The sequence below is a fragment of the Diplotaxodon limnothrissa genome, linkage group LG23, assembly GCF_057381915.1.
Source record: "Diplotaxodon limnothrissa isolate DT_005_m linkage group LG23, D_limnothrissa_male_GT1.1, whole genome shotgun sequence".
In the NCBI taxonomy this organism is placed as follows: Eukaryota; Metazoa; Chordata; class Actinopteri; order Cichliformes; family Cichlidae; genus Diplotaxodon; species Diplotaxodon limnothrissa.
Window position 1 is genome coordinate 11044471 of NC_140617.1, and position 244641 is coordinate 11289111.

General features: G+C 43.7%; 5 protein-coding genes across 6 annotated transcripts; 2 read left to right on the forward strand and 3 right to left on the reverse strand.

Moving 5' to 3' along the window:
• The first annotated feature begins 3983 nt into the window (after positions 1-3983).
• On the forward strand, positions 3984-6960 carry LOC146607601 (galectin-3-binding protein B-like). The gene is made up of 5 exons (XM_085349007.1): positions 3984-4107; positions 5073-5264; positions 5350-5481; positions 5594-5864; positions 5937-6960. Exons 1-5 carry the CDS (start codon positions 4050-4052, stop codon positions 6958-6960), a joined length of 1677 nt encoding a protein of 558 aa, XP_085205133.1. The 5' UTR covers positions 3984-4049.
• Positions 6961-7021: 61 nt separating this feature from the next.
• On the forward strand, positions 7022-19036 carry mpnd (MPN domain containing). Its single transcript, XM_085347923.1, has 14 exons — positions 7022-7103; positions 8710-8844; positions 9635-9837; positions 9937-10158; positions 14689-14788; positions 14866-14944; positions 15026-15122; positions 15207-15279; positions 15369-15445; positions 16883-17051; positions 17514-17584; positions 17927-18016; positions 18108-18200; positions 18271-19036. The coding sequence occupies exons 1-14, from the start codon at positions 7022-7024 to the stop codon at positions 18355-18357; spliced, it is 1578 nt and encodes a 525-aa protein (XP_085204049.1). The 3' UTR covers positions 18358-19036.
• A 1239-nt stretch (positions 19037-20275) lies between these two features.
• On the reverse strand, positions 20276-34526 carry sh3gl1b (SH3-domain GRB2-like 1b). Of its 2 annotated transcripts, XM_085348958.1 has the most exons (10): positions 34201-34526; positions 28682-28750; positions 26396-26468; positions 26168-26311; positions 25838-25971; positions 25485-25643; positions 24753-24856; positions 24519-24652; positions 23962-23997; positions 20276-22573 (listed from the first exon to the last, which is right to left on the reverse strand). In XM_085348958.1, exons 1-10 carry the CDS (start codon positions 34243-34245, stop codon positions 22380-22382), a joined length of 1092 nt encoding a protein of 363 aa, XP_085205084.1. In that variant the 5' UTR covers positions 34246-34526; the 3' UTR covers positions 20276-22379. The 2 variants fall into 2 exon arrangements, with proteins under 2 accessions (XP_085205084.1, XP_085205085.1); XM_085348959.1 differs by lacking the exon at positions 23962-23997.
• A 1984-nt stretch (positions 34527-36510) lies between these two features.
• Positions 36511-48365, reverse strand: rorca (RAR-related orphan receptor C a). The gene is made up of 10 exons (XM_085349020.1): positions 48115-48365; positions 42867-42952; positions 42618-42759; positions 42060-42500; positions 41832-41953; positions 41035-41167; positions 40599-40706; positions 40318-40428; positions 39465-39577; positions 36511-39342 (listed from the first exon to the last, which is right to left on the reverse strand). Exons 1-10 carry the CDS (start codon positions 48119-48121, stop codon positions 39181-39183), a joined length of 1425 nt encoding a protein of 474 aa, XP_085205146.1. The 5' UTR covers positions 48122-48365; the 3' UTR covers positions 36511-39180.
• A 36748-nt stretch (positions 48366-85113) lies between these two features.
• Positions 85114-223279, reverse strand: sema6bb (sema domain, transmembrane domain (TM), and cytoplasmic domain, (semaphorin) 6Bb). The gene is made up of 17 exons (XM_085349046.1): positions 222662-223279; positions 160058-160185; positions 158747-158861; positions 149286-149346; positions 149077-149139; positions 137236-137334; positions 135692-135782; positions 135167-135286; positions 133713-133801; positions 132735-132952; positions 126742-126873; positions 125630-125779; positions 124524-124703; positions 121903-122043; positions 116364-116441; positions 110723-110781; positions 85114-88549 (listed from the first exon to the last, which is right to left on the reverse strand). The coding sequence occupies exons 2-17, from the start codon at positions 160164-160166 to the stop codon at positions 87642-87644; spliced, it is 2613 nt and encodes an 870-aa protein (XP_085205172.1). The 5' UTR covers positions 160167-160185; positions 222662-223279; the 3' UTR covers positions 85114-87641.
• Positions 223280-244641: the final 21362 nt, after the last annotated feature.

The window sequence follows — 244641 nt, forward strand, 5'->3', positions numbered from 1 at the left end:
CACTTCCAATACTTACACTATTGTGTATTGCACTGTTCCACTCTGTCAGTGTACTATTTAATCTCATTTGTTTCTATTTCTATTCAAGTACAACACAGTTGTATTTATTTGTAGTTTATCTTTTTCTGTACAGTTGTATATATATATATATATATATATATATATATATATATGTGTGTATGTATATATATGTATGTATATATATATATGTATATATATGTATATATATATATATATATATATATATATATATGTATATATATATATATGTATATATATATATATGTATATATATATATATGTGTATATATATATATATGTATATATATATATATATATATATGTATATATATATGTATATGTATATATGTATATATATATATATGTATATGTATATATGTATATATATATGAGGAGGATAGAAGCCACTGACATAAAGACAAGAAAGCTCCTTACCATGTATGGAGGGTTTCACCCCAAGTCCAGCACCCTGAGGCTGTACGCTAAGCGGAAGGAAGGGGGCCGGGGACTGGTGAGTGTCAGCACCACAGTCCAGGATGAGACAACGAACATCCAAGAATACATTGGGAAGATGGCCCCAACTGACCGAGTGCTCAGTGAATACCTCAGGCAGCAGAAACCCAAGAAAGAGGAGGGAGACGAGGAACCATCATGGAAGGACAGGCCCCTGCACGGTATGTACCACCGGCAGATAGAGGAGGTGGCTGATATCCAGAAATCCTACCAGTGGCTGGACAAAGCTGGACTGAAAGACAGCACAGAGGCACTAATCATGGCAGCACAAGAACAAGCTCTGAGCACAAGATCCATAGAGGCTGGGGTCTATCACACCAGGCAAGACCCCAGGTGCAGGCTGTGTAAAGATGCCCCAGAGACAATCCAGCACATAACAGCAGGGTGCAAGATGCTAGCAGGCAAGGCATACATGGAACGCCATAACCAAGTGGCCGGCATAGTGTACAGGAACATCTGTGCCGAGTATAACCTGGAAGTCCCGAGGTCAAAATGGGAGATGCCCCCAAGGGTGGTGGAGAATGACCGAGATAAGATATATATATATATATATATATATATATATATATATATATATATATATATATATATACACATGTGTGTGTATATCTATATCTATAGCACTTTAAAAGCAACACATGGGCGACCAAAGTGCTGTACAGCAGAAATATACCATATAAGTACCATAAGTATAATAAATACAATGAATAGATTGCAGTAAAACAAGTGTCAGTTACCCACTGAGTTGAAAGCCAGTGTCTAATATTGAGTTTTTAACCTGAATTTAAAGACCACCACTGAAGTAGATTGCCTAATGTGAAGAGGAAGCTCACCCCAAAGCTTCGGGGCCACAACAGTCACACTCAGTCTCCTCTAAGTTTCAGCCGCGATTTAGGGACTGAGAGAAACAGCTGCTTAGCTGACTGGAGTGAAAGAGGGGGGACATAGGGCTTCAGCAGATTGGACAAGTAAACAGGTGCCAGAGTATTAAAGAGGGATTTAAAATAAATATGGAGAAAGACGGACAGGAGAGAAAGAGGAGAGCTTATATTTAACAGTGAGATCTGATGAGTGATATGATCCAATCGTCTTGCAGTTGCAGTTCTTACCAAGTTGTACGAAGCATGCCAGGACACAGACGAGTAGAAATTTCTGGAGTGTTGAGGTGAACTTTTATTGAGCAGTTTGCTTCAGTGGAAAGTACGATTATCATATGTGGTAAATGTGGCTTTCAGCTGCATCCTTTACCCAGTGTAAGACTGAAACTGGTGTTATCATCATGTTCATCAGCTTATCGGTGTGAAACACACTCATCATGTTTAGTCGTCATTATTTTAAGCTCTTATAATAAGAAGTTCCCACCCGTTGATCCTCATAGAGCTGAAACACTGAAAAATTAGCTGCTGAAGATGGAAAGCATGAGAGCTACATGTCATCCTTTTATAAAATCTGAAGCTTCTGCTTCTGCTACTTTACCACACTGCTCTATACGCAAATTTCCCTACAGGTGTACCTACACAGATAAATAAATACTGCTTATTTAGTGTCTGCAGTGTTAATCAGAAAGTTTTAAATATTCTTCATTGAAATCTTTAGTAGCTGTATCAGTCTGTGATGGCTGGTTGCCCACAGCTGGTTTTGAAGAAGCTGCAGAGGTTTGCTCTGTTTGCTGACTTTTGTATTTGGTGTGACCTTGGGCGTGACCTGATTTTCACTTAAGTTAAATCAGCACAAGCTGCTATTGGTTTCTGTCATCACATACAATTTTAACATTGTTAAACAACTATTATTAATTATTAATTACTCTTTGGTGTAGATCATACGGAGTTTGTTTTGCGAGATCTCGCAAAAGTTGAATTTCGACTAATGACTGTATAAAATGTATCTTTTATACAGTCATTGCTTTCAACAATGGCGGCAAAACAAACTCGGGATCTCGCAAAAGTTGAATTCCAACAATGGCGGCAGCTACTTAGTTGTAATATTACTCTTGCTGGGTCACAAAATAAACTTTTAAGATATTTTGAGGCGTGAACGTAGTTGTGTAAACGTCAAATATCTGCTCGGTTTACAAGACATCACATATTTGCAAAAGTGCTCCGACGTTTTCGGAGCTCTCGAAGCTAACGGGAGGTTGAGACCTAATACAGCCGGGAGGAACACCGCTCTCCCGGCACATCGTGCCTCGACCTCCCGGTCGGCTTCGAGCTGGCGGCCTCCGAAGAATGCGGCTAAAAGTTTTGCGGGATCTTGAGTTTGTTTTGCGAGATCTCACAAAAGTTCATTGTAATTTTTTTTCTCCCGTGTCCCTTGCGGGGCTCCGTAAGATCAAGGAAACTGAAAAACATTTGATCCCTGTGATAAACTGTAGCTGAATCTCACAGTTATGGGATGATGCATTCACACTGGATACAGACTAAAAACCGTGTTTAGTTTGAAACACACATCGAGAAATTCGTGCTGGGAGACATGTTAATGATTGAAAACATTCCAGAAATTCACAGCTGCTCGATCACTTGAAGGTGAAGCAGGAAGATTGTGGAGGTGAGATGATGGAAGCACAGCTGTTTTTATTTCTGCAGCTACGTTCATAGAGCCTGGTGATGGTTTAAAAGCTTTTAGTCACAGCAGGGCGAGCACAGCTCATGCTAACAATGTGACAGTGAGCCTGGATGCTTGAGCATTGCTGAAGTTGTCGTCTGTCTGAGCGCGCTCTTTGGCCTTCATGATGTCGCCATCTGCTGGTGATGGACTCACACTGGCCTCTAAACAAACATCAACTTCTGGCTTTGAAATAACTTTATCTCTAGCTCATGTGCGGGCAGCATGGGGACCCCAAAAGTATGCATGCCCAACTGCTATACATGATCCAGCTTAGAAATGCAATATTTAAGTTTAAAGTCTACATTTCGTCCTGCTTTCTGTTTTTACTATTTTCACTTCTCATTGTATTGAGTATGATCTATCCATAATCACATGAAAATATTATTGGCCATTAAAATATAAAGCCTCGTTATGAATCTTTTGTGACAAAGTCATATGTTTTGGAACTAAATGTGGCATCATCCCAAGTTGTTTGAAAAGCACGTTGGGTGTGGTAATTCCTGGAAAACCACCGCCTACAAATAAAGTAAGTAAAGTGGCTCCTTCAGTTCATGGACTGACGGACCTCATCACAGAGCAGCTTTTCTTAACCTGGAGCTCTAGTAAGTCCTTTCCTAGCTTTGGTCAGGAATGCGTATGATTGATGATTTGCTGGCAACAAAGAAAAGGACATTTAGTTTTTCTTTTATGATTTCAGTCGCTGCTCTGCAAAGCTGCATTTGAATGTGATGATGTGCACACAAAACTTCTCCAACTCTTAAAACTCTGATGTATTTTTTTTAAAGCAGAAACGTCATTATTATGCTCAAGTGTGAAAGAAGCAGGATGATTGCTGATAAAGAAAAGAACGCATTTTTAATACAGAAACGTGTTGCACTTTTGCCTTTTGTCTCCAGTTTAGCGCCATTAAAATGAATGGAAATGCTTTTTTATTCTGTATTCTTCTGCTGAGCGTCACCTTATCCAGTGGTGAGTAAAACTGATTTCCCATTAAACTCAATTCTCTATTAATGTTACAATCTAAGCTGAACACAAGTGTAGTGTTGTTTGTTTAGTATCAGAACACACCTAAAACACATGTGCATGTGCATGCATGTTCTTGATGAGGTTGTCGCTTGTTTCCAAGGTTTCATAACCGCAAGAAACCGTCAGTCGACAGTTTAAGGGTTACTTTATAAAGTTATCGTGTCACAACAAATAAATAAATAATTATTACCAGCACAGAGGATTATGAGCATTCTCAGGATGTTGTTATGAGTTAGTTTACTAACATGGCAGCCATTCACAACCCAACACCAACTGGCTATCACGGTATGAGGTGTGCAGATACAAAGAAAGGTTTCAGATGTTTGCACCTAACATAGCCGCGATAGTATAATGCAAGTGCTAATAATGATGCACTTTAGTTTTATTTAATGCTTTATATATGTGCAATAATGAATCAAAAATTTATAAGGAAAACATTTATGGTCACAGCTCACTTAATAACTTTTCCTGTCCTGGGAGGAAATTCCATCCAGACATTTACTGTAGGGTCTACCTTACAATATAAAGTACCTTGAGGCAACTGTTGTTGTGATTTGGCCCTGTATAAATACAACTGAATTGAATTAAAAGTGATGTTCATTTTTTAAAAACATGTTTGTTTGTTTGTTTAATAACTGCATGGTCTTAACCCTGGTCACTGTAAAGAACAGCTGATGTTGTAACGCTGTGTACAGTACTAACGCTGTCGAGACGTTTGCTCATATTGCTGTGAATTTCTGCAGCCTGTTACAGTCTCTAGAACAAACCACTGCTGATCTGATATCAGTATTTTTAAATAAAAGTGGGAAAATAGCTATATATCTGTTGTGCTGTGAAATCTACATGATCCTTCATCTTTCTCCATAAATCCCAAATAAATCGATTACACTGCATTGTTGTTCCTTTAGCCTATGAAGAAGGTTACATCAGGCTGGCTGGTGGCCAGGAATACTCCGAGGGCCGTGTGGAGATCTTTCACGATGGAGTTTGGGGGACGATTTGCGACGATGGCTGGGACATAAATGATGCTCATGTAGTGTGTCGACAGCTGCGTTTCCCTGGTGCAGCCGAGGCTCCTGGATCAGCTGCATTTGGCGCCGGTAATGAAACCACGACGCTCCTCTTACGCGCTGCATTTCAGTGGTTAATGGCTAGACTGTAATTGTGTGGCTGTTTTGGTTTTAGGGGTCGGTAACATCTGGATGGACGATTTAACCTGCGGTGGGTCGGAGATTAACCTACTCCAGTGTACGTTTCCTGGCTGGGGGGTCCATAACTGCGGTCACGGCGAAGATGCCGGAGTTAGATGTGAGAAAGGTGAGGATGTTAGCATAAGGACAGAAGTCTCCAACCTCCTCTGAGAAATAAAGGTCAGAAAGACATTTGTCTTAGAAACAGGTGTATTCACCGTGTCTGTGATCTCTATCAGGGGCGGAGCCTCAGAGCAGGGACCTCAACCACGAGTACACGTTGGACCACAATGCGAGCCTCTCTCAGCAGCTAGGCGAGCTGTTTGACAGCAGACAGGACTGTGACGTGGACATTGCAGTGGCAGTGGATAACAACATAGTGGAGACCATCTGTGCTCACAGGGTCATCCTTTCTCTCAATTCAAACCTCAAGTCTTTGCATCCAGACCTCAGCAGCTTGCTCATTAATGTGTCTTCTGATTGCAGCCAACATGCCGACATATTTGTCAGGTATAAAAAGTTCACACTTGCACATATTTCTATGTAAACCTGTGATCTGTCAATCAAATTTTTGAATTTCAGATACTTCTACACGAGGAAGATTACGGTCACATTAGCCTCCTCCCACTGCATCCTGAAAATGGCTTCTGACTGGGGCCTGACTGAATATCACAATGAGGCTGCGAATCTCTTCAGACTGTTTCTCCCCGAGGACCACACCTTCCAAAGTCAGAACTCTCTTTATGAGTACGCAGTTCGCAGAAGTGACGACACGCTGCAGCAACTATGTCTTCGCTACCTGGCGTGGAACTGCGAGGCGCTGATCAACTCCCCGGCCTGGACAAGCCTTCCTTTTAATCTGGTCAAAGCACTCCTTTCTCGCTCAGACCTCGTGGTGCGTAACGAAACAGTCGTCCTGAGCGGACTGGAGAGATGGGCAGAAGCTCGAGGAAACGCAACCATGCGTGAGATACTTCTAAATCTCGTCCGCTTCCCGATGATACCAGCTGAGGACTTATACAGTCTTGACAGCTCAGAGTACCACGCTAGCAAGCTGGAGGGGTTTCAGTTTAATGCTCTTCCTGTAAAAATGCTCCTCAGCGACCTGACAGGAACCATCTACACACCCAGGATTTACACTGGCAGACCGTGGAGCTTCACCTTCAGCAGTCAGGAGATCCGAGCTTACCAGCACTCCGGGGTCTACATCCTTCGAGGCCAGCGAGTCAGCAGCTTGACGTCTGATTTCCAAACCCCGGTTCATAACAGCGCCTATTTCGCTTTTCACACCATGCGCTGGAAAGTCACGACCTACGTCAGAGAGGAAGACTGCACGAAGCAAAGTGTCACTTGTGCTTCTTTACCAGCGATCAGCTTGAAGATTGAACAAAAGAATTTACCCAGTGAGATGGAGGGCCGCATCCGTTACAGCAACAGGCTCATTCTCATGTGCGCAGGAAGGCACGTGTTCCACGTGAACGAATTTAATGCTGTTGACAGCGACAGCCCCATAGCTGTTCCCAGCATCTCAGAACAAGTCTACCCGTGCCACTCAAACCTGTTCTCCTACCAGGTGGTGGTACGTCCTCAGTACTCAACAGATTAGAACTGACTAGAGAACTTAAGAGAAGGAGGGTGTGCGTCAGCGCAAGAACTGCACGCACATAATGCTTTCGGCTCTCTCCTCCTTATGTGCAGCGGCTGCAAGTGGAAACCTCACAGTGACAATTAAGGTGGATCCTGGAGCAGGTAGAATTGACTTCATGCAAGTTTTCTAAACATGAGCCAGCTTGTCCTGTAGTTGCTGTGGAATGCATCGCTGTGGCTTGTTTGGGCACGTGGTGCTAGTGTAAACCTGGGCAGAGAGCAGTATCACCGCATTTCTATCTGATGATAAGTGAAAAAATAATAAAAAAAGGTCTGGTCTACTGTTATAATCACTCTGTCTGCAGAAGGTCATGCATTTCTTTTATTATGCAATGTATGTGTAATCAGATTACAGTGTATACACTTCTGTAATGTATTTGATTCACTGAAAATATTTACTGTCACTGCCATGACAACAGTCCAGCAGTCTTAGCACAATCTGTCTGTCCTTATACAAATACAGTAGAATGATAGAATAGAGACAGTTATTAATAATACCTGTTAAAATCCGCTGTGTGTAACAGAGCGTTTAAACATACTGCAGGCTGCCTCCTCCTATGGTGTCAGTTTGAAAATCCTTCATCACCCATGTCTCAAATTATCGCATTCACAAGACTTTTTTGAGGTCAAGGTCACTGAGATTTGAATTCATCCAAGATTTTGTGTAGATACAACTGCGGCCCACCCGCCCCACGGTGGGGTGATAATGATACCAAAGGCTGATGGATTGAAAATAAAGATTTAAGAAAAAAAACAAACTCTTTTGAAATGAAGTTACAAGTAAAGTTATGTAAGTACAAATGTATGATTGCTAAATCATTTAGGAGACGTGTTTTATGTCATCAAATTATTTCAGCTAATTTTAACACGGTACAGAGGCCGGGAGCATTCACATCAACTCTGCTGCTGTTAGTTTCTGTTGGTTTTTAAGTGAAATAAATTCTTCTTGCACTTCTTTAAATGGGACTGGTGTCAAAATCATAAACACTTTTATTTTATGGAGCTGGTTTTTAGATCCTGCCGAGCTTAATTCAACAAAAACAGGCAGAAACCTTTCTGATAAACAACGCTTCTCATTTCCTCACTTTAATGTTTTGAATACTGTGACTAAAGTAAAGGGTCTAAATCAGCGGTCTCAAACTCAAATGAGCTGTGGGCCACGGGTGGCACTGTCGTCTCATTGGAGGGCCACTTTAGTGTTCAAGTAGTACAAAAAACCCAGCCAAACAAACAACAAAACACTTTTAAAAAATCAGATATTGTATAACAATTCAAAACTGCAAACATGGGCTTATTTTTTTTCTCACTCTTAACTAACTGAAGCCTTTCATTGAACTACCAAAAAAAACACATTGGTTCTCTCGTTCTAGTCAGACATGCGGCAGCACTTCTGCTATACTTTTGTTTGTATTTAACAAAATAAAAATGCAGATATAAGTGTACACATTAGTTTTTGTTCTCTCACCTAACTAACACAGCCAAATCCCTCCGCATGTCTGTACTCTCTGCTCATAGTTCCTTCATATGAAATTATTTTTGCCTTTTTAAAGAACTTATTTTAACATTGCACTCAACAACAAACAAATCCTCCCTAACAAAAAAAGTCCCTTCAAGGGCCAAATTGTGTTACATTTCTCACGTCAATGTACGGGCCGCAAATAGGGGTGACGTGGCCGCAAGTTTAAAACCCCTGGTCTAAATGCTTGAGATCAGAGCCCCTCTCCACTGAACACCAGAGAACGGCCAGCTGCGCTCGGAGCTGCCAGCAGGGGGCGGCATACGGTTGGCCCGGTGAGGAGGACAGGCTGCTGGAGGTTTGCTGCCCTCCGCCGGCAGCTTCCCGGTAAATGTGCTCGGTGTCGGAGATAAAGGAGGAACCGCTCGGTCGCTTCCGGTGACTGAGAGCTCCGCGGTTTCTGCACGATCCCGCCGACGCACAACTCACCGAACGGCACCCGCTGCACGTGCACGCGCACGCGGCAGCGCTTCGTGGTGTTGGCGGAGAAAAGCGTCACGGTTCGTGTTTCTGTGAGCTGGTCTGACAGGGTTCCTGCTCCACGGTGACACAAAGCGCGGATAACGGCACGGCACGCTGTGGAACATAAGAGAGAGAGAGCGGGGGGAAAGCAGAGGGCGGTGGGGGGGACGGTAAAGCAGCACAACGAGGAAACCAGCCGCGCAGCCGCGGACGCCTTCAGCTCGTTCTCAACAACCACCGGACACGGACCGGGAACGAGCTGCGCACACCGGGCCGCGCACAGGCTCGCTCCCTGAGACATGGGTGAGGATAACGGAGCTCTTGGTGAGGGTGAGGGGGTGAGCGGCAGACCCGTTGTCAAGTAGCAGGAAACAAAGGCCCGCCGATCTCGTGAATCCACGAAGGGCCAGTTTCGGTTTCCTCTTCGTCACGTGTGCACGCGCTTATTATCATTGAGCTCCTGCGGTTATGGAGGATGCAGGCTGCCATGACGCTGTCAGTAATGCGCGTTTGTTTGTTCTGCCTCTGAAACACAGTCAGTCTACACATACACACACGTAAACGCAGCAATGTGCCATTCACAGCCTGCTGCATGAGAACACGGTTCATGCATTGTACCAAGCCAACATCCCAGTTTTGCTTTGTGCTTCCCTAGGGTCAGAGCCTCCCAGCTCTCCACAGGTGGTGGAGGATGGAGGAGAGGAGGATGAGGAGGAGCTGAGCGGAGGGGAGGAGGCAGACTTGCGGTCCAGCTCAGGCCGGGGCTCCCTGCTCACCCGCAGGGGCATCACCCTCAGAGTGCTCCTCAAGGATGGCCTGGTGGAGCCCGGGGACGGCGTGCTAGCCATACACTATTTGGTAATAACACGTAGCAGTTATGTGAACATGATTCTGACTCACCACAGTATGCGTGACTTGACAGGAGGTCATAAACTCTTGCTTTCTCTCCTCCTGCAGGGTAAGAACTTTGTGGGAGACCTGCTGACTGATGGGAAAATCCGATGGGTGGAGACGGGCCAGATCTTCAACTCCCCCAGCGCCTGGGCGACTCACTGCAAACGCCTGGTGAACCCGGCCAAAAAGTCTGGCTGCGGCTGGGCGTCGGTGCGGTACCGGGGACAGAAGCTGGTCCAGTACAAAACCACCTGGCTGCACAAGTACCAGCCCAGTGCCGACATGGTGAGAGGAGCATGACTGAAGGGGAGCATTCCTAATATTTGGTGCTTCCATTACAAAATGTATTTTGTGTAAAAATGGGTTAGTACAGATTTCTAAGCCTATTTTATTATCCTTGCTTTTAGACTTCAAACTGAGTTTTTAATGTTCAAAGTCTAATAATTAAGTCACGACCTTGAGTTTCCTCTCACCTGTGTTACTCATGAACACGTCCCCTTGCTGCTCCTCTGGTCACGTGACTTACAGGAAGTAATATCTGTGAGAGTATCACTGTTTCACAAAGCTCTTTTTCCATGTTTCACTGATGAGGTAAAGCACAACACATCCACCTTGTGACACTTGTTTACAGTATAAACAACTCTTATTTTTAGTGACTGTGATGAATACAAGAAAAAATTATTGTAAACACAGATGTCAAAGTAAAACTCAGAACAGGCATAAGAAATGAACAGTATTATTTAAAGCGTGAAGGTTTAGACATTTCTGAAATGATTACTTAGTAGACGTTATAAACATTTAAACCTTTACAGGATTATAATTTCTTAACCGTGTGAAGAGGTTAGTTTTTCTTTTCTTATCTAATACATGAAATTTCAGCTCTGGCAGTGAAACCACGTAAAAACTGCATGTCATCGTGGTGTAACACAGAGCCAGCATCCATTGTGACATAAGCATCGTTATGTCCTGTCCAGCCTGTCGCCTGCAAATGAAATAAGACACTGAAACGATTTCAGAATGTAAAAATAAAAAAATGGTGGTTAGCATTGTTGCCCCATAGCGAAAAAGTCCTCGTTCAATTCCACCAGGTCAGGGTGTTCCTGTGTGGAGTTTGCATGTTCTCCCCATGTTTCCGGGTACTCCGACTTCCCCCCACAGTCCAAAGACATAAAGTTAGTGGGGATGTTGTGAGTCTATTGTACTGTTGGATATTTAAAAAGAGAAAGAAATATATACATATATATATATTAGGGGTGCAACGATATTCGTATCGATATTGAACGGTTCGATACAGTGCTTTCGGTTCGGTACGCATATGTATCGAACAATACAACATTTGTAATTTATTTTATCAACTTTCCTTCTGACGATGCTGTCTGTGTTGAGCGCTCAGTGAATCTGCGTTCGACTACTCCGCCTAGGCTGCACTGTCGAGCGCAGATCCACTGAGTGCTCAACACAGACAGCATCGTCAGAAGGAAGAGCGCAGGGCAAGCTAGCAAGACAGAAGTTAAGCTCTCCAGATCTGGCGTTTGGAATTATTTTGGTTTTCATGTGACGTATGACCCTGAAGGTAAGCGAGTCATGGACTAAAGTAAAACAGTATGTTGGATGTGCCATGCAATGCTCAATTACATGGGTGGGAGCTAGTGTGTTAGCGCAGTTAGCTCGTTAACGTGTTGGCCGTCTAGCCCCATGCACGGGGCGATCGGCGGTAGCTCGTTAACGGAGATTTGCCGTGTTGTGGCGTTAAGGTCATTTCAACGAGATTAACCTGAAAGCACTAGTGGGAACACAACGAATATGACTGCACATTTACGCCGACATCATCCTAGTGCAAAGACAAAAACAACAAGCATGCTACTAACTTTAGCCGAGTCATTTAGACAGCTGTTAGCACATGATTCTCCTTATGCTGCTGAGAATATAGCCCAGAAGAAGCGGATAGTATAGCTTTTATTTTGGAAAGAGCCATTTCTCTGTAATAAACTCTCTTTTCCAAAGATGAGTGATTCCTCAATCAGATACAGGGCTTGCAATATCGCTAGCCCGACGTCCTGGGGCTAGCGATTTTTTTCAGTCGGGCTACCAAAATCTATCTCTTCCCTGCCCGTCGGGCTATTGTAGGAAGAAAAATATATGTCAATGCTTTTGCATTCTTTCAGAAATGTAGCTGGGTAATTATGTCATTGGCATCGGTGAGCCACTGTCAATATGTGACATATTGAAATCGCGTTTGAATTTGCGCTTGTTTTTTTGCTTTCACTTTGCAATCGTGCGAACTGTGTATAGAGAGCGACAGCACTGAACTGTGAGTGATGAAAATTTGTGCACCAATTCCTCTGACATCGTCTTATTAATCGTTAGCTCACTATGCAAACATGACAAGTGAAATCTCCCGCAGCAAGCTTAAACATGTGAGAGGTTGAGGATATATATTTCATTTCTTCTGAGCCAAATAAGACAGGTCAGGGTGAAGAAGTGACAGCCAAAGAAAAGCTTACCACAAAACGGAGAAGTTATGACAAATCAGACTATAAGGCAAAAAGAAAGTGCAGCTTCATGGTTTCATGGACAAAAGAATTTCTGTGGCTGCAATATGACGAGCTAAATAACCAGGGCTGCACATAAGTGGTCCGCAGGTGCGCATTCGCTGTCAAAATAAAAAACGCGCACAAGGGTTAGGGTTAAATTTAAAAACTGTACTTTTGAGTTAAAATATATATTTATAATTTTAATAAATGACAAATTAAAAAGGCATGAACATTTTTTTGTATCGAAAAAATATCGAACCGTGACACCAAAGTATCGAACCGAACCGAACCGTGAATTTTGTGTATCGTTGCACCCCTAATATATATATAAACCAGAGTGTCCAGCTTCATGCCGACCACAGAGCCAGCCTTCCTGATTAGTTTTTCCAGGCTGGGCATGTCCTCCTTTGCTGTGCTGCTCCCCCAGCACACCACAGCATAGAACAGCACTCTGGCAACCACCGACTGGTAAAACATCCTCAGGAGCTTCCTGCAGATGTTAAAAGACCTCAGTCTCCTGAGGAAGTACAGTCTGCCTTGGCCTTTTTTTATACAGGTGCTGCATGACCAGTCCAGTTTGTTGTTCAACCAAAGCCCGAGGTACTTGTACGTGTTGACCACCTCCTCTCCCTCTATCTGAACTGGCAGTGGACCTGGTCTGGACCTCCCAAAGTCCACAACCAGTTCCTTGGTCTTTGAGGTGTTGAGTTGCATGTGGTTTGTGTGACTCCATGTGACAAAGTTCCTCACCAGACTTCTGTACTCCTCTTCCTGATCATCCCAGATACACCCCATGATGGCCCTGTCGTCAGCAAACCTCTGAATATGGCATAATTCAGAGTTATAGCAGAAGTCAGAGGTGTACAGGGTGAAGAGAAGAGGGGACAGCACAGTTCCCTGTGGTTCTCCTGCGCTGCTGACCACAGTGTCAGACGTGATGTCCTTCAGTGACATACTGTTGTCTGTCAGTGAGGTAGTTGGAGATTCAAGTGACCAGGCAGGGGTCTCCACCTGCATCCTGTCCAGTTTCTCCTGGAGCAGACAGTGCCAGATTTTATTCAAGGCACTTGACAAGTCAAGAAAGGATCCTGACCGTGCCTTTTCCCTTGTCCAGGTTTGAGTGGGCTCTGTGTAGGAGGTACAGGATGGTGTCCTTCACTCCGACATCCACCTTGTATGTGAACTGTAGTGGATCCTGGGCATGTTGTACCTGTGGTCGGAGGAGGTTGAGGAAGAGCCGCTCTAGAGTCTTTATAAGATGTGACGTCAGTGCCACCGGTTGGAAGTTATTCAGCTCGTTGGGCCGGTTCTTTTTGGGGATGATGCAGGACGTCTTCCAGAGGGCGGGCACTCTCCTCAGTAGCAGACTGAGGTTGAAGACTCTTTGTAGCGGCTCCTCAAGTTCAGCAGCACACGCCTTTAGCATCCTAGGACACACCTTGTCTGGGCCTGCTGCCTTCCTGGGGCGAAGCTTCCTCAGTTGTCTCCTGACCTGGTCCACTGTGACACTGGGAGTGGATTGGAAGTTTGAATGATTGTCTGTGTGTGTGTGTGTTAGCCCTGTGACAGACTGGCAACCTGTCCAGGGTGAACCCCGCCTCTCACCCTAAAGACAGCTGTGATAGGCTCCAGCCCACCCGTGACGCTGACAAGGATAAGCGGCAGAGGATGGATGGATGGAAAATCCTTTTAATCACACTTTGAAATACATTGTGTCCTTTTTTCAGACACTTATTTATTAACAGCCTCTGAACCAAGTCTGCAGGGTGACATCGGGGACATTTTGTCTCTTAGAAAATGTAAATGTGAAAGCGAGCCCACATTCAAAACATTTATTAACTTCCTGTAACAGGAGGAACACTTGACCCGTGTCACATCGTGAGCTGGACCAGTATATATTTTTCTCACAGTTTAAAATCCCCGGTTTGCAGAAATGTGGAGTGATGGTATAAGTACTCGGAAAGACCCTTTTAAACAGATGTGGTGTTAAAAATAAGGAGTGGTTCCAAGGTTTTGTCAAAGGGCGATCGAGCCTTTAAAAGTATTAAAACTGGCCAGGCCGTGAAAATAGAATAAAGGTTGTGGTTTGACACGACAATTAGCTAGTGCTGACTCACATGCTGATGGGAAAAAAGGAAATGTAAAGAAGAAGAAAAATGTGATGGTGAAATCGATTTGGAGTCTCTGGAAACAGGAAACGATGAAACATTCATTACAGTAAGGTAAATCCAGTGTAACCAGAACTTTATTTTGACATTTGTTTTACTTCCTGTGATGTCAGAGCTTGGTGAGTGAGGAAGATGATGACGAGGATGAAGAGGAAGGAAAGGCAGCTGTGCAGGCAGACGACAAGAACAAAAACACCAAACCTGGACTACATGGTATCATTTCCTCCTCTCCTCCTCCTCCTCTCCTTCCCCGCTCCCCTCCTCTCATCCTCATCTGTTCGATGTTACAGATGTGATGGTTTCACGGAGGACTGACAGAGAGAGAATTCCCGTCAGATATTGCACTTTGGGAACCCGAGATGCTGCCAGGTACCACTTTACCTGACTTCTTTCACAGCTCTGTGCATGAAGCGAATCAGAGTACGATGAAAGGTGTGCTTGTGTCCTCAGAGATCCACACACACTAGTGGAGCTGTCAGCCTTCTCAGCCATCAACAGGTTCCAGCCTTTCAATGTAGCCGTGTCCAGTAATGTGCTGCTGCTAATGGTAAGCATTAACACGCTTTCAAGCAGACCAGCTCCACACTGATCACAGGTAAAGAGACTAACTTGCCCACTTCTCCCGCTGTAGGACTTCCATTGTCACCTGACCACCAGTGAGGTGGTGGGATACCTCGGGGGACGATGGGATACCAACACGCAGCGTGAGTGCAACTTTATCCAACAAAAGAGAGCATAGTGATCAAATCCGCAGAACGCCGGGCTAAAGCTGTCCTCTCGCTCTGTATTTCAGTGCTGACGGTCTTGAGGGCTTTCCCGTGTCGGACAAGGCTGGCAGACAGAGACTCGGCTTCCGCTGTTGAGGAGGAGGTAACGCACGCAGAAACACAGAGGTGGAAAAACCCACTTCAAACACTTGCAAGCTGCAGTTTGCAGCCTGGCAGCACGCATTTCCACACCAACCAAAAAATTGCGCTTGAATCTTCGCCTGCGAGCTGAAGGTTGTTGCTGTTGATGTGTCTGCCTTTAAAATGATGTACAACAACACAAGTGTTTAGTAGTTTCCTGCATCTGAGATGCGAGTCTTCGAATCTGAAGTCGAGCAGAAGCTACAGGAATCCAAAGACTCTGCATCAAGTTGTTTTTGGCTTTGACGTCTAGCTGAGACTATCTTAGCTTTTATTTTGCAAATACACATTTTATTATTATATTATTTACTTGAGTTTTAGTGTATTTTTGGATTGTATTGAGTCTTTATTTTAAACATGTTTAAATAGTATAAGAACAATGAAAGAGGAAAAAAGAGACAAACAAAGGAAAACAAAGCAATAACAATAATAAATAACTTACATGTTCAAAAAGGAGCAGGAAGAAGCATGAGCTTATTTAATCCCACCCCCTTTCCACTGTTTATTAACTCATAGTCTAAACTTCTTCTTCCTGTTTATGCCCTGTCCATCAGAAATTCTTCATTATAATTTGCTTCACGTATTTATTTTTTATAACCCCAGTAACACGTCAAATTTGCAAATCTACGTATATGAACATACTGTGCACCCACACACACATATGTACATATATATATATATTTAAACATCCCTATTGTGAAAATAGTGGGTGATACACCCGATCAGAGCCTTACTTTCTCCCTGTACTTTACAAACACCAGTAGCAACCATAGTAGAGAATGTGGAGTGATTTGTGGTCCAGAATGTGTTTTACTTTACTCAAAATTGAAATACTTCTTGAAATGTTGTTATATATATAATTTTATATGAGACTTCAAGCTATTCTATTATCACACAAGGAAACTTATGTTCAAGAACTCTTTCAATTGCCACACCATCTATATGAATCTGCACTTCCCAAATAAGACGATTTTAATTTTACTTGGATTTAGTGATAGTTTGTTCCTGTCGTATTGAGCAGCTCCTTTAGATTCCCCCAGAACAAAAAATATTTGTGCCGTCTGCAAATTATACTAATTTTATATCAGAGACCTTGCAAATATAATTTATGTAAATAATAACTCATTTTGGACCTCGTACAGAGCCTTGTGGAACACCACACACAATGTCCGAGCATGATGAGGAATATTCACTGGGAAATACTGGGAAATAAAATGTAGCTTGATCCAAAAAAAAAAAAATCTGCAAATTCGTCCTGTGAAATCACACAGTTGCTTACAAAATACAGCCAAAAAAGTCAGAGCAGTATTTTTTCTGTGATTTCTTTGATTTGATCTGATAAAAATGAAAATTAAACGAGCCGTCCATCATTGTTTCTTTGTCGTGCTTGCCGTCTCAGATTTGTCAGAACCTGTTCATGCGTGGGCTGTCGTTGGTGGGCTGGTACCACAGTCACCCGCGAGGTCCGGCCCTGCCGTCGCTGCAGGACATCGACTCACAGATGGACCATCAGCTGAGGCTGCAGGGCTCAAACAACGGCTTCCAGCCCTGCCTGGGCATCATCTGTGGTACGTCCTTCATAACGGTGCTGCAGAAACGATCGGGTTCACTGAGTATTAATCGGTGCACTGCACTTCAGACGGGATGATGTATTTAAACTATTTTAAGAAAGATGTTAGCAGATTGCAGGATTATACGCACATTTCAGAGTTCTACAGCATAACAGCTTTATAGAGTTCAGGTTTCAGCAGATGTTGCAAGATAACAGGTGTCAATATCAGCCTTTCAAGCAGTGTTGCATTCAAGGGTAATGTGGGAATTTGTCGAGAAAATAAATGAAAAACGAGCCGTAAACAGCCGGAGCTCACCTGACATCTATTTATACCACACCTCACAGTGAAGCCTGTTGATGGTCAAATCTACATGTTGATATAGGTTTGTGTTTGCAAACAGAAAAATATAAGAACTCTCTGACACTGGCTCTGTGTCATCGCATTGGTGGCTGAGCTTTCATCTCTTTTCTCTTTCAGGTCCGTATTATCACGGAAATCAAGGCGTGGCATCAACAATAACTCCATTTTGGGTCGTACCGCCACCTGAGGTGAGTGCTGCAAGTGTTTGAACTGGTCCCCTTCACCTAAACGTACAGCCTGGAGCCAGAACTGGCCCATCAAAGGGTCTCATAATGAGTTGTTCAGTTTCGAAGCCTCCCTGCTCACAGAGACTCAGTCTTTCTTTGTAATGTGGAAATTTCAGATGCGCTGTCGTTGACCTTCTCATGAGGCTGCTTCTCATCAGTTTGTATTAAAGTGTGACCGTTTTCGGAATAGACTCAAGCTTCTTAAGAGGGAATGGAAAAGTTTTTAAGAGGTCAGCAGGTTAGGTTGCAGTGTCAGATGAAATGGGTTTGAGTTTTTCTGACACATGTGGTCTCTTTCTGCAGCAAAGACCTAATGACTACGGCATCCCAGTCGCTGTCGAGGTCACCTACGTACAGGACAACTTCCTCACCAGTGATGTTCTTAATGAGATGGTATGATACTGCATGATGCATCGTATGAAAAGACTGGAAAAAGCTTCTGTGATGCTGTAACTAAACAAAAACAAAAAAAACCTCTGCATAGATGCTGCTGGTCGACTACTACAGGGCAGCTCCTGACCTCGTCCAGTTCAACCAGTACTGGTGTCCTGATACGACCATGATGGACAAAATTAAGGTGAGTTAAAGTCTCACTGTTTACCTGATCAGATTGCAGGCAGGCTGACTGAGCTCGTCCTCCTTCTCAGGGCTCTCTCAGTTGCCACGCTCCCAAAGACCAGGCCTACTCTCAGATCCTGGAGCACGTCTACAGTCAGCTGGGGAGCATGAACTGAGCGGATCACCGTTGTTCACTTCAAACACCTTTTTTTTTTGCAGAGCTTGCAGGATTGGTGTGAAATACAATGTAAACCCTGCTTTACAAACATATAGATGCCTCGATTGCTCGTACGTTAGAGTGATATTTACCTGTTATACAGCATTATCAGACAAATACATTACAGTGGCTGTGATATTAGCTGCCCCAGAAGGTTGTTTTCATTAGAGGAGACCCAAAAAGCAGCATGTTAGAAAACACGAGACCATGCTCTTCTGCCTCAGGACGCTACTCAGAACCACGTTGCAGAAGACAAATCGGCCTTTCTACCTTCTACACATGGACCTACAGTATGTGCCAGTAACCTGTGGCAATGAGCAAATATTGACAGATATATACAATGTGAAAATTTGTGTTATAATTGCCTTTTATTGACAAAAGCCAATGGATCGGCGTTTGGGGAAAAGTGAAAAGCAGTGCAGAATCTACGACAGCGACCTGAAGTGTGCTCTGCAGCCGGATTTGTGAGTGCATCAAGTCCGCTGTGCCACACAAGTTAATTTTTCAGTTCCACTAGTGAAGTGAACAGGTGTGTGTCTGTGTTTGTGCCAGCGTGTTGTGAACGTGCCCGTCTACTGTCTTCCTGTCAGGTTGTGTGAAACTTGAGTCCTGTTTGTTAGGAACACACATTTGCTTCCTCTCTACCTGTACTGTATTTATTACTGCCTGTGGATTGTAGAGGTACATCTTTGAGGACAGAGCAATGCCTTAAGCCTGCTGATTGATGATCCACAAAGCATTAAAATATACACACTGGAACTATTTAAACACAAGTGTGGGTTATTTTTTCCCCTTCAGTCTAAAACACACTGCTCCAAAGAAATGAAGGGACCGGAGAACAGCAGGGCCAACACCAACAACGGATTCTGACCTGCTTTTGTTAGTGTCCTTGTTGTCGGTAACAGGAGATGGTACGTGCAGCCTTTTCAGGCTGCACAGGTAGTCCAGCTCCTCTGTGCTGTCCCAACAATAGACCGGGCAGGTCTGTCACGACAGAGTGACGCTCGCCGCAGCATCTCCAGGTTCTTTCACGCTTGTCACATGGGCTCAGCGTGAACCCTTTATACCCCTCTATAGTCCTGTCCAGCTGTCCTCAGTCATCTAGCTCATCGTAGTCTAAGGAGCTCGGAAAGAAAAGCGGGTGTGGGTCACAATTAGCCAAGGAAAGATGATAGGGTGGGGCTAGGTCTCACAATGGGCTCACCCAAAACTTTGGCTGATTGTGACCCACACCTGTTTTCACACCTTGGGTCATGTGATTAGGTAGAAGATCAATAGACACTCCCATAGGGCTTAAAATCTGAGACTCTCCACCAGTTGCTTTTAGAACTGAAGAAGCTTCTCGGATGAAACGTTTTCAAGGAAACTTAAAGAAGTTCAGTCGCTTTTCTTTCCGAGCTCCTTAGACTGCCCATCTCCTGATATCTCCAACCATGAATGCTTCATCCTGGTAGAGCTGGATGGTTGCGCAGGTACTATAGGCTCCTACCAGAGGAGACGAGGTCACTAAGGAAAAGTGAAACTACGGAAAAATGAGTCAGGAGGGATAAACAAGGGTCTGTGGCCACACCTGCACCGGAGTAGGTTCAGTGCTTTATGCTCGCTTCACTCTGATGATTCAAAGTTCTCATAATTCTTTTTGAGCAGTGTGAAAAAACACACACACACACACACACACACACACGAGTGATGCACCCTTTTGTGTGCGTTTTCCATATAAAATCCAACATTAAAGCCATAATTTGACACCTCACTACAAACAACGGCTTCATTTAAAACTGTATTTATTTATTTATTTTAAGAACAGGGAAATGAGGGGACAGGACAGAAGCATGTACAAATACTGTGATAATACAAGACACAATATTGTCGTTAAATTCTGTATTCATACCAAAAGTAAAAAGCAACTTAAATCTAAGATATACACGTACTAGGTGTAATATAGGACTACATGCAGAGATTAATTTAAAGGTTTTTAGGTCTTGTATATATAAAAAAAAATAATACTATAGAGAGTCAGAAGGATTTAACAGTGAAAAGAGCATTTAAGACCGATGAAACAAAGATGCAACCCTTTACGATGAGTGATCGGTGAGAAATGTTGAAACGGGATTAAAATCTCTGAGAAAGAGAGACAGTTTCCTTTGGTGGCCTGCTGACAAATGTCACATCAAGATATCCAGGAAACTGCATGTAGTGTCATCAAAATGTGCAGAAATATGCACAAGTGCATGTCCCCTTTACACGGGAAGGTGACGACGATGAGAAAACGCAGTAAGACATTGTGACCATCGTAAGTCGTTAGGTTTTGGTTGCTGTGTAAGCTGGGATACTCCCCCTCTCTTTTCCAAAGGCACTAAAACAAAGACTTGGCTCTGATAACAGTGAGACCCAGACAGCACACCTCTGCTCACATTCACCCCGAACCTCATGTGAGCGTCCAAGTGCAGAAGGGTCAAAGATGTAAACAGGTTAGACAGGAGTTGGTGTTTGGCAGCATGGAGTGATGGACCAAAAAGAAGAAACTGCACAGTGTATTCAACATTCAGCATCTGAAATCAGACGCACTGAAGAGAAAGGTTTGCTAACAAAGGTTCTCCAAAATAATCCAAACGGACAACCGCTTACATGCACATTTCCCTCAATAGTTCCCTTTTACTTCCACGTTGTTCCCTCAGACTGTACAGGGTGTATTGGATTAGACTCCACCCACAGGTGTGCACCGAGGCCAAATCCAGAACAAGAAGCCAGCCTTGTCTACACAGTCTGCCTCCATCCGCCCTAAACACACTAACCAATCACGTGAATCAGAGCCCGTGAGGCGTCAGAAAGACGGGCACGAGGACGTTTCTGAGCTAAGACGACGTTGGCGTGACAGAGAGATGGACGCTGCCAGCAGCGTTGTCTCTGCGTGTAGCCGACGGGTGTCTAAAGTGGGCCGAAAGGCTGAGAAAAGGTTAACATACTTAACAAACAGGCCAGAAATGTTATAAAGTATGGCTGTTGTACAGAATCATTAAACAAACAGGCACGCCGAGCGATATGTTTCTATTGCATTTTATAAAGTCTCCTGCATCATCTCCTCAGCAGAACACACCGCTCTGCTCTTCCACACATCGGACACGCGCAACCTTCGGGTCTGTGTGACGCCGGAGATGTCCGTCACACACATCAATCTCATTTGAGGACAAAGGTGCAGTTGCAACATCCTCTCACACGTTACCAGCTGAACTTTACTAAGATACCAAAGTCAGCTGAGTGGACACCGATCAAAGACTAGAACGGAGTAAGCGTGAGTGCTGCTGCACAGCCTGACAGGGATAAAACAAACAGGTCGTTACGCAACAGGGGAAACCTGAAAATGTTCAAAATCTGAGAAGAATTTGGCTCAAGTTTATCATTAAAATATCAAAGCAGTATTTTTTTTTAATACAGCTAGTTGTGTGTGGTTCCATCTCAGTTTACTAATTCTCAGTCATGCCAGCAGGTGGCATCACCAGGCACAAACCAGTCCACAGCTGAAGTGAAAACCAGCAGTTTTCACTTTGAAATGAGGAAAATGTTCAGCCAAGTTACGCATGACCCCCACCCCATCCCTCTTAATCTGGTGACCAACCTGAGTTTTAAACAGACTGAAAATACAAGAAAACGATATGAAAGAGTCACCCCGACCGCTCCAATTACCCACATTAATTTTTTCTACATTATTAATTTGTTGTTAGAAATCCTTACAAATTGTTTCATCAGTTAGTCCTCGATACGCTTCTTGCTGTTGGACAACTCCATGTGAAACGCTGATATTCTGGTCGGGTAGTTCTTCGGGACTCCAGGTGACCAAAAAGTGCTCTGTGATGATGACGTTGGAGCCGAAGGTGAAAAATGAAACCTCTGCGGACCATCCCTCCACTTCGCTCTCTTCTCATTCTACCTTCTCTCCCCTCCTCCTTTACATCAGTCTCCTCCTAGCTCCCTCTCTTTGCATTAGTGTGGCAACGGCACGAGGACCTCGACGTAGTTCAGGGGGAAGAATCCCGACTGGCCGTTCAGCGTGCCCTCGTACCAGTTCTCGTCGATCTGATTGGTCAGGGTGATGACGTCGCCCTCGCGGAAGCCCAGCTCTCCGTCGTTCTCGGGCTCAAAGTCATACAGCGCCTTGCAGCTCGGCTGTTCCGGGGCTGAAAACGACCAGTAAACAGAGCAGAGATGAGGAAGACGGCAGGATATTTGAAAAGGTTAAAGGTCACAGACTGTCAGTTCCAGGAAAAGCAAGTCACATCAAACATCAGTATAACATTAGGAAACGGTGCTCACGAGACGTTCTGAACAGACTAAAGCATAAAGAACTTCCTCTGACAGCAGCTTTCCAAGACCAGATCCTCCCTCTCGCTCTCTGTGACCTCACTGAGATCAGCAGCAGCGAGGAGGCTCCATGCACAGACAAACTGGGCTTTTTCTCTGCCACACAATTTTCTCATTGTATCTGGCTCAACCCGCAGACTGCTGGGACGGCTAGAGATGGGAAAAGATTTGGTCAGCCATTCTCTGGTCTTCATCTGTTTACAAGAGCAGCAACACAAACTATAAATGGAAAAGGACCAACTGCTTCTTATATTTACAACCCAAAACACAGGTGCTGATATCTAGAGAATCAGATCAGATGAACTCTCCTTCACCGTCATACTTTTTTCTTTTTGTGATTCAAGCATGAAATTCTTTCACAACTATCTGAGCTCACGTGTTTACAGTAAAGCGTTCACACACGGACACACAGATGATAAATGATGCTCGCTGCACTGTGCAAAACAATGATGAATGGAAAAAAAACAAGAGTAAATGAAGACAAATGTCAAAAAAAAAAGTTGCAAAAAAAAATATCTAACACTGAACACACTGCTGAGACTCTAAAACTGTGCCGAACACGGCTGATTTAGTACCGATTCACAAATGAAAACAATCCTTCATTCAATCAGATGTGTTGTCCTGTAATGTTAACTGGTTAAGTTACATGGGGACAGACATTATTATTTATTAAAAAGGTCACACATAAACAGTCAAAGCCACACCCACAGGCCTTTTCAGGGCCACAACAAACCCTGTCAGTTATTTGTGTTTTATGCTTCCATGACATGCAAATTAAAACATGGAAACAGGACGCTTCGCTGTGCACAAATTAAATATCACATACAACGAACGAGGGCCAACATAACTATAGTTTTACAAACCAGTTATGATGTAGTTTTTCCATGCAGAGACCAAAGTGTCTGTATCTGGGTTACATGTTTGAAGGTTTACGTGTACTCGTGCTTCTGTGTTCACCTCTAAAACCTAACTGAAATGTCATTACAATACAGATACAGCAAAAAAAAAAAAAAACATTTGCAGGTTCAGGAAGTCAGTCATTTTAAACAAAACCACATACTCGCTGCAGTTTTATGCATAAACCACTATCTGTTAAACCAATGAAAAGCAGCTTTTGGTCCACTTCCTACATTTCACCCCAGACGCACACACACCAGTTTAAAACAATTGAGAAACAGCACCACACACATAACCGGTGACTCACACAATCCTTGTGGCCTGGTCAAGTGAAAAGTCGCCTCTGATGATGTCACAAGGAAGAGGAACAAGGTCGGTTGGAGAAAGGCCGGAAAGATGACACACACACACACACACACACACACACACACACACACACACACACGATCACCAACTCAGTGCCATCATTTTTTAAAAAACCTCACTCACACAGCAGACAAACGGAGATGCTCACTGGACTCAGTGGCGCTTGTTTGTTGAGCAATCCTGTTGGCAATGCCAAGAACTTTCAGTTGACTTTGTGTCAGATTTGTAAGGACTGAAGTTTATTCGGGCACACTGCTTCGGTTTAGCCCATCTGCTGTGTCGGCACAAACAGATGCAGGGTTAGCTGTTAAAATTCTGCCGGGGCGGCTCATTTTTGGTGCTTTAATGCAGCTTTGTAGCTGGAAGCATGAACACAAAACAATAGACAGTACTGCTTTTTCTTTTGCCAAGATGCCATCTTTTGTTACTCTGTTCACTGTAACATGGCAACTTGTTCACACTGAACCTTTTTTTAAGTCCTCTTAAAAGGTTTCTTACCCGAGATGCGTGACGGGGGAGGAGCCATGGGGGTCGAGTAGCCTCCATTTGAATGGTTGTTGTCTCCAAAGTCAAACACGGGTTTGGGTTTGGGTGTGTATTCACGTCTTGTTCGAGACTGAGCTTCATTCATCCTGTTCAAAAACATGAACAAATGCATCTTCCACAGCACGTTGAAAGACATACGCAGAAACCTGCACAGCTGCGCTAAATCATCGGGTTTCATTACTGCACCTGTCTCCGAGTTTGCCTGAAAGCTCCTCCAACACCTGCACGGCCTGTCTGTGGTACTGCAGCTGGGACTCCACCAGAGACGACAGCTGGCTCACCTGCTCGATCTACACACACAGAGTTCATCTTTGAGTTTCACCTCTTTTGTTTATTATGAACTGATTTTTACTGTGAAACAATTCAACTTTCCACCAACTGCTAGTTTCCAACGTCCAAAATTACAGACGCACGCCACAGATCGGAGGACACCAGAGAAATAACAAGGAAATATGAAACTGGCAGACTTCATCCCAAGTAGCCTACTCATCCCCGTCGACCAGCCTTCATTACTAAAATGAATCCTTATCTTGCAGTGATGCATTATTAGTTTGATTATTATGAATAAGAAGTACTGAACCATAAAGGGATCAAAGGTCGTGACTGATAAACTGCAGGTGTTAGCAGGCTGTCTTCAGTGTTGCGCTGAATGGCTGTGCTTTATCAGTTTTTACAGGTCCAGCTACTGGAACGCGTGTTTGTTCTGTGGGTGGGTTGTATTTGACCAGGTCACGGAGCACTACAGTTTTGTATAATACAGTAATATCAGCATCAGATCTAAAGAACCACCAGGCTGAAAATGTCCACAGTTATATTTTTGAAACATGTCTCTATTAGAGACAGAAATAAGTGGATTCAGGAACAGGATTAAGGATCAGGCTTAAGCTCACGTGCCAAACACGTTTAATAAATCCTTACGTCAGTCTCCAGCAGGTTGTACATGCTCATCTCAGCCACTTCCTTTGACTCGTGAAACTTCTCCAGAGCCTGTCGAACCTCTTCGTCTGGGATCTTTCCCTGACGCTTTTTCTTGTAGTCGTAGTCCAGGCGACGCCCTTCCAGTTTCTTCAGATAGTGCTGCAGAAAATGTACTGTTTAGTTATGAAACTGGCCCCACTGACTTTTGTCATTTAAAATGCTAACGTTAGCAGTCAGGCGTTTCAGATGGACGCTTTAGGTATTTCATTGAATATTTTACAGAAACAGCAATCGTGCTGCTTCTTCAAACTTGAAGAAGATATTTAATAAAAGACATTTCCAGTGTATGATACCTGGATTTCTCTCAGGTCCTTGTCACAAAGCCCTTGCAGTGGATCAATAAAGTTCTGTTTGACATCAATGTCTAGAGAGTCTTTGACTTCAGCCAGCCTCTTCATGGCCTCTCCTACATCGACCAGAGCGCCACCTTAACCACACACAGAGACATTGAAAGCGGAGATGTGACTTTAGAGCCGAAGCGTTTCAGCACACTCTGGGTAAGCTTAAATTTATCACACCCAAAAGCACCACAACCACACACATCAAAACCACTAATGACTCACAGAAGTGCTATTCTGACATGAAAATATGACAGTAAACCAGAATACAGACACACATCTTACCAAAGTTAGTGTCCTCTCCAAGCTCCCGCCCGTACTTGGCCATGCACTCTCCCAGCAGCCCTTCAGCCTGAGGATAGCCCGGGTTGTTCACCTGACCGCGAATCTTGGACATGGTGTTCAGCATGGACAGTTTGGCTCGCGATGCTGTGAAAATAAAGGAAATGGAGGTGAAACTAACCAGAGTTTAAATAATCTAAGCAGCTGCAGGGAAACCGGTCTTCTCCTCACCTGGGTTGGGCTGAAGGTACTCTGATGTTTTGGAGATCACCTCTACCACTGCTTTACTGGTCACGTCCACTTTCTGCAGAAACACACACTCTCGTCATACATTTGCATCAGAGCCCCAGGTCAGAGAACTTAAACAGCACAGAGAGAAAGAGTAGGTGTGCTAATTTGTTCGTGTTTTCAAACAGACTTTTGTCACAGTAACAAGATAAATATTATAAGTTTGCATAAATCCAATATACGGCCAATGAATCCCGACTGGAAAGCCTGGATAAGACACCAAGCTGCCCAGGGCAGATCCAAACCGCTCAGCCGTGTGTAGTCCATCCAGCACGCATCTATCAGTTCACTGTGACACCTAACGTAGCACGCAGGAAGCTAACAGTAAAGCCAAACAACTTTGGAAGTACAGTACCGTGGAAATGTATTTGGCCCTTCCTTTATTACCTTGGTTTTTCCACGTTTGTCACACTTACATGTTTCAGATCAAACAAATTTTGATATTAGACAAAGATAACTCAAGCAAATATAAAATGCAGTTTTTAAAGGATAATTTCATTTATTAAGAGAAAAAGGTTATGTAAACCTACCTGTCCTTTGTGCAAAAGTAACAGCCCCTAAACCTGATAACTGGCTATTCCACCACCAGGCATTTGTGATGCCTTCAGTGCGTCTTTCACGTCACTGTGGAGGAACTTTAGCCCACTCTTCTTTGCAGAAATGCTTTAATTCAGACACATTGGAGGGTTTTCCAGCATGAACGCCTGTTTAAGGTCCCGCTGAAGCAGTACAGTCTGATTTAAGTCCAGACTTTGACTCGGACACTCCAAAACATTTATTTAGCCTTTCTGAGCCAATCAGAGGTGGACTTGTCATGGTCCTGCTGCCCGAGTTGTTCTAGTTCTTCTGTGACCTCCTGGGTGAATTTTGGTAGGCCGGTCACTCCTGTGAAGGTTCAGCACCTTTCCCAGTTTCTCCATGTGTGAATAATGGATCTCTCTGGTTTACTGGAGTCCCAGAGCCTCAGAAATGTCTCTAAACTTTTCCAGACTGATGGATGTCAGTGACTTTGTTTCTCGGCTGTTTCTTTAGATCCTTTAGCCTGACTTCACTTTGTCAGACAGCTTCTATTTAAGTGATTCAACAGGTCCGACAGTGATCAGGCCTGGGTGTGGCAGTGAAATTAAATTTAGAATTGAGAAATGTGGTTAACAAAGTTAATTTATGATTTTTATTCCCACGTGTTCTGGATGTTTTTTTCCCCTTAACCATTTAAAAACATTACTAGCCCTGCAACGGGCACATTTTATAAGCCCTCTTTAGATAACCTTAAATAATGTAACTCAGTTACAGTTTGTGCTCCAGACAAAATTCAAACAGTTTCAGAAAAATTTTTATTATTTTGTAATTTTACAGCCAAAATTACTGAATAAGTCCAGGCGACCTGTATGAGAAAGGGAAATAATCATCTAAAAACTGCATTTTGTATTTACTCAAGTTATTTTTGTCTAATATTAAAATTAGTTTGATGATCTGAAACATGTCAGTGGGATAAATATGCAAAAAAGAGAAAAAGAAATTCACTCCAGCTACAGCAACAACCTTCACTGTGTGTTCATGTCACGCTAGTTTAAAACACTCACAGGAAAACTGTGTTTAAAGGTCATGGATAAACGAATGACTCCCAGGCTCTTCCACAGTTACACTTTATTAATTTAGCACTGGTATGAGATGGGTTTGTCAGATACTGCAAGTAAAGGTATCTCAGAACTGGAAAAAGTTTGATCGGTATATTATATCGTACTGAGATGCATCTACACATGCTGCTCTATGCACTTTCCACTGGATTTATTCATGATGAAAGTTTTGCCCTGAAACATTTCAGATAAAGGTTAAAAAACATTCCCAAAGAGACGTCTTTCACTTGTTTTGTCTGCACAACAGTTTGAAACCCAAGGACATCAGAAAACCTGGGAAGCTTCCACCAGTGACATTTCTTTGCCATTTGTGCCTAAAGTGGGTCCAAATGGTATTTTTCAGCGCCGGTTCTCAATCAGGATCCGTTTATAAGGATTTACTTTTACTTTTTCTTTTTTCTGAGATGTGTGCAACATATAGCAGATAAACTGTTGACCCTGTATGATAGGATCACATAACGCTTTCCATGGGATGTAAATTCAAGTCAAACAAAAATAACACAATAATGCTGCCTGTGTACTCGGTGAAACCACACAGGCCTTCAGCTTCAGCATGTTTCTCTGTTAGACTACACAAGGATGGCTCTCTTACCCGTTCCAAGTCTCTGAAGTCATCATCTAGTTTGGTTCCTTCTGCACCTCCAACTTTCTCACTCACCATCTAGAGGGAGGAAGGGAGGGAGAGGATTGAGAAAACAAGAGCGCAAATTCATTAATGTTGCTCATAAGGTTTTCATTTGAGAAGATAAACAAGCTGAAGCACATCTTTAATTTATCACTGCCTGCTCTGTGATCATACACCCAGGAAGACGGGTCGGTGCCCGCTAGCATGGCGTGCTATATGCCCGGTCCTAACCTTAACCTCGGGTGACTCAGAACAACAGAGAAGCTTGCAGTAATACCACAGAAATCTCACAAATGCATGAAAAATGCAATGTTATGCTATTTCAAAGTAGATCTTGTTGATGTTGACAGCATGCAACTATCTTAGAGAGCTCACTTGGATTTTTGCCTGTGGCCTCTGATCATGCTAAGAAATGAAGGAACAACGTTACTGTGCAAGTACTGCTGTACATTCTGTTTTCTAATAATCTACATTTCTGAGGAGGCTGAATTCAACGAAAGTGCTAATTCTGTCTCTTTAATGAGTCTGCGCTGGAGCGACTTCAAGATAATAACCCACAGGCTACATGATACCATATTGAAGCTTTTCAAACGAACAGGGAGCAAAACGAGGCCTAATATCACCCGGAAGCCCTGTTGTGCAAAGACGAAAGCCAGCCACAATGACTAATTTGTGCTCCGTTTGTGGTTCTGCTATGATTCCAGTCAACAGCAATAAAACTGTGAGAGCAATAAAACCTGGATGTGAAGAATCTGCTTTGCTCTTGTTTGCTGAAGTTCTGAGGAAAGCTGCAACAAGCTCTCTGTTAATTGTTAAATATTTCACCATGCAGTAATAACAGAGGGAGACATTTATACCGTCTGCACAGTTAATGAAACACAGGAAACGTCACAAGCAAAGAATACGTGATTTTAGCTACACATGTATGACCTGGATCTCATTTTCAGCCACCCCCCAACTCAGAGCACCCTTTTAGGGAGTGGATTAAGTACAAAAGGTCAGCAGGATAATTAAGGTAATGAGTTAATGAGTCATGAGGCCTTCATAGCCGGCGTCCGTGCAGTCTGCTGACATTTCAGAAATATCTTTTAAACCTTTTTGATAAGGTACAGTAGATGATAACGCTAAAGACCCATATGCACACAGTGGATCCAGTCTATGCTATGTATCCATGTATATTATTAAAACAGCCCTCACTCCATTAAAGGCTGATCAGTCAACCCTTTCCCACGGTGATCTACTCAGAGACATACAGTGTTCCTGACCTTAAGCCTCTTTGGCACATGAACTCTGGTCGGGACACTGTCCACAGTGACCCTCCCACATGTAGCACCCAGCGGGAGACAGTCTGCCTCAGCTGGAAACACTCTGGCTGGTTTTAGCGGGGATAGATGAAAAACACTGCACACAGCAACCTGCTCTTCCCTAAGCTGGTCATGAAACCATCAGCAGCTGTTTGAAGTCATTTCCTACATGACTCAAAACTGCTGTTTGTAATCTTTATGTGATAACTGGAATCACAGAAACTTCCTCGTGTCCATGACAAACTTTGTCTTTCATCTGTTTCACTGAGGTTATCAGGTTTCAACACACACAGAATAACCACTGCAACACGTCCGCATCTCAGCTGTAGCTCTAACAGCAGTCTGGTATCCTCAGGCTTTACTTCTGTATGCAGAGATCACATGACCAGGGACTCTGAGGTCACAAGTATAGATACAGCCTCAACTCAGGACCTACACAGCACTGCACGGCCCTACTTTAGTAAAGAATTAAATTCATAATGGGGAACTCGGCTATTTTTATTACGTCGCCAAATCTTATTCCTTTGCAGCTCTGTTGGCAACATTGATTGGCCACTAAACAACACCTCAGCTCTTCTCCTGATCCAAGCATCGTCTTTACTGTGAGTGTAACATCATTATTTACATGCACACAAACATAAAGAGAAGAAGCTAAACAGCATCCACAGAAAAACCCTATCACAGCTAGGTTTTGGTATAAACAGCTCACAGTGCTACACAGAGGGATCAGCCTGTGCAACGTATCATGTTCTTCACAATGACTCGGTGTTAGTTATATACCTGCACATTATCACAAGGTTCAAGCTCTTGTTTGGCTTAAGATTACATCAAGATGGCAAATCCCAAAAGTCTGGTTTGCAGTTAAAGAGACAGTTAGTGGAAAAAAGTTATGATTCTCAGGTAGTTGAAACTCAGACACAACGAACTGTTATGGAGTTAAAAGTCAGAAGTCGGATGATGTCTTACGTCATTTTTACTCTAAGTAAAAAGCTTCTAAGGTTTGTGCTTTTAATTATTTTTACATCCTTCTCTATTTAAAATTTAAACTCCAGCTCCCTCCAGGTTATACCTGGTTAATAATTTCACACCTAATGCATACAACAGCCTGCTGGCTCTGCTGGTGGGTAACACGGATATAATACTCATGGTAACAGGCTTGATCAGGAGCCTTTACGTCCTCTAACAGAAGCTAGCTGGCAGATGCACGGCACTCTTCCTTCCTTAAATTAGCTTCCAGTGAATTTCAGATTTTAAACCTTTATCACAATCAGCTGCATATTGGCTAACTGCAAGCAGAAAGAATCCAGGTTCAAGTTCAGACGGAGACAAATCTCTCGAGGCCAGCATCACGAAGGGCATCCGGCGTAAAACTGCCAAATCAAATACAAACAGATCTACTTGCTGTGAAAGAGGGAGCCGCTTTCTTATGTATCAGCTGTATATGAAGCTCTGCATGGCCAGGTTACCGATCTTACTGAGGCCTATTTAAGCAGTGACCGCCTTCAATCATCCAACAAACGTCTTCTGACTTAGAAGTCGCTTATGTGAGACAGTAGCAGCCAGACTCTGCAGCAGCTGCCCTGAAGCCATCAGGCCGTCTGAACCAGCTTTATGTGGCTGCTGAGCACATGATCGTTTGAGGCTATCTTCCTGAAGTTTCACGTACTCATGGATCTTTGTCTTGTCTTGGATAATCATTCTGACACTCTGTCCTCGGCCTCCTGCCTTTTGCTTAGCGTACAGTCTCAGGGTGAAACCCTTCATGCATGATAATACGCTTGATGTCAGTGGCTTCTCTCCTCCTTTGGCCCTGGTCAGGATTCAAACCCCCCGATCTATTGTTCCAAAGACTGTACTGCTGACTAAAGCAGCAAATTAAGCCGATGATGAATCAGAGTACTTTATCACACTGGTGTCAAACTTGTACAAAAATCAGAAGCTGCTAAAAGTAGTCTTACTCAGTGATTCCCAACTTAATGCTCAACTCTTATCAAAAATATGATTTCATAATATCATCATCACGAGTCACGTTTATCCAAATCACATTTATGTAATTTTGTACAAAACAAGTCAAATGTGGGAAAAATCCCACCCAATCATCCAAGAACACTCCGGTTTCTTTTTATTTGTAAGCATTAAAGTACGACTATACTTGAAATTTATTTTGGCACAGAATGAAATGATGGCTAAGAGATGAGCCTGCTATCAAAGTGAAGGTATAAGGGAGGCCTTGTCATATACTATGACTTGTCCCGAGTAGCCACCAGCTATCCCACATTTTCAAGTTTTCTCCAGCAAATACAAAGGATGCGAATGGTTGTTTCTGTTACTTCACGTCACAGACATTCGCTATTAAAACAATGGTTTATCTAATGATAATAATTCTTAGATGGACTAGCTGTAGAAGGGAGTCTTTTCTGTGCCTTTCAGCAGTAAGAACATCATGCACACACAGGCAAAAATAAAGGACGCTGTCTATTTATTTAAACACCAATGCCAGCATCCTTTCACCGGCACACTTTACCAAAAATTGACTGTGAGTGATAAAAAGCAGCTCTGGGATTATACGGCAGATGAAATATCGCTCCTATAAATGGTTTTAATCCCAGATGAAGTCTGCATCAAAATGTAATCTCCTTTCACCAGTAATCTAATCCTTTTCTGAATGCAGCGTCTTAATACCCAGTATCATGAGCTAAAAAGAATAACGTTGGCTGATGTTTCTAAGCCTGCGCTGTGGTCCAACAAAATGTTTTTATAGAAACATTTTTAAGATGACAGATAATAATAAGCACTGCATATCAAGACTTTCTCCTATGACTACTCACTCATAATTCCTCCTAGAATCAGCCAAGTTTTGTTTTATTAAACTAACAAAATAAACGATGCAAAAGGTGTCTGATATTTGCCTCTTGTCAACCATTAAATCACGTGAAGGCTGATGTATTCAGAGTTACTCTCACATGAAAGTACTTTGCTTTCTAAGTATCTAAGTATTCATTCAGTACTAAAAACTCGTCCCACCCAGAATTTGTACGAGAACATCCCAGGCTTGAAGATTTTATCTCGTAAAACAAGTACAAGTGAAAGAGAGACGTTAAAAGAGAAAAACAAGCAGATGAGAGGAGCGAGGCACAGATATCATTTCCACAGCCAACTTCCTGCATGCCTCCAGTGTAGAAAATCTGAGCTATGTGACTGTTATTGACTCTCATGGAGTTTTGGCAACAGGAGCAGCTGCAATGCAGTCAAATAAAGGGAAAGCGCACTCTTTCCACCTCATTTCTGGGGTCACTTGCTAACGCACCAATCCACTTAATCTCTTCTCCTGATGATTTTCAGTAGAGTAAGAGCTGCTAACCTCGACACGAAGCTTCTAAATCATCTTATTTTCCCCGTTAAACGCAAACCAACAGGGATCTGTGTCTGTTCCTGACAGGAAGCTGGGGCAGAACCCAAATGTCTTTCCTGCTTAGATCAGCAGGGTAGGAAGAAAAGCGCCTCCAAAAAACCCTCTCAAACCGTCCCCTCCCATCACTGAGAGCTGGCCTAAATTAAAAACATTCACACCGAGGCTCAGACGCCAGAATCATGACTTTTACATTTCTAGTGCGAGTAGGGGCATTTTTATCACAGTGGTATGTAGTGCTGTGTTTTTTACTCCTCTCAGCTGCCCTAAATACCGATCCGAGCCCAGCCTAAAAATCACCGCTGGAAAAGAGACAGCTGTGCTGAAAGCAGACGTTCTGCAGGTTACACCGATGGAGATGAAGTGGTTTCAGTGCATTCTGCAAACTCGGACTGAGTTCCAACACTTTTGTTTTAAGTGAGAGCTCTGACTCACCCGGAGAGTCCCTGCGGCACAGCTAATGTTTACCACAGGATACCGAGTCAGAAGCTACAGAAGACAGACTCCCTGAGAGTCTGTGATACCTGCGGACCATGCAAGCGGTCTTACAGTTAACCTCACAACGGCCAAAGTTAGTTAGTTAGGATGGTTTAATAAAAGTAGACAGACACAAGCTAAGTGTTAAACCCACAGAAACAGTTCACGCTGACACGGACAGTCTGCTGCTGTCACCACAAACTAACACAACAAACTCTTACAAACATTAGCTCACCGCAAACCGTTAGCACATGCTAACGAGGCTAGCCGCTAACGGCAAGAAAAGTTTTGCAAACCTGGCTGGCTTTGTAAAACTGCTTCTTCAAGCCCGCTACAGACATCTTGAAGCCCGTCTTGTCTTCAGCTTCCAACCGAGGTGAAAAAGGTTGCGGTATACGTGAAGTTGGCGATATAGTTTTTCAGAAAATGGGCCAATGCGAAGAGCGTGTCGGGAAAATCATAGGACCGCACAGCCGTCACTCCAAGTCGGGACACGCCAACTGACCACGTCCACGTCGAGAGACTCTTCGCGCTGTCACGGCAGATAACGGGGCCCACGGAGCCACAGACAGCGGGATCAGCACTCTCCGAGCTGAGAAAACCCACAAACGTTGTGACTCAATACTGCCAGCCCGCCTTACACAGAACGCCAAAGCCGCACGGCTCTTTTTCAAAGAAATAATCAGTTTCCGAGAGTGCGGATGTTTTGTTGGCGAACACTGCCCCCTGCTGGATGGAGCAGGAAAACGCAGGCTGCTAGTGCTCTGGTCGGGTGTAATTTGATCACATACACACAATTTTAAGTAAATTCTATATATTTATGTCTAAAAACTACAATTTCCTCGTGGTAGAACCTGAGATTAGGAAATAAACCAGGAGTTTCAAAATGTACTAAAGACGCTCTGAAGAATTTTACATTCAGTGGGATATAAAATATTTATAAAACCAAATGAGGAAAAAATAATGTGTCTGATAAGCAGTAAGTTTACAACGCTACTACCAAATATTATATTAAATTTAGACAGTGCACTTGTTTATGATTCAAACACAAGTATTTCTGATTTGCTGTACATTTCCATGCTTGTACTGGGATGCATTCTATTCAAGTCAAGTCAGCTTTACTTGTCCAAAGTGCTGAACAGAGGGACAATGTAGTCAAAATAAAAGAAAGAATTAAAATAAATGAGATAAAAATTTTTTTTTTTTTTTACATCTATACATGCATATATGTGCACATACATATACACACACACAGGACCACACATGGACATGAATACATATATACATATACACATGCATCCATCATCCATCAAAGACAGAATAGACCAGCATCCGATTTCAAAGTGATCTGAAGCCTGTGAAAACAAGGAGGTTTGATTTAAAGATTTCCAAATAGGAGGCAAGTCTGTTCCAGAGTCTCGGGGGAGCGGCGGCGAAGAAACTGTCACCTTTAGATTTTATTTGGGAGCGTGGGACCAGTAAAATCATCTGACCGGAAGGCCGCAGAGTTCGAGTGGTTAATGCGGGCTAAGAGATCTGAAATGTAACCTGGAGCCAAGCGTTGGAGAGCTTTAAAAACAAATAACAGAACCTTGAAATCGACTCTGTACTTAACTGGCAGCCAATGTAAAGATGCAAGTATCCGAGTAATACTCTCTCTGGTAACTGTCAGGAGCCTTATAGCTGAATTTCGGACAAGTTGCAGGTGGGACACAAGTTTCATTATATAATTTTTCAAGGGGTCTTATATCTGTTTTCACACTTATATGCTTTTCATACAAGTTTCACACAAGACAGATACAAACTCTATAAGATTTATATATATCTTTTCCATATGGGCAGGGTTGACTGACAGAGAGTTACAGGAATTAAGACGTGCCAAAATCTAAACATGGATAACTGGGAAGTTGGAATTGTTAATGATTTCTCTGCTGCACGTTTGGTGCGTTGGTCGTGCCCTTTGACCTACAGCCTACATTAAACCCTGGGTCATTATGTAAAGCTCTGTATTATATCAGTTCTTTGTTTGTGGTGCACATTTTTCCATCACCTACTCTACAAAATACAGAACAGTGTAAACATCTTCCAGCTCATGAAATACAGCTGAGGAGATGCCTCTTAAACATTATTGCACTTTGCTTTCTATTTTGCTTCTAAGGAGGTTGACTTTCTTTTTTAAAAGTTTTTAAACTGGTCTTCAGCTGTAGTTCTCCAGCCCCCTGCACGGCTTTCAAAGCTTCTCTTTCCACATCAGCTACTTTGAGCCCAGTCCTTGGACCTGAGCATTTTCAGAAGAATGTTTAGTTTGTTAAGCCACCCAACAACCAACCCAACCAAAAACTTAACAAAGAAGCAATTTTCTTACCAGCAGCTTGTCACCAAAACACAAAATCACAACAAACTTTCTTTTTAATTGCAAAAACACTTTTATTACATTCTTAAATCCACATATAGTATCACCATTGTGCAATAACACTTCACTGTGTTAAACCCTAAAGGGCTTTATATTCATGACATGTCATAAATTATTCCATATTAAAATCTATATTGATTTCATAGTTATAATCTTAAAATAGAGTGAAAATATAAACAGAAGGATCATGACAAAGTGAAAGTTTAGGGCGACATGTTTAAAAACGCTCTTTAAAAAAAATAGAATTACATCTCTCCAAGACAAAAGGACACTAAACCGATGAGAAACAAGCACATAAAAGGATAAAAATTTAGAAATGAAAGATCACAACAAAACCAACACAAGAATCCGAGATTATAATCCATCTTTTATATTTATATGTAGATATATATATTTATATATATCCTATTTAATCTACAACTCAAAAAAAAACATTTTGCAATAATGATATTAGACAGGGGTAAAATCTTTGATACTTCTGTAATCAAACATTCACAAGAACATGTACTGTACACAGTGATCAAGGTTTAAAGGTCTTCTATGTTGGTGCAAGGTGTCTTGCTAGCTAGACTGACTGCAGACACTGTAGGACAGAGAGCCCAGCTATCTCCCTGAGTGACTCTAAACAGAAATGCGAGTGTAGAGCGTAACTACTGCCCCCCGGACAGACTTTAGGCCTGCAACCTCACAAAATATACTCAATCTTATGAAGTTAGCGCGTCTAGCGTTTTCAGGCTCGACGCACAAAGTATTGCACTTTGTTACAATCTCTAAATGCCGTTCGGCCATTTTCAGCCGATCTGAAAAGAAGGTGGCTGTGTATTTGGTACATTACATTATAAATAGCGTTACTTGCTGTGCCGCAAGGTCAACTTAGTCAAAGTGCTTATGAAAATATTAGCTATAGTACACGGCAAAAAAACAGCTCAATGTACTGAGAACGATGGGAAAGACAACATTGCACAATCCCACAATGCCTCTGTCTTAAGTACCAAGACAACAGTAACACCCCCTTCATACTAGCTGACAAAATATAGTGTATGGTGAAGAGCACTGTCCCAGCAGTGCAGAGCAAACCTGGCTTACATTTTTATACAAAAGCAGACATCCAACATCTGTCGCGTGATTGTCTTAAAAAATGCTCGAAATAGAACTTAGAATTACAATTTCTTCACAGCCTTTTTAGGATATTGGCAGAATGGATGCTCCTTTGTTTCTACACAAGTCCAATACATTCCCCAGCTATGAAGACGCACCCTCTGTCTGCAGAGTGCGTCTCCAGGATTCAAGATAGATCTGTATCTATCCCGGGCTTCCTGGACCTAAGGGCATGAGTTGCTCTGACAATCGGAGAGGATGTCCTCAGGGCAAGCACATCCAGCAGGTCATTTGCACTCATTTCCTGTCCAGTTTTAAGCAAAAACACAGTACATTTTGAAACAGTTAGCACTGGTGTTCAGATTTTAGCACTAATTGCTGATTTCTAATACGAAGCAGAAATAATAACTCAGGGGGGTAGCTGATGGCTCTGTCAACCCTTTGCTGTGCCATGTAGTGTTTGAAAAGGGTGAGGTAGTAAAGGAGTGGAGAACAAGAAACAGAAGGGTGAATTCTCTGATCAGAACGCCTGCCCGACCCCACAGCGGCGAGGACCTGAGCAGAAAGGAAATCTTCTAACACCACCATCCACCTACCTCCAACCATACTGGTGGTGATACACTAACTGTCACATTCAAGAGCTTTCTTTAATCCCGAGTCTTTTGAACCTGTGGGTGGCGACGGTAAGGAGGGGATCCTCCGGGGGGCACGATAACCTCTCGGGGGCTGGACTCTGGGCAGCGGGAGGGTTTATTTAGTGTTTCTCACTGGTTTAGCATGAGCGCGAACCCGTAACATCTCGTGCCCAGAGGTCATTTTTTGATTCTAAGGAGGACTCGTAAGTGCTAGTTTACATTTTTACATCTCAGCAACAGCCTGTCTCTCTCCGAAAGACCCACAATAGCTCTGTGTGCGTCTCTCTAAGTGGCATTCGCAAAGGGAAAAGGTAATAGGACTGAGGTCACTGATTAGATTAAAAAAAAAAATAGAGAGATCACTCAGTGTCTGAGGGTGTGCTCATAAAAATACCTACGACATTTTCAGCGTAAACGCTAAGTTTTGTACTCCGTGTGCAAGACTTTCCAAGTGCTTGGCAACAGAGACGCTAAATGTTCGCCCATGACCCACACAGTTTAAAAACTCTGTCTGCTCGAGAGTTTGATCATGGTCCCTTTAAACAGTTTGTTCATATGTTAGAAAACTGAAAAAATATGGGTGCTACCAAAAATACTTAAAGAAACAATTAACAGTTACTAGACTGACGATGGAAACAGGCATCGTTACTGCAAATCTCCACAAAGTAGGTGAGGATTTTAGGTATGTACATTCTATATCAAGCGCAGGGCTGTGCTGAATGGTTCAGGGAACGGGAGGTACATTCAACAATAGCTTACAGGAACTGTGAGAGCGGCGAGAGTCCAATTTATTAGAAAAGAACTCAACCTAACGAGAGGTTTAAGGTCTTATAGAAAAATAATTTTGAGAATACAAAGAGCGTAGGCTACTTTTGAATAGTTCCTTTAACTCCCTAAAAGGAGGTAAAGTGCATGGATTACCCAGCAGCACTTCCTGTCGTGTTAGGTTTAAAGGACTGGCTCGCAGAGCAGTGAGAGCCAGAGGTGAGAGGAGTGTGCGCTAAAGCGTAGCATGCAGGATTGTCATTGAGCTGCTGGCTGGTGTTCCTTCAGCTGGTTGCCACATTTGAATCTTCCTCTCCCTGCACCTCAGTGTCACTATATGACTCACAGCACTTAGCTAAATAGCCCTAGCCCTCTGTGGAGTCTGGGAAGGTGAGTTCACTGCCAAAAACCTCCCTATACAGAGGAGGGAACGTATACGCCGTCTCTGGGTGAACCAGACGGAAAAACTCCAGTTTGTCAATGTGAAGGTTGCAAATGGACCTCATCGTGGGAAGCTTAGACACCATCTAGAAGAGAAATGTAGAAAAGATTAAGGATTTAAAGTGGACACAACTTCCAGTAAATGTTAAAATATTAGGGTGTTTTAGCCAAAATAATGGTGATACAGGAGCTGCAGCAGGCTTTGTACCTTAGCCAGTTTCTCCTCTGATGTTCCCTGTCGCTGTAAGCAGCGCTGCAGAGCCACGTAAACCTTCTCCTGCAACTTCTGGATCTTCTGAACATCCGTCAGCCAGGGTCGGTCTGAAAGAGAAGGCAGTCACATCGGGTCATTGTTTGGATCTGAACCCAGTAAGTTTTAAATGTGTAACTACATATAAACAAAACATGAAGCTTTTTACAAGTAGTTTTATATTGTTTTGCTATAAAAAAAAAGTATATATATATAACTGTCTGTGTTTTACAGGACTGCACACCTTTTTCCAAAACGTGAGCTTTTATTGACTGTTAAACATCCACAATTTAACCACAGTCGCCATGGTTTCAGTTTCACTTTTATACTATGATACAATGATGATGTAGGCGGGCTGCAAGGTAGGGGTGAAGATGAATCATTCATTCATCAATAGTATGCTTTGGTAAAAGGCCAACAGTAGTTTTCAGCTTGTGCCAGAACATTTAGCAAATTATGGGGTTTATAAATATCTTGTGAGCGCTAGTACTGTGAGGTAAATTTGAACTGCATTGAAACCTGTTCAAACCCAGCATGCAGACACAGTTCTTATGCTACATTTGTAGGACATCCGGACAGGTTCATTCATTTTTAAGGTAAAAAAAACAAAACAGGGAAGCTTCAATCAATCAAGCAATCAATCCCCAACAAAAAGGTTTATAAGTTTACAGATCCCAGGCAGAAAACCTGTACTGACCCTTCTACGTGCATTAGAAAAACAAAACCAGAGCATCAAGGTGGTACTCGGACGCACCGAATATCAGTTACACCAGTTTAGCATGTGTGAGTGGGTGATTTCCTGTCATCTCACCTGGCGAGAGCAGCACAGCAGCACTGAAAAGAGCAATCTCCTCGTCAGACATCTGTATACGGCTCAGGCTTTTAGCCAAGTCAAACACCGCATTCACAAGGTCGTCACAGCCTTCGGGGACAGAGAGGGAAAAAAATGGCATCAGAACAAAAATCTAGTGGCTGTGATGAGAACGGTAAACAATTTAAAAATGACCTAAAATCCTCCGCTCTTCCCTTCATAAAAGTTGTTTGGAGAGAAAACTAACAAGCCAGGAAGAGACCGTAAACGTGTGGACTCACCAAGAGCTTTGAAAAGCTGAGGAGTGGAGAATTTTCCATCAAAGAGCATTGTATTATTGATGGGGTTGTAGGCCCGACACATGCGGATGAGCAGGACGTCCATGCAGCCTATTGACACAAACAAAAAGCCATTCAGGATAAACACATTCATACTGAGCAGAGATCAAACACGATAAAACCAGTTACCACAGTCACATGTTCGGTTTATTTCATTTTTCAAATAATCCCACATGTGACTGACACATTAATAACAACAACAACATTTCCAGTAAAGATGCTCTACTACAACAATACACAAAGGCGAAGATTTAGATTTACACAAAACTACACATAAATTATATTGATTTAAAATGCAATGGGACCACTTTGAGCTGCGATGTTCTGATCTGAGAGAGCTAAAATAAAGCGTTTGTGTTTGTGTGTGTCATGTACTGACCTGCTTTGAGGAGGATAATCTGATCATTCTGACAGAGGTCCATGAAGCCAGAGATGCGCTTAGCAAACTCCACCACATACTGGATTGCATTGGTGATGTGAACGGCACACTGTTGCCAAATCGCCTCAGCTGACTGCAAGAGAAAGACAAACACAGGAAGGCCATCGGATTAAAGCAACACATGAGACATTAAACAAGTTGTTTGGCATGGTTACAGTTTTTTGGGGGGGGGGGGGTTTCGGTCGTACAGTGTGGTTTAAAGTATTTCACGCATCTCGTGTGAATCTGCAGTGTCCATCTGTGGCCTTCCTGTACGAATGTTCAGATTAAAGCGACAACGAAGAAAGGAACATTCCAACAAGTCGTACCTCTGATTTCTGCGCTTTGTAAAAACTGAAAGCATTCCTTTGATAACCTTGTAAAGGACAGTGTGAGTTTACAGAGTAGGATTAACAAGCTGGAATCACGCTGCACATCATTTTTGTCCCACTGTGTCAGATTAGCTAATTATAAAGTCATAAAGTCTCACTGTTTCTCAACAAACAGTCGCTCGCTGACTTTCACAATTTGCACGGAGGCCGTGTGACTGATTTCCAGGGAAAACAATGTAAACGCACAACGGCGGCTGAAATGGTGCGCACGATACCAGCTGTGTTGTGTTACTCTGTTTTACAGTTTCACCAACTTCTGCAAGTTTACAGTTGGACTCGCAGCAGCAACAAAAAACCCACAAAAATGACTCTGCACTCGTTTAGGTCAGCAGCAAATTTGTCAGCAATAATCTGTCTAAAGTTTACCTTGGTCTGGTATGAGCGGGTCTCTTCTGGGCTGTACAAGGTCCACGCCATTCTCTTGAGCTCCTCCGAGGTGTACTGGTTCGTCTCGATGTGGGACTTGACCACATTCTGGGCAACGCGCTCTGAACCAAAAGAAAGTCTTACTTTAGTTTCTGTTTTTAGATTTGCAAGAGCATTCGAGAGGTTTCTAATATTCATGAACGTCTTATTAGAGGGTTTGATGCTGACCTATCTCGAGCAGGGAGCAGCCGTCAGGCAGCGGGTTGAAGATGGCGTGTGAGAAGAGTCCAGAGTCATGCAGCAGCTGGTACTCATGCTTGATGCTGTGGTTTCCGTCACCAAAGTCCAAGCTGGTCTGCTCTGGGGAGCTCTGCGAGGAGGAGCCGCTGCCTGCACTTCCTCCCATCATATCCAGGTTACAGTAGTCTCCTCCGCCATCGTCCGGGGTCAGCGGCAGGTCAAAAAACAGCCCCTCCGGCAGCGTTGTGATGTCGTCCAGATCGCTGAGCGTGGCGCTGGAGCCTCTCCTGTAGGTACGGCCATGGTCAGCCGTGTCGCTCTTCTCCTCGCGGGAACCAATCCCTCCGCACTCCTGGGACTGCTGGTGCTTCTGGACCTCTGCGTACAGGCTGTCACGCTGCTTTTTGGACATTCGACCAAACTTTACAGCTGCAGTGGGGAAAAACGAAACATTTAAAGGTCTCGGTAAAACAAGCGTTAGCGTCTCACCACTGTGATGGGCGAAAACTGGAGTGAATTAAATACAGATCTTGTAAGCGAACTCACCATCGCGGCTCATGCCCAGAGCGAGACACTTCTGCAGCCTGCAGTGTTGACAGCGGTTACGGTTGGTCCGGTCGATTAGGCAGTTCCTCTGTCGCGAGCACGAGTACATGGCATTGTTCTGCTGGCTGCGCCGAAAGAAACCCTGCAAACAAAAGCAGACGTGAGGGGCGCATCTGACAAAACGCATCGACACTTTCTAAAGATCAGCTCTTCCTGTTTTTAAACCAACTGCTGATGAATGTTGCTCACCTTGCAGCCTTCACAGGTGATGACACCATAGTGAATCCCTGATGATTTGTCCCCACAGATTTTACAGGGAATGACTTCTATTTGAGCTGCAGAGAGAGACAAGTGCAGAAAAACGAGAAACTATGAAATCCACATTCACAGGTACAGATTCATCAGAACAAATGTGACAATAACAGAAATATGATACAATTTATACAGAGTACACATAAAACACAAAACATAAAAAAGGACGTAATCCATCACTCGTTCATCGTTAAAATCTCTCAGCGGGGGCGACGCCTGAAACATTAACCTGTTTTCAGCAAACCTGTTGCTCTGCTCGCGGCGTTTCTCAATATTTTTTGGACCTTTTATTAAAACAAGAGTTGATCAATTATTTATATCTGCTTTTAACTGTCAGAAACATTTTTTTCTTTATGATTTTACTGGCAAAATCGAATTGGTCACATTTATAATAAAAATATCAGTAAGTTTCAATGAAAATGAAAGCGGATTCAATCCTCTGCAGAAAACCCAGAACAGAGTCTGCTTTTTAGGGCAGTCATGCTGAATGCAGGTATTGTCAGGCCTTTACTCCAGGCTGACATAACGCTCAGCTTTTTGAGATCGAGTGGCGGCCGTGCATAGGAGACTTTTTGGCGCACTTTTCCTCACAGAAACTGGCATTGCATCATCTTTGCGGCACGATATTTGAAATGCAGCGGATGAAGATGAGACACATTTGTGATTATGTTAGGAGGAGAAGGAACACAAAAGAAACGTACACAGTACACCCGTGGAGTTCACTGAAAGCCTGAGCCTTCTTACCGAGGAACAGGCTGTTCTTTTCATTATGTTGTTTATCTAAGTAGCCGGGCCTCCTTCGAGCCCAGAATAGCAGGTCAATTGCATTAGCTGAGGCCCTGGGTTATAAAGTTTCACAGCTCTTTCTTGCTCTGTAGCTTTTCCTCCAGGTTGAACACAATGTTAGCGGGTAAACAGCAGCTATTACTGCCACGCTGACTGTCGCCGTGTATGCTGTGTGCAAAATCCCATTTTTCTAGGGCTCTCAGGCGCACCAAACAATCCACTAAACCACCTTTGCTGGGTCACAAGGGGCATTAGGTAACCGGTAAATCACACAAAAGGATTTAACTGGTCTTCAGAGCTTTTGAGAAAATTGCTGTTTTCTGAAGGGGCTGATTTAAACCACTCACAACCAATAAATTTCATGAGTCACTCTGCGTGGGGAGAGACCTGCGTCACACACTGAGGCTAAATTAGACGGATCGGTGACTGACATCCTGCAAATCTTGACTTATTGCCTCATTAATTTCCCCTTATTTTTGCCTTATAGAGAAGTTTTGTGTGCAGCACAGGTGACATATCTTTAAGGATCTGGTTTATCTAGAACGAGCTAGACACTGAAACGTAAGTGTGGGATATAAATAAATAAAAGGCAATGGAAAAAAAAAAGTCCCATTCTCCACTGCTCCCTTTATCGCTCCCCCCTCAGAGCCTTACCCCGCCCTTCAGCCTGTTATATAACTGCATCTGGCTGCATTCCACGAACTAACTCATTCAAAGGTGGTTGTCCCGGCAACAGTGTGACGAAAGTCCCACACCCTCCTGCGCTCCTATTGGCTTTCGAGGGAGAAGTCAGGCCTGTGAGTCGCAGCCTCACCTGCCAGTCAGCTGAGCGGCACAGCCAAGCTCAGCAAACAAGAGCTGCTCCACTGACACAGTTTCCCATTCAGTGGAGGGGAGGCGCCTGCGCTGGCAGCCTGCAAGGAACACAATCCTGCTTCTGGCAGGTTTTAAGGTGGAATCAGATCTGACTCGGTCTTTAAGTACAGGCGGGGTGGATTCCTGCTTCTGGTTTAGAAAGACAAGGGTGTAACATTTGATTATAGAAGGAGACTAGACTGAAGACACAAATATCCAACTTATTTCCAGCAGCATGTCGTACAGTAAAACGCAGGCAGACGCAGCAAATAGTAGGTCTTAACTTGTTACAGCATGTCAGGTGTTTGAGTGAAATCGCATCTGACTTTGAGCTTGGCCATAAACCTATTTTTACCCTGGTGCAGAGTGGCTGTGCAGAGATTTCCCCTGCTCTCAGGGGCTCTTTGCCAAATAAACCAATAAATGTTGCATAAACTAAAATGCTGCACATAAGTACACTTGATTTTGTGTAAATACCAGCCTGTAGATTAATCATGCCGAGCCCTAAAGGCTAACACACGCTGCTGTGATTCGTAAACATGTTGCTGTGCAGGACGGGTCTGAACAAGAGCGTCTTTATTCTCGCCCTGTTTATTTCTCAGCATTCATTTTTGTTCCAGGACCAAACAAAGAAACTCCTCTTTGTTTCAATGCCAGATTGTATGTTTAAGCCCAGAAATCTGTGTGTTTTTAGACACAGTCACATTAGAACCTAATATTAGCTCAGTGATCAGTGGCTTCAGTACTAACTGACACCAGCTGTATAAGTGAAGCTTGATCGAGCTCAAATATGTAAACTTTTACCTCACAGGCTGTGCTACCTGTGGCTGTGCTACCTGTTGGAACCTCCAATTCAAAAAGAATTATTCTTCCATCAGGTTTACGGCCTTTGAAACCTTCCAATTCAAAGAGGTTTTCATGTAAAAGTCTCTTTTGTGCCAGTTACTCAACACTTCTTTCTTTGTCAGCGCTGTAAACAGTGAGCGAGGCAGACTTTGCCCTCTTATCCCAGCTAATCAAATACCGTCCAAGGTCCTATTTGCCCTAGACTTTACATTTACCTGACATATTGTACACTTAACCCATAATCGAACGGGTATCCGGGGCATGCGTGGTATAGCACGGCATATGGTTTTGTGCAACATAGCATGAGGACTGGTTGCCATTGAAGAGCTTGCTGCAGCCAGGTTATTCAATTACCCACTTTCTACAGGTTTCCCATTGAGGGCCCCAGTGGCCACCTGTTTTCTGTACAGCTCCGGTAGATGAGGAGTAATGATTGCCTTTTCTCTTCTTCTCCTCCCACTGACCTACCTATGGAGCACAGTGTGGCCTGACACTAACCCCGAACATTTTAAAAATGTGCTGCAAGCGTAATAGATTGATCTGCGGTGAAATGAAACATTTTATTGCACACAGAGGATGTCACACTCCCACAGTACACTTTTTCTTCTAATTATCTCAGATTTTCAGACAAATGTAATGAGACACATCTGGCTTGAAGTATAACCAGCCTATCACTGGAAGCCAGCCACGTCAGTGCATATACACAATGTGCCGTACACAAGCCTGTCTGCACACGTCAGCCTCGCCAGATTAAAAGGGTGTTTCTCTTCACGTTTTTACACTGGCTGTATTACACTGCTAACAATTAAACATTTAAAGTGATTGCCTTAATATAAATATTTGCACGCCTTCATTCTACTTTTTTGTTTGCCTTGTATTAAATAATTATATGCTGAGCACAGTGCTGCGTCTGCCGAGAAAGCGGGTCTCTGTAATCCCGCACCATTGATCAGAAAAGATAAAGTGCATTCAGCTGGCTGTGTGTGTGTGTGTGCGCGCTACTCCAAGCTCAAACCCAAGTGGGCCTGTGCAACACAAGCAAAGACGGACTGAGGAATTCGCTTCCCAGCATGTAATCGCGCTCGCTGCTGCAAACAGCAGGAACAAATTCAGGACTGTGCAGAAACAATCACAGTCACCTTGAATTAAAATCTCTTTACGTCTGTTCGCATGTCTGTTATCTGCTTTCACAGAAATGCTTATCGTGTATTAGCACACCTATCAAATGATAATGGATTATGATACTTTTTACTCTAAACAAATGTTAAAGAGAACAAAATGATATTTTTAACACAGTGACTGCAGAATGAAGTGCAGTCATAACACACACAGAGCTGTCACACTGTGCTCACACAGCAGCCTGCAGGTTACACGAAGAGTTAAAGCTTTAGATAAGAGGACTGGAATCTTAGCATGCAGTTGTCAGACACAAAGGGCACCTTGACACATACAGTAACTTGCTGTGAACTTCCCCAAGGCTGCACAGCCCACAGATAGTGGCTTTGATGCTGAGCTCAGCACAGCAGTGTCCTTGGACAGCAGAGACGGCGTCCCTCTTTACTGCCACCGTGCCTTTGATTGGGGGGCGGGTAACTGAGCTCAAATGCAGCGGCACCGAGTATGAAACTCTCTGCACCCACCCGCCTCAAACTCAGTTACACTCATGACTCTGGAAAAGGCCAAATTCAAGTGCACTTTAAGATCTAGCTTACATTTGTGTTGTGAGTGGCTGTGTCTTGTAACCCTGCTGTGTCCATATCCTGCCTGTCACAGCGGTGTGCATGATGGTCCAGCATCGCAAAAGCCATTTGAAACGGGCAAAGTCAACTCCAAACACAACACGCACATGAGAGGAGGAGACGCGTTTGTGTCCCATTATTTTATCTGCAACTTTGAAGAAAACTGAAACTTTAAAGACAGCAGGCTGTCCCAGCTCAGCTCCCATCCGATGAAAACATCCCTGAAGGAAATGATCGACTGTGTTTTATTAGTCTGACAACAGTATCGGTGTACACGCACGCGCACTCACGCACGCGCCGTAATCCTCAATGACAGAACTAGGTCAATGGAGCACCTCCTCTCTCTCTTTCACAGAAAAACCGAGTCTGAAAACACAAAACTCTCTGATTTATGAATTATAGGAAACACCGGGACAAAAGAGAAACTCAAACAACCTCCATATTATTATCATTATTATTATTAGTAGTAGTAGTAAACTGTATCACACAGCAGGCAGCTCTAACATGTTAACAGTAAAACTACTTCTAAAGCGTGTCTGTAAGTATAAACAGTAGGAAGGTTAATAATCACTGAGAGCTGATGCTGGAAATAACGTAAACAATCCTGGCTGCAGGTTTTTGTGCAGCCACGAATCACTCCGCTCTCCTCCTCCTCCTCCCTGCCTCTTACATAACCGGAGCCGCTCGCCGATTAGATTTCCTCTAATCACGAATCCCTGCTCGGATCCGCGCTCACGGCCATAATCTATGTTTAACACGACCCTCTTTTTAAAATTATATTTTTCACTCTTTGTGTCAAAAGTGTGCAAACGAGCCTGGCAGTCTTTGAAGTGACAGCTGGTAACTTCACGTCCGATCAGCTGCGCGTAGTCGGAAACTTTCTGCGGCCGCTAGCGCACGAACAAACATGCAAATACACCCAAAAGTCACGTTTTCCACAGTAAGAAAAGAAACCTCACCTCTCATGTCTGCCGTGGGTCTAACCGACTGTTGGGGTCATAAATGTCCGCGTGGAAATGAAGCCAAGGAACTGTGACAGCAACGCGCACTTACTCGCTCCACACTGGAAACCGTCACAACAACGACTCCTCATATGAATCCGTAACCCGCAAGTGTGTGACAGCACGCCTCCGCTATGTGCGTTCTGTTTGCGGGAAACTCCAGGCCTGCTCTGCGCTCTGCTCCTCTCTGCTGCGCGGTTCGCTCTAACCTAGTTTCGGCGCGTGGACTACACATGATCCTCATCCCGCGGCCCGCCCGCCTCGTGCCCAGAGAGCTGACGCGCGCTCCCCCTCCCCCTCGCGCTTTAAGGAGGCTCTCGCGTGCGTGGGAAAGTGTGGCAGTGTGTCACTTCAGACCGGCAGCAGACCAGCGTGGGAACTGTTTACTCTCCTCCTGCAGACCTGCGGCACGCGCAGACTGCCAGGGAGGCCCCGAGACCCCCAAGACCCCCCCATCATTGAGTGTGAGAACACTCAGAGAGCAGCAAACACAAAAACTCAAACTATCACAGCTTTATTAGGTATATAAATAATGACACACACACACACACACACACACACACACACACACACACACACACACACACACACATATATATACACATATACATATATTTATTTTTTAATATAGTTTTCAGTCGTAATTTAAAGTAAAGCAGCATAACCAGCCATCCATGCAGGATATGCTGGAGCGATGTAATCCTGGGTCTGTCCTGGGGCCTCTTCCTGGAAGGACATGACCCAAACACTTCTCCTGGGAGGTGTTCAGGGGTGATCCTGGTCAGATGGCTGTAACCCAGGAGGCAGAGTCAGTCATCCACTAATTGGAAGGTTGGTCGTTTGTTCCAGTCCAACCCATATGGAAAAGATATATATAAATCTTATAAAGTTTTTATCTGTCTTGTATGAAACTTGTATGAAAAGCATACAAGAGTGAAAACTATACAAATTATATAATGAAACTTGTATGTTTTGTATACATACTAAAAAGATATATGAAAGTAATGAGAAATTGGCCACTTTCATGAGTAAATCATATATGTTTTTACTATTTCTTTTCCATATGGGAAGTGCCTTTATGAAGGAGGCATGTTGCATAGGGCTCTGAGGAAAGCACTAGATAAGAACCAGTCCCTTTCCATTTAAATTCCCATATGACCTCAGCTGGCTCCTCTGGATGTGGAGGAGTAGCAGCTCTACTCTGGTACCTCAGACCACCAAGCTCCTCACCCTGCCTCTATGGGAGAGGGCAGATACCCTTCAGAAGAAGCTCATTCTTACGTACTGCTGGCATTGCAAACCAAGGCCTCTCTACAGATGTACAGGGACCAGAAATGCCCAGGCTGGACACACAGAAGCCAGTTTGCCTCATGTGATGCTTGGGGAATGCTGGTCTTCTAGTCAGCTAGTAGTGAAGTCTCCTTTATGATATTCCAGTCTGTGAAGTTCCCCATCCTGATGAAGAAGGCAGCGCTGGCTGACAGAGCAGCCTCAGCCCCAACCCCCACATACTGTGTGTTACTTTAATTCAGCATCAATGGAAAGCATTAAGTGAAAAAATAGTCCAAATTGGACTATTTTTTCACAGAAGTTTTTGCTTTTGCTCCAGGCTGGTGTCCCCAAATCATTTGTATTTTTAAAAACCACTAATGAAAGCCAAAATACAAAATAATGATCACACATCACATCATTAAGAACAAACTGGCAAAGTCTGTCCAGCCTAAAATTGGACCTACAAGCTAGACCTCCATAAAAACCTTACATACAGGCGAGATGTAAAGATCCTGACAGCAGAGATGATGACATGTGACATTGAAAATCTATTTATTCTTCATGGCTGTTAAAGTGACCCATAATAGGCTGAAAAACATTTTGTCTTTAAATATACTGCAGCGCTGTGACATCTGCATGCATGTTAAAACTGTTTTTAGCATAGTTATAAATTCTATGAATGAAAATGTGTTAAATGGTAAACACTTCTTGTGTAAATACAGAAGTCAGTAAGAATAGTCACACAAACAACACTCCATTTACTTTAGTATGTTCTAGCTGAAAGAATGTGGTACTCCATTTGCAAACTAAACACCCATATATATATATATAGATATAGATATATAGATATGTTTATATACATGAAGATTGTGCTCAGCTTACCTTTTACTTGGATACATTGCAAGAGAGCTTAATTACATCACAGGATTAACAAACACTAATCTGGCTAGAGGAATTAAGTGTGAGCACAGGTTGTTGTGCTGCATTTTGTTTTGTTTTCCGTTTCCTGATATGGGGAAATCCGGGCTAAATGTTGGACTTGGGAAGCAGCTGAGAGCAAATCTTTTAACCATAAAATACAGACTAATGAACTGACCACAGTGTTTGTGTAGTGTAGTTATAAAAGAAAGAAAGACATCAGGAGGGAAAGCGAGGGATGTAGGGTGTGCTTAGCTGTGCTTCTGTGCATGACATGCATTTTCATTCCTGTTGTGATTCCCTTTTGTGTTTGTTGAAGTAGGTGTGTGTACAGCGCAGCAGAAACACCCCGGCACCGTACAGCACACCAAAACGATTAATAACAGCTCTGATGTAAATAACTGATTTGCAGGCGTGGGCGAGATGACGAGTGTATCATGTAACGTAGGCACAGTTATGAAATAGGGAGAAGAGAGGGATTATGGTAAGTAGGTTAGTGGAGCAACGCAGAGCTTTTACGCCCCTCCTCTGGTTTTTCTGCTGTGCATGCGTGGTGAGTCTCCTCTTGTCTTTTTCCACAGTGAACACTTTTCTCCTGAATCATATCAGTCTCTCATCTCCACCTATGCATGCTTTATATTTGTGCTCATTGTTTGTCGGAGGTTTGTGTACACTGCGCGCCTTTGCTATTCTCGTTGTACGACTTCTCCCACACATCTTTGAAACAAAAAGGAAAGCAAAACATTTAAACTTAAATGCAGAGCCACAGTGTATTGATTGTCCTTGTTTAAGAATACAGTGCTGGGAAACGCTGGTGGAACGTTCAGCTTTATTTTGTTCTGCAAATGTAAACTTCCTCTTCTTCCCCAGCATTCAGTATGTTTCCTTCCTCATCCTCATCTGCTATCTTTTTCGGATTATATCATGTCGCCATGAAGTAGTCACACATCTATCTGGTGTTCGCCGCCAACGTCACCGACCTCCTGACCCTGAATCTTATATAACCATGGCAATACCCAAATTAGAACACTGCCCATGGAAAGAAGGGGGCGCTTAGAGCTTCACATACGGGCACGTAGCGCTCAACCAGCTTTCCAGATTAAGTCAAATGGAATGAGTGTGTGCGTGTGTGTGTGTGCGTGTGTGTGTCAGAGAAACAGAAATCAAAGAACAAATCAAATCGCCATCAGCTCTAAAACAGAGACTGCACTAATGATGCTAACACGTTCAGAAGTGAGTGGTGAAGTTTCACAGCGTGGTGCATGTATGCAACAACAGTATAAGACCTCAGCTGGCCTTTGTCACACACTGCAGCGAGCCCAGTGCACTGAGAGGATTATTTTAGGATCCAGGCTCTGGCTTCCATAATCCTCTCTCCTCTCCTCTCCCTCATCCTGCTAAACCCTCTCCCTTCTCCTTTTTCAAATGCTTACTAATCTCTCACTTGGACTTTCTGTGTGGCTGTAATCTGGTTTGCACCTTTCTTTCACCTGCACCAGGTTCGCATCAATAGGTCAGTATGTCAAACTATAGGGTACCACTTCCGCGCGCTTCTTTACCTCTCATCCCTCCCCATCTCCTCCAAAACACAAGGGATGTCTCCTCCTCCTCCTGGTGTTTGATGAAGTTGCTCCAGGTGCACGCAGCTACCGTTACACTTGCTCTCCAAGCTTTCAGTCGTATCATGACAAAAGTTTAAAAGTTTATGGAGGGTCGTGTTAGATGGTGGACAGTTGCAGAACCAGCAGGTTAAGCGTGCCATAGATGAGACTGCTGGATAATGTTTCCACATTCAAGAACGATATCTGGTCTGCGATTTTGCATCGACTTGTCCTGAAGGCTCACAGTCACATTCTGCATATTATCCATTCATTTCTTTACTGCCTGTCCAGCTAGGGTCAGGAGGGAGGCACAACAAGAGACCCTTCATACTCACATCCCCACCTATAGCTAACTTAGCAAGCAGATACCTTTAAGGAAGTGTGGGAGAAACTTGAGCACTTGGGCAACAGAGTGCTCTAATGTAGCCCTGTGCCGCCTCCAAACAGGCTCCAGCCAACCAGCAGAACATTATCATCGTGGTAGCAATCTACAAATACAACATTTATCACCATAAGGGCCAACTTCACTTACTTTGCAGTGTTTAGTCATTGACTAAAAGCTTTTAAATGTGGAATTTATAATGCCAGCAGATATAAAGTCATTGAGTCATAGTAGTTAATGCAGTTTATTTTGAGGAAGGCATAGGAGCTTGGCAGAAAGGGAGGCAGGAAAAAGAAGTAAGTGGAATTCATGTGAACCACAAAGATTTACCAGGATAAACCTCTGACATGATCTACAAAGCAACACTGTAAGTCCGGCTGACACCTGCTGAGGCAGATAGTCGGTTTTTCTTTTGATTAAATGTTTTTTTTTTAAATTAATCAAACAATATCTGTGTTAAACAAACAAATAAACCCTCACCCACCTTTTCCTCTCATATGCCACCAGCTACAACTGCTGTCATACTTCTCCAAGGTGAACTGGATGTGACATGCCGAGCATGCACTAAAGTACTAAACAAACAAAGAAGATGCAAACTGGAGTGCCCTTCAGTTCACTTTTAAGTTGGTATTTGTCCTCCATCAGCAGCTGTGGATACCAGAGATGGCTGCATTTGTTACCCTTAGGTGCCCATTATCGTTGGATCCTGTCATCTGTGAAGTTGTGCTGTTTATTTGGTCTTGAAAGGCGATATTCAAATGATAGACATCCAATTAAACCTGACATTTAGCATGGTGTATCTGTGTGTGCACACGCTCTTTGTTCCGTTGTCTGTCGATATTGTTTCTGCTTCCATCTAGATAATATCAAATCTTACAATCGTGACAGGAAAAAGCGGCTGAAGGCATTTTCAGAGTTGTCACAGGGGTTTGATAAAAGGACAGAGGAATAAACATCAATTTAGACAGCCTAATAGATAATACCAGGACCCAGATGAGATTATGGCAGATTATGACTGGGAGATAAAAATGGAGTCTTAGAGGAACATTAAATAAGGACAGAGCTGGACAAGGGATTGCTGCCTACTGGGGTTCGTACTTATCTCCTCAGAATAATATTACTGATCCTCACTCATGTATTCAGCTCATGTATTTGTCATTTCTCAGTCCCTGCTACAGCATAACATTATTCTAGCATCAGCATTGAAGGCAAGTATTGCAAAATCAGCGCTTCCACCTTGAAACCGTTGGTGGACATAAGCTTATATATCATTCTCCAACTATAATGACTCCAAACCAGATCATGAGCAAGTCTCTTCATCGCCACAGGGATCTTTGAATGACCACGCTGCAGACATTCGAGTGGCTCCAGCGTATAAGGCCTGAATGTTCATTACCTCTTATCTCCTTCCTCCCATCTGCTGTTATTTTTCCCACCCTTCCCTTCATTACTAATTAACTGCTAATCCACTCCACATTTTCTTGGCATGAGCATATATTTAGATGTGCTCCTGGGGAGGAAAAGAAGAGAAAAACACTTACCCTTATTAACATTTATTGTCTATGCATGTGAACAAGACAAATGAACAAAGATGAGTGAACACAATCTATCAGAAAGCCTGCTTCACAGGACACTCATAGGGTCTCTTTCTCCATTGCTATTGATTGATAGTGTGTTTACAGTGAGGAACATTTGGGTCCTATCCTGCTTGCCACACAGCACAGATAACTTGGAGATAGCCCCAAGTGGTTATTAAAGGGATTGCAGTTTAAGTATGCTGCGAGTAAGAACAAAGACCAAGTGTACAAAATGTGTTTAAAAAAAGCTCTTCTGAATCTTTTATATCCATACAAAATATAAACTAACAAAGAAAGAACCTGAACAGGAGAGAAAAGGCGAGACACTGCACAAGAGTGAGACACTCAGAGGGAACCAGCCCGACGTCCCAACGATCTGAAGATGATACTGAAAGGAGATCTACTGTGTCTTACACTCGCTTCCATGACAACAGCCTTGCAGGGCCCCCGACCTCGTGGCTCGTCTGTAATGAATCATCTGTGCTGTAGGTACGGTAACACCCACCAAAACACATTTGTGCATGCAAAGATTCACACATGTGCATGTAAGTACAAGAAAACACATATTGTGCGAGTGTTCACACAGGTCTGTGTGAAGTGTGTGGGCGACATACAGACACGCACACGACCACGTTCTCTTCTTATGTCGGATCAGCTTTCAGAGACTTTAATTCAGCTCTCACAGAAGTGGGAGTTTTAGTATTGAATAGTTGCCTAACCAAGTCACAGAACGGTGGTGTGACAGGCAGAGGAAGACACAACTACAGGACTCTGGAGACAGAACTCAGAAAAGCAGGTTTAACACTGATGTCTCGTTTAAAAAACACAAAACAGGCAGGGCTGGAGCCAGAAATACAAAACCCCAGCCACAAAGCAAGAGCACACTGAGTTTGAGGAAGGACGTGACAAAGACTAAGGAAAACTGAAGACTTAAATATACACGAATTAAGTCAGGAGAGAGGAAACAGCCGAGGAAAACAAAACACAGGTGAACAGAATCAAACTAATTACACCAAAAACACGCCAAATTGAATGCAAGTAGAAAAATAGACATTGACTGAAACTCAAGCACTAGAAACTCCTCATATTACCCAAAACATAGTTACAGGAATACAAGGGGGGAAGAAAACTCTTAATTAAGGACAAAGAACAGCAAAAGTCAAACACCAGGGTCATGACATATTTAGCTTCTTCAAAGACCATTTCTTTTCCCTTCATAAATTATATTCATTCTGTTTGCTTCAGTCCATATTTTTCATGCCTCATCTGCTTCTATTCTACACAGTTTGAGAACGTCATCTATCCGGTCGTTAAGTGATGAAGTGACGAATCCTACTTCCGGGCCTAAAGTAGTCTGCGTTTAATATGGCTTTTGTGTTGTTAACATGTTTAATGTTATGTATTTTCTTCTATTTAGCCTCCCTCGGCTTTTATTACCGCTAATCATTTATTTAAGCTCAGTTTTTAAAACCTTAGGATGTAACTACAGCCCAGCCCATGCAGCAGTATATGAATGACTAACCTCGTATTGTGGATGGATTATCTCAGTTGTTCTCCTGGCTGAAGTTTGGTCCTTTTACAGATTACATTTGTTCCTGACCACCGAGAACACTCACGTTAACTTTTATCGAGTGGAAAAAAGTTAGCTTGTTTATATTATGCTAACATAGCTGTGTCGCTAGCGGTCACGTAGCACATCATTATATACCAGCTAGCCAAACTTCAGTAACCATACAAACGTCACTGCTGTTTAGTTTTCTGTCTTCATTTATGTTGGAAGTGATAACAGAGCTGTACGTTTTAATTTGCTTCCAAAACCCCGCAGTCAGGACATGCTATATTGTATTTAGATAGAAGCTAGCGAGCTAACTTCCTGCTAACTTCTAACTCCGTTAAATGTCATAAATTCCGTTTTCATGGATGCCTGGATGTTAAACTCAATTGTTACACCTGGTAGAGCAGAACGCTGATCATTTTATTAAAGATGAAAGACTTTAGACAGTTTTTCAACTCTCAGTAATGCCATAGTGATCGTTTGATATATGGACCTGCAGCGGAGTTTAGGCCCAGACACAGCTAGTGACGTCAGATTTAACGACCGGATAAAGCAACATTTTCAACATAAAAAAACACTCAAATCAAGTCAGTTTTACTGCAGCTATTTTATGTTAAAGGACGCTGTATACGACCGTTGTTTGGGTGGAGCTGTTGTCAGGAACACTCTTTCACAGAGCCCCCATGATGTGCCTGTAGACCTTATAGGAGGCACACATTCATCTTCTGTGTACATCAATCACCATCACCTAGTGCTTGCTCACAGGAGATCATCTGTGGGTGCAGTGAGCTGTCTGTTTCGGTAATCTTTTAAAAGAGATTCTCCAACTCGGATACCAACAACAGTATAAATACAGGCTCTACAGGTCTTCAAACATAGAAGTTAAGATTCCAATCAAGTTTATAAGTTTCAAGACAGCATGCTATTTGTTTTGTAAATTATGTGTTGTGCTTCAGGGCATGTGTAAGACACAAATGACACTGTTATGGGTGTGTGTATTTGTGTTATTTTGATCATAACTCTTAACTAGGGGCTTCATTCGTACTGCATGAAACAGTGTGTAGCATGTCCATCTTTCACATAAAGTCTTCAGTTGTGTATGACATTTTGGATAGGAGCTGAAAGTAGGCAAACACAAACTGTAAAGAAATGATGGTTCCAGTTCTCCTTTATGCCTGGAAAAAGTATTTAGCTGTAGTTCCTACACACTGGTCCTCTGAATGATAAAAATTAGTAGGTTAATTACCCTAAAAACATATATCAAACAAGCTGTGAAACTGGAAGGAATAAAAAAGCAGACGTCCCAAGCAGTGAGTCAATGGTTGCCACTCGACCCTGTTGTGTCCCAAATTTCTGCTCTGTCAGGTGATAAGATGGTGGGCTGTATATGGGGCACCATGCTGTCGAGGATTTACTTATCCTTGATGAATCAGCATGATACGCCGTGTTTTTACGACCTACTTACCAAAGCATGACCCACGTATACACGAATCCACGAGCAGGTATGAGCCGCACGCACACGCCGAACTCCTCAGACCAGAGCTCTGTCACACTGGCCTTTCAACAAAAGGTCAAAACTGTCACTTCGATGAGCTGCTGACACATGCACGCACTCTCCTCCCCACCTCTCTGTGTGATTCTCTGTCTCCCCACTACCTTTGTCACCTTTATGCAAATAGACCTAGTGACAGATACACATGTATGGAGTTCTGGTGCAAATGAGCTGCTTTAATATACATCTGTATCCTTCAGCTGATATTTACTGCCTTGTGTGTCAGATTACTTTTGTGTGTAAGTGTAACTTTTGTTGTCATGCTGCACTTCCTGTTGTTGACTGTGTTGTTACGAAAGCCAGTCGTAACGGCTTTCATAACAGCAGAATTTGTTTTAACAGAACTTTAGAGATCAGCTAACATGTTTTAATGAAGTATTGATGACGGCTTGCGACCTACACATCACAGAAAACAATGTACCAGATCAACATGCAAAACAAGGCGATCGCCAAGAGGAAGTGCAACAGGACACACACAGTCAGACTGTCAGAGGAGTTTTATCACACTGGAGTACAAATCAGCCAGAAAGATGCAGATAAATGTTTTGTCACATGTTCAGTCAAGACACAGCATGCATGCGGACATAATTTTGGCACAAGCGGAAGCTAATTTGCACAACCTGCCATATTCAATTTCAGATAACGCCACCCTGTCAAAATCACACACCGCCTTAATAATTATGCTGTGCGACAAAATATTGATCCTGATTTTTTCTGCTCTTTCCTGCTCCAGCTTTTTGGCCTACTTCTTCTAACTCCATCACTTCCAGCCATCAGCCCCTCATTTCACCTATCTGTGTTGCGGAGCACTTAGCGCTGCTCTCAGTTCAACTGCAGTCAAGCAATTTTCCTCATTCCTTTCATCTGTCTTTATTAGAAATCTTTGTGTTGCTGTGCTTGGAAAAAAAAACTTTCCAATTTCAAAAATGCACTTCTTTGGTCCAGCTAATCAAAATCTGGTGTGCAAACCACAACGACCTGTTTTTCCCAGTATTTACTTGATTTGTGTGTGTGTGCATTCATCGCTGTCCGTCTTTAGATTACACAAACAAATTTCCTCTGCAGGCTCCGTAGTAATATTAGATTATTTTGTTTGGTCAAGCCGACCAGTTTAAAACTGTGTTTTCGTCTCAGCAGGAGAGAAATGTCTTTGTTTATGTGTATGCGTCCTCCCTTTCCCCTCTTTGGTTTTTATTAGAGTCATGTGGTGAGGAATGTTTTGAATAACAGCCCACTGCAGTGAAACGACGACCCCTGGTGATAAGATGTGTGAAGGCTCCTTGCATAACAGACATCCAGCCAGCTCTTTGGCGCAGCTGCTCTACAGCAGATGTAAATGAGAGCTCATAGAGCAAAATGACTATAATGAAAGCATTATAATTCCATTCACGTGTGTTGGGATCGCAGACATTAATATTCTCAGTGAGCCAGATTAATCAGTATTATGCAAGCGCAGCGGCGGAGAGAGCTCGGTGGAGGTCCTCGCTGGTGTTTTTGTGCCCTCGGGCAACTTCGGGAAACCGTTCTGACTTTGACTCTTTTCCACGTTCAGCACAGGTTGATTTGACAGCTGATGTTTTCAGTAACTGGAAAAATTGTTTCGGTGTGTCTGGAAAAGCAAAAAGCAGCCAATCATGCAGCACGGTGCTTTCAGCCCTCACTGAGATTATAAAGGACAGAAGAGTAGAAATCAGACGAGAAAGAGAAGAAAGTATAAACTGAAAGTATCAAGAAAACTGAGGAACACAACCTATAGTGTGTCTAACCTTAAAATAAATGCACCTATTGTCAGGAACATCTTCGGTACTTTGGGTTTCTAAGGACCCCAAAATACACCGTGCATACTTACAACTAGAAATCCACAGAGAAAAGGTTGAAGTTCAGTAAAAAAAAAAAGGGAAAAAAAGTGTATTTTCCTTGAATACAATGAAGTAGCACTTTAACCTAAACCACACAATGTGCTTGTTATTGATTAATAGCATGCACGCACACATACAACATGTAGAGCAACACAATCACCAAAAAGGTTGCATTGACAGCTGACATGTTTATGTATATGACATATAAATGTATATATGGGCTGTGATCTGGTCTGTTGTTTAAATCAGCCTTGTCAGATCGGGAAATGGTTAATCAGTAATCCACATGAAAGGTGACTGAAAGTCACCGTGTTCGAAAAGGTCGGTTACTGTTTACTTGTGGATTGACGGGTCTTTTAATGCAAACCAAAAAGAAGGCTTTTTTTATATTGATAGATGTGTTATGTATAAATGAATAAAATGGTGAGTGATAAGACTCTAAAATAAAATGTAGAGGAAAGGCAAAAAAAGAAGAAAGTGAAAATGAAAGCGTGAGAGAGCGACAGAGAAGAAAGAGGATGACCTAGAAAGAAACGCTCCGTCTCTCAGCCTGCACCCCACACCCTGTGCACCCTGTACATGCTGTACAGCTTCGTATTTACACAAGGGCATCGCACTGTAACGAAACAAAGGACTGAACGCAGGAGCAGTGAAAGCTGTGTGCAGTTTGTTCTAAAGATGATTCACAGCATTCAGTTTGCTGGTATGTACTGTCATCAGGAATGTAATGCTTCTTTTAATACATTAGAATATAGCAATGAAACCATTCATCTGTCATAATGTAAATACGCTGGGATACACACAAATATTGACCAGTGTGCTGTAGTTGCTTGTCAGTCATTTAAAGCGGACTGCTGGAGGAGTTTAGCCATGGATGTGTGGTTTCCTGCCTCAGGAGAATTCAGAGAGACATTATCTGGGATCAGAACACTTTATTGTTCTTCTCATAACAGTCAAAAAAGGTCTTCAGACACCGCTGTTAGAAGGGGTGATGGGAATAAGGTGCAATATTTTATCGTCTGTCTATTGAAAAAAGGCTCAAGGTTATATGTTGAATACACAAAGTTAATCAGAGATTCTAAAACTACGCTCACTGCCTTCAGACTGAACAAACTTATGCCTGCTGTAACTGAATTACATGTGCCGAGCTACAAGCAGCAGCAGCCTCTCTTTAGCTCCACCACGATGCTATGTAGGCTTTACTTACTTCTCTAATGGCTAGGATTTCTCATTATATAACAAAGTATCGGTAAACAATCCCTAATTAGTGCGACCTGATGCAAATCGTGCCCAAAGTTTAAATAATTGATCGAATCTTGTCCCAGGATGGTTAAACTGACCCAGATCAGGGATATCTTAATTTAATAATTCAACACTTTCTAAAAACAACAACAACAACAACAAAAAGTAAAACAAAAAACAAACATGTAAGGTTTACGTGCTCCTAAAAAACGTGGGATGTGTGTTTGTGGAAAAAAATCTAATTTGTAATGAATGAGGCACGTCGGACTCAGAAAAGAGGACACGAACAAGACAACAAAGACGTTGCTGTTTTCTGCGTTGTTTCACAGACATCGTCTGTTTCCCACATTTTGTGATTGCAACTCATGATCAGTTGTACAACATGAAAAGCTCACAAAATGGATTATAGCCCATTACAAATGTTTTTTTAAGCTTCTGATCTAAAATATTGTAAGTTAATAACTGTAACTGTCCCTGAGACAGTTAAGTAAAGGTGTTTGTTTTATATGTTTCTGTGATAGATTCATGTTTAGTTTAGTTCATTTATTTGTAGGAAAGGGTTAAAAATTGATGCAAAGTTTGTTTGAGGTAGAGTTTGTAATGGTCACATGACCAGAGTTTAGCTGAGAGCACAACCATGGCTAGCGTGGATATAGAGCTACGGATGCGGCTACAGCCAAAACATTGATGTTATTCTGCATGTGGTCCAAGAGGCGCACACGGTAATCGTTTTCAGGTATATTGTGTATGTAATGTTTGTTTACATGTTTTACACTGGCAATTAGGGATGGGTATCGTTTAGGTTTTATCCGATACCGGTGCCAAACCGGTACTTAAACGGTGCCGGTGCTTAAACCGGTGCTTAAAGAATGGAGAACACAAAATTGGTCCAAAAACCTCTCATGTTCAGCTGTTTTTTTGTAAAAAGATAACAATGTTAGCCTTTTCTGCAGCTATGGGGCATATATGATATCACTCTTGGCTGGAAGCAGTGCTTAATCAATGGAAAAAACACAAACTTTGTCCAAAAACCTCTCATGTTTAACTGTTTTCCACTTTTTCTTTGGTCATTTTAGCCTTTTTGGCCAGGATGAAGGGAGTATCTGCCATCAAACAAGAAGACAGCCGCATGTAACTACGACAGTGTTTGCTAGTTCATCTTACATGCATTAATGTAATAACGTGGTGAGCCTACTCAACATAAATTACACACGAACAACATTAAGCTACTCACGCAGAGAAGAACGGCTGCTGCTGCCGTCATCATCCGTCATCATTTCTGCTACACTGGCAGGGCTAGGGGCCAGGACTCTCCTCTTCGGGTTTTTGGGGGATGTTGCTAACTCTGGGTCCGATAACAGGCACCACACCCGCAGTAGATGTGCTCGGTGTTAGGTCTCGCAGTAAGCTATCAAATACGGCGCATTTCTCGGCTTTAAAAAAAACGCTATGCATCGCCAGGTGTTTCATCAGATTTGAGGTGTTACTTCCTTTGACAGTATCACAGTATCAGTTTAAAGCACTTGTTGCAGGCTGCTGAGTTTTGCTGTGAAGTACAGCCAGACTTTTGACCGCTTCGCCTTGAGCGTTTTTAATCTGTAGTTCTGCTCTAAAAGAACGTACATACCTGGACCCGCCTACTATCCTCGGAAACGTAAAACGATTGGCTAGAATCTAAAGTGTATCACAGCTCAGGAAAAAAAAGCACCGAAATAAAGCACCAAAATGTGCGCTGCTTTTCGGTCTGGTTACTACCGTTTATGTCAGAACCGGTGCGATACCGGTACCCATCCCTACTGGCAATAACAGGACATTTTCAGTAATATCCATTACATTGCATTTTTCCTGTTCTGCTAGCTCAAGACTGTTTATGGACACTAACACGAGAGACTTTGATGAGGTCAACGATATCTACGTTGAGTACTTTGTGTTTTCTTCAGTTTTCACGATGTCTGAAGAAAATACGAGAGAGAGAGAGAGAAAAATAAACTTCTGAAGACATCAGTATGATGCGTGGCCATTGTTTGTTTGATCCCTGTAATTATATTAACTTTTTAACACTTACTTTATACATATACAGTCACGTAAAATGAATCTTTCAATCCTTTTACATCAGGACATAAAATAATCATCTGGTTTTAAAATGATTTAAATACACAACACTGACATGTTGCACCACGTCATTACTTATTTAACAAAGACTAAGCTAACACTGACTGCGTGACTTTGTCAGTGTCTCACATCATTATGGCTTCAGTTCATTGAAGTTTGCGGGCAGATTTTCATGCACAGCTCTCAGTCAGGTTTGAGGTCTGAACTTTGGCTCTTTGCAGGACTTTGATTCTTTTCTTTTTCAGTCGTTCTTTTGGAGATTTTCGAGTTCAAGCTTTAGCTGTCACACAGATCTCAAATGTGACTCTAAAAAACTTTGGTATCCAGAGGAGTTCATGGTCAAACACAATGACTGCAAGGTGCCCAGATACTGCAAACAAATCATCCTCTGTCAAGATATTGTTCCAGAACTCTTGCAGTTTGTTCACATGCAGCTTTGCTCTGCCGCTATGTTCTTGTCACGATGCACCACTACACTTGACGTTAGTTTCCACACCTGCTATAACTCCTAATTAAACTCATTTTTCTGTTTTGGGGGTGGAGGCAAAGCCACTCATCTACAGTGCAGGCAACGGCAAACAGAGCTTTGGCTTTTTAATTCCCTTTGTTTTTCTTTGCTTGTGCTCGACACAACAGATGTTAAAGCTGAATCTCATAAGAATTTGAATTTAGGCTGAAATGAAGTTTGTGTTCCTGCGTGTCAGCAGCTGCTTTTCACGTCTATCCTGAGACGTACTCTCAGAGCACACTTCAGTACATTTCAGAGCCTGTACTTTTCCACTTTTACTTGAGTGAAGAGCTGAATCAGTACTTCAGCTTTTACCAGAGCACTTTTTAACACAAGTAGTTGTTCTCCTATTTAAGTGTTGAATGTCTGTACTTTTGCAACCTCTGCTGATACAGAAAGCCTCAGAACTGAAAGAGGGTGTAATTTCTTTTTTACAAGAGCGTAAAAAGCAGCATCTTTTCATCATTCTTTTATGTTTTTATTTTTGCACATGGCCGCTGGGTATTATGCGGGTATACACATGACCTTATTGGTGTCAGCATACTACAATTTTCCAAGAAAAAGATTTCTTTAATGAATCCTAATATCAGTTCCTTTGATGCCATTTAACAATAATCGCTGATAAAAGTGATGACGAAATGCTTCGTTTGTTGTTGGTTATTAGAGAAAAAGAGGATCTTGTATAACTGAACAAAAAGTCCAAGGTAAAAATATACTCCCATGGCCAAGCACTCGCGCACAGAGCTGCTAATCCTTTGTCGAGACCAACTGTTCACATCCAGCGTGATGTGTGTGGTGAAAGGACAAAGTGTCTTTTTAGTGGAATCGAACAAAAGCTGCCAAAGTTACGTCATGGTTTGATTGTTCGAGGCTCTCGCTCGATGCGCGTGAACAAAGGCAATCAGGGGAAAATTGTAAAATTACACCTTGAGCTAATCAAATTACTCAGTGGCTGTCAACAACTCATTTAACTGAGCTTTCCGACTCCACATTTGCGGCTAATATACTTGTAATTATTCTATTGGGATAATTTGGATGGAGACAGTTTCACGGTGTCGGTTCTCCACATTTATTATCAGTATATGATCACAACTAATGAGCCAGGAAAACATTTGCTTTTGCATTACCTCTGATACCATTACAGCATGAGGTCATGCATTATGTGGAGCAAAAGCAGCCTGTTATGTATTTAAGTGAAGAGTACGCTTTCTATACCTGAACACACAGCGCAAGTCTTTTTCATCCTGTTAGTTGTGGAGCACAGGGCATGAAGAATGGCTGAATAGGAGTGAATACGATGATAATGACACAGGATAATAGAGACTATGTGATTTGTACTCTGCACACGCAGAAGGAACTGCATCCAGTCAAAGTGTGTCCATGACGTGCGATTTCCTTTTTCATCGTTTGTTTAAATGTAAATCAACATTTAGTGCTGTATATTCTGCTTTTTTGTTTGATGATGTTTTTGTTCAGCTGACACTATGTCTTCCATCTTAGGTATTAAAGCCTGAACTAAATCAAGGACTCACACTTGATTAGATTCTACCTGCCACTGAACAAATGGTGACAGGGTCAGAGCGTGCTCTGTATCACTTCTGTCGGTCTCACTTTCAGTCTAGTTGCATTCGGTGGACTGAAGTAAGACAAGGCCTAAGAAAAGACGTATCACAATGAATGATCTATAATGGCTTGGAGGAGGATCACTTTTCAATTAAATCCAGCCCTCATTGTGTTACAGCACATCAGTACTACAGCTAATCACTAGAACCGGGCGGGCCTGACACACTGACACAAATTCATAGCCTCAACACATGCACTTGCACGCGCAAACTAATGCATGTGATGTATCACTGTGCTGTCATTTGTGCGGGATAGTGGGTCGCTGAAGATAAAGGGATCTCTACAATATGTTGACGCTCACGGTGTACAACTTACAAACCCAGTTCTGACAATGTGGGGTGTTGTATGAAATGCAATGCTCTGCAAATGTCATAAATCCATATTTCATTCACAGTAGAACATAGAAAACATGTTTAAAATGAGAAAATTGACCATTTTAAGAAAAATATTAGCTCATTTTGAGTTTCATCTGACCTCTAGCTTGATTTGAGACATTGGCTGGGTATATCAGGGTCTGCTTTGGACTGGTTGGAATCCTTTCTGTGTGAACGATCTTTTTCTGTGGCTAACTCTAAATACAGGTCCTCTTCTACTTCTCTTGAATATGATGTGCCACAGGGCTCTGTTTTGGGGCCTTTTTTGTTTTTGCTGTATATACTCCCTCTTCAGCACTTATTGAGCACTTTTAAAGTTATTTCTTATCTCTTTTTTTGCTGGGCCCCCCTTTGTGTCACAAGAAAAATGTTCACCCCCCTCCCCCTCCCCGCACAAACACATTCTCCAACCACACACACCCATATTTTGCTCCATTGCGGTTTATTTCACACCTCAAACATTTAGTAAACAATTAAGCAAATACAAGTAATCTGCAATCTTTAACGCTACGGCCGCACCTACACGGGTATTTTTGAAAACGCAGCTGTTTCTATGCGTTTGGACCTTTCGTCCACACGTAAACGGCGTTTCGAGTCACCGGAAACGGAGATTTTTAAAATTCCTTTTTTGCGTTTACGTGTGGACGAGGAATACAGAGTTCCTCACGCAACGTCAAAGGCATGTGCCTTTTTTCACGTCACGCTGTGCGCCACGTTATTGTTTACATGAGATGAATTGCAGAATGGCAGATAGTGAGATTAACAGTATTTTGTCTCTATCTTCAGGTTTTACATGCTTACATACACACACGCAGTTACTGTCCCTCTATTTAGAAAGGCAATAAAGATAATAAAGGCAATAATCACGGTGTAATTATTTTACATGTAGTTGTTTTTTTCCTGTGTAATAATATTCAACATTGCTATCAATACATTTTTCAAAAAATGCCTCTCTGTGCAAAATGGGTTTAAAAACATAAACATACTGTTTGTCCGTGATTTGAACCGAGGGAACAAATCCTGGCAGGATGAGCCTGATATTATTTGTATCCCACTGTAACTTTCCTGTAAAAAGAGCTGACATCTCCAAAATGTCAGGAGTAGTTAGTCATTACAACAAGTGTTTGTGAACTAAAAATCAAGAATGTGGGATACTGTTTGTCCGTGATTTGAAGAGCCCAGCGCTGCTCCCGACAAAGGGAAACCAATTCTGCAGGAGAGACCTACCTTGGCATTTGTGCAGGTGAAGCCAAAGGGAAGACATGCTTCATATTTTCTAGTCTTTGGCTTAGAATGAAGTTGGTTTGGAAACATATTCAACGATGCTTCATCTCCTGCTTTGCGTTTGTGTGGGCGCCCCGTGCTAGCAGTGTCCAAGCGTTGTTTTGTTTTTTCCCCTTTTCATACCGCGCCCCCCCCTGCAATGGCTCTGCATCCCCCCTAGGGTGCGGGCCCCACACTTTGGGAAGGTCTGCGTTAGGGGATGGATGGCTGATGACTTTCTTCAGTTAAATGAGGAGAAAACTGAAGTCCTTGTTTGTGCTCCCAAAAAATTGGTACCTATGGTTATGGAAAACTTAGGCCCTCTCGCTACATTTGCCAAACCTTCTGTGAGGAACCTTGGTGTAAATTTTGACTCAGCTCTGACTTTGGACACTCATGCTAATTTATTGGTTTGGTCCTGTTTTTACCATTTAAAAAAATATTGCTAAGCTGAGTCCCTGAGTCTGTACCACGCTCAGAACTGTTCACGTGTTTATGTAAAGCCTCTGTGGATCGTCTGCAAGTTGTTCAGAACTCTGCCACAAAGCTTCTGACCAAGTCTTCCAAATACTCTCACGTCACACCCCTGCTGATCCAGTTGCACTGGCTCCCCATGAAATTGCAGAATCCACTTCAAGATTTTGACTTTGACATTCAGGGCTCTGCATGGACAAGCACCAACCTATATCAGAGATCTTTTACATCCGTACATCCCCAGCAGGTCCCTGAGGTCATGTGATCAGGGCTTGCTGGTCGTCCAACATACGAGGCTGAAAACAAAAGGCGATAGAGCGACTCTGGAACTCCCTTCCTTTGAGCCTGAGATCGATGGACTCAGTGGTTTCATTTAAAAAACAGCTAAAAACGTATCTTTTTAAACTTGCTTATGGTTGATTTCTGTTTTTCTGTTTTAACTTTTCTGTGAAGCACTCTGTGATTTTTATCTTGAAAGGTGCTATACAAATAAAATTTCATTTATTTATTTGATCGCAGCTGCAGAGCTCAGAAAGGTTGGCCATGTTTACCACAGATGTGTGGCTTCCTATTTTCTTCTACAACAATCGGAAAAATCCGTGACCTGAGGAGAGCACCTGCTGGACTTTTGGGAGAGGAATATCGTCCTGCTCTTGTCTGATAGAGGATTCATTGGTTCGTGATCCTCCAGATTTTTTCAGCTGACAAAAGGTCCGGACAACAGGAAGGCCAGTTCCGCACCCAGACTCTTCAATTATGACTTCACAGCCAGACACCAATAACAACGGGGAACACAGAGGGAAGAATTACTCCAACACAGTGTATAGTAGAAAAAGACTAAATATGCCAAGAGAATAAGAAACTATTGAACCATTAACCACCCATTAAACAAAGGTCCACTAACTCACAAACACTGGGCCAGTGACCCGGACCATGACAGGCTTTCTTGGAGAATTAGCCATAATAGCCATAACATGAAAACCACTCATTGAGAAATGATGACCTTATGATTATAATACAATGTTCAACTGCAAAGACCTGATTCCTCGATAACACACAGAGACAAAAACGAAAAAACAAAACAAACAGCAAGCAAACAATTTATTTATAAAGAACTTTGAGACAACTGCTGGCTGGAAACAAAGTGCTGCACGCCTGGCATGCCAAACGAAAAACGTTAAACACAAAACAATAAAATCAGCACATTAGATTAAATTAAAGCAGACAAACAAACAAAAACACCTCCAGTAGGCACAGGAAATGTGTCAGATCCCAATCAAGCGTCCTGTACCAGACACCACAGGAAGTCTGTAGGTTTTGTGTCCACTTCAGGGCCGTTTGGGCAGCACGAGAGAGACTTACACAATACGCTACGTGCATTTGTTCGAAAAGAAAATGGCATAACACGAACTCGCAGGATTCGCATTTAAAGCCCAGTCACGATCTTTAAATCTCGGCAAGTTCGTCTGCAATATACCGACCCTTGAACCTCGTTTCCAAGGAGATGTCTGGTTGCCTCACCGACCTGCTCAGCTGGATAAAGGCAGAGGTAATCTCGCCATCACACAAAGCAAGTAAACACCTTTCTGTGCAGGAGCGAAGAAAAAACGAGGACAGTTTACAGCAAATAGGGAGCAAGATTGAGGCACAAATGGACGCTGCATTGAAGAAGGGACAAAGGAAGTGGAAATGGGACAAAGGATCAACAGACGTCATTTAACAGCAGTCTGCTTTACTGCCCCAGTAAACTGTGACATCTACACTCTGACCATCCCTTCTGGAGCTTTCTTTCACAAAACAGAGGAAATGCCGAATTATAATCTGAACGTATTAAGCTATAAAAGTCTGACACTTCCAGTGAAAGGTTTGTTATTAGGGAGAGATGAAAAGCCTCGATTCTTTTTCGACGATGCCAATACAAAAAGCTCATTTTGAACAGATGCGCTTCAGCGTAAACAAACTGTGCTTTTTCACACATGATAAAAACAATCATTTGTTCTCCGCAAAGAATATATCAAGAGTTGTTATATCAGCCTCCTGTTCTTCCTTTTTTTCAACCTGGGCACTCCTGTGTAGTCGTCACATAATACCAGACCGCTGGATAATTGGGCAATTTTGCAGCATGTTCTGAGTATTGTATGTCAAATTGGATTCTCTGAGCCTGTGCTACTGTTACAGACACTTTGATATGCGAAGCCCTCTGTTGTGTTAAAAGCTGTTTTATTATGTAGTCTGCTGTGTATGAGAAAATGATCAAACTACTGACAAAAGTGTCTCTCAGACAGTTCACAGCTGTATTTATGGGGGAAAATTGCTTCATTTTCACATCATTATTTCCATTATTATGATGACTTGTCTGTATAAATACTTGTAAGCAGTGTCTGATGATTTTTTGAGATGCACTGACACGGAAAAAGCCGCTAAACGCCGCAGATCTGTTTTTCTTGCCCCCTGTCAGATTTGACCATCACGCACTGTTCTAGTACAGATGATGTAGACGTTCAGCTTCATCGAGCTAAAACAGTGCAGATGTTTGCACCTGCAGATTAATGAGAAATTGGTTTCCATGGGCAGATGGAAGATTACCACATTTGCAAGTAATCAACACCAGATTTATTATCAGGTGTCATTTTAACCCCTTACCAATAATAATACGTGCAGAGTAGCCCACATGCTGCAGGCTTGAAGGGGTAGTGCTACAGCTGACAGCTGCCCCTCCTGGAGCCTGGTTCTCATAGAGGTGTCTTTCTATTAAAAGGGAGTTCTTCCTTCCTACCATTGCACCACTGCAAGTACCTGGGGTTGTCTCGCTAACCTTGTAGTGTGTATTTTATTATTTATTATCCCCTCGAGACGACTGTTGCTGTGAGCTGAGGCTGTTTGACCAAAATTGAGCTAATCTGAATGAAACACGTTGGTGCAAGTTGTAAGTTACGGGGTCACGTCATTATTGCAGGTCACAATGAGGCACGCTCATATGTGGATATTACATTTATGCTTTGCTACACCTTAAACCTCATTCTCGTCACTAACGTGTTTTATGCCGTGTTAAATTTATTGTGTTATGCTGTAAAATAAACCCATTGCCCCCATAGGAGGATGTATTTTTATTGCTTTCTGTTCAGAGATAATGTTTATATTGTATTCTTGTCAGAGCTTGGGTCTCAGGAGGGTAATGACAATCCGTGGAATAGATGTTCAGACTGCTCCCCACAGTGACAAAGTGAATTTTATGATTTCACCGGCGGCTCAGCGACTAAGCAAAGTCATTCAGACACCTTCCAGGATGTGGAAGTCTGGGATTTAGAAAGTCAGATATTCCAGTCTGGACCATAATGGTAGATCTGCTAACAGGCTGAAGATGCTGGTATGAAATATAGCCGTGATCAAAGCCATTTTACTTGCTTGTTAAAACACAGCATGCAGTTTTAATAGTAGGCATAGTGACGGGTGCACGCTCAGGCTGTCGTGGTATAAACATTGATGATAAGTGTGATATTAATGGTACAGTGTGTAAAACGTCACAGTAGACTGCAGCCATCTAAAATTTGTTTCTTTTCTCTCTCTCCCTCAACTCCATAATCAAGCTACAGTGGCTGCTATAGTCTGTTTACTCTGGAAGAGATAAAGTTTGTGAAATGAGTCGATGGAGCTCACTGCTGTCCAATGATGGCGATGCTGAGGGGAGCTGTGGAGGATAATCGGAACTTTTCTGTCAGTAAGCGCTGCTGTTAGCCTCTATTAGCTGCTGTTAGTGAAAGCATTAGTTAGCATTAGGTAAACTTTCTCATAATATCATGTAATAATAAGAATTATTTAATATTGTTCAATTTATACAACATCAAATCACAACACCAGTTGCTCAAGCCGCTTTATATTGTAAGGTAAAACCCCTAATATAATATAATATAATATAATATAATATAATATAATATAATATAATATAATGCAGTTAGTGCGGACAGGTTGATTGAAAAATCTAAATTGACCATAGGTGTGAATATGAGTGTGAATGATTGTCTATGTGTTAGCCCTGCGGCAGACTAGCGACATGTCCAGGGTGTACCCTGTTCCTCGCCCTGAGCAGGGATAGGCTCTGGCCCTGACAAGGATAAGCGGAATGGATGATTGGAATAAAGTATAATTAATATAATATCATTAAAATAATAATAAAATCTATAATAGAGAGAAAATCCCAACAATGTGCACTCTTGTACAATTTTCAGGACACTTGAGCCTACCATTAAGGTCAAGCTGGGTGGATGGTTGGTGGTTTGATCCCAGTCTGCTCCAGTCTGCATGCCAAATATCCTTGGGCAAGATACTAACCCCATGTTGCTCTCAGATGCATCCATCAGAGTGTGAATGAGTGTTAGATAAAAAGTGCTTGTGCGAATGGGTGAATGTGAATGTCGGAGTTGTGTAAAGCTCTTTGAGTGTGCAGATAGAGTAAAAATTAAATTAAATTAAAAGTAACTTATAAGGTGTACTACACATGTGGCTGGTATCTAGGTCCATGCATAAAACGTGAAACGGTGGCCATGTTTAAAGATGTAATTGCAAACGAATACTCAGTGTATATCTATGAGCACAGTTTTTCTGTTTTAATAACCTTAAAAAATGACTGGCTGTATCTTTTAAAAAAGAAAAGAAAACAGGAAGCACTGCTATCATGTCACTGTTACACATTTATAACCCAGGCCTGCTCATGCCTGAACACTAAAAACTGGACACATTCACCCTTTCATTAGTGGGATCCCAGTGGAAAGCCTCCGGCTGGATGTTTTCCTTGTTACCGCCTTAGGTGCACGCTCACAAGCCTGCACTGCATCAGTAACAAGGCGGCCAACAACTTGCTTTATCGTCTTTTTTTACTCTTATGGGCGACCATAATGAACATCATGTTGTACTTACAGTAACAAGACTTCAAACTAATGACTGAGGCCATAAACTGCTTTCTCCAATCATACGAGGAGCTTCGTGTGATAGAAAGCACCTGAACACCTGAAAGCCCCTGACTACAGCATTACACGTTTTCCCAGAGAGCACTCAGCACTCTACTAATTAGCTTAGCCTGCTGAAGAAAGTTTGATAGGTGCCATCGCTTAAAACACCTGAAAGGCTTCACGTTGCGAGGTGAAAGAAAGGACATATTTGTGAGTGCAGTGGTAAATGGAGTCCCGAGTTCAGCCAGCTGAGTGGGTGAACATAACAAAATTTTCGTTATGAGAGTGTTTTCTCCACTCCATACTCACAAATTCGCTTTATGAGGCTGAATTATTGCATTTGAACCCCGCCCGATGCATAAATTCGACCAAATTTGTGTGCATTCCCATAACCACCGTTGTGGTGGTGTGCAGAGGGCAAACGGTCCCCACAGCATCACGCACCACGATGCCCTGAAAGGATAAATGGTTTTATTTACAGCTCACACACTGTATGTACCCCTGCAGTGGTAAAACATTCTTTTTATTCATGCCTTTGCATTTGTGGGGTGAACTGCTGAGACGAAAAATAAATAATCATCAAGATCTCAGTGGTGTTTGTGTTCGCGATGTTCGTTATGTCCTGCCTACACTGTTTGCTCAGGGCGCAGCTGCACACCACGCTGACTTGCCAATTAGGCCTACACATTTCGTTACGCACCCTGCTGATTTTCCAATTACACCTACGCCGACACACACACTGGCGACCGTAATTAGGCCCATATCCTTTCAGCGACTCGCAGATGTGCATATCAGGAACGACCGCAGAGATTATCGCTCATACTGTACAGCTGTCAAACTCCAAGATGAAATCAATTAAATAAAGGTGGAAAGATGCGTGTGATAAAACGATAGCCTCCCGCGACAGCTTCGATTCTTCTGAATTGGTCGTATTTTTATGTTCACAGAGATGAGTGCTCGCGGTAAAGTGAATTAAATATGTGGTTAAATGAGGGTAACTGCAGAGTTTATCTCCCTGCAGGGAACTGAACTGCCCCTCTTCCTCTTCTAAAGAGTTGGTAAAGTTATAATGACACAACAAGACATCCAGAGGCTTCTCATCAAATCCATAAAATGCCCAAAAATCACTCTGTAAAGAAAAAAAAAAATCTTATGAAGTTATACATGAATAATGATCTGACACTGTGCCTGTCTCTAACCTGTAAGAGCTAATCACGTTCCCAGTATATTTGCCCTGAGAGGCCACAAATCTAATTCTAAATTCTTCTGTGTAAAAGTCTCCCATCACTCTCATTTCTTTATATTTTGCTAGGAAAATGGGGAAAAGGTGCAGCTTTTTATTGAAACATGCCGACATGGAAATAGCGTATAACACAATAACAGCCTGAAAGTGAACTTCGGTGTGAACAGCCCAGTGTGAACTCTGAGCAGCTCTCTGTCATCTCTGTGAGGATCTTCAGGAATAGTTCTCCAGCTTCCTAAAGAACATTCAAAGCTCTTGTTTGGATGTTTCTGCCTCAGGATGTTCCCACACTGCTTCAGTAATGCTGAGGTCCGGTCTCTGGGGAGGCCCATCCATGACTGATAGTGTATGGATGGGCTTTCACTGCGCTGGCAGTGTGTTTGGGATCATTGTCATTCTGAAAAATGAAACTGCTGCCAATCAGATGCAACCATGATGGAGCCTTTTACTCACCTCTCTGCACTGAATCATACATACTATTAATCTCTGGCTCTCTTCAACAACATGTCTTTGCCCTGTCTTCCTTCTCTCACCCCATCCGGTCGCGGCGGATTGTCGCCCCTCCCTGAGCCTGGTTCTGCCGAAGGTTTCTTCCTGTTAAAAGGGAGTTTTTCCTTCCCACTGTTGCCAAAGTGCTTCCTCATAGGGGGTCGTATCATTGTTGGGTTTTTCTCTGTATGTGTTATTGTAGGGTCTACCTTACAATATAAAGCACCTCGAGGAGACTGATATTGTGATCTGGCCCTGTATAAATAAATGAACAGTAAATAAATGATCAGCTGAAGGTCCTGTGTCAGGCTGGACTTTTCACTGTTCACTGTTCTTCAAGGACATGACTTTCAGATACTGTTTATCTGATGTCTGCTACTTTTCCTTTGTCTTCTGTTTGTCCAGTTTCCTGAAAAGTTTTTAAGGTCACATTAGTTGACATGCTAAGTTTTCAACTATTAGCTGTTTGGGAATCATCTTGTTGGGACAAATACTATTTTCGGTGTGTCAAACTGTGCAATCTGCAGCATTATTCATAGTTTCAGCTGTGAGAAGAAAGCATATGTTTTGTGACAGGCTGCCAAACCTAAAATTGGTCCTTTGGTAAGTTTTCTGTTATATATAGAATCACACTGATTCATCTCTCTAATAGGTGCATTGTTTTATGCTTGAATAATTCATAGATCAGCGTTGAGTGGCTTAACAAACAAAGAGCAGAAAAAGATTCAGGCACAAGACTGGACTGAAAATGTGTCAAAGCAACCAACATCCCCACAAAAAGTCTGTAAGACCTTCAGGAAACTGGAGAACCACTTTTAAAGATTACAAGAGATAATAATAGGTGACTCAAGACATCCTAATATGCTGAAACACAAGTCCCTTCCAGTGTAACATCTTTTATCTGTGAAGCCACACAGTTCTTCGCAGAAACCGAGCACGACCCATCCTTTCCAATCAAAACAGTAATGAGTCACAAACTCTCTCCTTCCTGTTTGAGCTTCCACGGATGGCCACCTGGGGGCTCTCTGCTCCCACTCAAACTCCCAAATTAGACTTTATGGCCCTGGCTGTCTACTCATCTACCTTCACTTCCTTTTGATTGTTCATTTTATTCCCTTATGGTTTTAATTTCATTATGTGCCTTGTATTGCTGTGCTTTTCTCATTTCATCACATAATTCCAAGCAATTACATTCTAGGCACTGAGATTAAAATATTTAAAACATTTCACGATAAAATGTGAAAAACAACACATGGTAGCAGTTAGTTATTAAAGCTGGAGGACTCAAATGGACGTAAAGGGAATAATTCAATTTACTCTTTGGGATCGGGGTTTGGGTGTTTTTTTTCCCAGCAGCTTACACCGCCCTCCGATGGTCAGAATTGTTATTGCAATTGCCAATTTTTCTTCGGATTGAGGGAAAAACTGTTCTTCTCTAACAATGCAGCACACTCTCTGTGTACTGCATATGGCACAGTAGTAGACTCATTAGAGTCAGCAGGGCTGGTGTTGAGTCATAGCCAGCAGCCATGCACAAAAACATTGCTCTGATTGAACAATTATTAGAGATTTTAACAGCAATTAAGAGTTTCATGAGGTATGAATGTTTTGGTGTGGGAAATATCATCAGGGGCATAAGCAGAGTTGCAGACAATTGAATGAGCGCACAGTTGGGTTATCTCATTAGCCACATCTCCACAGCAAGGGTCTGCACGAAATGTAAATGCATTCAGCTGTCGACCTGCTCGCTCATCTGCCCCGAATCGTTCTATCGCTCATTTTCCGTTCGTTGCCTGGCCAGAACAGTGTGAACATTTCAGTTAGTGAGCTCATTTCTTGTGCCTGTGCATCAGTGTCTCTACTCACCAGGAAAAAGCACCTTGATTTCTTTGCCCGCACACACACACAGCGTATTATTGCACTTGATTTTCATGCAGTGCACATCAAGCCCAAAGTGTGTGTAAAAGTGTGAATATTTTTCATTTTCAGTGGTGTCAGAGAAAATGTGAGTATTTGGAAAACAAAGATGCTGAGAGGAATGAGAGCTGGCACAGTGTGGAGCTCAGCTGTAGAAGGCAGTCAAATCAAGAAGAGTACCCACTGGCACTGTTTCAGCCTCTTCATTAATCAGATTCATCATAATGAGTGTGTGTGTGTGTGTGTGTGTGTGTGTGTGTGTGTAGATAGATAGGCCATGCACACATGCTTGTGTGTTTTCATAGATCTGATAGAGCACGGAGCGGCTGCAAACACGCTGTAAATTATCCCAAAGCTGGCAAATGCAGTCGGTTTTGATCCGCAGAGGACGGCGGACAAGGATGCCACAAATGTGGGATTGCACACACAGTGTGAGACACCGGCACATTCCATCATTTGAGTACTGCAGCACTGGAGGGCTTCACTCCCATAAACCATCAGCGAATGAGAGTCCCTGACAGGTCCTCGCTGCCCTGCACCACTCAACAGATGTGAAATGGCCTGATAGGCTCCCCAGGGAGATGGAGAACTAGATGGGGAGGAAGGAGGGAGGTAGAAGAGTGGAGGCATAGCCCAGTGAGGAGCAGGGGGAGGGAAGGAGGAGAGGTGGAAGGTAAACTCTGTCTACACCGAGCAATATGAAGTGACAGGTAAATGACGTGGATTTCATGGATTTACACCCTTTTATGATTGCTTTACTGAATATAAAGATGCCGTTTGGCCTCTGGGTTTTGGCATTTAATGAAACAATAACAGTGAATGTAATGGAGCAGTAGCACCCTCTAACAAAGAGTGATGACACTACAACGACTGCTCACTGCAGCTTTGGGCTGTTGTGCAGTAGAGAAAAAACAATGGATCTCAATCTGTGTCAGCTTCGATTTTCAGGCTTTCGTTTTTCCTTCTCAAGACACGAGGAAATTCTCTCAACCAGTGAATGACTTATTTATAATTTATCATCGTTTCTCAAAGCTCGTGTTTCCGTTTCATTCGTCACGTTGCGTGACAACACAGTCAGATCTTCAGCGTTACTTCTTTACAGCGAGTGAATCGGTTATCCTCTGACTGCGTTTCTTCGTGAGGTCCTGTGCTGACTTGCTCGTCCACAGCCTGTTCTGCCTCTCAGCCTGTGACAGCTGGGACAGGCTCCAGCCCCCCTGCTATCCTGAAATAAGTGGAAGTGTCATGATCCTGGGTCCTTTTGACCCAGCATTTTGTGTTTTCTCTTCGATTTTGGTTCTGTTCTTCCTTTGTTTAGTGTTTACTCTGTTCTGCCCGTGTGTTCCTGTTTTATTGTGAAGGTCTGCGTCTTATGTGAGTGTTTTCAGTTTGCCTCCCTAGTCTCGTTATGTTAATCACTCCCAGCTGTGTTTCCCACCTGTGTGTAATCTCCCTGTGTTCTCTGAGTGTATTTAAGTTGTATTTTCTGTCTTAGTAATTGCTGGTTCGTCTGTGTTGTTTCCCCTTGGTCTCCCTGCGTCTTCCCATATGTATTTCTCCGGACCTCCCTGCATCCTCGTTCTGGTTTGTCTTATTAGTTTACCCAGTTTAGGTTTCCAGTTTCATGTTTTGTCGCCACCGCTGTTTGTACTTACCCACCCCTGTTAATAAACACTCACCTGCACCAGAGCTGCTGCCTTTTGGGTCCTTCCTACATTCCACACGGCTTGCCCCGGCAATCCGTGACAGGAAGGACATGGATGGATGGATATATTACTATCATTTGAGCAAATCATCCGATTAAAAACAAAATGTCCCCATTAAACATGTAAAATTAGGCTGAATTAGTAAGCTGAAAGGGATGAAACTAAAGTAATGATGGCTCTAAAGTGCAAACTGGAATAATATGACCTTGCCCAGGTTTTAGCTGAAGGGGTTGGATAACTGCCCAAATGAAGTGCTGGATGGAGTTATTACTTCACCATGAATAAATGAACTGTGTGCCTGATCTGTTCCTAACTGTCTGCTTATAAAAGCAACCAGTCCGCTTTCAGCGAGATCGTGATAACACTTCAAAAGGAGGAATCAGGGTATTAAATATTTGATCAGTTTCAAACGCAAAGAAAGAAAAACACACAGTTTGCAGATATGTTTGGGGAACAGGAGAGTACATTTATCATGAGAAATAAAGACATTGTGCTGTGAGACACATGAGACAAGAACGAGGCATCCTTCCTGTCCCAAAAGTCCAGCAGCTGTAGTATCAGGTAAATGTTAAGTGGTAGGAACGTTTCTGCTGGGTTGTTGTTGTAGGGGGGGATGGAAAAATAATAAAGGACACTCATGGAGTAATGGCGCGTCTCGTGTGTCTGTGAGTTATGCCTCCAGTCAAATAACATCCATAACCTCAAATAACGGAACATGGTGTCAGAAGACAATTGGAAACGTTAGTTGGGCATAAGTGAAAGGTTTCGGCGTCGGTGCCAGGTTAAAGGTCGGCCATAGAGGAGCTGCGCGAAAAGAGACGTGGCGTCATGAGTCAGTTTCAAGTCACCCCGCCGGAGAAGTTCACTTTTAGGTCCGACGACTGGACCAAATGGATAAAGCGTTTTGACAGATTTCGCATCGCGTCTGGATTGGAGACGCAAGCGGACGAAAATCAAGTGAACGCCCTTATCTACACTATGGGCGAGGAGGCAGAGGACATATTGGTATCCCTGCACCTGACTCCCGAAGAGGCGAGCGATTATGAGACCGTTAAAAGGAGGTTGGATGCTCACTTCGTAGCCCGAAGAAACATCATATTTGAGCGAGCGAAGTTTAACCAGCGCCAACAAGAGACGGGTGAGTCAGTTGACAACTTCCATACTGCACTGCATTGTCTGGCAGAACATTGTGGATACGGGACTTTGCATGACGAAATGGTGCGAGACAGATTTGTCGTGGGTCTGAAAGACAAACGATTGTCAGAACAGCTACAAATGGATCCAGAACTAACGCTAGAGAAAGCGCTTAACAGAGCCCGACAAAGTGAGCTTGTAAAGAAGCAACAAGAGATGCTAAGCACTAACTTTAAAATGGATATTACCAACTCACAACTGAACCGCGTCCATGCTAAACGGCAAGAAGGGGCACGTCCCAAGCAGCTGACACCGCCACATAAACAAACCGCCAAAACACAGAAAGAAAAAAAGACACAATGCAGAAGATGTGGAGACATAAAAGGTCACAATCTTCAACAATGCCCTGCGAGGGAAGCCGCATGTAATTACTGTAAGAAAAAAGGACATTTTGCCAGGATGTGCAGAAACAAAAAACTGTGTGAAGTCAATGCTGCAACAGTTTCAGAGAACAGCGATACAGATGATGAGGTCGCTTTCTTGGGTTCCCTCTCTGCGGACACCAAAGAGAGTCCATGGGTAACAGAGATACATGTGGACAAATGCAACACATTCTTTAAAATCGACACCGGAGCGGATGTCACAGCAGTCCCAGAGACTTTCTACACACAGCATCAGTTGGGGAGATTGGATAAGCCCAAAAGGGTTCTGCAGGGCCCAGGAGGAACACGTCTGAAGGTAAAAGGCATGTTCACAGCCACTCTCAGCAAGAACAACCACAAAACCAAAGAAGACATTTATGTCGTAAAGGGTTTATGCACACCGCTGCTGAGCGGGCATGCTGCAGTGGCACTACAGCTGGTTGCTAGAGTTAATCATATTAGCTTAGACTCTATTGACGCTGTCAAACAAGAATTCCCCAAGCTTTTCAACGGCTTAGGCAAAATGGAGGGGGAGTACAATATTGTTCTGAAACCAGAGGCACAGCCGTTTTCCCTCTCGACCCCTAGGCGAATCTCTCTTCCACTCTTACCAAAGGTTAAAGAAGAGCTGAACAGGATGGAGCAGCAGGGTGTCATTTCCAAGGTGGAGGAGCCCACTGATTGGTGCGCGCCTATGGTGGTGGTTCCTAAGCGCACAGGCAAAGTGAGAATATGCAGCGATCTCACTGAACTAAACAAATATGTCATGAGAGAGAAGCATCCACTCCCTTCAGTAGAACACACACTAGGACAGCTTGCAGGAGCAAAAGTGTTTTCAAAGCTGGATGCCAATGCAGGATTTTGGCAGATTCCCTTATCCAGGGACTCTTCTTTGCTCACGACCTTTATTACACCTTTTGGTCGGTATTGTTACAATCGTCTGTGCTTTGGAATCTCATCAGCCCCAGAACACTTCCAGAAACGGATGGCACGCATTCTTGAGGGTTTAGAAGGAGTCCTCTGCCAGATGGATGATGTGCTCATCTGGGGGACGTCACAAGCAGAGCATGATGAGAGACTTCGAAAAGCACTGGTTCGACTGCAGGAGGCTGGAGTAACATTGAACGACAAGTGTGAGTTCTCCAAGAACAGGATAAAGTTCCTGGGGCAGGTCATTGAGGCATCGGGGGTTAGCGCAGATCCTGACAAGACGCATGCCGTGAGTTCCATGGATGAGCCCAGCAACATAAGTGAGGTGAGACGCTTCCTGGGCATGGTGAATCACCTAGGAAAGTTTCTTCCTCACCTGGCGGAAAAAACGCGCCCCCTAAGAGATCTACTGAAGAAGTCCAACCTGTGGTCATGGGGGCCACAGCAGCAGCAGGCTTTCGACGGCATCAAAAAAGAACTGACAACACCCCCAGGGCTTGCTCTGTATGATCCAAATGCTGAAACGTGCGTATCAGCTGATTCATCTTCGTATGGCTTGGGAGCAGTGCTTCTCCAGCGGCACGCCGATCTAGGGTGGAAACCAGTAGCATACGCTTCAAAAGCTCTCAGCGCGACAGAGCAGCGATATGCTCAAATTGAGAAGGAGGCCCTCGCTTCAACATGGGCCTGTGAGAGGTTTGCAGAGTTCCTAATTGGGAAAACATTCCACATTGAAACAGACCACAAACCTCTGGTCTCGTTGCTTGGCTCCAAGGGCCTGGACGAGCTTCCACCTCGTATACAACGTCTACGCATGCGATTGATGAGGTTCTCTTATACCATATCTCATGTTCCTGGTAGAGACATTGCAACAGCAGATGTACTGTCCAGAGCTCCTGTATGTGACACAACTGAGGGTTTGCCGGAGGAAGAAATCAACTTGTATGTGGAGTCCGTCATAGCAAGCCTGCCAGCCACAGAGCCACGACTCAGAGAAATCCAGACACATCAGGACAATGACAGCATTCTAAGCCAGCTGAAGAAGTTCTGTGTGGAAGGATGGCCAGATAAGTACTCCATCGGAAGGGTTTTCCAGCCTTATCTGCCATTTTCAGGTGACCTCACAGTCCACAATGGTTTGCTTCTTTATGGGAGCAGAATAGTGATTCCCACATCGCTCAGAGCAGACATTCTGTCTAAACTACATGAGGGACACCTAGGAATAACGAAATGCAGAGAGAGAGCTAAACAATCTGTTTGGTGGCCAGGCCTGAGCAGTGAGCTGATAAAAGTGATTGGGACCTGTGACACTTGCTGCCGTGAGCGGACTAACCACAAAGAAACCATGCTACCTACCGAGTTCCCACAAAGACCGTGGGCCATGGTGGGAACTGATCTGTTCCAGATAGAGAATAAACAGTACCTGGTCATTGTGGATTACTTTTCCAGATTCTTCGAAATTGCCAAACTGACATCTACAACATCAGAGGCAGTGATCGTGCACTGTAAATCAATCTTTGCACGTCATGGCATACCAGAGCGGGTTCGCTCTGATAATGGACCTCAGTTTTCGTCTGATTCCTTCAAAAGATTTGCACAAGAATGGGGTTTTAGCCATGAGACATCCAGTCCCCACTTCCCTCAGAGCAATGGGGAGGCCGAGAGGGCAGTCAGGACCATCAAAAGTCTTCTTAAAAAGTCTGGCGATCCCTATCTCGCCCTTATGGCATACCGGGCCACTCCATTGGCAAATGGCTACAGCCCAACGGAGCTTCTCATGGGTAGACGGATAAGGACAACTATTCCTGTCATCCCATCACAGCTACATCCAAGAGGTACGGACACAGACAAGCTCAAAGCTATAGAACAATCGTACAGACAAAAGCAAAGACAAAACTACAACCGCAGACACAGAGCACATGATATGCTACAGCTCAATCCTGGAGACAAAGTGTGGGTCTCAGACATGGATACTAGAGGGACAGTCGTGTCCATGGCAGGCTCACCGAGGTCCTACATCATCGAGACAGCAAAGGGCACGCTGAGAAGAAACCGTTACCATCTTACATGGACACCTGGGGCACCAGAGATTTCTGGCGATCCACCAGAGGCTTCACCTGAGAACTCTGTTCCAGCTGCACAGATTGTGTCGGTTCCAGACACTATCTCACAGGAGGCCAGCCAGCAGACTCCTGAAGCTGGGAGCCAAATCCAACCCAGGTCTAGGAGGCCTCCAGCATACCTAAAAGACTATGTTTGCTCATAGGGCTTGGAACTGAGTGAGCACTGGGGCAGAATAATCCCCACACTCAGGCTGAGGGCTGGGTAGTCTACCCCATCCCTCATAGAGACAATGAGAAATAAAGCAAATGGTTGCACTGTTTAAACATGTTGTTTGTAGCTGCACTGAATAGTTCAGAAATGTGCACTTATGCTTAGTGTTCAGAGTTGTATACTTTGAGAGTTTATTTTTGGACATTCTGAGTAGTCTGGTTTGAAACCAAGCGAGTTCAGTAAACAAGCTGTTACCAGATAAAGCACAAGGACATAGTAATAGTATACTTTAAAGCGTGCGGGTCTAATCTGTTTTCTTGGTTATATTCCAGCATCACATCCTATTTAGTAGGGGGGATGTAGTATCAGGTAAATGTTAAGTGGTAGGAACGTTTCTGCTGGGTTGTTGTTGTAGGGGGGGATGGAAAAATAATAAAGGACACTCATGGAGTAATGGCGCGTCTCGTGTGTCTGTGAGTTATGCCTCCAGTCAAATAACATCCATAACCTCAAATAACGGAACAGCAGCCGCTCGCCTCAGCTCACACGTTTAAGGACTGTAGTTAAAAGATGTAGTCGTTTTTTTAGACATCAAACATTTTCTCCGTCAAATCCAAAATGAGCTGGTGTTTTTCTCTTTTTTTCCTCAGATAAAACACCCATGTAGGAAAACGCAGGTTTCACAGCCTCCCATGGTCATCACTGATGCAATGACATCATAATGTCAAACACTGTACCGCTGTTAAAGTTTGTGCTGACAGTGTGTGCGATTAAAAAAATAATATTAGCGCAGAAATGTGACTCCAGCTGTGGAATCTAATTAAATGCATCCGCTCTGGTTCAGTTTTACCCTCGACTACTTCTCTACTTTCACTACATTATTGTGACAGCTGCTGCTATCAGCTCGCTTTGTTTCATATACACAACACACTGCATCGTATACATGCTCTAAAAACACTTTTTCCTTGTATCGGGGTATCAGGCTTTTGTTTTTATGTAAGCAAATATGATCAGCGATGGAGCGAAAATAATTAGAACGCCGTAATCAATGATCACAACTCGATGTGAAGTCCATGTCTGAGTGGTTTATTAGAATAAGAAAGTTGACACAGAGTAAAGTCTCCATGCGGAGTGACAGGCAGAGCTCGGGACAATGTGGCGACATGGCGAACAACTGCTGGAGCATGTCTGTGTGGTCGTATGAGTGTGGCCTTTGTGTTTGTGTGTCCTGCGCAGTTGTCGTAGGGTGCATGCACGTGTTGCTTTTGGCGTGACGACGGACAGGTTTCTTCGCGGACACAAGCGCACACACACTTGCATGTACTGTACAAATTCACACGTCGCTACTTCTGTACACACACGGAGGCTTTGCCGTCATGCAGCTACTGCACTTAAATTACATGTAAGCATCAAGGTTATGTACACGTAGCAGGGACATGTGTTGTCATCCGATGACAGCCCGCCCCCGAGGCCTCGGGCCGGTCTCCGGTGAGAGCTGCAGGACTCCTTCGCTTTGGAGGAGAACGGCCTCCTCCCAAAGCTCGGTCTTTGTGGTTAATTCGCTCTGCCTCCTCTTCTTCTTCCGATTCACATTCACATTCAGATCCAAACAGGACGCAACACCTGGGTGCTGCTCACAGTACTGCTCGTCATGATAGTCATCGGGTTCATTGTCATCATCAAATCGGGCACATCAGAGAATTGAAATCATATACAGTAATATTCCATAGAAATCTTAAAACCAAGTATCTACCACAGAAACAAACAATAGAAAAAAGCAAACATGACAAAAATGGTCAGCGCCGACTAGATACATCTACAACTTTACAAAAATGCAAACGTTGATTTTGTTTTTGCCGTTTGTGCTTTTTCTTCTCGCATGTTGGCCGAGGAGGTGCAGTCTCGTTTCACCACATCCCCGTGCATCGCTGGATTTCAAGCGAGTTAGCCTCCTTCCTGGACCTTTTCTGGGGCATAAAGCACGGACAGCGCACTGGAGCACCGTGGGGCAAAATGGCAGTTACTGGCTGGGGGGCATCACGTGACTGGGCCACACGGCACAAACAACCCCAACACACAAAGGTATGGTCTCTTCAGCGAGTGCGCGCACACACATCTTAATAAATAAAATCACAGACTGGCTGGGTCACAAAGACAGAGATGGAAATTTTATGTGTGTGTTGATTCGTGCAGAGCAGAGATAAAGAGGAAGAATGTGTGTGTGTGTGTTTGCAGGACTGGAGGCAGTATACGCTACATTTAAATAAAACAAAACAAAAGCCCTTATAGGAAAAAGAAAGCAATTTGCCACATGAGAGCTTACGGAAATGTCTAAAAACTGTTACGCATCAAGGATTTAATGTGAAATAAAGTGGAGGGTACTTTGATTTCTGTTTCTGTTACTGAATCATTAAATTAACCAGCTAACCTTTAATGGTGACAAGTGCAATGAGAGCTGGGCTGGCAGAGTCTGCTAACAATCAAAGGGTTTAAAGAAAAGGAGAAGAAGTGCAGCTGCTCGGTGAGGAGGAACGGGAATGACATGAAGTATGCAAAGAAAGGGGAGGATGATGGCTTTAATAAACAGAGCACTCATGAGGTCCACGTGAATTTTTTAGCTCTGGTGTAATGTTGAACTAAGGTAATCAAATTATGCAGTCAGTAAAGTAACATGTACACCAGTCAGAGCGGATCCTAATTCAATTGTGCCCCAAATTTGGTTAAAGGTCCTTTTTGTGCGTTTGCACGCGAGTGTGTGTGTGTGTGTGTGATCTGCTGGTGGTTAGCGGAGCTGGTTGAACAGCGCCTCCCTCTCAGGGCTGATGTGTCTGCAGTAATCTTCTCAGGGGCTCATCAGGCCATTAGAGGGCCGGGAATGTACTTTGCCTAATCAAGCATGTTTAGCGAAAAAACCGGAGGAGATGCGGAGCGAGGAGACGCCTCGCTGGGCACGCCGAGCGAGACAGAGAGGCCTCGTGGGCACACACACGCAGACCCGGCGGTGGGAGAGAGACGAGCGGCGTCCTGGCTGGTGGAGAGCTTCCTATCCTCAGTACTAATGACCTGTTTCAGGGTGGAATGTGTAAAGAATACACTGCTTTAATGTGGTGGCGAGGCGGTAATGCAGTAACATCACGTTTGCCTGCTTGACCTCCTCCTCTGTCCTTGTCTTCGTAAATCTCTTTCACTGGCCTGTCTCATATATTACGTCAAGCCTGGCTGTACATTTGTTAGGGCTGGGTATTAAACCTCAACAGAAATGTGTCTGCAGAGCTGAACACTGTCAGGTGGTATCGAGTGTCGGGTCAGATTTATGCTTCTGTTTACGCTTCTTGGATCACACGGTTCTTGTTCAAAATATGCCTGCATGTGTTTCTATGCGCTCGAACTAAGTTTATTACTTATTTTGTAAAAGAAAAAAGGTGAAAAAATGCAAGAAGCTGCAGCAGAAACTGACGATGTACGATGCCAGACGTGAGAATGGAGCTGACTTCAGGTGAGAGGCTGGGCTCACGCACACAGGCAGACAGTCACAGACACACTAGAATCACCAGTCAAACTAAAACATATGCATTTGAGAAAAAGCCAGAGAACCTGGAGTAAGGCACAGTCAGAACATGCAAACGCCACACAGGAAGGCAGGAAGACTCTGGACGCTGGACGACCCCTGCAGTGAGATCGATCGAAGGTTTTAAGGCAGAGAGAGCTGAAAGGTGTGGGTACAAAGAAAAAGCTTTTCTGTCTCCACAAGTGCAGTCTACCTCCTCGGGTCTAATCACAGGACCTTCTCTTCTGGAGTTTAATATAAGAAATACCAAACTGTTAAATCAAAGTGAAATGAAAAGCATTTTTTGGATCTAGCTTGCGTGCTTGTTCTTCCTGTGCCTGTGTGGGTTTCTCTCCAGGTGCTGCAGCTTCTTCCACAGTTCAAAGACATTCGTGTTGATTAATAGTTTTATTGGACTGCTGCATTAAGGTATGAAACTGAGGTGCTGGACTGGTCTCTGTAAGCTACAAACCTCCAGGGCACAATGACAGTACATCAGAGAGTACTGCCCCAATGACGAGCTGTTGTAACCCTGGAGGTCCTATAAGGTAGCTTAAAGTTTCTGGGCGGGCATGCGTCCCGCTTTGATGGAAAAACCACTGATCTGAATAGAAAAAGGGTCGTTTGGTGTCAGGACCAAAAGATGTGTGTCTTGTGTATGCTGATAGCATCTATAATTTAAAGCGGAAAACCTAGCTCGTCCATTTTAACTCGCTTCTTTGTGCGCGGTATAATGGTTTAAACGTATTCTATAGCATACAGCGCTCCCACGCAGGGCTCTGACATTGTTAACATGCATTTGTGAGTGTTAGACGGCCATTAATGGTTCAACAGAGAAAAGAAAAGCAGGGCGAGAATGAGAGTAATGTTGATCAAAGCTGTTTTGTTGCACTCAATATGAGTAACACATTCATGTATACAAGCCCTAAGAGACTCACACACTCATAAAAACACCACCTTTACGAACGTATGACCCAGATGAAGCTATCTACGTTTGAATCGAGGACAGATGAGAGCTGATGAAAATAGGAAACATCAAAAGATCAGACAACGCAGTGAAAGAGTAACTCCACACCCCAATATACCCATGCCCGTCTGTTTTCTTTATCCTGCTATTGTTGGGAAACACACTGAGAGCAAGAAAGGGACAGAGCCACAAGGGATGACCATTGTGAACAGCGAGCAGTGCCCCTACTCTGGCCTCAGCCCCAGCTTCAGCCCCTCAGCTCCTCCCTGTCCCGGCAAACCAGTGAATCGCTAGTGTGCGTTAGGCGCGAGAGATGCCCGGGCCCAGTCGCTGTGTCTCTCGTGACGGATGGAGCTGCTGTCCTCCTCATTGATATTCCGCCGGGCTATGTCGGTGGGCTAGGTCCTTGACTCTTAACGGTTATTTGTTGCCGCAGTCTCCTCCCGCCTCTGGGGCACAAAGAGTCTCAGTGTCGGACAGAAGAGGCTGAATGGAGCTCCCAAGTGGCCGGGCAGACAGTCAGAGCTCACATTCCCTCCTTCAAATGAACTGCGGAGCCCGGGGAGGCTTCGGGTCAGGTCAGACAGACCCAGGCATACTGAGAGGCAGCAAGGGAGGGGGGTGGAGTGGAGATACTGTTCCTTTTTCCCAGAGCCTTTCCGACGTCTCGAAGCTTCGGTTTTCCTTGCTGAGAAAATGCTGATATAAAAATATCAAATTAAATTGGCTTTATCTTTATCCTTATATATATCTTGCTCATTATTGCTCTTTTTTTTACTTTCACAGAGCGAGTCCGACCTCCTCACTAGCCACCGATCAACCAACCATCCAAACCTCCGATTGGTGAACACAAAGAGCCTCAAGTAGACACTTGATAAAAATCCGTCTGTCTCTCTGTGATTGGTTATAAAAAGAAAACAATGTTATTACCATCGTCATTATACAGGTGTACTTCACAGTTAAGACAGGACGCTGGCTGGGGTTGTCGTGGCCACACGTATTCGCACATACACACAGCGTGATTGGCTGAGAGTCGCGGCCCTTTGACAGCGACATCAGTTCGAGTCCAAAGAAAAGCACATGGTTGTCTGCTGGACGCCACCGGCATCAACAAACCAAAGCAGAAACGTGATTTCACACTTAAAGAAGATCCGTGGTGTTAAAACAGTGAACAGAATGGTGGAGGGAGACCTTTCACATTTGGTGCTGCAAGCCAAATTGTCATTTTATTTGTTTGTTTTTTTAATCTCCACACTGTCCTTCTATGAAGAGCCTTCGTTCTCCGCACCCCTCTTTTTAGCTCGCCGGTCGTCCCGTGGAGTCAAAGTCACGCTCTGCGGTTGGATCCACCAACAGAGCCGAGGCGTGCACCTCGGATTACGAACGGAGGAACGGAGATGTACAGAGAGTTGTCTCCTCTTTGTCAGCTCTCTCTCTTTGTCCCTCTCTTTAGTCAGCTGAGTGATGTCTGAACATTGAATGACAGTGAGAGAGGACAGACAGGGTAAGGTTGGACCGGGACAGTGAATCTGAGGGTTGTTTGATTCCAGTTTGCTGTTGGAGGGAAGGGGTTGGCGTCAGGGCTCGTCTGCGTCGCCTCACTGGCCACTGGGGTTGCGCTCGCCCACGCTCTTTCCTAGAAGATGGCTGAAGTCAGCCAGTTCTCCCAGCCCTCGGGGCCCGTGCATGTCTGGCCTGATGAGGCCCTGGCGCTGAGGGTGATAGGGTGCGCCATTGTTGCTGTTGTAGTTGAGCGCCTCATGACTCCAGCGAGGCTCCCCGTAGTCCATGTGGGGAGTGGGAGCGGACACCACCCTCCGTCGGTCGGGGGAGTCCTGCGGCGTGGCAGGGTAGATGTATTCTCCTGCTGAGTTCCTTAGCGCACCGGTGGGGCGATTGCTACCGTGCTCCCCTCTCTGCGTGGCGAGGATCAGGTAGCGATGGCGTTCTGTGTGTGGAGGCAGCACCACCTCTCCTGGGTCATCTATCCGGACCATACCACCGCCGCCTCCACCACCGTGCAGGAACTTGGAGCTCAGGTAGATGACGGAGTTGTTAGGGCAGGGAGTCCCAACGGCAGTGAGGAAGGTCTGACTCTGGTCCCACTCGGTGTCCGGGAGACGTACACCCCGTTTCTGCTGCAGGGGGGTCTGCTCGGGCGTGGGCAGCAAGCCGGGGTCCATCTCTCCTTTAGGCCAGCCGTTGGGCGTGACGAAGGGGTTGTCCGCCTGTGAACAGCGCCGCTCCCCGCCGCTGGTTCTCGTCACGCTCATCACCGACCCGCTGCGGCCTTGTCCCAGCATGCTTTGCTCTTTGTCGCCTTTGCGCCGGGCGCCGCCGGCTCCGGAGCCGCGAGAGTGGCGGTGCCGGTGACTCATGATCCAGCAGACGGTGAGACCAGAAAGGACGGCTCCTGTTGCAAAAGCTGAAACAGCAGACACCACTAAGAGGTTTACGGACACGAGGCCATCGGGCTCCTCCATGAAACTCTCTTGGAGCAGAATTCCTAACAGAGAGAGAAAGAAAAAAAACTTCAGTCAACTGGTGAAAACACGCAAAAAGCATCAGTATTTCCTGCACAAAGTGCGTGGGAGTTTGCAAACGGCCAGACAGAGTGACCTATTTTCCATCTCCTCTCTGTGGGTGGTAATTGTCATATGCTTTCCAGCCAAGGTAGCTGTGGCTAATTGCCTTCATTATGTAAAGTGGATGGTGATTTTAATAGCTCTAATAACTGTCTTCCTGATTGAGAATAGCTCTCAAAGCTAACATGTTTCACAACATTAGCTTTACAGAGAGAGATGCCAACTCTGTCGTTAATGGCGAGTAATAACTTCAAGCTTCCATACGATGAAAATCTCTTACACAGTCCAGGTGCCGTTGACGTTACATGTGTGCTGTAGCTAGTCTGACTTTAAACTATTTTGAAACAGAAACACCCTGTAAGTGTTAGCCCAACGTATGCATACATTCGTTTTCTCTGTTGCATCCATACAGCAAGATGATTTCTTGCGCGAGTGAACGCGAGGCATCATGTTTATAGATAAAGAACAGCTCATCTGCGAAACACAACTTTCTGTTACTTGGGTTTTTTGTTTTTTTTTAAGTGAGTACAAGAGATGAAGTCCCTCAGACAGAACTGTTTATGAATTATTGAAGATATGAAAACAGCAAGACCACAGCCTGGGCTGCCATGGATCAATTAGAAAAATGCCAGAAAAGGAGTCATTCTTTGCTGCGTAAGCTCTTGGGACAAGCACCAAATGAATACAATGAGAGCACGTGCGTGCCAAGGGAAGCAGATGAAGGCAAAAAAGAGGGTGTTAGAGGAGAGAGCATCGTGGCCTAAAGCATACTTGAACATTTGGGGCCTTAGACAAACACTCGTAATAGTTGTTAAATTACAGCTCCAGTAGTAGCAGAGGGAGGAATGTCTCCACAAGGACAGCAAAATAAATCCTTTCTAAGAGAAAATAAATGGATATCATTAATAGACAGTGGGAGCCACTTACTCACTTACAAGTTGTTGAGCACAAAGCGGGGCAGAGAACGGGAGGAATAATGAACACGAGGAAAACGGGACTGTTGTGTTTTTAAACAAACATACTTTTATTAACAGAGATATTCATTTTTAATGGTGCCGGTTGTGGTTCAAACACTCCAGCACGAGACAGCCTGGTGCTTAATTAAAGTGGCCCGTGGCTTTGTCTCGTTTGGTGTTAGGCTACACATTGGCATTAAAGCAGGGGAAAGGGAGCTAAGACGCTGTGAGAGGCGGCCGAACGGCCACGCCGCTCTCGGCTGGATTAAAAGGGGTAAAAACTTTGACTCTTTACTCGCCTAAAAATGATTCTGAACTTTTTGTCCAACCAAACGCAGCACCAAGAAATCCTGCGTGGAGACATCTGGCCATTTGTAGACTGGACATTGAGCTGACACACAAACTGTTTAACTCAACACCGACAGCAGTGACTCACAAATTTAGCTGATCTTTGGGTCTTTCGCTCAAGACAACCTGACACTGTGGCCAACTCGCATACATATATAAAAACCTGTGTAGGAAATCTATCGACAATATATAAAATGAGACATCACGCCCCACAAGCCGGGAAGCACGAACCAGTGTCTTATCACGCACAGGCAGTAAAACGTTCAGGTAAACAGAAGCTCTATTTTCAGCTTAAATGAGACTTTTCCGAGGGCAGATTGTATCCACTGTAAATACGGACCCCCCTGAAGCCAATCTCTCTCTGCTGGGACTCGACAGGAACACGAAGCCACGACTTTACCATCAGAACATTTTTTTTAATGATCACAACCAAGCATCTGTAATCAGAAAAACACACAGCAGGTGTATCAACAGCCCCGAAGAGGAAACCACAATCAAAATAAACTGAGTTTAAAAAGAAAAATTACGCTTTCCCCTCAAGAAATTTCCCATAAATGCCACAAATATCCAATAAACATTTACCAGTTTAGCCTGCAAACATCACTGAAGCCGTAACAAGCAGGCAGACAATGACAAAACTCCAAATTAAATTAAAAATAATATTAGACGACACCCTGACTTTTACTTCCTGTGTGAAAGGGCTGGATAAAAACAAGGACGCCGTCTCCAGCAGACAAATCTGCAGCTTCATCTTGAAGTAACTTCATAAAGTTGTGCGGTTTTGTATGGCGCACGCTGCTGCGTCAGTGCTTACAGGATGTGGGTAATTTAACCTGTGAATAATGGGGTGTAATAGTGAGCACAGCTGTTATTTGAATTTGTTAGGTATTAGCATATTCTGCGTTCTTCATCATCGACCAGAAATCGTGTAGCCATGAAACACTCTTAATGAAAAGTTTTTATTGCGTTTAACTTTATTAAAAAATGTCAAATTTGAAGACAAATGGGTTTAATAATAATTAAATAACGGCTTCGTGTTTTATAACAAAAATATTAATAATTTCTCATTCAAGGAATAAATTCATTGAAAAACCACTTAGTTTTTCTCAGATAATTTCAGTGTTAGGTGTTGTAATACTTCGGCTTTGACCTTTTGTGGAACTCACTGGACTTTACTTGCAGCTTATTTACTTTTCTGCCAACAAAATCCTCAAACTCTTTGGGTTCAGCCACGTCTTGAGAACATTTTACGATCACTGAGCATTAAAAACTGAATTAACAATGGAAAAAACTTTCTGCCAACTTGAAGCTCTTCTCCTTTGTGAGGAAATGCTGATAGCTGTTATATTTATCAGGCTCTCCGTCTTAGTTTGATGTGTCCATATTTGCTATTTAACAAAAAGCTCATGTGAGGCAGACAAAATATTTTTGCGTATTTTGACCCAATAACAGGAAAATTACAGCTCACATTTCCATCCTGCCCTTCACTCTGTCTGTCTGTGCCAACAATCATACGACCCCGTATGAGCGAGCGCTTTGGCGATAGTGGAAGAAAAAACTCCCTTTTAATAGGAAGAAACCTCCAGCAGAGCCAGGCTCAAGGAGGAGGCTTGGTTTAGCCACAGCCAGCAGCGTTGGAGCAGCTGCCACCTCCTCACACCACCCATCCTACTTAAAGCAGGGGTGTCAAACATCAGGTCCTGGGGCCAGAATTGGCCTAGCAGAGACTCCAATAAAGCTCCTCTGGACAGCTTTGGAAAACGTGAAGGGAGTCATAAATTTTGGACTTCTAATTGTATTACACATTTCTTTTTACTGATAAGGACTTTGAACACGGCCGTTCATGCTACACCAAAGTAATTAGGTTAATAGATTATTCTGTCATTAAATGATAGAAATGTTTTTTGAAATGGGAGTTTCATTGAGCGGGCTGCGTGTGGCCTACGATGTAAAACGAGTTTGACGTCTCTGCCTTAAAGCATGACTGCATCCCACAGAGCTGAGGTGACAATGGGTACAACTGCACTTAATCATTCATCCATCCCTTGTCACTAACAATTAAATGTTAGAGCTTGGACAATAGATTGCGGACGCCATCGATGTGAGCTCATACACTCACAAGTTTGCAATTTCCATCGATCGAATCCTGCCATTAGTCAGGTGGCCTTGTTGGTCAATCAATGTCCTTTTCATCATTAATTAGTGCTTTATCACCAATCCGCTGAGCTCAGTGAAACACGTGGACACAGGCTTTAGTTACAGCCTGCTAATTATGTGACACACACACAGTTCAGTTCGGTTCAGCATCACACAAATGTTCCTCAATAAGCCGAGATCAGCGGGATCGTGTCAGCCTTAGAGCGTAATGCGATCTGTATTTGTCTTTCATTTCTGCTTTTGGTTGATTCAACAATCCCTCCTCCCCACGTTCCCATTTTGTTCCCCAATCACTTCATCACAGCCTCTGAATATTAACACGTATGGAAAAAAGAATAAGTTTGTTCTCCTGCAGCAGGTCTTCACATGTGGTTCATGCTATGCATTGGAAAGTGTTTATTTGACCGTGTATTTAGGCTTATTTAGGATTTTGCCCAATGGGATGTAAAAAGTTGATTGCCTAATATCTCAAAATTGCTCTGAACACAGATGGCAGCTCATAATTGAGATCTCAGAGCATATCAAAACACAGCCAGCTCGTGGTTACGCAGGCTAACCAGCACAGTCTTTGTGTATTCATTTAAGCACCCATGCTCTTCCATGTTTGGACTGAATTTGGCGTTTGTTCACTGGGACTTCTTCTCTCCTTGAACATATTGTTGGCATCTTTGGTCGCGCAGCCTAAACACAGGCTGATTATTGCTGTATTTATTTCCATGTTTTTGGCTGATATTCAGCTCGGAGAGCTTGTCAGCTTTAGTTACATTATTATTCCTCTCTTCAGGAAAATAGACATTTTTGAGGCACAGATGCGACACAGAGGCAGGAAGTTACTACCATATTCCCTCTGCTCTACTCCTACACACACACACAGAGGCTTGAGGAGTTTGAAAAGTCAGGTATTGCACGTATCTAGGGTTGGATTTTTCTTTAATAATCCCTCGAGTCCTGATGAGTTTGTAAACGAAAATGAAGTTCTGCGACCGCAGAAAAATTCAGAACGAGCCAATAACCGCCACAAATCTCCTCTCCCACGCTCACAACATCTGGAATTGTTCGCAGCGCACTCGGATGCAGAGGTTTCAGATGCTTCTTTAACGTGTACCTCGGCTGTGGTCCAGGCTTGCTGTGTGACACTTTAGATTAAATTCTGCATGGCTGCAATAATGCTGCTGTCAGCTTCATGCAGGGGCACGTTTCTGACAAGTGTGTTTATTATTGCTGTACGAGTGTGTGTGTGTGTCACAGCAATCACGGCACCCCAACTCTCTTGCTCTCTCTCTCTTTGACATGGACACTTAGATATGTTAATTGTTTTTTGCCAGCTTCTTTTATCCCCCACTTATGTCTTTCTTGGATGCTTGACATCGAGAGGAAATCTTCAGCCAGTGGGAATAAGTTGGAAAAGGATTACGATGATAAAGAGAGCACGCAGAAAGCAGAGCGATTGGGAAGTGTGCGTTTTTGTGACAGCAGGCAGGTTTCCCCGCATCCTTGGGGTGACAGCAGAAACTACTGCTCGCGCGCTCCTTCCTCATCTCGGCTCCTTCTCTTCTCCAATCCTGCTCACTTATTAAACCTTAATAGAAGCCAACAGGCCTGCCTGTCAGCCTGACGAACACTGAGCTGCTTGTCTCCGGGCTTCCAGCTCCAATTACAGCGTAACAATGAGAAGAAGGGAGAGGAGAGTGATTTTTACAGTATGTATGCTAAAAAAGGGGAAAAAAAGGAAAGAAAGTGGGAGGAGAAGAGAGGACATGAGACAAAAGAGGGGGCGAAGATGAGAGGGAGGACAAGGCTAATAAAAAAAAAAAAGGAGAGGGGATTAAAGAGGTGACCACAAAAACGAAATACGACCGAGGAGGGAGCGCAGAGGAGAGAGAGCAGAGAGATGTTGTTCCCTGTTGTTGAAAGCAACACTGATAAGATATTTGCTCAAAAATACTTTTATACTGCCTAACTGTCAAAATCAAAAGCACAAAGAAAATCAGAGTTTCTCTGGTATTTCGCTGTCTTTGTCTCTAACCCGCAGTCATCCGTTCCTTCGCGCAGCGCCGTCCTGCCCTCCCTCCTATCCGCTTGTTAGTCGTTAATCCTTTCTCAATTTCTCTCTCCTACCCACCGCTCCTTTGATCACCGGGGGTGGCGGCATGATGGGAGTAATAGCTTCGAACTCAAAAGAGAAGTAAGGAAACTTTTATTCACATACTTTCAAATCAAGGTTGCTCCAGTAAAATCTCATTTTATATTCGAGTGTCAAAGTTTCTGTTACTTCTGCAGTGTGACAGGCGCGGTTACGCTAAATTTCTGTGCCTACCAATAATCGCTCGTACTTGTCCTCCGCTCTCATTTCTACCTCCCCGCATTTAGAAAGCGAGTAAAGGAAATTATTGAAAAGCCCTGCTAGCCGTGCCAGTTGTTCAACATTTGCCTTGATTAGAGCTCTGGCAGAAGACTCGGTATCTGCTCGCTCCAGAATCGCAGTTTGGCGCCGCTTTCAACAAAGGCCTTTGTGAACGTGTGTGAATGAGACGAAGGGAAGGAAAATTATTTTCGACCCACCATCGGTGATGATGATTATGATTAGAGAAGTGCAGCCAAGGCATAATCCCTGTTTATCACATGTACTGAGTCTTATTGTTCTGGCAGATTTGGCCGTGGTTTCTGTAGGTTATGATGATACTGTAATGACTGCAAAAACTGGGAACACGGCAGTGACCTCCAGAAAAACACGAGTTCAGACAATCGCTGAAAGATTTACTGGCGTTAAACTGTTATCTTGCAGCGTGCCCACTGTTATCTACAGCCACAGCTCCCGTCGGTGTCCTGTGATCTACACAACATGTGTTTTAAAGGCAGTTTACACGAGTCTAAGCAGCTGACTGTTCTTACGCCACTGATTTGTTCTTATTTCTGTGCCGTAGTCTGATAGCAGCGTGCCGTGATTTATGAACTGAATCATCATCAGTTTGCAAATTCTGAACACATTTTAATGATCACTAAATCACTGTGATCTTTATTTCCCGTAGTTATTATTTAACAAAATAAAACACCTTTCAGCGATGTTGAAACTGGGTTTTTTGGAGACCGGGGATGTAAATCTGTCCGTCTCTATCCGGTCGTTAAGTCTGACATCACTAGCCTGTCTGGACCTAAACTCCGCTGCAGGTCCATATATCAAACGATCACTATAGCATTACTGAGAGTTGAAAAACTGTCTAAAGTCTTTCATCTTTAATAAAATGATCAGCGTTCTGCTCTACCAGGTGTAACAATTGAGTTTAACATCCAGGCATCCATGAAAACGGAATTTATGACATTTAACGGAGTTAGAAGTTAGCAGGAAGTTAGCTCGCTAGCTTCTATCTAAATACAATATAGCATGTCCTGACTGCGGGGTTTTGGAAACAAATTAAAACGTACAGCTCTGTTATCACTTCCAACATAAATGAAGACAGAAAACTAAACAGCAGTGACGTTTGTAGGGTTACTGAAGTTTGGCTAGCTGGTATATAATGATGTGCTACGTGACCATTAGCAACACAGCTATGTTAGCATAATATAAACAAGCTAACTTTTTTTCCACTCGATAAAAGTTGACGTGAGTGTTCTCGGTGGTCAGGAACAAATGTAATCACATGGCAGGATGCTGTAAAAGGACCGAACTTCAGCCAGGAGAACAACTGAGATAATCCATCCACAATACGAGGTTAGTCATTCATATACTGCTGCATGGGCTGGGCTGTAGTTACATCCTAAGGTTTTAAAAACTGAGCTTAAATAAATGATTAGCGGTAATAAAAGCCGAGGGAGGTCAACAGTGATCACTGACTGTTTTAGGAGCTTTTTGAGATTAAATAAAAGAAAATACAAAACATTAAACATGTTAACAACACAAAAGCCATATTAAACGCAGACTACTTTAGGCCTGGAAGTAGGATTCGTCGCGTCATCACTTAACGACCGGATAACATTCCCACGCGCCTTTGCACTCAACAAAGAAAAAAAAACGCTGTTGTTTTTATAGCAGTTTGTTACGCTGGACTTCTGAATGGAGTTTGACGATTGAGGAAGAAAGAAAAACACGATTCGAGCAGCTGAAATGAGTTTTTTAAGATATGATTTGATTCAGATGGCCTCTAAAAACACAGAAGGAAACCTCACTCGCTGTTTTAACTACTTACATCTGTTAGATGTAGCACACGCAGCTAGTGAGGATGGGGTGCTAGCCGGGGCGTGTGCGCATTCTTCGTATCACAGAAATGAAATTGAAATGTTTGCTAAAACAAACCAGACTGAAAATTTAGTTTTAGGTTTTGAATAAAACTATGAAGTGTTAAGTTTTTGGTGTTCCTGCCAGCATCATGACTCAAATCGTTAGCCATTTTAGATGCTAACAAATTAATTTGCAAACTATTTGAGGTTGCTACAGTTCGATAGGTTCCTTAATCAAAAGGCAAGCAGGGGAACTTTTATGCGGTTTGAGAGCCAGAATCCATGTTTTAGAAATACAGCACATCAAAACAGAACAAAGAGACTTCACAGCTTCCCGGTGGACCTGTCGATGCCACGAGCGCACACTTCTGAGCTTGATAGGTTACGACTGTGTCAGCGTACAGCCGGTGATCTGAGGGGCTTTCATCTCTGGAATCCACCATTTTTATGCATAATGTTAATGTGTTTATGCACGCAGTGACGGTGGGATTTCACGTGGCAAAGCACGTGCGCTGTAGTGTGAATAAGTGTGTATAGATGTATGAATATGTGTGAGTTAATAAGTAAGTGCGCGCTGTGCCTGCATCCATGGCTCAGTGATTTTGCTCATTATCCTCGTCTCCTTCTCCTCTGTTGAAGAGACTGCAGGCGCTGTTTCGTTTCTTGTTTTTAGCACGTACTCCTTCCTGCCGTCTTACTCCTTTTACTTTTCTCTTAACAGATACACTACATAACTTACCCATTACCTCCACTACCTCCTCTACTTCTGTTTCACGCACACAAACGCAGTGCACCTCATGCTGTGAGCTGTGAAACTAACACCAATGTGTGTTCAAGCCAGGCAGCAAACTGGGAAAGAATCGAAAGGCTTTAAAAAGAAGCCCAGCTCCTTACTTGGACTAAACCTTGCTTGCTCATAAACCCTGTTTACTCTCGGGATGACTGTAAAACCATTTACAGTCTGTCCCTGACAGCGTTTTCAGAGCGCGGCTTAAAGAAAGCTGCTGGGGACTTGTGCACAACTCTCTCGCACAAAAAAGATAAAGAAATAAAAACCCCAACCTTGGCTCCCGAGGGCCGCTGAGACGCTCACTCGGCTGATCAATATGTTAAAACATTTATGCACACCACCCATGTGTTTGTAATTAAAATTCCATAAAATCTCCACCAAAAAACACACTGTTAATAGATTCTGGGTTTATTAGCGAGGGCACATCAGGCTTTTGGCTGATTTAGAGTCAAGGCTTTCAGTGATGACTGCATAATTACAGACCTTGCTGCCTATATATTCCACTTTTCCATCCCGCTATTTCTATCCCATGTATCTACGTTTTTAACTCACCCTCATTTGGCTTCCTTCTTTGTGCTTATAGAAAACTCTGCTAGGGGTAAATGAGGTAAGTCTGGAGTTGCTTTGGGCAACAACGTGTGTTAAAATCATCGGGGGGGGGGTGCCGTGTAATCAAATGCTACAGGAGTTTTTTTCTTTTCCATTCTCATAAATGTTTTTTTCACAGCCTACGCACACATGTTGCTATTCCTCATTCTTTATTCGATTAGATCAGCAGACCTTGTTCTCCAAATCTGGTCAACCTTTTAGTGAAAGGCAGTTTAACAAGAGAGAATCTGTTAGCAGTTTCAGCTGCATCCAATCCAAACAAAGCAACTGGGCTGTGGCGGACACTGTGGTGAAATAAATTGTTTTGTAGAGCTTCTCGTGTGCACGAGAGTGCACGTGTGCAAACATGCATGCGTGTTTTCCTCAGTAGGATGTAGCTTTTTACTATTTCCCTCTATATAGGGGTGCTATACAGCGCTGGCTGTGCTTTCGTTTGGTAATTGATATTCTCATTTTAGGTGCAAAGCCAAACATGCACTATCGAGAGCAATAATAAATATTCACAAACTTGTCGCAGGCAATAAATTGGAGAGCAGGTCCGCACAGAATTAGTCTAACAATCTGCCCAGAGGGTTCACGTCTCTCATTCCTAAATCATGAAGCAGGCAATTCAACTTAATCTTTCTCACATGCTACGTCCATATATCACGTCTGTGTGTGCTATATACCCACCAGCTGAAAACACACGCCACATTGTTTTTCTTATGTTAACACCACCAGAGCTGAAGTGTTGGAATCTTTCCACATACAAATTTATGAAGGTTTAACAAAATGATTAAACCATCAGGCCTCACGTCAAGGCAGGCGGCTGACAAAAGCTGCTTTCTCCGTATACGTGCAGCCGCTCGTCTCTTGTGTTAATTTACAGGTGGCCTTTAATGAAATGTCTCGGCCATGACACAGGCCCACGGCACCGCAAATGGACACCGCCAGGATACTTCCAGAGCTGAATGATCACTCAGAATCACGGCGCCTGTCAGGACCCCGGACTACAGAGACTTTCGACTGATCAATACCGGAGTGCCGCAACAAACTCCGGGGTTAACAAGATAGGAAGAGGGTGACGGACAGTGAGTAGAGGAAGGACGGAAAGAGGAATGGAGGCCGAGAGATGTGACAAAGAAGAGGTGTGCGAGTGTCAGAGGGAAGAGAAACACCAATGAAGTGAAAGTAAAAACGGGGTGCTAGGGGAGCGTGAAAAAAACACAGCAGTGTTATTGATGTGTTTCAGAAAGGAGGGAAAGTGTTGTTTGATGTAGGGGACTCACCATGGTCGATTTTCGTCAGAGTGACACAAAAACAATCCCCAGAGCTGTGAGAGCAGAGTAGTTACAGCACTCTGGTTGTCACACTGCAGGACTTTCAGGACGCGGCGCCGGACCCGTATTACTCAGCGCCCCGGGCCAGTTCAGATTCCTCAAACAGCACGCAGCCCGCTGTTTATTTCAGCAGACGGAGACAAAGTGGAGCGTACGCTCGTGTGCTCTTGTGCAAAGCGTAGGGTCACCTCACACCCCATCTATATTTTGCTGTTCATACAAATGTATCACCTCTGTTTGAGGCTGGCACCCGGCTCATGCAAACCAGGACGCTCACCATCACAAACCATCGCCCCACACTCATTCTCAAGTAAATGTGCACGCTAAAGGGTCTGTACCTAAATATAAGGCACAAAATGTAATCAAAGTAAAAGTAGAAGTACTCAGTATGCTCTTATTTTACTGCAACTAAAGCACAAAAGCATTGTTTTTGTTTTATTCCACTGACGAAACATTCGAGGCAATTTAACTGCACTACAGTTGATCTCATTAAGCGCACTACAATCAGTTAAAAGAAATATTAAATATTTCTTTTTTCTTTGTCAGACTGTTCATCACGTTGTTTTATTTGATTGAATCTTTGCAATCAAGCACCTAACGATTTTATTTGTGCCCCACAGTTACAGTTTATCAAGGTTGTGGCCTCAAACTTTGGATTAGTAAAAAGAAAAAGGTTACAGCATTATTATCAGACATTAAAGCCTTTGAACATTTGCTTGAAAAATGTATTTTTTTCTGGAAATCAGTCCCTCTCTCCTCAAAAACAGTGCTTTCCTTTCACTTCTTTGTGTCAGATGTTTGAGCTTCAGTGTGCAGAATGACACACGTGCAGAGTTTGACACCAGAAAGCAGTTTTTACTTTCATCTTCCGAAGGAGGAAAGTTTCTTTGAGCTCACCTAGGATCTGACTTTAACACTTACATGTACAAGATGACTGCGTGACATAAAAAAGGAAGCCCGGCTGGATCCGACATTCATCTGAGACGAGGAGCGATGTGGAAGCCTGCACGTGTTCATTTGACTTCTGTAAAGTTTAAATATTTTCATGAAAATATTTAATTATTCATAGAGTCGAGATTTTTAAACGGGGCACAGGTTTTTTTCCCCAAACTTTTTTTGTGCTTAATAAACATTTAAAACAAATGATCACTTAAAAGGGACTATTTTAGGATTTACTGATTCATAGGAGGCCTTTAATTATTCATTAGCAAATAACGATTGAAGCTTGGGAGAAAAAAATCACAGTTTTTCTTGCACTGCAAGAACAAAAACAATAGAGGGACGAAGTCTGCTGATCAGCTCTGGCTGACAATGTAGTAACACCATCAAGTGGAGCTTATTTTATTTAGATCGCGCCAAATTCTCAAATCATGGACGTCCTGTGTATTATAAGATAAAGACCCAACAATAATACACACTGTGGAAGAGAGCCAGAGATTAATAATAACTAATGATTCAACACAGAGAGGTGTATAAACACAGTGAGTGAAGAAGAAACACCTGGTGCATCATGGGAATCCCCAAGCAGCCTACACCTATTGCAGCATAACTAAGGGAGGATTCATGGATTCGTCTGATTTTGACAAATCCAAGAAAAACACAAACATAACATCGGAAACGTTCACGCTGTGTATACATAGTACCGATCGAAGGCCACTGAAATATTCTGCAGACACTATGTTGTAATACCATATTTTAATTACAATATATGCGACATTTTTTCCCTCCAATAAATGCTTTTGATTTACATATGTGACGGTCATAAGGCTACACACACACACACACACACACACACACACACACACACACACACACACAGAAAACATCAATCAGCCCAGATCTGAGGCTCTCTGAGGGTTCAGAGGGTTCCCATGTGTTTTTTAGTGCTCTCTGTGAGGAACCTGCTATGGAGAGCGAGATGCGATGCGAGCCAAGAGGACTCGGAGGAAGAAGTCAGATGAAAGAGCCGAAAACCTTCAGGAGTCCTTGCACCTCGCCGAGCTTTCTAAAGGCTGAAGCTACTATTCTTATCTTCTTAGAGCTCTTTAAAAAAAAATCCACACTGAAAAACAACACACACCAGACAATATTTCACCACCCAAACACACACTTACACATGTTAGTTGGTAAATGGTGTGAGGTCCTCGTATTTCATCAGCCTAAACCTCAGTATTCACCGAGGGGATTGGCTCTGTTCTTCAAGCCTCTCAGAAGCTCCTCGGGGTGGGAAAGATGTGAGAGCTAGAGCGCAAGCTGGTGTCTGGGGATGCGCAGTTACGCGCTGCGCTTCCTCCATCTCCGCTTCCCCTCACTCTCGCTCCCTGCCCTTGTGTGCGACTTGCAGGAGTGACAGAAGAGAGTTAGGATTTGAGGAAGGTGGTATGAAGGTTTCTGAAAGCTCTCTGCCTTGCCTCTGAAAGGGGATAGCATCATCTCTGTCTTTCTCTGCCTCTGGATGGGTTCAGACTGCAGGGCAACACATTTATCATCAGCAAACTTAAGATCCTGTGTTTTAACCGGCTGCCGTTTAAATACAAAGAACTCTGTTGGCTTTATCAGCCCCGCTGCCCAAACCTCAGCCGAGGCCCCCTCCAAAGTGCAATAATTAGGATGGAATGAAATGAGGCCGCGGCTGTAAATTTGGCAACACGTTTTCCTTCCTAAACAAAGCTCGTCACAGCGTTCCAAGCAGCCAGACAAAAAGCACGAGCCCGTCCTAGCTCTGCGGTGATCGTCATCCACTCGAACATGACGCCACAACAAGGGATCTCCAATCTGCCTTCGCCTCATTGATGTTTTAGCGGACCTCAATTACTGAGTGACTGCATCCCGCTGTTCCACCAGTCAAAACACTGCCTTTCTTCAGGAAATATTTTCACAGCACCATAATTGCTTCCATCTGTAGCTACGCTGTGGCAACACTAGCTATGTCATTACGGCTGAGTGAGTTCACAGCAAAAACGGGTGCCGAATGTGCGACTCTGATTGTTTGTGTGTCAATTTGGATGCAGGCGTTTGTTGGAAAACCGACTCCGTTATTATCAGCAGAGGGAAAACAGATGTGAGAAAAGTGCTGTAACGGAACAAGAAGGGAATCTGACGTCTTGGCGGCTCCGGCCCCACAAACACCCACACATCGCCTCCGAATCCTGTCTGATGACTAGTTTAACAGAGTTGACTTTAGCTGATGAGGTGTCTGCACAAACACAATTTGACTCTATCCTCAAAAGGCTTGCAAACAACAAAGTAAAATGAGGCAGTGTTGAGATTACTGCTGCCGGAGGCTCTTCCGAAGATTTCGCAGGACCCCAAAAATGATGTGGATACGAGAATCTTTCTTTTAGAATTAAGATGCCCTCACGGTAAATTAAAAGACCCAAGCTGGCGTACTGACATACCATTTAGCCCGTGTTTATGCTGTAACCGATTGGCCTGTCAGCAAAGGTTACGACCTGGAAAAACTGAAGCCGACCAATCGACGCGTTGCGAGAGCCTGTCGCAAGTGGATCTGACATATGTGGCGTCTGTCGACACTTTAATCAAATCTGACTCATTACACTGTTTACAGAAGTGGCTTATATTACCTGTCACACGCGTGTTCACACATTCTCATCTCCCTCACACACACACACACACACACACACACACACACACACACACACACACACACACACGAGCATTTCAGAGGTAGTTTGGGGGTTTCTGTCAACAGAGTATGTTCTGCTCAAACATCATTAAAAGTAAATCCAGCATAAATCCAGCTGCAGTTTGTCACGCTTGCTGAGACGTCCACTGTGAAGAGCCTTCTAAATTGGAGGGCACACAACTGCTCGCCCGCAGATATTAATGACGGTGTTCCTGCAAGCAGAACTGTAAGTGCAGACACTTTGCACAACTTATATGTGCAGTTTTAGAGACCAGAGGTACAAACGCAGTTCTCACATGGCACACTAAAGCAAATAAGCTGAAGAAGCCATTAAGGGCTTATTAAAAGGTGGAATACAATATCAACACGTGTAGTCACGGCAACCTTAATTATGGCAAGTCATGTAAATTTCCTCTGAGGCCAGGAAGAGCATTCTGTGCATCAGCAGCCCAAATATTTTTATTTAGTACTTAATAAATAATCCTGTGATGGACTTGCGAGGACTCCAGGGTGAACCTCGCGTCTCTGTCAGCATCTGCTGGGATCGGCTCCAGCTCTCCTGTGACCCTAGCTGGTAAGAAAAAAGAAGGAAACCTCCCTGCGACCGCTTCTGACCTCGGGGCGATTCCTCTGCTCGCCTGGTGGGAGGCAGCCTGTCTCAGACTGACTGCAGTCTTCTCAGACAGGCTGGAGGTTTTCAAATAAATGCTGTCTAACTTTTAAATGGAGACAGATTGCTGACAGTCTGCGACGTGGCTCTTTGCAGTAGAGTTGACCGAACTGCTTGTATTCCTATGTGAAAGAAAGGCTGCTGAGCGTGTTTGTCATTTTGCAGTTAAATCCTCACATCACAGTTTGTAGAGGAATTCCTGAATTTCCGTTTAATATCTCTGAGATTGTGGCTGGAATGTGAGTAGGTAATGGTTAGTCTGCACGTGTAGATGGCAACAAAGTGATTTTGCAGATTTATCATTAAGTTAATCATCGTATTATCACAGATTGCCTGCCACATTGTGACTGTTTGCTTGTTTTATGGACCAAAATTGCTTTAAAGACAGAAACGGACTGAAAAGTCTGTGTCTCCAGGACGGAATGAAAAATACATTTATTTCATTCCATGCTGGAGTTGTGTCAGAATTATTTAATAACTGATGAATGTACTGACACTATGGGTATTATTCACTGCGCAGCAGACGCCCCTGTCAATATTCATGTCATGTCAATATTACTGCTACGTGATGGTTGCATCTTTTCAATCACATGAGCAAGAGAAGGTCTGCTAAAATCAACATGAAGTCACAGACAGTATTTTATTAAATTAAAATGTATATGATGTTTGTGCATGCATTTATAAGAGCAGGGATGGGCAATTATTTTCACAGCAGTGTGGCCCCCTGGGAAATTGCCCACTGCTGCATTAGAGCCTCGAAACTGCTGCATGTGTACAGATCACAGCTTCACCATCCCAGTGTTTGTGCTGTATGTTAGTTTGTATGAGAGAGATTAGAGAGCAACAACAAAGTGCCTGCACAAGAGAAAATAGAGCCTATAGATTAATAGACTTGCCTTAGCACACATGCCCTGTACACACACACACACACACACACACACACACACACACACACACACACGTGAATAATTGAATCCAGATATTTCTCTGACCTCATCTATTTCATCAAAGTGTCCCTCCCACAACACACCGTCTCAATTAAATGCTGTGCTTCCAAAGTCTGCTTTGATCAAAGTGGGTTTAGAGCAACAGCATGTCTCTACATACTAATATTTGGGGTGCGTGCGTGTGTGTGTGTGTGTGTGTGTGTGTGTGTGTGTGTGTGTGTGTGTGTGTGTGGAGGAGGGATTTTGTTTCTAATAAATGCACAGAGAGCCATACATAACCACAAGTCAATATCCTGAGCTACGCTCAACTTCCTCACCGTTTCCCATTAAGAAACTGGTCTCACGCTCCTGACACTGCAGAAAGAAATTCCTTCAGTGATGCTGTGAGAGACATTATCCTCATTTCATTGACTTTCATGACAGATGGACTAATCTGAAAGAAGCAAAGTAAAGACGTGGATGCTTGCGTGAGGAAAGTAGAAGGACAGCTCCTCTGTGATGTGTGAAAAGAAAAGATCAGGAGGATACGAGGCAGGTGGTTTACGTCGCCGTGGCAGAGTTACAGCCTGGTCACAAGCCCGCCGAAGAGGCCAGCGACAGCTGCGTGACGCAGGAGACGCCCGTGGTGCTCTCAGTCCATTTGTCACACCGGGCCGACCAAGCTCCGCAAAAAAAAAGATGCTCCTTCCTTTCCCTGCGCCGGCCTCCATTCTCACGGCTTTCATCTACCCTCACCCTCTTCTTTTCTCAATTTCCTACGTGATTACCGCTGCTGCATCTCCTCCTCCTATAACCAGACTATTTCTGTCCCCTCTCCCCATCACTCTGCTTCTTTTCTATATTCACCCTTATGACTCTGTGCTTCTGATCCCCTGAACTGTTTCTCCCTTTCCATCCTCAAAGTTTGCCTTCTTCCTATGATCTCTCAATCCCTTACTCATTCTTTTTGCTCTACTCTCCACTCCTTGATCTGATTTACCCAGCCCCCCCCCCCATCTGTGCTGCTCTCAGCCCCATTCCTTTCCCCTTGCAGAATCACCCTTGATATCTATTCGACTGCCATCAGCCAGCGAAGAGATGAAAATCCATTCTCCTTCCAGCAACTGCTCCTCTCTGGTTAAGGAGAAAGGGGAGGCAGTTAGCTGGGCTCTAAGTAAGGCCGTCCATCCATCTCTCTTTGAGGTCTGACGACAATGCTGCTCTGAAATCAGTGCAGCACTTACAGAGACCAGAGGGAGAAGAGTTAGAGGAGAGGCACTGAAGCAGTAGAGGACTGCAGACTATGGCACAATAAATGGCTCAGAAGAACAAAACTAGCATAATATCCCCTTAAATCATGAATATAACCAACCTACCCTTGACGGGGTGCAGGTTTACTGCTCAGCGTGTGAAGGACAAACACAGTTTACTTTCCCAACTTCCTCACCAAGAACGTACAAAGCACATGCATGGAAGCTAAACTCGTAAAATCCTTTCCCTGTTCCAATGATTGTCAAAGCTTTAAGGGGAAATGCGTCCACACATTTTTTGACCCACACGTTTCCTGTTAGACTGTTATTCATATTCTCCCACATGAGAATCATCTTTCACCTCCGTCTCCCAAATGTAAGTCATTTCCGAGTCTTTCATGTCGCTCCCATCCACGTTTTCTGGTAGTTTTCATCCCATTCTGTCAAAATCTCCATGGCTTGTGACTCACAACCTTCCCCATCAGGAGTAGCACTGGCAGTGAAAGGTTAACCTGAACCCGACCCACGATGACAGCGTCCCCGCTACATGAATAAAATCCAGACGTTGAAAAGTCTGCAGCGCTAACTTGTGCAAACTAGAACTAATCACAGAGAAGCTTGTCGTTTCAGGCTGGGGGAAGAAAGAAAAATGACAGAAATGCAGCCAGGCACGTGGAACTCCCGGTCGCAGGAGCGCTGAAGCACAGGAAGCAAAAGCAATGGCGCCATAAATTAATAGCAAAACAAAACGAGCATAATTTTAATATGACCATCATAACCTTAATGGGTCGGTTCAGCCAATTATGAAATACAAATAGCAACATACTTTCTCACCTCCAGTTTCACTGGCGGTGTCTAGCCAAGCAGGCAGTTTTGATTTTATTCAGTAATTCGGTTCCAAACATTTACAGCAATGGAAAATATTTCAGAGAAAATGTCTGGAAAAATTGAAAGAAAGAAACAACGAGGAGGCTCAGACGCCAGTGGCGAGATAACACCAGAATCCTGAAAGAGCGAGGCAGAGCGAAGACGTAATGCGTTCAGATTGTCACCGACAGCCGTTCTATCAAAGAGGACTTCTGCTTTTAAACTTCTTAAATTGTTACGATAAAAACATGTTACCTGCCGCGGGGAAAGTATCCGGCTGTTTAGAGGAAGAGGCGAAGATTGGATATTCAGAGTTTCCTTTCTCTTATGTCCTCTCCTGTTAATCATCACATGGCTTCATTTATTATTTCGTAATTTCTGTTTTTAACGGTGAAAATATGAAATCTGAACTGTGGCTGGAAGCGACAGGGAAAATGTTGTTAGACATGCAGCTACAGAAAGTGACTCATCTTCAAGAAGAGAGGAGAAGCCAAAGGGAGAGAGCAAAAAACGAGTTTGCTGAATTCCCTTAAAGAGACATAGATAGGCCAGACCATATCTCACCTCTCATCTGCTTGGTCAAGGTACAGACAGGTGGAATGAGTCCAATATAGAGATATGAAATATTCAGCAACCAAAAGGCTTCTGTCTGTTCCACCGTTCCGGGCCTCCGAGGAGTCTGTGTGGCTGCAAGCACATGCATATACAGCGCGTGTCCTATATACATAAAAACGCAGAGGAATGCTGACAGGCACACGGAGTGAGGATGTGCACTCTGTTTTCAAAGTCTTAACGGTGTCAGTGACAGTTTTTCATAGCAGGCCTGCTGAAGCCGCGGCTCTCCGTCTTCCTCTGACTGAATATTACATTTGCAGATGACTGAAAGAGTCTTTGTCTTACAGAAAGACAAAGAGAGATGGACTCGGCATTAACCACGAACAGGAAACACAGAGGAAAGGAATCGTATCAGAGACAATGAAAGTGTCAAATAAAAGAGATATGATGAAAGGATAGATCGCGGCACCGAGTTCATCACGTCCGCTGAGACAAAGTGCAGCCTGAGCGTCGGTGGCAGCTGTCAGATAGACGCCGGCTCACATTCCCGCCATGTCGGCCCAGCAGTGCCCGGTCACTTCGCACCGGCGGAGCACGCCTCTGTCAGCTGAGCTCAGCTCGGCCATATTTCACGAAGGGATCAGATGTGGGACCAAAACGTGCCTCGGAGCTCGGAAATTCCTCAAAGGCAGGACCGGAAAACAGGACGGTACATCTTTATGTGGCGGCGCTCCAAGACCAGCAGATACTGCACGCTTTCATCTCCGTGTACATATGATAAATTCATAAATTAACATTCTCTGTCGACTCTGTGGCCAGAATCATGGACACGAGTTTTTAATGTGCCTTTCCTCATTATATAGCTCCGGCTGGGAGTTGCTTCCGAGGGGCAGCCAATCAGAAGAAATCTGTCTGAAAGGGAGGTCTTAAAGGCTTTAAAAGGAGAGTAAAAGTAGAGTATGTAATCTAATCAATAATCAATCAAAGTGTGAAAGCTGGTCGAGTAGAGTCCAATAATAAAAGCACGGAGCTGGGAATAACCATAACAGGTCCTTTTAATTGGATATGAATGAGTCATAACGACGGAAATGGCATCAAACTGCGAATTGTGCAAAGCTGCTCTAGTAGGATCCAATAATAACAACATGGAGCTGGAAACGAGGATAATCGGTCCCCTTAAATGGATACGAATGACTCATAATGACTGAAATGACTGTGTAAATATGAGCCCTTTATTTTGAAGAGGTATTTCTGGAATGCGTGACTTCAAAGAGAGAAAATCTTACATTGGTGAAGATTAATTGTTTTCATATGATCACTTGGCCTCTTTTGTCATGATCTCAAATAAGTTTCCTGCTTCAATGTGCCACAACATTTAAGCACGATAGCCAACTGCAAGTTGTAAATGAGATCAACCACAGAGGACCAGCTAATGCACCGTCAGTCTGTGCTGCTCTAAGAAATCTATTTGCAGCAGCACCTTTAACATCAGCCAGTCTCAGCCTGACCCCGAGACCTCGCACGAAACCCGTAAACATAACATCAAAACCGGGATCCCAGACCGCAGCTTGTAAAACGCCCCATTAGCCAACTAATACACCCGTGTGATTGTGTTCATCTCTCACCCACCAGCGTAGCACACCAGTAATGATCGAGAAGTTTTGCTTTTAATTAAGCCGTACAGTTGCTCAAGCTAAATCTCCACATGGTAGAAATTGTGCAATTTAATTAAAATGACCATTTTTCATCTAGTTTATAATTTTTATTAGTGCGAGAACCAAATGAATGTGAGCGCTTATTCTTCATTTGCAGGATTTTTTTCGCCCGTCAGATCTGCAGCGGACAACAATGGCTGTGCAGAGCAGCAGCTTTGATAAAGAACCAAGATGTTATTTTAATGTAAAGTACAAATACATTAAAATCTGTTTAAGGTTTCTTTGCTTGGATAGGCTGCCGGTCTGTCCAGATCATTATGCTTTTTGGCAATCACAAATGTGTTAATAACCAAAAAACCCCAGAGATTCTTTAATTAGTCTGTGTTTGATATAACACTATATCAAACTACTCTACCTAGGCTGCACTGTCGAGCACAGATCCACTGAGCGCAGCGCAAGCTAGCAATACAGAAGTTAAGCTCGTTGCAACATGGTCACTGCCTTAACACTACCCGAAATTGAACCTCCCCCACCCTCATTCAGATCTGGCGTTTGGAACTATTTTGGTTTTCATGTGAAGCATGACCCTGATGGTAAGCGCGTCATGGACAAAAGTAAAGCAATGTCGGATGTGCCACGCAATGCTCAATTACATTGGTGGGAACTAGTGCGTTAGCGCAGTTAGCTTGTTAATGTGTTGACGCTGTCCAGCCCCACGCACGGGGCGATCCGCGGTAACTCGTTAAGGGAGATTTGTGGCGTTATGCTGTTAATGTCATTTTAACGAGATTAACACTGACAGCATTAGTGGGAACACAACGAATATGACTGCACATTTACGTTGACATCATCCTAGTGCAAAGACAAGTGGAAGCAGACAAAAACAACAAGCACGCATGCTACAAACTTTACCCGAGTCATTTAGACAGCCGTTAGCACATAATTCTCCTTATGGGGACCTGATACGTTTAATATGCTGCTGAGAATATAGAAGAAGCGTATAGTATAGCTTTTATTTTGGAAAGAGCCATTTCTCTGTAATAAACTCTCTTTTCCAAAGATGAGTGATTTCTGGATCAGATAGATTTTTTTATTTTATTATTTTGTTGTTTCAGCAGCATTAAATTTAAAAACTGTACTTTTGAGTTAAAATATATATTTATAATTTTATTAAATGAAAAACTAAAAAGGCATGAACATTTTTTTGTATCGAAAAAGTATCGAACTGAACCGAACCGTGAATTTTGTGTATCGTTGCAGGTATGTGACCACTACTTTGACTAGGGTCCTCCACAGGTTCTGTAAGTCGCACACTTGGGCTTGGTGAAGTCAAAATCTGAAGGCTAACTTTGTTCCGTCATCAGCTCCAGAGGAAGTCGCCCGCAGCTTGGCGGTCAGAGGACCTGACGTGAGAGAGCAGCATCAAACGGAGGGGCCATCTGAAACAGGATTAGAGTTGTACGCAGGTTCTGATTATGAAATATTTATCTGTTCTTCTCTCAGGGAGCACAGCACATGAACTCCGGGAACTTTCAGAAGCAAAGGATTAATTTGCACGCACTGAAATTAGCACATAGATCAAAGCGAGGGGTGCCACGGGAGTATCCGAAACCTCAGTGTATCTAGAGTAGAGATTGTGCTTTGCTGGTTACCAAATCTATTTTCATAATGATATGGATAGAGGGGGGGGGGGGAAAAAAGAGGACATCAAGGGGAATCCAAGCTGGAGTTGAGTATAATTAACCACATGTATATGGAACAAAACCTACCAGACCAAAGCAAAGACAGCATACAAAGGAGGACAGAGTAAACAGAGAGAAGAACAAAATTAGCTAAAACAGACACTGTAATTTTCTAACCAGCTCTCAGGCCTTCGTGTAGGATCGGAGCGATAAGCCTGGGGAGGAGTTAGATACGGCCGACCGCCAAGGTGGACTGGGACGTATTGTGGGTTTATTTGAGGATGTCTTCTGTGTAAACTGAAACCACCCGGCTCTTTCTCTCTTTTACTGTGTTGTTGTTTACTTCGAACATACCGAGCTTATGTAAGGCCTGCCAAAGACAGGAGAGCTATTTGTTTGAACGTTTGCAGAGCAACACAAATACACAGAGCCACAATCGCTCCTCTTACCGTCACAGTCGCCCAAGTGGTCCACGTTTCCATGTTCAACATCTTGCTCAAAAGGCAGTCTGCGGAGGAGAGGAGACACGGCCATTAATCAGGTGACACGGAGGCACGGCGACTCGGCCGCTGAGCCCACAGCGGAGATCCGTTCTGACACGGGAGCACTACCTCAGTGTTACACTGGGGGCGTACATCTCGACGAGCTCCTCGCACTTAAGAAATCTCATTTTTTTGTTAGGCTGGCGAGAAAAATGAAGTGAAAAAAAGCCCTCGAGCTGCCTAATATCCCACAATAATCTTCATTATAATTTCAAAATACCACTCATGCCAGCAGCATCAATAATTAAACTAATTAATGCAATGAATTACAAATATTTCTAGGTCAGCAAAGGACTTCATATTAGAGATATTTGCTGTAGATATAAACTCCAAACTGTTGGAGTGCAAAGTGCTAAAGAGGTGGAACAGTCCAACACCATGTGTTTCGCTCATTAATATGCAGATTAGGGTGAGGACGTGCCATAATCATAGCATCCTACCACTTTTTACACATTTATGATCAGTGAAATATTCAGCAAAACCTCAAACTGTACTGTACTGATTTCAGAATCAGAATCAGAAACTTTATTGTCATTGTCATGAGAACAACGAAATTAAGAATGGTCCCCGATCATTGCATCATCCCTAGCAATATCAAAATATAAATAAAACAATAAAATTCAATAAATAAAATAGATAGAATACTTAAAATACTAATAAGATATAACAGTAAAACATTCACATACATTCCCACACACATGCTTCAGACCGTGCATAGATTAACACAAGAGTGGCGTGATGGACATTTTTTTGTGGAAAACTATGACATATTGTATTCATACAAGTCATTTCCCTTTTGGTCCAAAGGGGAGCATGAAAACCTCAACAGACAATAACATAGAGTATGATGAAGAGAGGAAGTGGAGAGGAAATGAGAACGGCTCACAGGCCAGGTGCACACCGAGACAAACACAAGTGCTTCTGATTATGGCTCGTGTCGAGGGGGAAGCTGCAACGGACGCAGCGAGAACGTTTATGTAGGTGTGTGAGCGCATGCAAGAGCGTGCCTGCAGGCTCCATGCGTTTCAGAACTCAGTTATAATGGGCTTCATGTGACTGGAAAGACCTCTAGTTAAGTGATTTAAGTATCATATAGGGGAAAGTGCACTTTTGCCCCTTTTCAACAGCACAGCTCTGGAAGAGAAATGCATAAAAAACACACGAAATCACTAAAAAAACAGATCATTTTCATTCTGAATGATGCGTGCATGCATATGTTTCTTTATTTTTCCTTGGTCATGTGTAAATTAGCGTGCAAAAGTCTTGAGCTGACCCGCATTTCTTTATATTTCACAGGAAAATAAAAAATAGGTGCGGCGATTTATCGAAACATGAAAAAATTATGAGAAATACAGTATTTAAAGCAAAAATAGAAATGGAAAATTTTAGTTATGATCACCTTTATTCAGTCTGAGCTCTCTGAGCAGCTCTCTGTCATCTCTGTGAGGATCTTCAGGGATAATTCTCCAGGCTTTTTTAAGGATATTTAAAGATCTTTGGACGTTTTTGCATTTTTTTTTCTCTTCTCTGTTAAAAAAATCTGAATCCATCAGTCATTTTTTTTCCGTTTGCCTTCCACTGTGACCATTTCTGATGAGGCTTCAGTGAACAGTACATGGATTATCTATCAGGTCCTGTGTCAGGTCTTGTTTCTTATGGACACGATTTTCAGATGCTATTCATTTCCCGCAGGTAGTTTTTTAGGCCGTTTGTCCTCCACGTCTCCACTTACTTCAATTTTTTAAGGACACACTGCACACTGTGCTAAAATGTGCATCACGTTTCAGCCCTTTTTGGTGCAAAAATATGATTCTCTGTCTGTTAAACTGTTTGATCTTTGACATTTTTGTAGATTCAAGTAAAGAAACGAGAACTAATGATAGTAACTGGCTGCCGCTGTCATTTTTGAAACTTACAAGAAAATCTGGAAGTTTGCAGTAATGAATACTGTAAAGTTTTGTCTGTTTTAGCATCAGCTATACACTCATCAGCTTCACGCTCTGTAGTGGAGCTATGTTAAACTGCACAGTTCCTATTAAATAACTCACTATTTAATTTAATTTTACTGTAAAGTAAAAATGCCAAAAACCACTGAATTTTTTTTTTTTTTTTTTGCGGCTTGAAATGTGTTCACACTGGCAACAGCTACTTTTCTCAGCAGTTATATTTAAATGGGCTTATTATGTCTAAACTGTGCTCATATTAACCATTAACCAGTTTTAAATGATGAGATCAGCATATGTGCGTGCAATCCTCACGAGTCGAAGCTCAGACTGCGTCAAATATTTTTCTGCTCTTTGCTCTGTTTGTATTAAAGAGAGAGAATATTTCCAATAGGACCATCTCAGGCAAACAGCTCTGGCTGACAACCTGCACTCAAAAACCTTCTGTTTATGAGGGGCAGTTAGGGATGAGCTGCTCCCAGTCCCCGCCCGAGACAAATGCTGATCATTTCACAGTGCGACTCATGAAAAGCTGCTCTAGCAGAGTCCAAGAATGAATATAAAGCTTGAAATGAGAATAACAGATCCCCTTTAAAGTTTGTCGGTCCTGCTTAGAGATGAGTGAGAAGATCAATAACGCTCTCTTACAACAGTAAATATGAAGCTTTAGCCAGCATGCCATTAGCTTAACAGTCTGCATGGTGGCACTGCCCAGAGTGATCCTTAAGGTTGTGTGCTTAAACAGTTTCCTGGCCTCAGATCAAAGAAAGCTGGTGCAAGAGAATAAATAACAATATTTTCCCCAGATGTTAAACTTATTAACAACTTATTAACATCAATGCCATATTCTTACAATCCAACACCAATGCGTGACCTAATGTGATCAGCTGAGCCTTAAATGTCACCATATAAGTATAAGTGAGCATTTAGCAGGGGCTCAGTTGATTGGATGCACGCCTTCTGTACGTTACCACAAAGATGTGCACGTTTGTAGCAATCACTCTCACATACGCTGTTTCATGGCACTGCAGCTACATCTGACATGTCAGAGCACTGACTGTGCATGAAAGCTGAACTTGGCTTGAGAAGTCAGCATTGTGTAATTAGCTAAAGGGTCAAGCAGCAGCAAACATTTTTGCTTTTAAAGCCTAAAAAAACTGTGACAAATGAGTCCAAGTGTGCTGTGAACCTGCAGCGGTGCCATCCTAATAAAGAGTAATGTTATGTGCTCAGTTGGCTGCGTCTCCCAATCGGCGGGTTGTTCACTTTGTATACATTAGACGTGTCTGTGGCTCTGTGTGCGTGCCCACTTCTTACTGTTGCTTTTTCATTTTCAGTGTTTCTTTTCTTGTATATTCTCACGGGTACTTTGGATCATTGTTTAAAGACTTCATACAGTAACTAAAGAGAAAGTAATAAAGACCACAGTGTGGACCCTGTTACAGCACAGCTTCCCAGTAAGGGTTAGTGGAAGTAGTTCTAACCATCATTTCTGGATATTTTGATTCAAGAAGCTGCTGTTCTTCATAAAGTTGTATTGAGCAGTAGTTCTTCAGATATTATGAAGTTCTTTCGGTTGCTTTTTCACTTATTTTCAGTCCAGTCCTTGTTCCTGAGGATCTTTTTTGACCTTTGAAGCATTCAAGCAGAGAAAAGGCACCGAGCTCAAGGACTGATCCAGTGTTTTGTCCTCACATAAGAGACGACTTAGCAAAGAATCAATTTGTTCCAGTTTTTTTTGTTGAATCTACAAAAATGCCTAAGATCACACAGTTTGACAGGGATAATTCCCAAAGAGCTGCTGGCATATCTCGGCATGTGTGGACAGAATTTGAAAGTCATGTCCTTAAAGAGGGGGGGAGGGGGGATCCAGCAAAGACCTGACACAGGACCTGAGAGATGATCTAGACTTCCAGCTGATCGTCTACTGTTCACCGAAGCCTCATCAGACATTAATAAAGTGAAACAGGAAGAAAGACTGAGGTATGATCGCAAACACACTGACACTGCAGTGAAATCATGGCTGGATTAGAACCCACAGTGGAAGCCCACAGATTGGCCTCCCCATCCAGCCAGAGACCAGAACCAAAGGCAGAAACATCCAAAGAAGAGCTTTGAATGTCCTTCAAGAAGCCTGGAGAACGATTCCTGAAGATCCTCACGGAGCTGCTTAGACAGGATAAAGCTGCTCACACCAAACATCGACTATAGTTGGATTTATGTGTATGTGTGTTTCAGTAAATCCCTGCACACGTTTTTACTGTACCACATAAAGATTATGGGTTAACTTCCCCTAATTTTTTATTATTTAATAACCATGCTTTGATATCCTGAATGTGCCAGTTAAAAATGCCCCCACCCCCCCGACACACACTGTTTCTGTAAGTGTTTTGTTACCAAATATTTTCCTTTTTTTTTTTAGAAACAATGTCGATTAATTAATTTTGAACGTGATTTCTTTTCTAACCTCCTATGGGCTTTTTTAATTTCACCTGCACTATCCGCTTTTCATTTTGTTGTTATTACGCTGCTTTGCTTTTATTGATGCTTCATTGTGCAAATAATTAAGACAGACGTATAAAAACTGGTCGGTGGTAATCACGAGTGGACACTTGATGTATTTTGAAAATGTTGGTCGGTACAACTGACAAAAGACTAAATTGGTGGCTTACGGGAAAACAAAATATTGAAGTGTCACAAAATTCTTGTTGGCAGAAGCAAATCCTGATGGCTCTACCTTTATTTAAACTACAAAACCGCTCTCCCGCAGAAACTGCATCTAACAACACAAGCTGCTGAGCTCTCCTCTCGCACCGGTTTGGAAAGAGAGGTTGCATTATTCCACAAAGAGGAAATCCATGGTAACTCAATGCAGAATCGATTGCCGAGTCGACCGCCCTTGTTAAATCAAATCAAGACCAACATAGAGGCCTATAACAGTATAAGCAGGCAGCCCGGGGTGGTCTTTAAGGCCTGTGTTGCCTGTTCGGCTGGCACTACACCTGTGTTTGAAAGCCTAATTCAATAAGCAGCTTGACTAAAGAGAAATCTGATTTCTCTGGAAGGAAACAGCCACAACTGGAGGTGAGCTGTCAAGAGAGGCCGCTGCACTTCACACACACACACATTCATGTAGACAATGCTCTGTGTGCGTGTGTTACGCAGAAAACAGAGAAACATGCAAAAACATCGAATCCAGCTAAACACGTACACGTTTTACGAGCGCCGCAATAAATGTGACGCTGTCACGTACGTGGAGAGGTTACTCCGAGGGCACAGATGTCACTTATAAATATAAATCATTGCAAATAAAACCCAGCCACTTCCACACTTAAGAAAAAAACGCATGGTCTCCATGGGTGGTCTGCTGTCAGAAAAGTAACCTTGAGAAGTGATAAAAGTTCAAAGAAATTCAAAGGAAAACAAGTTGGATCAAAGCAGCAGATCAGAGAAAAACTGCAGGAAAAGCACACACAGAGCTTCAGAGCGACATAAAGAAAGAATTTTTGAAACAGTGTGTCAAAGAATTTGTTTTAAATATAAGAGTGAGCAGTGTATGATGTGGTGTTGTAAATACACGAAAAAACGAAAGAAGGATGCCGTACCTGGTTCCAGGTCTGAGGAAAGAGCAGGTGCTTCCTCTGGTCCAGCCACAGTAAGGGTCCCTGGAGGCGATGCAGTTCCTGCAGAGGAGAGGAAACAAATTATTTGACTGCCTGGACCCTGAAAAGGTTCCCAGTTCTACTTTGGTGCCCGTAAGTGCACAGTGTGCAGCTGCCGCCTTAAATCGGTCTCTGGGTCAAAACAGCAACTAAACACAGAGACTGATGATGTCATGAAGCAGCTGATAACAATCTATTCAATGTGGCTCCCGGGAAATCACACTGGTGAGGTAATGCGTTACAGTTTTATTCATATTAGCTGTGAATGTTTATGTTAGCTCAGAAAAACAGCCACAGATGACATGATTTTAACAATGATGCAAACTGAAACACCTGCACAGCTAACGTAGCTAACAGTCCACTGTCAGAGAAACTAGAGGGGAGCAAAGAGGAGTCTGTAATACAGCACGCTGTTAGAAGGAATACATTCAATAAAAAGAAATCTGTGTGTTTGGATATTTCATTGATGTTACAAATTTAACTCTTACTCAGAGTAACCCATGTTTCTCTCTTCTGATCCAAGTAGTTTCTGTCATATTTCAGGTCTGTCATTAAACAAAATAACTGGGTATGCATCGCAAGTTAGTGATGTTGGTCTCTGAGTATGCAGCTACCTTTGGAAAAGGGTACAGGGGAGGTCATCAAACGCTGTCTATTTGGGGGAAGCGTTAAGGAAGCTTGGCTGCTAGATTTGCAGATTGTGACTATAGCTGCAGTTAACTGACTTTCATTAGCCATCACCCTGCTTATCTTTCTGGTGGTGTGCTCATGGATTAGACCAGCGGTCCCCAACCTTTTTTGCGCCACGGACCGGTTTATGCCCGACAATATTTTCACAGACCGGCCTTTAAGGTGTCGTGGATAAATACAACAAAATAAAACTAGTACTGGTACCGAAAAAAGGAAGATTTATTCATAACACACGTGAAAAGACCCAGGAACACAGAGTTAACGATCAAAACGATAACCCGGTACCAAACGACTCACGGACCGGTACCGGTCCGAGGCCCGGGGATTGGGGACCGCTGGATTAGACCATACTAGACCAACTAAAAACTCCTTGTCATAAAATATCTCCTGATTACTTTTTCCTTAACTGAATCCACTATAAAGCAAATACTGATAATTAGGAGTGATGGTGTGAATTTTTTAGATGGATTTCCATCTCCTTGAAAGTCACTGACCTTCAACTTTTACAGCCTGCAAAACATGTTTGATGCTGTTCAGTGCAGTGAATATTTTGTCATTTTTGAGAAAAATCAATAGAGGGCAAGCTAATAACAGAGCTGTGAGGAGGGGCGGGCACTTAAAAAACACTTCCTGAAAGACTGAAACTGAATTCTTGATGTTTAACTTGGTGACAGTTTGATAAACGGTCAAAATAAGTCTTTCGTAAAGGTTCTGATCATGGAGCTGAATGCTGTGCAAAGGGACCTTAATTTAAGACTTCTTAGGAGACTGTGGGAGTCTCAGCAGAGATCTGAGCTTTTCAACAGCAACCTTCACCAAAACGGATTCTCAGCATCAGCACTGCCTGAGGTTTTTCATCTAAATTTGACTTTCGAAAACATGAGTCATAAATTAGATATGTTAACACTATCACTCACTTCATATTTTTACTAATTCTCTTCAAGGTAAAGTCAGCCAAAATATTCCGGTACACTTCAAATTCATTCTGTGTGTTCACAGAAAAAAAGTCCTGGCTCTCTCAATGGGAACAAAACAAAGTGGCTTGGACCGGCCCACATGTTACTACTCCAGCCAACCAGCCGCAGGGGAAGTTATTCCATGTGCACAGACTGCATGTGCAGGACATCACTGTGAATCCCTGCACATTTCCAGACAAGAAAACAGCCGATGAATAACCACAGAGAGGAAAAAGTGTTTGTGCACATGCTTTGGTTCATTTGTGGGCATGTTTTCGGTCTTGTCCGTAATTAGGCGAACGTAGAGAAAGCCAGCACAAGAGCCAGATGTGAGGCAAGCTTGCAGGAACTGTTTACAAAGCATATGTAGTAAAAATGTGACTTTCAAATATTTTTTCTCTATAAAGCTGCTGACCAGCTCCAGCTCACCGGGACGTTTTGCAGTGGTTGGCAGGAGGTCACATTAGTTGCTGGCTTTGGTTACGGTGGGGAACAAGAGGCACCTTTAATGGTTCCCCTGTGAAAACCTTCTAAAAATCTAAACAACTAACTTGGTGCTTTTTCCTCTCTTGCACTTTGAACAGCGTGTTTGTGTGTTTTAGCTATGACAAAAAGAAGTCAACATTCAAAGTCTGGAACATTTCTCCTTGGGTCAGCTAACTCAGTTGCTAAATGTCGTTGTCCTAGCAATGCACACCCATGAATTTGGAGCAGTGAAGGGAGGAGTGTGTTTATTTGGCTGTTAAGTTCAAATGTCAAACTTTCTGAAAAATTGCTTACTCCATCTCTAAGAATAAAATGGCATGTCCTTGAGTGCAGCAACAAATCTCCCCTGTTCACAGCTCCACTGATAATGTAATGCTGACAAAACCACAAACGCCACAGACTGCCAAAAAAGTGTCCCAAAGACTGCAAATTTTAAACAAAACTGGTGTCAATAGCACTAAACATAAGAGTATTCATCTAAACCACATATTTAGAGATATCTAAATATATATATGTCTGGTAATTTTTTGCTTTTTTGGTGGAATGATTGCACAGCATATATCTTTAATGGCTTTTTTATTTTAAAAAAAGTCTGAATTGCTTTCAGATGTCTCTAATTCACACAAGCTCAACGTTATGGCCAATGGCTCAACATTATCTTTTAACTTGACAAGGCCTAGGCCAATTACGTTTTTGACTAGAGGTGATAGTTTCTCTTTGCAGCGTTATTAAGAGAATTTGTTTGACAGCACTCATTGGACTGACCAAAACTCAGAACCATGGGAAAGTCCAAAGAATTTAGTGAAGATCTCAGAGGGAGGATTGGACTACCTCCTATCAGCAGCTAGATGACTGAAACACAGTCAGGTGTTCCAACTGGACATTGATCCCAAAAACACATCAGAGCTGGTTGGGGAGTGGATAAAGCAGGCTAACATTAAGCTTCTGGAATGGCCTTTCCCAAAGCTAATGAAATTAGAGGACGGCTCTTAGAAGCCGGGTCTGTGCCAGGAAACCATCTGATTTAGAGAACTTTACCAATTCTGCCAAGAAAAATCGTCAAATATCAGCCAGAATCATGGCAGAAGCTGACGGCGACTAAAGGCGTCTTCAAGGGGAAACTTACTAAGGTGTATTTAGACAAATATTATAGGTACAGCTATATCTGCTGCACCAAACCAGCTGGCAGTCTTTCTTTTTACCAAACTACCAGCACAGTAACAGCAAAGGTGCAAAAGTTAAGGACAGATGGTGTAAAAGATGGGCGTAGGTTTAGAGTCTGCAAAATGAAGCAAGCATAAAATGTCTTTTAAACCTTAAGACTGTCTTCTTTCTAATGACCAGCAGGGGAAGACTCTGCATGCACCTTTAATGATATTCTGCACCAGAGCTTAATGAGCCAGAGTTAAACGACATCAAAAGATCCAGCTGTACGCTCGGCACACAGCATAAAGCCGAGCTGTTACTATGAAATACTGAAGATTTTATTTAAAAATGCAAGCATATCAAACAGGATTAAAGTCAGGTGGAAAGGAATCTGCACATCAACTGTCATCGCACTGAACCAAATTCAAAGTGCTCAAAAATATTCTTCAAAGGTTAAAAAAAATAGACTTGAAGCCAGCGAAGCATGACTAAGAAATATTTAACCTATTTGCACACAGAAAATTAACTCTCATACACACATCGAAAATAAAAGTGCACACGCCATACACACCTCAGAAAGCATGCGAGTGCTTTCTTAATGTGCATTACACGCTTGTACGACTCACCTGGTTCAGTGAACACAACTGCACGCCTCATGTACCAGAGTGTGTACCAGTCTGTGTTACTGTGTCAGTGGACTCTGAAGGGCCACAGCCACGGGCAACTAGACTGAAGTGTGATTCTCTCCAGTGTGCAGACTGTGTGGGTGTGTGCAGGTGAAACAGCCTTGCTTTGAATAAATCTTTATGTTTAATTGCAGCACAGCCAGGCTTCCAGAAATGTAGTGATGAACAGAGTGATCAGGAGGGTTGGGTGCTAAGTTACTAGCTAAAGAGTAACGAGCTTGCTTTACAAGGATCATCTGTACACTGTATGGATTCACAACTACTAAATACTGCTGAAACAGAACAAAAATTAAGCTTTAATTTTACTCATTGAAAGCCAGACTGAGCACAGATTTTTTTTAGATGATCTGTGAGCACAATTAACAGCAAAGCAAGCATTTAAAATGCTCCAAACAGCACCAAGAGCAGTCGCTAACTCACATTAGCTGAGGTGATGACTGCAGCTACCGTATCTGGCACTTCTCTTTTCCTTTTTCCTCTTTGCTTCAAAGATGGGGACCAGGTCTGCAACCGCTCGCAGTGAGTTTTTGTGTTCAAAGCGCATTTGTGTGGCTATAAGACGCTAACTCAGTCTGCTATCAGTTTGCAATACAGTGGAGTCAAGTTGGCAATTACATGCATCGCAATCAACTGCGATAAATCAGTGCAAATCTCAAATCTGTTGATGTCTGCAAACACAGAACTTTGCATTAACTAACATTCAGAGTCGACCCAAAACCTCACAGATGTTGAGGAAATTCACAAAGGTAGTTGCTGCAGGATGCTGATATATGACACGGGCGACTTTGCTTTAATAAAACCAGAATACAAGCAGTTTGCTGAGAGCTGAGTCGAGTTCCTTACTGCGAAGACACACACTTTTGATCTGCACTTTTGCCTCCCATCACCTTGTGATCTCGGTTGGTTGCCAAGAGGTTGAGGGTGTTGCTCACTCAAGTTGGTCACTGCAAGGACATTTCGATCTGGACTTTTTGGAGCTGGCCTTTTGGGATTTGTGGAAGTATTTGGTCGTTGGGTTTCGGAAGTGTTTGCCGCGTAAGGTTCGCTTTTCTGCTCCGTTTCTGCTCAACTGCAGGACTCGTTCACATCATTACTACTCTGCTATCAAGTTAAAATATCATGTATTGCATTATCAGCAATTATTATTACTGGAAAGTAAAATTATGCTGCACACGACAGAGTAAAACAAAAATAATACACCGCTATTTTAATTGAATTTATTACATTAAAAGCTTCCACTTGATTTTATGCCAACTTATTCACCTATTTTATTAAAGTTTGACTTGTTTTTACTGTGCTGCATTTAACAGATTGCCATCTCGCTCAAGAGCAAAGCGGCAGATGTTATAAGTTGTAATATTGTGTTATTATTGCAGCAAAGACGGGTCTGCTACAGCTGCAGCTGGAAGAAGGACACTTGTGAAGGCCAGATGGTTCCTCGAGGGTCACCTAACATCTCATCTTTGCCCCGCTGCCCTTCTTTGCTATTGTGTGAACGTTTTTTTGTCGGAGGCTTACTTCATGCATCGGGAATAAAGCTGGCATCGTGCCACTGGTACTCTGACCACACAGGACGGGAAGGCGAGGAGCAGAGTGTGGCTCATCCGGTCTAGAGTCAGGGACAACAGCTGCCTGGCCTGCAGAGAGTCCTCAGCACACCTGCAACGAGCACACACACAGATGCAAATACACATAAAAAAAATATTTTTTAGAATTACACAATTTCAATTACCAGACCGAGGCAGCACATTAAACCTATGACCCCACTCTTAGCTTTACAGCTGGAAAAAAAACTCCCTAATGACCAAATATGAAACACAGCCAAACATAAACAGCTTTATAAATAAAAGCCATAATAAAAAAGTAATTGATTAGAGAGACCATGCGTGTAGATGTTACAGTATCAACCCAAAAATCCACGGCGCTGATTATAGAAGTTCGAGGGGTCGGCTGGCCATCAAATCCAGCACCAGGAGCTGAATCTCATCTAATTGGCACTTAGAGCTGCGATAGCTGGCACCGACCTGCCTTCACGCAGCTGATTTATACCTTTTTATGCACATGTGCACTCATGCATGAGTTGTATCTGGATGGTTTATGGTAATAGCATTGCAGCGGGCCCACAGTCATTAAGAAGAATCTATCATTCTGCTAAGGCCAAGCTGTGAGTCAATTCTTCACAGCCAATATCACAAAAGGCGGGGAGGGGGGGGGGCAGTGAAGGTGAAGAAAAGATCACGTAGCTAACAAATGTAGGAATAAGGCAAAAAAAAAAAAAAAGAGTCTGGTAAAGAGAAAATGAAAGACATTCGGTGATTTTAGGTGATTGCTTGGTTCACTGTGGAAGCCGACCTATCACAGGTCAGTGTTTTTTTTCTGTGATGACTTCTTAAGTGAGAACTATGTTAGCTGCCCTGTTTCTGTGTGACCTGTTTTGTCTGTGGATATAAGGTGAGTCTGCGGTCTGCAGAAAAAAATGATGTGATAGTGCTCCATCTCCTGATTAGCTGGATCCCTGCTGTGAAAGCCCGGAAAGCTCACCTCACCGCGCGGACCAAATTACTCCAGTCCACATAAGCTTATTCACAGGACCCTCTCATTTCACTTGCCATCATCTCTGTCCCCCACTTTGTCACATCTGACAGAAATTGGTGTTTGGGGGCAGATGGAAAAAGAAAAGAGAGTGGTAGATACATGAATAACAAGTGAAACCGTGTGAGGAGATGGGATTGTGTTGCCAGTCTGTTGGTTGAAGGAATAATACTGTTTCCACAGGGGAAAAAAATGGCATATATCAGTGAGCACAATTAGCTAAAACAGAAAGCTCGTGTTTAGAAACATGTACTTTGTTTTTTTAATGACTCTAATTAGCCTCGGTAAAAGATAATCACCAGCCAAAGCTGCGTGCATCTGTGAGGCAACCCCCCCTTCCAGCCCGGAGTCATCCACCATCTCAACAAAGAACAAAAAGAAGACTGAAAGGCTATTGTACCCTGTGTTCATTACGTAATGATGGGCATTCAAAGGAGCCTCAAAGCTGCGCGCCTCGTGCAAAATGCTAATTAGAACGGATCAAGAAGCCCAATCTACTCCGATCTTCTGCGAAGATCCAGATATTAAACGTGATTCAGCTGCAGTCTGAAGATAAGGGGTCAATTTTCCTGACAATCTGGAACTTTGGTCAAGATTAAAGATAGTGTGATTTTATCATCGTTTCATTACTCATGTTTTCTCACTAATGCTGCTCTTCTCAGGCTCGTTAGAACATGTTGAGATTTCTCGATAATGAACATTAACCGCTTTTCTTTTCTGTTTGCATAATTCCTATTCTTTGCAGGCCGTTTCATCTCCTCACATCTGCCACAATTACGTACATCGCACAACGAGTAGGTGAGCTTTTCTGTATGATTCGACGTGTTTCCGAGACAAGTGCTTTTGTCTCCCCTTGCAGCGCCTCTTTTAGTAAGAGCCACATCACCTCCCCGGCTCCCCGCGCTGCGTATACATCAAAGCTAGATGTCACTTAACCCCTTCCTTCCCTCGACCTGCGTCATCTATTTGCGAGCTGTTCCACGCCAAGCTCTCTCACTACCCAGGTTTGTGCCTTAAAGGAATAATAAAGAATTTCTTCACTTTCGTGTCTATATAACAAATACCAAGCCTGCCTGCGGGTAGTTACAGTAGTCACATAAGGAAAACAGCAACTTTAAAGCTTCCTGATTAACATGTCACGTACTATGCATCATGCACGGATGCGATATCAACTGTCTTCACACATGCACTGAAGCCTTGAACTTTACCATGCATCACTGAGTGGAAGTGCATGAAAGAGTCCGATGCAGTCCATGTGATGTCTATTTGCACTTATTTGCACTCGTGTGGGAAAAGCAAAGACGCCGCCTGAACCAAATGGAGTATTTCCAGTGAGGAGATGTCTGAAGTGTGCTCCATGTGGAAAAGGACAGCTTCAGACGTTGTCCTCACCTAAATCCCCCGACGCCCGACGAGTTCATGTGTGAAAACGGCTCATTTTTAATGACAGAAACCTGCCAGCAGTCTCCATCACACATTATTCACATCTACATCCAAAAACACGTATGTAATTCTTAATCAGATCATGCTTTGTTGTACTCGCTTACTTATCGGGGTTGAAGCCCTCCAGTTCTTCCAGGAAGATGTTGCTATTGGTAACGGTATTGTCCTGGTTGGGCATGATGAGAAACTTGAGGATAGTCCCTCTGCTTGAGCCGAGGAAGAGCACGGTGCGGTTTCTGTAGGGCCCGGCCTCGGTATCCACCACAATCTTATTCAGCTGGTACCTGAACCGCAGGGGAAACAGAGCGCTGCGTTAATGCCACGGCGCTGTGCAGCTCATTTGGGACTCACTTCCACAAAGTAGCTTCTGGAGGTGAGTTTATGATTTAAGTGCATTACAAATTATTGGTTTAGATGTCAAATACGGCCTGGTGTGAATTTAAATCGTGATATGCCATTTTCACTCGAGTCACTGGAAAATGATATGAATTCCTTAGAGAAGAAGCCGCTCATCAAATTTGCATAATAAACTAATTACGCCAGACGTTTCCGACATTAATAATAGTACTCAAGTAAATGGGTTTGTCCTAGGACAATAGCAGAGTGCTGCTGATCCACACAGAGTTCTGTGTGTGTGAGTAAGTAGATGAGAATAGAAGCCATGTTGTGCTGGGTGTTTAATATTCCTCGTGCACCAGGTCCCCATAATCCCCTGGTGGCTGTGGGACTCCGTACGGTAGACAGTGGGAGGCGGGGGGCAGGCACCAGTATTTATGTGGGACTTGATGGGCCACAGCTGCTTGCCTGCTACCACAGGCTTCAACAACCAACTTATGTTGGTTGCTGTTCAGCAAAGGGAGGAGTTCATGTAAATATACAGGGTTACAGGCCGTTTCAGATCTCATACACACCGCATCTCCTCTAATTAACTGTTGCGACTTGAACTGTTAAAGCGTAATTAATGTGCACCCCCAGTTTCATTCATTTTCAACTTTGGTTACAAAACAAACAATTGTGAGCATGACAGATTTAATTTGTTTTAGCTGTTACAGCTGAACACGGGAAAAATGAAATATGTCCATATATATTCTATATGTATGGACATATTTCCAACTGGACAGATATAATAAAATGTCTCACCATTATGTTGCAAAGAGATATTCATGCAGTTTGAGTGAATAATATAGTAGTAATGCTCGGACCGTCTCACCTGACCATGGTTCTCACTATCCAGGGTCGTTGTCCCAGTGATGGGACTGCTTCATCCATCAGAGGATGGGTCTTCACAAAATTTAACATCTCATCGGGGAAGGAGTTGGAGGAATTAAACTTGGATCCTTGAACGGCACAACCACCGGGTCTGGGGAAAATAAGATTAAGCATGTTAAGCACAAAGATAGTATTATATAATTAAGCAGTCTAAACAGTCTGAGTGTCTCACACTCAGACAGATATCCTTTTTTTTTTTCAAACCATACTGATCTGATTCAGTTAAAAGGACCTGACATATAAAGTAGAAATAAAGTGACAGATATGCACGAGCACAAGACGTAGATTGGAGGGCAACAAGCTTTATCCTTGTGATAAGGGATTTTTCTGCTTCAGTGTGTATCAACAGACTTTTGTCTTTCCTACTTATTTAATCATATAAAAAGCACAACCGTAGCTTTAGTTCACAGGACACATCAGCTGAGGGTTCAGCTGGGACCCTTCCATCTGTTTGGTTGATTCAATTCAATTTAATTTAATTTATATAGCACAAAATCACAACAATAGTCTCCTCGATGCATTTTTTAGTATAAAGTAGACATCCTACATTAAAACTGGGAAATCTTATAAAGGCTGCACAATTTACACCGCCCCCTCCCGCCTCCAGTTCTCTGCAAGCCACTTTGAGACCCAGACATTGAAATCCCAGCTATTCCCCCTTTGATGCTAAGCCTGCTCTGGTCTATGCTTGGGGTTTTTGCTGTCTCCCCATTATAGGCTTTCAGTGTGTGTGAGAGGAAGAAGCTCAGCAGAAAACCACACTGCCATATATATAATTCGCTGCAGATGGAATAACAATCCTCCATTTTTCCCAAAGTGTTCCTGACTGAAAGACCCAGGAGTAAAATTCACTCATGTTACTTTGCATTGTCTATATGCCCTTTGGGGATGAAACCCTACCCACGAACGACAACCTGCAAAACACCTTTTCCAAAGAGTCTTACGGCCAACTCTGACTTCAAAACAAAACTTTACAACGCAGCTTTATTCCCCTGATCATTCTTTGATAACAACTCGAACACAGGTGCACAAATTGATTACCGCCATCTGCACCTTGGTTTTGGGATGACTTCATCTGGAACAGGCGTCCAAATAGACTCTGGTGATTTCTGCTCCTTAAACCTTCCATCAAACACAGCAGCCAGCTGCTCCATGTCAAAGGCGCACACCGCCGAACCTGGAATGCTACAGAGACAGAGACGGGCGATTGATAAAAACACTTTGAACTGACACAGAATGGCTCAGTGTCAGCAGGCTGTACGTTCCAACGAGGCTGCGGGAAGAAGAAGTGACGGAAAAGAGAAGATGAGGTAGATTATAGCTCGGCTGAAAAATAGACTGTGAAACTTGAAATAGGAAAAGAGTTAAAATATAGAAAGTCAATTGTGACAAGAGAAAGAGACAGACACCCGGCAAAGATGACAAATTGGATATGGGCTGTTCATATTTTGACATCCATTACTGGAACACAAAGGAAATCGGTAGTGAGACGAAGAGAAAAGCAGGGTAAGACAGATGCTGTCAACTCTGTGTCCAAAGAATAGATACGCGATGGATGCAACAGCTAGATTAGGCCCGTGAAAAGATCTTGGCTGGAATTCCTGAAATATAAACCAAACAGGAAGTGAGTCACTGAATATTTTCTCTTCACAAAGGGGCAGAAGATTCCCGTAAAGGAAACGAACCCAACAAAATGTTACAGTAAAACGCCTGGTGCACCTCGGAGGTTGTTCAACTACTCGCGGACCCAGCGAAAGGGCGCAGAGCATCTGTTCTGAGAAGCGTTTGTGTCCCACACTCGACACGAGCAAACACACACTGACAAAACCAACAAATACAGACACATTCACACAAAGTCAGACTCACTTCTGAGGCCACGTTTCTGCGCTTCGACTACAGAACAAAGGAGTAAAGAGAGCGGTGTCAGGGTGAGATAAGAAGTGAGTTTTTGAACATGCTTCCTCCTTCCACACTGAAGTCTCTGTGTCCTCATCAATGACTAATGGAGTGCGTGGTGTGAGAACAGTGACTCAGTATTAATACCTTAGAGATACACACACACATTATAAAAACCTGAGACTGAGTCACCTGGAACCTGCTGCTACATAAAACCCACAGAGTCCCCGTCTGTTTATTTCCTCTTCTCACGCTTCCTTCAAAAGTAAATGTCCAGCTGGTGAATGTGAGGGTCTCTGAAGCTTGCCCCCAGGACGCTGCATCAAGCTGAGAGGCGTTTCTGTTGATTGCCCCTTGAAAGCCGCAGCGTTTGTTTGGAACGGCAGCGCCTGAAGGCTGGATTTTGGTTGCGGTAGGGAGCCGCGCTCTCCCGATGTGCCGTTTGATCGGGTCACGCCGTCTCCCTGGGTACTTATCGTTCGTAGGCAGGAATGTGACTCGACCCCGGGCGGCACGGCGGAGCTGCGGGCGTATCTGTGGACGATACGGCGTCTCTCTCGGGGCTGCAGGCACCAGATGTTATGTTTGACACATCTGCCAGCTTTGCATCACCGCCAGCTTGGCTTCCTTTCTCTACCTTCGCCCGCCCCTCCAGCCCCTGGCTCTACGTTTCTCTCTCGCTGCAGGTCACTGGGCTTGGCCCGTGTAGGGCTCGGTGTCTGACAGAAGCAAGCCAAAAAGCCTCGGGCTGTTTATCTCACAGAACTCTCCTAATTATTCTCACTCTTATTTTTATTCTCTTTGTCTCTCCCACTATTTTTTTAAGTCTGTGTGTGTTTTCTCACACACAAAATTCATTTCCAATAATTTTCCTAGTTACTCCCTCATACTCGAGACTGCTTTCCCTTTGTTTACATCTCCATCATTCCTTCAGCCTGCTGAAATTTGCCTTCTTTGCTGGTGTTGAGTGGCAGACTGTCAAGGCTTACAAAGACTCGTGTGATGTTTGTCTGAGAGGACTTCTGTGGAGTCTGAAGGGCTTCCTCGCTGTTTAACAAACTCACTGACAGCCTGAAATATTTTCACACCGTCCAAACGGATGCGTGACACCAGGATTTTACAGGACGGAAGGAAAATCTTTTAATTGGTGGTTTAACTCTTACAGAGACTTTGGATATATGTATTTATAGATTTTACATCAGGGTTATAAAATTTCTGTTCCGGTATAAATATAGAAAGATGATTTTGTTCAAAAAAAGGTCGAGAAATAAAATTTGTAACCTGTAGCATTTCTACAGACAGGCTTAAAGCTTTTTTCTGAGGTTTCTGATGAAACTGTGGGCTGTCACTGGGCAAGAGGCTCCCGTAAAGTATGTTGTAAAATGTTATAAAAAAAAGGTTTACTGGAACATTTTCCACTTCTACCATTTGGATCATTTGTGCCTTTTTGTTATGTCACAGATAACGTTTCTATTTTCCATTTATTATATTTTCCAGCATTCTGTTTATATTTTGCCTTTCAATCTTAGCTTATGTTCGAGTTGCTGTGTATCTTGGTTACTGCAGTATTTAGTTTTATGCGTTTTTGTTCCCGTTTCTGCATTGGTCTCGTTGTCTTTCTTTGTTCGGTTGTGTCTCTCTTCCTGTTTTATTACCTTCCCCACGAGTTGTTTTGTTCGTTATCGTTAGCTGTTCCTACCTGTATCCTCTCCCCTCATTATACCAGGAGTATTTAGTGTCCCCCTGTCCTTCACTGTGTCCTTCGTTGTGTCCTTTGTCGTGTCCTTTGCCGTGTCCTGCCTCTGGGGAGTGTGTTTCCTTGCTCCATGTCTCCCTGAGATTCCTAGTTTGGGGATTGTTTATTCCAGTTCAGCCACAGTTTATATTTTTGTGTTTCTGAATTAGTTGAGCATTAAAGCTCCCCTTTACTTAACGTTTGTCTCACGAGTCCTTCATTTGTGTCCACATCCTGCCCGCCACGCTGCTGAACTTTGACAATTATGTTTTTCATACTTTCTCTTGATCTTTCCCTTTGACGTCCGTGTGGATTTTTCGTTTTCTCTCTAACTTAACCTCCGTGGCCTATTTTGACAAACAAACCTCGCTCTTAAACTCTCGCTGTTTGGGATGCCGTGGTCGTTCCACGTGCTACCTGTTCCTATCCACTGCCCATTTCTCAAGAAACAGCTAGCTGCCTCATTATGTATTCTGGTGCCTTCTCTGCTTGCAGACCCAGGGGGTCTAGCTTGCACAGCTGTGCATCCTGGCATCGTAAACCTGTTCTCCTCCTGCTCCTTGTCCTCCTCATTTCCCCTCCTCTGCTGTGTTTTCCCACAGGGGCATCCTGCTGTCCGACCCCTGGGATTCTTTACAACCAAACCCAAACATGGCCTCCCGCTCTCAGGATGCAGCAGATTTACTCTGTTTTCCATAAAATATTTTTCTTCCATTCCTGGGCGGTTATAACAAAACTAATGAGCTGTCAGTCTGTTCCAGGAGAAATAGACGTTTTTAGCTGGCAAAACAACGACAAATAAAAATAATGAGAATGGTTTGTTTTCATTACCAGCCCCAGGTAACCCTTCAGTTTGACATCCCGCTGCTCTTTTTTTAAAGATATATCATTTATTATATAAACTAGGAAACACAGCTACCAGAAAGCTCCTACACTTTCTCATAAGTTTGATGTTTCCATGACCTTTTGAGCATCAGGTGTGCAAGGAGGGTGGTCGGTAGGAAGTCTGGACTCCTCTTTCATTCCCGTTGGGAGAGAAATGACCCTGGGCTCCGGCGCTGGATCGACAAAGGAACTGGCAACCTGGGGTGATGTTATGTTCTGGAAACGAAGATGAAATGATCCCACAATGATCCAAAACAGTGGAGCAGCTGTAAAATGACTCCAGGAGTACGTGGCTCACAGGTGGAGATGAGTAACTCCCGAGCGTCCAGGGGAGACAGTAAAACCCTGACTTCATTCCCATGCTACAGTCCAACACTGCACAGGCCAAATAGCAGGAGAGAATGGCTCTTTCCTCCACTCCCGGGTCCCTCTTCGTGCTGTTTTCACTGCAAGCTGCCAGCCAAAGCAATTTGTCTGGCAAGCACTTGGCCAGTGTGGCGCAGTGGGCCACACCGGGGCCAGTGGGAGGTTTTTTTAGATCACCTCACACATTCTCTGTATCTCTTTGTGTTTACTTTCCTCTTTATCTGTCCATCTGAACCTCCTTTTCTCTCTGGCTCGGCTGCGGGTTATTTAAAACAGGGCCCAGCGGCAGGTTGCGCAGGCAGGTGTGGGCGTGTGTGTGTTTAGCCGGCGCGCTTCTTCGGTAAACTGTAAATGCTGTTATCTGGGAACCGCTGTGAATGTTTCCGAGTGTGCGAGTTTGTGTGTGCATAAAGCATCCATCTGTCTCTGCAGGCAGTGGCCCCCACTCGCAGCGGTGCCCTTCCAAACACGCAGATAAGATGCAGCTGATGAAACAATTTTAGATGTCAGAGAACGCACGTGTTGTCCGTTATTGACTTCCTCGTCCTTGAGTTTCTCATCCGTCTCTTCTCCTCTTTATCTTTTTTCTCCCTTTTAAATGTACTTGTCTCCTCTGTGCTTGTCCCACCGTGCACCTCCCGCGCCCGCTGCGACAGAGCTCCATTATATTCTAAAAAATAAAGATATATAATGGGACCACTGATTGATGGCAGATAGGCTGCTGGTGGCATTACAGTGAGAGGTTTGGATTGCTATCGCACCAAAAAGAAGGCGGTTGCGAGCATTTCCAAGTGTGTGCTTTAAAGTGCTCGCTCTAGCAGACACAGCAAATGCCATTGAGGTAGTGTAACATGAGTGGGCCATCACAGAGAAACTATACTGAATCCCGCTCTATAATATGAGCCACTTAGACTGCAATATAGTCATAGACTTTCATCCTTCTGCTGCTCGGAGGACGCAAACATTCAGAGCAATTTAGGCTCAGACTTAGTTCTAAGATGATGCCTTACAATGCCGAGAAAAACAGCATCAAAGTGCTCGGTGAAAGCATCTTCAAACGCAGCATGATAAGCAGATTACTGTAACTGTATGAGGAAAGAGACATGGGATTAAAAAAAACACACTGCCAAGGCTCATCGTTTGAGTCAGCTGTGACTTACATTTTCTTTTCTCACTTTTTCTGGGTTACAGTTTGTGTTGTCTTTGGCTCTGCTAATGCCCTCAGCCTGCAGTAATCCCCCACTTACCGGGTAACATCTCTCCTCCTCCCTCCTCCTCTCAGCGTTCTTCAGTTTAATCGTGTCTTTCAACAAATCACCCTTTTGTCCTCCATGAAAGCATTCCATGTGTCTTAGATTACTCTGTACAATCCTGACCTCTGCACCCCAACACAGGCACGTTCGTTTTTCTGGAGCTTGTAGGAAACCTTGCTCTTTGTCTCAGAGTCGGCGAAGATACAAACTATGGTGGTCCACAAAAGAGGCAACTACACACATGTGCATTTCTTTAAAAACACCAACCATGACAGAGACAGAGGACCCCCCCCCAGGCCTCATTCACACATTTATTAAACAAAAAAAATCTATAAAAAAATAAACAACCTGCAAAAAAATGCACTTAAAGGCAGAAAGGTTTACAGAAGTCAGTCCCTTTGGGGTTCTGCTGCACGTATGATGTAATATAAGCAGTGATTTCACGAAAACAACTCAATGTTGAGTTATATATCACACCTGAACATCCCATACTGAGTTCATACAAAGGCAAAGAAAGAGCAGTGTCATAAAAATGTGAAATGGACAAAGGAGTCTGGGACACAACCGCACTCTGTATATAAAAGATCAACAGTTAGAGTCTTGACTTGAGCATTTTCACCAATTTTGACATTGTTCATGTGTGCAAACCTACTTTATCCTGCTTTTTTACTCTAATGAAGAGCATAATTTTTTAATGAACATTCAGCAAGACTTTAAATACCATAAGCTCACCAAGAAACAAGTACAGCTGGACTTTCTATAACCAGAGGACTCGTGAGGATTCTTTGAGAGAATGGAGGTCTGCGCTGGTCGAATGTACATGCCGCGCTCTTCACATATGAAGGAAAGGCCACGATTCAGGGGTCTTAAGTCTCCCTGTGTGTGAGAGAGTCTCCTGTTTGTGCAGGTACCTGTTGGCTGGTGTGGAGAACACCCCCAGGACGATGTCCCTGCCGTGCATCCTGATGATGGGGCTGGTGGAGTGGAGCAGGTTAAAGTAGAAGTGGGAATCGCCGGGCACGGAGCAGTTCAGACGGGCCTTTAAGAACGACGTCCACTGCTTCTCCAGGACGCGCTGAGACCCGCCTTGATCCCGCTTGCATACCCGGGCAACGCGTGACACCACCACCTGTGAGGAGCCGCGAGCAGAGAATATGATACTTACTATACAGAACGAGCACAGCTTGCTTATATCTCCGATGACTCCAAAGCTGGGCAGTTAATATTTCCTGAGGTTTCATCTTGAAAACTACATATTAAAAAGCTCTTTTTAACTCCAGGGCGATCTCTGAAGAGTCATTTGCATGCTATTTGCAATGTGGAAACGCTTTTTTGACAGATCATTGTTTTATAATGCTAAATCTAATATCAATTATTCATGAAAATGTCAGTGCATCTCAAAATTGCTTCTTTGAACACACAATAGCGATGCCTCTTAAGTATCAATTTACTCTGCTCTCTGTAAACATGTCGCAGCCAGGGACCTTTTGCAAACACTCCCCAAAAGTGAATTGCTAATTTATTAATGAAACAGGTTTATATTTATTTATTTTTAGTTTTAATAAAGATGCAGCTACTGCTCTGGGGGCAAGAAATATATCAAGTCAGTAGAAAATCGACCAGTTTTTCTTAGGTTAATACAGACAGCTGGTAATAACGTGACTTGTTGCATTAGATATGCACGTAAACAAATACAAAGGTGAAAGGTCATCGCAGTTTTTAAACAGAGAGATACTAGACCTGCAGCTCTCTTCATGCTTGCATTCTAATGATAAATTCCCACATTTCTCTCCAGTTCCTTTTAAAAGATGCTGTGAATGGACCTCAAGGTAATGTGAGAGTGCTCAGCAGGGGAGGAGAATATATTTCCTTCGCAATGACTTCTTTACCTTCTCCAGGTAATTGAACTCCATGGCTATCTCTCTGAAGAAGAAGTAGATGTGAGGTCCCCACTCCACGGCACTGACAAAATACGGCTCTGTGTCGTAAGAGAAAGAAACACTCAGAGAAGCAAACAAGAAAGGCGACGTGTGCAGGAGTAGTGCACGGAGAGAACAGGTTTCATGAAGTACAGGCGAGAACGAGTATAACAAAACAGCATTTCCATTTGCAAATGCATCATTAATTCCCACAGCAACCGAGCGACATGGGGGCAGTGAGAAAGAGGCAACAGCCATGCTTAATTTCATTACATGGTGAAAGGGGATTTCACAGCAAACAATAAGCACATTATGACTCCCTCGTGCTTCCGAGGAACGAGGCAGGCGTGCCTGGGACCTTCTAAAACCTGTGTGAGCATTAAGACCAGGGGCTCGGGCAATGTGATTGGCAGGTCCACTCAGTCTGGTGACAGTGTCCACCAATCACACTCTGTATTTTTACTTTGTAGCATAAACACCGCAAGAAGGTTTCTAATAGCACTGGAAATGCAAAGTGTCTTACTCTCGAATATTCGAACTGTAAAATAACTGAAGGATCTTGCGTTTCAACGAATAACAAAAGCCGTAGTCTGTGAAAAAAGCTTTCATGCACTGTGATTGGCCCGCTTGTTTCCAGCAGTCAAAGTCACCAACAAGTGCACGCAGTGTTTTTCAGTCAAACGCGTCACGTCAAAGGAAGCAGACGATGCTGCACACGGCGTTGAAGGGGCATGATGGGCTCAACGGTGGAAGCATTTTACCTGCATGCTCGAATAAACATACACATGTGCCAAATGTAGCGTGTATCTAGGAGCATGGCTGTGAATAATGAATACACAACGAGCTTGTTGCGAACACAGCTACCGTGCCAGCGACGCTGTCATCACAGGTATAATTTATGGTAGATCTGCGGCTTTTTTGACTGACATGTGCATCATGTATTAGATTCATGAGGCACTTTAAATGGTTAAAAACTGAGTATTTTTACAGGTTTAGATTAGGTCTACTAACAGATTCTGCTGTACTATCACAGCAGCATATAAAGTTATTAAAATTAGCTTCCTTTCCCCCTGAGCCAACAAAAATATACGAGGATAAAGTAAAACTTTGAGATCCTGTTGCAGGCCCGGGGGGATAAACGTTTGGTCGGACACTGTGTAATATGGGTGATTCTGTGAAAGAGGCAGCTCTGTGTACAGCTAGCTGCCTGCATGCTGACTCAGACCTGTCCTACCAGCATATGCATCGATCCACGTGCTGCTAAGTAATGTGGACACAAACTCCAGCCATCAGACTCACATTAACATCAACAGCAGGCGTGATGCTGAGCGCGCTGCGCCGACATAACTATGCTTGACGGCACACAAACGAACACGCCCACTCAAAGCGTCCACACACACACACGCACACGTGTCTGCAGATACCTCTGAACCACTTGGAGTCGTGCTTCACGGTGCGCAGAGCAGGACTGTCCCCGAGGCTACGGTAGATCACCGCGTCGATGGCCAGGAAGTCCGTCACTGTGGCCGTAAACAGATTCCCCTCTGATACACACAGACACACAGACACACATAAAAACAGCTGGTGAGTTGGATCGTCTGCCAAAGCACCATCATAAACAGTGAAGCTGGAGTTAATGTGACCTTTTATGCGCTGCATTATAAACACGATGTGACTGACCACTCAACAATGTAATTGCAACTTTTCTACACGCCCACACAAAAATAACATTCGTTTTTTTTACTACCAGCTAATATCAGATAAGGATCTGAACAGTTTCAGACACACTATTGATTATTAATGAACGAGTTCAAACACAACGGGGTAAACTGAAGCTGAGGAAACGCTGCGGCTCTCTTTTGTTCTGCTCAAGGGACAAAAATATCTTTTGATGACATCGCACACTTCCTCATTGTGTGACAGCACACGCTAAACAAACCATGTCGTACCTGCGACCAGAGCTACGTTGGCGTGTTTGGGATCATAGGGACACCGGGCCATCCCACTGACTGTGTCTCCCAGCATCTCCAGAGTGTCTCCCTGTTAAATCACACACACACAAACACAATTAGATGCATGCATCAATCTGGGTACTCCAAACAATATGAATACATCTACAGCAGCATCATGAAAACAAACCACAAGAGAATGGCAATTAGGGAGTGTTACCATAAGTGCAAACTAATGATTCACTGGAGGCAATTAGGCACAGCGGCAAACAACAAGAGAGTCCCATTTTCATCAATAAATAACACACACACACACACACAGACGCATACACATCTATGCATCCACGTCCACACGTGTACATTTCAATAAAATTGGCAGCTCATGTAATAAAATCTCTGTTATTCTTTCACTATCAATTACACAAACACAAACCGTTTAAAGGTCGCCGCAAGCAACTATTTGAGGAGAGCAGCAGATTTGGAAGACTTCAGCTCTCATCGGCTGTTTGAAATGAAATAATTTATAGGTGTCATTTCATTAAAACCCTGCTTTAAATAGAACAGTAGCTAGCATCACTAACTAGTCCCCAGAGAAAATGTCAGCCTATCAGGCAGAGACAGGTGAGGTATACGCTGTTGTAGAATGTCATTAGCGGCTGACAGATAATGGGGCAAGTACGTCTCAGTGTTCCACTGTTGCACCGTGTTTGAAATGTGAGAGACTGAAAATAACACTTATCTGAGAAAGCCTTTGATAGTGAAAGGATTTTTTTCCTCTCTCTCTTTCTCCCTCCGACTCCACTGCCGCTGCGGAATGATGTGAAATCACTCCAGTCGATGATTAATATTTATGTGCAGGTTTTTTTCTCTTCTTCTGCAAGTTTAAAACGGTTACTGTAATTGAGCGCGACAGGGATAGGCTAAGAAGTGGAGCGCGCTCCCTGCACGGTGGAGGATTCTGGTGACTTGCTGCTTGATGGATGCAAACCTTCAGAATCTGACAAATGTGCTGTGGGACAGTGCTGGAGAAATATTCAGAACACATTTTGGCTAGTCAACGCTTACAGTTCTAGCTCGAACTCTGGCATCTTTTAGATTCCGCCTCCATCTGTGGCATTGCTTTTCTCTCTTTACCGCAACAAGTCACGTCTCAGCAGCCTTACTCTGTGAATACGCTCCTCTCCCTCTTTTCCCCTCTTTGTGTTCTTCTTGATTTTCTGTCTCTGACTGTCAATGATAACAAGCTCGGCAGACCACAAAGTTTAACCGCCGAGAAATAACAACTGTTGTATCTCAGGAAAACGAGGCGCTGGAGCTGCCAGACAACAAGGATAAATAACTCCTGGGGAGGCAGTCGGCACTGACTCAACTGCTTGACAAACAGCTCTAATGAAGCTGTGCGTTCTCACCTGAACAAGTGCACTAATTGATCTATAGGAGGGAGACTCTGTTGTAAAAATAGACATTTATCAGCTAAGAGGCGCTCGACCGCTCGCAGGTGGCGGCGTAGGGCGGCTGCGATCACCCGCCTTGGGTTTACTTACAGTGTAGTTGGCACACAGCGGGTTGAAGGCGTTGGTTCCGCACAAAAACAAGCCTCCGTTTCTGCTGAGCAGCACTTTGATGAAGTTACGGCATTCATCCTGCACGAGAGAAAGACAGAAATACAGAGAATAGGCTTAATATGCAGGAGGGGTGAGTCTGAGGAACAGATGATGGCGCAAATAGAAAAAAACCCTTTATTTTTCAGACGCTGATTGTCATGGATCGCTGTGTGGCAAGCAGGAGGAGGACCCAAATGCAAAACTCACAGACACGGGGATGAACTTAAAGAACACAGCTTTAATGCTGGCACGGCAGAATACAGGAAATACAGAACTAACTGGGAAAAAGTAAACTAACATTCGCAGGAAGGCACAGGAAGCTCCACACAACATGAGGGACGACGTCACGCTGAACAGAGGGAGACGCAGACAGAAATACACAGAGGGTTAACGAGGAAAGTGGGAACACACGGGGAACACAGGTGACACTGATAATCATAACGAGACAGGGCGGGGTGAACTGAACATGACATGTACGGGCGTGAGAGTCACAAAGTAAACAGGAAGTGCACAGAGGTTCAGACCGGAGGAGAGAGAGCACGGGGAAAACACAGACATAATGGGCAGGGGAAACATGGAATAAAACATAAGGAGAGACGAGGGCTCACAGATACACAGAGGGGCACACAGGGGGTAAAAGCCTGAAGGGAAAACACTTAGGGAACAACACAACAGGGCAACTCAGAAAACATGGCCTAAGCAAGGAACAAAATACAAACATACAAGAAAACTAAGAACACTGGGCCAACATGGCCCAGGACCATGACACTGATTAGCCAAACCGCTCTGTGAAATGAAGCTTTTCAGCTGCCTGATGTGTGGAATTATCACACCATTACTGCTGTCAATCACAGTGATACAGTCTGAACGTAGCCTGCAGAGACTTTAGGCGTCTACCCCCTTCACACATGCATGCACACGTGCACGCATACACACAGCAGTTGATTGACAGAGGGTAATCCAAAGCAGCCTTAGGATTTTAGAACAAGCGGCAGATTTAAGGCTAATTTCTCAATACGTGAAGCGCGTGTAATGAATAAATAACAGCAAGTCGCATTTTCATTCTTTGAACAGTCGTGAGTTCAGCACCACCATGATGGCGGTTTTTGCCCCACAGTCCCAAATACAGATAAATGTTGGTGTCTCCACACATATACTGTGTTGTTACTGTTAGCTTTTTTATTCATTTATACTGTGCTACTAAAAATGTTTCTTCATTTATTGTTAAAGCACGTTATCGATCATCTTTAGCTCATTAGAAGGCATCATTTATTAATTTATTTATTAATATTTTTAGTTTTCAATTTGACCTCATGTACCAGTAAAGTGCATCTATTTGTTTCAGCCATGTCTGTCATGTTAAACATACTGTATATCTATATATCATACCTTATATCTCAACATCTTATTGATTACTTTAAGCATTCTCGTTTATTCATTTCTGATCGATAACTATTTTAATCACAGATCTGTAACTGTACAGGTTAGCTTATGTGTTAGCTACTGTGCAGACTTCACTCTCTTTCCTGCAGCATTTAGGTGAACGAGCAGCTTTATTTATTTTTTAACTTCCTTTTAATTTAATTACTGGAAACACTTTTCTAATCTTTCTGCTCACCTATACTCACTAATTCCCGAGTACTTTATTAATTTCCATGTTCTGCTGCTTTCAGCTTCATATTTTGAATGCAATCATTGCACTTCACCCTCCGTACTATTTACTTATTATTTTAGAGATTAATTGCATTATTATAGATCAAGCTACTGAGCAATATATTGGTGATCAAACTCAGTAGCTGCAAAATTAAAGAGATATAAATCAATAATTAGAATCTAATATATAAAATCATATATATGATTTTGAAAAGTGTCATTGCACATAATGAGCACATTTAGTTGAGGTAATTTAGCTATATTTGATTATACCACCCACGCACTATTATGCTACTTAACTAAGATTATTCGTTTATAGGAAAGGATTTTGTTGAAACTCTTTTCACTGCACACAAAACAAATCTGTAAGACGACACAGGGCAGCGCATGAGCCTGAAAGTATGATTTTATGTTCTGATTTCCTGAAGGAATTTTTCCATCCATGGTTGCTAAGCACAAATTTCAGATGTGACCTTTAACTGTAAAAGTCAAAAGGCACTGACAGCAATTTGCACTTGCACAGCCGCCCGAGTACGCAGAGTGAGTGGTCATGTACAGTAGATCACTGATACAGCCAGCAACCCCCAACCCACACCACAGCACACCACTGTCCCAGCCACGATGGCACCAGCTCTGCCACACACACACACACACGCACAGACACACCAGATGGGGTCTACTTCAAGACCACCGCCCACATTAATGTTGATGGAAAGAGGAGCAGAGATGAAATAAAAGTGGTGTGTGTGTGTGTGTGTATTCATATCTTTGTGGGGACCAAAAATGGTAAGTTTACTATACTTGTGGGGACCAACAATCCTTATGGGGACCAAAATCCTAGTCCCCACGAGTTTGAAGGCATTTTTGAGGCTGAAAATGTGGTTTTAGTGTCAGGGTTCCAGGTGGTTTATGGTTAGGTAAGTTTAGGCTAAGGGTTAGGGTTAGGCATCCATTTTTAATGGTTAGGGTTAAGGTAAGGGGCTAGGGAAAGCATAATGTCAATTAGATGTCCCCACAAGATATGAATACCCAACATATGTGTGTGAAAGAGATCAGAGGGAAAGCAGTGATATGCGAGACGGCTGAGTGTTATTCCAGATGCTCCACCCTCTCCCCCACCTTTCCCCTTCTCTCCCCGCAGGGATCTCGTCTTTCAGCGGGAAGAAAGAAACAGGAAAGCAGGAAGTGTTTCCACGTGAACGGTGTGAGCGCATGAAGTGAGTTGAGCGCAAGGTGCAAATTTCTAATGGTTGCGCCGCTATGTGACAAACAGAAGTGCGACTGTCACAGTACTTGCGGGCGTGTGCGTGTCACTCCCACACACGCAGAGTGTTGCGTGATGCATATAGTTAAGTACACATTGTTAGATTATAATATTATTTTATGCCATGTTATACCCCTAATTAAAGATTGTGAATTATTATGTAGTTTTAGTTTGCATTATTCTCCTGAATTAGAAGAAGCTGATAACTATTACATTAGTTAAACTGATTTGCATTACATTAAATTGCTGACTTGTTGTGAATGAATGATATTGTTTTATGATGCATTATATTGCTGAGTTATAAGAAATACTGTTTGCAGAAGGTTATTGTCTAATTTGTCTGAGTAGAAGAGAACAGAGTGTGCTGGAGTTTTCTGCCCCATTTCAGCAGGAGCAGATAAACAGGGAGCCAAGGTCGTAGCTCAGGCGCTGTGTGAGAGAGAGCATGTGAATGTTTAGGCTTTTTATGATAAGGTGGAGGCACCAGAGGCTATAAAAGTTTGAGCAATGCTCCACCATTTTGAGATTTGAGGCTGTCTGCATCAGTGTCCATCTCCCACGTGTGTGATCATTAAATCATCGTTTGACTCAACCCGGCCGGACCAGTGTTGTTATTGTGGTTTTTCTCTTGTCTCCATCCCCAATATTTTGAACCTTAACAACATGTAACGAGTACGTTTGTGTGTGCGTGCATCAGAATCACAGCACAGATGCAGGCTCGTGTGTGAGAATCGTTTGCATGCTGTTTGTCGGTGGGGCTGCAGTCTGTCAGCTTGGTCAGAGCTGTAATCACAAAGCCAGATGAAGCACTCTTAATAACAACCCAGACCCACTGCCAGCATCTCGGAGATGGGAGCGAATACTCAGAAGAGCCAAACCGCTGCACAAATGTGTTCACTTGGCAGTGGCTGTTCAGCTAACATTAAGGATTTCATGACTTTAGAATAAAACAAGGTTTATAACATTTTAACTATTCAGTTCTGCACTTTACAGACATCATCCAAACTCATCCTGTGCTGCACACATGCATTTTATTAATCCCCATTCATCTATTCCAGGGAGTCATTTGGCACTCCAGATACGAGTCTTTTTTTATTCAAAGCCCAATTCAGGCAGCAGCAGGATTAAGGTTTTACTGTGGGCTCCACATTAAAATAAAAAAAACAACAAACCTATTATAAAGGATCACGCTGTGAATTAAACAATCATATATAAACCCATGTGCTGTACGGTATGATGCCTCCTCCCCTTTTCTGTGCATCCCCTCTCCCTGGGTAGAATCCAGGCAAAACGCCACCTGTGCTGGCTGGCAAGCCTTCCCGAGACCCAGACGACTGCAGCCCTCCTCCTCCTCTTCCTTCTCCTGCTCCTCTTACTGACAGCGGCAGAGCTGCCTGTGCTCTGAAAAATTAATCTGCAGCACAGATGAGTTACACAGGAGCACACGCCTCGGTGCAAATATGGACGTAATTGTCAATGAAGGGATAAATTTACAGAGGAATGAGAAAAAAAGAGAGTGTGGAAAGCTACCAAGAGATGCTGCAAAAGTGTTTGCACATGTTTGCATATGCAAATGTACATTTATATCAACTAGATGCTGGCAGACAGCAGGGTTTAATCAGTTCCTCGCTCTTGAGGCAGATGTTAGCCGGGCTAGCTGTACGCTGCAGACGATGACAGAGCAAGTGCATTTCCCACTGCACAGCTAACCTCTTCCTCAGAGACACAGAAATATGCACATCCACCAGCTTTAAAATAATTGTAAGCAATCACGCACAGAGAATCCACAGCAACACAACAACAAGCACCATTAAAACCGAGGAGGCTCCACCTTCAGCATGTGCTTTTCATCTATTGTCCAGAACTCAGCCCTCAGTCTTCGATGATAACAACCTTTTCACTCGGCATAAACCTCAGCTCAGAGTTTTTTTTCCTAACGATCACTCTTTACTCCAAACTTCAAGAACAAGGTGTTTTACCTCCAGCTACAATAAAGACTCCTATCTTTGCTCGAACCAAAATACAAAACAGGTAAGGGTCGTAAAACATTCTGCTCATTTTCCTGTTTTAGGAGCAACCACAGCAGTTTTCATAGTCCCATAAAATATAATAAGTTATCACGATGACCTGGTTTAGTAATGTTTTGTACAATGGGAGCCATCTAAGGCAGTACATCAGGGGGTCGTATTTAGCAAGCTGCTCCTCTAAATCTCCAAAGTTTCCATTACATGCCTGGCTGGTCCCCTGATGTTAGCAACCAGGGAGAAGAGAGCACTGCTCTGCCAAGAGCCGCCATTGAGCCAGAACTCACCCACACACATATACTGTATACACAATACACTCACACACACACGCACACAAAGCCTTGGCGAACCCTCTTCCCCACTCATTAACAACAGGTCTGTCATTTCCAGAAAAATCCCCGATGCACGATTCTGACTGGAAACAGAGTGACTCTTCGTGGCAGGAACAAAGTGTGTGTATATGTTTGTGTGCATGTGGGCGGAGGATAAATTAACAGCGTTACCAAATTAGCACCACTGTGCTGTTCAGAGTGCTGCGGTCTTACTCTGAAGCCCTTCTTTAGCGTTTGATGGTAATTCTGACTGAACACACCACAGGCCACAAACAAACAGCACGCACAAGCAGGACGAAGAAGTGAGATGATAGAGATACAAGAATAAATGAGCAGAGAGCGAGCCGAAACGTAGTAAAAACCTACAGCTCGCCGGGTCGTCCGAGCACACACACACACACACACACACATTTTTCAATCTTTGACCGTAGCACTTAACCTGGATCACCTTTGCACAGCTCTCCAGCTGCAGACCTGCTGAGTAAACGATCACGTAAACCAGATTAATTCTAATTAAATGTGATTCTGTATGCTGCAAACATCATGAAAACCAAAGGCACCACGAACCCTTCTTTTCTTCATATTCACAGTCTTTGACCCTAAAAAGTCCTACGTTTGGTGATGAGCTCGAGTGCAGTCCACAGCAGCGTGTGGGGCCTGGGACGCTGAGTACAATCAAAATACACAGAAACACGAGACACTGGCCAGTTGGGAAAAAAAGATGACGATGACTCCACCTGGAGCGTTTTAAGCTGAGAAAAAGCAATAAAACCACAGCTTGTGATGATTCTACACAGAAACAGTCGGACGACTGCAAACCCAGAGCTCCTCTGAGAGCACGATTAACACAATATTGATCAAACAATCTTGCTAAGTGCTGCTTATAATGATGCCTGGCCGCTCTTTAAGCATAGTATTGCCTTTGTTTGCGTCTACATGCCCATGCTGCCACAGCCTGATACGCTGGCACAGAGCCACCTCTGGGGAGCGTCTCACCCCCAGCATCGTGCTCTCTCTCTCGTGCGATTTGCTTTTGTGAGGAGAGAAAGGAAAGAGGGAAATAAGGAGAGCGAATGGCAGCGAGAGACAATCAAAAGGGCAAATACGAGCGAGATAAAGAGACAGCGGAAAGCGCGGACAAAGGAAAATCTAATGTGGGTAGAATACGGTTCTGGCTCCGTTCCTCTTCACCATCTACACTGCAGACTTCTCCCACAATTCCACCCAGTGCTTCCTGCAGAAGTTCTCTGATGACTCTGCAATAGTCGGCCTCATCACTGATGGGGACGACAAGGAGTACAGAGGACTGACTCAAGACTTTGTGGACTGGTGCCAGCTGAACTACCTCCAGATCAACGCCAGTAAAACCAAGGAGCTGGTGGTAGACTTCCGCAGGCACAAGCATTCTCCACTGCAACCACTGAACATCCAGGGTATGGACATTGAGGCTGTGGACAGCTACAGGTACCTTGGTGTTCATCTGAACAACAGACTGGACTGGACTCATAACTCAGACGCCCTCTACAGGAAAGGGCAGAGCAGGCTGTACCTGCTGCGGAGACTCAGGTCGTTTGGGGTGGAGGGCCCACTCCTGAAGACCTTCTATGACTCTGTGGTGGCTTCTGCTATCTTTTATGGTGTGGTCTGCTGGGGCGGCAGCATCTCTGCTGGGGACAGGAAGAGACTGAACAGGGTGATCCGAAGGGCCAGCTCTGTTCTAGGATGCCCTCTGGACCCAGTGGAGGTGGTGAGTGACAGGAGAACGGCGGCTAAGCTGTCATCCCTGTTGGACAACGTCTCCCACCCCATGCAGCAGACTGTGACAGCACTGAGCAGCTCCTTCAGTGGGAGACTGCGGCACCCACGGTGTGGGACGGAGAGATTTCGCAGGTCTTTCCTCCCCACTGCTGTCAGACTCCACAACAAAGACTTTAACTGAACAAACACACACATCCACACATGTGCAATAACACTAAGTGCAATAATCTTTTCTGGCATCGTTGTATTTTTACTCAGTTGTATATAGCATTCGTATTCTATTTTTATCTTATTGTATATTTTTATTCTATTTTATTCTACTGTATATAGTATATTATTTTATTCTATTCTGTACAGCTGTGTACTGTATTTATTCTTATTGTATTCTAATTTTTGCGTCATAACTTTTGCACTGTCCACTTCCTGCTGTGACAAAACAAATTTCCCACGTGTGGGACTAATAAAGGTTATCTTATCTTATCTTATCTTAATATGCAGTGAGTGACAACAAGGCCGACTGTTGCATTCATCGACAGCAGCTTGGTCAACACGGGAAAAGAAAAAAAGGTGAAAGGATTAGGATATTGAATTTTCAGCCTAATTAGGGAGATACTATGTCCTTTGCGATCAACCAAGCAGAAACATTTAATTACAAAACCAATTATGAGGTGGCGAATGTATCACATCTGACACAACCGTCCCCCCGAGCAGAACGGGACATTTTCAGGAGGTGAAGTGGAGGAGAGGAGGGGAACCAGTGTGGGGGAGAGGATAAGGGAGGCACGTAAAACAGAGTCCTGATTGTGCTTGTGGACGGGTAGGTGAGAAACAAAAGGTCCTTTCGCACCATAACGGCGGTGAGAAGACCTCCTCGTTATGCTGCCTGTGGTTGTTCACACTGAACCAAACTAAGCCAACATTGTGTGCTGTTGGATAGCACGACAGCACACGTGAATAAGAGGCATGACATCTAGTGTAGAAGGCCTGTCGTGCTGCCAGCAAAGGTGCAGCAACAGTCCTCCAGCACCGCGCTCTTCTATCTGCCTCTGCAGTCACAGAGACAAAGAGAATGAAATGTGAGGCGGAGGGAAGGTGCAGCAGAGAGAGACTTTAAAGTACGGCATGTATAAATGTACAGGATTTACAGTGTTGCTGATGATCCCTCATCCATGTTTACCCAAACCTCTGCACCGTGTCCATGCATTAATGCATGAAATGGCTCTTCTTTTGTTAAATATTCAGGCATCCTCCTTGACCTCCAGCATGATAATCAAAACGGCAACAGGGGGTAAGAAACGCGCTCGCGGCGGTCTGATGCAATCAAGTGCAAAAGTGCTTCAGTAAACACTGCAGAGACCGATATAACAAGATCATATTGATACTGTGATGCACATTTTATCATCATCGTGGCATCATATGTGCATTTTAAATAACATAATTGTCTGAGCTCAAAAGCCGCCTTGCAGAATCTAAAAATCCCCAAATTTTCCAAGCAGCCCTTCAGCTCAATAAAGTCATAATGAATGAAGCAGAAAACACACAATTGCACACCAGCTGTAATTATTTACTCAAGTTTAATAGTCCAGCAGCTATAGTCTGATGACTGTGAGCCAATAATTTGGGTTTCCGCTGTGGCTGGAGGACTTCCTGGGAAAGACTTCCTGTTCTGTGTGTCCATTTATCTATTTTATCAAATGCACTCCAGAAAACGTGTTCCCACTTTGGCTCTTTACAGGGACTCCATTCTGCACGTTTACATGTAAAGATCTGTTTATTTCTCCGTATTTTGACATGCAGGTTAGGAATTGCCCACCCCTGACGTAGGATGTGGACTCTGTGAGAATAGTTTCTAAAAGAATTCATGTTCATGTGACCACTGTGCAAGTTCAGCAGTAAATATTAGTTTTATTGCAATCCAAAGGCATCGATATACTGTGGTAGGACATCAGGTTTAATGCTGTAAATGATGGGCTACAACACACCGCCGTTACTCCTGCACTATTTGCTTCCACGTTCCTCCTCCTCGACCGGCGTGGTTTCAGCAGCTGAAGGACACAACAGTAAAACAGCTTTTGCTACCCCAACACAACTAGACTTTCCTTTTTCTGCGTCAAAGCGACAGACACAGAGTCAAACACGGTGACACGGTGGGAATTTTGGTTGCAAAGACCATCAAATCTGTCCGATCTGAACCGCTTTCACTGTGATGCTGAAGATGTCATCATGATTCTTGGTCGTCTTCTGTCTGGGACAGCCCAAACTCACACAGTGTGTACAGGACTTCACAGTATTTAACGATGCTAATTCACATGGAGATACTTTATCAATAAATGATCTCTCAGGTGGACGCCATGCAGGTGCAGTGGTTAGCACCGTCACCTCCTTGGTTCAAATCCAGTCTGGGGCTTTTCTATCAGGAGTTTGCATGTTCTCCTGTGTCTGCAAGGCTTTTCTCCAGGTACTCCCACAGACATGCATGGAGTTAGGTAAACTGGTGATTCTAATTTGGCTGCAGGTGTTAGCCCTGGTGACCTGTACGGGATACACTCGGCCTCTCTCTCTATGACAGCTGCGATGGGCTCTGACACCCTAAGACACTGATCTAGATAAGTGGAAGAAAATATTATGGATGGATGTTTGCATTTACTGTAAAAATACTGCTGCTATTCTCTTTATCAAGCTCTTGGTTTGCCACAAATTATTTCGTGTTTGGTTAGTGGTTTTGCTATGTCTTCATATCATTACTTAGGCAGTAAAGCAGCCTCTGCATGGTTAAAAAAATTACAGAATTTTTAAAACATGCATTTTAAATACGAGTGATTATAATAATTGTACTTATTCTGGCAGAAAACAGAAACAGAATATGTAATATGTTCAAAAAGAAAAACCTTCAAAATGTTGCATCTTTGTTAATACTGTCAGAGGTTAATTAAAAATGTTCATTGTACTGTTTTCAGTGTAATTACTGAAACAAAAATAACTGCGTTCAAGTCATATTTTAACAGCAAATATAAGACGTACCGTCAGGGAGTGAGTGCATGATTGGATGCAATCACACAGACACACAAACGCGCGCACACACGCACGTCTTTTCAAATGCATCTGAGCCCAGAGAGCTGACTGAGAGGACCTGGCAGCGTTCTTATCTTCCTCACATTGCCGTGTGACTCACAGCATTACCAGGCAGCACAGTCATTAGGGGCAAGAAGACCTTTCATATCTCAGTCAGCCCCACGGCTCTCCGCAGGGCCGGCCAACAGGGACCCACACTCGCCCCCTCCTTTCTCTGTGCCGAGCTTTTTGTCTCTGTCCCACTATTCTCCGTTGTGCTTCTGTCTGGCGATGTCTCACACAGATTTAATGTCAGGTGTTCTCTCACTGTGTTAAATAAGTCATTTTTTGTGTGCCTGGAGGGGACAGAGCCCATGTTTCCCCTGTCAACCACAACCATCACAGCTGCATACACCCACACACGCAGACACTGAATACGTGATGTTTGTGTGTTCGGCAGACAGCAGCAGCAAGGACTGAGTGTGTGTGCCGGAGATATAAGAGGTATTCAGGCGTGGGCTGCCGCCGGCTGCAGGGACATTTTACCCCATCCCTCCTCACCACCTCGGCTTCCTGACGCCCACCTGCATTTTCCGAGGGCACAGATTGCAGGCCTAACTCACGATGGTGGGATGAGTTTAACGTTGCGTGCTCTTCCAATCGATGTGCACGTTTGCTCGTGAGTGATGGCTTGGATGAGCAGGGACAATAATATGTGGTCACAGCCCTCCTTCTTAAGGCTGCGCCAGCAGGGCTGACAGTCAGATGACTGGCACAGAGAAACCAAGGCTCCAGGCAAAAAAGGTAAAACGTGGCATAATTTAGGAGAGCAAAGCGTGTGCCCATGTGTGCACATGTGTGCAGAGACAGTGTAACTGAAGCCTTGCTGAAGGATTTTTCAAAGGAAGCTGATTGATTTAAACAGCTTTTTACTGACTTTGTGCCACTGTGCAGCTCACATGTGCTGCAAAACAACTCAAGCTGCAGAGAGACACCACTCACTCCAATTTACCGCAAATGCAAATGACGAAATGAAACGACAAACAGTTCAGAGAATATGAAAAAAAGTGGTGAAAAACAGAGAAAATGCAAAATAAAATCAAGTTTCTATCCACCAACCAGGCATGTCCAAAGTCTCCTTCAGCTACAACCATTTATAGTTCATACAGAGCAATAAAATACATTTTTAATATCATCCCTTTACGGATTTTATGGATTACGAGCTACTGTTGTTTGGAAAAGCGATTGAGCCATTTCAGCTGCTGTGATCAAATCATATCAACATGATTTATACGTGACAGAGTCTTCTAAAAATGACCGAGCCACCTGATTCTGCTGCTCCACTGAGATTTATTGTGTCTTTAAGTGGGTACTTTTGATTTTCTTGTCCACTGTTTCGGCCGAGTGTCACTTTTCTGGTCGATGCTGTTCTCTGGCACAGCGAGCAGCTTTTAGCGAATAAACCTCCCCAAACACACAGTACTCAGGTCTGCAGGCTCAGTGTCGAGCTGGAAAACACGGCGGAGCATTTATCGGCTCAAGAGCCGGATACTTTGCCCAGGAGGGAGTGGAGACAAAATCAGAGCTAAAAGGAGAATTACTGGATGCAAATAAAGACACAAACATGACTAAAGTTAGTCTGAATCTGTTGGATGTTTAGACTCTGCAGCATGATTAAGACAGACAGACGCCGCCTCACCTCATGTTTGCCCTTCATCCTGCAGATCCGGATGTCGTTCTTGTTTGACTCCCACGTTCTTTTCTATAAATGAAATGAAACACGGATAAATGCTGCGGCTTACCCTGGCATTTCTCTCGTGGAAAATGACATTTTCCAGCTTGGAGACAAGTGACGTGCGCACCTAAAAGGCTGTAACTGCCATGCGTGTCTGCTAAGAAGGTGCTTACCTTGTTGTAAAACATCTCATCTCCTGCAGTGGTGTCCAGCTCCACACGAAAAAGGTCATCCCTGGAGAGGGAGACACAGAGAGGGAGTTAGACAGCACAGCTCCATCCAGAGCTAACAGCAAGGCAACATCGGCTCCTTCCTAACGTGGATTCTTTTGCTAGCTCGAGTACATCATCTGCATTTGTAACCTGTGTTTGCTTTGTGTATAATTTAGCCACAGCACACGCAGCTATGTGACGCAAACACACACAGAAATGCTGTTTATTCATTTAAAGTTCATAAGAGCAACAGAGATTAAGGAAGAGCTTTACAGTGTCTTCCGTTTGTCCCAATATATACAGAAAAATGGCCCCAAATTTGGCTTATCAGTCTTTTCTAGTCCTAAAATTGAATTAATGGATGATTTAATCAAGTTGTTACACTGATGCTTTCACGCCCCAACACGCTGTCCACACGTGGTCCAAAACCCTAACACCATGCATGTATTCATGACTTCCCAAACACTTCTTTTTTTGCACTCTTAGTCTGCTGTTTGCAGTAACCTTGAAAAATGCCTCCTAAACCAGAGTTAGGCTAAGAAGCTAACAGCTGACGTTTGCATATTGATGAGGGCCAGGACGGATCTGAAGCATGGGTTTCTTCTGAAGTGGCTAATCTGTAAATCTGCCACAGCCATGTTAGTCCCGCAGTATCGATCCATCTCTGACCCAGCTCTACCTTCCATCTGTGCTGCACGAACTCTCCTAATTTCTTTCACAGAAGGCGAGGCGCACAAGTGCTTGCTCATGTGAGCTGGAGAGTGTGTATCTGTGTGTGTTTGCATCTAATTTTAACGAGAGAGGCGGCTGTGAGAATGCATGCTTGATAAGAGCCCAGGTAGGCCAAGAGCCAGCAGGTCACCCCTCTTCTGAATAATTTATCTTCACTTCCTGTTGCTGTGTCGGAATATTACAGCCCTTTCAGCACATCAGAGCGGGAGAATTGTTAAGTGGTGAAGAAGTGCAAAATCACCAAACAATGGCTTGGTGTACCCCTGCTTAACAGGTCAAAGTTTAAGCATCCTCAAATCAGCGGAGAGGGCGAGAGAGTGAGACGTAATCTCATCCAGGCTGCTTCAGCATCGTCTCGGCATGATGAATACAGCAAAAGGCCTCCGAGTCGGTGGGGCTGGCAGCCAGCACTGTTGTCTCTCGTAGTGCAGACCATGAGGAATTATTTACACTGCTGCTTCTCTTTCCTTCTGCACTTCAGGTTGTTCGAATGACGCAAAGCCTGGATGCTTTTCTTTGTTTACATGCGCGTTAGCCAGTTTCTGTGTGCTGCTTGTGACATAAGGTTGGAGTTAAGGGTGTGAAAAGAGTTCACGTTTATATTGCAAGATGTGTGTTAAGCCTTCAAATCACCTCATAGGTTTTCCTGAGAGCACAATCAACAAGTGTCTCTTTGTAGCCTCATCTACGTGTACGATACCCACGTGCCGGAGTTATTATTTTACAAATGCCTCCAAACCTTTTGACCTGGTAATTCAAAGTCAACACAGGCTCAATCGAAACTATTTTCTTACTCAACCAGCTCATGAACTTTCTACAAACACCAGCAGGCTGAAGGTCGAGACCTCTCAAATTGCCCTCTTGGCCAGGTCTCTCTTAGAAAAGAGATTTGAATCTCAGTGAGACTTTTACTTGGATAAATAAAGGACAACGATGTTTTTTCTTGCCATAGCTGCAGTATTGTGCTGCTTTTCTGAGTGAAAATCCAGCGTGCAGCAGAAGTTACAGCAGTGAAGGAACAAAAATGGAGGAACTGACACCGACATTAATGACTGAGAGGAGTCCGGTGTAAGTATGCGAGAGAGGGGACATCAGGTATCTGCAGACCACATCCTGCACGCCATCAGCATTTTACTGAGAGAGCAACAGTTTGATCAAAGGCCTTCTTCAGACATTAAATTTAGGACATTTGGATATTCAGCGGCCAAAATAAGCATGCAGATAACATTATGGCTCTGCTATGACCGACACCCTCAGTCTTAAGCATGAGCCTCTGGTCATGGGTCATGGGTAGTTGTGCGCCTTCTTCTCTAAAGTGATACAATCTGCAGATGCAGTTTGGCAGAAAGGAAACAGTTCTCAAATAGAACTGCTCAAAACAAGGTTTGGGCATTTATTTGATATCTGGTTGCTGATGAGGTGTTTGAATGCCTCTTAGGGTGAGTGGCATCGACAGATATATTTTATTCAGCATAAGGCAGAGAAAGATATGTCCAAAACAACGTTCAATGGAAAAGCAACACTACAGTCCAAAGGAACAGAACTGTGGCTTGAAGTGTACTTAAGTCTTTTGAGTGTGATGGAGAGAGACGGGCGTCGCTGTTCCACCGTACAGCAAAACGATCACTGCTGGAAGCTGAAAAGCAGTTCCTGTTATTTTCATTCATTTTTCATGTTTTTGGTAACGCGGTGAGGTGATCCTGAGAGTTGCACTCTCAGCCTTGTTTACCAGAACTTGCAAAAGAGAGCGCATTACTCCAAACCTGGCTTGTATGTCTTAGAGCTCATGTTAAAATTCCAAAGTTTGTTTTTAAATGCTTAACGGTCTTGCCATCCTTACTCACCCCCGGGTAGGGCTGTTCGATATAACGATATATACCGGATGACGATATAAAAACGTCTATCATTTCATTTTACGCTATCTTTGTTTCGTGGTGTCGCAAAATAAACTGTTTACGGCAATAATTTTTTCATCTTTTTGATGGTCACTGTAGTGGCTATATTAATTTCTTAAAGTTCTCTCTTTCTCTTATATTTTATATAACCACACTACAGACGGACAAGCGCCTGTTTTTATGCGTTATGGTTAGCAACAACGACGGTCACACCATCGCGTGTCCGCTTGTTTATGTTCCACATAAACCTTTCACAATAAAGCTCAAGATCCTGTTGAGACTTTTCAAAATAAACTGAATCACGTGAAAGAGCAGATTATTTACGGATGAGAATTAAAAAAGAGCCGCCAGGTGCCAAAAAATAAACCTTAGACTCAAATGTTAGAACAGGCTTTTCCCCGCAGCACGCCGTGTAATAAATACTCACAAAGAAAACGGCGGCCGTTACAACTTATGTCTAAAAATGTATCGTTTCATGCATCGGTTAAAACACTCGACTCCAGCTACGTGACGCGCAGCTGGAAACACTTCTCGCAAGACGAGCTGCCCGAGATTCACAGAATTTACAGAAAATGTTACATTTCTGTGATTTATATCGTTATCGGGACGATAGAATTCTTATATCGGGATATGAGATTTTGGTCATATCGCACAGGTCAGCTGACGAGCTGCTCCTGGAGGTACCAGGGTCCAAGAGGAAGCTCCGAGGGGACAGGGCCTTCTCTATGGCTGCTCCTAACCTCTGGAATAACCTGCCTCTGCACATTAGTGAGGCCCCTTCATTGTCCATTTTTAAAACTAGTGCTGTCAGCGTTAATCTCGTTAAGATTACGTTAAAGCCATAACCTCATTAACGCGGTAAATCTCTGTTAGCGAGTTATCGCGGATCGCCCCGTGCGTGGGGCTGCATGGCGTCAATGGGTTAACGAGCAGTTATGCCGTTAACGTCATTTTAACGAGATTAACGCTGACAGCACTACTTAAAACCCATTTTTACTCCTTGGCTTTTCACAGTCTGATCGTGATTTTCCTGCTATAATTTAATCTAATGCACTTTTTTTATTGTTTTTATTTAATTTTAATTATTATTATTTAATTTTATTTATTTATTTATTTTAAACTTAATTTAATGTACCGGTTTTTTTGCCATGTCAAGTGTACAGCACTTTGTTTCCAGCCTGAATTGGTCTGAAAGTGCTACATAAATAAATTGCTTGCTTGCTTTACATACTAAACTTTCCCTTCCGGCCTCAGTAGAGTGTCTCCCTGTCTGACTGCCACAAGCCAACTGACCTTCAAGAGTCACATTAGCGGGCTAACACAGTAAAAAACATCCAGACTGGCAGCAAGTTATCACTTCCCACTCCAGGTAATGCAGAATGTGCAGATAAAACATGCGCGCACACACACATACACGCCTACACGCACACAGACTGACGGCACAAACATCTTACAAGTGGAACAGTTATTCAAGAGTTTGAGTCATTCCTTCAGTCATGCTGTCAATTGGTAAACTCTCCAATTGGTTTATGTTTGTGTGGATTTGCCTGTTGGATCTGACTCGGGGCTGAGGACCACAGGATCCACAGCTGCTCGTCTTAACAGCAATGAAATGGGGCTTAACGCAGCAAGACTCTTACTCCACTTGGCACCAGTCAAATACAGAGTTTACTTTCATTTAGCGGGGATGGGAAGAGGACACGGAGAGGTAGCAGCTCTCAGCGGGCGTCTGGGGCAGGGATTTAGCAGTGCTTGCAGTCAGAGGAGCAACTATGCTAATGGCGACAGGATTTGGGGATGAGTGAGGCGTCTTATCAGGCCACGCACTCTGTCGAAGCTTTTGGCAGTCATACCTGCCACCACAGGTACTTATTCATACAGTGTACATTTTAAAACTCAGTCACCCTGCTGGGCCGTCTCTGGCTCACAAATGCGTTTGCACATGGATCTATTTCTTTCCAGGCTGATCGTTTACCACCAGGAAGCCACAAACACTATTAGCCACTTACAAAAAGATAGAAATATAGTCTCGAAACTTTCTCTCTGCTTGCCTCCCCCGCTGCCCCGCCTGTAAGCTTAGTATTTTCTCATCATCCGGTTGGTTGACATTCAGATCAGATTTCTCCTCCTGTTCAGGAACAATTTCTACAGCTGTAAATTCAAATTAATTTTTTAAGTGTTTCATGGCCGCTTGTTATAAAGCAGACCTTCAGACTGCAGTAGCTATAGTTGTCTGAGGGAAGTTTTATTGCCCGACCGTGTGCATATGTGTGCTTATAGATCCTCCCGGTGCAGACAGAATGGCTGGAACCAAGCTACATAGTTTGATATATTTACTACCGAGTCTCAGCAGTGAAGTTAGGCCTGCTGGAGGCAGGAGACTGGGTCATTTCCTGGAGGACAGCGGCGTCTCTTATTGGAAACCGCTTCAATCTTCCTTCCACTACAGCAAATAATCAGCACCATATGTAGAAACTAACTGTCTCCTTCTTTCGGGATGTTTCAAACTGTGTTACTTTCTGGACAACATGGACAGTAAATCTTAACGTGCATGCTCTTTTTTTTAGCACGGTTGCTTCAGGTCGGCTCCTGAATGGCGTCGGTGGAGAACCAGATGTTGCACAGCAGTGGCGCAGGTGAGGAGACTGGGCTTCCGGCCTTTCTGACCACCGGGGCTACTATCTGTTCAGGATCACTGCCTTCAGCAGACTGACAGGCATATGGGGACCATCATCACACGGAGAACAAACTAGAAATCACTCAACTTGATATTTGTCAGGTCAAATATCAGCCCTCACATGCAGCTACTCCACAGAAGAGAGCGACAGCTAAAGGAACACGCTAGTAATAAAACGATAACATGCATTCAATCTTTCTGTCTTAATGTTTACAGATGGCACGCAGCACGCCGTGGCTCGTGGTTATCTTTTCAACATGGCTGCAAGGCTATTCCGCTCAGGCCTACATAACGTTTCCATGTGCTCAGTTCTAAAGTTCCTGTTTGAGAAGGAGAACTGCTACCGTGGTGGCATCGTGTTGCTGTCACACATGTTTTCTTCTAACAGATGTCAGAGTAACACGAAGCAGCTGTGCCAGTCTGCCAGGTTCCTACTAACTCAGAGGTCTGCCTTGTAACTATTAATTTATTTGTCAATAAACTTCTTTTGGAAGATTAATAATACATGCTAAAACCTGAGGGGAGACGCTTATTACCCTGCGAGCAAGCTAATCTCAATTACTCCTTACTAACTTCGTGTGTGTGTCCAAGCTGTCATTATAACAGTATCGCAGAATCAGGTGCAGCGTGTTTGACAGTGTTGTTTTATGTGTTGCATTTGAAAGGCGAGACATTTCAGGAGGAACCGATGACTGAAAATTACATATGCTGTTTAATAATTACACATCGGGGGTGGCGGTGGCTGTGGACGTGGAGCAGGTCATCCACTCTTCCAGTCCATGGTCAAGTGTGTGTGATGGATAAAAGTGTGAAAACATAACATAAAGTGCTGTACAAATGCGTGTGTGTCTTAGAGTGCTCTAAATATACAAAATGAAAGTATAATATACTGTGAATGTCAGTGTATTTACTGTTTAATTGGCTCGTGTGAAACCAGTACATAAACAAGCTAATCGATTTAATAGGGAATGGTAATGTAAGTGTTTTTTGACCAGTGTGAGGTTGGCATTAATGGTTATAATGAAGAAAATGTCATATTCTGGAAAGAAGTAAATAAAATAATCGATATAGAAAATTTTACAAGTGTTCTAAAAACATCAGTTCTCACATCTCTTTAACTAATGTTTTACTGGTCATGTTCTGCCGTCATTCTCCAAATGTCACCAGTTCTTCAGTATTTATGTTCCTATGCTGTGCGAGTGGACTCGAGGCTACTAAAAGCTAGTCTCCTGATACTTTTGGCTGATCGCTCAGGATCCACAGAGTCTCTTTAAGTCTCTCAAGAGACAAAGTTTATTAAAGAAAGGCTAATGGTCCAAGCAGGTCCCACAGGCTACACATCCTGGGCTTTGTGGTGCCATGTTTCACGGGTCAAAAACTATTGACTTTTTTGCGTGTGTTGATGTAACATCTGGGAGTACTTCAGCCTCAGCTGTACTTGCACATTTCCTCTGAGATGAATCCTGACGTTAGCACTAAGGAGTATCCACATGGGGAGCGATTCGCTTGTGGCTTCTGGGTGCTCGCAGACATTTCAGGTGCCGGTTGTTTAGCTAACCATCTGTTCCGTTCACCACGCTGTCACGTGTCCAGCACTGCCCTGCACTCTCACTGGTGGTTGCTTCAGCTGTTTGGTATTGCCAGCTGCTTGTTCGTATCTACCTCCTTGAAGTTGTGGAAACTCTGCACCTCATAGTGGTTGAGTTTCTTCTACTGGTTATGAATTTAAATATATTGTACAAAATATATTGTGTATAATTTATTTAACAATAAATTGGGAATAAAAACTGATATGTGTACGTTAAATATTTTATGGTGCCCAGGTCAGCTCAAATGCTCTCGCCAGCATCAGTAGGAGGCGGTGAAGCATCCACCTCTCCAGGAGTACAAATTGGGTCGATGAGTCGGTGACGCGAAATCCGTCCTTGTCATGAAAGTTAGACACGGATCTAACTTTGGATCTAACAAACTCTTAAAGCAGTGAAACTGTTTATCAGAGGGAACGTATGATTTTTAGGAAACTCCAGTCCAACATTAGCTGGAATAACATGAGCTTAGAACCAGCTATTGTTGTTATAGCCAATTCTTTGTCTGTGGTATAGAAGCCGGAAGGTCATGTGTCTAATCTGCATGTTGCCTTAGGTTAAATCTCTGACTTCGGCTCTGGAGATGACGCTTCAGGTGAGGAGGAAGAGGATGAGGTGGAGATGAGGAAGATGAAGAGGATGAGAAAGAGATAATGAGAAAGACATGATGAAAACTGAAAGAGCTATTTTTTCTTTCTAAATGAAAACATGGACGCTTTTCTGTAGTTCTTTAGGCAAATTTAGGAATTCTCATGCAAATGGAATGCCACTGGGATACGGAGGGTTAACCAGGCTGCTGCTTCTCGCTTCCTGTCTGGACACAGCTGAAGTTAAACTTGCTCACTTTGAGTCAGGAGTGTATGTTTCACACATGTGAAGTCACCAAATGTCACTCACTTTCCGTGATGTGTCTGGTCATTACATCGACGATGGCGCTTGGCGATGTGAGTTACTTGGTAACACATATAGTGATAACCAGTGTTGGTCAAGTTACTTGAAAAAAGTAATCAGTAACTAATTACTGATTACTTCCCCCAAAAAGTAATCCCGTTACTTTACTGATTACTTATTTTTAAAAGTAATTAATTACTTAGTTACTTAGTTACTTTTTAAATACACGATTTACAACCTGAATAGGTGATAAAGCGATAGCTCTTTCAGCCCAATTCGACTTTTTCTGCATAATCCATCATACAAAATGTAATCAAATGGAAAAGTCCCTTTTTAAAACTTGTTTTATTAGTTTTAATCTTTAAACTTTATGCCTGAAGCAAAAATGTAATTATATGCAACATTCTCTGACTGGAAGAAATTTGTTTAACATTTAAACCTATTTTCTACACATTCCAGCACATAAAATAAAATAGTTTTTTTTGTGCTTACACTCACTCTTTCAAATAGATGCAAGTAAAACACATCAGAAAATAAATAAAAATCAAAGACTAGCGGTCCTTTTGCTCTATTTTCACCTGTAAAGCAGGAGTTGGGTAGGCGGAGGTTTACCGTGGTGCAGGTGTGCCGCGGCGGTCAGTGGAAGAATCCGCGAGTTTCTCTGTGAATTTCTCATTACGTGGTAGCGCACTCGGTGCTTGCTTGGAAGTTTAGGGGGTTTTTCGCTGTAAAGAGAAGTTTTCTTCCCACGCACAACGGACACTAATGTTTTTGTCACTTTTAATGGAATCAAACTCAAAGGTCAGTACTTCCACGCTTTGAACGCTGCACGCTCATACTCTCTCCCGCACTCGATATGTTATCCACTGTTGATCTGCACACAGCTGTTGTCACAAACGTCGCACTTGCTTACGTCACTGTCATGAGACATTCTCGCAAAAAAAAAAAATCACGGTTTTAGTAACGCAGTAACGCAGCGTTCCTATGGGAAAGTAACAGTAATCTAATTACCGTTTTTGCAATAGTAATCCCTTACTTTACTCGTTACTTGACAAAAGTAATCGGATTACAGCTCTGGTGATAACAGGCAGTCCAAGAGATTTTAAAACCCCAGGTAAGTGACATAATGTACATTAGTATATACACTGATCGGGCATAACATTATGACCATCAAGGTGTGCAAAAGTTGCGAGGTGGAGTCTCCATGGATCGGACTGAGATCTGGGGAATTTAGAAGCCAAGTCGACACCTCAAAAGCAACGTTGTGCTCCTCAATCGTTCCTGAACGATTCTTGCTTTCAGCACATTATCCACAGTGATCAAGGAGCACCGTTCACCTCTGTTCCTTCATTGAACCACTTTTAAAAGATACTGACCCCTACGGACCGAGAAGACCCTGCAAGACCTGCAGTTTATAAGCTCCAAGTCATATAGCCATCACAGTTTGGCCTTTTTTCAAACTTGCTCATTCTTCCTGCTTCTAACATCAACTGTGAGGACAAAACGTTCACCTGCTCCCTGATATATCCACCCACTAACAGGTGCCACAATGAAGACATAACCAGTTATTCACCTAGCAGCAGGTACAGGCCCGATTGGTACATCTACACGTGTGTCTGCATGTGTGTGTGGGTCGCGTACCTCGCTCCGATGTAGAGCGTCCGATTGACCTGCAGGATCCTCTGGACGTGCAGAGGCTCTTGTCTCAGCCACGTTTTGTGCGGTCGGCCCAGAAACACGGGGTATCTTCTCACCACTGTCAGAAAATCAAACAGAATGGCTTCTCTGAAACGGACATCCATCTTTGCCAAAAGTACTCAGCATAAAAGTGGTTTTGTGTTAGTTTGTTTTGACAGTTCAGCCTCAGTAACAGGTATTCAAGGTGAAGTGGAGAAAGCATTTGAGATCTGCATTTGAAAGCACAGCTGACGCGCTACTTTAAATGTACCGAGACACGGAGGGGAGCGTAGACAAATAATCTGAAAATGAAAGATGTCTGATCTGCACCTCATATGTCATTATATTCACAAGTTTTTGTTTGTTGGCTGATTGAGATTCACTTTTGATGGATTGTTCATTTACATGCAGCCTTTTGTTGACAAGTTTGGCAATGCATGTTCTGCCGGCTGATTCGGATAATTCAAAAAGACAGAAACAAATATCAGAAAGGTAAATGATCAGTGCTGTACATCGAGGAAGAGGAAGGGAACCGAAGATGGAAGCAATAAAACATTTCCAGTCATGCTGTACCACAGATTTCTAAGGAAAGCTGGTATATTTCTATCTGATATTATTTCATGTGCTCAGCACAGTCTGCTTTTTTCTTTTCATTTCTATATTTTTCTTCTTCTACTTCATTCCTATCCTGTATGTCTTATCTTTGCTCCGGTTTCTGCATCACTCTGACCCGCTGTGATTGGGCCTCTGACTTCTGTTTCCACTTATACCTGCTGTAAACCACAGCTGTTGGGTCTACTGCAGCCTAGCCAATAGGCAGCACCCAGTAGTCAGACACGTCTACGCTCAGCTGTTCATTATTGATATACAAAGAAGGGCCTAGACTTAGCTGGAAAACCACCGGTCAATATTATTGAACTGCAGTCAATCTAGATCAGGGCTAAGCCGGAGACTGCAGAGCCGATACGGAGCCACAGAGTCTGAGCGTTCGAGGGGCCGTATCTCTCAAGGGTCTGAGCTCATGTGTGGGAAAGTCACGAATGCGAGAGCCCCTTCCACGGCTTCAGTCTCATTCCCGAGCGTGACCCCACGCTTCAACGCGTTTTGTGTGAAATCTCCACAGCCACCATCGTGACCTTAACCCTTCGCCGTAGCCTCCCCCCTCATTCATCACCATGCGCATTTGGCTGTAACCCAACACTTCACATCATGTCGTGGGTGAGAGAAATGCAACGGAGGAAAAGGGAGTAGGAGCGAGAAAGCGAGGGGTCAAACCTTCTGTAGGGATGAAGTTCAGGGGCCCTGGTTCCTCCGGGAAAGCCGAGCTAGCCGTTCGCAGCAGCCAACACAGCAGGAAGAAGTAGGAAGGGGCCACAGCTGCCATAGCAACCCAACTGCAGAGTCTGTGGAAATAGAAAAAGGGAGAACTCGGGTGAGGTGTGGTAGACACATTCACTAGCAGGCTAGTTCTCTCGAGTTCATCTTTGTATTCACACAGCATCTGCGTACAGGAGAAGTGTCCAGTCAGCCACCTCTCACTGTGGCATCACCACATCAAACATCACATCACAATGACACATCCAAATCCTACGGGAAAGAGACATCAGAGGAAAAAGAGAGGTTGACATCCTGTCAAAAACAGAGGACAACGTATGTCCCATACACCGATCGATAAAACCCTCTGTGGGCATAAAGGGAGAGAGACAGGCTCGATACGCGTCACGTATTATCCAGTATGAGAGACAGAGAGAAAGAGAAGTGGTGGTTTACTTAAATGAAATGCTTTCCAGTGACGCAAATCATTTTTCACCGGGCAACACCGAGACTTGTAGGTCTAGAACGTAATTCATGTGGAAATACAAATGATACCCAAATGAAGTTAGCCTACACAATCCATCTGCAAAACGATGGCTCCAGCACTTAGCCTTGAAGGAGGAAAGCACTCAGAATTGATATCGACTTAAACCGCAAACCTCAAAAGGTATGACGAGCTGGCTACCCCCCCCCCCATCTCTGTTTGTGAGACTGAGCTGCCAGAGAGAACTTTATAAAGTTGTTATAGTCTTAAGATCTGACTCATCTGTAATTATAGTAAATTTCCTGCCTTGCAATAAATTGTGTTTTCAAAGGAATTCCACAGAAACACGGCAATTTACAAAGCCCCACAGCTCCACACTTATCTCATGGCGTCATTTGCTTTGAAAATCTCGCGGGGAGGCAGTCCCCTCCACCCCCACCACTGCAAACACAAAGCATTTTCTTTTACAGTGATGCACAATTGCAACATCTAACAACACCTGACATTTGAATCTGGATTTCTTTATGCAAAATGCTTTAACATTTGCCTGTGGTCACAGGCGCGCATGGTGTAACGCTGACTGTACAGTGTTGTTATATCTGCTGTTGTTTCCATCAAAGGGCATCGGTGATGCTCATTTCCACCTCCATGTTTTTATCGCTGACTTTTACTAGAGTAACTTGAGTGCATCATTCCCTGTTAAAAAAGTCATCACGCCTCAGTTCAGGTGACCGTGAGCATCACCTCTTCCCCTCTGCCAGTGCCAAACAAACCTCCTCAAACCACAATCATGACAAATGTGATGCATACACTAACACCAGCAAATAAAAAAATACTACATTTCCAAAAACCTGCAGTCATGTGATACAGAAAGCCCTGCTAATCAAATTCACTTGATTAAGTGTGAGCACCTCTATAAAAGCAGCGTCTGCAGTTTGTTGGTCTGTATGTGTTAACGCAGTCTTCCTAGAAGGAGACATCTGTGCACTACTCAGAAATAAGAACTCAATCTGAGACTGTACAGGCCTCAGTCAGCCTGTTAAACTTAACATTCATCATCAGTACAATTAGAAACAGACTGAACAAGTGTGGCTTATTTGGAAGGGTTACCAGAGAAACTCTGCTCTCTAACACAGGGGTGGGGGAACTCCAGGCCTCAAGGCCCAGTGTCCTGCAGGTTTTAGATGTGTCCTTGATCCAACACAGCTTATTTAAATGGCTAAATTACCTCCTCAACATGTCTTGAAGTTCTCCAGAGGCCTGGTAATGAACTAGTTATTTGATTCACGTGCGTTGACCGGGTGAGATCTAAAAGGATGATCTGATATCGTCGTGTTGGTGTTGTGGCCACATCATCATAATAAATGTTGTTCCAGGTTTAACATTGCAAGTGACCAATCACCAGAGATGGGCAGTAACGCGTTACTTGTAAAGCGTTACTGTAATCCGATTACTTTTTTCAAGTAACGAGTAAAGTAAGGGATTACTATTGCAAAAACGGTAATTAGATTACCGTTACTTTCCCATAGGAACGCTGCGTTACTGCGTTACTAAAACCGTGATTTTTTTTGCAAGAATGTCTCATGACAGTGACGTAAGCAAGTGCGATGTTCGTGACAACAGCTGTGTGCAGATCAACAATGGATAATATATCGAGTGCGGGAGAGAGTATGAGCGTGCAGCGTTCAAAGCGTGGAAGTACTGACCTTACTTTGAGTTTGATTCCATTAAAAGTGACAAAAACATTAGTGTCCGTTATGTGTGGGAAGAAAACTTCTTTTTACAGCGAAAAAACTCCCCTAAACTTCCAAGCAAGCACCGAGTGCGCTAGCACGTAATGGGAAACTCACAGAGAAACTCGCGGATTCTTCCACTGACCGCTGCAGCACACCTGCACCACGGTAAACCTCCGCCTACCCCACTCCTGCCTTACAGGTGAAAATAGAGCAAAAGGGCCGCTAGTCTTTGATTTTATTTATTTTCTGATGTGTTTTATTTGCATCTATTTGAAAGACTGAGTGTAAACACAAAAAATATATATATTTTATTTGCTGGAATGTGCAGAAAATAGGTTTAAATATAAAACAAATTTCTTCCAGTCAGAGAATTTTGCATATAATTACATTTTTGCTTCAGGCATAAAGTTAAAAGATTAAAACTAATAAAACAAGTTAAAAAAAAAAAAAGAAGAGACTTTTCCATTTGATTACATTTTGTATGATGGATTATGTAGAAAAAGTAGAATTGGGCTGAAAGATCTATTGCTTTATCACCTATTCAGGTTGTAAATCGTGTATTTAAAAAGTAGCTAAGTAACTAAGTAATTAATTACCTTTGAAAATAAGTAATCAGTAAAGTAACGGGATTACTTTTGGGGGGAAGTAATCAGTAATTAGTTACTGATTACTTTTTTCAAGTAACTTGACCAACACTGCCAATCACATTGTTGTGACATAATACTTTTGCAAGCCAAGGGCTTCATTCATTTATGAAATTCCAATTTTGCAAGGACAATATGTATAATGTTTACCGTTTATTAAAGAACAGTATCCTGAAATGCAAAGAATTCAAATTGCTGGATCAGCGGACAGAGGCGGTTTCTCACAAGTTAAGTAGATTTTTTTTTACGGCGTTTTTTTCCGAAGTCGCAAAAGTATGACATCACAACAATGTGATTGGTCACTTGCAATGTTGAACCTGGAACAACATTTATTATGATGATGTGGGACCAACACCGACACGAGGATATCAGATCGTGCCGTCTAAAATCTGCAGGACACCAGCCCTTGAGGCCTGGAGTTGTTACCCCTGCTCTAAAATAAGCACGACAGCACAGCTTAGAGTTGTACAAAACGCAAGACTTCTGGAACGATGTCCTTTGGACCTACAAACCAGAGTGGACCTGTTTGTCCATGATGCACAGCAGCACATTTGGAGAAAACCAAACACCTCATACTGACTGTGAGCACGGTGGTGGAGGGATGGTCTGATCTATATAAATGAAACTCAAGTGAATGATCTCCTCTGTATATCTGGAGTTCTAGAGTTAAATGCGAGGCTAAAGCTTGGACTAAACTGGGTCATCAACAGGACAAAGATCCCAGCACACAGCAGCAAACCTCAAACACAACGGCTGACAAAGAATCGCTGGTGGTGGACCTTCAGGGACCTGCGCATAAACGAATGCTGCAAACCTCAGCGAGCTGAAGCAACGCTGTGAAGAAGCATCTCCCAGATGTCCTCCACAATAATGTGAGAGATAAATTCACACAGAAAACCATCGCTGCAACTTACTGCTGCTAAAAGTTGGTCTACAATCATGCGACTACCTATGTGGTAACCTAAACCAGCGGTCCCCAACCCCCGGGCCTCGGAATGGTCCGTGAGTCGTTTGGTACCGGGCCGCGAGAGTTGATACTCAGGTGTGAAATATATGGTTTTTCAGGGTTTTTATCGGTTTTCAGTGTTATTTTGTTATCGTTTTGATCGTTAACTCTGTGTTCCTGGGTCTTTTCACGTGTGTTATGAATAAATCTTCCTTTTTTCGGTACCAGTACTAGTTTTATTTTGTTGTATTTATCCGTGACACCTTAAAGGCCGGTCTGTGAAAATATTGTCGGGCATAAACCGGTCCGTGGCGCAAAAAAGGTTGGGGACCGCTGACCTAAACATCATCAGCATTTCAGTGGACAACACAGTATACGAGGTTGTGGAGGTTTTGGTAAAACTAACCAGCAGTTAGTTCACTGTAATGTTTGTGTTAATGAAAGAGAAAAGGCTGCACGAGCCTCGGTCTGTAGTCACCGTCAGTCTCTCTCCTACACACGCCCTCTTTTTCCCGAAGGATACAAGCAGTCATTGTGCAGCTCATCTCTTTAATGGAGTCTCAGACATAACCTTATCGGGACATATAATCTTTATGGGACATTTCTCAAATTCCCCGCACTGACATCAGAATAAAAGTGAAAGGAATGCTAATTACTCAACACCCACAAGCAAATTACGGGAGACGAAGGGGAAAAGAGTCAGAGGGAGAAGAAAGGAGGTCATGGGGTAGAGAGAAAGAGAGAGAGATGGAGTGGGAGATAAGTGGGAAAGAGTAAGAAACAGGGAGAAGATGAGAAGTCAGGAAGCCAGTATATCCAATCAGAGATTCTATTGTTTCTGCTATTAATAATGTATGAATAAATGCCAGGCGGTATGCATTCGATTAGTATAATTAGACACCCAGGGCTATACAATTTCATTGGACAGCAGAATAAGTAGGTACACCAGTATTAAACCAAGTGTGTGTGTGTGTGTGTGTGTGTGTGTGTGTGTGTGTGTGTGTGTGTGTGTGTGTGTGTGTGTGTACACATGCAAATGGTTCTGAGCCAAAGCATCTCCGTAATTATGACAAATGGCAACAGCCAGTCCATTCAGCAACATCGCTGCATGATGCAAGCTGTACAGTGCTATGCCATTATCATTGAACCAAGCATACTACAAGTCACATATACATTTTGCCATTTGTAGGAGACACTAATCCGAAACATTCAACCCCAGGGTGCTATAGCGCTCCGTGTTTAAAATTAAAATGGCAGTAGATGTCACTGAAGTCATATTGCAGTTGGCACATCGTGTGGACTCCCTGGATTACAAAAAAAACCCAAACTACACTGTCAGTGGAAAATTGTCAGCTCTTGCACCGCGGGGGTACTGTTCCAATGTTGTGACACATAAATAAATACAGGGACTGAGCTGGATTGTGGGAACAATCCCAAAAGCCCTTCTTGGGTGCCAAATAGTTAACACAGATAGCAAATGACAACTGTGGAGGAAAAACGCAAACATTAGCTGGTCAAGCTTACAGTAAGTCCGAGTGCTCTCAACTCAGCAGCACAGCTGAGTTTCCACAGAGTCGTTGGTCTGCGCGACTCAAACGCCGTCTCAGACCGATTCGATTGGGTTTTTAGGCAGGTCATTTTCAAGCTGTCAAAAAGGTGGGGACGGGGTGGTGGGTGTAGTGTTTAGGTATCTCCCCGGAGCTCATCAACGCCGACCCAGAATGATTTCCTCTGTGGCCGACTTATATAACAAATCACCAGCCAATCAATGATATCTACAGTCTTAAGCAAAGCCCTAATGAAGACTAATGCCGATCTGATAAGGACTCAAGAACACAGACTTGAAAGAGAAGAGGAAACACTCAGACGGGGAGTGTCGAGTTGGATGCTGGTTATAGATAGATACTGACCCTCTGCTGCAGGGGTCTGGGTACTTTGCATGCAAATAGAACACCTCCTCATCAAATGAAGACGCTAATATGCTCTGAAATGCTTTTGTCACTTATTACCGTTGCCATGGCTCTCGCTTCCTCCTCTCCTCGGTCCAACTTTTCTTCTTCCCTTTACCATCTCGTTATGCTCTCGCTTCTCTCCCGCGCTGCCTTAACCCCAGTCTTGATGATGTGCATGTTCTCATTGTGCTTCTATCGCACAGCTGTGAGGTACTCGCGCTAAAAATTTGGATGAAGAGTTGAAAGAAACCCGAGATTATGCGTGTCCTAGATATAGCGAAAATGGTAATGAAATGGAGCGGTATTAATGGGAACACAGCGGTGGTGGTTTGGGTATTTATGATTGAAATATTTAACAGGGAGGGTTTTGAGTATTATGCAGGGGTATCAAACAGTACTCAAGCAGTAGTCTGTAATATAATCCTTTTTCACACTGGTCGCATTGAAAAGCCTGCAGAGGAAGAAGGAACACAAATGCGATGTATTTCGACTCAAATCCTATTATTACCATTTTATGAGGCAAATTTTTCTTTTTGACAAAATGTGGTGTTTGCAGGTAATGTGTGTATTTTTCCTGTAATAGCAATAGCTCATGTGATTACTTTGACATGTGATGCACGGCAAACGCTCAGTAACTGACCCACAAAGTATAACCTAGCTGCGCGCTTGTATGGTATTTCAGTTTCATTGCTTCCATCAACAAACTGGAGACTTTATACACTCGCCGCTTAGCACCAAATACCAGCAGGCAGCTGAAAAGCCAGATTTTTACTTACTGTAAGGAGTTAGTGGAGAACAAAAGCAAGGGGTGAATAGTGGATGTACTTGAAGGTGGACAGGAACACTACTCCATATAAACGCTCACTTTCTTCTGCTCTGCTTGTGAACAACTTTTTCTATTTGCAAGCTGCTGCCCTCTTGTTACCGCTAAAGCTAACACTAGCGCTACCAGTGCCAGAAGCTTGTTTTCATTGTGAATAAAGGTCTGCAGATGTAACTCAGTGGAGACAACAAAAACGTGAAGGCTTTAACAGTGAAGTAACTTGTGTTAGAGGAGACACACACATGGAAAGAGACTTTGAAAGAGGGATTAATGTTCCAAGAAGTACTCCTTCGCCTCAGGGCGAGCTACACCAGGTTGACCTTCAGGGTTTTGTACATGAGGCTGCTGCTACGTGGAAAGGGATATAAAGCATGCAGCAGAGTATTTTGTGAATGTTCTACTTAAATATATCTCATAGATTTCCCAGGGGCCGGCCTAATTGTCATATTAGTGAAAGAGGAGAGGCTGCTTTATGGAGTGTGCACAATCAATGATAGGTGATAGCCCGATGCTGCTTGGATCTCCTTCAGTCAGGATTCAATAAGCAGCGGGGTTGTGTGGAAGTAAGGGAATGAAAAATAAGACGTGAGAACGGAGGCTCAGGAGGGAGGGTTTAAGGCAAAGATGGAAACAAACTGCAATGAAACAAAATGAGGCTGGAGAACAGAGAGGACAAGGCAGGACAAAGAAGAAGACAAAAATAAGGCACCGCAGGGAGCGATGAAGGGAACCAGAGGTGAAAGAGAAACAAGCGAGGCATTCAAACGGAGACGAGGAGTCACACCGGAAATACAGACGGCGAAGCCAAAGAATGTGCGGAATGAGAGAGACAAAGAGAGGATGAGCGTCGCCAGATTTATCTTCACCCTGAGCCAAAAGCAGACTAGTGGGAAGAACTTATGGCTCTGCACTTTTCTGGTTTTCAACTCATCTCAAGCGATGACATCTTTCTTTATCTCTTAACGTGCACATCTAAGTAACATACTGGAAAAACATGTGCTAACGTACCATAAACATGCTAATGGATTATCAGACTGTTATATTAATCTGTGTACCCCTGAGACCCCGACCTTTTAAAGTCAGTGATTCAGTGTATTGAAGACATAATTAACTAGACGAACAACTTCCTGCAAATCAAAGACAAAACGCCTGTTATTAGGGCCAAGCTTAAAACGTGACAGGAAACTTCTCTAGAAACACACAAAGGTCATAAATCTGAGCGGTATTGTTGATTGCAACCTTATGTTTTATGGCAAAGCCTCAAAATGTTGGCTTTTGTGGCCCTGTTTTTCTTCCTGTTGCAGGGTTTTGTAAGACCCAGCCCCCCGTGTTTCTTACTCATTACATTTCCCAAATGTGATTATGACTCTTTGTCTCTTTATTCGCTTGCTTGTTCCTCTTTTATAGTTACTTCCTGTTCACTTTCTTGTGTTTCGTCTTATTCCTGCCTTTGTGATTGTCTGGCCTCTTTGATTAATTTCACCTGCATGTTGTTCCCTAATAAGTTTCCTGTGTATTTTAATTCCAGCCCTTCCTTTATTTAAATGTCAGTCCTTCTGCTTTCTTATCTGCTCGCGTAGCCTGTAATTTTGGTTTTTGCTTTTCATTTTCTTCCTCTGCACTTTTCTGCCAGGACCCTGCAGTGCCTTCACTTCTTCTTCTCTGTTTCATTTAAGTGTATGCATTTATGTGTTGTGTTTGATAGATGTGGGCATACCTGATTAATGCTAAAGGAAAGATCATGAAAAAACTATTTAAGGGTAGTACAGCTAAGGTCAGATAACTAAAACAGCGTGAAATCAAAGAGTGGACGTCAGAATTATCCTTTAGGCACCAAATGTTTAAGGATGGTGGGATGATGAACTCCTGCTCTATTATGGCTGCAAAATTCCTGCAGCGGCTGATTCCTGATAAGAAAACAGAAACGTAAAAGCATCACACCTGCTCCCGGAGCTCTTATTTCCCTCATTGGGCTTCTGATTAATTACAGACATGATTAATATTGGACTTTTTCAACACAGTAGCATTCGGCCAATCGGGTGCAAGCTCATTTTTACAAGACTTAAATCAAAAGCAGTTGTGTTTCGATCTGTTTTTTAATTTTATTTTACTGAATATTCAACGGGCTCCAACATCAACAGTGTAAATAACAGATTGGAAACATTTGTTTTCCCCGTGGTTGTTTTTCTCTTTAAACTGTGTTGTGTTTAAACCGCGTCTGGTTGTTCTCCGAGTCTCTGCCGGAATAAAACCTCGTACATTATGTTCTTGCGCTTTTGGGAAATGCACCTTAAATCTGCTGTGCTCGCTCAAGACAGCGATTCCCTCTCTACCATGCTGACATACAGCACGTACGCCGTACACTTTAGATGACATGCACACAACAAAACACACCTCCTTTGGGCATTGTGCCTCCTCCGAGCCCGGCCACTGTCTTGCCTCCTCTCTCTCTTCCAGGGCTAATGTAAACATTATGTCGGAGTTCCCTCCTCTGCAGTGAAACACACACAACTTCTTCTTGGGACTTGAGTGACCCGCGGTCTGTTTACTAGAAATTTGCATCGGCATGAAATCCCAGAGCCGTAAGAAAGACAAAAATCACACACTTTTAAAGGAAGAGAGGAAGAAAGTCAAAGTGGTTAAAGAAGAGAGAAAGGGGAGGCGGTGTACAGAGTCAATGAAAAATGAAGAGTGACCTTTTTCCACAGAACACTGATTTTCCCATGTGCTGACAAAACGGCAAAGATTTATGTGGTGAGAAATATGTGCAGCATGAGCAGAAGGACAAAACGTTTCTTTAACACTCCTCTTTTATCAGACTCGAATCATGAGAATGTCTCCTCTGTCTCTGCTACCTGACTACTCCCGTGGTTAGTACAGTATCTCCTTTGTGTGTCTAATAGATGTATAATTTCAAAGGATTTAAAGGTTGGAGCTGGAATAAGATAATCTTTGACTCTTTCCTCTTACACGTGGATGTGCTCCTATTAACGGGTGAGAAGGAGCTCGATGAAAGACCGCATGACGGCGCACAAATGTAATACTTGTAATAGCTTATTGTTGATGAATGGATATCTTTGAGTTTTTCTGAGCTCTCCCCAGAGTTGTGTCGCTGTCATTAACCTTCACAGTCCTCAAAATTACAGCTGTGAAGACATCAGGAGACAGTCACAATCTAGAAGGAGCAGAACAAAGAATTTGCAGCGCTGGCTGGCTGCCGACGTCTGCGGGTTAATTATAGGTTTGCGTTTCAGGAGGACTCTCCAACGAAACCCGCAGAGATAACGCTTTTATTCTTCTATTTTCCATCCAGCGTGTTACCTCTCCGTGCTCAGCACACCTTTTTGCTTCTGAGCACCTCTCGCCATGGTGGACATCGAAACAGCGACGCATAAAACACGGAGAAACGTGGTGTCACATCACAACAGCAGGGATAGCCCTGACCTTTTGGCTTCCCACCAGTTTACAGCCATCATTAGCAGGGCAGAGATCAGGGGCCAAGGCCATAAATCAAACTCAAACATCCATGTAGGAGAAACCCAGCTATACTGCAGTAAAAATGAAAAGAAAACACACTCTCAGACCGGTGGGAGTCTAAAAGTAACTGCATCCATCAGGACTCGTGGCTCCATAAAGTCAGTAAAGAAAAAACATAAGTGGCGATAATCTCCAACATGGTTAGAACAAAATACAGAAACCTCGCTAATGGCAATAAGAGGTTCTGCAGCATGACAGGACCCGGCTTGATGTGATTATTCTGGAAAAAACCCACAAAGGACATGTATTATCCTACACAAACACACAGAAGTAACTCGACGGGGCAGCATGCTCCCATCTGGAGACTGCTCGGCCTTTCTGCTTTTGAATCAGGAGAGCTGGATTTATCGTAATGGCAACAAGCGACTGTCAGGGGGCGAGTAGGGTCACACGGCAGGAACAAAGCAGGACACTTTAAATGGAGGACAATCCTCACTTTTTTGCACAGTAACACTTATTTGAAAGCGTGCTTTTCATAAACGATGCTGCTGCAAGCGGTGAATTCCTGAAGTCACAGAAACAACAAACGCTGAAAGTGGTGTCTTACAGATACACGAGGACAGACATCTCGAGCTCTGAGAGAAAAAGATCCCCCGTAACTTTAAACTCTGGTTTGCACAGTCGTGATGTACAGAGTAACACGACAACTAATCACACGCATTGGATGACAAACCGTGTGAGAAAGGACAAAGACGAGAAACACGGTGGTCTCTGAAGAAAGACAAATCGCAAGAATCTTAGACCTCTCTAGCATACGTCCTTGCCCTGTGCAGGAAGCCTGCACTGTTTGCTTTCAAGGATGAATGCTAGAGTTAATGATGAAATAATTCAGCGAGCAGAGCAGCTATACAGGCCACACGCTATAACATCCAAGAATAATGTTCCCTCAACTGTGTCCAGATTTTTTTTTTCTTTTGCAAATGTTGCAGGAAATCATCTCGTCAAAGGCGCCGCTGTGAACGCCCCCATCATAAACAGCTTCTAAGAGACAGGGGCGCACTGCAGAGTATCTTCTCTCAGCAGACGGCTGACAGATCAGGCCTGGCACCAGTAAAGATATAAAAAAGAAGTGTACCTGCAAGTCCTCAGCTTTTGATTTCACATTGACACTCGCACACACGCATGTCCCTGTGCGCAAAATCAGCATACACTCGTTCTCCAGGATTGGACTCACACACGCATCTCCTTCCTCCTCCTTCTGACCCCCTCTCCTCACCTCCTTTGTCCTCTCCCTCCACCGATCAGCCAGAAATTCCAGTGTGAGTTCATGCACTACAGTAACTCTGGGTTCCACTTTCTGCTCTGGCCTTCCCTGTTGCTTTGAATGTCACACCTCACACACACACACACACACACACACACACACACACACCGTGATGTCAATCAACAGTCGTCTCCAGCTGACGACTGTGCACACAAGGCAGCTGTGAACAAAGACACACTGCTCTGTGTGTGTCGAGGAGCAGCTCCAAACTCAAAACAAACAAACAGAAATAAACACACGCGCACACATAGGGCTGGGCGATATGACCCAAAATTCATATCTCGATATTTTTTAGCTGGATGGCGATATAAGATATATATCTCGATTTTTTTTTAAGCCATAAAGTAAGAACAAAAAGAGTTCTTAGTCAAAGCTGTGTCCCAGATGTCACACAGGCACTTTTATTAACATACAGCACAGATGTACATGAAAAATTACTCAAAATTAAATTATGAGCATTCATTAAATAATAATGCTCCATAAATAAAAGAAAACAAGGTTGTTTTTGTGCTAAACAAAGAGCTCACAATTGTGCAGTCAAAATGTAAACTAAAAGATGCTGAGCGTAATAACAAAGACAGACAGATTTTACAGCTGCTCTGTTCCCAAGTTTTACTGTGTGACTGATAGCCTGGAGTTTGAAATCCGCTTCATAATCACGTCTCTTACAGGTGCCATTTATGGTCCTTATACACACACAATACGGTAATATTACGTTGATGCACAGTACGTATCACTCCGCGAAGCTCCTCGGTAGCCGTAATGCGCCGACAATCTATCAAGCGGTGCAGCTCCGTAGTTTACCAAAGTCGTACTCAAACATTTTTGACAGATTGCTGAACGCCGTGTACCACATAAAATCGGTTCGCGGCCATCAAGCACAACCAGAATTCATACATAAGGCGCGCTATCAACTTTTGAGAGAATGAAAGGATTTTAGGGTTAGCGCTGTTAGTTCGTTAGCGCTGTTAGCTCGTTAGCGCTGTTAGTTCGTTAGCATGTTTAGCTCGTTAGCACGTTGACGCCGTCCAGCCCCACGCATGGGGCGATGCGCAGTAACTCGTTAACGGAGATTTGCCGTGTCCGTCTTGTCGCTGCCTGCACATGAAGCGATGGGGGAGGAAGGGGAGTTGTCTTCAGTGAAGGCGAGGCGGAGTAACGTTGCGTAGAGACAAAAGTGGACGAAAGAGGCAAACTTGCGGCTCCACAACTATAATTATAACGTAACATAGACTATATCGATATAAAGGATATTGTCACATCTTATATCTCGTATAAAAATATATCGATATGTTTTAAAAACTCGATATATCGCCCAGCTCTACGCACACACATGCATTTTCATTGCATTGCAGGCATAACTCCAAGGCCTGGCTTTGTGCAAGTTTGATCCCCCTCACCATGTCTGAGAAGCATGTTAATCGGCGGAGGAGGCTGCCAGCTCAGCCGTATACGTCTATCTCTCTTGTTCTTACTCCCCGTGTTTCTGTCTCCGCCTCTATCTGCATCTATTCTCTCCAATCTGTCTTTGCTCGAATCAAACCTGCACCTCATTGTATTTATCTCGCATTCCTCTACTTCTCCTCCTGTTCTCGCTCGAGCTCTCGTCCCATCACAACAAATCATGTCTGTCTTTTCGCTCCTACATTTTAATGCACCCTCCCACCCCACGGGGTTAGACTGATGGGATTTAAAATACTAAAGAATGGATGGCTTATTTAGAAGAGGCCGGGTGAAGATAGCTCACTTTTACCCACCCGCCTGACATCTTATTGCCCTCTTCTTTTTCCCTCCCTCCCTCGTCAACCTCAGGTCTCTGCCACCTCCGTGCTCTGATGGTTTGGCGTGTGTTTGTGCTGAAGTAGATTTGGTTCCGGTGACTGGATGCGGGTGAGTAGCTGTGGGATGCTGGATGAGTTTCACAGGACGGGTTTTTATAGAATGAGCTTTGAAAGCTGAAGGGCAGAAAGAAAGAGGAAGGGAAGATGGCAAGAGCAGAGGGTTGTGTGGAGAGGCATACAGCAGCTTTGTGTGTGCAGAGACACTTCTCAACTTAAAGTCACAAGGCAGGGGAGTGAAAGGAGGTGGTCAGCTCATGAGTGCAGACACTGATAACAATGGTGAGACAGATGACAAGGGATTGGAGCAAAGTGGGGGCAGAAGAGAGGAAATTAGAAGAGAAGAAGAGCGCTAAGTGCAGTCAATTTAGCGACCAGATCATTCAACAGTGTCACATGTGAAAAGCGGATGCACAAAAGAGGGCCTTTAGCCTTATTAAACAATAGCGCAGAGACACAAATTAAAGAGCTGTAGTTCGCTCGACCTGAATCACCCGGGCAGGCGGTCAAAGATGATGTCTTCTGGCTGTCCTCATTTCTTTATGTTACCCCACAAGGCTCACGGGCTTGGCCTCCATTCTTAAAAGTAAATGCATTCACATGACACACTTCACAGATAACATCCCAGCGGGGCTTTTCTCTGCTCACTCACCCAGCAACATCCACTCATATTTGCATAAAACGGGCTCAATCGCCTCCTCGCTGGTGTACGTGTTTGGCGATGTTTCATTTGCAATCCGCCACCTTCCACGGCAAATACGAGCGATGAAAGCCGTTTCCTTTGGAAGTAAAAGCCACCCTGCCTCGCACATCAACTTAATTCAGTAAAAACATGTGCAGGGAAATACAGGGGTGAGCTCGCACCTTACAGCTCAGGTGAGCTCTGCAGGACATTCACGGCACTGACTGTGCAGTGCAGGCTGGAGTACAGAACATTCTCAAGGATACGTGAGCTGGAAGGCTGTACGGGGAAGCGATTGTCTCTGTGTTACCTGTCATGAAGTCAGTGGAGAGGAATGAGGCAGCTCATCTGGGCTTTTAAAAAGCCACATAACAAAAACAAGAATCTAACACACGGCTCCATCAGCCCTCGCGCTCCTCGCCCCATTAAAGCCCTGGACTTTGTGCTCCTTCCATTCCAGCAGAATACTAGACATTACTTTGTTCTCTGAATACCACAGTAAGTGGTTCATTCATTGATTGGTGTTTCTGGGGGCTTTCGAGCACCAGGGTATAGGAGACAGGAGACGAGCCCCCTGCTGCAGCTGTTGACAGTGGCTGCCATTTGAAAACAACTGAGGAGAGGACAAACAGCGAGGTGCTGAAGTAATTCGCCCGGACTGGATTCGGGAGAATTTGTATTCTGCTGAGTGACAGACTGCACTGAGTTTGGAAAAAGCGTTCAGATTTGCAGCTCCTTCGCCTGGAATCAGCTGCAGAATCAACGAACACTAAAGAGCCACTTCACCTGCACGCCATCAGCTTTTACTAATTCTTTATGCACAGTGAAGTTTGCACATTTTGGTTGTTTCTGTATGAAGAGAAATTTGCCTCAAAAATGTTACAAATGTGTATGATATGATCCACCTCTTTAATGAGTTTCTATCCTGGTTAAATGAAATAAAAAAAACAAATTCTAACAATCTGTACGAACAAAAAGATCATTCACGTGGTTCACATATAAAGCACCTGCATGAGCCACATCTCTTTAAGACCCGCTTGTTCTACTTCTGCTAAAGTTTACAGCACTGTTGAGAGCGGCTCTGAACAGCCGTGAGAAAATGTAAATGTGACGGGTGTAGGTGGATCTACTTAAAGCTGCAAACGCCTCTAAAACAGAGCACGGCCTCGGGCCGCTCTGCTCTCTGGACTGTCACAGATATCGTCAGCGTTGGTCTGCACGTAGGCTCGACTGGTAAAGGATCTAAACTCCTTACTGTGTGCTTCTCAATGACACAAATGCAGTAAGAGGTATTCTTGTCAGTTTATTACTGGGGAAAGAGCACCCAGTCCATTTAAGCAGCTTCCACTCCCACTCAGACAGCATCTCACACTGGGCAAAAACAAACCTCCCTGTGGGAAGTGAGTCACGTGATGCAGCGAGGCGCATGATGTTGAAACGCCTGATGTAAAAAGCTCTATATGAACTGTAAATCATGCAAAATTGAATAATGTATGGGTTCGTTTTCAGCTAATCAATTAACAGCAGGTGGCGGCGGTTGATTTTTTAAGCATGCTGCTGCACGTCTCTTGATGTTTCGCCATCTCTCTTTATGCGGCCAGCCGTGCGTACCGAAATAAAAGCAAAACGCAGCTCGACTCGACTCGAATTTTTTAAATTAAACCTAACAAAAAAAGTGACAGCAAAACTGTAAAGCAGTCAGACCACGGTCTAGAAAATACTGAGAAGCACCACGAAGACTTTGGCACACATGAAAGTAAAGAGCATGTGCTGTGTTGTCAGTGCACATGGCAATTAGAAGTGAAGCAATGCTCGGGGCCTGGATTGATCCAACAACAACAGCCAACAACAACCTGCCTGTTATTGACAGATCTCTGGGGTTTCGTTGCTGCATAGAAGCCCAGAGGCCACTTTGCTGGGCACCAGCTTTCTCTCTGTCTCTCCCTCGCTCACTGTTCTTTGTGTGAAAAACAGCACTGTTCGATATCGCCTCATGAACGTCAGGCTTGGCTTTCCCATCAACAAAGAAATACAGCCTCAGAGAAGGAGGCTGTTATTATTTAATGCTAACACTGGCATTGCAGTTTGATAAAGACCTTCCTCGCCTTTGGAGCTATGGCTTAGACTCTGCACGCTGGATATAAATTCAGTTTCTTTTCTATTAATAACGTGCAGATGATATTTCTGACTCAGAGCACTATTTGAAATATTTGCTCATCTTGGATCAAAGTTTTGCAAAACAAACGTTGCCACATTTACAGTCAGTGCCAACCCTGTTAAATATGGCCACAGTTTCACACAATGAGGTTGGCACATATATGAGGAATCACCGTGAACCGGAAACTCAGTGCCAAAGAGACTGCTCCAGACACTTAATCTACAACACTTTTTACTACTATGACTTTATGTGAGGTGCATTTTTATACAATGACATACATTTTATACATCATATAACAGTGTCATACCATGATATCAGTGGCACAACACTGAAATAAGCACAGGCACTCTGCCCAGCTAGAGCAACATCTCAGCCTTTGATGGAAATTAGCTAAAAAAAAAACCAACCAGTCACAACTGGTTCTGCTGGAGCTTTCTTCCTGTTGCAATGGAGTTTTTCCTTCCCACTGTTACCAAGTGCTTGCTGATAGGGGGTCGTCTGCTTCTCTGTATGTTTGTAGAGGCTTTACATTACAATATAAACCACATTGAGGTGACTTGTTGCGATTTGATGCCCTCTGAATAATTAACAAATTGAATGGAATTTTTTTATTTAGTATTTAAGAACTGATAGGATTTTTTTGTATATTATCATAAATATTCCTTCCTAATTTCCTTGAAATATCAATATATTGTCCATCCCTAGTGTGTTGGTATTTCAAAGTCCCAACCATGGATGGATGGATGAATGGGGAGGCCTGAAGCGTGGGTCATGTGCTGTGTGAATATTCGATAAAAAGCACTTAGGAATGAAAAAAAAACTGCAGTACGAATGGGTGAATGAGACTCGTAGTAGAAAGCACTAAGCGCTTTATGAGTGCCAGTCCATTTAACTATTCAAACATACTATTGGCTGCTGTACGGGAAGCATTTTTGGTGTCTGGGGAAAAAGAAAGACAGCTGCAGTACACCCTTAAAATCCACCACAAACGATACAAACGATTACAAGTAATGGCGTTATTAACAGCGTTACTTTTATCAGTGTTGAGCTAGTTAATAGGTATGCCCTCGTTGTCATCTGTTGTGATTTTATTTTGAAAGGATGCTTCCTGTTATGCTGCAGAGTGCACGCGAGAGTTCAATAATAAAAACTAAGTGTTGTTCCGGTGAAAAGCCGATGCCCCACGTGTGATTATTCCTCCGTCTAGACAATATAAGTATCTTCAATATTCATGCAGATTCCGCTGGAAGACCCGTCTCTGCTAACAGGTTATGGGCCCAGGAAAACATTGAAGCTACGCCAGGGGAAAGTTTACCACCAGAAAAGTCGCAAAGTACAGCGTGTTCGGTGAGGGCTAGCGTGCTAAGTTAGCACCATGAATAAGCGTGCTGGTGAACCCAGTGGCCGATGGGCAAGGTTGGTTTTTGACGGAGATGAGAAGAATTATGAACTGTGGGAGACAAAATTTTTGGGACATCTTAGATTACAAGGTCTAAAAGACACAATATTGAAAAGTGATGACGACGATGAGGACGACGAAGATAAGAATGCCCAGGCCTATGCAGAGTTAATACAGTTCCTGGATGATAAGAGTTTATCGCTCGTGATGAGAGAAGCTGCCGATGATGGACGCGAGGCACTGAAAATTTTAAGAGACTATTATGCAGGAAAAGGTAAACCAAGAATTATCAGCCTTTATACCGAACTGACTTCTCTGAAGAAAGCAAGCAGTGAGAGCGTCACGGAGTACATCATACGCGCAGACATTTATTACAGCCCTGAGAAATGCTGGAGAGACACTTAGTGATGGTCTGCTTGTAGCGATGGTGTTAAAAGGTTTACCAGAAACATTTAAACCTTTTTCCGTTCACATTACGCAAAGTGAATCAGAAATCAAGTTTGCGGAATTTAAAACGAAACTCCGCAGCTATGAGGACACTGAGAAAATGCGCTTAATGGAACAAGAGGATAACATCATGAAGGCGAGAGTGCAACCCAGCGTGAGACCCGCAGCAGCTGCTAATGACCACAGGAGAGACATGTCAGACATAGTCTGTTTTAAGTGTGGCCAACGGGGACACAAGGCCAGAGCATGCCGCTACAGACAGTGGTGCGGTCACTGTAGGAGCAACACCCATCGAGAGTCGACTTGCAGGAGACGACAACGGAATGATGAAGCACGCACAGCCTCGGAGGAGGGCGACAACGCAGAGAGCGACGACACCTATGTCTTCCGGATGAGCGATGACTACGCGGCACCTCAACAGCCACAAGACATCAGGACCAAAGGCCTAATGGTGGATACTGGCGCAACATCACACATCCTGAATGATAAAACAGCGTTCAAGAAATTTAATGACGACTTCCAGCCGGGAACGCACTGTGTGGAATTAGCTGATGGCACCAGGTGTAAAGGAGTGGCTGAAGGCAGAGGAGATGCAGAGGTGTGCTTGATTGACAGCAGAGGGAGACAGTGTAAAACAACACTGAAAGACGCCCTATGCATTCCCTCATTTCCACAGAATATCTTCTCTGTGAGAGCGGCCACCACGAACGGAGCCACTATCATCTTTAAGAAAGGAAGGAACGTCCTTCAACACAGAGACGGTACAAAGTTTCACATCCATGAGCACAACAGACTTTATTACCTTGAGTCAGGAGAAGACATTGATGATCAAGTGCTGACTAATATAGACTACTGTTACAGACTGATAAGTAACTCACCCGTGACATTCAGTGAAGCTGCAAGGTCACCCAACTCTAGAGAGTGGAAAGCAGCTATGGATGAAGAAATGCAATCCTTAAAAGAGAACAACACCTTTACCCTAACAATCTTACCTGAGGGAAAGAAAGCAGTGGGGGGTAGATGGGTATATGTGAAGAAAAACAGTGGTGATGGATCAGAAAAATATAAAGCACGGTACGTAGCTAAAGGTTACAACCAGTGTTTTGGGATAGACTATGATGAAACTTTTTCTCCGACTGCTAACCTGACAAGCATAAGAGTATTGATGCAGTGTGCAATACAAGAAAACCTGATTTTGCATCAGATGGATGTAAAAACCGCATACTTGCATGCACCAATAGATTTTGAAGTGTATGTTGAGCAGCCAGAAGGCTATGAAGTAAAAGGAAAAACAGATGAGAAACTGGTCTACAAGCTGGAAAAGTCACTTTATGGGCTTAAACAGTCAGGCCAATATAAGTATCTTCAATATTCATGCAGATTCCGCTGGAAGACCCGTCTCTGCTAACAATCAGTAACAAGTAATCTAACTAATTACTATTTCTATTGTTACAACTCCGTTACTGTTACTAACAAGAAAATGCGGTGCGGTTGCGGCTGCAGCTGTGTTCAGCTTACCGCATCTTATATCAGTTGAACGGAATTAGCTGTCTACATGAGTAATCTGGACGCTACAGCTTTAAGCAGCTGCGCGCTCCCCGACGATCACTTTTTGGCACAACACCTGGAGCTAAGGGGGCAAAACAATCGCATGAGTGCTGTTGTTTGGCTGAGGAAGAATAAAGTAGTCGTGGTAAGCCAATCACACGACTACTTCAAGATGACAAAGCAACAAGGTGATAACCAGAGTCATGATAAACAATATATATACGCGGCGTTTTTTCCTCAATAGTTTCGCCACGTTTAACTTCTAAAGATAAGGCTTGCATGCAGTCTGTGCTTATGGCGGCATCTTATTGAATCCAGAACACCTGATTGTTCTGTAAATAGTTTGAAATGGTTATAAAAAAAAAAGGGGGTAAAAGGTAAATGGCTGCAAATAACTTTGTTGTTCGCAAAACTTGTGCATATGATTTTAAAATTGACAATTTATTTTTGCATTTAAAGTTATGAAATATGATTCAATAAACATGTTTGTGGTTGTTAGAGTAAAAATATAACTTTTTCTACTCGGATTTTATGTTTTTTGTCTGATTTTAGTTGTTGTGTTAATACAGTTTGTCAAAATGAAAACAGAACTGTAAATTCAGACACCTGAGGTTGTACTGAAAAGAATGATACCAAGCAAGGCAAAGTAAATCGTTTTTAAAGGTGAAATGTAGAGGAAACATCAAAAGTAGTTAAAAATGGGCAATTATACCCTGGACTCCAGAGGGTTAAACTTTTTTTTTAAAGTAACGCAACAATTACTTTTCAAGTAATTAATTACTTTTAGAATCTTGTAACTCAGTTACTAACTCAGATACTTTTTTTGAAGCAGTAACTAGTAACTGTAATCAATTACTTTTTCAAACTAACTTGCCCAACACTGTATATGAGCCACATCATTCACATTAATTTAGGCTCGTCATGATGATGCTTCAGTAGTAAAAATCTGAATTACAAGTAAAAGCTAGCCAAGGTCCTGCAATCCTTTTCTGGAGAAAGAGAAACAGTGATTAGGCCGATGGGGGAGAAAAATAAAGAGACAGAAGAGATGTAAGCTCGGCATTCAAGAGCGAAGGAGCGCATAAATGAATTTTAGAGCCGGGGTGAGATGACACGGGGAGATAAAAACGAAAATAGAGGATTGGATTGGAATGGAATGGTGGGAGACAAATGGAAAGATAGCAGAGAGGCAGCCTTGCCAGCAATGTCGTAATGCCGTGCTCTCTTGCTGAAAGAGTTTGGCTCATGACAAGATAAGGACAGCCATCACAACCCGAGGCTCCATTTTTACTCATCCCAAGTGGTGGCTGGATAACACTTGCAACACTCTCTTCTCCCACACGAGGAGCTCCTTTCGCTTAAAACACGCACACGTAGACACATAATTGCCAAACAGAGAGAAAAGACACAAGCGATTAGCTGTTGCAGTGGCATTAAATGAAATTTAAGCACCACCGCTAAAGGACAGACACAGTTCATCAATTCGTGCACTCCTGAATGAGACTATGGGCTTTATCATCCTGTGGCTGTAACGGCTGGTCAATTTCTCTTTTCTCTTAGCATTTCTTATATTGCAGACCGCAAAGAAGAGGCCAGTGTGTTAGTCTATATTTTAGAGTATGAGAGCTTTTTAAGGGGCTTCTTGGTGCTAATCAGAATGAGTCATACTGTGGGAAATCTGTCAGCAAGATGAAGAAAGTGCAGGCGGGGAGGGAAAAAGGCGTGAAGGAAGCAACAACGGAGGTCTGAATAACCAAACATTCATACGGTTGCTCGTTAACCGCATCATCCACTCCTTACTGTTCTCACTTGTTTCTTTCCCTGCGTCACTGTTTCCTCCTCTTTATGTCACGCACTCGCTCCCCGCTTCCACAGTTCGCCGTGTCCCTCAATGACAGCAGGCGCTATGGCAACAAGGCACTCAGTCCTGCAGAGTCTCAGTAAACATGGGAATCAACACGTGCGTGGATGTTGGACTGCATGCATGTGCGTGATTTACCACAGACATGGATGCTCTGCAAGACTCTGCAGCTGCTAAGCTAATCACCAGCATCTCCCCGAATAAAAAGTTAGAAATGAGTAAACAGTTAGAGTGCGACACCCCCACATGTTCACATCCACACCTGTGGCCAGTTTAAGATCAACAGTTACCTTTTACGTGCATAACACAAGAAAGCTGAGCAGTCAGATTGTATCGAGAAACACTCATCATCAGTTTACACTCAGTAAGATACAGTCGGTGCAGCATACTTCATAACTAACCTACCAGGATTTTCCAGGTCATTAAGAAATCATTAGATTTCTTCAAAATATGTATTTGTACGATTGACTGCCAGTAGTCATCGAACCGTTCATGTTTGCGTTGCAGCTAGGACAGCTAGCAGGTGAGCGCTCATCTCAGTGAAAAATATAAAATATGGTTGTCACACTGATGGACAGGAAAATATCCTACTTAATGCCATTTTCAGCCAGGGTCTGAAAAAATGACAAAAAATGAAAAAGGCATTTTTTAAAAAACAACTTAAAGCACCACAAACAAAACAAATGGTAAGATTGCACTATTTGTAAGCTGTCTGTGGCAGTGCTGTGCCTGTGGTGGAGTTGTTGATGCCTCTCTTCCTGTCTGGCAGCTAGCAAACTTTTCTCAGCTTCAACCTGGGCTTTACAGGGACAACAACACCTTTTACTTGCAAATAATTGTGTTACCCTGTTAAATTAATGCTATTGGTATTACACGTGTGCACGAATCCTAACGTTTGCTCCCTAGCTTCAACATTAATGTTTGGAGGAGGTTTTTTTGGATTATGGAGAAAGACACACAGTAAACGGCCTTGATTTGAACCAGGCCTGTGCCAGTGTTATTGTACGAAAAGTTTTTTTATTCCTCAGCGTTGTAAAAATGGGAGTTTTATTGACTTGTTCAACTACTTCAGCTGCCAGCGAGGGGAGGCAGTGTGTGCCACACACAGTGTAAAAAATGGATGTGATGAAGTTCCTGAGAACCTGTAACCCTGAATTTCCCCAACGAGAGAAAATAAAGGATATTTCTGTTTCTATATTTCAGTTTTATCTGAGGACCACCAGGTGGCGATAGCTGAAGTTTTCAAAAACTGACTGAATACTCAGTAACTACTAGCCGAGGTGCAGTAGAAGCACAACGCAACCTGGATATGGGTAAGGTTCACCTTTAAAGTAAAAGCAGCCGATGGTGGATCGATGTTTAGGCCTGAGTGGGTTTTCTTTTTTAAAAATCCTACACCGCCACCATGATGGTCACATGTCCAAAATGGCAGCCAATCTAGCATTGCGTGGTTCATGTGGTGCCTGGACTCAGCCACTCCCTTTGAGTCATACAGATTTTAAAAAACAGTGTCTGTTCAATGAAACCACGTTTCGAACTGGAAGGATTCTCTGTGGGATAAAAAGAAAAACCCGACCCTCCTGTTTACATCTAGTTTTTGGCGGAAAAGATGGCGGCGACATAAATGATGCTTTGAAACAGAAGAAGCCTATGAGTGATGTCACTTTTATACCATTTATGATCAATACTGTTTAAAATTAGAAAATTTTTATATTGATTATCCCCCCCGAGATCCGGATAAGTAGAAGCAGAGGAGAATGGATAGATGGATAATATCATAAAGTGAAATAATATATTTCTACATATATTCTTATATTAGTTATATTCTATAACTTTTATTACTACAGCTTATTGATGCTGTTTGTGACCGTTCAGTTTCTGAACTGGGACCACTGATCTAAGCTAAACGGTGCAGTGTTTAGATTTTTACTTTTAGTTTATTTTATTACCAGAGCTTCAGTTAGAATAGCGATGTCATAAAAAAAAATGAGAAAAAACTACATTTAAATATCTGTTAAGCTACAAAACAGAGGAAAATAAAAACAAAGACGACTTAAACCCTTGTGGATTTGGCTTTAGTTGAGTTTTCTTCTTTTCCACAAAGCACAGTCTGGCCAGTGCTGATTTCGGCCTCGGGGAAATTTTCTCTGTGAATGCATCCACTCATAAAGTATCGTAGCTGCTAATGATAGCAAGCTTCCCACACAAAAAAGTTGGGAGCTCTTGTTATACATTAAAACTTATGTTAGAGGATGTGAGAACAAACACGGCTTTCTTTTTTTTCTCTTAAGGCTCAAAAAAGCGCCGAGAGCCAGAGTGCGTTGATTTTTAGATTTGTGTTTTGCTGTCGAAAAAAGCAGCAGAGTTCAGCGAGGTGAGCGAAGGCTGCACGCCTGTGAAGACAGCAAAACACTGAGGGCCAAAATCCATAACCAATCACAAGTAAAGCAGGAAGTTAGGCTCTGGCTGAAGTTGCTCTTTGCGGCAGTGGCTGCCTGAATGTCGGGCTGAGCTTCAGCTCCTCAGCGAGGCCAAAGAAGCTGCCTCCTTCATCCTCGAGCTATGATGAGTGAACTGCTTTGAAGGGGGTTTGAGCAATGAGGGTAATGCTATGTAAGCTGGCAAGTAGCTGCAGAAGAGCATGCCAAAAGAAAGAAGCTGCCGCTCTGAGGGGAGACAACAAGGGCAGAGGATGCACTTGGAACCTCAAAATGCAACAAAATATGTGTCCCTGTGATACTGCAAAGTGTCTGCTCTTAGCTTTCAGTGGTGTTAATATGCAGATGCTAATGAAAGCATAGGGGACCAGATGTTCGGATGCATTTTCTATTAGCTGGTTTTCCTGTAAGTAGGTGGTGGAGCTGGTTAGTCCCAAAACACCAGATGCTGTTTAAAGTGATCAAAGATGTGGAAAGAAGAAACAAGATGAGGAGAAAGGATGGTTGCAAGCGAGGTACACATTTTTTATACCTGCTTTTTGACTCTCTTTGATTCTAATCAATGCAAACGCCTTAAGAAGGAAGCAGGTGACACTGACGGGTGGATGGGGGCACAGAAAGATTTAAATCAAATAGAAGTGATTTCAGTAGAGCTGCTCTATATAAATCTTTCCAGCTGATTTTAAAACTGCAGTCTTACATTAGCCAGTAAAAACAAGTCGAATGCATAAAGTATATTAACACAGTCTGAAGGACACATTAGAGAGAAAATAAGGCAAGGAATGCATTAATTAGAGCAGAAAAATAGGAATATTTGAAAGTGCTTTGTCTATTTTCAGCAGGTGTCATTCATAGTTTTTAGATTTCAGATCAGAGGCAGCTCGGAATAATAACATTTTAGGCTTGAGCTCATTTATACAACTCCAAACAGTCGTCTGAAAGCAAAACTACTGGCATCCTGGTTTGACGCATCCTTAGAGCCTCCACTGACAGGTGATTGGAGGTCATTTTCAAAAGCGAGTAAAAGTAATTGGACTGGAAAGCTAATTCCCTTTCATGCTTCACCTGGAGAGAAGGGCTGCGAGAGTTTTTCATCTTAACGTGTTTGTGATGATCATGGCGGTACTCTACACCCACTTTTGCAACGACTTATTGGACAGGAGCCTGACAACGCCTCCTGTGAGCGGTGTCAACGTGTAATCAGACATGGCGTCAATTAACAGGACATCTTTTGGCCTGAACTTCAAGGCTGCTGAGAAGGCGAACATGTGGGAGGCAGTGTGAGAGGCCCATATGTCCACAGACGGAGACCACGGTGAACGCAGTTTTAGATGTGCTGGTGAATGTGCAAAATCACCCAAAACCACAGGATCCAAGTTCAAAAGTGATTCGTGCCATGCACCTACAGCTTACTGCTTTATAATTCCAATCAAAAATACTTTAAATCTACCAGGGAAGACAAAAATATGACACGGGCCCTGCCCTGCTGACGGAGGGGAGGCTTGTTGAACAACTGACCGCAGCGAGAGGCGGTGTCAGAAGAGTGGGAGGCAGGAGGTGAGAAAAGATGAGGAGCAACAGAAGGGAAAGAGGAGAAAAGCGTACAAGGAAGGAGAGAACAAAGGAGAGAAAGCAGAGTCAAGCGAGGGCGGCGAGGGAAAAGGAAGGCCGAGAAAAAAGCGGGGCGAGAACAGACAGCGGGCCTGGCACCGAGGCGCGCTGGCACCTTGGCCTTCGTCCAAGCTCTGGTCTGTGTGGGCCGAGTAATGATTGATGCAAGGCTTTCCCACCATGCCGCCGATGTCACGTGAAATGTTCGCTCGCTGATGCGTTCACCAGTGTTACACACACATACACACTTTACCACATTCTCAACCCATCGAGTCACTTCTGAATGTCAGAAGAACCTCAAAGCTGGAGGACCTGTTGTGTGTTTGTGCTTCCTCCTCTCTCTCCCTTTCTTTCCGTCCTTCCTTGCATTTGGTTCGTCTGTGCTGCCACTCTTTACCAGGTCTCTATTGATCATCCTATTTCCTCTTTATCTTTAATCAAAAGGCAGGGAAACTCTGTTGTTTAATTGATGAGTCTCTGCGAGAGGCCCACTCACTGGCTCCCACAGAACCAGCTCTCATTCATATTTAATAAAATACTGCTAATTATCCGAGCCCCACTCAACGCCATGCACTGCCTATATACGCGGGGAGTAAGACAGGGGAAACAGAGACAGCAGCAGGGAGAGAGAAGGCGAATGTGGGGAGGAAAAAACGGCCAGAACGAGAGACGGAGTGTGAGTCACGAAAAGCAAAAAGGGAGGGGGCAAAGATTTTGGGCGAGAGGGAGGACAGGATGACACCTGTCACCTGTGGCTCTCATCCACGTAGATCTATCTCCATTTCATCATCTCTCTCATCTCCATCACATCACACGCTTCCTCTCCCCCTTTTCATCTTCTTATTAAAGTGCTCCAACTTTTATGGGCTCGGGGAAAACTGATAGAGACAGACAGACAGCGATCGTCAGGGAGAGACGGGCTGACGATAGTGAGCGAAAATGTGATTGATCTGAGCGGAAATAAAGTATTAAAGGCTTATATATTTATTCATCCTTGCATGCACCTCTATGCCAAACTTCCTCTGCGCACTATTCATTTCTGAACGTTTCGGAAAAGCGGTTCAAAGCCCGCTGAGAGTTCCCAAACTCAAGCGGGTAAACTCTTGGCACAGGTCGGGTAGTTTGGGCTTAGATGGATGGAGTGACTGTCACTAATATGGATCCATCTGGAGGTGGATTGACCTGTCTGCTTACCTCACACAGCCTAATGCCGATTGATAAATGGGTGGTGAGACGCTGGCTCGGGTTCACGACGGGCTGCAGGCGAAGAAAACTGACACGACATCGTGTTTCGGATACAAAACAGCCACTGCTTCTCTTTGCTGTAGAGGTAAAGAATCCAAGGAGGGAAAGGATTCTGGTTCTGTGTGTTTGTGTGTAGATTTACATAAAGAAATCTATGGCGAGCTTAAAGTCTTAATTGTGTGGACCGCAGGGCCTTTAAATCAATACTGTAAACAAAAAGAAATGCATGCACTCACACGCAGAAACTGAATAAACTCCAGCACTCCACTCTATTAATTGGTCTCTGATGTCTGTTAAACCAACAGCTGCATCTATTTATCTAATTTAAGGCAATTCTAATGGTGTACTTTGGCTTCCCGCAAACAAATTATAGGATTTACTGGTTTTCCTTCTGCCTATAAAACTCTTTTTTATAATGCAAACCTCAAGTTCGGGATTATTTTAACAAGCTAAAATACATTATTATTAAATTAGATTGTGAGATGCTTTGAGAATGTGCACACGGCTTTCAGCACCGACTTGAATTCCTTTTCCTAACCACACCAGCCTGCTCTCGTATCCTTCCTCCTTCACACATACTTTTGCCTGCAGTGTTTGCTGCATTTCTACTTCTAGCTCCAGACTCCCTTTCTGCAAAAGCCCCAAGAAAAATGTTGCAAAGGAAATGTGATAGGAAGCAAGCCAAAGTCGAGTCAAAATACTCATTTGTCTTCAGCTCAAATTACTGAGGGGGAAAAAAAGGCTGCTGGGAAGTATCGAAAACGTTAGCCGTTCCCAACCGTGTAAACTTTTTATATTTTTAACTGCGGTTTTTAAGGTGTCTGGAAGTGGCCGTGAAGACACAGAATGATCATTTTTGCTACACCGAGTGCACAAAACAGTGCCGCCTGTACAAAAGATATAATTGGTTTTCTTGTTTTGATCAATTATTCCCAGACTTTGAATAATTTTACCTTCAGTTTACAAATTTAGCACTGCGTGAATGTTAAGGAAAAGAAAATGAGTCAGAATCAGAGGCTGCTGTGTGCCTTTCAGCACAACATGAGAGAGAGAGCGGTGCTGTTTATTTAGAGTATTGTTAATTTGCATGATAAAAACGAGTCGTTGTCAGTGTAAACCCATGTGATCGAGGGGAGCGCATGTCTTTTTAGGACATGATTTCCCCGTAGTTTCCCTGTAGCTCAAACTCCTGGGTGAAAGGCTAGTCTGCTGTGCTGGTTCTCTGTATTTACACGTATCTGATGAGCATAAATTAATCAAAATGTGTGCATGAATTATTCAAATGCAAGAATGTTTTGTATTTGTGGCTACATGATAGCACTTTTAAAACATGGCCTTATTTCTTCACCCCCACGGGCCCACTCCTGGGCTCTGTAAAGTTTTGACTTCGTGGATTTTTTTGTGCCGCTCTCAGTTCACTGAACAGACACACCTCTCCCCCCTTTATCTGCTCCATGTCTCTTTGCCTCGAGCAGGTTATGCGCCTCTACATCCCCAAAGTCCCCCCTCAATCTCTGCTTTCCGTGGCCAACGCCCGCCCCCTTATTTTAGCTCTGCTTCCCTTTACCCACAATGAAAAGTGTCTTCACTTAAACCGTCAAGTAACCATGACCTCAGCTGTCTCCACCGAACAACCCGACTGAAATATGAGAAAAAGACGAAGAAGAATCACCGACCGCCTCGCACCCACCCTGCCCCTTTCTCTCAAATTACACTCTAATGGTTTAAATGGTGCGTCCCCCGTGAGATCTAAGGCGGTCTGAGGCCAAGGTGAAGGGTCCAGCTGACAATTTACGAGTCAGCTAAAGGTCAACCATGCACCTCAATTATGATGTTTCACTTAGCAACAGCAAACACAGCACAACCTGAGCGCGAGTTTCACAAGATCTGCTCCAATAAAAACTCCTCTCGCGCATGTAGGAAGAAAAGTTTTCCCGCACGCAACCACATTCATCAGAATGAGAAAATTATTCGTCTGTTGCAATCTGCAGCCAGCAGGCAGGGCCAGATAAAACGGTATCTCCTATGACATGCTGTATTCCCAGCCGACTCGTTGGCTGTTTGGCAACAAAACAGAAATAGAAAATGCACAAATCAACCCAGTGAGTTCATGAAAAACTCATTTTCTAAACTGGGCTGTAAAAACAGGGTTTTCTTTTTCTGAAATCAAAAAGAGCCAAAGTGTGCCATTGCCTTCTGCTGCGTGTAATTGGAGCAGGTGATATTATTTCATTATGACAGAGCCACTATGTTTTAGTTATCAGGGCTATCTGCTTTCCCGCCTCAGATTACCACAGCGATCGAGGCTCCCTTTCTGTTTTCACACTCTTTTGCCAAACTGCAACCTTGACTGACTCCCATTCATATTGTTCTTAAAAGCATAACTGAAGTAGTGATCCTTAGATGAATGCCTAATGTACCTTTCAACCTGATTTTACTGCATAATTCGTTTCACTTTAAGAACAAGAAAATGAGAATAAATGGACACGTTTGACTGTCCATCTCAGCGTCATTAAGCGTTAGTCATGTAAATGCATTTGGCCGAGATGGAGAAACTATGTCCGATATCTTTTCTTTCTTTTCTCCTTTTCTCCCTAGCTTTCGGTCAGCAGGTTAGGTCGTCCACGAAGCCAACACCAAGGGTTTCCATCTTGGTCAGCGACGCACTACCAGGCCTTGCGATCGCTGGCCTTTACCTTTCTTGCTCGGTTAGACGTCGCTGTTTAAGATCGTTTTCAGTTTGCTCGATCCAAGCCTTCTTGGACCCATCACGCTTGGTTCTCCAGTGGGCGGGGCACTGCTGCAGCAGAAGGCGATATGGCGGGCGATGGTTGCTCACACGGCAGACGTGGCCAAACCAATGCGGTCGTCACTTCTGGATCAGGTCTTCCATCGAGGGCTGCTGGTGACACTGACTACGTATCGCGCTGTTCCTGGAACGGTCACAAAGGGGGGTTGGAGAATCTGATGGAAACAGCGCATTTGGAAGAGCTCGAGCTTGTTGAGGTCGTGCTTGAGGATGTCCCGGGTCTCAGATCCATAGAGAAGAATGAGCAATACCAGTGTGCGGTACAGGTGGATTTTGGTGATGAGGGTGACGTTTGTCTTCTTCCAGACGCACCATCAGAGGATGGCCAATGCATCCAATATGGTAAAAACTAAAGAAAATGTTCAACATTTTAGGAAAGATGTTTATTTACCTTCCTCCCAGTAGTTAGGTGAGGTCATCACTGAGGTTACAAGACAAAACTAGTAAACAACCAGCCCAAACTCCAGAGTTTGTGCTGAAAACCAGGTGGCAGGAGAGAACATTACCTCTGCAGCTAGTTTGGGGACTGGTAGTTTGCATGAATTTCCTCGTATCACTCTGCAAAGAACAAAATGTCACAAGTGAGGAGCACATCTGCACATGCACTAGTTAGACTTTGTACAGGAAAAGCAGTTTTATTAGGCTGACGCAGCATTTTGTCCCAGACAGCAGTCCAAGGTTGAACAGTCCTGGAAGTGTCACCGGTTCCTTTTTCAGCTTCTGCCTCAGGGTTTTGTATCGTCTCAGACAGACGGGTGGACGAGAGAAAGGACTCCACTTGATACACGGCAGCTAATATTTGTTTTGTGCCGAGAGATGAGCAATGCAGTCCAGTCCCCGACACCAGCTGATTTGCATTTATTTCTTTAAATGCGGTAAAGTCAAACTGAGAATATCTACTAAACAGTTTTAATATCAGTCGAGCCGACTTTGAATACTGCTCTCGCTGAAGCAGAACATCAGCAGCGATTCAGAGGCACGCCGCCAATGCAAAGAAGACGCATGTAAATCACCCAGCAGATGTTATAGAGATACGACGAACTGCAAGGCGGCACGTGTTTGTGTAATACTGAGACGTATTACCCTGCAGGTCAGAAACACCTCTACGATAGGCTGCATCGCCTGAGCAAACACTGCTAGCACAGTGTGTCGTCTTCAAACAGATGCCAGTCTCCCTAGAGACAGCTCTGCCAGTGTCCAATCCCCACCCACACACCCACTGTTTTTTTTTGGAGACATTTGCACACTTGCACTCTCACACAGAGACATGCACAGCTCTAAGCTCCAGCCACCGCTCTCAGATCAGCACTAAATATAGGCGGTGATGTAGGGCTATAGGTAGTTGTCAGATGAGGCCCCATTATCAGGCTCTTGTGTTTGTCCATAATAACCAGCCACTGCACCTGTTTCTCTGCCTGGCCTTCTCCACACACGGGCACTCAGGTCAGACTAAATATAGCCGCGCTCTCCCTCTCGGCCTCTCTCTGTTGCCCCACGCTACACCACTCTGCACGCCCCCCCACCCCCACCCCCCCTTTAAACCTCTCATTTGGAGCAAACGAGGTACGGTGGCCAGCCCTGCCTCCAGAGTTACACGCGCTCTCGTCTCATCCCCTTTTATAGAAACACGATGACATTACAGTAACAACCAGGGATCAGTGGCACCAGAGAGGTGGCGATCAAACATCCACTCTGATGTCCATGGTGATGTCTGTTTGCACGAGTCTATCTTTGGACGGCGACAAAAACAGTCCTCGTAAAGCTGACAAAATTAGACGAATGATATCGATGTGCTTTAGTGCGTAAAGCTGCAGCGATTTGTGGTTTGAACAATCTGGATTTTTGGTGGTACTTGTGTGTTTATTAAATCTGGAAACAGAAGAGAACGTAGGTGTAAACACTCCAGCTGAATAGCTTTCAGGAATTTAGCTGCACAACTAACATATTTGTGTTTTCTCTCCATTGTACAGCCACGTGAATCACATTACAACTTCTCTGCTGCTCAGGCTGTTCAGTAGGACCATTCATCAGCTTTAAAAACTACACTTTGGGGACTTTTTGTGAACTTTTGGCCTCAGTTTGAACAAATGTGCTCCTTTTATATTTTTAGATGTTGGAACTAGTTAATGAAATCAACACACAGACAGCAATACTGATAAGTCAGGCCCACATATAAAGGCTTGTGTGTAGTCATTCAAACTGAGCACTTCACTTCCCGTGGTTGAAAATGATGTATGTTCCCAAGTTACATGCCTCATTCGGAAGATACAAATCAAGCAAATCATCCAAAGTTCAAAAATCGGATAAATGTAAACTTTCTTCCCCTGCAGGTTATGTTTCTATTGTTGCAGCTTTGCGAACGGCACAATCCAGACTGCCAACACAATCACAGACTCGTCCCAAAAGTCTCTCTCAACAGATGCCATAAGCATAACCTACAGCTTCATGAGGTGATGCAGCAATGTGCACGGGTCTTAAGCCACACCTCGTTTTTTATATTTTATATTAAAATGAGAAACGTGCAAACATACATGAAACACAGTATATACAGTAAAAGGCAAAACAGAGTTTATACAATTCTAACAAGTTTGAAAGTCAGTGTTTGGTGTGAGCAGCTTTATCCTTCAGCTCAGTCTGAGCTCTTTGAGCAGCTCTCTGTCATCTCTTTGAGGATCCTCAGGAAGAGTTCTCCAGGCTTCCTGAAGGACATTCAAAGCGCTTCTTTGGATGTTTCTGCCTTTTGTTCTGTTCTCTGTCAGAATGATCCCACGCTGCTTCAGTAATGCTGAACTCCGGGCTCTGGGGAGGCCCATCCATGACTGATAGTGTTCCAGGTATGCTTTCACTGCACTGGTAGTGTGTTTGGGATCATTGTCACACTGAAAAATAAAGCTGCTGCCAATCAGAGGCTGTCCAGATGTTACTGCACGACAGATCAAACTCTGATGGTACTTTTCTGCGATTTTCAGTCCTGTGGCAGTAAGACAGAAGGATTTTTTCCTTAACATGACTTTGAGATGCTGTTCATCTGCAACAGATGGCTTTGTAGGCCTGCCTCATCTTATATTATTTTCCACACTTTCCTCCAATATTTTAATGTTTCAATCATTTTCAGCAAATCAAATAAAGTGACAGCACACTGATTCATCCCTCGAATGGATGAGAGTCTAGCTTGTTGGAAGCAAAATATAAAGAAATGCTGACTTTTGCACAGTACTGTCATGACGATCTACACTTACACTTACATTTGAGGGAGGGATCAGCACCCTCTGTGCTGTCCCCGAATCCTCCCGCACGCTCTCAACGCTGTGATGTTACCTGAAATTCCACGACGGCACAGCCAGCCCCTCTTAGAGCACACAGGGGTAATTATGTACAAAAAGTGCAAAGCTATAAAACGCCGCATGATTTGATTAACAGATAAAGCTTCATATCAAGTTCAGATGAACTCTGGGGACACGTGAGGACTGCTTTAAAGCAGACTTCAACAATGCAAACCAATCTGTCAGTGTGCTGCGGCAGCTAATAAATCTGATTGTGGACATCAGTTAAACTACCCTTGAGTCAGTGAAAAGCATGCAATCTTGTGGTTTTCGCTATGATTGATGTTCGTATCAGGGCTCTTCTCTGAGCTCGAAATAATGTGGATTACAAGAAAACATATCATCTCTGCTGTGTAATTCAGTCCTCAATCCCAGAAGTGACAAAGACTTGACGCGGGAATATTTTCTTAATGTAGTTTTGCAGAGAGTTTGCAGCAATTCTTAGCCTGAGTATTGAATCCCAGGAGCAAAGCAAGAATATTACTGACAGTCATACTACGGTCTGTCTCCTCTCCTTTATTCTGCCGCTGAGAAAATGTCCAATACTGCAGTGCCAGCACCCCAGAGGAGAACGACTTTCCGAGGTAATAAAAGATGAGATGGAGTGATTAGGGAAATGCCAGTGAATCGCTGCCAGGCATTCCAACTCACTCCTTCCTGCAAAAGCCAGTCAGGTTTACTTGTGACAAAGGAGACATGCATCACCCACTGAACCTGTACAAAAAGCAGCAGGAGCCAACACAAACGCTTACTCGAAAAAAGCAATCACCTAAGTAGAAAACTCCAGTAATGTTTTGGCTGATGGAAACATTACTGTCCTACATCTTTCTTTCCAAACCTCAGGATACCAGCCACGCAGGCAGTGTGTATCAGAAATGGGCCAAAACATTCTGGTGATAAAATTGACTACACCACAGTGCACTCCGTGGCCTTCTCTCCCCCGTCTCTGTTACCCTGGAAACTGTTGTCCATGTAGGAAGGAGCAATTCTATTATAGAGGCTGGGCTAGCCAGCAGATAGAACTATAAAACATGACTTAACAGTTGCAGACAGCCAGAGGAAGCTCGGATGTAGCGGCCTGAGAAAATGTATGGGAGCGAACGAGAGGAAGAAGGGAACGCGAGGGGAAACGAGTGCAAGAGATGAACATAGATTAAAAGAAGAAGGGCACAGCGGGGTCGGGGGAGATAAAAGGCGGTTTGGAAATGGAGGGAACATATAGAGACTAGCAGAGAATATCGAAGATTACTTCCAATCCTCTCACCTCCGGTCTCAGATAGAGATATATAGTAAGGTGACTGAAGAATTTGCTCCATAACAATACGCAGGAAAGCGCTAATGCACAATTGGCACAGTTATGATAATAAGTGCTATCTAAGTACGTCTGATTGCACACAAAAAGTGTGAGAAGATGGAGAGTGGGGAACAGGGCCAGGAGCGGTAAGCTGGTTAAGCAGATTGCCCGATCTATCCATGCTTCCCTACATCTATTCACATCCCGTCAAAGCTTCATCCTGGCCATCCATCTCTCAACCACCACCCTTCCCCAGCTCATAATGGATCTATTGAGTCACTCCATTTGTCTCCCATCGCATGCCCAAAGCCAAATCCTTTATTCCTCCTTCCTTTCTTTCAGAATTTTTTTTCTTTTGCTATTTTTTTTCTGCCCCTAACGCCCCCACCGTGTCTCACACCATCTCCATCAAGGTTATCACGCTCGTGGCAAGAAGCAGAGCTCCGGTTCAGAGTGTGTGTGTGTGTGTGTGTGTGTGTGTGTGTGTGTGTGTGTGTGTGTGTGTGTGTGTGTGTGTGTGTGTGTGGAGACAGACTGTCAGAGAAGGTCAGTATGGAGCCTGTGGGGAGACAGAAGAGAGGAGCGAGTGGCAGGGATCAAATACTAATCAATACTGAACACAGATGCTCTCTCATTGGGGCCTTACACTTAACTCAGCCTTGTCCCTTTCCCATTCTCGTGCCTGCGTGGGGGTGTGAGATGTGTATTCGTGTGTGCGACTGGTATCAGGTTTCTCGTTTTTAGCCAACGGTGAGGGAATGGTCCTCTCCGGTGTGACGTCGCCTCTGTGATGTGCCTCCCCATGTGTGACCCTGGGATGCATGGGAATCATTGCGGGCGTATCATGTTACGAGCTTGCTTAAACCCGGCTTACTTTGTCCTGAGATCAACTATGTTAGCTAGTAAAGCAGAGCAGCCCAGGGCTAAAATATCTGACAGAGGTCATATTACTCTTCCAAATCCATCTCCGTGCTTTTGTGTGATCGGCTCCAAGTCGCACAATGGAAATGCAAGCAAGTCTATCCTAAAGCTTTGGACACACCCATGATTTAGAGATTATTATACAGAAATCTAATTCTTGTGCCTGATCATACACAGTGTTAGAGGAAGAAAGACGGAAAAAATACTTAGCGTACATATATTTTTCCTATTCTTTTGGTTTATATTGTAAATCAGCTGTGCGAGACTTCAGTGAAAAAGAGAAGACACGCTCATTCTTGTTTTCACTTTTTAACCATTACTATCTGAACGTGAAGGATGTGAGGACAGAGCGGGTCTGCACCAAAACTGAAATACCTGGAGGTTAGTGCGGCACATTACGGTTAGAAAGTGTTCCAAACCGAGTTCTAAAGAAGGATAAAGGTGCCAAAACGTGCTTTCACTCAGATGACAGAAAAATAGGACACTTAGAGTGCATTACACTGATCAAAATGAAAAAGACTTCTCAAGCCTTATATCCAAGGCTTTATAGTCATCTGAAAGAAACAAGTGGCCTCCGCTACTGATGGTTTAAAAAAACGTGATTTGCGCAGCTCTTGGCTGCTGTTGTCAGAACAAACCTGTGAGAGTTTTGTTGGGACTGTCATGGTCTACGGTGGGTGGCTGGAGTTTCCATTAGGCTCCTGAACTGACCTGGGATCCGCCCCTGGGCAGGGCCAACTCCAGCTCCTGCACACCTGGAGCCTATTGCAGGCTATCAAGCCAGAGGGATTTAAACCACACATCGATGTTCACTCACTGCCAGTTCGTCATCAACCCATGTTGGTAACAGGTCTTGTGTTTCAAATTCTCGCTGTGATTCATCTTACTAACAGAGACTCTTTTGTGCTACAGTTGCTGTACCCACCCTGGCTCACTCCACCTCCGGACTCGGAATACCTAGTGATCATTTTGGAAATCCCTCTGTGCCTCACCTGCCTGCCCTCCTGCCATCACACTCCATCTGGAGCCCCGGATCTCAGGTCAGCCTTTCCACGCCACTCAGCCTCCCCTGGATCTTCATCATCCCCCTCTCAAACACTCCAGGTCCCTAACTGCAAGTAAGGATTGCTGCTCTTATACTGGCCACTTCTGAGCTGCCTTCACTACCTGCCTAACTTCTATATCCTCTCCCCTCAGTGTGACTGTTCCCCACTCAGCTCCATTCCACTTCTCAGGCCTCGTTCCCTCGCCCTAGCCACGTTCCCCTGGGCACGCCACACCAAGGCTCCACGTCTCGTCATTTTCTGTCTTTGCCACGTTTCCCTTTTTTTGTTCCCCTTGCACTTAACCGTAATAAACTATTTAATCATCTACCGTCTCCGCTCTGGGTTTCTGCACCTGAGTCCTATTCAGTACCGGCCATCCGTCGCCGTGACAGGGACAAGATGTAAAAATGTTATCTCATTAACCAATAAAGTCAAATTAAAAACCAATTAAGTTACGTCAATTACTATTTGTGAAAATCCACCAGTCCATACCCTTTTCTTAACGGCTTGTTCAATTCAGCGCAGCGGGGGAGGGGGCAAAGGTGGAGCACTCTGAGAGAAAACTCATTCATGCTCACATTCGCAAGTACAACCAATTTAGAGTCACCAGTGACCTAAACAACATCCACGCCTTTGGACTGTGGGAGGGGAGGAGACCCCCCCCCTAGGCCGTGGATTTAAGCTCAGGACCTTCTCGTTGTGAGCCAACTGTGGTAACCACTGCACCACTGTGACAACGTCATGCAGAATTTAACTTTTAATTAATTTTCTTGGCTATGTCATTAACATACATTCTTTATCATTCAAAAATCCAGTGGCACTACGATTTAAGCGATCCAACATCTATACATACGCGCACACACACATGCACACAATTTAAGGACTCGTCGTGTTTGGAGAAACTGTTTGCTCTGCAAAGGTGTGAAACAACGTTTCCTGTGAAAGCATTCCTCAGAGGAAACGCCTTGCTTTCTCTGACTTCTATCTGCAATCACAAAACATCATTTAAGGAACGAACGCAGCTGCGTGGCAGTCAGACATGTTCCATAACCAAACACTGCTCTCACACACGATAGCAGCCGCCTGGACAATGCTTTCTTCATGTGCTGCCAGTTGACTGAACTGGGGATGAGAGTTGATCTTTAGTTTGTGAGAGAATGGAAAAGCCCTCTGCCAAAGTTTGATGAAATATGGAAATTTCACAGAAAGACCAAAAAAAGGAAAAAGAGAAGAAGCCAGACTAGAGGATGGAGGGAGGGAGAAAGGAGGGAGGGAGGGAGTAGATGTGAAAAGGTAATAATCTTAAGAACAAACAGAGTGAGATAGCAGCTGGAATGAGCTTAATCTGAGGGAAGGTGGGACTCGATCAGCGATTTATCCACACGGTAGCCTCGTCTCTGGAGATTTTGTTCCCTATCAGTTTCCCTTTACCTTAAATTGATGGTGTGCAAGTGTGAGCTGGGACTGCGGGACAGGTAAGGCTTAAAACACCCCCATATGGAAAAGATATAAATCTTATAAAGTTTGTATCTGTCTTGTGTGAAACTTGTATGAAAAGCATATAAGTGTGAAAACAGATATAAGATCCCTTGAAAAATTATATAATGAAACTTGTATGTTTTGGATACTTACTAAAACAATGTATGAAAGTAATGCAAAAGTGGCCACTTTCATGAGTAAATCGTGTAAGCCTTATATGATTTACTCATGAAAGTGGCCACTTTCATGAGTAATCACATATAAGTTTTTACTATTTCTTTTCCGTATGGGCCTGTTTGTCAGCTTACTTAACAGGTCACATCAGTACGAAGCATGGATTCTTTTGACCAGAGTAGATACACTTTGTCTGATGTAATGCCTCCATCTCTCTGACACCTCGCCTGTAGGGTCACCTGCTCCCACCACCAGCATTTCCACGCTTTTCTTTGGCGGCATAGCTGGAATTGAAAATCAGTGACTCAATAAGGCCCGATTGAGACAATAACATTCAAATATATGCGTGGCTTCCCGCTGTCAGACTTTATCCCTGCTGACCGCTGTTCACTCCCCATTGACTGTGAGCAAATGAAATCTCAGTGAATCGATGTCCTCGTATTAAAAGAGACTCTGCAGTCTAAACCTCTGAACCTGTGCTCCTGCGTTTTCCATTTTCCAGATAGCAAAAACTGTAATTGATAAAAGTCGGACATTGTTAAATGCCTCTTTAACAAGCCCGCACACGGCTTTGAACAAATACCAGAACATGAAGTATCGATCGGAACATTTGCGTCGGCTTCTATGCTTCCCTCAAAACGCGTGCTTGTTTCAGTGGGAGAAAACGTCCAACAGGTGCAGATATTCAGTCACTATGAGTTTGACTTCAAATATGGAATTATTTACCTTATTTTATAGCAAACAGGTGTGATTACTGAGGTCAGATTTGTCTCTTTGAAGTGTGTACATATATGACATAAAACAAAAATGAATGATAACCCCGACCCCTGACTAACATACCAGCCTAACAAATGGAAATCATGAACATGTGTGGGCAATAACTGTGTCACCTGATCCACTACAGTTTTTCACTCATGTTTTTAAGTTAATGGCGGATGAGCACTGTGCCTGCTGCTTCCATCACCTTTAATATCTTTTTTTACCATGCTTTCAGTGTTCTGTCTGTCCATCCACTTCCATCCAGGCTAAAATGAGAAAAACAGAGCTCACAGCTGTTCTGTTGTACAGACCCCTAATCAGGGGCTTTGCAAGGTCTAAACAAGACTCCCACAGCATACAGACGAAGCACAGATAGGAAGGAGGAGGCAGAGTGAAGGTAGAGTGAGGCCTGCACGCAGTGAGAAGGAGAGGGGCCATCTACCCTCTAATCCCGGCTATCCCACTTGAATCCTGACAGCACGAACCTGCTTTTATTGCTGTGAATGGGAGGAATACCGATTGAAATGCACCTACGTGCAGAGCACTTTACAGCGCCGCTCTCTGCTCTTAGTTTGGCTGAACTAATGACATTATATTAATTTACCCGCTCTTCTAATTATTGCTTTTTCTTGTAATTATCACAAGCTCGGGTTTGTATTCTCGTCAAACCGCAAAAACAATGTGCCAACAACCAGACATCGTGTAGAAATTCTGCTTTTCTTTGTGCAGATAAGTGAGGGTGTGAGATCTTTTATTGCTCAACATAATAAAGTTTGTCAGTTTGTGACAGTCACAGTTGTGGAGTCATTATTTCAGAAATAGCCTCCAGCCTCCTGTAATCTTAAATAATGACAGTTTGTTTTTACCGAGAGCAGAACAATCCAAATGCTTGCTCACTCACTGTTTTAAATATGACGTGCTAACAGGCGGCCTCAGACCGGACAGAGTTTGTTGAGAAATGAATTTAAATAAAATAAGGGAATTAGGACAGTTTCTGTCTTTAATGCATCTTTAATGTGATTCTTGGGCTTAAACCTCCGATTTGTTCCACTGAAAGTAAGTCCGGGATGATTTCTATAAATCAGGGACAAAATGATGCGTGACTTTGAGAGACAGTCTCATGCTCTGCAGACTGACTGAACAAATAAAAGGGATTTCTACTGCCGTTTTGACGAGCCATCAGGCAGCCTTCACACCTCCAACGACCCCAACAATAGAGGCACTTTGGACACTCATTCCCCCACCTCTCCCCCCTCCATAGAGCCATCACCACCTTCAAACTGTTCACCTGCAACACCCGCCCCCTCACCCCACACAAAAGAGGATTTCACACCACCTCCTCCGACCACAACTCTTCATATTCATGAAGCAGATGTGAGGAAGCAGTTTAGGAGTCTGAATGCTCAGAAAGCTCCCGGCCCAGACGGCGTGTCTCCTGCCACCCTCAGACACTGTGCAAACGAGCTGGCCCCAGTGTTTTCTGGCATCTTCAACTCCTCACTGCAGGCATGTCATGTGCCTGCCTGCTTCAAGTCCTCCACCATAATCCCTGTCCCCAAGAAACCTAGGATCACTGGACTAAATGACTACAGACCCGTGGCTCTGACATCTGTGGTCATGAAGTCATTTGAGCGCCTAGTTCTCTCCCATCTCAAGACCCTCACGGCCCCCCTCCTGGACCCCCTGCAGTTTGCATACAGAGCCAACAGGTCTGTAGACGACGCCATCAACATGGCCCTACACTTCATCCTGCAGCATCTGGACTCCCCAGGAACCTACGCCAGGATCCTGTTTGTGGACTTCAGCTCTGCCTTCAACACCATCCTTCCAGACCATCTCCGAGACAAGCTTTCCCAGATGAATGTGCCTGATCCCATCTGCCGGTGGATCACTGACTTCCTGACGGACAGGAAGCAGCATGTGAGGCTGGGAAAGAATGTCTCGGACTCCCGGACCATCAGCACCGGCTCCCCTCAGGGCTGTGTTCTTTCTCCTCTGCTCTTCTCCCTGTACACCAACTGCTGCACCTCCACCCACCAGTCTGTCAAGCTAATCAAGTTCGCAGATGACACCACCGTCATTGGGCTCATCTCGGACGGGGACGAGTCTGCCTACAGGAGGGAGGTTGAACGTCTGGTGTCTTGGTGCAGCCACAACAACCTGGTGCTGAATGCCCAGAAGACAGTGGAGATTATTGTGGACTTCAGGAAGCACACAGCCCCACTCCCCCCCATCATCCTGACTGACACCCCCATCACCTCTGTGGACTCATTCCGCTTCCTGGGTACCACCATCACCCAGGACCTGAAGTGGGAGCCCACCATCACCTCCGTCATCAAGAAAGCCCAGCAGAGGATGTACTTCCTGAGGCAGCTGAAGAAATTCAACCTGCCAACACGGACGATGATGCAGTTCTACACTGCAATCATCGAGTCCATCCTCACCTCCTCCATCACCGTGTGGTACGCTGGAGCCACTATCAGGGACAAACAGAGACTGCAGCGTGTTGTGCGCTCTGCTGAGAAGGTGATTGGCTGCAGACTCCCATCTCTGCAGGACCTGTACACCTCCAGGACACTGCGGCGTGCAGCCCGGATCTCAGCTGACCCTTCTCACCCTGGACACAGTCTGTTTGACCTGCTCCCCTCAGGCAGGAGGCTCCGGTCCATTCGCACCAGAACCTCTCGCCACAAGAACAGTTTCTTCCCCTCTGCTGTTGGACACATGAACAATAACCACATGACTGTCCCCACCACTAACACATGACCCTACGCTGTGTCACTGCATCATTTCATGTTTGGCACTGATCACCACCTGCACTCATGTATATATCTTTCTACGTAGCACTCATAATTCTTATTCTCATGTATATATCTCATGTATATCTCATGCACATATCTTTCTTTCTACATAGCACTTTAATTCTTATTGTCTGCACTGAAGCACCGCAGCAATTTCCTAATGTTGTAAACCTCAACATCTGGCAATAAACCCATTCTGATTCTGATTCTGATATTTTGCGAAATTTTTTACAGCCTAAAACGATTTCAAGTTCAAGCAGGTATGAAACTCTTCCTTTTCAAAGAAAGCCAAACCCTCCTTGTTTATTACCCACGATTCCACCTGCCTGCCAGCCGCTCCTCACGCTCAACACTGGCTTCTGAGCGAGCCGACGGGATGCGCGATTTCTCCGGCTGCACCGGTGACAACTTGTGTTTACTCCAATCGCATTCACTGCGTGAGGGAGACGAGACGGAGGGAGGCGACGTGAGGAAATGGAGCGGCGTCGGATAAACGGTCAGGGGAAAGACCGACGCGCGGACAGAAAGACAGGCCGAAGAAAAGAGAGGTGGTGGGTGCATCATTGCTTGGCTAGACTGTGATTAGGCACATATCTGTGGAGGACGTGGTGTGGCTGTAGAGAGAGAGAGAGAGGAGGGAAGAGAGGTTTTGGTAACCATCATCTTGGAGATCAAAGGCCTGTCTGCTTATTCCGCCTGCAGCCCTTCTCTTCAGTTTGGACGAAGGGAATAGGATATTGGGAGGGAGGAGGGGGTCTGCGTCAAGCAGCTGAGAGCAAAAACTACTTTTCCTCGCTCACTTTGCTCTCCTCTTACATCTGTCCTGATGCTGTCTCTCTCATTATCAACAACCTTCTATCAGACTCTTGACACGCATGCAAAGAAAGCACAAACAGAATCACAAACACGCTGCACACGCACGCACACAGAAAGATGGAGGTCTGCAAGAGAATCATGGAGTTAATGAAGCGGCGGTCACCCACAAAAGCCCGGGCGAGTCAGTGATGTGACCTTGATCTGTGTGACTCACACAGACCACTTTGGCCAATCGTCTCCGCCATCACCTCCAGCATTCCCTTCAATTTATTCTGTCCTTCTCTCTCCTCCACACACGGAAAGATAAAGGGCTTCCCCTTCTTAACCTGAAAGAGGGATTAAAGGGTAAAAAAAAAAGAATCATAGATATATTCTCTGTAATCTTCAGGATTTCTCCCTTGACTTTGACTCCTCAAAACCGCTGTTGAGCATGGGTCTGCAACCGCCTGCACATTTTTAGCATTCATCTCAGACTCAGTTAAAAGTCCAAAACACCACCAGCAGACCACAGACGATGGCAAACAGCACCGACGGTGGGAGAGAAGGAGCGAAGAAAAGGGGGGGTGAAGGATTGACAGAGGTTCAGAATGGATACAGATCCTGCTTAATTTAGGTTCAGAGTCATGGCAGCATGGGAATCAATCATGACAGCTCTGTATCATATCACAGAACAGACAGTGTTGGCTATCGTGCTTCCCCCGTGGCCTGGAAAAGCCGCTGGGAATGCCAAAGGGGGAAAAAGTGTTTGCAGTGACTCGCTCGATTTAAATGCTAATATTAAAGTTAGCTTATGGATTTGGAATTTTAGATGTCGCGCTGCAGGTGAGACCCGTCGCTGCACGTTCGCGTAATTTAAGTGAGATGCAGAGAGACGGGCAGATGGGGGGAGGGGGTTCAGGGCTAAGCGACAGCAATCGAGAAGGGTGGAAGTGGACGTGACGCCTCGAGCTGAGCTTCCCTTTCTCCTACGCAGCCTCCCATATATCTCACTTGTGACATGACGTGTGGGAAATGTAAGAGCTGCTGTGTAAACATGACCTTTGACCTCTGCTTATCCAATATTAAATTGGAATGACAGTCGGACGGCCCCTCCCACCTCAAACCTGCGGCGCTAAGAGGAGCCATCAGGCCATCTTGAGCGAGGGTCACGGTAGACGAAGAGGGGAGGGACTGAGGTCTCCCCGGTCTTACAGCCTGACACACGGCTAAATTAAATGCTCCTCAGAGACGCCTGGATGTTTCTGGGTTTGCAAACATCCCGAGAAGATTGTTTTTCCCAGCAGAGACAAGAGCAACAGGAAAATCCTCGGAGTTTCATTCACAACCTCACTCGGGAAGAACTGTTGTTGTAGAGGAAGTCTGGGAAAAGGTGGGTTATCCTGTGCCTCGGTAGTATGTGCTCACTGTCGAACCCCTGGCAGTTTGAGGCTGATTTGGTTTCTTTAATGAGAAATGATTCTGCCCTCGGGGAATTGTACTAACTTTGTACAGGAGAGAGGGAGAGGAGTAGGGAGGTTAAGTTAACAGGACAAATGGGAGTCATATGTACTGTTGGGCTGTGCGGCCAAACAAAACACACGTTAGGGAACTTTGCACAAGAGCGGTTCCCTGTCCTTTGGCAGTGCAGTAAAGTTTCTCTCCCCACACCTCTGAACCTCGTTGGACCGCCAAACAAAATTACCCCCGTTTTGAAAGCCCACAGAGCAGCATCAGCTCTGCAATCCTGCTTTATCGCCACGAGAAGACGGCGTCATGGACAAACAAATAAACTTTCCTTTCTGCAGCATCCACTAAGTTAAGTGGGGTTTGGACCCAAGGTGCCTTCTGATAGGTCAATTAGGATGGCCGATGGCCAGCAGCAAAGCCGGCGTTTGATTCCTAGACATCTGTTTTGCGTGCGGAGACCTCCTAATTGTCAGAGTTAAATGTGATGCAAATTCCTAATCGCATGCCAGTCTAATTACTGTAACTCAATCAGGAAGAGTCAACATAACTGCCTACATAAAAATCAATTACAGAGTTAGACTGTAAATATGTGCTGCAAGAAATCATCTATTGTTAGCAGCTCTTCCCAGATAATGGCCTGCTTTCAGTAACTAGCTGGGTGGCTAATGGAGGCTTAAGTTGCTGAGCCACGAATAAGCCAAACTAGTGCAGGAAATTCACATAATAAAAACACTCGAAAGTGAACTTATTCCAGCTCTGTGAGCGGCTGTTTATGTCTTTGTCTCACCTGAGTGGTGTTTAATAAAGAAAAGGGGCCGTATTTAAAAGCACTCACATCCTGTCAAACTCCCCACAGCTGGAGTGTTTGCATTTCAACTGTAAATTGCACTGGGACTTAAGTGGGGATGTGATAGATGCCCAGCGAATAGAAAAGGAGCCCTGCAGTGAAGCACCCTCTGCCAGCCGCTCTCATCTCCCACGGAGAGGGCAGGGTGCCATCAGCAGATGCTCTGACGCGTTCGTGAGGCGACGCAGAGTTAAATGAGATCGGCAGAGGGGCAAATAGTCACACGGCATCTTTGTCTGTCCCTTTTCTTTTCACCTCAGAGTGTAGTGATAATTAACCGAAGCCTCGCTGCGGTACGCAGATATGTCACGTTTTGGTTTCGTGTGTTTTTGTGTCAGAAAGAGCGAGAGGCACGGCACATTTCTAAATGCGTTTTTCAGAGCCGGGCTCTAAAGCGAGTCGGCTCAGAGCGACGGAGGAGAAGTGAAAAGACTTGAATCTGTTGGATGCAGAGTATATGTCATTATCAGTGGACACTGTGTACAGTAGACTGCTTTAAAGAGGTGGGGCCAGGCTGTGATCTGTCTGCACTTGGCAGGCCAAGACACTATGTCTCCCTGAGAATTAAAATCAAGCTATTCAAGCACCCGGGCACTCGGGACCTGCTTTGTGCTCTGTTTTATGCCACTTTAATATACAACTGACAGCGAGAAAAGCTAAAGGCGGAGTGAAGGAGGAAGCTGTGTGTGAGGAGAAAGCCGAGTCTAGGCGCTGTGGGTGGTGGTTGTGTTTCTTTGCACATTTGTGTTTGCAGTGAAATCTAAATTTTTCCTTCTTCAAAGCTGACCTTGTTGTGAAAGCAAAAATAAAGTCACAGCATTTCTTTCTTTTTTTCCCCAAAAGTTTCCCAGGATTAAAAGGTTTTCACTCCAATTCACTCGCTGGTATTTATATAGCACCAAATCCCAGCAACAGTCACCTCAAACTGCTTTATGTTGTAAGGTAAAGACCCCACTTATTTGGCGACAGTGGGAAGGAAAAAACCCCTTTTATATGTGGAATGAGACAAAATCAGTACAGAGTCGAGGAAAGCATGGAAACCCCAGTAATCACATCTTTAACAGTCAAATTCAAAAACCTGAAACCTGATCTGTTTCACTTTACCTGCAAGCAACACTGACGCTTCAGAAAATGCCACATTATGCTTTACAGCAGATCCATTTTATTCTATTGACGCACTCAGAGATGGCTGACGGATGACACGCCCATGCCCTCACCCTTGTAATATCATTGCTTAATCTCCTTGGTAGCAATTACTTCTGAGGGGAACAAAAGCCAGCGCCAGGTAGCTATTACTGACATGGCAGCTTAATGAACAATACAGCCTCCTTTTCTATAAGGCCAATTTGCACAGCTAACCTAACAACACCCTGTCTAATAAAGGAAAATGTTTAGATCAGCAGACATATACGGCAGTCAGGCAAGCACGAGGTGAAAATCTCATGATTTAAGACGCAATTGAGCCGTGGTGGCAAAAACGCACCGAGCGTGGGCGAGTGAATAGGTTAAATAAGGGGGAAAAATATGGAGAACAATGCAAAGTGCACAGGAAGTGATTAAAAAAGGGTGGAAGCGCATAGGCTTAAAGCTAAGCACAAGCTAACTATGTGAAAGAGGCACTGCGGCAGAAACGGATGGATGAGAAGAGACGGGGCAAATAGGAGGGCAAAGCTAAAATGTCAGGGCACGGGGAGTCGGCGATGTATGGCACCAGGAAGGCCAATTGTGTGCAGCCGTGAAGGGATAAGAGGTCACGGGATGTCTGCACAGTCTGCAGCGTGTGTGCTGGAGTCAGCAGTGACACAGCACTAACCTCCCCCCACATGGCATTATCTGTCTCCCCAAAACCACAGGACATTGCTCAGAAAATACAGCTGTAAAAAAAGAGACAAGACAGGCAGACAGTGGGGCGGATAAAACACACAAGGTAGAATGGCAAAAGGAGGAGACATGAATTTGAGAAAATTGCCATGAAAAATTAAGATACTAATTACGATGGGAAAAAAATGTTAAAAAGATTGAGACAAAGTGTTGCTTTTAAAACAATTACGCACCGCCTTCCTTCCCGAGTGAAAATGAGGCCCGCAGACTGAAAGCGAGAATAAATGAGGCGGTGGGGAAGCAGTTGGGGTTCGTTTGGGGAAGGTGTGGATGTTAATCGTTTCCACCATCGGTTTACGAGAACCCAGCACGCTTTGGCTGCCCAAGCTCCTGTGTCGTCTATTTGCTGCGCTCGTCAGCCGCCTTGTTGCATAAAAACAGCCTCACAGGCAGGGAGACATGCACCTAAACACCAGTGTGTATATTTCTCTCAGGAATTGCATTGCGGAGGAGCGACTACAACAGCCCAAAGCCACAGGGAGTGTCTATAAATGCAAAGCGTGGCGACGAAATCCCCACAAATGACAGAAAATATGCAGAAACATGAAGTCAAAGAATCGGCTCTTGATAAGGTAGACTTCTCATCTTTCCGTAAAAATTTCCCTCCCGCCTTTCAGTGTCGATAAGATTCCCAGCCTTTGTTGCTGGGAGAAAAGCAAACAGCCTGAAACTACCTGCAGGATTTTTCTCTCCAGAGTTTCTCCCATGGGGGGGAGAACACGTTCACCTAATTCCTGTTTATCAGCCCAGAGAATCACTCTCAGTCTTCTTGGTTAATTAACTAAGTGGTGTCTCTAGGCCCTGTCGCCGCTAGGTGTCAAACTCTATCAAGCCACCCAAGTGTCTCAGACACTCTAACTTCAGGGAAAGCGCCCCTGGTCTTGTGATGATAATTGCAGAAGCAACAGGGGAACGAGAACATGCACAGGCTGAAACGATTACAAACATACAAAGGGGGGACGTGGCTTTCCCCTTAGCTCCTGTTCTCTCCGTCCCTCACACACATTGATGTTGCTTCCTTTAGTTCTGCTGAATATCTGCATTTTGGCGCCTTTATCTTCTTTCTCCTCTCCTCTGTGCTAATTTCGTGGCCTGCTACTCAAAGCTCTACTGTAACTGGGCTTGGCCTTCTTCTAAACTCCAGCAATCTTTCCCACTTACTCGGGCTTTTCTCCTTCACTACATCATGCTGTTCTCCACTGCTTCAAATTCTTCAATTTGCCCTGCTGGGCCTTGGCAAGAGGCAGCCACGCTCTTCCTCTGACCAAACTTCGATTGGCCCACTTCGAGCTCTCGCTCTAGGGTCATTTATTTCTTTCTTTTCCTGGCATGCACCAAGCTGCATTCTTCCAAACGCACTTATGCAGCAATGGAAATCATTTTGGAAGTGGCCCAGGCCCTTCTCCTTTTTTGTACCCCAGCTGACGCCCACAGAGAGAACAAGAAGGAATTGTGGGAGAGGAGAGGGAGGAGAGGAGAGGGTTCCAGGTCAGTTAGACACTCCAGCTCATACACAGTGCACACACTGAGAGACAAAACCAAGTGTTTTGCTTCTCCTGGTCTTCAGATTTGCACAAAGATCGCTCTGGAGAGGAACAAGGCTTCTCTGGCTTTACTGGTCTTCTTCCAGTTGAACTCCCACAGTCATAAGTGAGGGCACATTCACTGACACTGAGCCTGTACTTTCAGTGGAACAGTGAAGCCATCACCTCCTGTCACACTGTCAGGTCAGTCGTGCAGGATGGAGACAAAACACACTGAAACCGGAGCACTGGTGTATCAGACCTGGGATGACTCACATCCTCCCGACATGAACCAAACAACAGCTTAGTTAAAATTTTCCACATCCAGTGGTACTGCTGGTTTTGGCTCAGCATGGTACTGCATTGTTACTTCTACTCGGAGCTGATGCACAGCTACATGTTGCCACCGACTGCTGGCACTTGGGGGGTGGGTTGAAATTATACGTAACAACCAATCACGCGGGCCACTTTTGCTCTTCTTTGAGGCGATGTCAGCTCAGCGTTTGATGAGAAACCGAGTGTTAAAGACAATGAACGCTGTCTCATGCAGCCATTGTCTGTGCTTCTTTCATTCGACAGGCAGCATGCTGCTGGCGTTTTTGAGTACTCAGACTAAGTGTGACTTTATAGCTTCTGTGCACTGGTTGAATTCCCATAATACGGCTGGAGAGCCACACAAGCAAACAGCAATCCAGGACCATAAATGTGCTGAGAGGAGCGCGAGGGGTGGGTGAGGCACTGGCACAACCAGCTAAAAGACATCATAGAAACTCAACTGAAATGATTTTTTAGTATTTCCACCATAAACATCTTAAAAACATTCAGAAAATTTAAATTATGAATTCTAGTTAACTAAGGGTTTAGTTGCTGCTTGTCGCTGATCTTAATTCTTACAGTATAATCGAGTCTGTGTGCCGTTTGTAAGAATATCCCATTATAAAAGCAGCTTATGCAACTCGTCATGGACAATAAACTGGACTGGTCATGCAACACAGAGCACCTGTATAAAAAAGCCCAAAGCCGACTGTACTTCCTCAGGAGGCTGAGGTCTTTTAACATCTGCAGGAAGCTCCTGAGGATGTTTTACCAGTCAGTGGTTGCTGGAGTACTTTTCTATGCTGTGGTGTGCTGGGGGAGCAGCACAGCAAAGAGGGACTCATCCAGGCTGGAGAAACTGATCAGGAGGGCTAGCTCTGTGGTCGGCATGAAGCTGGACACTCTGGTGACAGTGGCAGAGAAAAGGACATTAAAGAAACTGATGGACATTATGAACAATGCTGGGCATCCTCTGCACACAGCCATAAACAACCAGAAGAGTCTGTTCAGTGACAGGTTGCTTCTCCCCAAGACAAGAACTAACAGACTTAAAAACTCCTTTGTCCCACACGCCATCAGACTGTTTAACTCCTCTCTGGAGGGGAGAGGGAGGGGAAACAGGAGGACAAAGGAGGGGGGAACAACTAAGCTGCAGTGCCTCTGCACCTCACTGTACAATACCTTGTGCAATACTTTTGTAAATAGTCAACAGTGCAATAGACTCAATACTTGAAATGTGCAATTCACTTGTATTTTTATTTTTTATTCCTATTTATTCTATTTATCCCCTTTGTATATTTTATTTATATTTGTCTCTGTATTTATATATGTGTGTGTGTGTGTGTGTGTGTGTGTGTGTGTGTGTGTGTGTGTGTGTGTGTGTGTGTGTGTGTGTGTGTGTGTGTGTGTGTGTGTATATATATATATATATATATAACAGTTCTGTAACTGTAACTTTGGTCGTTGCTGTGCTTTTTTTGGAAGTCGAATTTCCGAGAGGAACCCACCCGAGGGATTAATAAAGTTCTATCTTATCTTATCTTATCTTATCTCTTATCTTATCTAATTATAACGTTTTTATCAATTTAAGCTTCCTGAGGTCCGGTCTTTTTGCAGCCGTGTGTAGGTGGAGGTTGTGCAGAGGCCATATAATTATGCCCTGATTTCAATGGGTTGTCCATGAGAGGGTTGGAGCCTTAAGCCTGATCTGATATTATCGAGGCCTCTCACAAAAGGCATGACCCGTTTTAGGCAGAAACTCTATTACTGCCCAGTTAAAGTGCCAGGCCGAATTTCACATTCTGACACACATCATTACATTAGCAGGAGATCCTGGCCCATTCTCTCAATTCTCCTGGAATAACAGATTTTTGAAGGCTGACACTCTGGCTAGTTTCACTCACCCCCTTCAGGGAATGATTTAACTGCTGATGCTGTTTAATACAAACACCAAGTCTCTCTAATGCAGCTTTCTTTGTCTTTCCTTGGCTGTAACATTTCAGGTGGGTTAGCGGAGGGGGGGGGGTTCTGACATTTAAAGAATAAACTTGACTCTTGCTCCTAAATTTGTCCCCTGCTCTATAAATAAAGCCGGCCCTCGAATGATAGGATCTCTGTTCTATGTTAAGAGTACAGTAATGGTAGGAATTTGCAGTAGTTTACATAAAAGATAAATAACAGTTGAAACTATATATTTGTGGATAAAACACTGGTCAGGGTGAGAATTTCAGTCTTCGTTTCCTCTTCGCAGTATGTTGTGTTCCAGCTGTAATGAAACAGCAGCGATGGCTCTGAGGGTTTGTGCTTTCCTTCCCTCTGAAGCCTGCCTGCATTTTAAACAGTCTCAGCACATCTAATTATAACAAAAATGCCGTATACGTTAAATCTTATTGCTTTTTTCACCCATTCAGGGACACCACTTAGTGGATTCACAACACCAAGAAAGTCATTTTCTACTTATAAATATGGCGTTTTCTCTTTTTTCCCCTTTTTGGACTGTGTGGGGTATTTTATTCTTTTGACCCATCTCACAAACATAGACAATAAAAACAGCCTGCTACTAGGACAACTCTGCTTGTCCTCCCAAAAATCTCTGAATCTGAGTATCTGTGTACAGAATATGTACATGATCTCACATAGGGTTTTGTGGATGGTCTCTGTGGTTATTTCAGTTAAATTCACTGAACTCTGTATGAAGAATGCTTTTAATTAAGATGGTAATTAATGCATTAAAACCTACGACACCATAACCGTCACGAGCACGGAGAAACCGAAACAACGAGCAGGCAGAGGGACACACAAATCCGTCCACACAGGCTCAGTCGCCATCTAAATAAGATGGGAATCCATTTCTGACACAGAATGAGATGTCAAAGGGCTCCTTGCAGCCGTCGGGATGATCTAAGACAAAAATGACTCAATGTGAGTGGGCATTCTGATTTTTCACACTCGTGTGCCAGCAAACGCTTTGCCTCGTTACTCCAAAACCATGGCCCGCTCTTTCCAAGTGCACAATCGGTCACGTTAATGAGATGCACAAGAATTAGAGTCTCAGGAGGGTTTGGAGGAGAAACCGGTTGCCTTGGCCGTACAGCCTTAAAAACGAGCAACCTCTGAACGGGACCGCTGAGACGCCTGACGATCACAACGCCGTGTACCTGTACTCTGAATACATAAAGGTACTTTAGCTCTGAGAGTGCTGTGATAAAATCAGTGTTGTTTCCTTAATCACACTGATGCGGGCTGCTGAGGGAGGTGGACGGAGGTCTGGGACACGCCTAAAAACACGAGATGTGTTTACGAGCAAAGATTGAGGTTATTTCTATTACTAGCCTCCCCTGTGTGTCTGCGTCCCCTGGCACTTGGTGATGAAAGAGAACTAGTTCACCAAAATACAGCGACGACTCTGTGTTCTGCTTTGAGATTTATCACCGTGTTCACTTGCACGGGCACTCCTTAACCTTCGAGTCTAACCGAATATCGACTCCTCGGTGAAAACGGTTGTGTCGGCGAGCGCACGAGTGCTCGCGCTCATGTTGACGTTTCAGGAACTGTGTCTCGTTCTCTCTCTGTCTGTGTCATTGTGTCTCTCCAGGCTCTTCATTAGTTTCTGCCTGGGTACTAATGAGTGATACCTGAAACCTGCCAGTGGCCTCGGTCTATCCCTCCACCCAGCAAAGGGCGGCCTTCGGTGGCAGCGTCTCAACGCTTTTTTCAGAAGTTGGCTAGCTGCCTGCTGGAGCCGGTGGTGCTAAGGTGTATTAATGAGCCACTGAGCCAACCTTGTGTATGTGTGTGTGTGTGTGTGTGTGTGTGTGTGATGACTAAAGAGTCCTCCGGCTGCCACTCCACATTCCCCCCTCCCCTCCTCCTGATTCCACCATCCAGGGATCTATTCATTTTTAATCAGGTGAGTATCCCAGCTAGAGTCCTTGACTGTTGCCAGAGAAACCACTTGCACAAATACACGCAGAGAAACACACATACACACACACCCAACTCATTTCCCTATCTGCTCTGATTCACACTTTTACATTTGTAATCCTCGCTAATTTGTAATTTTGCTTCTGCGTGCTCCCCTCAAGAGAGAGAAACTAATTTCAGGAGTGAAAAGGGATTATCAGATGCAAACGAAATCTCCCCACCTCTCGACAAAGATACCGATGTAGACAAAAAGTGTCTCAAAGCCTGCTTCATCCTGGATGGTAACTCTCAAGGAAGAAGCAAGTCAACTGCTGCACTTGCAATTACTCCTTATCAGCAGCGGGGAGCGAACTTGACAATAACAAGAAAACGCTGAGCTGTGACGGATCATAAAACACAGGCAGACGTGAGAGCGGAGAACGTAATCGGCTTCCTCGATTTGCTTTTTGGGAATTTTGTTTACGTACTAATGTATGAATAAGAGGCCAGGTGCCTAAAGAGAGTGTGTGTGTGTGTGTGTGTGTGTGTGTGTGTGTGTGTGTGTGTGTGTGTGTGTGTGTGCGCTCCACATAGAGAGCCGTTATAGCAGAGGAGTGTTATTACATTCATTAAGGCGCTCACAGTGGCTTGCTCTTCTCAGCTGTGTGGTGACTCAGACCTGTCAGACGACTAATTCTCTTCACATTTTTACTTGCCTTGTTGTGTTATTGCCAGACAAAGCAGGGGACCCTATCATATTAACCTACCCACCTCCTACTCTCACACACTCACGCTCACTTTGACTGCAAAAATGAGCCGAAGGAACAATGGAGACACACACAGAAGAGGAAAAGATGGAAGAAGGGGGAAAATGTCTATGCTGGGAGACAGCTGGCTAAAGCCCGGAAGACAGTAAATTAGCCTTCTGATTAGATTTGAAAAGCTGCAAAGGAAATGAACATAATGCACCCAATTAAAAGAAAAGACAGCCATAAATACCGAGTGTCAAGCAGTTGTTATTTCTGCCTTGAATAAAGCTCCAGAGAGTGACAATAACAACAACGCTGTCATGTACTTACCACTCTGGCATCATTTTATGCTGTTACGATCCATATTGCTGCATCTGTCAACTTCACCTTTGATGTCAGAGCTGAATCAAACCAAGTTTGGAGGTGATGAGGAAAAGTAGATAACAAGCCAGACCATAATTGGTCCACATGTCTTTAAAGCCTTGTGTCATGAAAGGGGACAGAAATCCGAACCAGGGAGCAAACACTGGAGCCCCGGAGCTATCCGGGCATTATAGCCTGGAGCCGTCCTCCCATTACGGCCTCAGCCCTGCAGAGCTTCAAAGCCACAGCACTTTTGTGGCCGCAGAGAGGATCCCGGTGCCAGGTGGAGCGGCACGAGCCAAGCCCAGAGAAAAAGAGAGTAAATAAAAATAAAGACTAAATGCTCAAAACGGTGCTGTCCGGCAGGCAAGCGATAAAAACTAAAACCTCACTCAAGGCTAAGTGCCATCTTTAACATTTGGCAGGAGCAGCGCTCACCAGTGTTTCTGTAACTAAGCACTCGGCTCGCACCCTCGGGCTTGAGCAATTAAAGACACACTCACTGAGACTCATCAATAACAGAAAAATTGAAGAGAAAGAAAAATCGCGTTACAAATGAAAGGAATGCTGAGGAGGCAGGAGGTGGATCCGGGAGGGAACTCACTGGCTGCCTGTTTTATAATGATTCGGATCATTTTGCTCTGTTTTTCTTGCTGTTACACCAACAACGTGGAAGCTTTTCCTCTGTTGCAACGCCCTTAATGTTGCATGCTACATGACATATCTCAAGCCTGCAGAGCTGGAGCTCGGGCATTTTCTGTCTTGTTTATTGCTTCGGTTTAAACTCTGGTATCAAGTTTCTTTGTGCTGCTGCTGCAGAAAGCCAGATGAGAGCGTGGCTGGTTTTGAAATGAAACAGAACAAGCGAGGCTATTTATAAGAAGCAAGCAGATAATTGTTGAAAAGGTTAGAGCAGCCACAGCAGGTAACAAGTAGGCTGCGTGTCAGGATGTCAAGGCACCATGGTGATGATGTTGCCAGGTAAGGCGAGGTCAAAAAGAGCAGTTGTTTTAGGAGTTACTGAAGTGGAGCTTTGTCAGAATCAATACACCCAGAGCCTTAAACAAGAAGACAGCGGCCACGTTATCGAATTAGAACCAACACTTCAACATTTCAGCTTTAGTGAAGAAGTACTGCGACTGCATTTATAAGGAAAGAGCACATAACGGCAGCAAAAATGCAATGTTTTCTGCCACACTAACATCACGTAATTGTAAAAGGAAGAGACAGAAACAAATGTGGGCTCAAATATCAAACAGTAGGATTAGAGAAATGTTTGAAGTGTGACATCAAACACACATGAGCATAAACTGGAAAACTATGTACATGTTTTCTTTGTTTATTCTGTGTCTATATAGAGCAACATTTCCCAGGCTTTCAGAGACAGACTCGCATTCTCAGACAAAGACGCAAAATCGATACAGCAGAGCGAACAAACTGAACCGGGGAACGTTGCGGTCATCGTAACAGACATGTTTAAATACTGTGTTTATTGGACACGTTTGTGGCATAAATACACCAATGAGTAGCAGCGGGGGAACTCATTTATTCACCCATTCATTTCTTTCCTGCTCAAACTCATTCACCCACACATCCGTTCCTTCCTCGCTGTTCTCGTCTGTCGGTGTCTCTTCTGCCTGCGAGCCTCGCTCGGCAACCCGAGAATCCAAGGTAGCCAAACCTAAAGGACCTACAGGGCCGTGCATCATTTAATGACAGAGGCTGAGAGATGCCTGACGGACTGCCAAGTCCCGAGACGTGCTGCGTGAGTCGAGCACAAACACTCCTCCGTAGTGCGGACATGCATTCGCACATGTACCCATCGTCGGCATGTAGGAGGTGTGCGTGCTTGTGTGCGTGTGTGGTTGTGTGTCACGTTGGTCCTACCGAGACAGAAATCTTGCGAGTGTATATCTCGGTGGCGCCATACGGGACAAAGAAAGGGTCCAAGCTCAGGCCCCCCCTGAGTGTGATGATGAGGTAGGAGGATTCAGGATGACACGGTCCAATTTGGAGGTTTAGAGAAAAATCAAGCTATGAATAATGAGAACATGATCATGGACTAAAGGATCTACTGACTGGATATTGCATCAACATTTTTTTTAAAAGCCACCCCTTCTCGTCTTCTGCCCTTGCCTTCCCACAGAAACGAACGTTTGAGTGAACAAGCAAATGAAAGTAAATGCTGAAGCCTGGCCTGAGCTCTGAATGTCACAGTCAGTCACTGCAGCCTCCCTCTAAGTGATGCAGACAGAGCCCCATTCTGATTGCCTCACCAGCAAAGCCAAGGGGTGAAAAACATTTACATGCAAATACAAATGACCCACTAGCTACTGTGTGCACGCTAGCTATGGTATTCTGAATGCACAGCAACTGCAGAGAAACCCGGCATAGAGCCGTTGCCAATCATCAGCTCCATTGTAGCACGCAGGCTTTAGAAGGAGGTGTTATGTGTGTAGGATATCAATTATTTTGCTTTTGTGGCTTATTGGTTTGTTACTGCTATTGTCACTGCTTCTCATATCAAGCGAAATGAATGTTAATGAATTCCGACCAGGACTACTGCATTAACAGATTTGCTGTGAAAAAGCTTAAATCCATAAATCATTTTCCACATAACTCCTCGGTATACAGACCGTCTACCATCCCCACAGAATCCACTCATCTCTGACAGCGGTGGCTAATACCGTGTAATCAACCATCCACTTTCAGCTGGAACAATTGTAATCCATAACCCATCATAACAAACATGCCTCTCTGTCACGCTCAAGTGGTTAAGTACGAGGGGACAGATTGCCGGTGGACGGGCCGAGTCTCCGGGGGTCTTGGACGAGGGGAGACCCTGGCTCTCGTCCTGGCTGTCTCACACGGCTGGGACGCTTGGATCGAGGACCCGCCTGCTGTCATCAGACCTGTTGCCTCCAGATGGGTCCCAGTCTGATTCTGCGATTTCTGTCCTCATCCCGCCTCCACTCCTTATTTCAGCTCTTCTCATCCGAGACATCCAACTCGACCTTGCCTTGATCTTTTCAGCACTTATTAACAAAGCCCCAAATCATCATCCTTTTTGTTCTTTAACCTTGACATTCAGCTTTGTTAGCTCTGTGTGAAGCTTTCATCTCATCTCTCCCTCATTGGATCGACTTCCTTGGCCAAAATCTCCACTGCGTGGGGGTGTTTGTGAGCGCGTGCACACATGCATGACGGTTGGGAGACGAGCAGACGCACCGCACAGCAAGACCTCTTTGATTCAGCACAGCAGAGACCCACAGCAAGGCTGTACATTAATTGGTGCTTCTGAGCCATTAATTTAGGCAAGTATGTTGAAGGACCCACTTTGCCTCCACTTTCCAAGAGCAACACAGGCTGAACAAGCCTCCTCTCAAGACCCTTCAACTGTTTTCCACTTCCCCAGCTTCCCCACATACCTTGCAGTGCAGCTCCATCCATAAACCATACCCTGCCCTGCCTCACTCACTCCCCACTCTCTCTTCATTTCACCATTACTGAGCGAGGAGAGACAGCAGGTCACAGTCTCTGCTCCGTCCCCTCCACCTCGCCAACTGCCCTCCGCCCGGTGCCAGCGAGCCATAGTTTTCTTTTTGTTTTTTCAGCATGACTGATTCCCTCAGGTCACCGAGCACATTAAGCTGTTAATTACCTCAAAGCACAAAACAAGTGGCAGCTTGGCAGCACAACGAGACATTAACTTTTTTGTTTTTTTAAAGAGTACAGTCAGAAACTTAAAACCGCGATGCTGGAGAGACCGGAGCAACACGAGCAAAAAAACCCAAAACAAAACAAAAAAGCTGCAGCAACAACAGCCGTAAACAACTCTGTCAGCAGCAGACTCAGACAATGCCGACGTGAGAACACTGATTTTATTTTTGCTCTTCCTCCGCAGCCATAAAACAACCAGATAAAGTCATTTGGGCTGGAAGTTCCCCCAAAGAAATGAATCAGCCATAAAACAGCAGCGGGATAATACCAGCCCGGCCCGCAGGGCACGCTTTTTTCAGATTCACGCTGTGCCGATGCGGGAAATGATTCAGGATGTGTGTGACCGGCATCCTCTTCACCGTGTCTGCAACCGCACAGTTGTTAAACTGTGCCTTATTAGTTATGCTCTTCGTTATCATAGCAACCTAACAAGGGAGATCTAGCCAAGGAGGTGTACAACATGTGTCTGTGAATGCTATTATAGAAATGAGTGTTGCTATTTTTATCACATCAGAGAAGAAAAATAATATAATTGCGGCATTGCTGCTGGCACTGAATGTGGTGCTCTTTGCTTTGGGCCTGTGGAGGCTCGTTTCTGAGTGGGAGTCTCAGTCGGCTGGTCGTGTTGTATTTGGGACCAGAGACCCTCATTAGTTTCTTCTCTTGCTAAAAAAAAGGAGGCTCTGTTGACACAGAGACGTCAGGAGTGTGAGAGTAACCCAAAGAGTGTGTATTCATGTCTTTGTGGGGACCAAAAATTGGAAGTTTACTATACTTATGGAAACCAAAATCATGGTCCCCACAAGTTTGAAGGCATTTTTGAGACTCAAAGTGTGGTTTTAGTGACAGGATTACAATTGGGTTATGGTTAGGTTTAGGGTTTCATTTTGCATGGTTAGGGTAAGGGGCTAGGGAAAGCATTATGTCAATTAGATGTCCCCCAAAAGATATGAATGCAAAAAGGCTGTGGAAAACACTGAGCTCACACACACACACACACACACACACAAATTGTTTATTTGCATCGGGGAAGCAAACACCGGTGTCCATCTTCATCGCGTCTGTCTGCCTCGTCTTTCAGTCCTGGATCGCTCCTGGTTGGGTTTACAATTTACATGTGACAGTGTCTCTTTCTCACTGTTGCAGATAATGAAAGAATCGGCTGCTCGTACCTTATTCACAAACAGGAAAACACACACACACACACACACACACACACACACTCCCTTTGGAGATACAATAAGCCTGTATGGGATGGCAGCTTTGCAATGGGAAGCATCTTCATTCAGCAGCCACTTGGCCTGTAGTGATAGCTGCTGCATTCTTTGTTGCTGCCATACTGCACAACCTCAGGCTTACACAACACGATCCCACTCCGACTTCTTCTCGGGGACATTCTGTCACAGCTAAAGGGCACGGGAAAAATCCTGAAATTAAGACTTTACAAATTCTGAGGAGAAACTGGCTCGCGGCTGCAGATGAGAGCGGCTATACGAGGCAGACTTTTCAAAGAACACTGAAAAACCACTTATTATTGACTCTATCGAGCTTCACTTCTTTGAACACTCATCTACTCTGGCTGCCTCGGCTTATTTGCACTGGATGCATAAGAGACGTGAAGACGGGGAGATGAGAGCGAAAGGAAGACGGGGCTGGAAAAACAAGTGATTAAAAGATAAAAGGGAGAGAGCAGATGATGAGGGAGCAGCGGTGTGTGATTAAATGGCGGTGGTGGTCCCATTGGGCTGTGGGTCTTATTGCATTTTAATGGGGGGGCTGGATGATCTTTGACCCTTTGTGAGGCAGTGGTAACACCTTAGTGCAGATCAAACTGCCAGCCTTGACAAACCCCCAACCCATGAAAGGCAGCTGGGCACTGAGAATGAGGTGTGTGTGTGTGTGTGTGTGTGTGTGTGTGTGCGTGTGCGCGCGCTCGCAGGGTCACAAGCAGATGTGTTTATCCTGCTGCTATGGCAACTCCAGCAGTAGCCTTGGGCAAATAACAACAAGCAAAGCAATGTGTGTGTGTGTGTGTGTGTGTGTGCAGGAGGGAGAATTTGAGATGACAGGATTTTCAAAATACGAGCAGCATGATTAAATATAAGTTTTCAATTCATACACCTCCTGCCTGCACCCCCACTTTCTCCCTCCCCGGTTGCTGGCCTGCCCCTCAATCATCAGTCCCTTCTTTTCACCTTCTCTTTCTCCAGCTCCACATGCTAAGTGGGAACATTGTTACGGTCAATTTGTCCCATTCAGGGTCCCAGTGGGCAGTGTCCCTGCCCTGACAGCCTGCAGACGGAGACCACACTGCCTGAGAGGCCTTGACATCAAGGTCCAAAGGAGACTTAAGAGCGAGAGGGGGAGGAGGGGGGTGACGAGAGGTAATGGGGGGGGGGGGGGGTACTCTGAAGAGAAAGGAAGAAGAAAAAGAGACCTGGGTGCCGGGTTTAGCATGAGCCCCCCGGACCGTGCAGCTCAATAGTATTTCGTCTTATTTCATCTGTCAGGCTCACACTAGATTGATGTAGGTGGTGAGAGCTTTGCTCCCTCGAAGGATGCTTCGAATAGTTCTGCTAGGCTGGCAAAAACCCAAGAAGATGTATGACAGCCCAGAAAAACCTGATGACACGATCTGGATTATTTATTCAGTTTATGAAACCTGACATCAGAAAACAGCACCACTGTCTAACCAACTGGAGTATTCCCAGTATCACTGCAGGTCTTTACTATCTGGGAAAGGGCAATGCCTGGAACTGGTTATCAATATCATTCGAGAAAAATGGCTTGGTGTTGTTTTTTTTTTTTTTAAAAACAGGTAGCCCTCATCGTGATGGTGCACACGGATAATCATCTGTGCCCTTTAAAGAACAGATAATAGATGCAGAAGAACAAGAAGAAACCCTGGCAGTAAGGAGGTCTAAGAAGGCTTTTCAAATCCTAGTTTCTAATCACAGATTTCAGGTTTCTACAAATTTCTTTCTGCAGTCAGATGGAATGAATGTAAAAATAAAACCTTGATGAGGTAAGACTTAATGCCGTAACATTTTCCTCAGCCAATCTGGAAAACAACGCTTTGTCTGACTAATCTATGTTTTTGATTTCTATGCTGGAGCAGACCCAGTCTCACAGGTGACGTAACCCCCCCGGCGGGGTGCTGGAGGAAGGTGCAGAAGAGGGATTAAGTCACTGCATAAAGGCACCTGTTATTTTAGCACACAGGGTGCAACACTTGCCCCGAAGCAAGGGGTGCAGAGCGGCTGTTGGTGTCAGAAATGAGGCACAAACAGGGCACCCATTCAAGCCAGGCTGGACAGTGCTGAATCACACTTGTATAGGGCTCAGACACACTGACACACACATGCCCTCACAAAGTCCATACACAGGAAGGCAGACACAATATGAAGAACACTGGTCCTTGTGGTTCTCTTTGACAGACATAGACAAACTCTCATTCTGCCTCCCTCTTTGACCTGCACACACACAAACAATTCCCATAACTAAATTGCGATTCCGACTCCAGACCGCGGTGGATCTGTCGAGGGCATGCGTGCATGGTGGGATATTGCAGATCTCCCTAAATTAGCTAACTTTATAATAAATCACTGGGCACTGCTAGCCAAGGATTAGCCAAGCTCCAGTGAGCGGTTTGTTAAGCTTCGAGGAGAAAACGCCGCCAAAAACTGACATCAGCACTGGGACCTTGGAACAGTCTAACCCCCTGCCTCGTTTCATTTAGCCTTATTATCTGAGTTCTCCATTGACAAAAAAAAAAAAAAAAATCCTGCTCCTACGTTTGGATCTAACTCGGATCTATTACTTTTTCTTCTGTTGGGGTTTTTCCACTAATCACTTTTAGTGCTCAGGACATCAGCTCCAACATCAGGCACACCATTTCATCAATCGCTTTCCTTATGTTTGCCTTTTATAATTTTTTGTGCTATCTTGTCCCCCACTGAGTCATTTCTCTTGGAAGGAGCAATGCTTCCTACTGTCTAGTTATTTATATACTGAGTGAGGAAGCATTTATCCCCCCTTCACTGCATGCACAAACTCCTCGGATTCAGCTTTGCTCAGGTAGCTCATTATGAATCCCATCAAAAGTCACTTTTGTGAAGCTGTTAACGAGTTCAATCTAATTTCTTTTTCAGTAATGCTTACGGTTATATTAGCCTTATCTGTCGGAAGCTCTAATGTCTTTCTCTTAATAATTTTCATTCCTCAATCTTGTTAACAACCTAAATTTTGATCAGTTTTTCCATAAACACGTCACAATGCTTCTCTCCTAAACTCTCACAGGGTGTTTGGTCCATGGCTTCCAAACAAATAAAACCTGTATCCATTACAGATCCTATCACAGCGGTATTTCCTCTGCCGCCTGTTTATTAATTTCCTGTGATAGCATTTGTCTTGTAATTACTGATTGTGTGATGGCCTTAAAAGGGATGTCAGCACTTGAGAAAAAGAGGACAGCTCCCACTCTGTCACGTCAAAGATGCCTCGACACATTAGAAGGTTTCCAGTTCACGATCATCTCTGCATCCTTTTCGCCACAAACTTGTATATCCCTTAAGAAAGGTCTGAAACAGACTGGTGCAGCAGGATGTGAGCAGCAGGGACAGAGGAACTGTGTGGATCCTGCGGCAGCAACCCCGAGCCCTGGCTGTCAGAGTGGGTGACAGCCCGGACTCGAGGAAGAGGAATTAAAGAGGCTCTTGTCCTCGAAGGCTGATTGACAAGGTAGCGACAGAAAGGTTAGTGGAGGTGCTGGTATTCTCTTAGCTGTGCCTACCCTCACACTGGTCCGGGGGCACTGTCTCACTCTTTCAAGATGTCTCTCTTATTCTTCTCTCCCCTCACTTACACCAGTGCTTATTATAGGAATGCCTCGACCCTTGGGGACTGCACTTTCCAGTCCACAAACCTCAGCTTTGGACAAAAGGAAGCTGAAAAGCAATTTGAATTTGAAACAGGGACCGCAACAAAAACACTGCCCCCAAATGGGAGAACTTCAAGATACCAGGAGCCAGCTACTGAGAAGTAGTGGTCCTTGCACAAAAGCAAAAATGTGATTCTGATACTATCCAGCCAACTAGCCCAATGTACTGTAAAGACAGCAGCTACTGCAGAGGGAGGGGGGGGGGGGGGGGGGGGGGGGAGAGAGATGACAGAGCTTGAAGGCAGGAGTGGTGGACATTAGGGGCCCAGCGGGTAGGACTTCAGAACAGACCAGCAGCAGATAACATGCAATCACACAAATCCCACTCACTGCACAAACAAACCAGTTCACAGAGAGGGGCCGTCTGACCAATCGGGTTCACTGTGCGTCCACTGTTCTGCAACTCTGGGTTTGGAAATGATGTTTTGTAATTGAGCCTTACGCCAGAGTCAAAGAGGATAAATCAAGAATTCACAATGAACCCTCCGGGAGAACCTGTTTGACTGAGCTGCACTGACACCTCATCACGATGCAATTAGTCAAACCTTAAGGATGAAAATCCATACCGATGGATGGAAGGTGAAGCGCCTTCGGGCTGCGGGCAGCAGAAATCCGCCTGTTTTGTGCGTAGCTGCAAGCTACGCAGTATGATATTTGTACAGTGAGAGCGACTGTAGCGCTGATGCACAGAGACCAGGTTAGCCCGGTCCTGTGGGTCGGCTCGGTTCTGATGAGTACATTTCTTCCTATAATCATTTTTCCCCGAAAAGCGCTTTTTGGCGTCAAAGCGCCACAAAAAGCGCACCACACCTCACCTCCACACCGGACAGCTCGGTCCACTTACCTCTCACTATCAGGGACAAGAAGAGTGAAAGCAGCGCGAGTCCGTTGTGTCTCCTCACTGGGTACAAAATATCCGAGAGCGAGCTCGTTACTGCGTTACCAGATCCGGTGGAGGGCTTTGGAAACTACTCCTCCCTGCCGCACCTGTCTCTGGCAAACGCTGATCTCGTACGCTGGCCTGACATCCCCCAGACAACTGTCCGAACCCCCTGCTAGTGTGAGCGCACACACGGACACACACACACGGGGCACCACCTGTCCACGGTGCAGAACAGCCCACAAAGAGCTCCTATGTCGCGCGGCGACACATGGCATTCCCCGTTAGTGTCTGCAGCAGCACTCCCTCACAGCCGTCCGAAATCTCCCCCCGAGGGACGTGGACGCGCTGGGAGCAGTGGGTGACGAACAGGAGAAAGCGACAACGGGCGTCCGGCACAGTGGCACAGCAGCTGCGGCGTTTGGGACTGACATCTGCCGCTCTCAGCCTCGCGTCCTCACAGCAGTGCGCTCTCCTCCGCGCCTCTCAGAGAAAGAAAGGACTTTTCCTCACCGCCTGTGCGCCACACCTTCGCGCAAAGCCGGGCTCGGGGTCCAGCGCAAAGTCCCATTCATCCGCTGATCGCGAACAGTTCCGCTCCGTGAGCGGCACTCTGGAGCTCCGGTGGAGTCGGAAGACCTCGGCGTTTCTTCTAGCGGCAGTGTGAGCTACAGCATCTCCGGCACTGAGCCTGTTAGAGCCAAAACCTGAAGCAGAATCATGCAGCGAGTGGAATGGAATTGATTAATGACTAATTGGGCTTAAACGGTGAGGCAAGCCCAAAGCCTCCGAACATCAAAGTCAGGCAGCTGTTTGGGGCATGCGCGCTCCTACAGTCAGCTCAGTGTTAACTCAGTTTCACGGTGGCAAAGTGATGACTGATTAGTGGCGCTAGGCACGAGTTCAAACTCAACCTGAGGCACGCACCTGACAGAGCCCGCCGTTCTTTACTCCAAGAGACCTTTATTCTGAAACACAAACAACAGAAGGTTTGGAGAAGTTCCTCACGGTTCCGCTTACTGTGCTGACGTTAAGATGAAACAACGAGGCCGATTCAAAGCCGTTTCCTGATAAAGATGAGCATTTATTGCTCTCCTCTCTGTGGAGCAGTGTGGAAAGTACCTGAAATAGGCTTCCAGGGAGCAATAAAGCGGATCCAAATAGCCTACCCGAGGATGCATGTTGATCACACAGTGTCCCAGTGTCATCTATTCCCAACATGCGCGAAATTCACCACATTTAAACCTCGAAACAAACAGCTGAAAGACATTAAAATGCAAAAATGAAATCATCCCCTATGAAAAGAAAGTTGTTTTCTATTTAAAAAAAAAAAAAAACTTTTTCAAGTGGAAACAATTTTAATAACAGTTCCTAAAAGTGCTGCTCACTGTAATTCCAGAAAAGCATTCAGCAACTTTGAGCAGTTTCCATGCTGAGTTTAAGCTCTTTCTGTATTTGCATCTTCTCACTGAGCCTAAATTAACACAATAGAGGAATAATTCCCTCTCATTAAATCTCAATAAGCCTCCAGTCAAATCTAATTGTTCCTCAGCACAATTTGGGGTTTGTGTTTGAAATGAATGTGTAACCAGTTGTGTTTGTTCAAGTGACACTGATATAAACAAGCAGGACTTTGAAAGGGAGCGGTGAGAGCCGGCAGTGCTGTTGCTGTGTTAAAGGAGTTTAAACCTACTGGACCTTTCAGTGAAATTGCTTGGAGCCAAAGCTACTTTTAAGCTTTCATTCATGAATAATTAATTGCTGAAATAATGACTTTCGCAGGCTCGAAGGCTCATGTGTGTAGCTCACTCTCTTTAGCATCTTAATAAATCTACTGCAAGTGCTCTGACAGCCTTCATACAAGCTGCTGATCACACAGCAGAGCCTCTCCTATGAGGGAGATAGTCAAATAGCCATTCAGATTAAGATAAACTGTAATAAAGATTTCATCATCTCTGTTACTTTATGTAAGCAATACTAGTTTTTTAGCAGCAGATGTTGCTGCAACATGAATTTATCCCTTTTCTAAATCCACTTGCGTTCTGTGACTTTCACAGTATTGTAGGACTTTGCTTTGCTTGTTTGGTTTTTTGTTTTTTCTTATCTTCATTTGCACAGCCAGAATTTGCTTGCCCCAGCACTGTAATACTTATTAACATTATTTATCCTGCTTACTTTATCATCCCGTGCCGTCTGTGACTTTGTAGCTTCTGCAATTAAAACTTGAAACTTGTTTGTGTTCTCCACAAGAGAGTTGCTGAATGTCTTTGTACAGGTTGACTGCGGTTACAACAGAGGACACCTCTTTGACAGCGGTATCATTACTCAGGCAGACACGGTTTCCAACACTGGAATAATGATGAGTTCTCCTCAATCTCTCCAATTTTTTCTTCCATCCTGTCTCCTGCAAGCCTGCATGTCTCATGTGTCTATAAGGACCTGAACTAACAACATGCAGTCAGTGCAGCAATTTGAGTACCTGAGATGAGTGGCCAAGTGACTTCACAGAGTCAAATAGAGGAAAAACCTTCATTCCACAAGGATTTAAAATGCCCGTGTCCTTGTGTACACTCCTCAGAGTGCATGCAGTACATGTGTGGATATGCACGTGTGTGACCCTGCACTCAGAAAAATTATGGTTCTTAAATGGTTCTTCAGATGGCTTCATGGTTCTTTAAAGAACCATCATACGTCAAAGAACCTTTTTATTTTGTGGATGGTTCTTCAGCTATTACAAATGGTTCTTTAAAGAACAAAAGGTTCTTCATCCTTAGCAATCTAAGTTTGATGGTGTAAATGGCATAAATATTTATTCACTATAATGAGGCTGTGAATTATACTGTGTGTTTTCTTTGTGTGCATGTGTGTGCGAAGGGGGAGGGCAGGTTACCTGGCAATTACCCTTTAAGAGAAGATGGTAGGAAACTGAATATTCAAATAAAAGTTAGAAATATTTGCTTAAAAATATACTGGTGGCAGGGTGGGGGCCAAAGCCTAAAGACCCTAACCCCCCCCCCCCACACACACACACACACACACCCCTAACCCCACAAACACATTATGAATATGGTGAGTTAACAAACAGTAGACACAATACACACATTCAAATACTGTACTTTAGTTTTAAATTTTAATAAAGCATTACCATTTTCTACTCCAAGGCATTACTTTTGAGATTATTATATATTTTTGAAAATACAGCATAATGATAATACTAATTATTGTAAACTTTACAAACCACCCAGCAGTATGTAAAGTCAAATTATAAGATACAAGTAAATAACAATTGCAGAACAGAATGTCAGTGTAATAAACACACACTTCGTTTTGACAAATCACAACTTAGGTAAATGATCTGAGTAGTTGTTCATCACTGAGAAATTTGTTAATATGTGTTTCGAGCCAAATAAATGACAGGGAGAGAGAGTGACGTCAGAACACGTCATACTATAACCTCCCGGGAGCGGACTTAGGGGGTCAGTCGTTGGGATGCGCATGCGCAGACAGAGTGTGCGAGCGGCGGGCCTTGACCTTTCGGGAAAAAAAACTCACGGACGGTGACAGCGAGGCGGATAACAGTCTTCAGTACCTGCTGGACTTTGAAGCTGTGGATTCTGGGACTGTTAGAAAAGGTAAAACATTTCCATTAAAACCTTATTACTGTTTTGTTTTTGTTACTCGTCATTGTAGCTTGCTGTTAATGTTGTGCTAACAGTAGCGATTAGCTAGATACGTTAGCCGTTGAGGTCAGCGCAATTTAGTATCCGGTATACAGAAACAGTTTTCCTAACAAAACCACTGTTATAATTAAGTGAAGCTGCTCCCAGCTAATTTGAACCTTTGGCTTCTAAAATATGTGGTTCAATTGCGTGCTGCGTACATAACCTAATGTCAGCTAGACCGAAATTAAAATTTAATATATTGTTAAAGTCACTAAAATGGCGCCTGAAGCCTGTTATGACGTGAGCTCTGTGTCTGCTCTAGAAACTCTGAAAGTCTGTAGATCTGAGCCGTACATTAAATACTCACATGAACCTGTACTTTGAATTCTGTATGAGCTGTATAAAATACAGCTATGCATAAGTGTTTTGAATGAATAATTAGATTAGATAACTCTTTATTGTCTAATAGAATTATATAGAAATGAATAGAAAGTGGTTCTTTAGACTGATGCCATAGAAGAACCTTTTTTGGTGCCACAAAGAACCTTTCAAACAATGGTTTCAAACATGAGAAGGTGTGTCTTTGACTGTTCCTGCATAACTTAGTTTCGGACTAGTTGACAAGTTATGCTCCGGTCATTTGATGTTTCCAAGATAGATGTTCTTTTGTAATATAGTTAAATTTTTTTGTATATTTCATTTATCCACCATCATACATACAAGCTAAGAAGAGGTCGTTATACTAACAAGAGGTATCAACGCTGGGCCAAAGTTCAGCACATGGTTAAAGTTTGTAATCCAGCCAGGGTGTAAATATCACTCAGCAGCCAGAGCTGAAGCAGGTAGCATCAACACATAAATCTACTCTACCCGGCTTAAATCACAAGAGCACCTCTGACCAAAAAGCTGTAGATTTTTCTTGTTTGCACAAATTAATCCAGATTCACATTAACTGTGTTCACAGCTCCAACAAAATGAGGAAGAGGAGGGGCAGAAACACAATTAGATTGAATTACAATTGGATGGAAGGCGAGGACAAGAAGAAGGAAGCTTAGGATGAGGAGGAAGAGAAGCAGCAGGAGCATCTTTAGGGATCCCTATGATGTCATTGAGGTTTGTTTCATTAATATGGTCCTCTCACAAAGACCGATGACATGTTTTAGTTCACGTACTTCCTGTATTAAATAGTGATATGCAAAATGTTGTGAAAAACCATGGAGCAGGTACGTATAGTGCATCTGCAGGTAAATGAAAATCAAATCTCTAAGACAGACTGAAATCTGTATATTTATCACCCTTATGATAAAACCCATGTCAGCCATTGGTTTATGGACTTTGTATTTTGAAGCCTCAGCATTTGCATTATTGCTGTTGCTATGTTGGGACCATATTAGGATGAGGGATCAGAATCTGGAGTCATGCACACTATTATTTCATTTAGTGTGTATCCATAAGATTCGTACAGCAGATCCAAGTTGTGCCTTGAAAACAGAAAAGTCGTCTGCATAGAGGAGAACTGTAATAGCAGGCTTGTACAAAGTGAGGCTTTGTGCACTCGTTTTACTTCTGTCACCCTGTTTTGATGCAGATTTCACTTGAAATCAGGCAAGAACTGGACTTATTTTTTACAATGTGTTCTTGTGAATTGATTGTGTATCGCATATGTTTGATTGATTTGACTTTCTGCAAGACAACAGTCGTCCACTGGCCAAAACAATTTTCCAAATACCTCCACGTGATCAAGCCTGGATTTAGAAAAGAATAGCAAAAAAAATCTGCACCTCCTGCTTCAGATGCAATTTGTGTTTGTGCGTTCAGAGGCAGCGGCGAGAGGGGAGACCTCGGGTCATCCAGCTGGAGAGCCTGACCAGGAGGAGTCGAACATTAACTCAGCTCTTCCAGGGCACCCTGCAGACTCTGCTGCTGGCATCGGCGAGGGATGACGTGAACGCCAAACTGGAGTCCATCACAGGTCAACTGCAGGTATGCGAGTCAGACCTTCTGAGGAGGGTTTCACTTTTCTCTCTTCTTTATAATTGACTCTTTTCTCTCTCTTTCAGCTCCTTGTCTCAGAGTGGGAGGGATTTGAAGCACAAAGGGAGGAACTTGTCGTTTGGTTGGCTGATATGGATGTCCGCCTGAGTGAGGTTGACCAGCTGACAGGAAACACCAGTGAAAAACTGAAACAACTGCAGGTGTGGGCTTGTTTTGATATGACATATATTTGATATGAAACATACGTCAGAGACATTGTCCTAAACTGGACTAACAAAGGACCATGAGTACAACATGAAAAGTACATTACAGAGCGTAAGGCTGAAGTTCATTGATCATTTTAATCATAAACTTGTTGTTGAAATGTTTTTACTGAACATGCAAACATCTGCTGATGAAAATGTGTTGATTTATTGGTCTATTATGAAGCTATTTATAACGTGTTTTATCACTTTCTGATGTTTTATTAATTAAACAATACATGTATTATTTGTTGTGTTATCTGTAGATATAGTATATATATATATATATATATATATATATATATATATAAAAAAAACACCCAGCACGCCCCTGCGGGCGGTTTATCCTTCAAGCTCGGGTCCTCTACCAGAGGCCTGGGAGCTTGAGGGTCCTGCGCAGTATCTTAGCTGTTCCCAGGACTGCGCTCTTCTGGACAGAGATCTCCGATGTTTTTCCCGGGATCTGCTGGAGCCACTCGCCTAGCTTGGGAGTCACCGCACCTAGTGCTCCGATTACCACGGGGACCACCGTTACCTTCACCCTCCACATCCTCTCGAGCTCTTCTCTGAGCCCTTGGTATTTCTCCAGCTTCTCGTGTTCCTTCTTCCTGATATTGCTGTCATTGGGAACCGCTACATCGATCACTACGGCCGTCTTCTTCTGTTTGTCTACCACCACTATGTCCGGTTGGTTAGCCACCACCATTTTGTCCGTCTGTATCTGGAAGTCCCACAGGATCTTAGCTCGGTCATTCTCCACCACCCTTGGGGGCATCTCCCATTTTGACCTCGGGACTTCTAGGTTATACTCGGCACAGATGTTCCTGTACACTATGCCGGCCACTTGGTTATGGCGTTCCATGTATGCCTTGCCTGCTAGCATCTTGCACCCTGCTGTTATGTGCTGGATAGTCTCTGGGGCATCTTTACACAGCCTGCACCTGGGGTCTTGCCTGGTGTGATAGACCCCAGCCTCTATGGATCTTGTACTCAGAGCTTGTTCTTGTGCTGCCATGATTAGTGCCTCTGTGCTGTCTTTCAGTCCAGCTTTGTCCAGCCACTGGTAGGATTTCTGGATATCAGCCACCTCCTCTATCTGCCGGTGGTACATACCGTGCAGGGGCCTGTCCTTCCATGATGGTTCCTCGTCTCCCTCCTCTTTCTTGGGTTTCTGCTGCCTGAGGTATTCACTGAGCACTCGGTCAGTTGGGGCCATCTTCCCAATGTATTCTTGGATGTTCCTTGTCTCATCCTGGACTGTGGTGCTGACACTCACCAGTCCCCGGCCCCCTTCCTTCCGCTTAGCGTACAGCCTCAGGGTGCTGGACTTGGGGTGAAACCCTCCATGCATGGTCAGGAGCTTTCTTGTCTTTATGTCAGTGGCTTCTATCTCCTCCTTTGGCCAGCCTATTACCCCAGCAGGGTACCTGATCACGGGCAGGGCGTATGTGTTGATGGCCCGGATCTTGTTCTTACCATTCAGCTGACTCCTCAGGACTTGCCTGACCCTCTGCAGGTACTTGGTGGTTGCAGCCTTTCTAGCGGCCTCTTCATGGTTCCCATTTGCCTGCGGGATCCCCAGGTACTTGTAACTGTCCTCTATGTCTGCAATGTTGCCTTCTGGTAGTTCAATCCCCTCAGTTCTGACTACCTTCCCTCTCTTTGTTACCATCCGACTACACTTCTCCAGTCCGAACGACATTCCAATGTCATTGCTGTATAGCCTGGTAGTGTGGATCAGTGAATCGATGTCTCGTTCACTCTTGGCATACAGCTTGATGTCATCCATGTACAGGAGGTGGCTGACAACTGCTCCGTTCCGTAGTCGGTATCCGTAGCCAGTCTTGTTAATGATCTCACTGAGGGGGTTCAGGCCTATGCAGAACAGCAGTGGGGACAGAGCATCTCCTTGGTAGATCCCGCACTTGATGGTAACTTGTGCTATGGGCTTGGAGTTGGCCTCTAGTGTTGTACGCCACATCCCCATTGAGTTCCTGATGAAGGCTCTTAGGGTCCCATTGATCTTGTACAATTCTAGGCATTCCAGTATCCAGCTGTGGGGCATTGAGTCATAGGCCTTCTTGTAATCAATCCAGGCAGTGCACAGGTTGGTCAGTCTGGTCTTGCAGTCTCGGCTGATTGTTCTGTCTACCAGTAGCTGGTGTTTTGCGCCTCTGGTATTCTTGCCAATTCCTTTCTGTGTCCCGCTCATGTATTGACCCATGTGCCTGTTCATCTTAGCCGATATGATGCCTGACAGGAGCTTCCATGTAGTACTGAGGCAGGTTATTGGTCGGTAGTTGGAGGGGACCGGTCCCTTCTTGGGGATCAGGACCGTCCGGCCTTCAGTTAGCCATTCCGGGTGTCTTTCGTTAACTAGCAGCTGGTTCATTTGTGCTGCCAGACGCTCGTGGAGTGCAGTCAGCTTCTTCAGCCAGTAGGCGTGAACCATGTCGGGCCCTGGTGCTGTCCAACTCTTCATACTGGAGACCCTTTCTTGGATATCTGCCACTGTGATGGTTACTGGACCCTGTTCAGGGAGGTCGCTGTGGTCTGCCCTCAGATCCTCTAGCCACTGAGCATTGCCGTTATAGGTTGCATCCTTCTCCCATATGCTCTTCCAGTATTGCTCCGTCTCCAGCCTTGGTGGTGCTGTTCTCTTATTGTTCCCTTGCCACTGAGAGTACACCTTTGCTGGTTCTGTGGAGAACAGCTGGTTTATTCTCCTGCCTTCTATCTCTCTGGTGTACCTCCTCAAGCGGCTGGCCAAGGCTGTGAGTCTTTGCTTGGCAGTTTCCAAGGCCTCAGGTATGGACAACTTGCTGTATTTCTTAGGCACCTTATTTGTCGCACCTTTCTGCAACTCCGTTAGTTGGCTAACCTCCCTCCGTGCTACTTTGATCTTGCCCTCTAGCCTCCTTCTCCATGGAGGGTACTGCCCCTTGTGGCTGTTCAACTTGTAGCCAAGCATCTCACTGATCACTGCTGCCGTATTGTAGATCAGCTTGTTAGTGTCGGTAATCGTGGTTGTAGGTATTGTCCGTAGTGCTGCATTAACATCATCTAGCAGACCTTCTGAGGGTACTTCACGTAATCTTGGTAACCGGCTACGGGGGATCCAGGTTTCAAGCTTGGCCATGATCCTATTTTTCAGGTCAGTTCCTCTCGCACTCAACGATCCTTCTCCTATCGCACTTGGGGCTATGTACCCAATCTCGGGTGGGGGTGATGATATCTCCCCCCTGACCTGGCGTCCTGACTCCTCCTTGCCGTAGCATTTGTGTTGTACCTCGTCAATCTCTAGCTGTGAGAGCAGTCCCTTCTTTCGAATGTTGGAACACTGAGCTACTAGTTGTTTCGCCGTCATTGTGGATGTTGGGTATCGAAGAATCCATAGGTCCCTCATCCTATTCATGTAGCCCCTTCCGCCGGGGTTACTTGTGTAGTAGCATTCCAACAACGCCCTGTTTTCGTCCCTTGCCCACCGATGCCTTCTTGTTCCAGTAGCCCACTTTTCGTCAGGGTGCCCTGGTTCCTCAACACCTGACGCGGACCTTGTTGATCCGGGCGACGTCCGAGCCGGCATGCCTTCATATTTATCTGTCTCGCTCATGTCTGCGGTAGGCTTGCTTAGCATAGGGGGTCTAGCCTTAGGACCCTTACTGGATACAGACGCCCCAGGCAGGAATCGAACTTGCGATCCTCTGTTCCAAAGGCGTGTAGTTTAACCACTACGCTATCCAGCTGCTATACTAATATATATATATATATATATATATATATATATATATATATATATATATTAGTATAGCCAATATATTTAATTATTACTGTTTAAAACACTAATATGTGACATGTATTAGTAGTGATGTTGTGCTGAGGGTTAAAATGCCTTTTTGTCTTTTGGTAACTACAAAATGACAATAAACCATTAATATATGTCTATGCTGTGCTCGTATTTATTTTACCCTGCTCAAATTCAATTTATGATGCATTTTATTTTGAAAGATTTAAAATGGTTTTTTAAAGAACCACTCAAAAAAGGTTCTTTAAAATGGTTCTTTTAAAGAACCATTTGAAGAACCTTTTTTAAAATGGTTCTTTAAAGAACCATTTTTAAAAAGGTTCTTTGAAAAACCATTAAAGGTGCCCCAAAGAACCATTTCTTGATGGTTCTTTGGGGCACCTTTAATGGTTCTTCAATGAACCACTGAAAGAAATGGTTCTTCAAAGAACCATTGTTTGAAAGGTTCTTTGTGGCACCAAAAAAGGTTCTTCTATGGCATCAGTCTAAAGAACCACTTTTGGTTCCAGTTGGCACCTTTATTTTTCTGAGTGTGATTCTCCACCCACATCACAGTTGGACAGCTTTTACTTAAATACTGAAGATACAGCAAAATCAGATTTAATAAATATTAACACAAGAAGAGTCATCGAGTCAATAAAATGTCAGAATAACATTCATTGGTTCTAACTACTTCTTGTATTAACCTTCATAAGCTACTTGGTATCAGCACAACCCAGACCACATTAAACTGAACTGTTTTTTTTTTTTTATATCTGGCTTCCAAGATGTCAGACTTTCTTGTCATCTTTTAAAGTTGTCTTGAGCAATAGTTCTCCAGGCTTTCTGAAGTCTTTCAAAGATTATGCACTGCACTCTGATACGTGTCTACACGAAACAGACAACTTAGCAAAGAACCAGTTTTAAATTGTAAGACCTGACACAGTACCCGAGAGACGCATCTGGACCTTCAGCTGATCCACCTACTGTTCATTGAAGCGTCATCAGAGGTACAGCACACAGCAGGTGGCTCTGTCGTGGCCCGGGGATCTTGGTGATCTTCTTAAACTTGATGGAATTATGATCACAAAGAAGTCTCATCAGATTTTGATCATCCTTTTTCAAAGCACTCTTGTTCTTCAGGAGACTGTGGAGACCACGAACATTAGGTCTACATACTTTCTTTGTCGCTCAAGGATAGGTAACACTGGCTCCTTCAAACATAACATCTCCTAACCTACGGGAAACGTGAAAATCTAATGATGTCTCTCGTTCACAAACTTCCTCTTACTACTGCTGGCAGTGGTGTTCTACTACTCTAATATTAAAAAGCTCTCCAAAACCTTTTTTTTTGTTGTTGTTGTTGTTGTTTTTAAATCCCCAGATTAGCCCTATTATTCTGTTTCCAGCTACTTTGCATAGAAATGATTCAGGACACAGAAACTTTGAGCCATGTTCAACAAAAGAACTCATACCGTTTCATCTCCTGTCAAAGTTTGTGTGCCGACAATAAATAAATAAATAAATATTCGTTTTGTTCATCCTCTTCCTTTCATCCCACTTGGTGTGTCAGAGCAGGAAGGCAGTAGACCTGAGCGTGATAAAAAGAAGAAGAGCTGCCATGAGAAAGCCAGAAAGCTTTGCAAAAAAAAAAAAAAAAAAAGAGGAGGAGAAAAAATACAGCCTTTGATGGGGAATGCACTTTTTAATCTTTCAACATGGGGAAAAGGGGAAGGGCAGCACAGTCCTCCCCCTTGGGTGTTTCTGTGTGCACGTTAGAAGCAGCTAAGAGGGGATATGCTGATGCCAGAGTTAGATGAACTCTTCACAGGGAGAGCTTTTGACTGCTAAGTTCTTTTTCAGCAGAAATGTGAATGCAAAAGAAAGAAGCCTCATTCTCCAGGGTGACCATTTTCTGTCTTACCAAAGTAGTCACACGGTTCACACAGTTGCGAACAAAGACGCACAGATTACATGCAGGGCTCATGTGATCAGACCCAGTAACCTTAGAGCAGTCATTCAGACTGTTCCGCTGAATCACGTCTGGACAGTGAATTTTATGGTTTTGCACTTCCATGTGCAAGATCCCGAGGAATTCATTAGTAATAAGAAAAAACTATGAATCATTTAAAGCGACAAACAAACCAGTTAGATTTGACTTGTAGCGAAAACTGCAGTATTTGACCTGCTTGAGTGATAGCTGAGGTTTAAGAAGTTAACTGGAAGTGCAGCCATGTGTTTCTGGTTACTTAGCATATGAAAAACAACAAATCGAATCTGTGTGACAATGACGACTCACACCTGGAGTTCTTTAAAATCACCAAATACAAATGGAAAACATAGAATATCCCCGATTTCTTCATTTTTATTTTCCCTTTGTTCCGTTTTATAATGCTGCACTGAACAGAATGCAGAAAATGACCTTGGTAGTATGATTCACACTGTGAGACTGCGTCTACATTCATATGAAATCATATAAAACATCAACGCAATGAGCTCCGTTTTCTCAGCATGATATATAAACAGAGAAGCAAAGGGTTTAGAACAAGAAGCGTTTGTTGAAAGCAACAACAAGTCTTCTTCATAAATGATGGAAGGATGTTTGCTCAGCTTATGAATCTATGCAAAATGAGCAACCACTTTATATTAAATCGTATTTTTATTCATTATATATTATTCCACTTGCCAGCTCTGCATTGAGTATAAGAATAATTGTAATGGTACATGATCATATATAAGTTTTAATAATCTCTGTATTTGTTTTTAATATGCTGTTTTATAGACTGGTGTTAATAAACTTATTATCTTGGTGTGAATTAGTTGGGAGCAATCTAGATGAGCGTGGCAGCAGAGGCAGCCATCAGTCTGTCAGCCTGAATGATGAAGTAGGGCGGTGATAAGGTGGAGGAAATGAGAAGTTTATAGAGAAGAGAGAAGAAAAGTACATTTTTGCTGCCAAGAGGTTTGAAGACAATATTATTGCAGAATTCTGTGGAAAGGGATAAAGAAAACGCCTCAAAAAATGACAGAAAAAGAATGGGATCAATACCGAAATATACTGATGTGTCTTTTATTTTCGCAGAGGTAAAAAAAAGAAAAGCTGGGAATATCGATGTTTTGTGGAATCCTGCGTTTTGCCTCACCTAACCGAGTCAGAGCAGACAGCAGCTCATCGGGCCTTTAGTTTGGGAAGAGGTCACAGTAATGTGCCATCCCTGTCAAAACGCATACAATCACAACACTAAAGAAGCATAAATATTTCAGGGTCAGCCGGCTCGTTGCGTGTTTCCTCACCACCTCCGCTGTGGCAGCTGACCCGCTGTCAGGGCTCTGGGGTGAAATAAGCTCTCCAAAATAAACAGGGGAGACCCAGAGAGACAGCCGTGGGCATTCAAAAAGCAAGTCATAAAACACAGTGTGAGGAAATTGTGCAGCCTGACTGAGACTACCTGTTGGTCGTCGTAAGATACAGCTGTCTTTTGGTTTGCTGCTTTCCATGTTGTATGCAGTGACCTGGTTCCTCCTATGTTCTCCAACTGTGGCTACAAATCTTTTAGATTATGTTTTTTTTTTAAGGGCTGCTAGAGGTTCCCCACAAATCACTTTTCCAATATTCTTTAAGCTGAAGGCACAACAGTCATAAAACGTCTGTAGCCAGTTAAGTTGTCCTCGCTGGGCAATTTTACTCAGAAGATTAAAGGCCGTTAGTCTTGGAAAAAGTTAATGCTCGAAGTTAACGATCTCTGTGAGTTTTCATTTTCAGCCTCCACCTTCTTCAGAACAGATAAAACAATGATGTAAAACTCAAGCTAGACAGCAATAATTGTAAAGATGGTGTCTAATATCATCAGACTAAATGAAACCACTCGTTATTATTTGGAGGACACATCTTTATACGGGCCTGCTCAGTGTTGTTTTGTGATTCCAGCCTCTTATTAGTCTGCTTCTTAGCACTCCTAGTGCTATTTAGCTGATGTAACTGATGTTACTGTAGTATGAATCTTTGCAGTATATGTTTGGAACGTGGTAACCAGGTGTGCTAGTATCAGCTGACAATAACTTAGCACTCTACCCACTAAACTGATGACTTTTGGCTTGGAAAAACTAACATGCTAGTGGGCAACACGATCAGTCCAAAACCACTAAGCGACATGGCACTAGCTTCATCCATCTTTTTTAATTGTCTATGGATTCACCAAATCACTGCACCTGGGAAATACACTGCAGTGTTTGTATAGATAATGTATAACTGAAGCTGACAGCTGGCTAGCTTCAGCTTCTTTTGCTTCATTTGTGCCAAAAGCATTAAAATGATAATTAGCTTTTCGTGAGCTCAGATTACAAAACTTCTTCATCAGGGCCGGAAGGCTAGCTCCCCAAAGCCCTAGCTGGCTATTCAGAAAGTGACCAAAAGGTTGCTGTAGTTGTTACACAGGTTAATAATATTATGTTAATAAGTAAGATTATGATGGGCTTAAAGGCAGATTTTCTTACAGTTGACTAGCTAGCTGTTAAACAGCTAGCTGACAGCTAGTTGTTTAACCTTGTCTTTATGCTAGGCTAAGCTAAAATTACTGTTGATTTTGCAGCAGTGAACAGAAAAGTTGCCCTATCAGCTTTAATATCTATCACTGGAAAATAAAGAAAGCAAAAAAGCGCTTCATGCAAAGGAGGTCGAGCTACTCTGATCAACAAAGTATGGTATAGGGTTGCCAACCGTCCCTTAAAATACGGAATCGTCCCGTATTTCGAAACAAAAGTACACGTCCCGTATTGAGCTAATAAGGGACGCACTTTGTCCCGTAATACAGTGAGAATCAAAAGTAGTCTATAACTTTTAATGGAATTAACGCTTTGTTTGAAAACATAATTCCCAGCCCCTCTCCTGCTTTGTGACCAATGAGCTGACAGCACACTTACGAGTATGACAATTCAGATTACCACTCATCTCATTGGTCGAGGAAAGGTCGCTTACGGAGAAAATACCGGAAGACAACAAATGACCACAACAAGAAGCATGGCCAACAGGGAAACAAACGCAGACACTGCGGTGCAAGTCTCGGACGACAGTAAACCTAAAGCTGGGCAGACACTGTGCAATTTTTTTCAGTCACGTTATTCAGCTCCTGCTCAAACTGCACGATTGACTCGCAGTTGGTAGGTCACGATGCAGGTCTCACACTATACCGCCCGATGCTCTGATGCGACCTGAGTGCTCACACTGTGCCTCCATAAAATGAAGGTTATAACAGAAAATCTGTCGCGCTCTCTCTCTCCGTCTTACACTCACACAGACACACACACCACCACCATCAACTTTGCTAAATTGCTAATGAAAAACATTGATCGGGCAGCTGTGACTGAGCAGCAGTGTAGATCCAACTATTTTCACGGTTGTTGTGGTCGTGATAATTTTGTGATGCCACATCGAAAAGGCTCGGATGAGCTTTCCAAAGTTCTACAAGTTGTGCCTCCATCGCTTGTGTCCAGATCACACGCTGCACTGCCGTGCTGCTCCGTCTTTTACACCAACGTTTACGTGTTTGCGCGCGAGCAGTGTGAGCGGCTGTGGTGAGACCCTCACGAGCGATTGATGATCGGGAGCTGGTCGTGAGGTGTTAATCACTTCTCGTTACCCCACGTATACTACACGATGCACGATGAAGGCCAAAATCGGTCCGATCACTCAAAAAATCGGCTCAAAATGGGCCTAAAACTGCACAGTGTAAGCCCAGCATTAGAGCAGCAATGTTTGTTCCCCTCAGACAAAGGGAAGAATGGGAAAAGGAAAACACCTGGCTGGAAAAAGTTAATATGGGCATGTGCAGTGAATATCAGCGCTATGTGGCCAGAAGTGTGATAATATAATTTATTTTGTGTAATAAACAACTGCAAGAATAGATGATTACAACAAATAGATGACTAATACATAAAAGTAATACATAGATGAATAATGATGATGAGTTAAGATGCGTAATCATGGGAGCAAGCGGGTTTACAAACAGGAGCAGCTGATTAGCATTAGAAAAGCTGAAATAATACCTCAACTGAAGCCAATTGTACTAAATGCACTAAATGTGCACTGTTAGAAGAATATTTTTCTTTCTATTGTTTTCTATTATTTTAAGTTAAGCAGGACAGAGTTCTTTTAAAGAAAGATTTACTTATATTCTCAAAAGTTAAGCATGACAGGCTTCTGTTTAAGAAGGAGACCTGTTTTATCGTGTTAATGTTGTCATTTTGAGTGTTAAGGTTCAAAATATTGGGGATGGAGACAAGAGAAAAACCACAATAACAACACTGGTCCGGCCGGGTTGAGTCAAACGATGATTTTAATGAACACACGCGTGGGAGATGGACACTGATGCAGACAGCCTCAAAATCTCAAAATGGTGGAGCATTGCTCAAACTTTTATAGCCTCTGGTGCCTCCACCTTATCATAAAAAGCCTAAACATTCACATGCTTTCTCTCACACAGCGCCTGAGCTACGACCTTGGCTCCCTGTTTATCTGCTCCTGCTGAAATGGGGCAGAAAACTCCAGCACACTCTGTTCTCTTCTACTCAGACAAATTAGACAATAACCTTCTGCGAACAGTATTTCTTATAACTCAGCAATATAATGCATCATAAAACAATATCATTCATTCACAACAAGTCAGCAATTTAATGTAATGCAAATCAGTTTAACTAATGTAATAGTTATCAGCTTCTTCTAATTCAGGAGAATAATGCAAACTAAAACTACATAATAATTCACAATCTTTAATTCGGGGTATAACATGGCATAAAATAATATTATAATCTAACAATTCCCCCTGATGAGGTCATTAGAATAATGACCTCACCAACACCCTTCAATTCAGTGTGGCCGGGTTCATCTCTTCTCACTCCTGAGGTCCTTTGTCCCCCTGAGGGGCGAACCATATGTGGGATGACCTCTGTGTTTGCGCAATTCAGATGCAAGAAAAACTATGATTCCAACAGTAGCAGGTCCAGATGACACTCTCCTTGTCTCCCACTGCTTTCAGCCTTTATTCTATTGCTGCAGCTACCAGTGTCGTCCAGTTGGGTGATCCTCTGCTCTTAATTCTTCAACCTTAGGGGTTAGACAACCCTTCAGTCGTAACACAGATCAGGGGATTATTCTGCCCCGATTTCAAACAACGATCTGTGTATTCTCCAGAAAAAGGAACAGGAAGGTGTCCCCTTTTTGCCCAAAAGCCTCTCGAACTTCGTTGGTCTGGTGTTCCCGGATTTCCGCCAACCCCTTCATGGTTATTGCTGTGTTTATGGGATCCATCCTTTTGTGGTGACTAGCTGGAGCCCAAACGCCATGACCCTTGGACCCAGTTGATGTCTCGGCAGTCACTGTGTCTGTCTCTGCTACGGAGGATCCTCGCATCTCTGTGACCTCGTCTGGTGTCTGTTCCTTTCTCTGTAAGAGACAGAAAACCAAAACACCCCTCTTCCTAACCCTAATAATCTAATGTTGTTATCTACTGACCTTCTAGTGATTCAGAATTGGTCTAAACATTCAGAATGTCCCAGGGACTTATTCTAATCATATCTTATGTGTGTGTAAGCGTGTTTGCATTTAGCCCTCTGCACTCAAGGCATTTCCTACACTTTATCAGTCCGGACAGTCACGCCGAACGAAGCTTCTGACCTTCAAAAGGCCGAGTGCCAACTCGTTATAAGCACATTTGCAAGGTGTGTCTGAAAATTATTGAAACCCCTCTTTTTAACAAAAGACAAAAAATTAACAAATCTTCTAAACGCTATTCAGTTCATTTCAATGAGTAATGATTAAACATGAAAGTGATAGTTTATGCTTTTTCACTGATTCTCTAAAAGGTCCGTCTTCTCGGACCGCTATTAGCTTAAGCTTTACCATTCCTAAATTATTAAAGACACAAATGAAGTTATAAAATGTTCAAATAATCCTGGTTTGATGTTAAAGCTCAACCTTCCCCCCCTTTTTTGACACATTCCAATGTGTCAAATCAACGGAGCTAGAACATTCAAAAAAAAAAAAGTTAGGCAGCTACAAAGTTTCCCAGACTCTTAAGGTGATCCGCGTGTAACGTTCTGACTCAGGTATTTAATATTTTAATAAATGTCGTTTAATTAACTGCCACTATTTAAACTAACTTTAAAGACATAATTGAAGAAAAGATCACAAAGAATAACATGATATCAGTGTTTTGTAAGCGCGTGCGGCCCTCCATGCTCGAAGCCTTTTCCCTCAATAGATCGCGCTGACTGTAGCTTTTAACCCTTATTAACTTGAGCACAACTCTACAATGAGCAACAAGTTGCAATATGTATAAAATGATCATGGTTACACCTGCAATGAAAAATTATATCATTATCCTAACACCTGTAAATAGAAGATTCATCAGAGGTTATAACAATCACAGGAACACAGATGTTAGTATAAGGTCAAAAGCTTCAATAAATGATCATCGATGCAATGCTTGTTGCATGATTCTCATACAATAATAATGCTGACATTGAAAATAACAGTATAACACCCCCTTTTGTCCCGTTTCACTTGACACCTAAACGTTTATAAATGCCTCTTTAATTCTTGATTTTATTTCCCCCTTTTCTCCCCTTACTGACCACAGCAGGGGGATCTTAGTTTTGAATCAGCCATGAATCCAGCTCACCTGATTCATCAGTGAGCTCCACCATCACTGGCGTCTGACAGGGTGGTGCTGCATACTCTTCCTTTAATGTCACTATTTTCAACCTGTTAATTAGAGTGTTTAAACCTGAAGTCGACTACGTCCACAACAAGTCAATACAGCTGTAAATGTGGCCAATTATCAATCTATTACCAATCAATAACAACAGATAACTTCTATTTTATGCATGCTTTTAATCAACCACTCACCCAGAGGATCTCCAATCCCAGCAAGTTCCTTCTCCTCCTTTAATGAGTCTGTCCTCCTTCCATGCCCTGGTAACCGGTCCATCCAGAGCCATATGATCTCAAATATACATACAACAAGCCAAACCACACCTTGGTCACACCAACCCCTTTCCACCCCCAAGATGTCCAATGCCATCCTAGTATGGACTGTCAAAAGTGGCTTTAACGCTGACTGTCCTGACAATCCATCTCATACTTTTCCTGGTCAGATTTGCCAATCTCTGCACCAGGGTTTTAAACGTTTCGCCATTTTCATTAGGTTTTATTTTTTATTTAGTTTCGACTCCAGATTTTCAATTTTTTGCCAGTTGTAATTAGTTTTTACCAATTCTTTGCTAGTTTAGTCTAGTTTTTATTTTCTGAAAATCCTTAGTTTCAATTTAGTTTTATTTGTGTTTTGCAAAAGTTAAGTGTAACAAAATCTCAGTTCCATCATATCAATCATACTCTTCTGGTTATCCTTGGGTGTTGAGACTAATAACTATTAACTCTTGCCGCACCGAGTGTTCCTAATTTTGGTTAAAGTTAATTGATAACCTTTTGAAGGCGATTGTTTCACACCTTTATTTAGATGTCCCAGTCCTGTTATCTCGGGATACATCACGCTGCCTTATCTGGGGTTAGCTGTTTTCTTGGGATGCGAGTTAAGTGGGTGAGCTCTAAAAAGAGGGGGAGTGTGCTCCCCCTGATGAGGTCTTCTAGGTAAGCTAGGTTAACCTTCTTGTGTGAGCTTTTCAAGTGCACTTTTAAGGTTTGTGGGATTTTTTGTTTTATAAATGTCCCTCAAGACCCCCTGATGGCCCAGTAATTCATTTTTGCGCACTGTAGTACACATTTTAGTTTTTGCTTGTAGCTCTCATACTCTACTTGCCACTCCTCTAAGTCCTGATGTTTCTTAGAGAGGACAACAGAACCTTTAAAATTATATCCCATGTGTGGGGGTGTGGCCTTGCCAATTGTTTTTCCCACCTTTTCAAAATGGCTGGCGTGCCCACAAGCACATTTTATGGAAGAAAGAAAGGTAAGCTTGATATTTACAATTAAAATGTTTTGTTAAACTCAGATTTTTATTTTATTCAAAAAATAAACATCTAGTAAATAATTTCAGGGGTCTTTAAGAATTAGGCTCATTTACTTTCACAGGGAACATGACTAATTTATTAATGTGTGCTCTACACATTGGGACTTTATATTTATATTTATTTCACTTTTTCCTAATACCCAACTTTTGACCAAGGCGGAGAGAATTCTTAACACAATTATTAAGGGAGATTCAAACATAGATTTTTCAAAATATGAGAGGGTCAGGACCCACTAGAAGCCACACAAAGATTATCGAGATGCAGTGGCAGATGTAATAGAGAAAGACACAGGGCCACCTGAAATCTGTCATCCTATCTGGTGCAAAACCAACATGTAGTAGAATCTGGAATTTTGATTTTGAGTTAAAAATAAAATATGGGTAAAATGCAGAAATCTTTTCCAGTAAAGTAAAAGATAAGAGTCGCAATTATAGTTGAATCCATAACACCTAATTGTTTCTACGAGATCACGTCGTTGCTGAGAGTTATCAGTGATCTCAATGTGTGAAAGGAACTCACAGTATCTGGGGTTTAAGCTCCTCTTAGCTGAGAACCCTGGGGCAAACATGTGAACAAAACCTGAATAATACCAGTAATAAAGACTTCTCTCCAAAGATCAATAAAGGGAAGCCCCAATCTGATGAGAGTCTAGCAAAATATAGTTCACTCCACTTGCCTGAAATGGTTAGCAGTCCAAGGCATTTCAGTTGTAGAATGATTGGGTGCAACAATGAAACAGATGTGAGATGAGGGAAGTGCCAAATGTTCCTTTGTGTCTCCAAATAAAATCAGTACTTCCTCAGATTTCCTAAATAAATTGACTTTTGTGAAATAGAAAGTTCAGTGCCATCACTTATTCCTAAACCAATAGTTTACAGCTAGTGAAGTGTCAGTGACTTCTGGGTTGGTCCCTGATCTTCATCTTATGAGATTGTTATTTTAATAACACTTGATTTATTTAAAAGAAAAAAAAAAGAAAAAAGAAAAAACGAAAACATTTCTCCCTGTTTTTTCTTCTCTGGGTCTCAGGAGGACATTACGTCCCTCTCCACTACAAGACTCTTGTCATGTCTACAAAACAGTCATATTAAAATCATCCTCAATTCTATTCTGGCGCTGTCTCCCGACTTTTCCTGACCTGATTCTGCGCGTGGACGGAGCAGCAACACAGACGACTCGACTAACGTACTACCTTAATTTCACTACAGCAGGGCACGCACACATCAATGCAACCAAACACATTTTGCTATAATTCTAGTTAATTTTAGTTAGTTTTGTGAACATTCAGTACAGTTTTAGTTAGTATTTCTTTTTTTTGATTTTATTACCGTTAACGCAAATTTTTCCACTTCTACTTTTCGTTATTTCATTTGTTGTCTTTAATAATAATAATCTCCTCTGCACCCTTGAATAAACACCATTAACATGATCAACCTTTTGCTGCTTGTTATTTCACCATCTTATTGAATCAAATACTTCATGCTTATGTGGTTTACGACATTATATTTATCTAAATCTCCACTTTGTGTCTAAATGTTTGAAGAATTTTTGAGGGTCAAATTTTGAGAATTTGACCCTAAGTGAAAGTTATGGCGTTATCACCCCCTTTGGGGATTACCTTTTTCCAGTTTTGATGATATTCCTCCCCGTTCTTTTTTTTTTTTTTTTTTTTTTGCAAGTACCCCTCCTCGGTGGCAAGAAACTGTTGGTGTGATCCAGCGGGTGCTGTAAAAACAATAGCTCAGGACAGAACAGTCACCAGTCATGTACTTCATTCAAAATTAACAAATATCAAGCTTCATATTGATCCTCTGAGTGTAATGGTACATTCTAATTTGCACTTCTCAAACCTAAAACAATATTTTCTTTATTTTACTCTTGTTCTTGTGCAGCACCACCCCTCAGCACATGCCCCTGTTATTTTATCTTACTTTTAAATTGTTGACTACTTCAAGAGAGCGCCCAAAAGACGGGGACCAGTGTTTATCCTTACATATCTCCATTTTGAGTGTGGCTGTCTATCATTCCCCTATTATTCATAGACCTCGGTGGAGGGTTTTTTGTTTGTTTTTTCTTTATACAATTAATTGACTCTTTACAGTGACCCACTATGGTTAATAATAACATGCTCAGTCATGAGTGGAATCAAACCTTTTCTTCACTTTAGCATTTAATATTCCCAACAATATAATGTGATACCTTAATTAAAACACAGCTACTAAAACACACTTTTCTTAA

Bases quoted from the DNA above. Each gene is read 5' to 3' on its own strand.
- mpnd (XM_085347923.1), top strand. From the start codon at position 7,022: ATGCTTTCGGCTCTCTCCTCCTTATGTGCAGCGGCTGCAAGTGGAAAC. The intron at 8,845-9,634 runs GTAAATGTGCTC...GTGCTTCCCTAG, and splicing joins CCTCCGCCGGCAGCTTCCCG to GGTCAGAGCCTCCCAGCTCT. The intron at 14,789-14,865 runs GTATCATTTCCT...TCGATGTTACAG, and splicing joins CACCAAACCTGGACTACATG to ATGTGATGGTTTCACGGAGG.
- sema6bb (XM_085349046.1), bottom strand. From the start codon at position 160,166: ATGGCAGCTGTGGCCCCTTCCTACTTCTTCCTGCTGTGTTGGCTGCTG. The intron at 133,802-135,166 runs GTATCTGCAGAC...CTTACGACACAG, and splicing joins CGACTCCAAGTGGTTCAGAG to AGCCGTATTTTGTCAGTGCC. The intron at 132,953-133,712 runs GTAAAGAAGTCA...GGCTCCTCACAG, and splicing joins AGTTCAATTACCTGGAGAAG to GTGGTGGTGTCACGCGTTGC.
- sh3gl1b (XM_085348958.1), bottom strand. From the start codon at position 34,245: ATGTCTGTAGCGGGCTTGAAGAAGCAGTTTTACAAAGCCAGCCAG. The intron at 28,751-34,200 runs GTTTGCAAAACT...TCCTCCCTCTAG, and splicing joins AGTTTTACAAAGCCAGCCAG to ATGGTGAGTGAGAAAGTTGG. The intron at 22,574-23,961 runs GTGAGTCACCGG...GGTCGTTTTCAG, and splicing joins GACCAGGCCACAAGGATTGT to CCCCGGAACAGCCGAGCTGC.
- rorca (XM_085349020.1), bottom strand. The intron at 41,954-42,059 runs GTCAGCATCAAA...CTTTTGGTTCAG, and splicing joins CTGCTCCCTGCTCGAGATAG to AGCGCGTTGCCCAGAATGTG. The intron at 40,429-40,598 runs GTGAGTCCACAC...CTGTCCCCGAAG, and splicing joins TCAGCTTTTCAAAGCTCTTG to GCTGTGACGACCTTGTGAAT.
- LOC146607601 (XM_085349007.1), top strand. From the start codon at position 4,050: ATGAATGGAAATGCTTTTTTATTCTGTATTCTTCTGCTGAGCGTCACC. The intron at 4,108-5,072 runs GTGAGTAAAACT...TTGTTCCTTTAG, and splicing joins GAGCGTCACCTTATCCAGTG to CCTATGAAGAAGGTTACATC. The intron at 5,482-5,593 runs GTGAGGATGTTA...GATCTCTATCAG, and splicing joins CGGAGTTAGATGTGAGAAAG to GGGCGGAGCCTCAGAGCAGG.